The sequence below is a fragment of the Chaetodon auriga genome, chromosome 16, assembly GCF_051107435.1.
Source record: "Chaetodon auriga isolate fChaAug3 chromosome 16, fChaAug3.hap1, whole genome shotgun sequence".
Classification (NCBI taxonomy): domain Eukaryota; kingdom Metazoa; phylum Chordata; class Actinopteri; order Chaetodontiformes; family Chaetodontidae; genus Chaetodon; species Chaetodon auriga.
The window spans coordinates 2,450,903-2,694,695 of record NC_135089.1 but is presented as its reverse complement, the minus strand read 5'-3'; the positions used below and the strand labels follow the sequence as shown (position 1 = coordinate 2,694,695).

The 243,793-nt window shown below is 41.5% G+C and overlaps 9 protein-coding genes across 13 annotated transcripts; 4 read left to right on the top strand and 5 right to left on the bottom strand.

Moving 5' to 3' along the window:
* The first annotated feature begins 2,422 nt into the window (after window positions 1-2,422).
* Window positions 2,423-3,945, top strand: rcvrna (recoverin a). The gene is made up of 3 exons (XM_076751641.1): window positions 2,423-2,932; window positions 3,489-3,600; window positions 3,708-3,945. The coding sequence occupies exons 1-3, from the start codon at window positions 2,552-2,554 to the stop codon at window positions 3,824-3,826; spliced, it is 612 nt and encodes a 203-aa protein (XP_076607756.1). The 5' UTR covers window positions 2,423-2,551; the 3' UTR covers window positions 3,827-3,945.
* A 1,399-nt stretch (window positions 3,946-5,344) lies between these two features.
* On the bottom strand, window positions 5,345-25,171 carry gas7a (growth arrest-specific 7a). 2 transcript variants are annotated; one of them, XM_076751638.1, is made up of 11 exons: window positions 24,933-25,171; window positions 23,714-23,776; window positions 18,968-19,057; window positions 18,024-18,139; window positions 16,207-16,281; window positions 15,037-15,115; window positions 13,350-13,481; window positions 11,598-11,721; window positions 9,638-9,717; window positions 9,136-9,234; window positions 5,345-7,335 (listed from the first exon to the last, which is right to left on the bottom strand). In XM_076751638.1, exons 1-11 carry the CDS (start codon window positions 25,152-25,154, stop codon window positions 7,222-7,224), a joined length of 1,194 nt encoding a protein of 397 aa, XP_076607753.1. In that variant the 5' UTR covers window positions 25,155-25,171; the 3' UTR covers window positions 5,345-7,221. The 2 variants fall into 2 exon arrangements, with proteins under 2 accessions (XP_076607753.1, XP_076607754.1); XM_076751639.1 differs by lacking the exon at window positions 24,933-25,171 and having other exon boundaries at window positions 23,714-24,462.
* A 14,326-nt stretch (window positions 25,172-39,497) lies between these two features.
* On the top strand, window positions 39,498-53,647 carry LOC143333978 (myosin-4-like). The gene is made up of 39 exons (XM_076752416.1): window positions 39,498-40,162; window positions 40,582-40,725; window positions 41,371-41,527; window positions 41,601-41,628; window positions 41,711-41,819; window positions 41,913-42,005; window positions 42,096-42,159; window positions 42,248-42,346; window positions 42,431-42,534; window positions 42,619-42,757; window positions 42,844-42,962; window positions 43,401-43,550; window positions 43,636-43,806; window positions 43,886-44,192; window positions 44,506-44,582; window positions 45,181-45,268; window positions 45,349-45,466; window positions 45,536-45,659; window positions 45,746-45,882; window positions 46,016-46,271; window positions 46,370-46,612; window positions 46,697-46,873; window positions 46,956-47,101; window positions 47,434-47,524; window positions 47,612-48,001; window positions 48,109-48,235; window positions 48,325-48,443; window positions 48,538-48,734; window positions 48,807-48,990; window positions 49,760-49,925; window positions 50,007-50,131; window positions 50,203-50,511; window positions 51,514-51,717; window positions 51,881-52,006; window positions 52,081-52,251; window positions 52,517-52,621; window positions 52,709-52,804; window positions 52,891-53,022; window positions 53,109-53,647. The coding sequence occupies exons 1-39, from the start codon at window positions 39,959-39,961 to the stop codon at window positions 53,127-53,129; spliced, it is 5,817 nt and encodes a 1,938-aa protein (XP_076608531.1). The 5' UTR covers window positions 39,498-39,958; the 3' UTR covers window positions 53,130-53,647.
* A 677-nt stretch (window positions 53,648-54,324) lies between these two features.
* Window positions 54,325-66,613, bottom strand: LOC143333555 (myosin heavy chain, fast skeletal muscle-like). Its single transcript, XM_076751630.1, has 39 exons — window positions 66,413-66,613; window positions 66,020-66,163; window positions 65,787-65,943; window positions 65,263-65,290; window positions 65,042-65,153; window positions 64,875-64,967; window positions 64,717-64,780; window positions 64,535-64,633; window positions 64,351-64,454; window positions 64,135-64,273; window positions 63,939-64,057; window positions 63,223-63,372; window positions 62,966-63,136; window positions 62,585-62,882; window positions 62,352-62,440; window positions 62,075-62,162; window positions 61,835-61,952; window positions 61,607-61,730; window positions 61,334-61,470; window positions 60,995-61,250; window positions 60,660-60,902; window positions 59,938-60,114; window positions 59,711-59,856; window positions 59,532-59,622; window positions 59,053-59,442; window positions 58,849-58,975; window positions 58,649-58,767; window positions 58,373-58,569; window positions 57,678-57,861; window positions 57,430-57,595; window positions 57,234-57,358; window positions 56,834-57,142; window positions 56,233-56,436; window positions 56,029-56,154; window positions 55,771-55,941; window positions 55,096-55,200; window positions 54,909-55,004; window positions 54,690-54,824; window positions 54,325-54,462 (listed from the first exon to the last, which is right to left on the bottom strand). Exons 1-39 carry the CDS (start codon window positions 66,611-66,613, stop codon window positions 54,421-54,423), a joined length of 5,844 nt encoding a protein of 1,947 aa, XP_076607745.1. The 3' UTR covers window positions 54,325-54,420.
* An 889-nt stretch (window positions 66,614-67,502) lies between these two features.
* LOC143333554 (myosin-1B-like) lies at window positions 67,503-83,351 on the bottom strand. 2 transcript variants are annotated; one of them, XM_076751628.1, is made up of 38 exons: window positions 83,151-83,351; window positions 82,922-83,065; window positions 82,672-82,828; window positions 82,157-82,184; window positions 81,935-82,049; window positions 81,752-81,844; window positions 81,392-81,455; window positions 81,189-81,287; window positions 81,002-81,105; window positions 80,714-80,852; window positions 80,481-80,599; window positions 80,240-80,389; window positions 80,001-80,171; window positions 79,617-79,923; window positions 79,443-79,513; window positions 79,192-79,279; window positions 78,774-78,891; window positions 78,545-78,668; window positions 78,035-78,171; window positions 77,649-77,904; window positions 76,946-77,188; window positions 76,675-76,851; window positions 76,432-76,577; window positions 75,794-75,884; window positions 75,323-75,712; window positions 75,115-75,241; window positions 74,912-75,030; window positions 74,318-74,514; window positions 74,061-74,244; window positions 73,796-73,961; window positions 73,592-73,716; window positions 73,205-73,513; window positions 72,923-73,126; window positions 72,141-72,266; window positions 71,857-72,027; window positions 71,673-71,777; window positions 71,466-71,561; window positions 67,503-71,387 (listed from the first exon to the last, which is right to left on the bottom strand). In XM_076751628.1, exons 1-38 carry the CDS (start codon window positions 83,349-83,351, stop codon window positions 71,244-71,246), a joined length of 5,805 nt encoding a protein of 1,934 aa, XP_076607743.1. In that variant the 3' UTR covers window positions 67,503-71,243. The 2 variants fall into 2 exon arrangements, with proteins under 2 accessions (XP_076607743.1, XP_076607744.1); XM_076751629.1 differs by having other exon boundaries at window positions 83,172-83,342.
* Window positions 83,352-88,930: 5,579 nt separating this feature from the next.
* Window positions 88,931-92,726, bottom strand: sco1 (synthesis of cytochrome C oxidase 1). Its single transcript, XM_076751885.1, has 7 exons — window positions 92,436-92,726; window positions 91,848-91,964; window positions 90,692-90,782; window positions 90,387-90,584; window positions 90,202-90,294; window positions 89,460-89,575; window positions 88,931-89,374 (listed from the first exon to the last, which is right to left on the bottom strand). The coding sequence occupies exons 1-7, from the start codon at window positions 92,604-92,606 to the stop codon at window positions 89,225-89,227; spliced, it is 936 nt and encodes a 311-aa protein (XP_076608000.1). The 5' UTR covers window positions 92,607-92,726; the 3' UTR covers window positions 88,931-89,224.
* Window positions 92,727-92,919: 193 nt separating this feature from the next.
* tmem220 (transmembrane protein 220) lies at window positions 92,920-94,636 on the bottom strand. The gene is made up of 6 exons (XM_076751886.1): window positions 94,435-94,636; window positions 94,317-94,346; window positions 94,186-94,246; window positions 93,763-93,886; window positions 93,431-93,490; window positions 92,920-93,324 (listed from the first exon to the last, which is right to left on the bottom strand). The coding sequence occupies exons 1-6, from the start codon at window positions 94,540-94,542 to the stop codon at window positions 93,192-93,194; spliced, it is 516 nt and encodes a 171-aa protein (XP_076608001.1). The 5' UTR covers window positions 94,543-94,636; the 3' UTR covers window positions 92,920-93,191.
* A 1,050-nt stretch (window positions 94,637-95,686) lies between these two features.
* map2k4a (mitogen-activated protein kinase kinase 4a) lies at window positions 95,687-106,046 on the top strand. Of its 3 annotated transcripts, XM_076751882.1 has the most exons (13): window positions 95,702-96,152; window positions 97,013-97,048; window positions 97,990-98,022; window positions 100,369-100,471; window positions 100,559-100,733; window positions 100,812-100,931; window positions 101,023-101,142; window positions 101,233-101,284; window positions 101,370-101,497; window positions 104,598-104,675; window positions 104,766-104,914; window positions 105,092-105,137; window positions 105,276-106,046. In XM_076751882.1, exons 1-13 carry the CDS (start codon window positions 96,002-96,004, stop codon window positions 105,387-105,389), a joined length of 1,305 nt encoding a protein of 434 aa, XP_076607997.1. In that variant the 5' UTR covers window positions 95,702-96,001; the 3' UTR covers window positions 105,390-106,046. The 3 variants fall into 3 exon arrangements, with proteins under 3 accessions (XP_076607998.1, XP_076607997.1, XP_076607999.1); XM_076751883.1 differs by lacking the exon at window positions 97,990-98,022 and having other exon boundaries at window positions 95,687-96,152; window positions 100,381-100,471; XM_076751884.1 differs by lacking the exon at window positions 97,990-98,022 and having other exon boundaries at window positions 95,708-96,152.
* A 1,108-nt stretch (window positions 106,047-107,154) lies between these two features.
* elac2 (elaC ribonuclease Z 2) lies at window positions 107,155-166,000 on the top strand. The gene is made up of 24 exons (XM_076753579.1): window positions 107,155-107,669; window positions 108,047-108,097; window positions 108,192-108,262; window positions 108,414-108,478; window positions 108,566-108,623; window positions 108,705-108,773; window positions 108,855-108,977; window positions 109,510-109,565; window positions 109,662-109,720; window positions 109,913-109,985; window positions 110,064-110,176; window positions 110,264-110,362; window positions 160,549-160,687; window positions 161,219-161,304; window positions 161,592-161,719; window positions 161,835-161,931; window positions 162,470-162,608; window positions 162,686-162,724; window positions 162,816-162,925; window positions 163,242-163,341; window positions 163,426-163,546; window positions 164,014-164,092; window positions 164,398-164,542; window positions 165,586-166,000. Exons 1-24 carry the CDS (start codon window positions 107,344-107,346, stop codon window positions 165,820-165,822), a joined length of 2,583 nt encoding a protein of 860 aa, XP_076609694.1. The 5' UTR covers window positions 107,155-107,343; the 3' UTR covers window positions 165,823-166,000.
* The last annotated feature ends 77,793 nt before the right edge of the window (window positions 166,001-243,793 follow it).

Here is a 243,793-nt window from a genome sequence, read left to right as displayed (position 1 = left end):
GGTGCAAACCCCAACCATGATCCACTATGGTCCGCTATGGTCCATTATGGTCCAAAGAGTTTTTAAATGAAGTTGTACACTTGTACCGACAGTAGCTGTATATAGAATATCATGAATATATGTTTATGTAGTCGATCGAGACAGAAAAAGAAAGTTGTTTTTCTTGACTGTGCATCTTTATGTGTTCAAAACTGATCTCACAAAACTCCCAAAACAGCAGCTGATAAGTAGAAAAGTGTTCACATCCATAAATGTTGATTCATTGTTTAGTAAAAGCATCTTTAAAGCTGACAGCAGGACTTTGAGCCCAGTTACTCCCCTGAATACAAAGAGATTATTCTGAACATTAGCTTCCATGTAATCAAAATGTAAACACAGGACAAATATTACAGTGATGAAGCAGTAAGCCTGTTGTACAGTGAATATTTCCTGGACTCATCCCTTTTTACATAATAAACACCTGCCAGGGGAAACTCATTTTGACAGAGAAGGGCATTGTATTATCAGAGTATACGATCGACAGATGAGGGATTTGAACGTCTGCCTTTTCCCCTGAGAAGGAGAAGCTCCACATTCAGCGTAAAACCTAAATGTTGAGGATGATTATGTAAAAGTGCATGATGGTATTTGAAAGACTAAAGAATGATTTGGGGTTTCCTAATCTGATGTTGCAAAGGTAGAGTTTCAGACAGACTCCCAGATTACGCTCAGTGGCTTTAGAGCAAAATGAAGGCAGAGTATTGGATTGTCATTCTAGTTTTAACATGAGTAAAAATAAAAGAAATATGAATAAATGTGTATGAACTGTCCATTAAGGTCATCACATGTGTTGCACTCCGCTGTTTGCTGCAGGATTATAATGAGCCATGTGTCACTTTGTGTCCAGCAGCGTGTCAGACTTAAGCAGTGGCCTCTTGGTCCCTGAAGCATGAGAAGCACTGATAGATTACAGTAGATTAACGTTGATGCCAGTCACAATATCTGTCTCACACACATCCTGCAGTTCACTGAAAGCTGCCGTCCTCTCACCTTCATCCTAAAGACATTAGTCTGGGTCTGTAGGTCTAATCCATCGGTTTGACCTGATGGTCTGATGTGGGCAGTGATGAATTTAATTTAATTTGAAGATAATTTCATAGTTGAGTGTAACCAACATCTGTCAGTTGATATTACTGTATACTGTATATTTTTGACATTTGTACCATATTAACAACATCCCTGATAAGGATGCATACTTATAAGGTAAATTAGCTGCACTGTACTGTGCTGCTGTTCTGTCACCTTTATGCTGAAAATGGTGAATACTGTGGGTATAGGTCTCACTGAACTGCATCAAACAGCATCCACAGTGGAGTCTGTTTTATAGAGTTTATCTCAGAGCAGCACTAATAGCTGCCACAACACAGCACTCATCCCAGTGCTTTAATTGCCTCCACTTGCTGTGGTTTTGGCACCGCTGCAGCAGATGGTCTTGTAATCTCGCCGGAGACTATAGAGACACAGATAATCTCATCCCATTGCAGAGGAGCAGCCAACCCCATGCAGGGCTTCACAACGCTCCCCAGCGTCTGGTCTGCCTCATCTGAATCCATCACTGACTGTTAGTGCTGGTTCAAGTCCTGTTTTCAACAGACCTTCACTCACTGTCAGTCTGCCAGATGCAGATAAAGACCTATGTTATGTGTCCTTTTACAGATCAGTGAACCCAGAACATAAGCGTGATACAATATAATTTATGTATCAGGTAAACAGAGGAGGACCCAGGATAGGTCCCTGGGGAACTCCGCAGGAATCAGGAGTATTTTACGAATCCATTTCATCCAGTTAATTTATGATGTGGATTGAAAATGTACCCTTAAAGTTATGTAACATTATTCAGCATATTAACAGCTGGATACTGTTAGTTAAAGTATGGTTTGTTCACACAGCAGTTGATGAGGTTATGTGACATTTTGTTAAAATTTAACTGATTGTCTTTAGGTTAAAAACATATTGTATATTATGAATGGCTGTCAGATAATTTTATCAGCTGATGCAGTTTCAACTCTAAATGTCTCACACTAAAGCAATCAACTGCATTTAAACAAACATAAAAAGACATAAAAAGAAGTTCTAAATGCTAAATTAAATGCAAATCTATCTATCAATCTATCTATGCAACTCATCACGATGAGTTATTAATCCCAGGGAGGGCAGATGGGGTTGTAGTTTCAGCAATAATGCTGCAAAAGGCATGAAAGGTCCCCCAGATGTTGACCTTTACAGTGTTAGCCACCTGTTGTGTTTAATCCTCCCGTATTTAACAGTGTCTTCCAAAAGGTGTCATGGTGGTGTGACGTGGTTATCCCCTTAATCTTCAAGACAGCTGTCTGGATTTAGGTAGTGATGACCATAATCCCGTTTGGCACCTTGAAGGGGTTGCCGGGGTGAATACAAGGCAGAGAATCTCCATCGAGTGCTGCAGAGGTTTTAACCCCAAACACAGCAAAGCAAGCGGGCCGCAAGAGAAGAAGAAGAAGGGAGAAATCTCACCTTCACGACAGTTTGCAGGATGGGGAATACTAAGAGCAGCGTTTTGTCAAAGGAGCTCCTGGAAGATCTGAAATCCAACACAAAGTACTCAGAGGCCGAGCTGTGCACCTGGTACCAGTCCTTCCTGAAGGAGTGTCCCAGCGGGAAGATCAGCAAGGAGCAGTTTGAAGGCATCTACGCCAGCTTCTTCCCAAATGCAGACCCCACAGAGTACGCACGGCACGTTTTCAGGAGTTTTGACACCAATGCGGATGGCACTTTGGACTTTAAGGAGTACATAGTTGCCCTGCACCTCACATCAGGGGGAAAGACTCTGCAGAAACTGGAGTGGGCCTTCGCCCTGTACGACGTGGACGGGAATGGAACCATCAGCAATAATGAAATCCTAGAGATTGTCCGGGTACTTAAACCTTCTTCTTTCATCTTGATGGTGCAGAGAACAGTACAGCCAATAGCTGCTCACAACCTGAATTACTTCATAGATTATATACTTATAAAACTTACATACTATACCACGTTAACATGAATAAACATTGACAACAAGATAGTACGCTGTCCCAAAATGTGGTTTAATTTATTTATTTTCTGCTTGGTAGATAAATTATCACTTTATGTGTTGCTATTTATTTCTCTAATGGAAACATGAAATAAGCTTTGTTATGTAGCTGAATGGGATTGTGAGTAAGTAATTAACATGTTCTTATAAGCAGAATAATAACCAGGTTTGAATAATCAATTACTCTGTAAAAGTTATATAAATTGCCATGATCTCATTTAGTCAGACAAACCCCAAAATATTCAGTTTACATTAATACAAAGCAGAAAGTTTGAGCAACTGGAATCAGTAAATGTTGCCCTAACTGAAGCCACTGCAAAGCACATGGATTCTTTATTCTTTAGGATATCTTGTATTGCAAAAGCACTGTAAAACATGTGTAAACATTGCTCTCATGCAGTCAATATTCAACATGATTCCTCCTGAAGACCAGAAGAACCTCCCCGAGGACGAAAACACGCCGGAGAAGAGGGCTGAAAAAATCTGGGAATTCTTTGGGAAGAAGGAGAACGGTAACACGATTCATTACCTCCGTCTGTTTGAAAGCTTTTCTTTACCTTCACAATGACCGACGTGTGCTGATGCTCCTCTGCTTGTGCTGTTTTTCATCCTTTCACAGATAAAATCTCGGAGGGAGAGTTCATTCAGGGCGTGATGGACAACAAGGACATCCTGCGGTTGATACAATACGATGAGCCTCAGAAAATTAAAGACAAGCTGAAAGAGAAGAAGCATTAGTATGAGTTTAAAAAGGGGTGAGAAGCCTCCTTCATGTGGTTTTAAGACTGTTTATTTTTCTGTTTACACTCTAACTTGATCTGGCTGCTTGTCTGCTTCACCCATGTTTCCCTCTTTTTTTATTTCACACATTCATGGACACATTTTTTGCATTTTTGTCTTTGTACCCAGAAAGCAATTAGATAATGGCATCTGACACTAGAAAACAGAAACTGAGAAATTCTGGAAATGACAATTAAAGTTTGAAACTTTGTTTACACAGTTACTCTGTGGGTCTGTATTAAACATGTTGTAATTGTTATACTGCCCGAGAAAAATACAATAACTACATATTTGCTCAAACTTTACATTACAAAGAAATTACAATATTATACTGAACCAGTGAAAGTATATTTTTGGGAAAAGGCCATAAGAACTAACACGGAAATTATAAAAAAGCAAACTGCAGCAGCTGCACTCTAGCTAGTTAAGGCTAGTTAGTATGCTAACTAAGTATTAGCAAAAAAATTAGCCAAAGCTAACTTACCCACTTATATTCAAATTTCTTAGAGATGAAACATCCATTTTATTATATTGTTATCTTAGAAATTGTCACACGACATAAATTAAACCACAGAGGTAAATCTTAAATTCTAATTAAGACAGAAAACACCAGATAACCTGGTCCTGCTAAACGCTAACTAGCCTAGCTAGCAGAGTAGATGTAACTGCCTCTGGAAGTTATATTTAAATCACATGTTTTTGGATTGAATTAAGATTAACGTATAAATGCTCAGATGGAGCTGAAGAAGACACAACGATCCATTTTATTTGTGTGTTTTCTCTATTTTTCCACTTCATTAGCCAGATTTTCATCCAAGTGTAGTGCAATGGAAAGTATTCTGTGTTTTCCTGCGGTCTGGCTCTGTCAGTATGGGTCACTGTATCCTGACTTCACTCTTCATTTTCGTTTCACATCACTTAATCATGACCCCTCCCTCCTGCCATCCCGCGTCTGTTTGCCTTTTCCAGACAGTCAGTTTACTCTCTCGTCATACCAGCACGTTTGTTCACACTTCATTCATTAGGTTGATAGCGAGAAAGTCGGGACGAGAGCTGCTTATGAAGGGAATTAGGCTCAGGTTAACAATCCGCCTGTATCAGCCGATCCTATTATGAGCTGAAGGTCAGTTGAGATAAACAACCTCCTTACTGAAGCGTCTGGTCAGGATGGACTCGGCACAGTGAAGACTGCCTGTCTGTGCTCCTCTGGATAGCTTGTACGCTTCGATTGAGTCCTTCAGTTGCTTTGCTGAACAGGAGGTTGACTTTTTACCATCTTGTCCTGAAGCCTGTTTTGGTTTAATACCTGACCAGAAGACAAACCGAATCAGTGTCCGTCCACCTGCCTCACCTTCCCTCCCAATCTGTGCTGGACTGAATCCGGCAGAGTTTGATGAGCGTGTAAACTGACCTAAAGGTCAAAGGTCTCAGCTGTCTGAACCTCCCAATGCAGTTACATAATAAGAGACCGTGCTGTTTAATTTTCAAAGAGATTTATTTTGGACACTGCATTCCACAGAACACCGTCTGGACAGAGGTCACCTATGATCAAACATTCTCAAAACATGGGGAACATCGGATTGAAAGCACGTTATGAAAATGTTAATCACAGAAGGGCAGTAAACTCAACTGTTACGTCATGAAACCGTCGATTCTCGTCAAGAACATTTAGTTGGAACATAATAACTCGTTACATTTAGTGCACAACATTGACACACACTGATAAAACCTCTACAACAGATATGCTACTTAAACCTGTGCGCAACGCCTTTTGGGTTTAAAGCAAAGTCTGAATGTGCTGAATCCATTCACAATTCAAAGAAAGACGACTTTTCTTCTTTTAATGCAAAAATAATGTCATGTTCTTTACACATTATCACTTTTGGTGATAAGGCAGGAAAGCATCCATGTTTTCTCAGAGCAGTTCTTTTCTTGTGCTTGGCAGCTGGATTAAGATTACATCTGGAATCTTTATTATGTGATCGGCTTCGTGCTTCTGATAGACTGAAAACAAAAACGACCACTTAAAGATAATAACCCAAACAAATCCAGAACATGTAGACCACAACCAAATGTAAAGACAAAGACAGACACTTACGTGTAACACAGACACGAACTGTACATGCAGTCTCTGATAACATGTTTGTTTTTGTGCAACTGGGACGAGTCTGCTGGCTTTAGCGTCACTGGATCGATCAATAACATCCAGGCCAGATCAATTCGTACCTCACACCTGATCCTCTCTGGAATATGTAATCTGTTGAATGTTGCTTTCTGCTGCATGTTGCCCTCTTTTACCAAACACCACCGTGAAGATATTCTCTGTACATTTACCAAAAATAAGACAAACGACATTCTACAGTACAAACACCTCATCAGCCCAAAGATCTGGGACCTGTTAAACATTTGACAGCAAAATACATCTAGCCTGTATGTACAAATGTACACTGATGCAGAGTAGAATATGTCAAGGACATTCCAGGTATATAACCGTTAGGCACTAAAGGGTGTTTCAGTGTAACTTGGACCACCTTTTATCTCCAGACTGATCCAAAATAGACCCTGGCCTAAATCCGATCAACCACGTGTTGGGACTTGTGGCGAGCATAATAAAATTCACATTCCAAAGCACTATGTGTGTGTGTGTGTGTGTGTGTGTGTGTGTGTGTTGAGGTTGAGGTTACTGGATATTAACGCTGTACATGTAAATTCTCATTTTTTTTGGTGAGAAAGCTCCTAAATTGATTCCGTCACTTACAAGATGCCGAATACTCTGTGTAACTACACCAAGAAACAACCATCATGGTTCCACAAACTGTGCAGCTCTCCATATACAGTAAAAGCAAGATATTCAAAACATGCATTTCCACCAAAATGAACCAGCAAAATATGAAAATATATCATATTCATTCTAAGATCTCAATATGCTTCAATATCCGTATCTAAAATAAAGGTAATATCAGTAATCAGATTTTTTTTTGTTTGGTTTACTCAAACTGGAAAAGTGATCCAACTAAACGAGTCAAAATACATGTAATTTTTCTAATAGTGTCAACTTTACAACAGGTAAACAGCAGAATATGTTAAATGGCATTCAATAAGCTAATGTTGATTATGACGGGGTTAAAATTTAGAAGGAACATGCTGGTACTTTGATCCATTACTGTTTCTTGCACTGAGACTGCGTTAAGTATGAACCTTTCCTCCGGACATTCCAGCCAGAGAGAGGATGAGCAGACCTCAGTCGTCTGAACATGCACTGTCCCTGGATCAGTGTTATTACAAGTGTTCTGGGACTCTGTGGATTTGCTATAATACTGACGACAGAATGGCTGATCCCAGGTCAGGATGGTCTATATGTCCATATCCACAGGTCGAACCTCGCTGGTTTTGTTCTCCTTCACCCACAGCTCTCTGTCTTTGGCTGGATCCACGTTCTGCAGCAGCTGGTCGACTGGCTCCACCATCTGCAGACACGTAAACAGCAACATGATCCCATAAGACATCAGCATCTTCACATTTATAGTTATTACTTCAGCAGATCAGTGCACAGAAGGCATGATGAGTGTCTGTGGAACACACTGATCCAAAGCAAGATTTCATAACAACGTCTTGGCATATCTAGTATTCATGGTTTTCAAAGAGTAGTCTGACATTTTGGGAAAAACACTTTTAACAATTAATACCACTCTCATGTCTGTTCATTAAATAAGACAACAGGCAGTGCAAAGACAGGAAACAGCTAGCCTGTCGAATAACACTCTGTAATGTACAACAAATTCCAATTTTTAAACGTTAAACCAGATGCAGTAGATGTTGGTAGGTGGATTTTTTTTTAACTTTGGACAGAGCCAGGCTAGCTGTTTCCCTCTGTCTGTTTGCTCTGAGCTAAGTTTAGCTAGGATGCTAACTAGCTGGCTAGCCACAATAATATGCTAAAATATGCTCATGGTGTCCATTAAATAGAGGCAAGGGCCAGTTAGCTAAGCTAACTGCAAAGACCGGAAACAGGTGAAACAGCTAGACTGGCAGGTAGCACACCATGAAACGTTGAATTATAGTTTTCAAACTTAAATCAAACAAACAGGATGAGAACATGCTAACTCATTACCTTCTGAGGAGCTGGAAGGCGCATTTTGTAACCCAGGCTACCTGTGTCTCTCCTTGCGAAGCCTGCTAGCTAGCTTTAATAAAACATGCTAGTGACAGCTGGCGCAGTCGACCGTTTACGGACATTTTATGTGAGCATATATTTTTTTATGTTTTGGCAAATTAGCGCCATGAAAAGTATGCCGAATCAGCTGTTAGCAGTTCCTGTTTGCAGTGAATTCATGGATAAACAGACAGCCATCACTGGATTACTGTTATCCTGAAGAAAATTTAAAAACATGAAGATTCTCAGGCAAGTTCTGAGCGTCTTTTTTCCCTATGATTTTTAAGCTAATGTATGTTTAAGAAATACAATGTCTGATTTGAAATAAGGTTTTCAAAGACACAGCCAAATGAAAAATAGATTTTGTTACGCTTTGCTTGGGTTCAAAAAATCGTTTTTGAGTATTATAGATCACAATCCATCTATTTATCTACTAACACCTGACGTTTTCACGTCTCACAGTATCTTCACCCGCCTGGACCCCCGGAAACCTCTGTATTAACATTTAAAGATAAATCTAATATTGTTAGTTCCATCATAATATCTCAGGATTTTTATCAGGAGTTTTTCAAATGTGCCAAATATTCCTTAAAGTGAATAAAGGCAAAACTTTTTTTTTTTTTTTTTTTTTTTTTTTTTCCCCATCTTCATCTGTTGGTGAAAACTTTCTTTTATCAAACATGCTGCACATATCTGGGACAAACAAAAGATCCGAGGTCTGGTTTGACAAGTACTATTTTTAACTCAAGGCTAAAACCCTGACTGCTCACGTTTGCTTTGAACTAAACTTTTTTCTTCCTTTTTCTCATGTCTTCCATAATAATGCTTAAAATGACTCTTTATGAAGTTAATATATATCAAACTGTGCCATACTATACATCAAATTTACTGTAATCTCATATAACCTACATCAGTTTTAGTGCTTCGTGGGATATAAAGGCTATTATGAATTTAGTTTATATATACTGTATTTCTGTCAGCCTGAGGAGGAAAGCAGCACATGCAGAGGAAAGGCAGATAAACTGATATAAACTGGGTTTTCACTCCACTGCAGTTCTGCCTCTGAGGAATATTAGAGCAGCAGAAAAACTCAAAGAAAGGAGCACAAACTCACGCTCTGATTGAACATGTCTGTCTCATGCCGCAGAGTCGTGTACTGGCGTAAATGCTGCTGAATCCACTCGATCCGCTCAACCTCCAGTTTCTCCAGTTCCTGAGGACAAAAGTTCATACCACAGAAATACGATCAACCCTGCTGTTTCAGCGACATCGGCTTTACTGACACGTTGTTTGGTAATTACACCAAATAAGGAAATATTTCATGTTTTATGTCACTGTATATGAGATATTCATGAACAAATATACATTTGTATATATATGCTTCTTTTTATGCTAAGAAATACATGTATAGTCAAATAAATGAACAGTATGTAATTCTTAGTAGCATCATTCACAGCTCAGGTCAGGTGAGAGTCCACTGTATTTAACCAGCTGAGGTACAGACACTCATAAAATTAGGAAAATTCATTCAGTATACAGCTGAAGAATCATCGTGAAGTGTCTTTTTAGAGCTGTCAAAGAGGACACCGTGCAGAGCGTGAGGACTGAGGTTTTACCATGCTGGTGGTGACCATTTCTTCAAACCACTTGGACTGAGTCTGGTTGTACAGATCCACGCAGCGCATCAGGTCGTCTCCTGAGCATGAAGCAGAGGTCAAAGGTCAGTCCACAGGGACATTTATAAACTTTAGAGATCATCTTCTTCAGCTCTACATGTCTGTATCGTCCGCATTGCACATGGAGCAGACCCGGTGAGGACCAGCAGAGGGCGCTCAGACATCATCCCTCACCGATTCACTGATGAGTCAGTTTAATGTGAACATTTGTGCCTCTTGTCTTCACTTTATAATATAAATAAAAATAATTTCACATTGAGTTTGTGTTGTTTACAGACTATCCATCATTCTTTTGATGGTTTCATTGTGGTTTTCTATCACAGACTACTTCTCACTCTAATTACTTTGACTGAACGTCGACAAGCACGCTGGTGACATTTATTCCCACCAAAGGCTTTTAAGTTTTATTCAAAGTTAATTAGGTTTCCAGAGCTCCACACAAACCTTTATTAACAAAACATTAATCATGATCCACCGCCCTGATTGGCTGTCAGCGTCAGTGATCCAAACTCTGCCTCCACATGTCGAATAAGAAAGAATTTAAATTTAGATTAGGATGATGAGATAACGACATAATCATTGTTCATTTGAGGATGACATGAACAGTGAACAGTGGTGGAGAGCAACTACATACATTTACTCGAGCACTGGACTTAAATACAATTTTGAGTCAGTCAGTCACACAAGGATGTTTTACTGCAGAATGAGTACTTTTACTTCAGGAAACTGTTTTTGACTATTGGTCAAACACTCCGCTCTCCTGATGCTGAAACATAAATAAGTATCTGTAAAACAGGAGCATCACTGGAGCTCATCAGAATTCATTCAGTGAAGGTAAAAACATCCCCGTCTTTGGCAGCGATCCGGAACGACATTTGGCCCGACCTCAAGGTAGCAGAGTGGATCACCAACACAAGGCCGACATCATTTAAATGTGCCTTATGAGGACTCTTGATTAGTGCTGTGGACTGTGACTAATGTACTGAGTGAAGAGACAGAACGAGATCCTGCGGAGCTTCCTCTCTGCTGAAGCCTCTGCACAACATCTCATTGTGAACACAGTGAATCTCTGGTAGGATCCCTGTCTTCTGCTGTGCTTGTACTTCTGCCGTTTACACTAATTAAACAATACAAAACCAAATTACCATCACATTTTGATAAGCATGAATCAGCAGAGTGTGCAGGATATTTAATTAGAAATTGAAGTTTTGCACCACATGCAAGAAAAGAGCAGTAAAATGTGATTTCTGCTCTTTGGACTGCCAGTAACGTAAATCAATTTACAGTTTAAACAGAACATCCGCTTGATGATTCTAATTATAAAAGGTACAAATACACATTTTGACTTCACTGTATTTTTGCATGTTCCTCAGTGCAGAAGCAATCTAATCTAACTGCCAGCATCAGCATCAGCTAACATGCTTAAAATGACAAAGCTGATGTCAAGGAGGGGTAATATTTCTTAGTTTGTGAGTCTGCTAACATTTGCTTATTAGCACTAAATGCAAAGCACAGCTGAAGCTGATGAGATTATCATTAGTTTTGCAGGAATTTGGTCATAAACCAAATGAAAATTTAGCTCTGCTGGTGGTGCTAAATGAAAAGTTAAAGGATGAAAGGAAGTTACTGCAATTCATCCTGTGGGGACCATGAATGTCTGCACCAAATGCCATAGCAGTCCTTTCAATAGCTGTCAAGACATTTCTCTACAGGAGAATTTATTTCAGTCTGGACCAAAGTGGTGGACCGACCGACACGTCTGCACGAAGTCACAGTTATTTCGTGACATCCCAACAATCACACTGGGCAAAGCAGATGTTGCTGAGGGTTCAAAGAAACTGCCTGAAACACAAGCTGTGACTGGCTCTTATCTGAGCTCTGACACTCTGTGACTTCTGACCTGCTTGTGTGGATTTCCGCCGGGCCTTCTTTATGTCCTCCTCTGTCTTGTTGCTGAGTTTGATCTCCAGCTGCTGGGTCTTCACCTCCAGATCCTTCTGTCGGTCTGCCAGGGCTTTACGGGCCTGCGTCGCAAACACACACACACACACAGACACACACACACACACACACACACACACACACACACACACACACACACACATCGAGCAGGATGTGTGAACGTAGAAACAATGAGTCATTGAGCATAATCCTCAGATTTACTGTACCTACATCTACTACAAGAGTCATTACAGCCTTTTCATGTCGGCTTCTGACATCTGCGCTCTGATCCTGTTCTCATCCTTTAATCTTTTCTTAATCCATACAGAGTTTTTCCATTTATTCTTATGAGGCACCTTTCCAAGGTCATGGTGTAATAGTACTTAAAAAGGTAAACACAGTAAAAGTAATACATAAGCCAAGAAAATCTCTTTTTTAAGAGACACCAACAAAAGGGAAACATGTGGGATGGACTCGTACTCAACCCACTGATCAGGTCACAGGAGCAACAATGGAGCCAAAAGTTTGTTTTTGGCTGGAAATCATTTAGATAGCTGGCAAACTTCAGTGTTTCATGAAAACGGTGAATGAAAAATAGGTCAGACTTCTTTGCATTTGTAGGTAATGGACTGAAAGACCAAGCAAACCACACGAAACATATAAAACAATTTAAGCAGGTCTGGAATACACAACCACATTTATGTTGAGATTGATGAGAGGACGGCAACAAGCGCTCAATCACAGGCACCATCAACATGCAACACAACTGACCATTAGCTAAACCTAGCTAACCAAGCTAGTAGCAACACTCAGTATCAAGAGTTTCAGGGGTGGTGTCTTTCTTAGCCTTTCTAAAACACAAAAACAACAGCATCAGGAATGTATAAGACAGTATGTTTTTTTTACTTTAATGTTAGCTGTAATTGTTAGCATGTCTGACTAACTAGCATACTTGCAACAGTAGCAACCAAATGTGAGTTCGCAGAATAGAAATCACTTTCATAGCTGGGATTTTTTTAGTGATAGACAGTAAACAGTGAATGAAAAGTGTGTCAAACTTTGTTGTATTAAATAAAAACTGAGATTGATATCAGGCAGAAAAAAGGTAGACACATTTCGGGTAATAAATTTAGCCTAGTCTCAAATATACAATTATACTCAGTTTATAAAAGTTGAGATTTTAAGAAAAGCACTAATGAAGGGAATACAGGAAGGGTTACAACAACAATAGACACACAGCAGAAAGTCAAGCCATTGACAACAATTTAAACCAACTCACAGAGCTAACCCTAGCTTAACCAGCTAGCTAGCTACAGCTGCTAATTTCTACCAGCATCAGCTGTCATTCCAGCCGACAAAATTTAGGGTCTTTGGCTAGAAATGAGAAGCTTGTTTGCATCTAGCTGAAATTAAGGACCCACGGTTTCAAAAATAATTTTTAATTTCAACGGTAGATGTGCCTGATTTATCAGTGTAAACTGTAGGTATCCACAGTAACTCCACAATAAGTCTCTATTTTTTATGCATACCTTAAATATGTGCAAAAGAAAACTTAAGTGGAATGTGTGTGTGTGTGTGTGTGTGTGTGTGTACAGAAGAAACAAATCCACTCATGAAGTGACTGAAGCAGATGGGAAGCAGTAAGGATTGATTGATAATGTATGGTTCGCTGTATCTGGCATTTAATGATCTATAAGCCCAGACTCAGTACCTTCTCCACACCTGCGTAGCGACTCGCCAGCTGCTTCCTGAGGTCGGCGATGTGATGGTCGTACTTTTTCAGGTCCTTCTTGAAGTTGTCGCCCCTGAACGTCAGCAAGGGTTTTTCCACCTCAGTGTGGAGCTGTGGAAACAAGTCACTCCACTGTTCATTCATTTTCATCTTGTGGAAGAAATAAGGACTACAAAATAAGTCCTGCCTGGTGGTGGTAAACATAAACTCAATCACTGTCCTTTCTACTGCATGCACTGTATACTGTTTTGTTTTGTAGTGTTTCTCTTGTGATATGACTATATGATACTGTAGGTTATGAATCCCTTGTACACCAAATGGAAAATAAAACCTACAGAACATTCATTTTTCATCAGCCTGTTAACATAAAATCCCTCCTCAAACTCCTGCCGCTACTGCACAGTCACTTATAGTAAATGGTGGTTAGAAAATACATTGTTTAGTTTTTATACAACAAAGATTTATAGTTGTTTTTGTCACATGTGCTTCAGTCTTTCTCTGAGATCAATACATTGCTTAATAAAGTCTGTTTCCTGTCCCACAGACTCACATCCATCACCATAAAGGGAGACAATAACACTTTTAGTCTGTTTCTATTCCTCCCACCAAACATTTGGCCAATGATAAGAAAAAGATTGTTTTTTTTACGACACTTCAATAAAGTTCTTGTCAGAAATGCTGACTCTGCGTACAGAATGTTAATCTAGTGCAAATGTCAAAGCTGGAAGATATAGATGAAATGTGGCTTATTAGAAACTCAGAGAGGAGAAATGAGCCTCTGCGGCCTCGATAAGACGTCTCATTCCCCGCCTGTCCACACATTACCCTCCTCACCCGCCTCATGATGAAGCACAGAGCACGGGTGGAGCAGGGTAGAGCCTGCATGGCCCTGGGTGGGGGCTCGTCAGAACACGTAGCTAATTAATTAGACAACACAGGGCTATGAAAAGCTCCGAGGCAGCTTCTGCGTTATTTAAGGCTGCATCTGGGGCCCGTGTGCGGTTTCTGCATCGCCGCTCATCAGATCGTGGACGGGTCATTCTCTTCGGTCAGCGCTGACAAGGTTGAGGTAAATAAGCCCCGTCACCTCAGGATGTGGTCAGATCAAGTATCCATTACTTCAGCTGATTGAAGACATAAAACACTTGACCTGAAGGTGCAGGAGGTGCTAACCAAAGACATCCACACAGGGATGAAACCATAGAAAACTTCAGTCATTTTTTCACATTAAAATCTATGAATCATGTCATTGCATCAGCTAGAAAATGTCAAAAATTGTGGAAAAAGGAAATTTCAATTCAACAAATTCAAATTCAACATTAGCTATTGTTTTAAATTTATGGTGATGGATTTAAAACAATAGCAACACGACAAACACTTTCACATAAGACAGCAGAGTGTCAATAACCTATCCTGTCTTGTTTCGCGACAATCGATGTCTTTAGTGGCGTTTCTCCAGACCTTTGGAAGTGGTTAACCTAACAAACAGCTGTAACGTAAAACGCCTGTTGCTAGGTTAATCAGTCACGGTACTGCTCCATCTCGTCCATTGCAGTTTTCTCTTCCTGCCCTCCGTCTGAATTTAATGTCACGTGACTGCAAACAGCCTAATAATCCAATAACGACTGATGTTCAGCTCTGTGAGATTCTACAACAGCTGTGCTACCTTGTTGGAGAACTTCAGGTGAACTTCAGCCTCATCATGAAGACTCTTCTTCAGCTGAGTCCAGGCTTCTCCAAGAGTCCTGAAAAAAGGCTGATGTCAGACAAACTGAACCCTAAAGCAGCTTTATTGTCATCACTGAATATTCTTCAACACGTTTACACCCAGAGACATCCTCACTATCATTTAAATTCAACCAAAAAAGTGGACTAACATGCTAAGTCTACCTTCTGATACGCTAACACTTAGCCTTGAAGGTAACGCTCACTTACTACCATAGCTAGTAAGCTAGTTAGCCAGTAATGCTAATGATTACATTTTAAGCATAAATAACCCCAGCCAATGTTTTTGTATGGGTTATAATCATTAGTGAAAATTTACTAATTAATTAAGTACATTTACTCAAGCACTGCACCTCAGATTTCATTAAAAAGTAATCCAATTACATTAATGAAAAATGACTCTGAATGGTGCCATTTTGCATATTGAGTATTGTTACTCTTATACCAAGAAACCTGGTGAGTTCTTGAACATTCCTCAGGGGTCAGACAATCAGGCGTGTTGTAAACAAGCCGACAGTTTTATCAGATTAGAGTCATTTTACTATCAAAAGGACATAAAGGCTGTAAACTGCGACGTGTTTATGAACCGTTTCGGTTTGAATTTACTGTTTGCCTTCATGTTCTCTGATAAATAAACTGGATTAAGCTGTTGGCTTGTTTACAACCTTCCTGACTGTCTTTTGTGTCAATGTCATCGAGAATAATAAAAATAACGTTTAAAACCAAAGTTGTAATAAACCTGTTTTCCTTTGAGGTGAACTTTAAGGAACATGATGTTGGACGGGTGTTAACTCTTTATGCTTTTAGACTTTAAAACACTGTGTTACTGGTGCTGGATGAAATTAACCCAGTATATTGTTGGTCCTGTATTGACCTCACACACAAAACTGTTAAAGTGAGGAACCTTGACCCGGCCAAGCCTCATTTCTGCTGTCTACTCACTTTGAGATTTGTTTTCTGCTGACATGAAAAACACTTTGATGAGAGTAAGAGTTTGATAGGTGCAACAAACACAAACAGCTGTGTGGGAATCAGTCTGTTTTAAATGCTCAGTTCTTTTAATCACTAAATGCAGTGTTTTGCAGAGGGAGCTTCTGTTTACTGCACTCACCCTTCCTCCTGTAATGCCAGGGGGCTCAGAGACAGCTTGGAGAGGTTCTTGGCATATTCTTCTTCAATCTTTATCCTGAAACACAAAGAACCAAGACGTGAAACCCTGAGCTGCCTGGCTCAAGGGAGGAGAGAAACCACTTCAGTGAAGTGGAAAAAATGCTTAAATGCAGATCATTTCACTGCAGCAGAACCACACAGGCTTCCACTGTAACGCTGCAAAGGCTGAAAACGGCCTAATGGCTGTTACCCCTCTTCATCAATAATCCCATTGTACCGAAAGACAGTTTTTACAGAACAGAATATTTTCACAGCCGCTGCTCTCATTTCCATCTCTATTTGAGAGATGGAAATCAGATGCGCTCATGTTTGCTCCGAGGGCCGATCAACCAAGGAAGCCACGTTCGTGCCCTTTGTGACATTCACGTCCTCCACCGGCCTCACATTCAACATCCACACCTGAGTAAATCTGCCACCTGAAGAAGGTCACAAGATCCATTCTTTGCCTTAATGTTCAGTGATACTTGCAGCACCGAGCAACCCAGCGAAACAGCACTGAAAGGTCAGCGGTGAATAGAAATGCTCATGAAGGACGGTGAGTATATTCAGACAAGGATCCTCATTAACGTCCCACGGCTCGGACCGGGATGTGAATGGAGCTTTTGTAGAATTAGGTGGAGCTAATTATATAGAGAGGCGTGAGGTCGGATGTAAAAGTTGAACTGAGCTCCTCATTATTCATGTTGTTATTTGACATCCTGTGTCAGAGTCAGCAGGAGCTCAGTGATCTGTGGTTTCCTGTATCCTCAGTAGCTTCACTGAGATCTAAAGGAGCCTTAATTACTGGATGCAAGCATAGACTTTAGCCCTCTGTGTGAGACAAAGCCTTCACCCTACAGATCCTTTTATAGACTGAGCTTTCTCTGGAGAGACCTTGTTTTGGGCCTGTTTATGATCATCTCATGTTTGTGGAGCACAATAAAAACCTTCTCCAGTTTCCCACCTTTGAAAGATTTCATGCACAGCACATCCTCAAAGAGTCCTTCATCCGTGGAAAACTGATTATAATGCTGACGGTTTGACATGAGTCTGGATTTTATGGTTCTTCAAAACTGGAAATGTTGTCATAGCAACAAGTCCTTAATCCCAAACCTGCAAAGGTGCATCTCATTGACAGTTTGCTGCATTTTCGGGCGAACCCCCACAGATGAACACATTTCAATTACAAATGGCTTCCGAGGTTTCTAAAGAGCGCTGATACCATTATGATTTCAGAAGAGAACGTGCAGGTTATTGTGAAATCACAGTTGGTGTAATTATCACCGTTAAACTGTCGTAATGAAGACTTACGAACACATGAATATTGAAGGATGAAAAGATCCAAACCAACTGTGTGTTTAAACTGTTTCTCAGCACTTTAAAACCGCTCTGCGCCGTCTGTGATTCTACAGAAGACAAACATCTTTAAAAAAGGCTAAAAATAAATCTACTTTCATTATAAAAAAAGGTTCAGTAACTTCTAAAATCAGCTGGACGCTGCGGTTTTTAACAGTCGTTACTACAAAAGGAGGAAAGGGCATTTTTTGGGGACTATCTTCAGCAGCGGATGAATCCACATTTGGCGCTCTGGTGAGTATTTGTGTCAACATTTTTATTTTACAGGAGCGTGTTTCATGAAACCAGCTTCTGGCTTCTCCAGTGGGAATATTTCTGCCTTCAGATCGACTCTGTGTCTGACACTCCTGTTAATTAATTCATTAAAACTGTCAGCAAACTGCCGTCTCTGTTTTGTTGTTGTAACAGGAACAAAACTGTTACCTCTCGTGGATGAACTCGGCCATCTCTTTCTGCATCTGTTTGCCCTTCAGCTGCTTCTGCAGAAGAACCTCGAAGCCCGCCACCGACGTGGTCCCCTGGGGGTCTTTCTTGTCGGCCTGCGGAGGAGGAGAACATCATTCAGAAACAGCAGAGCGTCCGGTAACACCTCTTTGTTGTTTAGCTGGGAGAGCGTGTAGGGGTTTGTGGGAACGAGCTCTGAATGTGTGACTCACACTTGCATGTCAAGCAGGACATGCGTTGGTGTGTGTGCGTCAATCACCGGATGGGCGGATGTGTGTTATGTGTGTGTTTCTGAGCAGGATCCGGGCGTGTGCGGCACTGATGTGCGTCTCCAGAGGTGCCAGACTTATTTCACACAGCAGGTCTGAGCAGCAGGTCAGAGGACAAACAAAACATCACAAGCAGGACGCGACAGGCTGCAAACAAGGAGCCAAACAGCCATAAAGGGGAGGAAGCGGGCATCAGATTGCAGTCACTTAGGCAGGCTGAAGGGTTTTTCAATACGAATCTAATTTAGGATGGAAATGTATGGAAACTGAAAATTACAGGAGCCACTGGGGAGATATCTAAAGCAGGACGAGCATCGTGTTTGCAGATAATATGTCCACCTGTGATCCACCTACTGAAAGACAATTGGATCTTTTGTTAAACGAGAAGGAGAGCGGATCCATTTGCAAACAGCAAAACGCAGGGGAGGGGAAACATCTGCACGCCAATCCATCCCCAAAGTGATGGACTGACCGACGTGATGCCAGCACGGCTACAGAGAATTGTATTTTTCAAAACGTGGATGACAAAGCCGGTCATGAAAGGATAACCATATAGATCTACATGGTTTCAGACGTCACACACAGTGTACTGCTCTTGTCTATCAGGTCTCATCTGTACTCGTACTGTAGTTCCCGTGTTTCAGCAGTACTCACCCAGAAGTAATCGCAGTAGCTCCATTCGTCAGGCTTCAGGAGCTGCTGCTCCGGTCCTTCTCCAGGCAGAGGGAAAGTCACACAGTTGATCTGAAGCAACGGGAGAAGAAGTTTAGAGACGAGACACAATGACATATCTGAGAAATGAAAACAGTCAAAGTGATGAAGAGGAAACGGGCCTGGGTTTCATGGCATGCAGATGAGAGGATAAAGGTCAGGCATGAGTAAACACACAAATGTGGTGATGTTGACCATCCAGAAGGTGACCCATGGGCCTTCAGGGAGGAGAGAGAGAGACATAGAGACAAACAGAGAGAGAGACAGCCATGTCCACTCCAAAGCAAAGACCAACCTCTCATACTTCAGTGCATCCCTCAAACTGAACAAAGGGACTTTATGCACTTGAGAATATGTGGTGTTGCAGATAAACACCCAGCGCTCAGCCTGAATACAGACTCCATGGTCCACAGCGTCTTCAATTACTCCTGGGGCTGCAATTATGTAATGTTCACCATCTGTGAGCCCTCCCTCCTGGCACTGCAAGATAGCCTGTGTGCCATGTCCACCGCCGCTGCACACTCCACGGGCATCCAGGCAGGATGCTTCATCCACAAACATACAAAAACACACTGAGTCACAGTGTGTGCTGCATGAGCTCAGCGCCGCTCTGCTGTCACACGGAGCGTTCACCAGCTGGCTCCACCGAACTGCTTCGCTCTGTTCACCTTCACATTTCACACAAAGCCGGGACAGAAATCATTCGAATCGCGTGAATGACGTGATGTCAGTTCAGTGCACGCGGGGCGTTCATGTTCACCAGCTCGGGTCATGGAGGTTTGCTGTAGTGGTCACGCTCGAAACTGCAGGTCATGTGACACATTTTGGCCATCACATTACATTACAAAAGAAAAACAGACACCTCGGTTTTACTCCCTGAAACGTCGGGATTTGAGCCACATGGTACAATACGAGGATGCACATCAGTATGTGAGTGAAAGCCTGAGGGGTCTTGCACATGAGCCAGGTTTCACCGGAATGAATGGGGGACCGTGGAGAACCGCAGTTCTCTTAATACGACCACAGGTCTCACCCTGTGCTCTTCATGAGGGCAGAACATCAAACACTGACATACACAGCTGAAGCAGTTAGTCCATTGATCAGTTACTGGATTGCCAAAAAAAATAATGATATATAATTATTATAGAAAACTCTGGTTTCTGTGATTTTTCCTGTAGAAACATTTGATGTTTGATCTTCTCACATGTTTGATTTGCTGCTTTTCCTCTCAATGATCTCAATGATTTAAATGTATTTGTAATAAAGTGGAGTTTTGTTGGCGACGCCTTCACAAACATGGTGAAGCCGTCACTTTGGGCTCAGTGTGACCACATTTCTCACTATTTTCACAATGTTTCCAAACCAAATGATCAGTCGATCGATCCAACAGTAAAATGCTGCTTTGACATGAATGCAGGAGACACAATAATCTAATGAGACCAGAGACAAGAGGACAACAGTCACAGGGGACACTTCAGTACAGATCTGAATGCTTCCTCCACCACTGCTGACCAATCAAATATCTGATATTTACTCTTTTAATAGTCACTCACTTTGTTGTTTGCAGTGTTGTGCTCATTGCACATGTTGTGGTTTGGTGAAAGTGGCTCAGCTCAATCTGTCTGTGTGTATCCGAAGAACAGAAAGCTGAGACAAAACACTGTGCAGAGCTGCAGTACACACACACACACACACACACACACACACACACACACACACACACACACACCTGATTCATTTTTAGAAATATCACTTTAATGTGAAACGTCTGCGCTGCAGCCTCACCGTGTGATTCATGATGGGAGGTGTGTAGCTTTGCATAAAACTCTTTCCTTGCGTTGAACGCTCCACGCTGACCTCCTCATTCTCTGCGCTGCCACCGCAGCACTTGATCCGAACGGCCTCCAATAAACAACTTCAAAAGCAGATGAGTAACACTGCTTCTCTGTTATATAACCACAGAAATCCAGAGGAAATGCTAATGTGGCTTCTTGCCAAACGGGCACACCGATAGGACGGACAGCGAGCTGAAAAGACGAGAATAAATAAACAAGACGCACATTAAGTGACAGTAAGGCTTTTTTAATGTAAAGGAACGGCGGTTTGATTTGTGCCGACCAGTCACCGTGTTCATTTTCTGCCTCAGAGATCATGCTGATTGTCATGGGCACCAGATTTTCCATTAGACTGGCTCCACATCTATCATGACTGTTGTTTATCTGCCTCTCACATCCAGCAGAAAATGAGAACATTTATCTAAAGGAAAGCTGTCTGGATGACTTACTCTCCTCTGTGGCTGCTTAGTGAGGGACTCCGGGTCAGGAGTTAAATATTAATACACATTACTTTTGTGACACAGTGTGTAATAAATCCTTCTGGACAGAGGACGTCTGACGTCCAGCTGTTGGACTTGAGGTGCTGCAGCACACTGAGCTGCCTTCAATGCTTCAGCTCAGCACAAAACAAAGCTGCAAGCAACATACAACGGCACCGATTTGTCGGGTGAATTGGGACATTTTGTCCTCACTCAGCGTTCATAAACATTCAGTCTCGTGAGAGTTGTGTATCCAGGCTGCAGGCAGCGGTTCTTTCATTACACATTGTAATGTTTTTTACTCATTTATTTATTTATTTTGCTTTGCTGAATACGGGGAAAAGAAAAAGAAATCATGACACAGCCGAAGAAGAAATGGCCCACAGGAGACGTAAAAATAACGGTCTGGCAGTGGAACAAACCGCTGAAACGCAGGCACTTCCTCCCTCTCCTCACGTCCATTTCTGAGCAGAAAATTTCAGCCAATGAGACTGTGGGATGCTCTGCTGCTGTTGCTAAGCGACAAATTACTTTTGCTGTAAAAGACCCCCCACCACACACACACACACACACCTTCCCATAACAAAACAACCTCAGACTTCTCTCTTCCCACTCTTTATTGCCTTTTCTTCCCTCCGTTCCTTTCTTCTCTTCCTCAGCAACCAATCAGAACGCCCCAGCCGAGTCCCGCCAACGAGGCCAGGTGAGACTCTCAACGAGCCGCTGAGCGCAGGCGGCGTAGCAACAAGTCAGACCGCACCTGAAAGGATGCGTAATAACCCGACAGACGCAGGGCTGAAACAAACGGCTGAAGGTGAGAACAAGGTTACGCTGCTGCTTCTCCTGTCTGATGTCTGAAGCCTCACCATCCTGCGAGCCGCCATTACGCCAGCAGCCATGGATGCATGCGTCTCCATGACAACTGTAGAGGGTTGTGTAACATGAGGTGCACCACGGCGAACAAAAAGGCACCTTTGTGGACTGACGTCACCCGGCCGCTGCTACAGCTCGATTACACACCTGTGTGTGTTCACTCCTGAGCCTCCGCTGATGCTGGTTTTCCAGAAATCAACACTCCTCTGTGATCCTGTTTCTGGGGAACTAATTAAGACATAAAACTGTGCTGGAATACCAAAATGAAGCTGCTCTCATGCCTCAGCTCTTCATGAGAATTCACTCGTGAAGCCAAATCACAGTGTGTGACGGCACATCCATGAGCGCTGACAGCCTTTGAACAGACCTGCAAAGAGGGACGAGGAACAAAATAACCTTTTTTTCCTCCACAGTTTGCCCTCAGTGAACATCTGAATGGCTTCCCCCTCCTCCTCCTGTACCAGTGTTTTCCATCTGAACACCCATTAATCAGTGCTATTGCTTTTGTCACCATGGAAACTGGACCTGCTGCATCTCTCGCAGGTCTGGGGGGGTTTTTCACAATGGGCGGACTGACGGCTCCCGTGGCTGCAGCAGGTCAGCGAGCCCACCGAGCGCAAAATCAGCCCCCGAGAGGCACAAAACCACCTCTGTCTGTCTGTCTTCTCCTCACCATCAACACCACACGTTTGCCCTCATCGCCAGCCCCCCCCCCCAGTCATCATCGTGAGTGAGGTTATATAACCGCAGCTACAGTCTGGGCATCTCAAGACAAAGATACTTTACACAATATCTCACATTAATTCCTCCTCTGTGTCCTGTAACGTGCCTCATCGCAGGCTGATGCAGACTTGGAGCTCTACTATGAGCAAAGGGGGAGTCCCTCGCAGTCTGGCACACAAAGTGTTCACTTCCAAAATGCTGCTGGATGACAAACCACGACCTGCAATGCCCCGCAGATTAGACGTGGAGCCCTTTGAGGTAGAAAAGCCGGGGTAGGGAATCACGCCGAGCAGCAACCCGGTGACAAAAACACTCAGAGATCAAGATCCTTATCTGTCAGACTGAAGACGGCACGGTCCTAAAAATACCAGCCGCGGTCTGCAGGCTACCGGATCAGCTCTGTACTTTTCACTCACTTCAATAACATTTCGGCGTGGTGACAACTGCAATGTGAAGAGCCACGTTTTGGCACCTGGAGAGCATTAATTTATCACTGACAGGCAGTGGATCAATAGTATGGATCATCAGTCAGCGAGATGGAAATGAGCACAAGTCTCCTGGATGGCTCCTTCATTCAGACTAATGTGGTTTCCAGTATGCAGGGAAGCCCGTGCTGCTCCACCAACAACCCACAATGCATTATGGTTTGAGCAGCGGGCTTGAAGACGATGTCAACAGATGATAAAGAAAAGAAACGTGAACTTATTTTCTGCCACAGACACTCAGAGGATGGAGAGGAGAGGATGAGGAGGGTTAAGTTGGAACTCGTGGGTACTCACAGTGATCTTGGTCTCCTTGACCTCCTTGATCTGCCTCTTGGCCGGCGACACCGAGCCGGGGGGCTGCGGGGCGAGACAGGAGGGATCGTCAAAACTCTCCTCAGTGTCAAAGCTGGCTTCCATCATCATCCCTCTCACCTCCTCCTGCTTCTCTATTCTGGGAAAGCCTCACTCTCTCCTCTCTCTCTGCCTTTCCCTCCACGCGCCGAGGCTGCCTTCAGTCTCACAAGCTACGGAGCGAGTGGAGAGGAGTCGCGCTGCACGGGGGGAGGGAGTGGGGGGGTGGCGGGGAGGTATAGCGTTAGGGGTGAGGAGGGGGAGGAGTGGGGTTGCAGGGGAGTCAGTGGCGGCTGTGGGAGCGTGACGAAGTCTAGCCTCCGGTTAAGCTGCTGTCACACGAGTTTTAAGGTTGAAGCTGCGAGGAGATGGATGCTGCCCTCAAGGGGCTCCGAGTCCCCCCACCCTGCACCTCACCTCCACCCCCCACCCAACGATGTCCATGCAGAGAGAGAGAGAGAGAAAGAGGGAGAGCACTCAGGGATGGAGATGCTGAAAAGGAGAGAATGTGAAAGAAAAGGAGAAAGAAATGGACAGAGAGGGTTAAGCGAGAAAGAGAAGGGTGAGGAGCAGGAGGGGGATTTATTTACATGATCCCTGCCACACCCCCCTCCCCAGAGAGGCAGATAGTGAGGGGGGAGGGAGCAGCAGTGGTGGAGGTGGTGGTGAAGGGGGTTGGTCAGATGGAAATGGCTGAATGATGATCGTTAAAAGACTAATTACCATTGGGAGGGAAACTGAAGGAGAGGGGAGGAGAGAGAGAGCGGGAGGGAAAACAGGCAGCCAATCAGATGCAGCCTCTCTGATCGTGTGCTGGAAGAAATGTGTGTGTGTATGTTTAATATAACATGTTTACAAAGGTGTGTTGAGGAGGGACTGTGCGTCAAAACGCTGCTCTGAAATATTTGTGTGTGCGCTCAAAGCGTCGCTCACGTTTACAGTGAGCATGTGTGAGCAGGGCGGCGGCAGCTACATCGTTATAATCTTCCTCATGTGACAGCCCTTCACCCGCGGCGTCAAACACAAGCTGTGCGCGGAGCGGAGCGCCTACGACGCCCCACTGATCGCCATAGCCCTCACACCTTCTCACAACATCCACCTGGTCCAACACCACCACAGCCAGAACAAACCCCACGAAGGAGCACGACGACCACGTTCTCACCTTCGCTGCACAGAACATGGCGGCGGGCAACTCCGGCCAACGCAGTCCCCGTCCGGGTTTTGAGATCCGTGGCCCCCGGCGCTTCCAGTGCTCCCAGCGTGAGCTTTGACCGTCTTGGCTGGCCTCCTTTCCAAAGCTGACAAACTCTGACAAATGGGGTCCAGATCTCAGCCGCCCATATGGCCCAAATGTCTGTCCATCTACACTCTCCTGTGTGATCATGACACCGTATGCCCTCATCTGACTCGTAATTAGTCACGTGGGCTGGCATGGAAAGGAAGTTGGCCCAGGTTCATCAGATCTGCGGGAGCAGGCCTGCCTTCACTGGACAGAGCGGCAGATTCACATCACGGAAATACTGAAACGCTCTGAGCTGAAGAGGAGGAAGCACCGAGCGAGGCCACTCAGGACAAGATGTGACGGCGGAGGGCCGAAATCTGCCAATTATTCTGTCAAACTCCTGTTTATTGAATATTATGAAAACTTACTTTCAGCGCTTTAGATTGTTAGTTTGGTCTGACAACATTTCAGAGAAGGTGAAAATCAGGAACGTTCCATATTTTCTTGATATACGATTTAAATGATTAGTAGATAATCAGAGATGTTGATGATTAATTTCATCAGCATGAGGCCCCATCGTCCAACAACACAAATACGGGACAATAAATACGACAGCGTCACTTGTTTCAGCAAATCCCAACATGTTTACGTTCGAGCGACAGCGCCCTCTAGCGGCCGTGGGAATTATGAGCAGAAGAGGAAGTGGCCTGACGTCAGAAGGAGGTCCGAGGAGGACGGATGGCTCAACAAAACATCTGGAGAACGATGTTCAATTCCTGTTACGCACCTGAACCAGGTGGCTGTTGCTGTAACCGTGATGACAAAGCTTAATGAAGCACTTATTTCATCCTGTCTTTCTCTTTTTGTGCCCAAACCTCAAAGCACCATCACGTATGTTCGTACGACAGTCTGAAGCTCTCCGAGGGACATTTCGTCCTGCTAATCAGCCTCTTTGGGTACCTGTTTGTTGGCGGGTGTCCTCAGAGCAACATCAGGCCTCGGGGTCTCTGCGGGCTGGCCGGTCTTTGTACTGCTGCGGCATCCGTTAGCTGAAGACAAACAGATTATAAACAGCACATTATTGTGACAGCTGGAGTCTCGTGTTTGAACAAGAACTTGAGAAAAACGAGCAGGCGGGATCGGCAGCTTGAGAGGCGACTCAATTACGGTGAAAAGGTCACTTTTACTTCAATGTGTGACATTTTAATATCGGTGTGTCCAAGCTGACTACACACTGATTTGTTCTCCTTGACACCAAAACAACAATTAATGACAATTTGCAGGCAGTTTGAGGCCAAGATTAGTACTGTTGACTCGTCTTGTCAGTGAATTATTCTTCAGATTTATAGAGCATCCATAAAACACATATTGAAGGAACATCACTAACGAGCTTGGCCCGGGGGTTCACAGCTCTGCAGTAACGTCCCTGGTTTCATCCCATCAGCCCTTAATGGTTCCTCATCGCCTGTGATTCATGAGCTGTCTGCTCGTCGCATGTCAAATGGTCTCATCTCCAGCTGAAGGTAAACACGTGAGAGTGCGACCCGAGGCCACGCATCACAGCGTGGACGCCGGTCGGACCAGGACCGGGGCCTCGCCTGCAGGCAAGCCAGGCGACTCCAAAAATAGCAGTGACGCTCGCTTTGCTTGAAGGGGCGTTAAGAAATCCTCGGCCTTCGCTGACCTCTGCAGGAGACCAGTGAAATTCATCATCGTCAGGTCGCAGACACACGAGCTGTAACCGACGTGACTGACGGTCAGTCACTGAGCAGCGATCCATCAGAAACTGAAGTCAGATTTGAACTACGAGGACTTTATAATATTAACTGTGTCCTGTCATTTGCTTTCTGATGAAAATGGTGTTCAGCCGTCAGAGAAACGTCTGACTTGTGGCCCAATCCTTAACAATTAAAGATACTTCAACATTGATGGAAATATGCTAATTATGTTCTTTCTGAGAGTTTGATTGATGACACTCTCGTGTCTGTTGAAGCTGGTTTAACCACATGGGTGAGATGAGAGAGACCTTGTTGCAGAAAGTAGAAGAAAAAAATAATGGAGGTATTTAATATATAAAAGAAGCTTTACAAGAACATTTGAAGACAAAATTATAGGCAAAGTGTCAGTGATGGGACTGACAGCAGCACAGTCAAATTTAGAGGTCAAATTTAACAGCAAACACCAAAATAATATACGATATGATGAAGTAACGGAGTCTAGTTTTTGTCTGTATTACTATAAGGATGCAGTGGAAGCATAATATAGAATATAAAAAATGTTAATATAACATAAAGATATAACTGTCTGTCTGCCTTTCTGACAGACAGCTTTGAAAGTTTTGTATTTTAAAGGTTGAAGAATTCAGGAATGAATTCTGGCTGGTTTAATCTACAGCAATGCATCATTTTCTGTGAGACCATCACATGTTTGCAGCGTGGCCGTCCTGTGAGAACCACATATCTCTGCAAAGTTTCATGAGCTCTGGAAAACAGCCTATTTTCAGCCTTGTGATGCATTTTCCAGCTGATCCAAGAGGCTTTTTAAAGAGATTATTCAGCTGGAGAAAGAGGAGAATTCTCTCAACACATAAATTTATCAGAAAAGTTGTGATTCAGAATCACCAAATCTGGAGATACAAGGTTTTCACAGGACAGGAAGGGGATGGAAAGTAACTCGTAACTGAAGCCATGAGACAAATGTAATGGAGTGAAAGTATGATATTCAGTAGTGGAGTAGAAGTATGAAGCTGCACAAACTGGAAACACTCCAGTACAAGTACCTTGAATTTGTACTTGAGTGCAGTTCTGGGCTGCTCAGATGTGAAGCTGGCCTTCACTCAACGTCTTCCTCTCTGAGGAGGATCACACTCGTCTGCCTGAATGCTGACAAACCCCCCTGCAGCTGAAAGCCTCCCCGCTCCTTTTCCTCCTCTAAGTGTGTTCAGGCCACACGCCAGCAGAAGGAAGAAAACCATCTGCTACGTGCTAAGACATCGTCAGCGAGGACGCTGGCAGCCATGAAGCACAACAAGCCAGTCATTAAGGAAACCCAGGATTTCCTCCAGTCGCGCTAAGTGAGGTTCATGATGATGATGATGGAGGACGCAGCAGAGAAATGTATTACAAGGGATTTGTCAAAGGTTTTTTAAAACCTTTTGGGAAAATGTGACTAAGTCTCTTGGAAGTATACTGCGATTGCTTATTGTGTCAGTTAAACTCCTCAGCTGAAGGAATCTGCTCTTGGGATAATAAGCAGATTACTACTGCTGATGAGTGATCGCCAAAAGGCTTCATCTGTCTGACAGGATGAATGTTGAAAAATTAAATCATGACCTGCAGCTCCGAACGGAAACAATCTTCACGGAAAGAGCAATTTACCCCATGAATACAGAGAGTTACTATCAGCTCTCCGTCTTTGTCGTCCGTAAACCTTCAGCTCTGCTTTCACTGCTCTCCTTCTGTATTCTACATGTTTAGACATGGATGGCCGGGAAGACTCGGTTTTACCATATGGCGATGAGCTGTGTCGTGCCAGCGGTCTCTGTGGGGCCTCAGCTGATGAGGAGGGACGTCGCCATGTTGTTTCTGGAACATGCAACGACAGGAAGGAAGAGGCAGGAGAAGAAAACGTGGCGTGATTTCACAGAACATCAACTCCTTCACAGCAAAATCTGCATATTCATGTTTCTCTGCATGAACCTCATCCACACTTTTGATAATTAATGTCATTTGCACACCAGAACTGTCAACTTTGGCATGTTAACACTAGAAGGTGCAGCTCTCACACTGTTAAAGTACATTCTGTACTACATATGAACTGACACGAGTGAGGGTTCACCTTCTTCTACTGTGCAAAACGTTGGATTTATTATCCACATTTGATCATGTACAATTCAGTTTTTATTAGGCAATTGTATGTTTCTCATGTGCATAAACCAAAAACCAGAAGAGCTTACAGTATATGTTCAGTAGTGAGTGTGTTAGCCAGTTAAAATGAAGCAGGAGGAGAGTTTTCTGTAGTTTATTTGTGATGTTATATTTCTGATTATGCAGATTTAACCTTGATGTGTCAGAACTTCAGGTGAGGGCAACGTAAACTTTATTTCCTGAGAAGTAAAACAGGAAGATTTTCATCTATCTCTGATTTTTTTTTTTGGATAATTTCCAACTCCCATCCTGTATTTTAGCCGTCCATCACTAGTAATCGTAAATCATTCCACTTAGCAGAGCAGGAAGCCCTTTACGCTGTGACGGCTGGGGCCGAATTGTTTTCCTCTATGACGAGCCGCCTCGTCAAATATGGGAACGTTCATTTTGGCAGTGCTCAAAGCAATGATCTCAAAGCAAAAATACCCACGTGTGTGCGCATGGAAAGCTGAAAATGAAGAAATATACATGATTCAAATCTCGCTTTCACTTCCTGGATTTTTGCTGCATCTTAAATATACCTCTTCACACTAATGCCGAGTTTTATGGACATAAGTCTGTCTCTGAATGGATGATTGATGGATGGACAGACACAGCATTGCAGTATTCAACCGTCCTGAGGATGAAAGTGTGGACGAGTTTTTCTAATTCTCTGTTTTTGTGTTACATCCAATCATTGATTTCTGAATGCACCTACTCAGTGCTTGTATGGGACCACTGTCATCCAGCAAACATGGTTATATAAATCTGTGTGACGTCTGCATAACTATGGTAAGGCATTTTATTTGTTATTATAATCTGTGGGAGCATGCAGAGGTTGAACAGAAGAGGCCCGAGAATAGAGCCCTGAGGAACTCCACTGCATTTAAGGTCAAATTAAACACACGACGACAGGCTTACTTCTGCGTCACAGGGACACATTACATTAGCTGTGATCGATTCTGTGGCTCGAGGAACTTATAAGTTATTGCACATTGATTTTCAAACTGCACTGGAATGAATGGATGTTTGGAATCTAGGAAAAGCACAGCCAGTTTTTAGCCTTGACCTAAGAACTACTTGTTCTGAGAGGCAAACAGGTAATCAATGCAGGGATGCTAAGATTGGACTCCTACACATTTTGGACCAGTTCAAGCTTGGAAAAGCTGTATTGACTCATGCTGGAATATAGTGAGCAGCAGTAATAAAAGCATGCTTTACAGTTTGTAGTCGCTCTGTAAAAACTTCACCTGTTTCCTCTTTGTCATTTTAAAGTAAACATATTTTGGGGGTGTTGTCGGGGCACTTTTTGGAGCTGCTGTTCCTCAGAAAACCCTTTGTACAGTCGGCAGATTGGTTTGTAAAGCTCACTCCTGCTTCTTCTGTCTATCATATTAACTTCTACTTATTGCTGCCAAACTATAAAACATCATCATACACAATCACATCCTTTGAGCCTCGGTTCCTCCTTGTAAATCTCTCTCATCGCTCCAAATCCCACTGTCATATTTGCAACTCCAGAGGGATTAAGTGGAAGGATTTCAGCTGATCCTCGTTTGTGCACCTCCTCCATTAAGTGACACAGACTAAAAACAACAAGCAGCTTTCTAATAAACACTGTAATTCACACTGGCATCTCTCTGAGCTTTTTTTTGAAGCTCCTCACTCAAACAACAGCACACGGAAACAAAATAAAAAGTGACGGCTGCACCATATGGCTGCTGAATGTAAAAATAGCTTTTGGGTGTGTGTGCTGCCACAGTGAAATCAGTGCCAGAGTTGTTGTTGATGCCGCCTCGGTCTGTCCCGTGGGAGCCTGTCCCTGGACTCCTTCACAAACGAGGTGTAAAACGCACACACCAAAGCAGATGTTTGTGAAAGGTCACCTGCCTCCCGGCCTCTGTGTTAATATAACTCATCAGTGTCTGGTTAGGAAGCAGAAGACAAATAGCCCAGATATCCTTCCTCCTCCTCTGGATCCACTGATCTCACTGGCTGAGATACTTTGCGCTCACGTTTAAGATAATCAGATTAAAGTGGATCGAATCTGCAGGCCTGTGTTCACATGAATGGACCGCTGAGGCGCGATGATGGGGAGGAATGATAATGAGGCCTCATGGTTCACAGTGTTAATGCAGCGAGGAGGCGATGCTCAGCTCAGTTCACGCCATCGACAGCTTGGAGTTTTCATCCCACAAACGTGTCTCAGAGCAGCGGCAGAGCAGGCAGACGTGGCATGTTTGGTTGAACCAAGGTTCAGCTTTGGATCAGAACTCCCTCATAGCAAACAAGCGAGGTCAGCTCATTTCCCACTGCAGGATCTAACATCATCTACATTTAACTGAGACAGCACCATAAACAGTGATGCCCCGGGGAGTTTGAAGCTGTTGGCTGAAGCTCCTGCAGGTCGGTTTTCATTTGCATTAAGCTAAAACTTTCATGAGAGACCATTTTTTTAACACAAGACGATGAGCTCTGTGTTATCATGTGCTCATGAAACAATGCTAACATGCTAATGCTTAGCAGGTGTAATGTTTACCATCTGTGCCGTCTGTGTTAGCATGCTAACATTTCCTAATTAGCAGTAAACACAAAGAGCAGCTGAGCATGACGGGAACATCGTTAGTTCTGCAGGATCAGTGTCCTCAGCAGGAAACAAAGTATTTTGGATGCTTGTGGAGGCGACATTTGCACCAATATACAAATATTTCTCAATGAAATTTGCTAAAAATAACAAATACATGTATGTCTGACAGGCTTTTTTACAGATTATACAGAAGAATACTTCAGTCTGGGTCTGACAGGACAACACAGTGTCCATGCTTCATGTTTTCAGGTGTGGCTCTCACCTTTACTGCAGCTGTTGACGTAGTACCTCAGTCCCTCGGGTGAGGTGTAGCTCCTCCATCCTGGGGGAAGAGGTCGGCTGTCAGTCTCCTCCCCGGGTGCAGCAGAGCTCACGGCCGCTGGCTTCTGTCATAAACAAACAATCACCTCATCATTGATGTAAATCAAGCACGTTTCCTTCTGTTAAACGTTCTCAGAAATGATCTAATGAGCTCAGATATAAACAGTCACAGAGCTTCAGAGATTATTACGTGCATACTTTTACTTCACTAACATTTTCACTGCAGGATTTCACTTGTAACAGAGTGTTTTTACACTGCGGTATTAGTACTTTCAGTGAAGGATCTGAATATTTAACATGCAGCTGCGTCCATAAATGAAGAAGTAAGTCCTGTATTCTGGTATAATGTAGGCAATAACTGGAGGATCCTGAGAGCTGTGAAAATGGATCGTTTAATTCATCCTCACTGAGGCAGCAATGAATAAAAAAGTCGCTAATGTGATGCTGCTGCTTCATTAAAGTTTAGGTAGAATAACAGCTTGCCTCCATTTTGCACATACAGTGAATGTGAATGTAGGCGCCTCCAACAAGTGATGTTATTATCATCAAATTCCCATTTTGCTTTTCAGCAGCTCTCAGCTGCTAAATAATGGTGGTTTTCATATGGTGAAATATGATGCGCTAAATGGATAAATAATGATAAATGCTCACTCCACCTTATCAGCAGTCCCCAGGAGCCTCCACACAGACCATTATATACCGCCTGCACTCTGTATACGGGGCCAGAAATGACTGCTGTGTGCTTTATAAGGGAAAAAAGTCGTTTTTTAATCTGCAGGGATCGCTGGCTGTTCATTTTCAGACGCAGCGGTGCATGGCCGCTCAGAACTGTCTGCTGAATCTGACAGAAGGCCGGCTGAACTTCAGGACGGTGCGCTGCAATCAGACATCTGAGGCGAGGTGGGCGAACGCCATCAGACAGATATATAAATGGGGAGATTATTAGCGGAATGATAAAGGAGTCATATCATGTTCTTTTTGCTCGCACGGGCAGCAGGGCAGAGTGGGTGGATGAGGCCGACTGATGTGTAACATTAAAGGGACTCATCGGATCTCTCCTATCTCTGCCGCTGATTTCAGTTTTCTGTGAGAGCAGCAGATAGCTTCGGCCGCGTTCTGCTGCAGTATTTTAGCTGCTGTATTCACACTGAGGAGATGTTTGCTGCACAGAAAAGATAAGTGACATCCTCTGCTGACAGTTACCAGTGACCCATTTACCGTCAGGTCAGCCCATCGTTCTCAATGCTCCACATAATACCTGGAAACAAATGTGCAAACTGGACAAAGAATTAACCTTCATTCAGCAGCTAAAACACTCTTCAGGGCCCTTCGAAAGGCATTTCACACTGCACTTTAACTCCTGCCTGTATCAGTCGAATGCCCTGGACATAAACTGAAGCAGAGGAGTCTCACGTTAATGTCATCTGAAGGAGACGGGGTGAAATCTGAAAACTCTAAAATTCATCCATAAAGACTCCCTGCACTGTTACTGAATGATCATAAGCTTTAAACACAAACTTTTATCAGCATTTCACACATTCGCTGGTGTGCAAAGAGAAGAGCGGCCGACTGCTGTCCGAGCTTTTATGTGAAAACACAGATCTGTAAGATATCCCTGCCAAATCCCACAATCCTCTGGGGTTCTGCTCTCGGTGTAACCCTAAAAGCAGGATCTCCACTCCACTCATGTTAGCTCAGCCCTCTCTGAGCAGGAGGAAACTAAGCAGACAGGCTGTGTCAGCCTCCTGCAGAAGGGAGGATGCCTCTCGCTGCTTCACGGAGCTTCTTCATGAGGGCTGACAGGGAAAGAATGAAAGCGTTGAGATCCTTTTCCACCTGGAAAATGAGATTAATGAACTTCAGCCTTCTTATGGTGCTGCAGGAGAAGAGCTGGTGTTTACATTTTTGTGCTTTTTCCACCATTTCTGCACCTTATTCACAGCGTTACACCATTTCTAACGGTTCTCTGGGGTCGATTTTACACATGAAGAAGAAAAAGGTAGTTTTTTACTGTAGAGAAGCGATGACAAGGGAAACATGAGCTAAAAAATAGGACATCTCATCGCAGTTTTTCATTATCATAAATCTATTTTGGAATCTGGCTGCTCTGTACAACCAATCTTAAATGATCAAAAAGGAAAAGCTTCTGTATGTGTCACTTTAGACGCCGACAGCAAAAGTGGTTTGTTTTTGTTCCCAGAGGCGGCTGCTCTGCGTTTCAAACAACAGCAATTATTACAAAAACACAAGCCGGAGCCTTATAGAGGGACGTACAGCCATAGAAGACGCAGATAAAAATAATAAAGTCGAGGTCACGAAGGAAGCAATGAGGCCTTTATTCGCTCTGAGGCCAAATAAGCATCTACAGCAGCGCATTACTCAGCCTGCTGCCAGGTCGGCTTTTGTTCCTCCGAGGGAGGCAGAGCTTCGGTGAGGATGTAAATGAGGAGAGACTGTACTGACAACAGAGACGCATCTTAAAAATAAATGTTTGGAAGACTTCGACGAGCTCAGAGTTTGAGAGAAGATGCAATGTTTCAGGGAAAAGGGGGAAACGAAAAAGTCAATCCAGTGGAAACTTAATTAGAGAAGGAGGCTACAGCCATGCTAGCAGCTCTGTGAGGCTGCACATAGGCTAACGCTGCTAAGCTAGAATGCTAACAATGACAATGCTAACATGCTGATGTTTAGCAGGTATAATATTTAGCATGTTAACCGAGTTTAGCGTGTTAGCATAATTGATCGTCTGTGCAGCTGAGGCTGACGGGAATGTCGTTAAGTATTGAACAGAGTGAAATTATGACATGATGGCGGCCAGATGACACTTTAATGGATCACCAGAGTTATGACAGCTCATCCTGAGAGGAGCATGAATATCAGCTGGACCCTCCAGCCAATAGCTGAGACACTTTACTCCAATCACACGTTAGCCTCATGGTGGCACTTGAAGAAAAGTCACCAAAGTCATCAGGATTCATCCTCTGGGGATGATGAACGTCTGCTGAAAATTTCCAGTCAGGCTGCAAGTACAACTAAAACTTAAAAAATAATCAAAAAACAACACTTCCTCCCAGATCTCAGCAGTCTAAATGTGTATTTACTGCAGCACAAACCCCCATTTCAGAGATCCATATCTCACCACACACCAGAGTTCATTTCTGCCTCAGATAAGAGACTTTTTCATGGAGCGAATGACAGATTTAACATGCACACATCACAAACTTAAATAACTTTTCAAAAGCTCTCTACAGTAAACAAGTCACTACGACACTCGTTTCAGTAACACGTAAGGCAATTAAACGACGCTCTCACCATGCTGCTGCGCTGCAGAGCTGCAGATGTGTCAGTCAACCAGCCACTGGAGTCTGAACGAAGAGACAGAAGAGATTATTGGGTCTCATTACTGTCCAGAATGATCCAAAGCCTGCAGGGCCACAGCTCAGGACTCAGAGGAAATGGAGACACTGAATATCTTTCAAGCTAAGAGCCATTTTTTTTTTTCCCCATTTGTTAAAAAATAAAAGAGCTGGCAGAGAGACATGCTTTGGTTTTGATCAGCGCAGGACATTTTCTATGAGTCTTTGTTGAGCATAAATGTCCAGTGGTTCTCACTCTGTGTCAGAAACACAAAAGAGGACACTGTCAGACAGAGCTGCGATGGACGGGGACACAACAAGGACGTTTCTGTCTCGCCGGCTTGTTCTTCTTACGTTAAAATGGAATTGACTCTGCACACAGTGAGTGTCAGTCTGCTCGCAGTCACTTCAAACAGATGAGCTCTGTCTCTCTCTGGAGAATGAGGCCACTTGTGAATACGCTGCAGAGCCGAGCCGAGCCGGGCCGGGCCAGGCCAGGCCCCGGGCCCTCTGGGACCAGGAGCAAGATCTGAGAGGTCCAGGTCACTTTGCAGTGTGTAGACGTGCAGTCAGTGACAGTTTATGGCAATTAAAGTCAGTCAAAGATGAAAAAATGAGCTAATAAACAAAGAAGATTCTGATGGAAAGAGCAAAAATTAAATTGGAGCTCGTTTGTTCTGTGTAGTTTATTTTTTTAAGTTTTCTCTTCATCTGTACTTATTTTTGTCCTCGTGCTGCTGCTGTAGATCCTGAATTTCCCCTCAATAAAGGATTATCTTATCTTATGAAAACATGTTATTAAAGCTTTGAGAGCCCCCAAATTCTCCAAATTCATCATTTACAATTTAATGAAAAGGCCCCAAATTTATCCAAATTTTAATATGGCACCTCAAAAATTTATTTTTTAGGATTGCAAAATGTCTCACTAGTACAATTTATGGGAATTAAATCACTTGGAAATGAAAAGATTTGGTTGAAAAAACCTGGTCAGTCCAGTTGGACGATCAATCTGAAAACATACTTTTTATAAATGACAGTTTTTTGGTATAAAGCCCAAGTGCCTTATTCTGATATAGCATCTCAGTTAAAATTCCTAATAAGTCTTACATTTGTTGGTGCATCTATCATTTTAATATGGCCGCATGCCAAATTTATTGATATTTATCCCCCAAATCTCAAAATTTGGTATCATAAGACACAAACTGGAGTTTGCCAAATGTATTTGTTGTTATTCGACCATTAAATCCTAAATTTTCATTAGTACAACCTTAGCACGGTGGTGACGGCGATCACAGTAACACTGATAGGAGCTATTTTTAGCGTCGCTGCTTCTTCTTCTTTTGTTTTGTGGCACAGCTCAGACCTCCAGCTGTCACTGCTCAAAGCTCCATCAACACTCAGATACATGAAGACACATAACCCAGTTTTTCATGCCAATACTAATAATTCATACTTTGATTATTTATTATAGTGCATTTGTTTTTGTGTTTATTTCATTATTTAGTATTTGTGTTTTTTCTGGGGCCTCCAAAGCGACTGAGTTCACTCAGGCTGTGCTTCGGACAGACAGTCGTCCTTTCATTTACTTGTTAATGTCCCAGCAGGAAAAGCTGAACCAGACGTCCAAACACGAACGCAGTATTTCTACTGTTTACCTCACGACCGCTAACTGTCCAGAGAAGCAAAATCCCGTCCCATCACAAACTGTCGAGCCATCTGAGAAGCCTTTAATTGCATTAATCTGTTACTCAAGCTGGACTTCCTGGATCTTATTTCATCGTCTCACCTTAAACAAACTTTTGGTCTCAGGCCGACTGAGCTGGACTGGAAGGCAGCTGCCGAGACGAAGATCCAAGGAGACAAAGTGTTTTTAGATTTCTTCTAATTCGTTTTCATTTGTCTACAAACCAAGAACAGGATCTCAAGCAACAATTAACCCTGTTTACGTGCATCATCTGTCTTATCTGTGAGAGACAGTCGGTCACAGCAGAAGGTGGAGGCTGACAGGACGGGAGGAGCTCCTTGTTTATCACTCACTCTGTTTCTGCTTGTCTTTTGCATTACTTTCACACACAGAATCAGGATCAATAATTGAATCAAAAACATCGTCTGTATGTTTCTCCCCCTCATTCTGTCAGCGCCGTACAAAGTGCTTTGTTAAAAATAAAAGAGAAAAAAAGGAAGAACTAGGTTATTTTTGTCACGCTGCCCGTGCTGTTCAGTTTGGATCAAAAGCAGCTGGATGTCTCAGTGGAAGCCAAAATCCTGGAAAAGATCTAAAATTAATGACTTCTACATCTTGAAGACACAGACGAGCTGTCTGCAGACGAGACGAGGGACAACAAGCACATACAAGAGTTCATGACTTCATCTCATGCTGACAAACAGTGTGCCTTCAACACGGCTGCCAGGATTTGGATGTTTCAGTTCTACCTGCTCCACTTCCCATTGACGCCCCCTGGGGGTGTCAGAACAGCAGCACGGCAGCGACCATGATTAGTAGATATGTCACCCTCGAGCATCTTTGAGACTCTCTGTGCACATTCAATAGGTGAACGTGCAGCACTTGCAGTGATTGATGAGGGTCAAAGGTCACTTCCTCTCTGGTGTATAAAGAAAATGTGCAAACACAACACTTCATGTAGATGCTGACACTGAAAAGCAGTGTAGAACAATTCAGAGTTTAGGTCTTTGTGTTGCAGTTAATTATCTGCCCAGCAACAATAGTCAAGGCTCAATAATAATAACTTTGCTGTGCTGCATATTCACACTTAAAGGTCCAGTGTGCACGATTTAGTGCCACCTAGAGGTGAGGTCGTACACCCGTTGCTTCGCCCTTCGTGCATGTCCTGCTAGTGGCACCATGAGGTTGACCTTTGTTGTTTAGAGCCAAATGTCTCAGCAGCTATTGGATGGTCATCAAACTCGGTACATTCATGTTTCTCTCAGAATTAATCACAATAATTTTAGTGATTTTTCATCAACAAAAGTAATGATGCTCCCATCAGGCTCAGAAATACTCTGTGTTTAGTGCTAATTAGCAAATGTTAGCATGCTAACACAGTAAGCTAAGCATCAGCATGCTAGCAGTGTCACTGTGAGCATGTTAGCATGATGTTGTAGCATCATATGCTTAAATACAGCCTCACAGAGCCGTTAGCATCTTGACTTTAACATTAAGTGTTTTTGTTAAACAACGTCTGAAAAATGACTCCGCACCTCAATCCTTTCCTGTAACCTTTGAACTTTCCCCTGAATAAAAGTCCTCGTTGTGGCGTCGACACCTGATCGAGTTTTACGTGGTGTTGGAGAAACGGTTTGAAAGGTTTTGTTGTTCTGGGCGTCTTGTGATTTTGGAAGCGTTTTGGAAGGAAAGTCGAGGTGATAGAGCCGAGTTCAAAGCGGCGCTCTGATGGAAGAAATGTTTACGGTCCAGCTGATATCAACTGTGAAACCTAAACCTGCTAGCAAAGCCACTCAGAGGCTAATGCTCAAATCCTCTCCCTTACCTCACCTTGCTGTGACATTACAGCCACACGACTCGATAACCTCCAACACGAGCCGCACTTGAAACGACGGCCAGAAACAACTGACTGAAGCATTCGCTGTCGCCGAAGATCAGGGACGACCTCGCACATGAATAACAAAGCACCTCTCACACTGGACTGTTTGCTTTGGACCGCTGCCACAGTCTCATTGTTAAAACACTGTATCCCACTCAGGCTTTGACGGCCTTTATTTCCGCACCAGCTGCCCGCAATAATCCTCTAAAAGGAATATAATCAATCCTCTTCAAATCCACTTTTAAAGGTTGTCTGCCCGTTCGCGTCCGGGCACTAATCACCTCAGCCTGCAGCCGTAAGACCCTCAAAACATGTTGGTTAATCAAAGGGAATATTCAGTCTGAACGTGGACGAGATCTTACAGATAATATAAATAACCTGTAGCTTCGTGTCAGCTCTGTTAACAGGCATGCTGATCTTTTTTAATTTGTGGGATTTGGGTTGGAAATTAGAGCAGAGGTTGGTTTGCAAAGTAAAGCTGCAATACAAGAAATCAGGACCAAAACAGAGAGTAAAATGTGATTTACTCTAAGGAATATATGAAAGTATGGATGTTTTTGCAAAATACTAACATGTCATGTAGTTAATTCCTGTACATGTTATAAAATTTTGGCTAATTTCTTCACTTTACAGATTCCTTTGTGTCATTTTTGTGTATGTATCTTGTGTGTTTTTTCTTTCCTGATAAAGCACCTTATAGGGCTTTGGTACCACTAGTGCTGTATTATTTTTCTTATTCAGACATTTTCCTTATTCTGAATTTTACACGTGGATTCACTCAGTATTCCTCAAATGTGACACTCTGTGGTGTCTCTGTACTCTATATATAACCTCACTGCATCTTGTGCTTAATCCATGATCCATCCTCATCCACGACGAGCAACAGGTTTGTGTAACTCTACCACCGCATGTCCATGTAAAGGACGGAGGCTTCACACCAAGGACAACGGTGAGGTATAAAAAGGGACAGTGCCTGGACAATGTCTGTTATCGCGGTGTAATCGAGAGTGTTAAGTCCACAGTCCTTTGGTGTCTAACGGCAGGATTTTTCTCAGCATCTTTGTAAAAACTTTCAAACTTTAGTTCACTTAAATTCCTGAACTTCCTGGTAAACATACCGGTGCAGTAAGAGGGTGAGTATAATTGGCTCTGGATTCAATTTCAAGCATTATCCGCTGCATAAAATAATTTAAAATATGCTGATGGTGGGTGTTTTTTTGTCTTTGAGGAGAAAATGAGCACAGATGGGGAAATGGCAATCTTCGGGCCGGCTGCCCAGTTCCTCCGCAAGTCTGAGAGGGAGAGGACGGAGGCTCAGTCCCGCCCGTTTGACGGCAAAACGGCGTGCTTCGTCAGCGATGATAAAGAGCTGTACGCCAAGGCTGAAATCCAGGACAAGGCGGACGGCAAAGTCACCGTCAAGACCGTGGATGAGCGGGTGGGTGGACTGCAGGGTTGCAGGCCCGGGGACGACCTGACCTTTCATGGCTGAACACAGTGCATGTGGCCTTTCGGTTATACGAGGCGTCTGAGCAGCACTTTACATTCCAGGCTGATGTGGAAGGATTTCACAGAGCTTCAGGGCGTCTGTCTGCAAAACCTGAAATAAAGAATCTGCAGAATTTTATGAGTCTGGCTCTCAACAGAGACATTTAGTCTCCCCTGAAGCTGCGATGCTGCCTCACTTTCCACCAGAGTCATATTTTATTCACATTGTGTTTTTAAAGGTCATTAAGACTGTGAATGTGCAGGTTTTGGAAATCCACTTTAGTAAAACCTGCTCTCATTACTTTAAACTTCGAGCATCATAATGTGTTTCGTGTTTGAACTGCAGAGATTTATGCTCCTGTTTTGCAGACTTTAACCGTCAGGGAGGACCAGGTGTTTCCCATGAACCCACCGAAGTTCGATAAGATCGAGGACATGGTGATGATGACGCACCTTCACGAGCCTGCGGTGCTGTTCAACCTGAAGGAACGATACGCAGCGTGGATGATCTACGTGAGTCTTTGAGCAGATATGACGCCAATCAGACAGAAGAGGCCTGAAGCCTGAACTTCATCAAAATAAAATCTTAAAAAAGGAAATGATTTAAATTCATCTGAGCAACATTTTAAGGAATCCTGTCTGCTGAATTTGACATTTTTACAGGTTAAAAATCTGAATACACTCCCGATACTGGACTTAAAACTATGCTTACTTATGCTTTTGACTGTTTAAACCCACTCAAGTGCACAAAAGTTACATTGAGTTCATAATTTGGCTTTGACACTTAAAATTTGAAGATGTAAATCTCTGACAAACAAAATTAAAGATTAAAATCTTTGTAATGTGCATGAAAACACTGTTTGTACTGAGTACTATTTTTAACCTGCTGCTGAAAAGGAGATGTTTTGTTCCCTGAGGAGTCGCTGTCAACACTGATGAATGATTTATTTGATTATTATCGTTATTTGATTTATTGTCTACTTTATTTTGACACTGGCTGAACATTTATAAAAGTCGTGAATTGTAAATGCAGTTAACTGGATTTATCAGTTCAGGACTATCTGGAAGCTCAGAAAAGACAACAAAAATCTATATTTCTAATGTTCAGTCTGGATTTCAGTGTGTAGACCAGGTGCAAACTGGTTTCTTTTCCTGCAGACCTACTCTGGGCTGTTCTGTGTCACTGTGAATCCCTACAAATGGCTGCCGGTCTACAACCCAGAGGTGGTCCGGGCCTACAGAGGGAAGAAGAGGATGGAGGTTCCTCCTCACATCTTCGCCCTGTCTGATAACGCCTACCAGTTCATGCTCACTGGTACGTCAGAAAATCAATGCAGCTGCATCGTTCAGTTTCTTCTGTTCATGTGTGTCTTCTTTTATGTCCTCAGATCGGGAAAACCAGTCAATTCTCATCACGTAAGTTTATCTGAGAGTTTGCTGTTTGGTTACTGACAGATGAAACAGTCAAAAAGTTCAATATGTCTGTTTTTTATTGAAGTGGAGAATCCGGTGCAGGAAAGACTGTCAACACGAAACGTGTCATTCAGTATTTCGCGACAATCGCGGTGCCGGCAGACAAGAAGAAGGAGACAAATAGTAAAATGAAGGTGAGCTGGGGACGACTTCTGATTGGCAGTGCAGCTGGTGGACTGACTTCCTGTTCTGGATGTCAGATTTTTTCATGTTTGTTTTTCCAACAGGGGACTCTGGAGGATCAAATCATCCAGGCCAACCCTCTGCTGGAAGCTTTCGGGAACGCCAAGACTATGAGGAATGACAACTCCTCTCGCTTCGTGAGTCAACCTGAGGGACTTTATTCGGATTTCACTTACAAAGAATTTGTCAAACACAGGCGCTTTAATGTTATTTGCTTTGTTCAATAGGGAAAATTCATTCGAATACACTTTGGTACGTCTGGTAAACTGGCATCTGCAGACATTGAAACTTGTAAGTTTACACAAATTTTATACAGAATGCTGTCAGAGAAATGAAGCTTCTGTCGAATAAAGTTAAATCTGCCGTTTCCTCCTCAAAGATCTGCTGGAGAAATCAAGAGTGACCTTTCAGCTGTCGGCTGAGAGGAGTTATCATATTTTTTATCAGCTTACTTGCAACAAGAAGCCTGAGCTGATTGGTAATGTGTTTAATTAATCTTTTTCTCACTTTTACTCTGAAACAGACATTCAAAGAACTTTTTGCTTGATTTCTTTCCTTTCAGATCTGCTTCTCATCACCACCAACCCCTATGACTTTGCCTTCATCAGTCAAGGGGAAATCAGCGTCAAAAGCATAAATGACGCCGACGAGTTGATGGCCACAGATGTGAGTCGACTCGATTAAAGCACACAAAGCTCGTTCTGTCTTCTCAGTCGCTCCAGATCTGACTTTGTCCATTTTATGACACAGGAAGCCTTCGATATTCTGGGTTTCACTGCTGAAGAGAAAGCGTCCACCTACAAGATGACTGGCGCCGTGATGCATTATGGGAACATGAAGTTCAAGCAGAAGCAGCGGGAGGAGCAGGCGGAGCCCGACGGCACCGAGGGTGAGGATCATCCATCCAAATCAATACGCATCACGCAAGCAAAGGAAGAAGACACACGTCATGTTTTGTTTGTTGTGGTTTTGCAGAAGCTGATAAAGCAGCATATCTGATGGGCCTGAACTCTGCGGATCTGCTGAAGAGCCTCTGCTATCCCAGAGTAAAGGTTGGAAATGAGTATGTGACCAAAGGACAGAACGTGCAGCAGGTAAAACTAAATTTTCTACCCGACTGAAACCGACTTTTTATAGCCTCCCCTTAAATATTTTGTTCAGATGTGACTGAATGATCACAGAAATATTACGGGAATACTACAGGCACAGTGTGCCTCTGTGATCCTTTCGCTCTTCTAGAGTATTTAGACTTCAATATAGTGCAGAATTGAGCATTTATAGTATCTAGTTTAGAGATTATTGTAGATCTAAGATGAAACTGACAGAAATGTGTATCTTAAAGAAAAAGACGCCATTACAATCTGCAACATATTCAACTAATTCACCCCTCTGCCCCTGCACTCACTCTGCTACTAGGGGATGCAATGGGAGGATGGCATCCTCCCTCATCCCCCCTCAAATCATCTATTTATCTTGCACGAAGATATTCACTGTACGAAGAGGAAACTGTCTCTAACTTTCCCTTTTTCCAGGTGTACAACTCTATCGGTGCCCTCGCTAAATCCGTCTATGAGAAGATGTTTCTTTGGATGGTCGTACGAATCAACCAGCAGCTGGATACGAAACAATCCAGGCAACATTTCATTGGTGTTCTCGACATCGCCGGCTTTGAAATCTTTGATGTGGGTGTTCGATTGCATTTTCTGCCCCGTGGTTTATTGGCTGATGCAGGTTTATTCAAATATTATCTTTGCGATTTGTCTTTAGTACAACAGCATGGAGCAACTCTGCATTAATTTCACAAACGAGAAGCTGCAACAGTTTTTCAACCATCACATGTTTGTGCTGGAGCAAGAGGAATACAAGAAGGAAGGGATTGAGTGGGAGTTCATTGACTTTGGAATGGACTTAGCAGCTTGCATTGAGCTCATTGAAAAGGTACTTTTTTAATTTAAGATATTAGCCTGCATGTAAGTAAGTGCCGTAATGCTATTAACAAGGAGCGTTTATTTCCCAGCCAATGGGGATCTTCTCCATCCTTGAAGAAGAGTGCATGTTCCCAAAGTCATCAGACACTTCTTTCAAGAACAAACTGTACGACCAACATCTGGGAAAGAACAACTGCTTCTTAAAGCCAAAAACAGTCAAAGGCAAACCTGAGGCTCACTTCACTCTGATGCACTACGCCGGCACGGTGGACTACAACATCAGCGGCTGGCTGGAGAAGAACAAAGACCCTCTGAACGAGTCTGTGGTGCAGCTTTACCAGAAGTCCTCAGTCAAAATACTGGCCATGTTGTATGCAAGCTTCTCTGGATCCGAAGGCAAGTTCTGGTTTTTTAGCATTGTGGGGTTTCCTGAATATTGCTACCTTTGCTTTTGGATGATTCTTCATCAAACCCATATTAGTTAGATCATTTTAAATTGCTTAGCCTGAGTTCAGGTACAGCCATCTTCATTTCATTCAATCTGTAGGTATCTCTATGAATTTGTTCTGCCTGATTATGGAAATGCAGAAAAATAAATATATGGACATGGTCGTTTGCAGAAGGATAGCAAGTCGAGTGATGAGTGAAAATGATCAAAGTGAGATATTACTGTTACTGTATGTTGTTTTTAAACATGTCATTAATGCAGAGGCAGCTGCAGGAGGTGCCAAAAAAGGATCTAAGAAGAAGGGAGCGTCTTTCCAAACTGTGTCAGCGCTGTTCAGGGTCAGATGCTAACTGAAGCTGCTCAAGACTTTTTTGATATAATTTATTATACACTGACATCAGAACCTTTCTGAAACCATGAAATTTAAAACACTTTAAGAAAAAAAAAAAAAACATGACTAAAAGTCTACAGCCATGCTGACAGCTCAGTAAGGCTGTACTTAAGCTAAATGCTAGCAACCTCATGCTAACATGATGATGTTTAGCAGGTATAATGTTTATCATATTCACCATCTTAGTTTGGTGTGTTAGTATCCCATGCAAGCATTGGACACATTGAAAATTTGACCTGATGATGGCGTTCAATGAAAAGTTACCATCCAATGGTTGTTGAGATATTTCCATAAAAACCAAAAATGTCAACTTTTTGCTGAGGGAAAAGTCATGAAATCACCAGTCAGCAGGCTTCACCCAGTGACAGCACAACGATTCATGGCTATATAAACGGTAAAATGAATGGAGAAAGGTCCAATGTGAGAGATGACTCAGAAAGTTTCATATATGCATGTTCGAAATGTTGGATATTTTGCCCTGTCTGAAGTTTAGAAATGGGAGAAAAAAAAAAAAAAACTATTTTCACATGTAAATGTTCTTCCAGGAGAATCTTGGGAAGCTCATGACCAACCTGAGAACCACTCATCCCCACTTTGTGCGGTGCTTGATACCAAATGAGACCAAAACACCAGGTACTTCTGATGACTCTCTTATTATGACATATAATCTTTAAAAAAAACATGCATAAAGCTAATATTTACCTTTATCACAGGTGTTATGGAAAACCAGCTGGTTATCCACCAACTACGCTGCAACGGCGTGCTGGAGGGCATCCGGATCTGCAGGAAAGGATTTCCAAGCAGAATTCTGTACGGGGACTTCAAGCAGAGGTAAATGAAGTTTTAGATTTAAATATTCAGTGTTTGCTCCCATCCTCAGACCTGTTATTCCTCCTACAGATACAGGATTCTGAATCCCAGTGCTGTTCCAGAGGGACAGTTTATGGATAACAAAAAAGCTGCAGAGAAGCTGCTGGGCTCAATCGACGTGGATCACACTCAGTACAAGTTTGGACACACTAAGGTTTTCATTTGTGACGGCACTTAATGGTAGAGATACTAAGAGCAAATGAGCTGCACAGATAAATAATGACCTTTGATTCATTTCAGGTGTTTTTTAAAGCTGGTCTGCTGGGAGCTTTGGAGGAAATGAGGGATGAGCGGTTAGCTCAGGTTGTGACGTCGACTCAGGCTCTGTGTCGAGCTTACCTCGTCCGGCTGGAGTACCAGAAGATGATGGCCAGAAAGTAATCGCATGTTGCCTGGTTCATAATTTCTTTATAGAATACATTCATTCATTTCAATTTAAATTGTTTCATTTTTTCTGAAAGCAGAGGCAGAAACTTGCAGAGTAAATTTACCCAAGTTTTCCTTTGACAGGGAGGCAATCTACACCATCCAGTATAACTTCCGCTCCTTCATGAACGTGAAACACTGGCCATGGATGAAGCTGTATTTTAAGCTGAAACCTCTTCTGAAGAGCGCTGAAGCCGAGAAGGAAATGGCCCAAATGAAGGTGGATTTCACAAAACTCAAAGACGATCTGGCCAAATCAGAAAACCGGCGGCGGGAACTTGAAGAGAAAATGGTTTCCATTGTGCAAGAGAAGAATGATCTCCTCCTCCAAGTGCAGACAGTAAGTTCAACCACAGAGTTTGTAGATGGTCACGCAGTCAGTTTGTTATGATTATTGAAGTCTGAAGCTCTAATATTGGTGCGCAAACTTGATATCAGGAGGCAGACAACCTCCTGGATGCAGAGGAGAGATGTGAAGGCCTCATCAAAAGCAAGATCCAGCTGGAAGCCAAGCTGAAGGAGGTGACAGAGAGACTGGAAGACGAGGAGGAGGTGAACGCTGAGCTGACCGCCAAGAAGAGAAAGCTTGAGGATGAGTGCTCTGAACTGAAGAGGGACATCGACGACTTGGAGCTCACCCTGGCCAAAGTGGAGAAGGAGAAACATGCTGTCGAAAACAAGGTAGCATCCTGCACATTGTTCTGCTTGCTAGAGCTGTATCACCATTTTTAAGGAAGAATTATCAGTTCTTCATACTGACTTTAGGTGAAAAACCTGACCGAAGAACTCATGAGCCAGGATGAAAATATCACCAAACTGTCGAAGGAGAAGAAAGCCCTGCAGGAGGCTCATCAGCAAACGCTGGACGACCTGCAGTCAGAGGAGGACAAAATAAACTCTTTGACCAAAGCCAAAACCAAACTGGAACAGCAGGTGGACGAGGTGAGCGTAACCACAGCAGAGGCTGAACACGATGCCGTGTGTTGCTGATGAGAAGATGTAATTACAGTGTGTGTGAATTTAGCTGGAAGGTTCATTGGAACAAGAGAAGAAGGTCCGTATGGATCTGGAGAGAGCCAGGAGGAAGCTGGAGGGTGACCTGAAACTGGCTCAGGAGTCCATAATGGATCTGGAGAATGAGAAGCAGCAGCTGGACGAAAAGCTGAAGAAGTAAGTCGTCTCTGAAAAGATGCTACCCTCAAAAATCCATCAGCTGCTGGCGTTCACTGCTCAGTGAAATCCAACATTCTTCAACTGCATCACGATTGAGCCTTTATGAGAGTTTTACATTTTATAACTGAGTTCAGGAAATTCTGCTGTCAGTATGTTGGTCTATCAGGTCTGTCTTGTCCTGTTTGACAATGGCAATAAAGTTCAATCAAAAACAGGGCCAGCACACCGGAAGCAAAAGATTTCACAGCAGGTCTGAATGCTTCAGAATGAAAAGTAGTTGTGCATCACTAGTTTGTGATGGATTTAAAAGAAACAGCTTCACTTTACAGGAAAGACTTTGAGTTGTCACAGCTGCAGACGAAGATGGAAGATGAACAAGCTGTTGGTGCTCAGCTACAGAAGAAAATTAAAGAGCTGCAGGTGAAGAACTCAACGACTGGCTTGAGTTTGAGGTGATATCATGAACCATAATTCAGTGGATGCACTTACATCATCTCTTATCTGCAGGCCCGAATCGAGGAGCTGGAGGAGGAAATCGAGGCTGAGCGCTCGGCTCGAGCCAAAGTGGAGAAGCAGAGGTCCGATCTGTCCAGGGAGCTGGAGGAGATCACAGAGAGGCTGGAGGAGGCCGGAGGAGCCACCGCTGCTCAGGCCGAGATGAACAAGAAGCGGGAAGCGGAGTTCCTGAAACTCCGCAGGGAGCTGGAGGAGTGTTCGCTGCAGCACGAGGCCACGTCCGCTGCTCTCCGCAAGAAACATGCAGACAGTGTGGCTGAACTGGGAGAGCAGCTGGACAACATCCAGAGGGTCAGGCAGAAACTGGAGAAGGAGAAGAGCGAGCTCAGGCTGGAGGTGGACGACCTAGCAAGCAATATGGAAACCGTGGCCAAAGCAAAGGTTGGTTATCAAATTCATGAGTCTTATATTTTATCAAATTCACGATTCTTATATTGAGTACCATGTAAAGACATAACAAGTGCATCTTTCGCCTTTCAAATTTCAAGATTAATTTAGAGAAAATGTGCCGTTCACTCGAAGATCAACTGAATGAGGTGAAAACCAAAGAGGAGGAGAATCAGAGACTCATAAATGACCTCTCGAGTCAGAAAGCTCGTCTGCAAACTGAAAATGGTGAGAAAGATTTGATCATATCCGAACAACCAGCAGTCACATCCACTCACAGACGAGGCAGCTCTAATTTATTTACACTTATCGTGCAGCTGAAATGTCTCGCCGGCTTGAAGAGAAAGAATCCTTAATGTCACAGCTGACTCGAGGAAAACAAGCCTTCATTCAGCAGATTGAGGAGCTGAAAAGGCTTCACGAGGAGGAAGTTAAGGTAAAGTCTGAACAAAAGAGACGAGCACAGTGAATGTTTTAAAGTCTCAGGATGCAGATTGAGTGTTTATGCTGGCACTGTCATTTCTTTACAGGCAAAAAATGCCCTGGCTCATGGTTTGCAATCAGCTCGACACGACTGCGAGCTGCTCAGAGAGCAGTACGAGGAGGAGCAGGAGGCCAAAGCTGAGCTGCACCGCTGCCTCTCCAAGGCCAACAGCGAGGTGGCTCAGTGGAGAACCAAATACGAGACCGATGCCATCCAACGCACCGAAGAGCTCGAGGAGGCAAAGTAAGAGAAATCCCCACAAAACTTCAAAGCAGGATAATCTCCCAAGACCTCACAGCGTCTGTTCTCCTGCAGGAAGAAGCTGGCTCTGCGTCTGCAGGATGCAGAAGAAGCTGTGGAGGCCGTTAACTCCAAGTGTTCCTCCCTTGAGAAGACGAAGCAGCGGCTGCAAGGAGAGGTGGAAGACTTAATGATGGACGTTGAAAGGTCAAATGCTGCTGCTGCTGCTTTGGACAAGAAGCAGAGAAATTTTGATAAGGTTTGGATCCTGAGACTTCTTAAAATATCATGTAAATGAAGGTGAAAATGACTGATAAATTAAGTGTTTGGAGGAATGGAGTATTTATAGTGAAGGGCAGCTGGCGACTTCATGGATCATAACTCGATTTTTCCCCAAAATGAAATGGTATTAAATATACCATTTCATTTTGGTAAAATAGCCTCATTTAACCTCAGTTGGGAGCAAATGCTTCCCACTGTGTGCTGCACTTTGGCAGAGATGGAAAAGATTAGCAGGCATGTATTCATCAAACCAACCAGGTAGTTTTCATCCTTGATGTCTCCTGTAAAACTCTGCAGCGGTGCAAGATGAACATTTTAGAGCAAATGAAATATGCAGTACCATAAAGTCTGAGCCAAATCCATTTTACTGTAACTGCAACCTGTTTCTTAGAAGGGATATGAAGCTTCACTGCTGCTCCTGCCCAAAAATCTCCAGCAAAAGTTTGATAGAACAGAAAAAATATGTTTCCGTGGCTTTTTACATGCAGTTTACAAGCATTTTATTGTCTCCGTTTTAGCCTTATTTGACAATTAGTATCTTTTTTTAAACATTTTTTTCATCCATTACCTGATTTTGTATTGTTTTGTCTGTTTTGCAACCTAAATGTGGTTGAATAAAGGTTTGAAAATGAACACAGAGGAGCATTGATTTCACCTCTGTTGATGAAATTGGTCTCTTCTGTTGGGACACTAAATAAAACAGAATGAGTTTAACCAAATAATTATTCTGATATCGGTCCCTGTAGGTTTTGGCCGAGTGGAAGCAGAAACACGAGGAAAGTCAGGCAGAGGTGGAGTCAGCCATAAAAGAGGTGCGCTGTTTGGGCACTGAGAACTTCAAGATGAAGAACGCCTTCGAAGAATGCCTGGAACAGCTGGAGACGCTGAAACGGGAAAATAAAAACCTGCAACGTATGCTCGCGCCCTCCTTTGCCTCTAATGCACAGCCAGTGTTTTGAATGTAAAGCGATGATGACACGTTTCCTTTCCCAGAGGAAATAATGGATCTGACCGAGCAGCTGGGAGAGACGGGAAAAACCATCCATGAGCTGGAGAAGTCAAAGAAACAGACTGAGCAGGAGAAGCTGGAGGCGCAGACTGCTCTGGAGGAGGCAGAGGTGAGAAGAACACACATCATTTCTATTTAACATCTTTGGTCAGCATGGCTTCATCTCACACCTGTACTCAGGCCTCCCTGGAGCACGGCGAATCCAAGATCCTGCGAGTCCAGCTGGAGCTGAATCAGGTGAAGTCTGAGGTGGACAAGAAGATCGCCGAGAAGGACGAAGAGATCGAGCAGCTGAAGAAAAACAGCCAGCGAATCGTCGACACCATGCAGAGTAATTTAGATGCTGAAGTCCGGAGCAGGAACGACGCCCTGAGGGTGAAGAAAAAGATGGAGGGGGACCTCAACGAGATGGAGATCCAGCTGAGCCACGCCAACAGGCAGGCGGCCGAGTCCCAGAAACAGCTGAGGAACATTCAGGTCCAGCTGAAGGTGAGGAAGAGGGGCATGTGAGGCCGGGTGTTAGCTTAGCCCTACCGCTCCAACGGCCCGCCTGTGGGTTAATGTTTTTTACTGACACATACACTATGTTTACAGTTATACTCATATTATCCACCGTTAGACAGCTACGATCATCGTGAAGATACAAACCTTTTCAAGATACAATCACGTCAAACGCCAACAACGGACAAAAAAACATTTTTGAAGTTGAGATAACTCACTGCTGACGTCTCTCTGTGAGCAACAGATCAATAAAACTCTGATGAAAATGGTTTGGTAGCATCCACAAAGGTCCAGACGACCCACTGCAGTACAAATATGTAGTCCAAAACATGATAATAATACACAGAAAGAAGTTTTCTTCAGGCAATGTGCTCGTCTTCTCTGTGTTTTCCCTGTTACACCTTCCGGAAACATACACAGACGGTCACTGGACTCCACTTCCTCTGTGGAGTCTCAGGTTGACCAATTGACCAATCACGAGCTGCCATATGAAGCCTAGCAACCAGAGAGGCCAATAACAGCCTTAGTTGAACATAAGGACCTCCTTCTCTTCTTCTGTGTGAAGACCAAGCCAACCACAACCGGTTTTGAACATGACTGATGCTTTGAATAGCCAATGAAAATCTGAACACGCCGACATGACAAATCAGTGAATTATTTGCAGCTCTGATCACCTCATATCAAGGATTTCAGCGCTATTAGGGATATTACACACAATTTGAAGTTATAAATATAGTAAATGAGCTCAATATAAAGAAATACAGCCAAAATATAATGAGGCACCTTAGATATGAATACAGATGGACAAAATTTAGATTTCCTGAATATCAATGTGCTTCACGCTTCTATTACTCAGTGTTAGCAGCACTTACAGTGATTCTGACCATTGGTGAGTTCAGTGTCACCTTTCAAAAGAGACCAAAACCATGCTTGTACTCCAAATGGTTTTTGTACTGGAATGGTATGGGGTATTTTCATTCCACCGAGCAGGAAGTTCAGATTCACCTGGATGACGCTCTGAGAAACAACGAGGACATGAAGGAGCAGGTTGCCGTGACTGAGCGCAGAAGCAACCTCATGCAGGCTGAAATGGAGGAGATCAGAGCGGCTCTGGAGCAAACCGAGAGGAGCCGCAAGCTAGCAGAGCAGGAGCTGCTGGACGCCAGCGAGAGAGTGCAGCTGCTCCACTCACAGGTGCAAATCTACCTGCATTTCATGCATCATCACTATTGTTATAAGACAGGACTTCCTCTGTATTTGTGACTTAAAATTACATTCACATTTATGTTTTCATTGGTGTATAATCACCTGAAAAGTTTTTTAGCGTAGTGTCGTCTTATACTAACTTTTCCTCCAGAATACCAGCCTGCTCAACAGTCGGAAGAAGCTGGAGGCAGATCTGTCTCACATTCAGGGCGAGATGGACGACAGCGTTCAAGCAGCCAGGAACGCTGAGGAGAAAGCCAAGAAGGCCATCACTGATGTAAGCGTCTGGATTTTGTTAAATTCTCAGCTTCATAAACAGCCGTCTAGTCAATACTTAACCACAACTTCCAGGCCGCCATGATGGCTGAGGAGCTGAAGAAAGAGCAGGACACCAGCGCTCACCTGGAGAGGATGAAGAAGAACCTGGAGGTGACGGTGAAAGACCTGCAGCAGCGTCTGGACGAGGCCGAGAACCTGGCCATGAAGGGCGGAAAGAAGCAGCTCCAAAAACTGGAAGCAAGGGTAAAGTTCTGCCTCCAATAAATCCTGCTGGACTCATTAATCTGTTTTTGTGCGTCTGTAAAACTGCTGCTTTATTGAACCATTTATTTCAGGACAAAGACCACTTGAAAGAGTTTAATCATGTACAAATTTGCTAACACTGCTCTAAAACTGCATGCAGGCCATTAATCTCACACAGGAGAGGCTGACCAGATTTATTTATTCAGTCCATTAAAGAGCATTTGTGAGCTCTGTCTCTTTGAAGAATACAACTGCTCCTCTGCAGGTGCGAGAGCTGGAGAATGAGCTGGAGGCCGAACAAAGACACGGCTCAGACTCTGTCAAAGGCGTTCGCAAACTTGAGCGCAGGATTAAAGAGCTCACCTATCAGGTAAACTGCCTCCTTTTCATGTTTCAGGCCTGTGAATGAAGTATGCTGCTGGTGTTGTAACGTGTTTGCCTTGTTATTGATCGTCAGTCTGAGGAGGACAAGAAAAACATGATGAGGCTGCAGGAGCTGGCGGATAAATTCCAGCTGAAGGTCAAAGTGTACAAGAGGCAGGCCGAAGAAGCCGTGAGTGACTCCCTCCGCCCCGAGCGAAACGTCGTTTAACTTTACATCTGCAGGTTTTTACCGATCGGTTCTTCTGTGCCCGACAGGAGGAGCAGGCCAACACCCACCTGATGAAGCTGAGGAAGGTGCAGCACGAGCTGGAGGAGGCCGAAGAGCGAGCCGACATCGCGGAGTCGCAGGTCAATAAGATGAAGGTCAAGAGTCGCGACATGGGGAAGGTGAGTCAGTCGGCTTCTTCCGACACGCTGCGTCTCATTAATACTGATGACGACCATTAAAGTCTTCCTCGTTTTCTCTTCACCAGGCCAAAGACAGCGGAGAGTAGACTGAGGCTGCAGAGGAGACGATCAAATCTGCTGAGTAGATGAGTGTTCAACATCCTCTTAACTGGAAATGTGTTTATTTCTTTGTTTAAAGCCATTAAGTGTCTGTAGACAAATAAAACTCCCCCACAGAAAGCAGGTGGAGGCTCTGCCAAAGATTTCACTAAATTTACAGAAGATTAATTTGTGTATCTAAACACTGCTGTGAGGTGAATAATAGGAGTTGTTGCGTTGAGATGAACCCAATTCTCTGCAGAAGAAGAAATCCAGTCAAAACTGAAATGATGGAAAACTTGATGGAAACGTGGCGTTTCTGTCTGAAGTCGTCTCTTCATTGGACGTTTCAGTCACGTGATCGTTGTCGTTAAGCCTCTTTCACTTTTTGTTTCGACTGATTCACCAACTTCACCACAAGCTGAGCATCTTTTTAAAAACCTCAGATGACAAACTGAGCTGATGATGATGATTAGCAGCATGAATTGTATTGTGGTAGTGGATGTATGTTGCTTTAATTTCAATAAAATCTCCAAAAAAAACTGACTCCTTGATTTATTGTGTTAAACTAGAGAGAGGTATATTATTCTTATTATTTTATTGCTGAATGTAGAAGAAGCACTGATTTTTTTTACCTGTTCAGTGAGTGAAATGCGACGAAGCAAAAACAGGACAAATTAATTTTACAAACTTTTATTATTGTTCTAAAACTAACAGCAAAGACAAAATGATCGAATGAAGATGAAAATGTACTGAAGGCTCTTGTGGTCACATGGCTGTCGAATATTGATTTTATTTATTAATTGAGTGCAGAAGAAGCTGAATTAAAGAAGGTTTTAAAGCGAACAGCTTACAGCCAAACAAAGTTCCTGTTAATCAGTTTAAAGAACAAACGGTGATCAGTGAACCTGGTTCTTCTGTGGCCCCTGAGGCTCTCGGGCCCTCAGGCAGCTGCAGGTTTTATAAACCAGCCATCCTAAAACATAATTAATGTACTACACTTGTGTGGAGAATAGTTTTTTGAAATCAGTATTATTGAACCATTTATCTTATTTATTATTTGGAGGCATAAATATTGTAGCTACAGTTCACCTGTTACACACTTCATGCTTCTCAAAAACGCAGATTTATCACGTTATTCAATATGTATGAATGACTGTTATCTCATTTGATGGCTGATTGCTTAATTTATCTTATTTACTGCTACGAGTCAACATGCTGTGATGTTAATATGATTTGATTAAACTATTCGTCAAACATGTCTGTCACGCACGTTTGAGTCCACTGGTGTTCAGAGACTTAAAGTCCAACATTCAGCGACTCGCTCTGTCCTTCCTGTGCCTGCAAAACAAACACATCGATGCAAAAACAGCGCGTGTGCATACAGAATTAACAAAAAGGCCTCAAACATATAGAAGATAAAAATATTATAATCATTAGCTGAAAAACCAACTTTGCATATTTTTGCACTAAGAACCCTGATTATTGACTGGTTGATGATTAGTTTTTAACTTGTGAAGGTAACATTTAGCATCTATTGTCCACATAAAGTAAAAGCCACTCGGTACCTTCGTCCCTATTTCGCGGCTCTTGGCTCTCATCTTGTTGGCCAGAGATTCGGCCACGTCGGCCCTCTCCTCCGCCTCCTCCAGCTCATGTTGAGCCTTCCTGAATCGGGCCATGTGCATGTTCGATTGCTCCTCCTGGAAATCAACCAGAAAACTTATCTGTGATCTGAACCGTCACTGGATCTCTGCACAGGTTTCTGCTGGCTGTGATTCACTCACGGCTTCTTCAGCGTGACGCTTGTAGGCCTTCATCTTGTTCTGGAGCTTGTCCACCAAATCCTGCAGCCGGACGTTGTTTTTCTTGTCTTCCTCAGACTGAAAGAAGTAGAAACTGTCAGTCGAGTAAACTGATGGATTCTTGGATGATTCAGTTATTTACGGCCAAAAACAGCTGCTGTTGCTCGACCTGATAGCTGAGCTCTTTGACTTTCCTCTCGTATTTACGGACTCCTTTGATGGCCTCTGTGGATCGTTTCTGCTCAGCTTCCAGCTCGTTTTCCAGTTCACGGACCTGCACACAAAAGCATAGCTCCCTTTTCACCTTCCATAGACGGACATGTGGCACTACTGCAGTCAGTACGTCCTGTTTGTTATTAGCTACTTGTTAAATTCAATGGTATTCTGATCCAACCAGCTGCTTCCAGCATGTGGCTCACAACTGCTGATGAGAAATTGACTGATTTTTCTTTGTTGTACAATGTTTTTAACAGTTTTTTTTTCACCATCTCTTCGAAACATTTCCGCCAGCTGTCACAATGTTGGTGCCAACACATGGATAAATGTGCTACTCATTTGTTTTTGTATTTATATGCGGTGCAACTAAATCGAAATTATGTCCACATATCAGCTCTGAGCCAGAAAAAATATAGCATTTAGATAAATAAATAAATGTATTTGAATGAGATTAATTTACATAACTTGGGAATAATAAGTCATGAATTGATTGAGCTCCTCTCCATCAACATAACTGTCGAACATCATGTCTATTTTAGTGCAAACTGCAAATTTAAAAACATTTTCCATCACTATCTTCAGTATATTCTGATGGTTGATGTGGGTATCTGTAGTGAGGCAGACACACTCTAGACTCCAGTTTCTGAAGTTGTTTCTTTCCGCCCTTCATGGCCAAGTTTTCGGCCTCGTCCAAGCGGTGCTGCAGGTCTTTCACTGTGACCTCCAGGTTCTTCTTCATCCTCTCCAGGTGAGCACTGGTGTCCTGCTCCTTCCTCAGTTCTTCAGCCATCATGGCAGCCTAGAGGTACCACAACAGGAGTATTGATCTTTTAAGGTCCATCAACTGTGGGTTAACCAAAATAAGAGCCCTGTAGGAGCAGCTTACATCAGTAATGGCTTTCTTGGCCTTTTCCTCTGCATTCCTGGCCTCTTGGACGGCATCCTCTATCTCACCGTGAAGCTGAGTTACGTCCGCCTCAAGCTTCTTTTTAGTGTTTAGAAGACTGGTGTTCTGCCAAAGACAAAAAGAGCATGACTCCTGCAAATCAAGCGGGTTTGTTCAATCCATTGATTCTGGCAAGCAACCTACCTGAGAGTGCAGAAGACCTGCACGCTCACTGGCATCAACCAGCTCCTGCTCGGCCATTTTGCGGCTCCGCTCCGTCTGCTCCACCACTGCTCGAAGCTCCTCAACCTCAGCCTGCATCAGGGCTGTTCTGCGCTCCATCATGGCTACCTGTTCCTTCATATCGTCCTGCCCTCTCGTCGAGTCATCCAGGTGAATTTGGGCATCCTAAAAATGTATTGAGAGTTTTTAAAGCCAAAACACAAAATGCTTGCTACACTGTGAGGACTCGACAGGCAGATGTAATGCTTCATTAAGCTAGTTTTCAGTTGCCATGCTAGCTCGTCTCCTGAAAACTGAAAATTTCTTAAAACACAGTAAAGCTGTCAATCAACCTGATCGTTTCTATAGTAGGTGATATCTTCAGATTTTCTAATCCTAAAACATAGAGTAACAGCAGCACATGTAGAAAGGAGGTGTAAAGTCAGTAATTTTTCAAACATTAGCTAAAATTAGCCACCATAAGCTACTGGTCACTAACCAAGTAAGGCTGCAGCAGCTAATTTTGAGTTGAGAAATGCTATTTCTTCTTTCAATGACTGACTTGAACACTGCATTGCTGTACCTTGAGTTGCCCCTGTATGTTCCTCAGCTGTTTCTGGGACTCGGCCGCCTGCCTGTTGGCGTGGCTCAGCTGGATCTCCATCTCGTTGAGGTCCCCCTCCATCTTTTTCTTCACCCTCAGGGCGTCGTTCCTGCTCCGGACCTCAGCATCCAGGGTGGCCTGCATTGACTCCATCACTCTCTGGTGGTTCCTCTTCAGCTGGTCGATCTCCTCGTCTTTCTCTGCAACTTTTCTGTCGACTTCAGCCTTAATCTGGTTGAGCTCCATCTGAGCACGAAGGATCTTAGACTCCTCTTGTTCCAGGGAGGCCTAAAAAGCAGTTTTGGTTACTTACACCAACGCTGCATGCTGTGTTTTTACTGAAGACATATTTGTCGGCTGTATTTGTTACTGGTTGTACCTCAGCTTCCTCCAGTGATGTCTGCATGTCATATTTGTCTGCCTCCGTCTGCTTCTTCATTTTCTCCAGTTCATGAATCGTCTTCCCGCTCTCCCCAAGTTGTTCCGTCACATCTGAGATCTCCTCTGGAACGACAGACACGTCATGAAATAACTGATCTGTAATCTGTAGCTTCTCTCAGTAAGATTTCACTTACGTTGCAGGTTTTTATTTTCCCTTTTCATGGTCTCCAGGTGATCCAGGGCTTCTTCGTAGGAGTTCTTCAGTTTGAAAAGCTCCGTGCTCAGAGATCGAGACTCTTTCTGAGCACTTTCGAGCTCTGCCTGAGACTCCTCGTACTTCTGCTTCCACTCAGCTAGAATCTGAATTCATCAAAACATTCACTACTAATAACTCATGATGTAATGTAAAGAAATTGATGTGGTATTAAGGTTAAGAAGCTACCTTGTCAAAGTTTCTCTGCTTCTTGTCAAGGGTGGCGGCTAAGCTGTTGGACCGTTCCACATCAACCATGAGATCCTCCATCTCGTTTTGAAGTCGCTGTTTAGTTTTCTCCAGCGAGGCACACTTTGAATTCACGGCTTCGATTTGTTCTTCAGCCTCTTGGAGACGTTGGGCGAGCTTTTTCCTGTCAGAAGGGAATTATTAAGAAAAGGTATTAAAAATCTAGCAGCTATCAACGTTTCTGGAAGGCAATACTTTGTAATTTCCTAATAATTATTACATGTAAATAATATTACTGTTCCCTCAGTTAAGAGTTTAAGTAGTTGTGTGGAATTTAAAAGCAATTGTTGAATTACAGAAAACTCAAATATTCAGTCATTATTATATTATTATTTTCCTGATCATTACTGAGACTTTATAACTTCCTCAGACATTATTCAAATTGATCCAAATATGATGACGAAATTATGGACCCATAATATCTGATGTGGCATTGAAATTAATATGAAAAAGCAGAGGAGAAAAAAGCTCTTAAAGCTCTGATAATTAATATTTATTCAATCTAATGTTAATCAAAAATAAATTAATAAATAAAATGGACTCTTGTTTACTCTCCATTATCTTAGCAACTGTCGACATGACTGTTTGATGTCGTTTGTGCCTGATCTATGGATCTAATCTCAGCGTATAATTACTTTGCCTCCTCGAGCTCCTCTGTACGTTGGATGGCATCAGTCTCATATTTGTTCCTCCACAAAGCCACTTCAGTGTTTGCTTTTGACAAACAGCGCTGCAGCTCAGCTTTGGCCTCCTGCTCCTCCTCAAACTGCTCACGAATGAGATCACAGTCGTGACGGGCTGATTGTAAACTGTGAGCCAAGGCATTCTTCGCCTGTTGAGGAGGACAAGATAAGGAGCTTTGTGAGATAAAAGTAAATGAAAAAAGTGAGTGTTTGCAAGCCTTTGATTACCTTCGTTTCCTCCTCGATCAGCCTTTTTAACTCGTCAACTTGTGTTGTGAATCCTTGTTTTCCTCTTGTCAGCTGGGTAATGAGACTTTCTCTCTCTTCCATTTGTCGGGAAAATTCAGCTACCAAGAGCCGAAGATAAAACTAAATTTAAAATAAAACTGTGACTTTAAGGATTTCAGGGAAAGGAGGAAAATAATTACCATTCTCAGTCTGAAAACGGGCCCTCTGATTGGTGAGATCAGTAATTTGCCGCATGTTTTCATCATTCTTGGTCTTTAGCTCCATCAGCTGATCCTCAAGTGAGCGACAGGTCTTCTCCAGGTTGACCTATAAGTATGAATGAGGTAACACAAATTCAAGCACTCCCTTCTGCTAATATAATACTCCAGATTTAAAAATCTCACCTTGGTTTTTGCAACCGTTTCCATATTAATGGCCAAATCATCGACCTCCATCTTCAGCTCGCTCTTTTCCTTTTCCAGCTTCTGCTTGATTCTCTGGAGGTTGTCGATCTGCTCTCCCAGCTCGGCCATGCTGTCCGCCTGCTTCTTGCGCAGTGCGGCGGTCGTGGCCTCGTGGTGCAGTGTGGACTCCTCCAGGTCTCGCCGCAGTTTGAGGAACTCAGCTTCGCGCTTCTTGTTGATCTCGATCTGGGCGCCGGTGGCTCCCCCGGCCTCCTCCAGCCTCTCGCTGATCTCCTCGATCTCCCTGGAGAGGTCGGACCGCTGCTTCTCGATCTTTGCCCGGACGGCTCGTTCGGCCTCGACTTCTTCCTCTAGTTCTTCGATACGAGCCTTAAAACAAACAGCGTAGACACCATCATGAGGGCATGATCAGTTTTTATAGGCTGATTAATATATAACTTTAATCTGGGGTTTATTACTTGGAGCTCCTTCATCTTCTTTTGAAGCTGGTTGTTAATCGTTTGCTCATCGGCTATTTTGCTGAGGAGCTGGTTGTTTTCAAATTCTTTTCTGCAAGGACAAGAAGAAACATGATGACAGCTTAAAGACAGATTTATCTTCCTCACACATGATTTACATGATCAGAGCAGGAGCTTACTTCTTAATCTTCTCCTCAGACTGCTGTTTGTCATTTTCTAGGTCCATCAGGGACTCTTGGGTAAGTTTCAGATCCCCCTCGAGCTTCCTCTTGGCTCTTTCCAGGTCCATGCGGATCTTCTTTTCTTGCTCCAGTGAACCCTCAAGCTTGACAGCAAATTACACAAAGTTAATTGAGATGTCAATTAATGTCAGTGTTTCAGTGGATTATTGCCGACAGCAACTCACATCATCCACTTGCTGCTCAAGCTTCGACTTGGCTTTGGTCAGAGAGTTGACTTTGTCTTCCTCAGCCTGAAGATCATCCAGTGCCTGTTGATGAGCCTCTTGAAGGGCTCTCTTCTCCTTGGTCAGTTTGCCAATGTTTTCATCCTGACCTGACAGCTCCTCCATTAGGTTTTTAACCTGCGACAGGTGGTACACATACACACCAATATGATCTAACTGCAGAAAATGTCATGCTGCTTGATCAGGAAGAATATGGAACACGATAGGCTTTTGACCTCTAAATCATGGACATGCAAAATAATGATGGCCCTGGCTTGGACGTATAAGTACATGTGTCATCTAAATGTGGTCGCAAGTGTGCAATACAAGTAAAAAATAGGGCAATTTATGTAAAACATGGCAATCTGACAACCAATTATTGGAAAAAGAAAGCAGTATTTTCTTCAGGATCGTCCAAACATGGTACACACCAAAGTAAATAAGGATTGGATGAGAAGTGCAGGAGGAGGAGAAAAGTGCCCAAAGCCAAAATTAGGAAGAGGTCTGCCCAAAAGGGGGCGTGGTTTAGGGGTTTTGAGCAAAAATGTTTGCATAATAAAAGCATGTTAAGCTGTTTTTGCGATACTCTGCTAACAAACAGACAAGCAAACATAAGGCACCAAAAACACTCAGCAGGAGATGAGTGGAGGTACCAGCCGAACAGTCCAGGAGGAATCACAAACCTTGTTTTCTGTGGCGTGTTTCTCCTTCTCCACTTTAGCCAGGGTTATCTCCAGGTCATCGATGTCTTTTTTAAGCTCAGAACATTCGTCTTCGAGCTTCCGCTTCTTGGCGGTCAACTCGGCGGTCACTTCCTCCTCATCCTCCAGCCTCTCAGTCACCTCTTTGAGTTTGGCCTCCAGCTGGATTTTGCTCTTGATCAAGCCTTCACATCTCTCCTCTGCATCGCAAAGGTTTTCTGAGTCCTGAGAAAACCACAGAGGGAACAACACTAATGTATGATCGCTTGCACAATGACTGGACTGAGATCAGTGGCCTTCGTTGGTGTGATACTCACAGCTTGTACTTGCAGGAGGAGGTTATTTTTCTCCTGCAAAAGAGAAACCATTTTCTCTTCGACCTCCTTTCTCTTGGCCTCTGACTTTGCCAGATCCTCCTTACATTTGACGAAGTCTTCTTTCATTGTCGCCATCTCCTTTTCGGTCTCTGCGCTCTTCAGAAGTGGCTTTATTTTAAAGAACAACTTCATCCACGGCCAGTGTTTCACATTCATGAATGAGCGCAAGTTATATTGCAGAATCCAGACACAGTCCCTGGAATAAATACAGCAACAGTTTTTAGTATGTCTGGTACTGGTTTATCATTGTAGAGCAGCATTTTTGGGTGCTGATCTTACTTTTGTGCAATTAATTTGGAGAATTCCTTTCTCATGAGATACCCACGACACAGCGCCTGAGTCTGGGTCACGAGAGAAGCTAGTTTTTCATCTCGCAGCTCCTCCAGAGTGCCAAGTAAGCCAGCTTTGAAGAAGACCTGCAATAATATAGTGGTACAGTGGTAATGCGGCATCCAGTTCATTCAAATGAATCAATCCATTGCTTGTAAAGTCTGAAGTCTACACCAAAAAAAGCTTGGGGAACTTCACCCTGTCAGGCAGTTGGACACGTACCTTTGTAGAGCCGAATCTGTATTGTGTGTGGTCAATGTCAATCGAACCAAGAAGCTTCTCAGAAGCTTTCTTTCCATCAATAAACTGTCCCTCAGGGATGGCGCTGGCATTTAGGATTCTGTATCTGTCCACATTAGGATAAAAACAGATTATTACAAACTGGAATAGTTTGGATGAAAGGACGAGTATAAGTTTTCTTGTATCGTTCTTTGAGGTAGGAATGCTGACCTCTGCTTGAAGTCAGCATAAAGAATCCTGCTGGGGAATCCCTTCCTACAGATCCTGATACCCTCCAGCACACCGTTACAGCGCAGCTGGTGAATGACCAGGTGATTGTCCATGATACCTACAGTGAAGTAAACAAGAATTGACTGGCAACAAACACTAAGAGCGTGTTTCAACATCATGTGCACCAATGACAGCCTTTGTATTTGGAGATATCCAGTTCTTTTTTCCTTAAATTTGTACCTGGTGTTTTAATCTCATTTGGAATCAGGCAACGCACAAAGTGAGGATGGGTGCTCCTCAAGTTGGTCATTAGTTTTCCAAGATTTTCCTGCAGGAGATCAACCATTCGGAGTGTGAAACACAAATCCTGCCTCCTTTAAATCCAGTTAACTGTTACTACATGATTGATGGAGCTTATTGGAAGCAAAGCTGAACTGAACATGTGGAGGCACCATCTTTGAGGGATTAATGCAGGGCAAGAAGGTCATATCTAAATAAACTATTATCACTTCTGTACCCTGAAAACCGCAGACACCGTCTGAAACGAGCCACCCTTCTTCTTTGCTCCTTTCTTTCCACCTTTACCACCTCCATCACCACTTGATTCTACAAAGCAGAAACAGAAGTAGTATTCAACATTTTTCAAGGTATGAAGTTCTGTAGATGTTGGGGGTCTTTTGATCAATCATTCTGTCATCTGTTTGACGTCATTTGTTCCAAAGCTTTGTAATGTTTTACCTGCTTCAGCACCAGAAAACGAAGCATACAAGAATGCCAGCAACTTCATCGCTGACTTCTGGTATAGCTGCACCACAGACTCGTTCAGAGGGTCTTTGTTCTTCTCCAGCCAGCCGGAGATGTTGTAGTCCACAGTGCCGGCGTAGTGCACCAGAGTGAAGTGAGCCTCAGGTTTGCCTTTGACAACCTTTGGCTTTTGGAAAGCATTATTTTTTCCAAGATGCTGGTCGTAGAGTTTGTTCTTAAAAGAAGTGTCTGAGGCCTTGGGGAACATACACTCCTCTTCAAGGATGGAGAAGATGCCCATTGGCTGTTGAATGTATCACAGACATGCATCATATGTGGTGCCTAAATTGAGGTGAAATACATGCTGATTGAGTAGATTAATCCCACCTTTTCAATGAGCTCAATGCAGGCGGCCAAATCCATGCCAAAGTCAATGAACTCCCAGTCAATTCCCTCTTTCTTGTATTCTTCTTGCTCCAGTACAAACATGTGATGGTTGAAAAACTGCTGCAGCTTCTCGTTGGTGAAGTTAATACAGAGTTGCTCCATGCTGTTGAACTGTGACAAGGATTAACCACTAACTTATAACACATCAAGCATGACTGCAGGAAATCATCACCATTGACTGAAGAGTCCAAACTCACATCAAATATTTCAAACCCAGCGATGTCCAACACTCCAATGAAGAACTGCCGTGGCTGCTTTGTGTCCAGCATCTCATTGATTCTGATGACCATCCACAAGAACATCTTCTCATACACAGACTTGGCCAGTGCACTGACTGCATTGGTGACCTGATCAGGAGATTTTGAAGATCACCAACAGAAAAGACAGATTTTTATATGAAACAGTGCTATTAAACGTTATAATGTGGCTGACAGATGTCCCAGCTGGATGTGGTTTGGAGTGGGTACTTTTTTCATCTGCCCACTAAGGTTACCGCTACATTACCCTCTGTTGTCGTTAAGTTTCACCACTAGATGTCACTGTTGTTATTTTGCACTTGCTGTAGATTAAGGTTGTATAGTTACAACTAAACAGAATACTTTGTGCCAGTTTACATACCTTTTTGTTGTTGTTCGGTGAATAACGTTAGCTATTTTTAGCCGTTAGTCTGCTCGCTATTACGAAGCAAAGTGTTCAAAGATGATTGGGCATGAGAGACATAGCATGGTAATAAACACTCCATTAAGAATGGAGCTTTCCACTGATCGGGCACAGGAAGCTACAGGAAACTAACGAGTTGGCAGCCTAACTTCAGAGAGAACCTTTGTAAAGCCGGTGCAACAGACCACTCTGCCTCACTTTGCTTCACCTCGTGCATTATGTTCTTATCGTGCGTCACTGTTTGTCACAGTACCTGAGGGACTGTCTGGCCCTTGGTGACGTACTCATTGCCCACTTTCACTCTGGGGTAGCAAAGGCCTTTCAACAAATCGGCGGAGTTCAGACCCATGAGGAAAGCGACTTTGTCCGCCACTGTGAGATAAACATGAAATAGGTGTTAACAACATCGACACGCTGGCATTGATAAAGACTCGAGTGAGAAGTCTCACCTTCGGTGCCGTCGGGCTCCGCCTGCTCCTCCCGCTGCTTCTGCTTGAACTTCATGTTCCCATAATGCATCACAGCTCCAGTCAGCTTGTAGATGGAGACTTTTTCTTCATTGGTGAAGCCCAAGACGTCAGTGGCAGTCTGTTACATTAAATTCAGTGTTAGCAGAAGCCAATAAAATGCATGTGCATGCCTGGAAGTGACTAGAGATCACTCACATCTGTGGCCAACAGCTCTTCCTTGTCGTCGATGCTGGCCACAGAGATCTGCCCCTGACTTATCATGGGGAAGTCATATGGGTTTGTCGAAATGAGAAGCATTTCTGAAAAGAGGAACATAAAGAATCACTTATTTTCTGAATTTATTCTTCAAAATCTGCAAGGTGTAATGTCCTCACTGTACCTATAAGCTCTGGTTTGTGGCCAGTCATTATCTGATAGAAGATGTGGTAGCTCCTCTCTTCAGACAGCTGGAACGTCACTCTCGACTTCTCCAGCAAATCTGCGTTGAATTATGTCCCAAATAACGATTTGTCAATTCTAAGTACACATATCATGATCATTAATATTGAAAAGCAAACTTACAGGTTTCAATATCAGCAGAAGCCAGTTTTCCTGTGGTTCCAAAGTGAATCCTGATGAATTTACCCTATGGAACAGAAAATCCTCTGTGAAGATCATTTTGTGGGCTATAAAATAAGCAACACTTGTTCAAAGATCTCATTTTGAGAGCTCATACTTACAAATCTTGAGGAGTTATCATTCCTCACAGTCTTAGCGTTCCCAAAAGCCTCCAGCAAAGGGTTCGCTGAGATGATTTGATCTTCCAGAGTCCCCTGGAAAACAGAGCCGGCTTCAGACTGTTTCTGTGGGGGCTTTTTTAAAGGCTCATATCTTGTTGAGGGATTACCTGCATTTTGCCAGACGTGTGCTCTTTCTTGTCGCCACCAGCCACCGCGATTGTCGCAAAATACTGGATGACACGCTTGGTGTTGACAGTCTTCCCTGCACCAGATTCTCCGCTGTGAACACAGAAAAAAGAGACCTGAAGAAAACCAAAAGAGCCACACTGTCTGCTTGTTATTGACTGAATTATAAGACTTATGTTTACTGATATGCAACATGACTCACGTAATCAGGACAGACTGGTTCTCACGATCTGTCGGTGACAAAAATATGAATAAGCTTCAGCACCACAGGATCCTTCATGAACATCACATTTTCTACCAAAGTTACGGCAGGTTTGGTTATTTCACCTCAGAGGTTTGAACCACTTTCATGCCAAAATATTTGCATCTAATTGCAAATATATAAATATTTGCATCTCCAACAGTAAAATCCTGCTTTGACATGAACGCAGCAGTCACAATAATCTAATGAGATTAGACAGAAGAGCACAACAGTCACAGTCTTTACTACACTGCATACTTTTACTTTCAAAACCTAAGTAACATCTGCAGGACTTCTACTTGCAACTGTGCATTTTTATAGTGTAGTATAAATACTTTTACTTAAGTAAAGGATTGGAATACTTCCTCCACTGCTGTATCTGGCCAATATATCATATTGAGGGCAACATCTTGTTCAAAGAAATGCATCAGTTCAAGGTTCTACAATCTTGCGAGATGCTGAAATATCTCCATGCTCTTTCATACCTGTAAGCATATTTTGATATGCATTATCAGAGACAGAGAAAATATGTGGGGGGGCCTCCATTCGCTTTTTCCCTCTGTAGGCCACCACGACCTGGGGGTCGTACACCGGCAGCCACTTGTAGGGGTTCACAGTGACACAGAAGAGTCCAGAGTAGGTCTGCAGATGAGAACATAAAGCATGTGAGAATCACTCAGACAAGCAGAGAGATGAACACGTCGCTCTCGTTACTTACATAAATCATCCAGGCTGCATAACGATCTTTGAGGTTAAACAGCACAGAGGGCTCATTGAGGTGGGTCATCATGGCCATGTCCTCAATCTTGTCGTACTTCGGGGGATTCATGGGATGGCAATCTTCATCTTTGACTGTTACAGTCTGGAGAATAAAGTGAGAAGAGAAGATGAAAATATATTGATGGCAGAAAGTAGAGCATTACTGCTGCAGAACAAACAGGACTGAGCAACAAGAAACGGAGAATGTCTCTGAAGGGCAGGTAGAATACAAAACATAAAGTTAAAAGTTGATAAAATGTTGGGTTTCTTTAAACAAATAAAGGACCAAACCAGCTGAGGTTTAAAGTTTTTGCATGTTGTCATTCAGGATGCTGCAAACAGAAACATTTACCTCATCAGCTGCCGTCTTCACCGTGACTCGGCCACCTTCTCTGTTCTGGATGACACCTTTGATGTACAGCTCCTTGGCATCAGGAACAAAGCAGGCGGTCCTGGCATCAAACGGTCGGTTCTGAGCCTCCACTCTCTCCTTCTCCGGCTTGCGGAGAAAGATGGCCGCCGGCCCATACTGGGCCATCTCGGCATCACTCATGTTTATATCTGAGGATAACAGCAAGAAAGCGAGGCACAATTACATGCAATTTATCAAAAACTTAAAAAAATATGTATGATATATTCAATGTTACTCACCAGGTTTACACACCCTCGAAGAACTGAATCACAGGTTCTGCAGGTCAAACACACAAACACATGAGAAGACAACCAGCGAGAGCCACCAATGCTGATAGATGCCAGAAGGGAAAATGATGGATCTTACCAATGCTGAGCCAATGACACGTCTCTAAGTGGACACCAGCAGGAGGTTGAGGCTCCTTTTATCAAGATGAATGTGTTGCTGAAGCAAACCGGAAGCTCCAAAGTTGGTAATGTCACAATCAAGTCACATTATCGATCTCTGCCCAACGCTTAAATATGGGGAAGGATCTTGTAGTGGTAATAGGAACATGTCAGCAGCAACAGGTGATGATCCTCAAGCACTATTTTTACATGCCTCCCATACTGTCAAGAACTGTCATTAGCTACTTAGCGTTTATGTTGCGTTTGCTGTTCAGAGAGTCTATAGCTCATCTCTCAGGTAGTGAATTAATCACTGTATTTATTGTGATAATGTTTATTTAGTGACAGAATCTCTCATTGTGTGTATTTATGGGTAGAAACTATACGTAACTCAGTGTCTCCATGATGCATCGTGACCTTCATGTTCATCCTGGATTCAGGGACCACCTGCTCATTCACCTCCAAGGCACCTTGCTGGGCTTAACTGGATTAAACTCGACACAGATGTCAGTACAATGTTGACATTATGTTTTTGGAGTGTGTCATGAGAAAATGAAATACTGTCTTTTTTTTTGTCAATGTACAGATAAGAAAGTCACCTGAAATTGTCTTTAAGTTTTTCCTTTAATTCTTACATTCCCAGCCTTAAGTACAATTCATGCATGTGAACCATGACTTTAAAGTGGGCTATTTACTGAAGTAAAACACAGCTACATGTATGACCACGTGTAATAAACTACAGGGGGGACCCCGCTTACTTGTGGTTTTATGCTATTCTATATTCTCTAAATCAACAGTATCCAACAAAAACACATTTTACTGATTTAAAAAGTATCACAAGATAAAAAGAAACTCAAACAAGTTCTGCAGCTTAATCCGCATTCATGCATTGTTTTATTGCATCAACAATAATCGCTCCTAGCTTCAAAGAGTCATCAGAAAAATGGCAGTGCGTCACCAGCATAATGGATGCCTCATAAAAACATTAACAATTAGTTGGAACTTGTGCACAAAGAATTCAAATGGGCCAAGAATGGCGCCCTGTGGCACACCACCAATTAAAGAGGCTGACGAAGAAACAATCATGTACAGAGACACTGAACTTGATACTACAGAGAGAAGATTGGAATATTTTTGGGCAAAGACTAAATCTTGGTTGCATTTATATTAACCTTGTTTTAAGCAGCAACGTATTTAACGTCCTGTTTCTCAGGGTATTCTATGCTGAGGTTAGTGATAGCCACCAGTCACCTTGAGAGAAGTTGTCCACTTTGTCTGCTTTGTTTGTGAGTTAACACACTATCTGCTGTGTGCTATACTTAAGGCCGTGTGAACATCACAAGCGGGTAGCAACACATGATGACCGCTTTGTACCAGATTTAGAATAAGCATGGGAGAGTGTTTGAAACCTGAGCTCTCATCATATTAGTGTGTGGAAGCAAGTGTGAAAAGCAGCTTGTCATCTAGGAAATACATCACATCATCTGCTAATATCGAGCAGTAACGCAGTGTAACAAGGAGAAATCAAAGCTTAAAATCTTATTTATATGAGAGTAGATTAGTTCAAATGTACTTATTATGCCTCTTTGAGTAAATGCTGTTTCTCCATTGACTTAAGCAGATGTCTGATTATTGTCGCTGTCCTGTGAAAGAACGTGTATCTCCAAAACGTAAACTTTCAATGATAAAAAAACACCACCTCCACATGGTTCTAACAATGGGGGAAAATCCAGAATACTCTAGAAATGGTGACATGAATATACTTAAATATAAAGACGGTGAACAACGTAAAAAAGAAAAGTGTGAAAAACGTGATGTTGCTGATTTTGTTTCATCTCCACACGATGCTAATGTTTAGATTTCATGTTGGGGAGGACGATTCTGTCCATGTCAGCAGGAAACTACAGTCTGCAGCACTGCTACCCTGCTAGCTTGGCTTAGCTTTTAGCAGGAGTATTTATTATTTCTTTTATCTGTTATGATCATATCCAATTAAAACAAATCTCCATCTCCATTACCTCCATCAGTATCAGAGTAATTTTTTTCAACAGGAGGAAACAGAAAAAGTGGATGAATTAGCTTTGACTTATGCTCTCTCACCGGCTAGCCCGGGAGAGTAGTCCCTGCAGTTTGTTTATTCCAGTTTGAGCAAATTTTGGAAAGAAGCTACACATTTCTATTGCGAATGAACGTTTCTATAGACAGATCCTGGTCTTAACTCAGTTTGTCCAAATATGCAGTTCCTGCGTTTTGACAGTTTTTCTGGACTCCTCCTTTCGAGTATCCTGGATTTGTTTACTGCATATGCTCTCTGTGTAAATCTGTTTACTTCAGTGTTCTGAGAATAAATAAGTGATGCTCTCATAGGAATATTTTTGCTATGAAAACAAGCCTAAGTCTTCACTGTGAGTGAATGTCTCTCAAAGCCTGGCTGGAAATGTTTGTCCCAGCGGATCCACTTAGTGTCCTGTCTCAGTGCAAACAACAACCTGTCAGCTCCTCAAGTGCCGCCCGTCCTCCTCTTTGTACTTTCTCCTCACTTGGAGGTTACCTTCAGCGTTTGTGCGTAACCCTCCTCTGCTGAAAGTCACTCAGTAACTCGAACCCTGCTTCACAAGGATTTCGACAAATGTCATGAACATACCAGCTGCTGCTGATTACTGCCCCGCTGACAGGAGTGAAAAACCTGGATTTTGATGTGGTCTGTTTGAACTCTCAGGCTCCTCTACGATGGCCAAATGTCAGGCTTGTTATTCGGCTTTTCCTCTGATCTCTGGTTTTTCAGCTGAGCCGATGCTAATGTGATTTTTACAGTTGACTTGGTGAGTGACTGCAGTGTTGATGGGCAGATTTTCATTATCAGCTGCGTGCTTCAGTTTTTAGTTATATAACAGTGTGATAGCAGCATGTCATGTTGTGTTTTCTGGCCTTTATTTGTCTTTATTAGACAGTGACAGCCGGAGAGAGACAGCAGAAGCTGACATGGAGCACAGGGCTGGTCAAACCCAGGCCCCTGAGATCAGGACTCAGCCTCAGTATGTGGTACCTGCCCTCCAGGTGAGCTACTGGGACGCCCACAACCAGGTCATTTTAATGCGTTAACTTTTCCTCATGTATGCAACTAGATATTTTATTATCAATCACATCAAATTTCTCTGTCAAATCTCTGCTTCACCTTTCTGCTACTTGACAGATTCAGGATGCAAATAATAACAGCTTCTCGAGGGAGGACAGCATCAGATTTTATGGTCTTTATTTGTTCGAGAGACTGAACAATGCTTAAGGAATAATGTTGAACAGGGACAGAGTGTCTCCATGTTTTGGTGATCAAGAGTTACTAATTCCAAATTAGAAATACTGTGTTTTTTTAAGAATGTCGCTGTCTGTGCGCTTTTGTTTCTTTTATTATTATTTATTAAATAATGAACATCTTTTACTAAATAGATCTGACTGAAATCCAGACGCTGGTTAATATCCTTCTGAATATGTGATGATACTCGGCCTGCAGGGAGATTACAGTCAGATTTATTAATATTATTAATTTCCCATGAAGTTCAGACACATTTCAGTGCTTGACGGCACAAAGCCTTTCACAAAAGCATTTTTCTGTGTCTCAGTGAGAATGAGGTTTTAGTTCAGGTCAGTGCATAAATATCTGCCGCGTCGACACTATTCCTGGAACATGTCGAGCTGTCACTGTTTACTTTGCTGGGTGTCGACTGATCCCGGGCTTAGCAACACAGAACGGTGAGCAGATGCTGTTTGTATGCGAGAAACTTGCTTTTGAACAGTTTTAAAACTGTCTAACTCGTCAGTCTGTCCTTACACAGACATCGACGGTGACAAAGGTGAATTCAAATGACTTGATCGAGCGCCACCAGCAGGTCAAAGAGTTCATTTGTTTAACGCTTTGGTTTATGACTAAATACTTTAAAGACTAGTGACATTTGCGTTAGCCTCAGCTGTACTTTGTGTTTAGCACTACTTAGCAAATGCTAGCATGCTAACAGGCTAAAATAATATTGTGAGCATGATAAAGCAGCTTAGCATCAGCGTGTGCATTGTCACTGTGAGCATGCTGATGTTAGCATTTAGCTCAAAGCACCACTGTGCCTACATTTTCACAGAGCTGCTAGCATGACTGTGGAAGTTTGGTTTATGTTAGTATCTTTATGTTATCTGTTCATATTTAATTTTCAAATAATGTTGAAAATTTGTCCAAAACACAGCTACTGTCCACACCACAAATCTCAAAGTTTCAATTTTCAGGTGTTTGTTTTTAGCGCAGGTTGTGAAAACCAGCTCGTCACACAAGGAGAAAAGCAATGTTTTGGAGATACATGGTTTTCACAGCGCCGGTCGGCCTCTTGTGCCAGCGCAGATCTCTATTCTGCTTTCCCGACAACATCACGGCTCTTCGCTCGTAATTTATTCAGCTGGGATTCTGCGATATCGGCTCGTTCCTCCGCCTCCTCCAGTTCATGTTGCACCTTCCGAAATTTAGCCAAATGCACGCTGGTTTGTTCCTCCTGCACGTCACAGAAAAGGAGTTTTTTAGGTTCACGTCAAGGTAACATTTCACACAGTTTTCATGTATTTTTACTCACCGCCTCCTCACACTGCCGCTTATATGCTTTGACTTTCAGCTGCAGTTTGTTGACCAAATCCTGGAGTCTCGCCACATTCTTCTTCTCCTCCTCACCCTAAAACGTTTCAGGGATTCCTCTCACATCTCATTTCTGCACATTTCCTCTTCAGATTCCAGCAGTTCAATCTCACAATGACACAGTTATATAACAGGATGTAGCCTTTACCTGATAAGTGAGCTCTTTAATTTTCCTCTCATATTTCCGCACTCCTTTCATCGCCTCGCCGCTGCGTTTCTGTTCTGCCTCCAATTCATTTTCCAGATCGCGAACCTTAAAAGTACAGCGAGTTTTAGTCAGTTGTCGCTCTATTTTTCTCCACGGAATGATTTCGTCCTTGTTTGATTCGTACCCTGGTTTCCAGTTTCTGAAGCTCTTTCTTCCCTCCTTTCAGGGCCATCTGCTCGGCCTCGTCCAGGCGCTGCTGCAGGTCTTTGACCGTCACCTCCAGGTTCTTCTTCATCCTCTCCAGGTGAGCGCTGGTGTCCTGCTCTTTCTTCAGCTCCTCAGCCATCATGGCGGCCTGTATGCAAATGGGAACTCACTGTGAAATTTAATCTGCACGACCAAAAAGTCCATCTGTTGCTCATTGAAATGGCTCTCTGCAGTAAACTGGATGAAAGCGGGAAGACTCACATCCATGATGGCTTTTTTGGCCTTCTCATCTGCATTCCTCGCCTCCTGGACAGTGTCCTCCATCTCTGACTGCAGCTGAGTTAAATCTGCCTCCGTCTTCTTTTTAGTGTTTATGAGGCTGGTGTTCTGATCATTTGACGACATTTAAATGGGACACATTCAGTACAACAGTGAGCAAATATGGAGATTTTGAGAATGAAATGTTCAATGTGCAATGTTCCATTTACACTCGGTACTAAAATCGGATCAGTGTTCAGTAAATGATCTCATCTTGTCTTTGTGTTTATCTGGTATTTTTAGAGAGTTTTGACTTTGTCCTCCAGAGAAAAACCTGCAGCAAATCAGCACCAGCCTCCCTTAAAAAAACAGAGAATTTGTGAGTTGTTGAGTTTGGGGACACTTTACAAACTTTGTGAAACACTTTCTATGAAAAGGTATTTATCCCCTCATGTAAATTCAGCAAGTGTGATTCATGAAATGATGCCTTGTGCATTCCTCATACAGCATGTATTTACACTTTGCATCAACATGCGTTTTTCCTTATCTGGATAACATGTCCAGACACAGGTCACATTTTAATACCAGCTGTAAATGAGATCTGAGTCGCAAAATAAATGACAATTAACAGTTTTGCTATAAATAATCTGTATCGCTGTAAATAAATCTGACTTTTTGAGTGGAAAAAAGTGTAAATTAGCCATTGTGTTGAGCCTCGTCCTGCCGTGTCCTGCTCGTTCTCTGCAGTCCTGGTCAGTGTCCTGTCCTGCATGTCGTCTCCTCACCTGGGAGTGCAGTAGCTGAATCCTCTCGCTGACGTCGATCAGCTCCTGCTCGGCCAGCTTGCGACTCCTCTCAGATTGCTCGAGCGCCGCCATCATCTCCTCGTTCTCGGCCATCATCAGGTTGTTGCGGCGCTCCGTGATGGCCAGCTGTTCCTTTAAGTCGTCTTGACTGTGGAGAGCTTCATCCAGATGGACCTGGGTGTCCTGGGACAGAAGGCTTGGAGCTTAAAACCCAATATTTCAGTCTAACACTAACGCTCTATGAGCAGCACATCAACAAACCTTCAGCTGGGTCTGCAGGTTCCTCAGCTGTTTGGTGGCCTCGGCCGCCTGCCGGTTGGCGTGACCCAGCTGGATCTCCATCTCGTTCAGATCTCCCTCCATCTTCTTCTTCGTCCGGATAGCGTCGTTTCTGCTGCGTGTCTCGGCGTCCAGCGTGTTCTGCAGAGTGTCCACGGTTCTCTGGTGATTCCTCTTGAGCTGGTCGATCTCTTCATCTTTCTCCGCCACCTTTCTGTCCACTTCTGACTTGATCTGGTTCAGCTCCAGTTGAAGGTGCAGGATTTTGGCCTCCTCGTGTTCCAGGGAAGACTACGGAGAGAATAACAAACACTTGAGTTTGTGGTTCCTTTAGCGAGAACTGCAGTGTGATGGAATTCAAGCACAAACCTCTACTTCCTCCAGAGCTGCCTGGGTGTCTCTCCTCTCCTGCTCAGCTTGCTTTGCAGCTTTCTCCAGCTCGTGAATAATTTTGGCAGATTGTCCAACTTGCTCGGTGATATCTGAGATCTCCTCTGAAAAATATAAAGCAAGATCAAAAAAAAAACTACAGCTCTGAACCACCAAATTGCTGATTTCCAGCAGAATTCTTACGTTGAAGGTTTTTATTCTCCCTTTTCATGGTCTCCAGATGATCCAGAGCCTCTTCGTATGAATTCTTCAGCTTGAACAGTTCTGTACTGAGACCTCTAGTCTCTCTCTGGGACACTTCCAGGTCTGATTGACTCTCCTCATATTTCTGTTTCCACTCAGCCAGAATCTAATAGAGGAGACAGCAGGTAGAATCAATGCGGCCTCAAGAAGATTCAAATGAGAAGCTGCTTGTGAAGAGAAAGAAACTGAAAAAAGACGACGACACCTTGTCGAAGTTCCTCTGCTTCTTGTCCAAGGCGGCGCTGGCTGCATTTGATCTTTCCAGCTCCACCATGAGATCCTCGACCTCAGCCTGCAGCCGCTGCTTGGTTTTCTCCAGAGATGCACATTTCACATTGGCCGCCTCTGTCATCTCCTCCGACTCCTGCAGCCGCTGGGCCAACTTCTTCCTTTCAACCAAAGACAAACGGTGTGAGAGTGTAAGAAACCCATCAGCACTGCAACACGCGACGCAGTTCTTACTTTGCCTCCTCGAGCTCTTCAGTTCGCTGGATGGCGTCCGTCTCGTATTTGGTTCTCCACTGAGCCACGTCGCTGTTGGCCTTGGACAGGCAGCGCTGGAGCTCAGCTTTGGCCTCCTGCTCCTCCTCGTACTGCTCTCTGAGCAGCTCGCAGTCGTGTCGAGCTGACTGCAGACTGTGAGCCAAGGCGTTCTTGGCCTGAAAAACCAGAAGCATGAACAACGACAGTTTATTGGCCATATGTGTGACCATTCTCTGAGAGTGTGTGAGTTAAAATTTTACATGGTCACATTAGTGGTCCAATCTGGTAGAAACATCATCCTGTTCTGGAAGCAGCATCAGATCCACTGTTTTAGATACATGAGTGCACCAATCACCAAACTACATCCACCAAACTGAGCGCATCTACTCATCGATGACAGGCTCGTGCTCGCAGGATGCAAACAGTAATGCTGTCCTCCTGAGCTGAGCTGTAACGTTAGCTAGTAGTATCAGTTAGCTATAAGCTAATCTCCTGGGTAATAACTATTGTGGATTAAAAAACAGTAGCAGGACTGTGACAGACTATATCAGACTTTAATTGCGTCTTTCAGACCTTTATTTCTTCATCCAAAAGTCTCTTCAGCTCTTCGATTTGATGGCTCCCAGCAGATTTGGCTCTGCTCAGCTGGGACAGACTGATCTCCTTCTCGTCCAGCAGACGTGTAAATTCTCCTTTTAGGATAAAGACACAAACAAACTGTCCACCTCGATCGTTCCCTTGCATCTTTTTAAATAATTACACGTTTAGAAACGAACCGTTTTCTGTTTGCAGACGAGCACTCAGTGTCGTATAATCACTCAGAGACCTCTGGGCTTCGTCTGCTTTGGTCTTGTATTCATTCATTTGGTCTTCGAGGCTCCTGCAGAGCTTCTCCAGATTAGCCTGAAATATTAAGCATCGGTTACAAAGAGCAAAATTAAAAAGAAGAAGAATAAAGACAGAAAGCATGAACGCTTCCTTCACCTTGCTTTTCAGAACACTCTCCATGTTGCTTGCCATGTCGTCGATTTCCATCTTCAGCTCACTTTTCTCTTTCTCCAGTTTCTGCTTGACTCTCTGAATGTTGTCTATCTGATCGCTGAGTTCGGCCACACCGTCGGCCTGTTTCTTGCGTAGGCTCGCGGCGATGGATTCGTGCTGCAGGGTGGACTCTTCCAGGTCGCGGCGCAGCCTCTGAAACTCGGCGTCGCGCTTCTTGTTCAGCTCGGCCTGAGCAGCGGTGGCTCCTCCGGCCTCCTCCAGCCTCTCGCTGATCTCCTCCAGCTCTCTGGACAGATCGGACCTCTGCTTCTCCACTTTGGCTCGAGCCGAGCGCTCAGCCTCCATCTCCTCCTCCAGCTCCTCAATGCGAGCCTGCAGGCAAATTGTTCTAACTTGTGTAGTATATTAAAAGAATGTATTTAATAAGTATTTAACTATTGTTATAAATCATACCTGAAGCTCTTTTATCCTCTTTTGTAGTTGAGTGCCGAGGGCTTGCTCGTCCTCCATTTTGCTCTGCAGGTGGCTGATTTCAAAGTCCTTCCTGAAAAGAGCTCATTTTCTTCTTATCAGCACATAAAACATTTACTCTTTGAAGTTATGTTTCATTGCAAAGGGCACAGTTTTTACAATTCAATTGTGGATGGATGGATGGATGGATGGATGGCCTGTCTGTTCAATATGCAGCTGGAATCAGCAGCTGTTAGCTTAGCTTAGCACAAAGACTAGAAGCAGTGGGTAACAGCTAGCGTTCTAAAGCTCACTGATTAACATGTTATATCCTGTGTGTTTAATCCTTTTAAAGCTAAGAAACACTAGTTTACCATCACAACATATCATTTTACACATTGAATTAACCTTAAACTAGCGAGCTAAGGTAACGTTTGCTAAACAACAGCTGTTGCAGTTACAATTAGGCCTTAATGGTGAATGGTACAACACTGGATAACAGAGAAGAGGGTGAACTCTTACACTGTGATATCTATCTGACATGACATGATAGTGTTCAGTGTCAGCACTAATTCTTAAATCTAAGTATTAAACCTCTTTGTGTTTCAGGATATACTCCTTTGAATAATCAAACAACTTACTTTTTCAGTCTTTCTTCCATTTGCTGTCTCTCATTCTCCAGGTCCATGATGGTTTCCTGGGACAGCTTCAGATCTCCCTCCAGTTTTCTTCTGGATCTTTCCAAGTCTGCACGCACCTTCTTCTCCTGCTCCAGGGAGCCCTCCAGCTGCAACACATCAACCAATGAAACCAGACCGGGGAGGTGATGCAAACGGTGTTGCTGATCCAGTTCAAAGAGAACGATGCTGTTGTTCCTCACTTACGTCGTCAACCTGTTGCTCCAGCTTGATTTTCGTCTTCATTAAACAGTTCACTTTATCCTCCTCAGCCTGGAGGTCATCTAACGTCTGCTGGTGCACCTCCTGCAGAGCTTTGATCTCCTTTGAAGACTTCATCAGATTCTCCTCCAGAGTTGTAAGCTCCTCCACCAAATTCTTCACCTAAACAGAGGAGCATTTTTAAAGTTAGAGTATTAGTATACTTAAACCAAACGCAGTCTGAAAGGTGTGATGTGATGAGAGTCTTCAGAGGCACCTTGTTTTCTGTGGCGTATTTCTCCTTCTCCACTTTGGCGATGGTGAGTTCCAGGTCGTCGATGTCTCTTTTCAGCTCCGAACATTCGTCCTCCAGCTTCCTCTTCTTGGCGGTGATTTCGGCGTTGATCTCCTCCTCTTCCTCCATCCTCTCGGAGAACTCTTTCACTTTGGCCTCCAGGTGGATCTTGCTCTTTATCAAACCTTCGCACCTCTCCTCAGCATCGCACAGGTTCTCCCTCTCCTTTAGAGCAGGGGCACGACGGTACAGTATCATTGTTAGTTACTTAATCAATTCATATAATAAGTTCCATGCAGTTATTTTTTCTATTCTATTCTACTTTTTTTATATCTATTTTATTTTTTGACTGCAAAACAAATAACATTCCCATCCTCCTTAGCTCTACTTGTGTTCAGTGCCAAAGCTAATGTTCTAGTGTTATCATTGGATTAACAGCTGATTCCACAGCTCCTTCCTGCTCTATATTCAGTTTTCACTTTGTTGAATTTCAGTCCTGCTGTGTCCAGTTTCCCTGCAGGGATCAATAACACTTCCTCTTATCTTACATTAGAATTGATTATGCAGTTGCTGAATTTCAAAAAAAAAAAAAGAGGAAAAAAAGACTTTTCTTTCCTAATCTCTTTATCCGACACAGTGAAATCAATACAAACAGACCACTTTGTTCTTATGGGTGTTTACATACTGCTTGGATTTGAAGGTAAAGGTCATTTTTCTCCTGGACGAGCATGACCATTTTCTCCTCCAGCTCCTTCCTCCTGGCCTCCGACTTTGCAAACTCCTCTTTGAGTCGAGAGAACTCCTCTTTCATGGTCTGCATCTCCTTCTCGGCCTCCGCACTTCGTAACAGAGGCTTTATCTTGAAGTAGAGTCTCATCCAAGGCCAGTTCTTCACGTTCATGAATGAACGGATGTTGTACTGGATGATGAAAATGGACTCTCTACGGAGAGAAACAGCAAAGCAACAGAGAATATTTAACAACCTATGAAAAGTGACCATTTCAAGGCCTACCATTACTAAATTAAAACATTTTTGTGGACTATGACACATAAATGTCAAAAAATAAAGACCTTTTCTTCGACATCTCCTTGAACCTCAGCCGGGTGACGTAACCTCTGGCCACAGCCTGGATGCGAGTCATCAGCACAGCCAGCCGTTCGTCCCTCATCTCCTCCAGGAGACCCAGGAGGCCGGCTTTGAAAAACACCTGCGAGAAGATAAAACGTGAGAGGAAACTAATTTACTGTCATTTAGGTTAAGCCAGAGCGAATACTATTTCCTGATTATTTCACAAAGAAATGGATAACGTGGTCTTAATGAAAAGTCTATAATGAGAATTTAAAACAGTCCAGATGGAATCATTTAAGGTGGTTTAGCAGCTAATATATAGAGTCTCTTGAGTCCATTAGGCCTTTAAATGAATGAATTAATCGAATTCATTTACTTGTCATATTATGGAACGATCCAATTTGTAATATCACGGTGTATGGTTTTACTGTTTTACTGTAAGTAGCTGGACTCTGTCTGATATTTGAGAAACTGTAGCCACAATAAGTCCACAAACAGAAGCAAACAAATACCTTTGTGTACCCAAATCTGTACTGGGCGTGGTCCACATCGATGGAGGACAGCAGCTTCTCTGAAGCTTTCTTGCTGTCAATAAACTGGCCCTCAGGGATGGCGCTGGCGTTCAGAATCCTGTATCTGTCTCAGAGGTGGTTGAGGTTCAGACATGGGTGACTTTCAGTAAGTGTGTGTGTGTGTGTGTGTGTGTGTGTGTGTGTGTGTGTGTGTGTGTGTGGTGTATACCTCTGCCTGAAGTCTCCATAGAGGATCCTGCTGGGGAATCCCTTTCTGCAGATCCTGATGCCCTCCAGCACGCCGTTACAGCGCAGCTGGTGAAGGACCAGATGGTGGTCCATGGACCCTATGTGGACGAGGCATCATGTTTACAAGGCAACATAGACTGCAACTACTCTCATGTCTGTACGGTGAACATATAGCATATGAGGCAGCAGCTTGTTAGCTTAGTTTAGCTTAGCTTCACGTAAAGACAGGAAATGGGCTTGCCTGCCTCCACATAAAAGGTAACAAAATTCACCTTCCTGCACCTCTACAGTTCACTAATTAACATGTTCTGTCTCCTTTGTTTGATCGGAACTCACTCGATCTTCTCATCTTCCCTCATTAACTTTATAAAGCTCCGCTCTCCCCGTCGTCTTCTTACCTGGCATCTTGGTTTCATTGGGGATGATGCATCTTACAAAGTGTGGATGTGTGGACCTGAGGTTGGCCATCAGTTTATTCAGGTTTTCCTGCAGGAGATTCACAGATTATAGTCTATTAACATGAAATGAGTCTGCATCTTAACTGAAACTGCTTAGTCTGTGCATCAATACTAGTACTACTGAGGACCAACATAACCACACTGACACCAAAGAAATCCATCAATGTAAATCGCTTATTATTGGTTATTACCCTGAAAAGAGCTGAAACTGTCTGGAAAGATGAGCCCTTTTTCTTGGAACTTTTCTTACTTCCATCAGCAGCTGTTGCAGAAACAAAAGAGAATACAATAAGTAGTAAATTACATGTTTTTGCTGTACAGTTAATGTAATCTCACTGTTGTGTGTCTGCGGTCAGTGAACTCACCGTCAGCAGATGCATACGTGGCAAAGAGCTGAGAGAGCAGCTTCAGAGAAGCTTTTTGGTAAAGCTGCACCACAGTGTCATTCAGCGGGTCTTTGTTTTTTTCCAGCCAGCCGCTGATGTTGTAGTCCACCGTGCCGGCGTAATGCATGAGGGAGAAGTGGGCTTCTGCCTTCCCTTTGCTGGGTTTGGGCTTCTGGAAGATGCTGTTCTTCCCCAGGTGTTGGTCGTACAGCTTGTTCTTGAAGGAGCCGTCAGTCGCCTTTGGAAACATGCACTCCTCTTCCAGAATGGAAAAAATGCCCATCGGCTGCAGGAAAGAAAGCTGATTAGTGTTCAAATGTGAGCATTTACTGCTGCTGTGAGCGTTTGTTTGTTTCTATGAACCTTTTCAATGAGCTCGATGCAGGCCGCCAGGTCCATGCCGAAGTCAATGAACTCCCACGCTATTCCCTCCTTCTTGTATTCCTCTTGCTCCAGCACAAACATGTGGTGGTTGAAAAACTGCTGCAGCTTCTCGTTGGTGAAGTTGATGCACAGCTGCTCCAAACTGTTCATCTGGAAACAACACAGCGTCAATAAATACAGACTTTGAGTTTGGTGGATTTCATGCAGGCGTGATTTACCTCAAAGATCTCAAACCCTGCGATGTCCAGCACGCCGATGAAATGCTGTCTTGGTAGTTTGGTGTCAAGCTGCTGGTTGATCCTCGTGACCATCCACAGGAACAGCTTCTCGTACACGGCCTTCGACAGGGCCCCCATGGCGTTGTTCACCTGCAATCGAACACAGTCTTTTAATTCAGCTTTCAATCAGACTGAAGGTGGTGAACAGACGCTTTCAGATGCACAAACATGTGAACTGTACCTGCTGTGGAGTCTGACCTTTGGTCACATACTCATTCCCAACCTTCACTCGGGGGTAACACAGAGCTTTGAGCAGATCAGCGGAGTTCAGACCCATCAGATAGGCGACTTTGTCTGCCACTGAGGGACAGAATCACACACGGAGACGTAAAGCAAACAGCAAGCTGTCCCGGATGAAAGATATGAGGTTAAGAGTTCTGGTTTCCAGATGCAGGGACGGCTCAGATGGCTCACCCTCGGTGCCGTCGGGCTCCGCCTGCTCCTCCCGCTGCTTCTGCTTGAACTTCATGTTCCCGTAATGCATCACAGCTCCGGTCAGCTTGTAGATGCCCACCTTCTCCTCCGTGTTAAACCCCAGGATGTCGATGGCGCTCTGAGAAGCAGGATGGTATTTTTACTTTAGCTCTTCTTCAATACAGTCATTCAGAAACTTTAGTTTTATTACTGGAACTGCAATTTCAGTATCATGAAATATTAGTTGTGTGATGTCTGTATATATTCAGTAAATATATCTGCACTCACATCCGTGGCCATGAGCTCCTCAGTGTCATTGATGCTGAGCACAGTGATTTCTCCCTGGCTGATGAAAGGGTAGTCGTATGGATTGGTGGTGATCAGCAGCATCTCTGAAATGAATGTTATTGATTTGTCTTCGCAGCAGCAGCATTAGTTTAGGAATCAGAGCAGATTCAAACTGAAGGATATTTACCGATAAGCTCGGGCTTCTTGTTTGACATGATCTGATAGAAGATGTGGTAGCTCCGCTCTGCCGGCAGCTGAAACGTCACTCTGGATTTTTCCAAAAGGTCTGATCACAAATATAAACACAAACAGAGATAAAATACTTAATCTCATCAACACTCAGAGCAGCAGTGGAATGAATGTAAATGACACTGATTTAAGAAAACGTACACGTTTCAATATCAGCTGACGCCAACTTCCCCTTTGTTCCAAAGTGGATGCGGATGAATTTTCCCTGGAAACGTGATTCAGTTATTATTCAAGTCTGACAAAAGAGCCACAAAATATTACAAATGAAAAGACTCAACGGGCTTATCTTATCTTATCTTATCTTATCTTATCTTATCTTATATTTGCAAACTGACTGAACACATTCTAATTTTTCATTTTTCATCTTGTTCCATCAATGTAACAAAGTTGTTTTCTTGTGTTCAGAGATTGATTTCCTCATTATCAACAGAAAACAGGATTGAAACATTAATCATAATTATCAATAATAATGGCCACCCTCAGCTTCCGTACTGAACTCACAAATCGAGAGGAGTTGTCGTTCCTCACGGTCTTGGCATTCCCAAAAGCTTCCAGCAGAGGGTTGGCCTGGATGATTTGATCCTCCAGGTTCCCCTGCAGCACATTAACACATGTGTTAAGTTGCATCACAATGTTTCATATGTAATCGATAGATCGATTGATTGTTTGATGAGCAGACTGAACCTGTATTCTGCCGGCCGGCTGCTCTTTCTTGCTCGAGTCTCCAAATGATGCAATTGTTGCAAAATACTGGATGACTCGCTTTGTGTTGACCGTCTTCCCGGCACCAGATTCTCCGCTGATAAAAAGTCCGACGTCACATGAGTGAATGGAAACAATCTGAGCATCTTTAATCTGTAATCTGTAATCTGTAATCTGTAAACAGCACGCTGAAGTCACACTTACGTGATCAGGATGGACTGGTTCTCTCGATCTGTTCAATAAAAGAAATCATATCAACTAAGTACATTTATTCAAGTACTCTACATCAGTACGCTGTTGAGGTACTTGAATTTTTCCATTTTATGCTATTTAATACTTCTACTTCACCACATTTTAGAGCCAAACGTTTTCCTTTTAACTCCACTATATTTATCTTCTTAAGTTACTTAAGATTCAGATGAATAAAAAATATGATCAACAAATAAAACATTGATTAAGATAAAAGAACAGAAAGTTTGGGGACAATTTCCAAGCTAGCAGTGTGTAGTGGTCAAAATTAGCTTCACATTTAGCAGCTGCAAAATTATAGTGATGAACATATTAATACATCAGTAATACTCCAATAATACATATTACTCTGCTATAGGCCATAATGAATACTTTTACTGCTGGTACTTTGAGTGTAATCTGATACAGATACTTCTGTATTTTTACTGAAGTAAAACATCTGAGTACTGAGTTTTGTGATGGGACCAGACCTGTGAGCATGAACTGGTAGGCGTTGTCTGAGATGGAGAAGATGTGGGGGGGCGCCTCCTGACGCTTCTTTCCACGGTACCCGGCCACCACCTCCGGGTTGTAGACCGGAAGCCACTTGTAAGGGTTCACAGTCACACAGAAGAGTCCAGAGTAGGTCTGTGGACACACGATGAAGACATTATGAATCAGGACCTAATGAAGTGAAACTTCAGAAGGCTGATTGATTGAGTGTTGATTATTCGTGGTCACATAGATCATCCAGGCGGCGTAGCGCTCTTTGAGGTTGAACAGCACGGCCGGTTCGTGGAGGTGCGTCAGCAGGGCCATGTCCTCGATCTTGTCAAACTTGGGGGGGTTCATGGGTCGAATGTCATCCAGGTGCACGGTGACAACCTGGAGAGTGAATTCAAAAGGCGCAGTGAAAAGAATGGCAGATGAAAGATGGCAGATGGTTTGATTCTCTCTAAAATTCACCCACCTTTCCATCCTCAGCCTCCACGGTGACTTTGGAGCCATCCTGGATTTTGATTTTCCCCTTCACATACTCCTGCTTGGGGTCGGGCACAAAGATGGCCGTCTTGGCATCAAACACGGTGTTCTGCGCTGCGATTCTCTCCCGCTCTGACTTGCGGAGGTACGGGGCAGCCACCCCAAATATTTCCATCTCGGCGTCACTCATCTTACTGCAGGACAAACAGGATCGACTCAGGAAGGATAAACAGATGCTGGTCAGGTAAAACTGGCTGCAGCTACTTACCAGAGAGCTGCAGGCCAAACAAACGATCAAATGTTTGAGAGTCTCGTCTCAGAAGAACGTCACAGTCCTCTAACGAGACTTTAACAGCTTTTATAAGCGACGCTCGGGCCCGTTTCATGGCGGCTTCCTCTCCTATATTTGGACATCTGGCTTGTACGCCACTTTGGAAAAGTCAAGTATGCCCATTTTGTATTTCGAACTGTCTATGTATAGCTGTATTGTGTCACTTTTAAACGGTTTCAGCTGTAATCCTTCAGACTGTCCATTAAAAAGCAATGAACGCTAAGGACCACAGCTTAGAGGGCTTACGGTCCCGACACGGCGGGCCTCATTTTCTGGGATCAGGGAAGATTAGGTCTGTTAGGGTGTCGCTGAAATTCTGGCATTGGCTGTCTGGAGAGCAGAGCTGACCACACACGACTGTTTGGGTTTGTGTTGGGAGGGTTGACGGGCAACATTTAGCACATTCCAGACAGAGGCCTGTCGCCATTAACCCACATTTATTAAAGATGTTTCTTATGGTATTTCTCATTAAATATGTTTTTAATGCAGAGTTATCTTTATATTATACAGTGTTGGCAAAGTCATCATTGATGCATCATATGTCCTCGTTCTGTTTTGTGTTCTGAGCCTTTTTTGTGCAGTTTTTTGATGTGCTGTTGTAACACGCACTTCAATGTGTAATATTTTTTTAGATGTCATGTCTGATTGTGCCTTTCTGCGTCCCTGTTTAAAGTAAAGTAAGTACAGCCAATCACCTGAAGGCCAGAGACATGCTAACTGAGTTACACACTTAAGCTGTAACGAGTCTTTGGTATATGACCAGTGGGGGGCGGTGGTGAGGACATTTGAACCCATGTTAGCTGATCTGTCGGTCTACCTCTTTGGTCTGGACTGAAATATCTCGCCTACTTTTTGATGGATTAAATTTTGTAGACAATAAGGCTGCGAAATGATTAAATGAATCACAGTTAGCAGAGAACGACTCCTTCGATGTGTCCTCTAGCGCCACCTTGAGGTTTGTCGTTTTGAGTGAAATGTCTCAACAACTATTTGACTGTTTGCAATGAAATTTGGTTCAGACACTCGTCAAAGGTTTAATCTGTCCAGTTCTCTTAATGAGCAGAAAACTGCAAAACTACTGACACCTCAGCTGTACTTTGTTTAGTGCTAATTAGCAAATAGTCCTCAGCATGTTAACACATTAGCATTAAACAGCACTCTGCTCACAGAGCTGTTCGCACAGCTGATGACTTAACTCCACATCATAACTCCATCAGTTAGGGTTCATTGACCCTAAATAAGTAATCAAGTATCTGGTCAATCAGCAAATTTCTGACACACTGATGCAAACTGAATTATACTTGTTAAATGATGATGTTTTTAACCACTGATGTCTGAGCTGGGTGCTTGTAGAGCTGGCTTTTGATTTGTCCCGTCACAGACTCCTGCTTCAGGTCAAGCATAAAAACGGCCGTTTTGGCATCAGACAGCATGTTTTGTGGCTTCTCTCCTGATCTGGTTTGCAGAGGTATGCGGCAGCGGCCACATTCACATAGTTCAAAATCCCTCTTGAGTTCCAAAGCCGCATCCCAACTAACAAGGTTAACAACAAATCCACCATGACTCCACGGATCCATTCAGAATCCTCTGAGTGGGTTTCCATTAATGTGCCTCAATCACCAAAGTCAACACAGCACAAACATGTGCTTTTAAGCTCTCTGCATGTTTACTGGATGCTTTGCTTATTGTGTTTCATCTTCTCCCACATCAGACTGAGCGAGCAGTGATTTTCTCTTGGGGTTGACATTAAGAAGTAATTCAAGCTTGAACTCTCAGATGCACTTTAATGTTTCTGCTGTTAAAAGCTGCTTTAACTGCAGCGGAGAAGTCATGAACCAAATACTGACGATATCCTCTCAAACTGGAGTCCATGCAGAGGTTAAACTTAAAACGAGACTAGTTTAATATTTTACACAAATCGACAACAGAGTGAAGAAACCACGAACACGTAAACTTGTCAGAAGTTGCTTCTTCAGAGATGCTTGTACGACCCTTGAATAGCTTCGGGAAACCGTGTCTGACCGTCTCTGTAACCTTTTGACCATCGTGTTGCATTATGGGCTAAAAACAAGGATATCTCAGCTTCTGCTGCTTTTAATGATCTCTTGCAAGTCCTTAAACTTTGTTTGTACAATTCTGAAGGACACCTTGAAGAAAGTTGGTCCGACCTGACATTGATTATTATTTCCTTCTATCTTCTCCTATCTTATTGCGATGCTTTATTCTCAAGCCTCCATCAAACCACATCTTCTTCATCCCTCCAGCACTGAAGTCTCTGCAGCTGTAAACTCAAACTGATTTTCACCCTTTGCACCTTCTTTGTGATGTGTCATTTATTGATGTGTACTTCTACTCACTGCTGCTTGCTGTATGCTACATTAAAACATCAAGCATTAATCTGCTTTTGCACGCAGAAAATTACCTTGTCTTCCTTTTTCAAGTTAGCACAGACATTTTAGTCTGCTCGACTGAGAATCAACGAATTTCTCAACCCCGAGCAGGGGAAGCGATGTGGTATTCTGGAGGGAAGACATGTATGATATGGGCATTCTGTCTGGCAGGGCATGGTGCTGATTTAATAGCCTCTTAATGTCACTTGAAGGTCTGGCAACAGCTGCGATTATAATTGGCTCTGGGTAGACAAGCAGAGGCCGGGCGGGCGGACCAGCGCGGGGACTTACAGTACGCCGACCCCTCCGTCACGCCTCAACACGGCAGCAAACATGTGAGTGTGTGGAAGTTTGAGTATGAGGAGGCCGCGAGACTTGAATTCAAGGGTCACAGGACAAGAAAGAAGAAGCAAGGAGAAAATCCCCCTCAGCTGGTTGTGCAGGAGAGAGGCCGAGGCCTCATCCCGGGGGAAAATAGATCTGACGACGGGTGCATCTGCACCAGATTAGAGGGTCAACGGGAGAGACGAGGACCGGCCCAGGAGTAAAGCTACTGCCAACCACACACAGGATAAATGTCTCAGCCAAAAGATGGCAAACAACAAATCATCTCAGGTTTCTCTGAGTCATGAAGCACAATAGGACTGTTGTCACTCAAAGGCCACTTTCCCCGACAGATTAAATCCATCACTCCATCTGTGAACCTGAACTACAACGACCACGAGAGCAAGAACTGAAATACTTCTGGACTGACAGCGTGATTGATCGGCCCACGAGCCGGCTGACTGTGGGAGGCATCGGTGGAGCCTGAAGGCCTCGCAGATCAATCGTGCTGTCAGTCCAAATGCAGCTCAGTTCTTTCAGTTTATGCTTAAAGTAAAAATTTATCAGTGCAGAAGATGCGACTGAAACTTCTTTTATATGAGAAGTAAAATTTATATTATTGACGATAAATTCCTGGATACACTGTTCATGCGGGGGATTTTCTGCTCCCCATAGGAAGTGAATGGGATCTTGCAGTGATGTGTTTCAGGCAGGAAATTATACATTTCATCTGGGGCAATATTTTAGTTGTATATTTTTTCTCAACTGTGCAATAAAACTATTTATTATCCATATTGGCAACAGTATTTTTATAAACTGTACATGTTGTGCATAAAACATAGATTCAATTTCCTTTCTCTTCAACAATATCTCAAGGATGTAACGACCCCGGTTGGGATCAGTAAAGTCTTATTTTATCTTATCTTAAATGTGTTTAAGATATTTAAGACGGTAAATGGGTTTAAGATAACTAAGGCAATAAATGCAAATGAAAATAATAGATGTAAGGGTTGGCTGTTCACTTCAAGGTTTTCAGTACTGTGTTGTGTCGTTTTGTTGTGTTTCCATCATTTTGTCTGTTTTAACTTGACTGATTTCGCCACATTATGAGCTGTGCCTCAATTCTACAGTACAAACTTATAGTATTCAGTGTGTAGGCTTGCTTCTGTGTATTACCATTACTCTTTTGCAGTTATTTTGTACCAACAGCAGCACTGATGATAAACTTTACAGTAAACTTTACAAAGAAAAAGCTAAATGTTTCTCCCAAGATGAACTGAAGACTTGAAAAATGAATAAATTCCTTGATTCAAAGGACAAGTTGAACCTGCTCAAAGGTTTTGTTGCTACAGCCTTTGGTCTGGTGTGACCATTAGTTTATGGAGGCTAACGTTCGCTAAAGTTAGCAACTTCAGCGGATATTACAGGTTCATTCAGATCAGCAGCTTGTCTCTACTTATGCTACAGCTACCCAGTGTTTTAGCATTTAACATTATCCCATAATTGTAGCTACGACAGCTGCTGTTTAGCAAATGCTACGTTAGCTTGCTAGCTTAAGGTTAACCTGACATGTTAAAAAAAACGTTGCTGTGGTGAGCTAATGTTTCTTAACCTTAATTCTTGTTGTTTAACACTTTGGTGTTTGTAAGGATTGAAAAAACATGTGAATTAATGAGCTTTAGAGGTGTGGTGGATGAGAGCGTTACCTTTGGTCAGAGCTAACGCTAGCTGCTTCCCCGTTTCCAGTCATTCCACTAAGCTAAGCTAAGATGAGCTAAGGAGCTGCTGGCTGTAGCTTCATATTTACAGTAAAAATATGAAATTGGTATCAATCTTCTCATTTAATTCTTGGCAAAAAAGTGAATTCACATGTTTTTCCTTGTTTTTGTCATTTTTTACGGTCCTAAACTTGTGATCTCCTTAGAATTACAGCAGTTTGTGTAGAACTCAGTAACAGCTAACGGCTAGAGAGAGCCAAATTTAGGTTCTTACACTTGGTTTAATGCCTCCGCCTTGTCTAAAACTTTGAAGTTTAGTTAAAAGAAACCATGAAAGCAAAGGCCTCTGAGCTGTTTCGAGTGACATGCAAAGGAAACGAACAGACCAAAGGCTCAGGAGGTTTTTTTTTTTTTTTAAATAACTTATCAATCCAGAAATCAACCTGTTCCATTTTGAGAGCTCCATGTGACGGCGGGCAGAGCTGAAAGGAATGAGCGAGCTGTCTGGCCGAGGAGAGCCGAACAACTGCTGTGTTTGCTTTTCTAATCCGATCTCTAAAGGAGGAACACGACAGGTGTGCACGCAGAGATATTAATAAATCGATACCGGCTGGAGGCAAGGCCAGGTTGGAATAAATGTTCTTATATACATCATCGTTCCCATGTGGTCTGCTGAGGATGGAGCACATATGACATTCAGACAGTGACAAACTGAATTAAATGTGATTTTTTTCACTCTTCAGACAAATATTATATATCAAAATGTGCCCAGCATCCTCTGTTGTCTCAGATGTGGAAAAACCAAAACGCAAGAGTTCATATTTTGGGGATTTGACAGGAAATGACTCGTAAACTCTTAAATAGAGACACTGAAGGCAGTTTCAGTGGCAACACAAGAGGCTTAGTTAGAAGTTAAAGCAACATACTGCTGGCTAAATGCAATGATAAAATTTCTATATTTCAAGAAATCACTGCCCATTAAGCACAAAAAACACCCAACATGTCGCTGTGTTTTGGATTTTATCAGAAATCAAAATGTTCACTTCAGTTTCAACATTTGTCTTCAGGTATTTCCTCAATCTTTGCACCAGAAATCAGAGATATGGAGCTCACTGGAGCTGATGTGTGCAATTATTTCAAGCAGGAAGCAGCCTGATTCTGAAACGGATTCTGGGTAATAATGGAGACTGGCATCAGGCCCTTTTTCTTCTGCACAGCACTCACTGAAAGGAAAGTTACTGCAGACACGTTGGAAATAAATACACCAAGAGGACAGAATCCGTCTGTCCACGGTGGACTTTTAACGGCCTTCTGCTTTTGTTGCCTTCTTGTACTTTCTCATGTGTGCTGCTATCGAGTTGGTGATCTCCACACTTTTTTTGTTCTGTCCAAAATAATCCATAAATTCTCCGTCAGGTCCCACGAGGTACATGATGATGGTGTGATCGACCTGAGGACGAGAGGTGGAGTTCAGACAGAGATATTTCCCCTTTTAACTTTGTGTCGTTATGACGTGTTTTTCAGTCAGAACTCACAATGTAGTCGTTGTCTTCATCCTTTGGTCCCTGGCTGTAATAAACTCTGTAGGATCTGGACACCTGCTCAACCTGAGCGGTCGTTCCTGTCAGGCCAATCAGCTTCGGTGAAAACTCTGAAAAACAGACTGTGTGTTAGACTTAAAGCAGTAAAAAGCAAGTTAACTGTGATAGACTTCAGTTTATGGATAAATAAAGCTGTTTGATCTCATCAAATCTTTTAAACATCTCATTCCTGAGAATATATCAGTCATTTACAGCAAATCTGGGATCTTTCACCACACTTTTAACATAGAAATGTGTATAATTCATTAAAAAATGGGATTTTTTCTGCTTTTCTGTTGTTATTCTTTCAAATAGATGAGATTGTGTGCAATATTTTTAGTGGGACAAGAATCCCTCTGGAAAGTGCTCCATCTTGGAGGTGTGAAATACAAAGCCACACTTTCACACATCGACCTGCAAAGACGCACTGATTTCAGGATGCTGGTTTGTTTTGTTTTGTTGTCTGGAGATAAGCTGCCATTTCTGTGTGACAAATAACTGCAATAAATCGGCTGCACCTGAAAAGTCAGACTTGATTTTGCTATTAGAGTCACATAATCGTGCTAATGTTTGGATTTTTCTCTGGAGAAAAAAGATTTTGGCTGAAATTCTCAGAAAATGTCATCCTACTGAAGAACCACAGTCAGTACATGTGAAACTGAAGGGGCAGACACAGACGGCTCATGAGGTTTCTTACCTTTCACATATGCAGCCATGGCCTCTGCTGTGTCCCTCTCAGGGTCGATGGTGATGAGGATCGGCGTCAGGTTTGGAAGAGACTTTATTTTGTCTGTGGAAAACAGAAAAGCGAGAGCAGGATGTTTGAGAAATGGAGGACACGGGACATTAACTTTCTCTCGTGTGTCGTGAAGCTCTTCTTACCGATTTCATCCACCACTTCAATCATCTTCTCTAACTCGTCGGGGCAGATGTCCGGGCAGTGAGTGAACCCAAAATAGATGAGGACCCACTGGCCCAGGAAGTCCTCGCTCTTGGTGGGTTTGTTGTTGTGATCGATGAGCGAGAACGGACCCCCCAGCGCTGGTCTGCCGATGGATTTGGTCCGCTCTCTTTCTATCACTGCAAAGTTCAACAGTTAACAATGAAAGGTTTATTGATTAGCATCTTTATGGTTCATTTACATATTAACTGCATGCACTCTGTGTATCGAGTGGTGAAATACTCACTTTCTTCCTTTTCTTTCTTGAAATATTTCATCAGTCCGAGCAGAGAGCCTCCGATAGCAAACGTTATCGCTAAGGATTTCCATGTCACAGGCTTCAGAGAAGACATGAGGAAACACAATAACAGAGGAATCTTTACATGCAAAGACTGCTGAGTTTATTTATGCTGAAGCCTTTTAATCAATCTGTGAGCTTCATCCCGCAGTGTCTGAAGCACTTCAGCTGATGAAGAGTTAAGAGATTCTCCTCTCTAACAAACTCTGATGAGTTTAAAGGAGAGATCATACTGAGCTGATTCAATTAGAGGCCTGATCCATTCCTTCATTAACATGCTGCACGCCTCGCTGTGTGGAGGAGACTGGGATCAGTCTGATACGTGTTAGGAAACATCAGGCTTAGATGCTGCTTTTCTAACTTTGGAAAACAAAATGTCACAAATAAACACACAGATCTTAATTTGCTGAATTGTTATTTATTATTAATTTAATCATAAATTAAAGATCCAGTATGAAACAATACAAAAGCATCAAATGAGAGCAAAATGTGAGCAAGGCCTCATCTGACCACTGAGGGGCGCTGGAGGCTTGTGAGGAGACAGTGGGACACGCAGATGCTGTCAACATCTCCAGGACAGGTGCACATACCTTGTGTTGCATTATTAGCAACATCCATCTTTTCCCATCATGCTTTGTGCTGGAAGGAGCAGTTTGAGTTTTCAGGTCTGGCAGGTCTGAGTTAACAGGTATTCATATACTTTCACTGCTTGAACAAAACTTACATCACTGTCTGAGATGAATCATTATCTCATAAGAAAAATGATTGTGTGGGTCCCACGAGTGAAATTATTTCACAACATTTGAGTTTAAGTGGTCATTTGACAATCTGATTGTATTTAAATGTTGTTTTAAAGACCTTAATCCTTATAAACGGGTTCCTGCATCTGTGGGCAAGGGACCTGAGGAGTGGTCTGGTTTCTGTTTGTAGTCCCTTTATAGTTCATGTAGTATGAACCAAAAACCACAACATCTCAAAACTAAAGGTGAGCGAATTATTCAGGTCAGAGCCGTCTGCTATGGAACTTCCTGCCTGAGGATCTGAGGCTGGCAGACATCTTTGAAATCTCTTCTCAAACTCAGCTTTCCACATTAACTTTACTTACCCCAGACTTCTTGGTCTTATCTCCTGATGTGGGCGGTGGAGGTATTGAGGAAAATGTTCTGGAGTGTTGACGCAGCCAGTGAGTTGTTCTGCAGGTGTGTCTCTGACTCACATTCACCTGTTAACCAGTTCATGCAAGAAAAAGAAGGTGGTTTGAGTTCAAGCCTTACATCACAATACACAGCCTTTGGTGGCTGTCAACATATAGGAATCACACCAAACTCCATTCAAACTTTTGACAATTTAAGGTGTTCTATTATGGATGGACAGGTGGCGTAATTGGAGATGTTTTCTAAATTATTGAGTGTTTTCTTGAATACAGTTACTGCAGCTAGTTTTCAATACGTTGTTGGCGGTAAGAGAAGCTTCTTCTAATATTTCGACAATGTTCTGACATAAAAATAAACTGATGCACGATAGAAAAATGTTTCCAGAATAGGTTTAACTAAAATTATGATGGTGATTATGAAAGTTGCGTTGTTAGCTAAAAAACGTGGCTTTGTGTCGCCATAAGTGCGAACGCTAAATTGCTAATATTCTGAATGGAGTTTGGTGTTACGCATGATAGCGACACTTCGCTTTGACCTACCGGGCAGCAGTGAACTCTCAGCGGTGACAGTGTGTGTTTCAGCCCAGCTTCTCTCCATAAAACAGTGTGTGCCAGTCTGACAGCTTCGGTCTGGGTACATTTCTGTAAGACTTTAACGTTACTGTAAAACAACCGACAGGCCTGTCGGTGATATAAAGCACTCAGGGCCATGTTTGGTCCTTGACAGAACCGCTGCAGAAACCAGGAAGCGTTCACAGGTTTAGAAAACGTGAAAACTAAATGGAAATAACGCCATACAAACAGCTGGTCTAGAGTCAGTTCTATAATTTCGTGTAGGCTTTAACAGGACTATTCTTAACTGGAATGGCTGCACTCAGATCTGTAGCCATTAAGCTGTTACTAAACACAGGAAATGACGTATTATTCATCTTCTTCTCTTATACTTTAAGTCGCTGTGCTCTCTGCTGCCCTCTGGAGGGCTGAAAAATACTCGAAGAAAAGAAAAAATAAACGTGGGACTTTTATGATTAACTTTGTTTTTTATATTTCATACAATTTTATTATTTACACATTGTACTCAAAAAATATCGTAGCTGTAATAGTTTGATTAAATAAGAAATAATACTAGTACAAAATTACACATTAAACTGACAGCCTTTAAATGCACTTTAGCTGTCATAATCTGTATTTAATGATACTACAAATGGTTCACTTAAGCAGCAATCTTGGTCTTGGATTTTCAGTCAGAGAACAAAAGGAATATTTAATTAACCAAAAAGAGGAAGAAACTGATGTCTAAATAGCAGTTTTACAATGCGAAGGCCAGTTCGTTCTCAGCTCCTTATTGATATAGTAGTAAAGCCAGGCCACAAAGGGGAAGACCGTGATGGCAGCAGCTGTTGAGACTCTGAGCATCCCAACTGGAGCCCTAACAGACAAGAGTGAATAAAGTTTAGGAAAAAAACTAAACCTTTTTATAGTTGCACATTAGACCAGCTTTATTTGAAATACATCTGCTTGTGTCTTAATTTTACCTTCCAGAGTGGCGACACAGGAGAAGCCAAGCAAGCGTCAACATGAGACCAGAAAATTCTCTGAAGGGGGAAAATCCATTAAATGTACAACTTTCTTATTTTTATTTGAATCACTTGTGGTCACAATTTCATTTTTTAAGCTTTATTATCAGTAATAAAATTCATTAATAATGACTTCTGAGTCTGTAACCCCCAAATTCATCACGTTTTAACTGTTGTGTTACAGTGAGAAGTCTAACACTGAAATATTTCGAGGTGTACAAAAGCAAGACAGCTGCGGCAGCCTCCACACCTACTTTAAAGAGTCCAACAGTAAGACAGTAAGAGTGTACCTGCCCTCCTCCTGGTGGAAGATCTCTGTGATTCGCTCTTTATCAAGGCTCCATCCCAACATGGCAACAACAGCACTGGAAACCATCACATGGAGATCAGCCACGCGTCTCCAGGGCAAAGTCTCTGCAAAGGAGGAAAACATGCAAAAAGGTCAAATGCACAAATCAGCTCTGCAGTGCGGAAGGCTGAGCTTCACCGAGCTGTGCGGTCATGATGAAACCACTTGATGGCGCTATCAGCACTGGAAAAAATGGAGTTCAACAGACTAAAGTGAGGAAAACAGGAAAATCAGTCACACGACAGGAAAATCTCAGAGAGCAGCACGTCTGCGTTCATTGTCATTTTAATGACGTTTGTGGTTTTAATATAAGATTCATGGAGAAAAGTGGCTCTAAACAAACTCACTGCAGGTACAAACTTACCTGTCACACGAGGGTTCAAGCCAATGAAAGCACACAGGAGTGCAGGAACTCCATAACCCACCTGTAACGGACAGGTGGCGTGAATAACGAACATCTGACAGCAAAGAAACGAATCCGCGAAATGACCTTACCATCCACAGCCCTGCGTCTGGATCATTGACCTGAAATCAACACACAACAATGATCTTTGGTGAATGATCAGGATTTAAGAGGATACAGGAAAACCTTTTGAACAAATCAAACGCTCACCTGAACATATGTTGCCAGAGCGAAGAATAAAGACATAAACACGTTGCAGACTCGCCAAATCAGAGAAAGCCATGACTTCGTGTGCTTCTCTTTACAAACTTCTCCCATCGTTGTCCCTAACCTTTGACTGCCCCGCCCGGGCCTGCGGGACGTACAGAGTTCGAAAGCGGGCGTCCGTGTAGTTTGATAAAACGGTGAGGGGTTTTTTTATATATATATTTATTTATACCGACTTCTGCATTTTTCACAGGTTTACAGAAAATCTCAGTTGACAAATTATTTAATGCCACACGGTCCTTTTTTGACTTGCTTTAAGCTAACAGGTCGGCATTACGAGCGAATGTTCTCTTACATTTTTAATTTTGGTTTGTGTAACCGTCAGTACTACATAGGGGGACACAGCCCTGTAGCTCAAATAGCATTTTTTAATATGTCTTATAAAAAATCTTCCTAAAAACCCCACACACGTCTCTTTCCCTTCACTACACTGCATTAAATCTTAGAGGTTTCATGTTCTGGCTGCTTCGTACAACAAAACGAGCGCACACCCTCCACGACCGCAGTGACGTCAAGGTAGCCATAAGACAGTGTTATGACTTCCGATAACTTTACAAAATAAAGTCATTACTGGCTGTAAAGTTTTAAAAGTTTTAATTTGTAATAAGAATTTTTATTCTTTATTATTACACAAGGTCAGAAGGACACACACACACACACACGATATAGAGGGACATGATATCACTGAAAAACGCTGGAAACAACAACGAAATGCCCATAATTTGTTGGAATGCTAAATAAATCTAAAAATAAAAGGTTAAATAATAACAATAAGAATTATCTGTATTGTCCCACAAAGGTAGGAAATGATCAACGCACCAGCTATCAAGTCATTTACATCACAACAATATATGAATTGCAGTTCATGCAACTCAAATGACATAATAATAAGTCCCAGTGTGGAGATACTAAAGAACTGTTTAGATTAAAGGTGCATTGTATCAAGGATGAAAACTGAGTATTTGTGGAACTCCAGCTACAGTATTACCAAACGTAACACTACAGTGAGACCCCGCAATTTTGACGGTAATAATTGATATTTTTGGTGATGTCTCAGTTTCAGAAAGTCGTGTATCAAATTTGATACAAGTGGCGTCCATTGATTTTAAGATAGGTTTTAATGTTTTATTTTGAAATGAACAGCACATAACATCCGTTCTCCCCTTGGCTAATGTGGCTAGTTTCCGGACGCGGTGGGTGTTGACATGTCAGTGTCAGTTGGTCAGCTGATTGCAGGTCGTAAAGCTTCTTGGCTAGCACTGCTAGCCAGCTTAGTTAGCTTAGCCTAGCTGGATGTTTGTTTTTGTTAACGTTACTACACAGGTAGCTTTTAACGTAGCCCGAAACATTTAAAAAATCTCAACATTTTAACGTATTTTAAACTACTCAACAGCCGCTACCCGCTTGATTTGCGGCCTCAAGTTGCCGTAAGTGAGGCACTAATTATTGTGACTGGGAGGGAAGGGTGAAGTTGCTCTCCGTGTATCTGCATTGCAGCCCGGTGCTGCTGATGGAATTCAAACACACAACAATGGCGACTCCCAGTCCTAACAACTCAACAACACCTAGCAGCCACAACAGCAGCAATAACGCCGGATCCGCAGCTAACCACCACCACCAGTCTCAGTCTCAGCACATTACGACAATGAGCAGCATGCAGGGTAAGTGCGGCTGATGTGAAAATATGTGCTGGTAGCTGGGAGCTCACAGTCTGCTGCAGTGAAGGTTAATGTTAGCAGGGCTAGCCGTGGGAGGCTCTGGCTACTCCCAGGACTGAAAAAATACTCCCAAGGGAGCGGACCAGTGTCTTTCCCGAGAGGAACGTCTTGGTTGGTAATTGCCCGAGTTCATCAATTGGAAATGAATTATTTTCTTACATCTTAAAAAACGTTTTTAATGTCCTTGTTACCATTTTGACATTTTGTAGCCCCGTTACATTCTGTTCACTGTCGCCTGGGGTAAATCTCGCCAAATTCCGTTAAAAAAACGGGCAATTCTAAGTTGCCCAACTATTTCTACATATGTAATAGAAGCCAATCAAGAAATCTTTCCTTTTAAGTGTTGAAACCCGCAAAGATACACAGTTCCGCATAGATTAAATCGGTATGTCACCGTGTATTGGAATTACAGCCCTCTTGACATTCATGACGTCCGTTCTTCTTAAATTACATTTAATACAGCTGATTGCACTTCTTTGGAGTGAGAGCTATGCTCATGTCAAATATGCCGAATTTATAAAGAGTCCTTAACAATGAAGAAATGATGTGAAGACATCCTATATTGGGTGTGTGTGGTTGGCAAGATGAAAAGCCAAACTGAATTGATCGTAAAGCTTAATGGGGTTCCGTTCATTCTTTGTTACGTATATGGCGTGAGCTCCATGAAACCTGAAGCTGCTCTGTCCTTTTCAGGCCTTATCAGAAACATCTAAACCAGTTTCTTCATCACCAGCACAGCTAAACCAAATGTTCATTTTAATGCTGTACTTTCTGTACAAACACTGTCTCATTTTAACTTTCAGAGTCCAACACCTGCTGGAGATGTCAGAGTGAAACAGGTAGCTACACATTTCTTTCATTAAGTACAATAAGCAATTAATCAGAAATCCAGTTAATTAAATGACAAGTTGTGGGAAGCAGAATCACCAGAGTTAATATAACTACAGATTAAATGAATGTCTCATCAGACTTCTACTACTGGTAGATTTAAAGTTGTGAATGATGATGTCAAATATGTTAAATTTGGTTTAGTTGATTTTTCACATTCATGTGATGGTTTAATTAATCAGTAAATTTGGGGTTTTAACTGAGATGCATGTTAAGTGTAAATCCCTGTTTATAAAAAAAGAGATGCAACTGTATTTAATCCTAACAGTGATAATGATGATAGAGGCTTTAGATCTTTGTATTTATCGGATTTAATAACTTCTCAGGTATCTGACGTTTAGCCCTGTTTTGTAATCTGTGCTTTCATTCGCTGACCATATTTCACCTTTTACCTTAATGCTGCTAACTAATGAATCCTAACTCCTGACATGATGCTGACTGATGGTGAGCTGTCCCGACAAACTGTTAATTAAGCTGTAACATGTTTTCCTTTCAAACCACGTCATGATGGTAGCACTCACCTGTAGACCCTTTTTTGTTTTACCTGCAGGTCATTTTACCTCCCTCATTTGTTACACTGACTGACACATACTTCACCGTACTCAGTGCTTGTCTCATAAATGCGTGTGCATGCTCATGCATTACCCCCCAGATGATGCATTTAACCCGTGATAGAATGCCTCAGTATGTTTGACATGTTAGCAAAGCAAGGCCAATTTCTGTGATTATTAGCCAGCCGTAACCCTGCAGGATTAGTCCTGGTTTTGAGGGTGAAGTGACCCCCTTTGATAACAGGAAGTGGAGGTAACATTGAGTCTCACTAACAAAGCTTAACAAGCTGGCAAACTGAAGGAGAATATGAAGAAAATAAAAGCTGTCTTCTCACCTCTAGGGTTTCAGATAAACCTGTCTGGAGCTCCCCCAAGTAAGCCAAACCTCTTTTGCTTCAGCACCCACAGTTCTCATCCCTTTGTTTCCGCCTGACAGTCTGGTATGGGGGAGTCTGTCCTGCTGCTCTCAACTAATCCAAGTCAAGACCTCTGACGGGTTCACGTAGGCTTGTGCCGGTAGCTAACAGTCCACTGTGTGATGTGACTTGCTCAGGTAGCAGGAAATGCAGCAGACTTATACAGAGGTTTGATAAATCAAGACCAGCTAGCTACTCCAGAACACCTGCGCTGCCCTCAAAGTGCAGATTATTGTCCGTCCAATTAAGCAGCAGCTTGTGAGAAACAGGTACAGGTAAAGGTGTGTATGTTCTCATCGGCACAAGCCTAAAATTCAGAGCTTCCATTTACATTTAAAGCACAGGAAGTGATCTTTAGAAGAACTCTCACAGCTAAAGAAATAGTGTTTTTATTTATTATGTCGTTATTATTTAGTTATTTATTAATGAACTCCCAATTAATGGAAGCTCTACCTCACTGGTGTTCAGTGTGTGACTAACAAGCCAAAGTAGTGCCTGTCGTGTTGTCACATGACCTGTTTTTTTTTTTGTTTGTCTTTGTTTTTTTTGGCATGGGTGCACTTCAGCATAGCGCTTGCTTGTTGAGACAAGGTACACACACTCAGAGGTTGTCATTTCAAGCGCTGTTTTCCATTCGGGCCTATTGGAACCCTCGCGCACACATTCTTGTGGTGTTTCGGGTGGAGCGAGCGTGGAGCACTTTCCAGCGATTGAGGGTGAAATCAAAGCAGTTGGCCTTGAGAAGCATGTCATGTATGAGTGTTCTCTTTCCCCTTATCTCACGTCTGCGTGTGGGTCGGTGTGTCTGCGCTCTCAATGTAGGTGTTTGGGGTTTTAGCGGCATGCTGCGTCTCTGCCTCTGCATCAGATGTAGGATTCAGGTGAAATGTGGCTGTGAGCTCACTGATGGCTGCTGCTGAACAGGTGACGCCATGTGATGATGTTCACTCTGAGAGAAGGCTGATCAATAAACCCGATTTCATTTTCAATTATGACTTTGGCTTCCAGTCATTCTGGAAACAACATAATCGAGATAAAATACGATTATTTTGCTGCCACACTGCAGCGTGTTCACGTCAGATCACTGCGGTCAAGCCGCCGCCTCGTGGATTTTGATGCACATCTACTCGTGCTGTTACGGTACCGAAGCTCGGAGCGGCCAAAAAGGAGCGTTTCAGAAATCCTCTCTCACATTTATTGTCTACAAATAATAATATTATAATAGACTTCACATATTAAATAAGTCTTTCTATGTATTATACACGTATAGTATTCGTTTTCTTTGATGTTTCCAAAGTCAGAGAATAATCATGTTAATAATAACGATCTCAAGATTGACGAAGATGATTCTGATTCAGATTTTTGCCAGAATTGAGCAGCTTTACTCTGAGTGTCACATCATCGGAGTGCAGATGAACAGTCGAGATATTCCAGCTCTGCAAATGCAAAACGTACTTTAAGAATATGTAAATGTATTGTTACAGAGGTATAAGGACAATCCTTAAATCGTAAGTTTGGTAATTAGTCATAATGTGAACAGATGAAATCGACCTAAATGACTGTAAATAAAGCTTGTTTTGAACAGGAGGATTAACGTAAAGCGTAAGAACCATAAATGTTAAAGGTCTCAGTCCAAATGTTTGTGTTTGTTAAGAAATCCCACGAAAAGACCAAAACTCAACAAACACCTCAGATAAATCGCACTCATCTCCTGAAACAGCTGACTGCTGAAGTTCTTATCACACATGACTCAAACGGGAGGAAACAGAGCATTAGTGTGGGACTATTTTCAGCCGCGGATGAATCCACATTTGGTGCTTTTTGGAGCATTTATGGCAACAACAGTGTGACTCAAGGATTTTTAATAGTTTGTGGACAACAACAATGAAGCTCTATGGCCCAGAGGAATCAGGCTGTGACACACACACACACGCACACACATGCACGTACACACGCGCACAGCAGCATCGTTTTTGGTCTTTTCGTGGGACTTGTTAGCGGACGGCTCATAGGTGAGTATATTTTTGGAAACATGGCAGCGTCTTTAGCCAAACGCCCTTATATGGTGATGCAGACGTTGCCACCTCTCATCCTTTTGTTCTATGGAGAGCATGACATCCATGGATTTGAGTAAATCTGGATGAATTTACTCGCCGCCTCGCCCCCTCTGTGGTCTTGTTTTGTGGTTTGTTTTGGTTTCACTCACTCGTCATTCTGACCTTTTCACCTTTGCTGTTGCTCAGTCGTCTGCATGTGTTTCTTGGTGGAAGATCTGATCACAGTGCCGTTTCTTTTCCCGCTCAGGTAAACGCAAAGCCCTGAAGCTCAACTTTGCCAACCCTCCCATCAAACCCGCGACTAGATTCACACTGAACACGGCGGGGCCGCCCTTTCAGAACCCGCACATGTGAGGGAACCTGCATCCAGCGTCACTACATTTGGACATGCGGCTCGTTTCTGTGGCTCTTACGACTCGCTTGTGTTTTTCTGGCAGAGAGAGGCTGAGGACGCACAGCATCGAGTCGTCAGGGAAGTTGAAGATCTCCCCGGAGCAGCACTGGGACTTCACGGCCGAGGACCTCAAAGATTTGGGCGAGATCGGTCGCGGGGCTTACGGCTCCGTCAACAAGATGGTGCACAAGCCGAGCAACCAGATCATGGCGGTGAAGGTGACTTCCCCGTGCTCGTTCAGGCTTCAGGCCAGCTGCCTGTCTTTGATCTTAACGCACGTTTTGTTTCCTCCGCAGAGAATTCGGTCGACGGTTGACGAGAAGGAGCAGAAGCAGCTGCTGATGGACTTGGACGTGGTCATGCGGAGCAGTGACTGTCCCTACATCGTGCAGTTTTATGGCGCTCTGTTCAGAGAGGTGAAGCCCTCCACCCTTCAGCCTCGGGCTCACGCACCGTGTTTGACTTCGGCCTGCCTCATTTCTCACGTGTGAACCTCTTGTCTTTCAGGGCGACTGTTGGATTTGTATGGAACTTATGGCTACCTCGTTAGACAAATTTTACAAATTTGTATATTGCTCATTAGACGACGTGATTCCAGAAGAAATATTAGGGAAAATAACATTAGCTGTAAGTTTCTGAGACAATCCTGTCCCACTTTTTAGACACTAAGAGGCTGGTTGTCCATTCCTGCTGCTAAACCCTCTCCTTCTTTTGCAGACTGTGAAGGCACTTAACCACTTAAAAGAAAACTTGAAAATAATACACAGAGGTAAGAAACCCGGAGCTGCTTTGCTGATCTTATTGTCTGCTCTCAGGCGTCTTTTCACCGCCCGATTCTCTTTGCTCCCCCTCAGACATTAAGCCGTCAAACATCCTCCTGGACAGGAACGGCAACATAAAGCTGTGTGACTTTGGCATCAGCGGTCAGCTGGTGGACTCCATCGCCAAAACCAGGGACGCGGGCTGCAGACCGTACATGGCGGTAAGTCACATCTAATGTGTCGCTGAGATGAGTGAAGAAGAGCCTGTGGTGCTTAAAGGTGGACCGTGGTCCATGTTCAGGGCCTCCTGAACCTGACTGGAGGGGTTCCACCTTTTGTGTCCCATATTTGGGTAAATGATGAGATATGAGGGCAGGTGTCTGACTCAGTTGTGTTATGGTGTGTGTGTGTGTGTGTGTGTGTGTATGATTCCAGATGAATCACTGTAAATGCTTTAAGTGGAGCTGACGAACAGCGCTGGATGATTTGGCCTTGACTCAGACCTGAAGTGACAGAGTTTGGCCTTAAAAGGTGCAGCAGATGGTTGTAATGCACCGATAGGAGCTGCACTTTTTCCATTTGCATTTTGGGGTTTTTTAGTCCTGACAGTTTGGTATTTTTAAACCTGGACCCGGTTTCCTTCTGTTTTTGTGTCCTTGACTCATTGGGACAGTCATTTTTGAATTTGGTCCAGCGTCGGTGGCTCCATGAGTCACTTGGACACAAAAATGTGGGGAAATTGGGTCCAGGTTGACAAATACCAACGTTAGCCTTTGAAACATCTTCTGAGGTCAGTCACTGAAATGCCGGCAGCAGTGAGTGTTTGAGTCGGAGCCAGAAAGCGGGTTTTAAAATTGGTGGTGTGGTGGATCGTAGGGGTCTGGACGGACCCCCTCACAGTTCAGCATGTATGTGATCTGCAGATTAATTCCAACATTTAACCATCAGAGTGTGACATACAGCTTCTCTGCTGCTCGGATGTTTGCTGAGTGTTGATGATGTTTGAGTTCCTCCTACATTTCCCATAATGCAACTCGACGGAGGCTGTCTGGCAAATGTCCATATCTCTGATGACCTCACTCTGACATCATCAGGTTATCAAAGCTCCTCCAGAGCCTGCTTTTAAAATGATGAAAAGCACAAATCCTCGCTGATCGATCGTGACGTAATGAAAGGGTCGATTGATCGTCACGCTCTGCAGCTGGTGAAGGAGCAGCTGCTGTGTTCGTGTGTCTGAGGAGCAGCAGATCTCTGGCAGCTGAAGCAGGTGATCTCACCATGTCGTCATCACTCCAGGTTATTTTCTGTTGTGGGGTTACATCAGCTGGGGGCACCTCCCCCGTCCTCCCCTCAGCCCTCCCGGTCTCTCTGCAGCAGTTTCCATTCTAAATTTGGTGAAGCGCTGTCGTGCACCGCTCGCGCTCCGGCCTCGGAAAGGCCGAGGCAGGCGGCTTCATTCATGACGGGCTTTGGGCGAAGTCGCCCAGGAGCTTCCCACGGCGGTGAGCTCACACTGCAGGAATCTCAGCTCCAGTTTCTGGTTTCCAGCTGGCTGACGCTCCAGGTGTTTGATCACTGCGCTGCTGGTTGCTGCAGGCTCAATGACGTAGGAAAACTGACCTCAGTGCAGCTGGGGAGCCTGACTTATTGTTTGGAAATGTGGCTGCGATACACTGCAGACAACACGGCTCAGCGTGTGACAGAAGCAGGAGCTCTTTGTGATGAAGCTCTTAAAGATGGTTGTTAACACCTGCAGCAGCTGTTTTCACGCTTCTCTTTACTAATGGGCACAAACAAAATGCACAGACGCCTGAAGCTGAACAACAGGCATCGCTGCTGTCTGTGGCGGAGCTCTGACTGCTCTCAGTTCTTTACAGGAAACAGAGCGACGCCTCTTTACGGCCTGCATGGCCTCATCTGTGTGAAAACAAAGCAAATGTGCATATTCGCTGCACTTGTGCTGCATATAGAAAAGCTCCACATGCAGATAAACAGCAGTTCTAGTCTCCTCATCCACTTCTCACCTTCTGTCCTCGTGTCTTCGCTTGCCTCCTTTCCTCACCTGCCACAGATCTTTCACAGAGCTGATCCAGGATCAGTGTCGTTGCTCAGTGAAACATGTTGCCTCAGATTGTAAAGACTGATGATTTGAATGAAACGATGATTCATTCAGTGTTTAAACTGTCAGGAAATGAGCCCATCAGAGGTTTCCTGAGGCCAAAGCGTCGCCTTCTGGTTGCTTATTTTGTCCCATTCAGTTTATGGAGATAAGAGATAGAAAAGATGCAAACCCTCACGTTTGAGAAGCTGGAAGTCAAAGATGTTTGACGTTTTTATTCGACTGATTCTTTAAAACAGTTGAGGGTTTATTTGCTGCGACTGTGGAGACTAAACACTCGCGGTCTTGGCAGATGTGAGGGCTCGATGCAGCAGTCAGCTGCTGTTCCATGAATCCCCCCAGCGCTGCAGCACAGACTGTCCCACTCTGCCGGCTGACATCAGCTTCTAAATCAGGCCTGTAAATGGGCCAGCGAGGTGCTTCCTCCTCTCTGCGGCGTCGGACGCACCTCGTCGTCTTGTAAGGCGTGCGGGCGGGGGCGGGGGGCGGCCACGCTGCAGTCCTGACAGGCAGGAATGAGGGAAACGTGTGGCTGTGCAGGTGAAAACATGCCCGGAGGTGATGAGCTGCTGTGGTATTCTCTGGAGCTGAGGGCTCGAGCCTGAACACCTGCTTCTTTCTGATCATTAAAAACATGAATATTAAACACAAACAGTTAAAGTCTCGCTCCTGATAAGAACCTCTGTATCTTGAGTTTTCCATGGATGTGCCAAGTGGAGCTTTGGGGTTTGAAGTTCAGCACAGTGACATCTAGTGGCTCAGAAAGCTTACAGCAGCCCTTTAAGAAACAGTTTTTTCATCTCATACATGTGCAATAAAAGTCTAAAAAAGCTTTTTTAGAAGTGCTGCAGTGAAATAAGTAGTAAATAATGTGTGGAGATTGATATTGATTTATCTGAATTTTTATTACCTTAAATGTTCCCACACCTGTTTATTTCTTTCTGTTTCGCCATATTTTTCAACTATTCTGAATGGTTTTCATAGTAGTGGAAGCCAAAGTATGAGCTTGCACAGGGAATGTTTTTAACCAGTTTTGCGTTAAAGTGCATCATCTCGAGCCAAAACTTGTCTATTTAAAGTGTTGCTGCTCTTATTTCCTGAAAGGTCTCAGCACACAGTTTTCAGGGGATCTGAAACACTCAAAGCAGCTGTTCATGGTTGCTTCTTCTGCCAAATTTTAATGTTTCCTGCTTCATTTTCAGCCCGAGCGAATAGACCCCAGCGCGTCCAGGCAAGGCTACGACGTCCGCTCCGACGTTTGGAGTTTGGGGATCACGCTGGTGAGTCTTCACTTGACGCTGACGCTTTAAGAACAGACAGAAATCTTTGCACTTTGCCCTCATCCTGCTCTGTGTGTGCGTGTTCTTCAGTACGAGCTGGCCACAGGACGGTTTCCCTACCCGAAGTGGAACAGTGTGTTTGACCAGTTGACCCAGGTGGTGAGGGGGGACCCGCCACAGCTCAGCAACTCGGAGGAGAGGCGCTTCTCCCCCAAATTCATCTCCTTTGTCAACGTGTGGTAAGAAAACGCCACATGTTGTTAACATGGAGAAAGATGTGTTTTTTAATTTGGATGATGTTCTAATGTTTGGAAATGAAGGCGACTGTAATAGAGGTTTTCTGTCCCCCTGGTGGACAAACAGCTGAACTGCATCCTTCTCCTTTTTAAAACTGTATTTCTTCATCTTTTCTCAAGCCTTACAAAGGACGAGTCGAAAAGGCCAAAGTACAAAGAGCTACTGGTGAGTTCACTCTGAATCTGTGTGTGCACTCATAAAACACCGAGTGAAGCCTTTACATGACTCAAATCCAGTGATTAGAGGCGTTCTTTGCATCCTGTGACAGTCTGTGCTGACGTGTACATTTCCTCTCCACTCCAGAAAGATCCGTTCATCCAGATGTACGAGGAGCGCTCGGTCGATGTAGCTGGTTACGTCTGCAGGCTCCTGGATCAGATGCCGGCGTCTCCCAGCTCACCCATGTACATGGACTGATAGCTGCACAAGTGATGCATCAATAAATATACACCAGTCTGCAACAATAAAGACATTAAAAAAAAAGATGACAAAAGTAAACAAAACACATCCTCTTGTAAATTTGCTTGGTCCCCTTATTGCAGTGTTAAAAGATAACTGTAAAGCCTAAAAAAACACCATTTGCAATAGAAGTGGTGTTCATTTCATGTCTGTATAATATATCAACGTTAAACACTTCTGTTTCTCTCTCGTGCACAAACACAGACGCACAGTCATGTAAGTATAATAGCAGCTGAATCCGTCAATCGTGGTCTCGACTCATCCCGATGAGGACACATCTCAGTGGTTAGTTCAGTGATTTAAGGAAAAAAAAAAAAAGAAATAACCTGGAGCTTGTATTTATAGAACCCAAACGTGGAGTATTTGATTTGGAGATTCTTCTTCAGCATACTGGAATCATGCTCTTTGTGAATTGTCCCACCTCTTCCATGTACGTAAATGAAAGCATTGTGTTTCGTATCTTAATGGAACTTTGCTTCTCTGGGTATAAAAGCAGTTTAAAAAGTGTTGGTGGTCAGAATCATGTTCGACCTGCAGTCCGTCGGTGCGGAGAGGCCGCCGTCCTCGCCGTGCGCCGGATATGTGCTGATATATGAATAAAGACAGAGAAAGAGACGTGTGTGTTGTGGCTCTTTTCTGGGTTGAACGTGAGCGTGTCCGGTGTGTTTCTGTGCTAGTTTCTCGTCATTCCATCAGGAAGCAGGTGACCTGTGACAAGTCAGTTAAAGGAAAACCTTTTGTATGAATGACTAAGATACTATGAGTGATGAGATGTTCAAGACAAACCTGTATATGATGACATTTCTGTGGAAAAGAGGCACAGCTGGCTCATATGGGGGGTATGGGGGTATACTCGGCCAAATATATGTGGACGCTCCGACATGATGATGTGAAAACATCTCAATGCAGAAGCCTGAACTGGAAGGTTTTCCATCAGATGTTATTGAACATCAATTCAAAATACAGATTGTAAGGAAAGTTTCTGTCATCTATGTAATACCTATCTAAGATCATTTGTTCATGTGCAACTGACTCCGCTCCAGCTTATGTTGTCATCTCAGTTATTTACAGTTTTTGGCATCATTTTCATGGACGCCAATTCAAAGGTCCAGCTCTTCTCTCTAAATCTGTCATGAATTTGTGGTTATGACTGTTAGAAAAGAGGCAGATTTACCTTTAATTAACTGATGACATAATAAAGGCACATTAATTGTCTGAAAATAGAGCATAGATTATGCAGGAAGTCATGAAAGTCTATTTTTGTAAATTTACAGTGGATTTATATTCATATTTTTACTGCACAGTTGAAGAATGTACATTAAATGTCCTGCATAGGTTACTGCCCATTTAGGTGTGTTTTTATCTACACATAAGCACAATGAATTGGCACTTTAATCTGTAGAAAAATAGATTTGCGTACATAATTTCTAGACTTCTTTTTATTTCAGATTTTTGTGTTTATACTTTGGCATTATTTATACAGCCTCCTCATTTATATTAAGAGTCATTTTTAGGGTTATTTGATTGTTAAGATACTGTAAGAGCTGAATATGAGCAGTATTATTTTATACGTTTTATTTTTTACGAGTTTGTTTTCGTCCAGCCCCTCTTCAAGCAGTAGCTCTATCCCCGCCTCTGTCTCTCAAGAAGACGCTATGATTGGTCCACAGACCTAGCAAGTAGTACAACGCACCAATGAGTGATACGAGCCCGGAACGTCATCATTAGATGCCGGAAAAAGGTTCACATGTGTTGACCAACCTTTAAAATCCTGCTGAATGTGCACCCAGTGAGTGTTCGGTAATTAACTGTTTATAAACGCGAGTGGAAATGTATGAACAAGTATGAACTGAGTGTTTTAGATTAAATTAAGCGGCGCTGGTTATTTTAAATATTGGGTGACGTATTTATTATGAATACAGTCAATCTGCGGCTCTGGTCCTTCTTCGTTAAAGGCAGAGCTCTCTCTGCCGCTCCTGTCGCACGCTGTGATTTTCGCTTCCACTCGAACGTTTTCCAGTTTTTTAGAACAATGGCTGCCAATAACGACCCGGAGACGAGGCAGCCGCCGGGCCTGAGGAAGGCCAAGCAGAAGGAGCCGCTGCGGCGGGTGAAGACCAAAGAGAACCGGAGCAGGCGGGAGGACGTGCGCGGACCATCCACGGTGTACCTGCAGGTGGTCGGCGCTGGGAGCAGAGATACCCCTGCGTCACTGTACGTCTTCTCCGAGTACAACAGGTAAATGAAAGCAGGCACTCACCTGGTGGTTTCTTGCACTACGTTTACACGTAGCCGGCTATTTTCATAAACGGACATTTGACCTTCTCCGTTTTCAAAAATAACAGCGTGCACACGAGTCCGTTTTCAGAAAACGTATTTTTATATTATATTTGAACAGCTGACTCTGTTTCGTCACTGCTGAACTTTACTACCATTTACTTAACTTACTGTTAAGATGTGCTTTTATTCCTGCAAGGCCAAATGACCGAAATAATTCCAGTAACTATACCTGAAGATCTCAGGGTCCATGAAGGCCCCAGGAAACATTTGGAGCAGTAATAAGTCAGTCAGGAAGGTCTCACAGCTGTCTTCACAAACTTCCTCCTCTGCTGCAGGTATCTGTTCAACTGTGGCGAAGGGACACAGAGACTCATGCAGGAGCACAAGTAAGACGTTTGTCCCTCAGACGTTACAAACGTGAGATACAGCGAGACGGTCAAAGACAATCATGATCAATATTCTCCCGTTTTCCGCCGACAGGCTGAAAGCTGCTCAGCTGGACAACATCTTCCTGACCAGGCTGAGCTGGGAGAACGTGGGAGGATTGTCAGGTGAGTCACGCCTGCGGACGGATCGAAGTTCACGGTGTGGACACGTGATTGGATAAATGGGCTCAGCTCGTTTTCATTCGTTGTTGGAGATTCCATCGGGCTGTGTTTGTACTGACTGATGGTTGTGTTTGACGTCTCGTTTACTGTGCAGGGATGATATTAACCCTGAAGGACTCTGGTGTTCGAGAGTGCGTCCTCTCTGGACCTCCACAGCTGGTGAGACACTCATTGTTTAGCCTGAACATCTCTCTGCTGCAGGTTTTAACCAAGCCAATAACACGTGCTGTGTGTTTTCCATCATAGGTGAACTACCTGAATGCCATCAAGACATTTTCTGGACCACTGGAGGACATCAAGCTGTGTATGTTGAACTTTCTGAACTCTGTTCATTGAACTCTGGTGTTTGTCTTGTGTGACGTTGGCTGTTATTGTTCACTTCCAGCGGTGCGACCGTACACTGAGGAGGCGTATACGGACGACACAATGACAGTTAACCAAGTGCCAATCTTTGGTGAGTTCATGTATTTACGCTAATTTTTTCCATCTTTCCTGCTTTTGTTGTTTGCTGACTCTTTTCCGTCGTCTCTTGCAGCCCAGATGAAGGGCGATGGAGGCAAACTGTCCCCCAAGTCTGGCAGGAGCAGTCCCTCTCGAAGTCCTCCCTCTCCGGACGACCTCCACACGAACAGCCGCGGAGGCAGTCCTGGTAGTCCAGGTGAGTCTGGTCCAGACTGCTCCGGAAGCCATAATTCCACCGGGGGGTTTGCAGCCACATTGACGACAGAACAAAAACATGTTGCATACATGACGTCACAGATTCAGTGGAAAACTGGTGTGAGCGCCACCAGAGGACATTTGCCTTGTGAAAACGATCTGCAAGACAGAGTTTGCAGCCATCCTCACTGCTCTGTGAGGCTGAGCTAAATGCTAACGTCGCTATTCTAACATGCCGCCGTTTACAGTGATCAGCATCAGAGTTCAGCAGTCGCGGTTATTAGCTAGAACAACAGCTGAGGACTCAAAAATAGTCTAATAGTTGGCATATTGTTGAGAAATTCAACTATGAATAAGCATTCAGTCTAAAATCAGTTCATTTTTGAGTTTGGTTTTGATGGACTCTGTTGTCCCACAATGCATTGCACAGTGGAAGTGAAGGAGCTACACACAGCTGGAAATCAGTGAAAAAATGAATGGAGTTTGGTGCGTTTTGAACAAAACAAACAGCGTTCGCTTCTTTTGTCTTGCAGGTGAAAGACAAAAACTAACCAGAGACACGTCTCTGGCGGTCGCCTTCATATGTAAGGTAGGAAACTGAAAGGACGTGTCCATCCTGAATGTGACGCACTCATGAAGGGACTTCAAGTCTCACTTTCTTCTTCTCCACGTTTCACTTTCACAGATTCACCCCAAGAAAGGAAATTTCTTAGTTCCTCAAGCGAAGGAACTCGGTTTGCCAGTGTGAGTGTGTCTTTAAGACAAATCGAACCAAATGTGCTGTTTTTGGTCTTTTAATGAGAATGAGATGCATCTGATGAATACAACGTTAAGCATATGTGATGGAAAAGGTCAAATTTAAAGATGCTGTCATCATTATTGTTTTTAGCATTATAACTTTCCATGTTGTACATTTAAAACGTGTTTTCTCCACAGAGGCACAGCAGCGATCGGCCCCCTCATAGCAGCTTTGAAGAATGGCAGAAGCATCATGTATGAAGGAAAAGAGGTGCCGTGTACAGATGCTGTTCACTGATATGACCTCCGTTATGAGGCTGCAGCTCTGACGCTGTCTGTTGTGTTGTAGATCCGACCTGAGCAGGTTTGTACTCCCCCTTACCCAGGACCGGTCTTTATTGTCATCCAGTGTCCGTCGGAGGAGTTCCTCCAGGCCGTTTGCACCAATCAGCAGCTGAGAAGGTTTGATTGTCTGTGATGTTTCTTTATCTGAGTTAAACTGAATTTATGTGAGGAAATGTGTTTAAACCTAATCTGTCATCCCACCAGATACCAGACAGGAGGGACAGAGGATCCTGCTGCATTGGTGGTCCACATGACCCCAGAGTCTGTTTTGAAAACAGATCAGTACAAACAGTGGATGGAGAGGTTTGCATTCTCTCACTATGAACATTCAGTTTCACACTCTGAAGCCAGACTCCATATAGAATCCTACTAATTTTAAAATTCAGTTTCACACGCTTAAGCCAGAATCCATATAGAATCCTGCTAATTTTAACATTCAGTTTCACACTCTGAAGCCAGACTCCATATAGAAACTTGCTAATTTTAACATTCAGTTTCACACTCTGAAGCCAGACTCCATATAGAAAGCTGCTAATTTTAACATTCAGTTTCACACTCTGAAGCCAGACTCCATATAGAATCCTGCTAATTTTAACATTCAGTTTCACACTCTGAAGCCAGACTCCATATAGAATCCTGCTAATTTTAACATTCAGTTTTACACGCTGAAGCCAGACTCCATATAGAAAGCTGCTAATTTTAACATTCAATTTTACACACTGAAACATATAAAATCCTGCTAATTTTAACATTCAGATTCACACTCTGAAGCCAGACTCCATATAGAAAGCTGCTAATTTTAACATTCAGTTTCACACTCTGAAGCCAGACTCCATATAGAAAGCTGCTAATTTTAACATTCAGTTTCACACTCTGAAGCCAGACTCCATATAGAAACTTGCTAATTTTAACATTCAGTTTTACACGCTGAAACATATAAAATCCTGCTAATTTTAACATTCAGATTCACACTCTGAAGCCAGACTCCATATAGAAACTTGCTAATTTTAACATTCAGTTTCACACTCTGAAGCCAGACTCCATATAGAAAGCTGCTAATTTTGAAATTCAGTTTCACACTCTGAAGCCAGACTCCATATAGAAACTTGCTCATTTTAACATTCAGTTTAACACTCTGAAGCCAGACTCCATATAGAATCCTGCTAATTTTAACATTCAGTTTAAAGTGCTGAAGCCAGACTCCATATATAATCCTGCTAATTTTAACATTCAGTTTTACACACTGAAACATATAAAATCCTGCTAATTTTAACATTCAGATTCACACTCTGAAACCAGACTCCATATAGAAAGCTGCTAATTTTAACATTCAGTTTCACACTCTGAAGCCAGACTCCATATAGAAACTTGCTAATTTTAACATTCAGTTTCACACTCTGAAGCCAGACTCCATATAGAATCCTGCAAATTTTAACATTCAGTTTTACACGCTGAAACATATAAAATCCTGCTAATTTTAACATTCAGTTTCACACTCTGAAGCCAGACTCCATATAGAAACTTGCTAATTTTAACATTCAGTTTCACACTCTGAAGCCAGACTCCATATAGAATCCTGCTAATTTTAACATTCAGTTTAAAGTGCTGAAGCCAGACTCCATATATAATCCTGCTAATTTTAACATTCAGTTTTACACACTGAAACATATAAAATCCTGCTAATTTTAACATTCAGATTCACACTCTGAAGCCAGACTCCATATAGAAACTTGCTAATTTTAACATTCAGTTTCACACTCTGAAGCCAGACTCCATATAGAAACTTGCTAATTTTAACATTCATTTTCACTCTCTGAAGCCAGACCCCATATAGAAAATTGCTAATTTTAACATTCAGTTTCACACTCTGAAACCAGACTCCATATAGAAAGCTGCTAATTTTAACATTCAGTTTCACACTCTGAAACCAGACTCCATATAGAAAGCTGCTAATTTTAACATTCAGTTTCAAACTCTGAAGCCAGACTCCATATAGAAACTTGCTAATTTTAACATTCAGTTTCACACTCTGAAGCCAGACTCCATATAGAATCCTGCAAATTTTAACATTCAGTTTTACACGCTGAAACATATAAAATCCTGCTAATTTTAACATTCAGATTCACACTCTGAAGCCAGACTCCATATGGAAAGCTGCTAATTTTAACATTCAGTTTCACACTCTGAAGCCAGACTCCATATAGAAAGCTGCTAATTTTAACATTCAGTTTCACACTCTGAAGCCAGACTCCATATAGAAACTTGCTAATTTTAACATTCAGTTTTACACGCTGAAACATATAAAATCCTGCTAATTTTAACATTCAGATTCACACTCTGAAGCCAGACTCCATATAGAAACTTGCTCATTTTAACATTCAGTTTCACACTCTGAAGCCAGACTCCATATAGAAATCTGCTAATTTTAACATTCAGTTTCACACTCTGAAGCCAGACTCCATATAGAAAGCTGCTAATTTTAACATTAAATTTTACACACTGAAACATATAAAATCCTGCTAATTTTAACATTCAGATTCACACTCTGAAGCGAGACTCCATATAGAAACTTGCTAATTTGAACATTCAGTTTCACACTCTGAAGCCAGACTCCATATAGAAAGCTGCTAATTTTAACATTCAGTTTAAAGTGCTGAAGCCAGACTCCATATATAATCCTGCTAATTTTAACATTCAGATTCACACACTGAAACATATTGAATCCTGCTAATTTTAACATTCAGTTTCACACTCTGAAGCCAGACTCCATATAGAAAGCTGCTAATTTTAACATTCAATTTTACACACTGAAACATATAAAATCCTGCTAATTTTAACATTCAGATTCACACTCTGAAGCCAGACTCCATATAGAATCCTGCTAATTTTAACATTCAGTTTCACACTCTGAAGCCAGACTCCATATAGAAACTTGCTAATTTTAACATTCAGTTTCACACTCTGAAGCCAGACTCCATATATAATCCTGCTAATTTTAACATTCAATTTTACACACTGAAACATATAAAATCCTGCTAATTTTAACATTCAGTTTCACACTCTGAAGCCAGACTCCATATAGAAAGCTGCTAATTTTAACATTCAATTTTACACACTGAAACATATAAAATCCTGCTAATTTTAACATTCAGATTCACACTCTGAAGCCAGACTCCATATAGAAAGCTGCTAATTTTAACATTCAGTTTAAAGTGCTGAAGCCAGACTCCATATATAATCCTACTAATTTTAACATTCAGATTCACACACTGAAACATATTGAATCCTGCTAATTTTAACATTCAGTTTCACACTCTGAAGCCAGACTCCATATAGAAAGCTGCTAATTTGAACATTCAGTTTCACACTCTGAAGCCAGACTCCATATAGAAACTTGCTAATTTTAACATTCATTTTCACTCTCTGAAGCCAGACTCCATATAGAAACTTGCTAATTTTAACATTCAGTTTCACCCTCTGAAACCAGACTCCATATAGAAAGCTGCTAATTTTAACATTCAGTTTCACACTCTGAAACCAGACTCCATATAGAAAGCTGCTAATTTTAACATTCAGTTTCACACTCTGAAGCCAGACTCCATATAGAAACTTGCTAATTTTAACATTCAGTTTCACACTCTGAAGCCAGACTCCATATAGAATCCTGCAAATTTTAACATTCAGTTTTACACGCTGAAACATATAAAATCCTGCTAATTTTAACATTCAGATTCACACTCTGAAGCCAGACTCCATATAGAAACTTGCTAATTTTAACATTCAGTTTCACACTCTGAAGCCAGACTCCATATAAAATCCTGCTAATTTTAACATTCAGATTCACACACTGAAACATATTGAATCCTGCTAATTTTAACATTCAGTTTCACACTCTGAAGCCAGACTCCATATAGAAAGCTGCTAATTTTAACATTAAATTTTACACACTGAAACATATAAAATCCTGCTAATTTTAACATTCAGATTCACACTCTGAAGCCAGACTCCATATAGAAACTTGCTAATTTGAACATTCAGATTCACACTCTGAAGCCAGACTCCTTATAGAAAGCTGCTAATTTTAACATTCAGTTTCACACTCTGAAGCCAGACTCCATATAGAATCCTGCTAAGTTTAACATTCAGTTTAAAGTGCTGAAGCCAGACTCCATATATAATCCTGCTAATTTTAACATTCAGTTTTACACACTGAAACATATAAAATCCTGCTAATTTTAACATTCAGATTCACACTCTGAAGCCAGACTCCATATAGAAAGCTGCTAATTTTAACATTCAGTTTCACACTCTGAAGCCAGACTCCATATAGAATCCTACTAATTTTAAAATTCAGTTTCACACGCTTAAGCCAGAATCCATATAGAATCCTGCTAATTTTAACATTCAGTTTCACACTCTGAAGCCAGACTCCATATAGAAACTTGCTAATTTTAACATTCAGTTTCACACTCTGAAGCCAGACTCCATATAGAAAGCTGCTAATTTTAACATTCAGTTTCACACTCTGAAGCCAGACTCCATATAGAATCCTGCTAATTTTAACATTCAGTTTCACACTCTGAAGCCAGACTCCATATAGAATCCTGCAAATTTTAACATTCAGTTTTACACGCTGAAACATATAAAATCCTGCTAATTTTAACATTCAGATTCACACTCTGAAGCCAGACTCCATATGGAAAGCTGCTAATTTTAACATTCAGTTTCACACTCTGAAGCCAGACTCCATATAGAAAGCTGCTAATTTTAACATTCAGTTTCACACTCTGAAGCCAGACTCCATATAGAAACTTGCTAATTTTAACATTCAGTTTTACACGCTGAAACATATAAAATCCTGCTAATTTTAACATTCAGATTCACACTCTGAAGCCAGACTCCATATAGAAACTTGCTCATTTTAACATTCAGTTTCACACTCTGAAGCCAGACTCCATATAGAATCCTGCTAATTTTAACATTCAGTTTCACACTCTGAAGCCAGACTCCATATAGAAACTTGCTAATTTTAACATTCAGTTTCACACTCTGAAGCCAGACTCCATATAGAAAGCTGCTAATTTTAACATTCAGTTTCACACTCTGAAGCCAGACTCCATATAGAATCCTGCTAATTTTAACATTCAGTTTCACACTCTGAAGCCAGACTCCATATAGAATCCTGCTAATTTTAACATTCAGTTTTACACGCTGAAGCCAGACTCCATATAGAAAGCTGCTAATTTTAACATTCAATTTTACACACTGAAACATATAAAATCCTGCTAATTTTAACATTCAGATTCACACTCTGAAGCCAGACTCCATATAGAAAGCTGCTAATTTTAACATTCAGTTTCACACTCTGAAGCCAGACTCCATATAGAAAGCTGCTAATTTTAACATTCAGTTTCACACTCTGAAGCCAGACTCCATATAGAAACTTGCTAATTTTAACATTCAGTTTTACACGCTGAAACATATAAAATCCTGCTAATTTTAACATTCAGATTCACACTCTGAAGCCAGACTCCATATAGAAACTTGCTAATTTTAACATTCAGTTTCACACTCTGAAGCCAGACTCCATATAGAAAGCTGCTAATTTTGAAATTCAGTTTCACACTCTGAAGCCAGACTCCATATAGAAACTTGCTCATTTTAACATTCAGTTTAACACTCTGAAGCCAGACTCCATATAGAATCCTGCTAATTTTAACATTCAGTTTAAAGTGCTGAAGCCAGACTCCATATATAATCCTGCTAATTTTAACATTCAGTTTTACACACTGAAACATATAAAATCCTGCTAATTTTAACATTCAGATTCACACTCTGAAACCAGACTCCATATAGAAAGCTGCTAATTTTAACATTCAGTTTCACACTCTGAAGCCAGACTCCATATAGAAACTTGCTAATTTTAACATTCAGTTTCACACTCTGAAGCCAGACTCCATATAGAATCCTGCAAATTTTAACATTCAGTTTTACACGCTGAAACATATAAAATCCTGCTAATTTTAACATTCAGTTTCACACTCTGAAGCCAGACTCCATATAGAAACTTGCTAATTTTAACATTCAGTTTCACACTCTGAAGCCAGACTCCATATAGAATCCTGCTAATTTTAACATTCAGTTTAAAGTGCTGAAGCCAGACTCCATATATAATTCTGCTAATTTTAACATTCAGTTTTACACACTGAAACATATAAAATCCTGCTAATTTTAACATTCAGATTCACACTCTGAAGCCAGACTCCATATAGAAACTTGCTAATTTTAACATTCAGTTTCACACTCTGAAGCCAGACTCCATATAGAAACTTGCTAATTTTAACATTCATTTTCACTCTCTGAAGCCAGACCCCATATAGAAAATTGCTAATTTTAACATTCAGTTTCACACTCTGAAACCAGACTCCATATAGAAAGCTGCTAATTTTAACATTCAGTTTCACACTCTGAAACCAGACTCCATATAGAAAGCTGCTAATTTTAACATTCAGTTTCACACTCTGAAGCCAGACTCCATATAGAAACTTGCTAATTTTAACATTCAGTTTCACACTCTGAAGCCAGACTCCATATAGAATCCTGCAAATTTTAACATTCAGTTTTACACGCTGAAACATATAAAATCCTGCTAATTTTAACATTCAGATTCACACTCTGAAGCCAGACTCCATATGGAAAGCTGCTAATTTTAACATTCAGTTTCACACTCTGAAGCCAGAGTCCATATAGAAAGCTGCTAATTTTAACATTCAGTTTCACACTCTGAAGCCAGACTCCATATAGAAACTTGCTAATTTTAACATTCAGTTTTACACGCTGAAACATATAAAATCCTGCTAATTTTAACATTCAGATTCACACTCTGAAGCCAGACTCCATATAGAAACTTGCTCATTTTAACATTCAGTTTCACACTCTGAAGCCAGACTCCATATAGAAAGCTGCTAATTTTAACATTCAGTTTCACACTCTGAAGCCAGACTCCATATAGAAAGCTGCTAATTTTAACATTAAATTTTACACACTGAAACATATAAAATCCTGCTAATTTTAACATTCAGATTCACACTCTGAAGCGAGACTCCATATAGAAACTTGCTAATTTGAACATTCAGTTTCACACTCTGAAGCCAGACTCCATATAGAAAGCTGCTAATTTTAACATTCAGTTTAAAGTGCTGAAGCCAGACTCCATATATAATCCTGCTAATTTTAACATTCAGATTCACACACTGAAACATATTGAATCCTGCTAATTTTAACATTCAGTTTCACACTCTGAAGCCAGACTCCATATAGAAAGCTGCTAATTTTAACATTCAATTTTACACACTGAAACATATAAAATCCTGCTAATTTTAACATTCAGATTCACACTCTGAAGCCAGACTCCATATAGAATCCTGCTAATTTTAACATTCAGTTTCACACTCTGAAGCCAGACTCCATATAGAAACTTGCTAATTTTAACATTCAGTTTCACACTCTGAAGCCAGACTCCATATATAATCCTGCTAATTTTAACATTCAATTTTACACACTGAAACATATAAAATCCTGCTAATTTTAACATTCAGTTTCACACTCTGAAGCCAGACTCCATATAGAAAGCTGCTAATTTTAACATTCAATTTTACACACTGAAACATATAAAATCCTGCTAATTTTAACATTCAGATTCACACTCTGAAGCCAGACTCCATATAGAAAGCTGCTAATTTTAACATTCAGTTTAAAGTGCTGAAGCCAGACTCCATATATAATCCTGCTAATTTTAACATTCAGATTCACACACTGAAACATATTGAATCCTGCTAATTTTAATATTCAGTTTCACACTCTGAAGCCAGACTCCATATAGAAAGCTGCTAATTTTAACATTCAGTTTCACACTCTGAAGCCAGACTCCATATAGAAAGCTGCTAATTTTAACATTAAATTTTACACACTGAAACATATAAAATCCTGCTAATTTTAACATTCAGATTCACACTCTGAAGCGAGACTCCATATAGAAACTTGCTAATTTGAACATTCAGTTTCACACTCTGAAGCCAGACTCCATATAGAAAGCTGCTAATTTTAACATTCAGTTTAAAGTGCTGAAGCCAGACTCCATATATAATCCTGCTAATTTTAACATTCAGATTCACACACTGAAACATATTGAATCCTGCTAATTTTAACATTCAGTTTCACACTCTGAAGCCAGACTCCATATAGAAAGCTGCTAATTTTAACATTCAATTTTACACACTGAAACATATAAAATCCTGCTAATTTTAACATTCAGATTCACACTCTGAAGCCAGACTCCATATAGAATCCTGCTAATTTTAACATTCAGTTTCACACTCTGAAGCCAGACTCCATATAGAAACTTGCTAATTTTAACATTCAGTTTCACACTCTGAAGCCAGACTCCATATATAATCCTGCTAATTTTAACATTCAATTTTACACACTGAAACATATAAAATCCTGCTAATTTTAACATTCAGATTCACACTCTGAAGCCAGACTCCATATGGAAACTTGCTAATTTTAACATTCAGTTTCACACTCTGAAGCCAGACTCCATATAGAAAGCTGCTAATTTTAACATTCAGTTTAAAGTGCTGAAGCCAGACTCCATATGTAATCCTGCTAATTTTAACATTCAGATTCACACACTTAAACATATTGAATCCTGCTAATTTTAATATTCAGTTTCACACTCTGAAGCCAGACTCCATATAGAAAGCTGCTAATTTTAACATTCAGTTTAAAGTGCTGAAGCCAGACTCCATATATAATCCTACTAATTTTAACATTCAGATTCACACACTGAAACATATTGAATCCTGCTAATTTTAACATTCAGTTTCACACTCTGAAGCCAGACTCCATATAGAAAGCTGCTAATTTTAACATTCAATTTTACACACTGAAACATATAAAATCCTGCTAATTTTAACATTCAGATTCACACTCTGAAGCCAGACTCCATATAGAAAGCTGCTAATTTTTACATTCAGTTTAAAGTGCTGAAGCCAGACTCCATATATAATCCTGCTAATTTTAACATTCAGATTCACACACTGAAACATATTGAATCCTGCTAATTTTAATATTCAGTTTCACACTCTGAAGCCAGACTCCATATAGAAAGCTGCTAATTTTAACATTCAGTTTAAAGTGCTGAAGCCAGACTCCATATATAATCCTGCTAATTTTAACATTCAGATTCACACACTGAAACATATTGAATCCTGCTAATTTTAACATTCAGTTTCACACTCTGAAGCCAGACTCCATATAGAAAGCTGCTAATTTGAACATTCAGTTTCACACTCTGAAGCCAGACTCCATATAGAAACTTGCTAATTTTAACATTCATTTTCACTCTCTGAAGCCAGACTCCATATAGAAACTTGCTAATTTTAACATTCAGTTTCACCCTCTGAAACCAGACTCCATATAGAAAGCTGCTAATTTTAACATTCAGTTTCACACTCTGAAACCAGACTCCATATAGAAAGCTGCTAATTTTAACATTCAGTTTCACACTCTGAAGCCAGACTCCATATAGAAACTTGCTAATTTTAACATTCAGTTTCACACTCTGAAGCCAGACTCCATATAGAATCCTGCAAATTTTAACATTCAGTTTTACACGCTGAAACATATAAAATCCTGCTAATTTTAACATTCAGATTCACACTCTGAAGCCAGACTCCATATAGAAACTTGCTAATTTTAACATTCAGTTTCACACTCTGAAGCCAGACTCCATATAAAATCCTGCTAATTTTAACATTCAGATTCACACACTGAAACATATTGAATCCTGCTAATTTTAACATTCAGTTTCACACTCTGAAGCCAGACTCCATATAGAAAGCTGCTAATTTTAACATTAAATTTTACACACTGAAACATATAAAATCCTGCTAATTTTAACATTCAGATTCACACTCTGAAGCCAGACTCCATATAGAAACTTGCTAATTTGAACATTCAGATTCACACTCTGAAGCCAGACTCCTTATAGAAAGCTGCTAATTTTAACATTCAGTTTCACACTCTGAAGCCAGACTCCATATAGAATCCTGCTAAGTTTAACATTCAGTTTAAAGTGCTGAAGCCAGACTCCATATATAATCCTGCTAATTTTAACATTCAGTTTTACACACTGAAACATATAAAATCCTGCTAATTTTAACATTCAGATTCACACTCTGAAGCCAGACTCCATATAGAAAGCTGCTAATTTTAACATTCAGTTTCACACTCTGAAGCCAGACTCCATATAGAAAGCTGCTAATTTTAACATTCAGTTTCACACTCTGAAGCCAGACTCCATATCGAAACTTGCTAATTTTAACATTCAGTTTTACACGCTGAAACATATAAAATCCTGCTAATTTTAACATTCAGATTCACACTCTGAAGCCAGACTCCATATAGAAACTTGCTAATTTTAACATTCAGTTTCACACTCTGAAGCCAGACTCCATATAGAAAGCTGCTAATTTTAACATTCAGTTTCACACTCTGAAGCCAGACTCCATATAGAAAGCTGCTAATTTTAACATTCAGTTTCACACTCTGAAGCCAGACTCCATATAGAATCCTGCTAATTTTAACATTCAGTTTTACACACTGAAACATATAAAATCCTGCTAATTTTAACATTCAGATTCACACTCTGAAGCCAGACTCCATATAGAAACTTGCTAATTTGAACATTCAGTTTCACACTCTGAAGCCAGACTCCATATAGAAACTTGCTAATTTTAACATTCATTTTCACTCTCTGAAGCCAGACCCCATATAGAAAATTGCTAATTTTAACATTCAGTTTCACACTCTGAAACCAGACTCCATATAGAAAGCTGCTAATTTTAACATTCAGTTTCACACTCTGAAACCAGACTCCATATAGAAAGCTGCTAATTTTAACATTCAGTTTCACACTCTGAAGCCAGACTCCATATCGAAACTTGCTAATTTTAACATTCAGTTTTACACGCTGAAACATATAAAATCCTGCTAATTTTAACATTCAGATTCACACTCTGAAGCCAGACTCCATATAGAAAGCTGCTAATTTTAACATTCAGTTTCACACTCTGAAGCCAGACTCCATATAGAAAGCTGCTAATTTTAACATTCAGATTCACACACTGAAACATATTGAATCCTTCTAATTTTAACATTCAGTTTCACACTCTGAAGCCAGACTCCATATAGAAAGCTGCTAATTTTAACATTAAATTTTACACACTGAAACATATAAAATCCTGCTAATTTTAACATTCAGATTCACACTCTGAAGCCAGACTCCATATAGAAACTTGCTAATTTGAACATTCAGATTCACACTCTGAAGCCAGACTCCTTATAGAAAGCTGCTAATTTTAACATTCAGATTCACACTCTGAAGCCAGACTCCATATGGAAAGCTGCTAATTTTAACATTCAGTTTCACACTCTGAAGCCAGACTCCATATAGAAAGCTGCTAATTTTAACATTCAGTTTCACACTCTGAAGCCAGACTCCATATAGAAACTTGCTAATTTTAACATTCAGTTTTACACGCTGAAACATATAAAATCCTGCTAATTTTAACATTCAGATTCACACTCTGAAGCCAGACTCCATATAGAAACTTGCTCATTTTAACATTCAGTTTCACACTCTGAAGCCAGACTCCATATAGAATCCTGCTAATTTTAACATTCAGTTTCACACTCTGAAGCCAGACTCCATATAGAAACTTGCTAATTTTAACATTCAGTTTCACACTCTGAAGCCAGACTCCATATAGAAAGCTGCTAATTTTAACATTCAGTTTCACACTCTGAAGCCAGACTCCATATAGAATCCTGCTAATTTTAACATTCAGTTTCACACTCTGAAGCCAGACTCCATATAGAATCCTGCTAATTTTAACATTCAGTTTTACACGCTGAAGCCAGACTCCATATAGAAAGCTGCTAATTTTAACATTCAATTTTACACACTGAAACATATAAAATCCTGCTAATTTTAACATTCAGATTCACACTCTGAAGCCAGACTCCATATAGAAAGCTGCTAATTTTAACATTCAGTTTCACACTCTGAAGCCAGACTCCATATAGAAAGCTGCTAATTTTAACATTCAGTTTCACACTCTGAAGCCAGACTCCATATAGAAACTTGCTAATTTTAACATTCAGTTTTACACGCTGAAACATATAAAATCCTGCTAATTTTAACATTCAGATTCACACTCTGAAGCCAGACTCCATATAGAAACTTGCTAATTTTAACATTCAGTTTCACACTCTGAAGCCAGACTCCATATAGAAAGCTGCTAATTTTGAAATTCAGTTTCACACTCTGAAGCCAGACTCCATATAGAAACTTGCTCATTTTAACATTCAGTTTAACACTCTGAAGCCAGACTCCATATAGAATCCTGCTAATTTTAACATTCAGTTTAAAGTGCTGAAGCCAGACTCCATATATAATCCTGCTAATTTTAACATTCAGTTTTACACACTGAAACATATAAAATCCTGCTAATTTTAACATTCAGATTCACACTCTGAAACCAGACTCCATATAGAAAGCTGCTAATTTTAACATTCAGTTTCACACTCTGAAGCCAGACTCCATATAGAAACTTGCTAATTTTAACATTCAGTTTCACACTCTGAAGCCAGACTCCATATAGAATCCTGCAAATTTTAACATTCAGTTTTACACGCTGAAACATATAAAATCCTGCTAATTTTAACATTCAGTTTCACACTCTGAAGCCAGACTCCATATAGAAACTTGCTAATTTTAACATTCAGTTTCACACTCTGAAGCCAGACTCCATATAGAATCCTGCTAATTTTAACATTCAGTTTAAAGTGCTGAAGCCAGACTCCATATATAATTCTGCTAATTTTAACATTCAGTTTTACACACTGAAACATATAAAATCCTGCTAATTTTAACATTCAGATTCACACTCTGAAGCCAGACTCCATATAGAAACTTGCTAATTTTAACATTCAGTTTCACACTCTGAAGCCAGACTCCATATAGAAACTTGCTAATTTTAACATTCATTTTCACTCTCTGAAGCCAGACCCCATATAGAAAATTGCTAATTTTAACATTCAGTTTCACACTCTGAAACCAGACTCCATATAGAAAGCTGCTAATTTTAACATTCAGTTTCACACTCTGAAACCAGACTCCATATAGAAAGCTGCTAATTTTAACATTCAGTTTCACACTCTGAAGCCAGACTCCATATAGAAACTTGCTAATTTTAACATTCAGTTTCACACTCTGAAGCCAGACTCCATATAGAATCCTGCAAATTTTAACATTCAGTTTTACACGCTGAAACATATAAAATCCTGCTAATTTTAACATTCAGATTCACACTCTGAAGCCAGACTCCATATGGAAAGCTGCTAATTTTAACATTCAGTTTCACACTCTGAAGCCAGAGTCCATATAGAAAGCTGCTAATTTTAACATTCAGTTTCACACTCTGAAGCCAGACTCCATATAGAAACTTGCTAATTTTAACATTCAGTTTTACACGCTGAAACATATAAAATCCTGCTAATTTTAACATTCAGATTCACACTCTGAAGCCAGACTCCATATAGAAACTTGCTCATTTTAACATTCAGTTTCACACTCTGAAGCCAGACTCCATATAGAAAGCTGCTAATTTTAACATTCAGTTTCACACTCTGAAGCCAGACTCCATATAGAAAGCTGCTAATTTTAACATTAAATTTTACACACTGAAACATATAAAATCCTGCTAATTTTAACATTCAGATTCACACTCTGAAGCGAGACTCCATATAGAAACTTGCTAATTTGAACATTCAGTTTCACACTCTGAAGCCAGACTCCATATAGAAAGCTGCTAATTTTAACATTCAGTTTAAAGTGCTGAAGCCAGACTCCATATATAATCCTGCTAATTTTAACATTCAGATTCACACACTGAAACATATTGAATCCTGCTAATTTTAACATTCAGTTTCACACTCTGAAGCCAGACTCCATATAGAAAGCTGCTAATTTTAACATTCAATTTTACACACTGAAACATATAAAATCCTGCTAATTTTAACATTCAGATTCACACTCTGAAGCCAGACTCCATATAGAATCCTGCTAATTTTAACATTCAGTTTCACACTCTGAAGCCAGACTCCATATAGAAACTTGCTAATTTTAACATTCAGTTTCACACTCTGAAGCCAGACTCCATATATAATCCTGCTAATTTTAACATTCAATTTTACACACTGAAACATATAAAATCCTGCTAATTTTAACATTCAGTTTCACACTCTGAAGCCAGACTCCATATAGAAAGCTGCTAATTTTAACATTCAATTTTACACACTGAAACATATAAAATCCTGCTAATTTTAACATTCAGATTCACACTCTGAAGCCAGACTCCATATAGAAAGCTGCTAATTTTAACATTCAGTTTAAAGTGCTGAAGCCAGACTCCATATATAATCCTGCTAATTTTAACATTCAGATTCACACACTGAAACATATTGAATCCTGCTAATTTTAATATTCAGTTTCACACTCTGAAGCCAGACTCCATATAGAAAGCTGCTAATTTTAACATTCAGTTTCACACTCTGAAGCCAGACTCCATATAGAAAGCTGCTAATTTTAACATTAAATTTTACACACTGAAACATATAAAATCCTGCTAATTTTAACATTCAGATTCACACTCTGAAGCGAGACTCCATATAGAAACTTGCTAATTTGAACATTCAGTTTCACACTCTGAAGCCAGACTCCATATAGAAAGCTGCTAATTTTAACATTCAGTTTAAAGTGCTGAAGCCAGACTCCATATATAATCCTGCTAATTTTAACATTCAGATTCACACACTGAAACATATTGAATCCTGCTAATTTTAACATTCAGTTTCACACTCTGAAGCCAGACTCCATATAGAAAGCTGCTAATTTTAACATTCAATTTTACACACTGAAACATATAAAATCCTGCTAATTTTAACATTCAGATTCACACTCTGAAGCCAGACTCCATATAGAATCCTGCTAATTTTAACATTCAGTTTCACACTCTGAAGCCAGACTCCATATAGAAACTTGCTAATTTTAACATTCAGTTTCACACTCTGAAGCCAGACTCCATATATAATCCTGCTAATTTTAACATTCAATTTTACACACTGAAACATATAAAATCCTGCTAATTTTAACATTCAGATTCACACTCTGAAGCCAGACTCCATATGGAAACTTGCTAATTTTAACATTCAGTTTCACACTCTGAAGCCAGACTCCATATAGAAAGCTGCTAATTTTAACATTCAGTTTAAAGTGCTGAAGCCAGACTCCATATGTAATCCTGCTAATTTTAACATTCAGATTCACACACTTAAACATATTGAATCCTGCTAATTTTAATATTCAGTTTCACACTCTGAAGCCAGACTCCATATAGAAAGCTGCTAATTTTAACATTCAGTTTAAAGTGCTGAAGCCAGACTCCATATATAATCCTACTAATTTTAACATTCAGATTCACACACTGAAACATATTGAATCCTGCTAATTTTAACATTCAGTTTCACACTCTGAAGCCAGACTCCATATAGAAAGCTGCTAATTTTAACATTCAATTTTACACACTGAAACATATAAAATCCTGCTAATTTTAACATTCAGATTCACACTCTGAAGCCAGACTCCATATAGAAAGCTGCTAATTTTTACATTCAGTTTAAAGTGCTGAAGCCAGACTCCATATATAATCCTGCTAATTTTAACATTCAGATTCACACACTGAAACATATTGAATCCTGCTAATTTTAATATTCAGTTTCACACTCTGAAGCCAGACTCCATATAGAAAGCTGCTAATTTTAACATTCAGTTTAAAGTGCTGAAGCCAGACTCCATATATAATCCTGCTAATTTTAACATTCAGATTCACACACTGAAACATATTGAATCCTGCTAATTTTAACATTCAGTTTCACACTCTGAAGCCAGACTCCATATAGAAAGCTGCTAATTTGAACATTCAGTTTCACACTCTGAAGCCAGACTCCATATAGAAACTTGCTAATTTTAACATTCATTTTCACTCTCTGAAGCCAGACTCCATATAGAAACTTGCTAATTTTAACATTCAGTTTCACCCTCTGAAACCAGACTCCATATAGAAAGCTGCTAATTTTAACATTCAGTTTCACACTCTGAAACCAGACTCCATATAGAAAGCTGCTAATTTTAACATTCAGTTTCACACTCTGAAGCCAGACTCCATATAGAAACTTGCTAATTTTAACATTCAGTTTCACACTCTGAAGCCAGACTCCATATAGAATCCTGCAAATTTTAACATTCAGTTTTACACGCTGAAACATATAAAATCCTGCTAATTTTAACATTCAGATTCACACTCTGAAGCCAGACTCCATATAGAAACTTGCTAATTTTAACATTCAGTTTCACACTCTGAAGCCAGACTCCATATAAAATCCTGCTAATTTTAACATTCAGATTCACACACTGAAACATATTGAATCCTGCTAATTTTAACATTCAGTTTCACACTCTGAAGCCAGACTCCATATAGAAAGCTGCTAATTTTAACATTAAATTTTACACACTGAAACATATAAAATCCTGCTAATTTTAACATTCAGATTCACACTCTGAAGCCAGACTCCATATAGAAACTTGCTAATTTGAACATTCAGATTCACACTCTGAAGCCAGACTCCTTATAGAAAGCTGCTAATTTTAACATTCAGTTTCACACTCTGAAGCCAGACTCCATATAGAATCCTGCTAAGTTTAACATTCAGTTTAAAGTGCTGAAGCCAGACTCCATATATAATCCTGCTAATTTTAACATTCAGTTTTACACACTGAAACATATAAAATCCTGCTAATTTTAACATTCAGATTCACACTCTGAAGCCAGACTCCATATAGAAAGCTGCTAATTTTAACATTCAGTTTCACACTCTGAAGCCAGACTCCATATAGAAAGCTGCTAATTTTAACATTCAGTTTCACACTCTGAAGCCAGACTCCATATCGAAACTTGCTAATTTTAACATTCAGTTTTACACGCTGAAACATATAAAATCCTGCTAATTTTAACATTCAGATTCACACTCTGAAGCCAGACTCCATATAGAAACTTGCTAATTTTAACATTCAGTTTCACACTCTGAAGCCAGACTCCATATAGAAAGCTGCTAATTTTAACATTCAGTTTCACACTCTGAAGCCAGACTCCATATAGAAAGCTGCTAATTTTAACATTCAGTTTCACACTCTGAAGCCAGACTCCATATAGAATCCTGCTAATTTTAACATTCAGTTTTACACACTGAAACATATAAAATCCTGCTAATTTTAACATTCAGATTCACACTCTGAAGCCAGACTCCATATAGAAACTTGCTAATTTGAACATTCAGTTTCACACTCTGAAGCCAGACTCCATATAGAAACTTGCTAATTTTAACATTCATTTTCACTCTCTGAAGCCAGACCCCATATAGAAAATTGCTAATTTTAACATTCAGTTTCACACTCTGAAACCAGACTCCATATAGAAAGCTGCTAATTTTAACATTCAGTTTCACACTCTGAAACCAGACTCCATATAGAAAGCTGCTAATTTTAACATTCAGTTTCACACTCTGAAGCCAGACTCCATATCGAAACTTGCTAATTTTAACATTCAGTTTTACACGCTGAAACATATAAAATCCTGCTAATTTTAACATTCAGATTCACACTCTGAAGCCAGACTCCATATAGAAAGCTGCTAATTTTAACATTCAGTTTCACACTCTGAAGCCAGACTCCATATAGAAAGCTGCTAATTTTAACATTCAGATTCACACACTGAAACATATTGAATCCTTCTAATTTTAACATTCAGTTTCACACTCTGAAGCCAGACTCCATATAGAAAGCTGCTAATTTTAACATTAAATTTTACACACTGAAACATATAAAATCCTGCTAATTTTAACATTCAGATTCACACTCTGAAGCCAGACTCCATATAGAAACTTGCTAATTTGAACATTCAGATTCACACTCTGAAGCCAGACTCCTTATAGAAAGCTGCTAATTTTAACATTCAGTTTCACACTCTGAAGCCAGACTCCATATAGAATCCTGCTAAGTTTAACATTCAGTTTAAAGTGCTGAAGCCAGACTCCATATATAATCCTGCTAATTTTAACATTCAGTTTTACACACTGAAACATATAAAATCCTGCTAATTTTAACATTCAGATTCACACTCTGAAGCCAGACTCCATATAGAAAGCTGCTAATTTTAACATTCAGTTTCACACTCTGAAGCCAGACTCCATATAGAAAGCTGCTAATTTTAACATTCAGTTTCACACTCTGAAGCCAGACTCCATATCGAAATTTGCTAATTTTAACATTCAGTTTTACACGCTGAAACATATAAAATCCTGCTAATTTTAACATTCAGATTCACACTCTGAAGCCAGACTCCATATAGAAACTTGCTAATTTTAACATTCAGTTTCACACTCTGAAGCCAGACTCCATATAGAAAGCTGCTAATTTTAACATTCAGTTTCACACTCTGAAGCCAGACTCCATATAGAAAGCTGCTAATTTTAACATTCAGTTTCACACTCTGAAGCCAGACTCCATATAGAATCCTGCTAATTTTAACATTCAGTTTTACACACTGAAACATATAAAATCCTGCTAATTTTAACATTCAGATTCACACTCTGAAGCCAGACTCCATATAGAAACTTGCTAATTTGAACATTCAGTTTCACACTCTGAAGCCAGACTCCATATAGAAACTTGCTAATTTTAACATTCATTTTCACTCTCTGAAGCCAGACCCCATATAGAAAATTGCTAATTTTAACATTCAGTTTCACACTCTGAAACCAGACTCCATATAGAAAGCTGCTAATTTTAACATTCAGTTTCACACTCTGAAACCAGACTCCATATAGAAAGCTGCTAATTTTAACATTCAGTTTCACACTCTGAAGCCAGACTCCATATCGAAACTTGCTAATTTTAACATTCAGTTTTACACGCTGAAACATATAAAATCCTGCTAATTTTAACATTCAGATTCACACACTGAAACATATTGAATCCTGCTAATTTTAACATTCAGTTTCACACTCTGAAGCCAGACTCCATATAGAAAGCTGCTAATTTGAACATTCAGTTTCACACTCTGAAGCCAGACTCCATATAGAAACTTGCTAATTTTAACATTCATTTTCACTCTCTGAAGCCAGACTCCATATAGAAACTTGCTAATTTTAACATTCAGTTTCACCCTCTGAAACCAGACTCCATATAGAAAGCTGCTAATTTTAACATTCAGTTTCACACTCTGAAACCAGACTCCATATAGAAAGCTGCTAATTTTAACATTCAGTTTCACACTCTGAAGCCAGACTCCATATAGAAACTTGCTAATTTTAACATTCAGTTTCACACTCTGAAGCCAGACTCCATATAGAAACTTGCTAATTTTAACATTCATTTTCACTCTCTGAAGCCAGACCCCATATAGAAAATTGCTAATTTTAACATTCAGTTTCACACTCTGAAACCAGACTCCATATAGAAAGCTGCTAATTTTAACATTCAGTTTCACACTCTGAAACCAGACTCCATATAGAAAGCTGCTAATTTTAACATTCAGTTTCACACTCTGAAGCCAGACTCCATATAGAAACTTGCTAATTTTAACATTCAGTTTCACACTCTGAAGCCAGACTCCATATAGAATCCTGCAAATTTTAACATTCAGTTTTACACGCTGAAACATATAAAATCCTGCTAATTTTAACATTCAGATTCACACTCTGAAGCCAGACTCCATATGGAAAGCTGCTAATTTTAACATTCAGTTTCACACTCTGAAGCCAGAGTCCATATAGAAAGCTGCTAATTTTAACATTCAGTTTCACACTCTGAAGCCAGACTCCATATAGAAACTTGCTAATTTTAACATTCAGTTTTACACGCTGAAACATATAAAATCCTGCTAATTTTAACATTCAGATTCACACTCTGAAGCCAGACTCCATATAGAAACTTGCTCATTTTAACATTCAGTTTCACACTCTGAAGCCAGACTCCATATAGAAAGCTGCTAATTTTAACATTCAGTTTCACACTCTGAAGCCAGACTCCATATAGAAAGCTGCTAATTTTAACATTAAATTTTACACACTGAAACATATAAAATCCTGCTAATTTTAACATTCAGATTCACACTCTGAAGCGAGACTCCATATAGAAACTTGCTAATTTGAACATTCAGTTTCACACTCTGAAGCCAGACTCCATATAGAAAGCTGCTAATTTTAACATTCAGTTTAAAGTGCTGAAGCCAGACTCCATATATAATCCTGCTAATTTTAACATTCAGATTCACACACTGAAACATATTGAATCCTGCTAATTTTAACATTCAGTTTCACACTCTGAAGCCAGACTCCATATAGAAAGCTGCTAATTTTAACATTCAATTTTACACACTGAAACATATAAAATCCTGCTAATTTTAACATTCAGATTCACACTCTGAAGCCAGACTCCATATAGAATCCTGCTAATTTTAACATTCAGTTTCACACTCTGAAGCCAGACTCCATATAGAAACTTGCTAATTTTAACATTCAGTTTCACACTCTGAAGCCAGACTCCATATATAATCCTGCTAATTTTAACATTCAATTTTACACACTGAAACATATAAAATCCTGCTAATTTTAACATTCAGTTTCACACTCTGAAGCCAGACTCCATATAGAAAGCTGCTAATTTTAACATTCAATTTTACACACTGAAACATATAAAATCCTGCTAATTTTAACATTCAGATTCACACTCTGAAGCCAGACTCCATATAGAAAGCTGCTAATTTTAACATTCAGTTTAAAGTGCTGAAGCCAGACTCCATATATAATCCTGCTAATTTTAACATTCAGATTCACACACTGAAACATATTGAATCCTGCTAATTTTAATATTCAGTTTCACACTCTGAAGCCAGACTCCATATAGAAAGCTGCTAATTTTAACATTCAGTTTCACACTCTGAAGCCAGACTCCATATAGAAAGCTGCTAATTTTAACATTAAATTTTACACACTGAAACATATAAAATCCTGCTAATTTTAACATTCAGATTCACACTCTGAAGCGAGACTCCATATAGAAACTTGCTAATTTGAACATTCAGTTTCACACTCTGAAGCCAGACTCCATATAGAAAGCTGCTAATTTTAACATTCAGTTTAAAGTGCTGAAGCCAGACTCCATATATAATCCTGCTAATTTTAACATTCAGATTCACACACTGAAACATATTGAATCCTGCTAATTTTAACATTCAGTTTCACACTCTGAAGCCAGACTCCATATAGAAAGCTGCTAATTTTAACATTCAATTTTACACACTGAAACATATAAAATCCTGCTAATTTTAACATTCAGATTCACACTCTGAAGCCAGACTCCATATAGAATCCTGCTAATTTTAACATTCAGTTTCACACTCTGAAGCCAGACTCCATATAGAAACTTGCTAATTTTAACATTCAGTTTCACACTCTGAAGCCAGACTCCATATATAATCCTGCTAATTTTAACATTCAATTTTACACACTGAAACATATAAAATCCTGCTAATTTTAACATTCAGATTCACACTCTGAAGCCAGACTCCATATGGAAACTTGCTAATTTTAACATTCAGTTTCACACTCTGAAGCCAGACTCCATATAGAAAGCTGCTAATTTTAACATTCAGTTTAAAGTGCTGAAGCCAGACTCCATATGTAATCCTGCTAATTTTAACATTCAGATTCACACACTTAAACATATTGAATCCTGCTAATTTTAATATTCAGTTTCACACTCTGAAGCCAGACTCCATATAGAAAGCTGCTAATTTTAACATTCAGTTTAAAGTGCTGAAGCCAGACTCCATATATAATCCTACTAATTTTAACATTCAGATTCACACACTGAAACATATTGAATCCTGCTAATTTTAACATTCAGTTTCACACTCTGAAGCCAGACTCCATATAGAAAGCTGCTAATTTTAACATTCAATTTTACACACTGAAACATATAAAATCCTGCTAATTTTAACATTCAGATTCACACTCTGAAGCCAGACTCCATATAGAAAGCTGCTAATTTTTACATTCAGTTTAAAGTGCTGAAGCCAGACTCCATATATAATCCTGCTAATTTTAACATTCAGATTCACACACTGAAACATATTGAATCCTGCTAATTTTAATATTCAGTTTCACACTCTGAAGCCAGACTCCATATAGAAAGCTGCTAATTTTAACATTCAGTTTAAAGTGCTGAAGCCAGACTCCATATATAATCCTGCTAATTTTAACATTCAGATTCACACACTGAAACATATTGAATCCTGCTAATTTTAACATTCAGTTTCACACTCTGAAGCCAGACTCCATATAGAAAGCTGCTAATTTGAACATTCAGTTTCACACTCTGAAGCCAGACTCCATATAGAAACTTGCTAATTTTAACATTCATTTTCACTCTCTGAAGCCAGACTCCATATAGAAACTTGCTAATTTTAACATTCAGTTTCACCCTCTGAAACCAGACTCCATATAGAAAGCTGCTAATTTTAACATTCAGTTTCACACTCTGAAACCAGACTCCATATAGAAAGCTGCTAATTTTAACATTCAGTTTCACACTCTGAAGCCAGACTCCATATAGAAACTTGCTAATTTTAACATTCAGTTTCACACTCTGAAGCCAGACTCCATATAGAATCCTGCAAATTTTAACATTCAGTTTTACACGCTGAAACATATAAAATCCTGCTAATTTTAACATTCAGATTCACACTCTGAAGCCAGACTCCATATAGAAACTTGCTAATTTTAACATTCAGTTTCACACTCTGAAGCCAGACTCCATATAAAATCCTGCTAATTTTAACATTCAGATTCACACACTGAAACATATTGAATCCTGCTAATTTTAACATTCAGTTTCACACTCTGAAGCCAGACTCCATATAGAAAGCTGCTAATTTTAACATTAAATTTTACACACTGAAACATATAAAATCCTGCTAATTTTAACATTCAGATTCACACTCTGAAGCCAGACTCCATATAGAAACTTGCTAATTTGAACATTCAGATTCACACTCTGAAGCCAGACTCCTTATAGAAAGCTGCTAATTTTAACATTCAGTTTAAAGTGCTGAAGCCAGACTCCATATATAATCCTGCTAATTTTAACATTCAGATTCACACACTGAAACATATTGAATCCTGCTAATTTTAACATTCAGTTTCACACTCTGAAGCCAGACTCCATATAGAAAGCTGCTAATTTTAACATTCAATTTTACACACTGAAACATATAAAATCCTGCTAATTTTAACATTCAGATTCACACTCTGAAGCCAGACTCCATATAGAATCCTGCTAATTTTAACATTCAGTTTCACACTCTGAAGCCAGACTCCATATAGAAACTTGCTAATTTTAACATTCAGTTTCACACTCTGAAGCCAGACTCCATATATAATCCTGCTAATTTTAACATTCAATTTTACACACTGAAACATATAAAATCCTGCTAATTTTAACATTCAGATTCACACTCTGAAGCCAGACTCCATATGGAAACTTGCTAATTTTAACATTCAGTTTCACACTCTGAAGCCAGACTCCATATAGAAAGCTGCTAATTTTAACATTCAGTTTAAAGTGCTGAAGCCAGACTCCATATGTAATCCTGCTAATTTTAACATTCAGATTCACACACTTAAACATATTGAATCCTGCTAATTTTAATATTCAGTTTCACACTCTGAAGCCAGACTCCATATAGAAAGCTGCTAATTTTAACATTCAGTTTAAAGTGCTGAAGCCAGACTCCATATATAATCCTACTAATTTTAACATTCAGATTCACACACTGAAACATATTGAATCCTGCTAATTTTAACATTCAGTTTCACACTCTGAAGCCAGACTCCATATAGAAAGCTGCTAATTTTAACATTCAATTTTACACACTGAAACATATAAAATCCTGCTAATTTTAACATTCAGATTCACACTCTGAAGCCAGACTCCATATAGAAAGCTGCTAATTTTTACATTCAGTTTAAAGTGCTGAAGCCAGACTCCATATATAATCCTGCTAATTTTAACATTCAGATTCACACACTGAAACATATTGAATCCTGCTAATTTTAATATTCAGTTTCACACTCTGAAGCCAGACTCCATATAGAAAGCTGCTAATTTTAACATTCAGTTTAAAGTGCTGAAGCCAGACTCCATATATAATCCTGCTAATTTTAACATTCAGATTCACACACTGAAACATATTGAATCCTGCTAATTTTAACATTCAGTTTCACACTCTGAAGCCAGACTCCATATAGAAAGCTGCTAATTTGAACATTCAGTTTCACACTCTGAAGCCAGACTCCATATAGAAACTTGCTAATTTTAACATTCATTTTCACTCTCTGAAGCCAGACTCCATATAGAAACTTGCTAATTTTAACATTCAGTTTCACCCTCTGAAACCAGACTCCATATAGAAAGCTGCTAATTTTAACATTCAGTTTCACACTCTGAAACCAGACTCCATATAGAAAGCTGCTAATTTTAACATTCAGTTTCACACTCTGAAGCCAGACTCCATATAGAAACTTGCTAATTTTAACATTCAGTTTCACACTCTGAAGCCAGACTCCATATAGAATCCTGCAAATTTTAACATTCAGTTTTACACGCTGAAACATATAAAATCCTGCTAATTTTAACATTCAGATTCACACTCTGAAGCCAGACTCCATATAGAAACTTGCTAATTTTAACATTCAGTTTCACACTCTGAAGCCAGACTCCATATAAAATCCTGCTAATTTTAACATTCAGATTCACACACTGAAACATATTGAATCCTGCTAATTTTAACATTCAGTTTCACACTCTGAAGCCAGACTCCATATAGAAAGCTGCTAATTTTAACATTAAATTTTACACACTGAAACATATAAAATCCTGCTAATTTTAACATTCAGATTCACACTCTGAAGCCAGACTCCATATAGAAACTTGCTAATTTGAACATTCAGATTCACACTCTGAAGCCAGACTCCTTATAGAAAGCTGCTAATTTTAACATTCAGTTTCACACTCTGAAGCCAGACTCCATATAGAATCCTGCTAAGTTTAACATTCAGTTTAAAGTGCTGAAGCCAGACTCCATATATAATCCTGCTAATTTTAACATTCAGTTTTACACACTGAAACATATAAAATCCTGCTAATTTTAACATTCAGATTCACACTCTGAAGCCAGACTCCATATAGAAAGCTGCTAATTTTAACATTCAGTTTCACACTCTGAAGCCAGACTCCATATAGAAAGCTGCTAATTTTAACATTCAGTTTCACACTCTGAAGCCAGACTCCATATCGAAACTTGCTAATTTTAACATTCAGTTTTACACGCTGAAACATATAAAATCCTGCTAATTTTAACATTCAGATTCACACTCTGAAGCCAGACTCCATATAGAAACTTGCTAATTTTAACATTCAGTTTCACACTCTGAAGCCAGACTCCATATAGAAAGCTGCTAATTTTAACATTCAGTTTCACACTCTGAAGCCAGACTCCATATAGAAAGCTGCTAATTTTAACATTCAGTTTCACACTCTGAAGCCAGACTCCATATAGAATCCTGCTAATTTTAACATTCAGTTTTACACACTGAAACATATAAAATCCTGCTAATTTTAACATTCAGATTCACACTCTGAAGCCAGACTCCATATAGAAACTTGCTAATTTGAACATTCAGTTTCACACTCTGAAGCCAGACTCCATATAGAAACTTGCTAATTTTAACATTCATTTTCACTCTCTGAAGCCAGACCCCATATAGAAAATTGCTAATTTTAACATTCAGTTTCACACTCTGAAACCAGACTCCATATAGAAAGCTGCTAATTTTAACATTCAGTTTCACACTCTGAAACCAGACTCCATATAGAAAGCTGCTAATTTTAACATTCAGTTTCACACTCTGAAGCCAGACTCCATATCGAAACTTGCTAATTTTAACATTCAGTTTTACACGCTGAAACATATAAAATCCTGCTAATTTTAACATTCAGATTCACACTCTGAAGCCAGACTCCATATAGAAAGCTGCTAATTTTAACATTCAGTTTCACACTCTGAAGCCAGACTCCATATAGAAAGCTGCTAATTTTAACATTCAGATTCACACACTGAAACATATTGAATCCTGCTAATTTTAACATTCAGTTTCACACTCTGAAGCCAGACTCCATATAGAAAGCTGCTAATTTTAACATTAAATTTTACACACTGAAACATATAAAATCCTGCTAATTTTAACATTCAGATTCACACTCTGAAGCCAGACTCCATATAGAAACTTGCTAATTTGAACATTCAGATTCACACTCTGAAGCCAGACTCCTTATAGAAAGCTGCTAATTTTAACATTCAGTTTCACACTCTGAAGCCAGACTCCATATAGAATCCTGCTAAGTTTAACATTCAGTTTAAAGTGCTGAAGCCAGACTCCATATATAATCCTGCTAATTTTAACATTCAGTTTTACACACTGAAACATATAAAATCCTGCTAATTTTAACATTCAGATTCACACTCTGAAGCCAGACTCCATATAGAAAGCTGCTAATTTTAACATTCAGTTTCACACTCTGAAGCCAGACTCCATATAGAAAGCTGCTAATTTTAACATTCAGTTTCACACTCTGAAGCCAGACTCCATATCGAAACTTGCTAATTTTAACATTCAGTTTTACACGCTGAAACATATAAAATCCTGCTAATTTTAACATTCAGATTCACACTCTGAAGCCAGACTCCATATAGAAACTTGCTAATTTTAACATTCAGTTTCACACTCTGAAGCCAGACTCCATATAGAAAGCTGCTAATTTTAACATTCAGTTTCACACTCTGAAGCCAGACTCCATATAGAAAGCTGCTAATTTTAACATTCAGTTTCACACTCTGAAGCCAGACTCCATATAGAATCCTGCTAATTTTAACATTCAGTTTTACACACTGAAACATATAAAATCCTGCTAATTTTAACATTCAGATTCACACTCTGAAGCCAGACTCCATATAGAAAGCTGCTAATTTTAACATTCAGTTTCACACTCTGAAGCCAGACTCCATATAGAAAGCTGCTAATTTTAACATTCAGTTTCACACTCTGAAGCCAGACTCCATATCGAAACTTGCTAATTTTAACATTCAGTTTTACACGCTGAAACATATAAAATCCTGCTAATTTTAACATTCAGATTCACACTCTGAAGCCAGACTCCATATAGAAACTTGCTAATTTTAACATTCAGTTTCACACTCTGAAGCCAGACTCCATATAGAAAGCTGCTAATTTTAACATTCAGTTTCACACTCTGAAGCCAGACTCCATATAGAAAGCTGCTAATTTTAACATTCAGTTTCACACTCTGAAGCCAGACTCCATATAGAATCCTGCTAATTTTAACATTCAGTTTTACACACTGAAACATATAAAATCCTGCTAATTTTAACATTCAGATTCACACTCTGAAGCCAGACTCCATATAGAAACTTGCTAATTTGAACATTCAGTTTCACACTCTGAAGCCAGACTCCATATAGAAACTTGCTAATTTTAACATTCATTTTCACTCTCTGAAGCCAGACCCCATATAGAAAATTGCTAATTTTAACATTCAGTTTCACACTCTGAAACCAGACTCCATATAGAAAGCTGCTAATTTTAACATTCAGTTTCACACTCTGAAACCAGACTCCATATAGAAAGCTGCTAATTTTAACATTCAGTTTCACACTCTGAAGCCAGACTCCATATCGAAACTTGCTAATTTTAACATTCAGTTTTACACGCTGAAACATATAAAATCCTGCTAATTTTAACATTCAGATTCACACTCTGAAGCCAGACTCCAAATAGAAACTTGCTAATTTTAACATTCAGTTTCACACTCTGAAGCCAGACTCCATATAGAAAGCTGCTAATTTTAACATTCAGTTTCACACTCTGAAGCCAGACTCCATATAGAATCCTGCTAAGTTTAACATTCAGTTTAAAGTGCTGAAGCCAGACTCCATATATAATCCTGCTAATTTTAACATTCAGTTTTACACACTGAAACATATAAAATCCTGCTAATTTTAACATTCAGATTCACACTCTGAAGCCAGACTCCATATAGAAAGCTGCTAATTTTAACATTCAGTTTCACACTCTGAAGCCAGACTCCATATAGAAAGCTGCTAATTTTAACATTCAGTTTCACACTCTGAAGCCAGACTCCATATAGAATCCTGCTAATTTTAACATTCAGTTTAAAGTGCTGAAGCCAGACTCCATATATAATCCTGCTAATTTTAACATTCAGTTTTACACACTGAAACATATAAAATCCTGCTAATTTTAACATTCAGATTCACACTCTGAAGCCAGACTCCATATAGAAACTTGCTAATTTGAACATTCAGTTTCACACTCTGAAGCCAGACTCCATATCGAAACTTGCTAATTTTAACATTCATTTTCACTCTCTGAAGCCAGACTCCATATAGAAAATTGCTAATTTTAACATTCAGTTTCACCCTCTGAAACCAGACTCCATATAGAAAGCTGCTAATTTTAACATTCAGTTTCACACTCTGAAACCAGACTCCATATAGAAAGCTGCTAATTTTAACATTCAGTTTCACACTCTGAAGCCAGACTCCATATAGAAACTTGCTAATTTTAACATTCAGTTTCACACTCTGAAGCCAGACTCCATATAGAATCCTGCAAATTTTAACATTCAGTTTTACACGCTGAAACATATAAAATCCTGCTAATTTTAACATTCAGATTCACACTCTGAAGCCAGACTCCATATAGAAACTTGCTAATTTTAACATTCAGTTTCACACTCTGAAGCCAGACTCCATATAGAAAGTTGCTAATTTTAACATTCAGTTTAAAGTGCTGAAGCCAGACTCCATGTATAATCCTGCTAATTTTAACATTCAGATTCACACACTGAAACATATTGAATCCTGCTAATTTTAACATTCAGTTTCACACTCTGAAGCCAGACTCCATATAGAAAGCTGCTAATTTTAACATTAAATTTTACACACTGAAACATATAAAATCCTGCTAATTTTAACATTCAGATTCACACTCTGAAGCCAGACTCCATATGGAAACTTGCTAATTTTAACATTCAGTTTCACACTCTGAAGCCAGACTCCATATAGAAAGCTGCTAATTTTAACATTCAGTTTAAAGTGCTGAAGCCAGACTCCATATGTAATCCTGCTAATTTTAACATTCAGATTCACACACTTAAACATATTGAATCCTGCTAATTTTAATATTCAGTTTCACACTCTGAAGCCAGACTCCATATAGAAAGCTGCTAATTTTAACATTCAGTTTAAAGTGCTGAAGCCAGACTCCATATATAATCCTACTAATTTTAACATTCAGATTCACACACTGAAACATATTGAATCCTGCTAATTTTAACATTCAGTTTCACACTCTGAAGCCAGACTCCATATAGAAAGCTGCTAATTTTAACATTCAATTTTACACACTGAAACATATAAAATCCTGCTAATTTTAACATTCAGATTTACACTCTGAAGCCAGACTCCATATAGAAAGCTGCTAATTTTAACATTCAGTTTAAAGTGCTGAAGCCAGACTCCATATATAATCCTGCTAATTTTAACATTCAGATTCACACACTGAAACATATTGAATCCTGCTAATTTTAATATTCAGTTTCACACTCTGAAGCCAGACTCCATATAGAAAGCTGCTAATTTTAACATTCAGTTTAAAGTGCTGAAGCCAGACTCCATATATAATCCTGCTAATTTTAACATTCAGATTCACACACTGAAACATATTGAATCCTGCTAATTTTAACATTCAGTTTCACACTCTGAAGCCAGACTCCATATAGAAAGCTGCTAATTTTAACATTCAGTTTCACACTCTGAAGCCAGACTCCATATAGAATCCAGCTAATTTTAACATTCAGTTTAAAGTGCTGAAGCCAGACTCCATATATAATCCTGCTAATTTTAACATTCAGTTTTACACACTGAAACATATAAAATCCTGCTAATTTTAACATTCAGATTCACACTCTGAAGCCAGACTCCATATAGAAACTTGCTAATTTGAACATTCAGTTTCACACTCTGAAGCCAGACTCCATATAGAAACTTGCTAATTTTAACATTCATTTTCACTCTCTGAAGCCAGACTCCATATAGAAACTTGCTAATTTTAACATTCAGTTTCACCCTCTGAAACCAGACTCCATATAGAAAGCTGCTAATTTTAACATTCAGTTTCACACTCTGAAACCAGACTCCATATAGAAAGCTGCTAATTTTAACATTCAGTTTCACACTCTGAAGCCAGACTCCATATAGAAACTTGCTAATTTTAACATTCAGTTTCACACTCTGAAGCCAGACTCCATATAGAATCCTGCAAATTTTAACATTCAGTTTTACACGCTGAAACATATAAAATCCTGCTAATTTTAACATTCAGATTCACACTCTGAAGCCAGACTCCATATAGAAACTTGCTAATTTTAACATTCAGTTTCACACTCTGAAGCCAGACTCCATATAGAAAGTTGCTAATTTTAACATTCAGTTTAAAGTGCTGAAGCCAGACTCCATATAAAATCCTGCTAATTTTAACATTCAGATTCACACACTGAAACATATTGAATCCTGCTAATTTTAACATTCAGTTTCACACTCTGAAGCCAGACTCCATATAGAAAGCTGCTAATTTTAACATTAAATTTTACACACTGAAACATATAAAATCCTGCTAATTTTAACATTCAGATTCACACTCTGAAGCCAGACTCCATATAGAAAGCTGCTAATTTTAACATTCAGTTTCACACTCTGAAGCCAGACTCCATATCGAAACTTGCTAATTTGAACATTCAGTTTCACACTCTGAAGCCAGACTCCATATAGAAACTTGCTAATTTTAACATTCATTTTCACTCTCTGAAGCCAGACCCCATATAGAAAATTGCTAATTTTAACATTCAGTTTCACACTCTGAAACCAGACTCCATATAGAAAGCTGCTAATTTTAACATTCAGTTTCACACTCTGAAACCAGACTCCATATAGAAAGCTGCTAATTTTAACATTCAGTTTCACACTCTGAAGCCAGACTCCATATCGAAACTTGCTAATTTTAACATTCAGTTTTACACGCTGAAACATATAAAATCCTGCTAATTTTAACATTCAGATTCACACTCTGAAGCCAGACTCCATATAGAAAGCTGCTAATTTTAACATTCAGTTTCACACTCTGAAGCCAGACTCCATATAGAAAGCTGCTAATTTTAACATTCAGATTCACACACTGAAACATATTGAATCCTGCTAATTTTAACATTCAGTTTCACACTCTGAAGCCAGACTCCATATAGAAAGCTGCTAATTTTAACATTAAATTTTACACACTGAAACATATAAAATCCTGCTAATTTTAACATTCAGATTCACACTCTGAAGCCAGACTCCATATAGAAACTTGCTAATTTGAACATTCAGATTCACACTCTGAAGCCAGACTCCTTATAGAAAGCTGCTAATTTTAACATTCAGTTTCACACTCTGAAGCCAGACTCCATATAGAATCCTGCTAAGTTTAACATTCAGTTTAAAGTGCTGAAGCCAGACTCCATATATAATCCTGCTAATTTTAACATTCAGTTTTACACACTGAAACATATAAAATCCTGCTAATTTTAACATTCAGATTCACACTCTGAAGCCAGACTCCATATAGAAAGCTGCTAATTTTAACATTCAGTTTCACACTCTGAAGCCAGACTCCATATAGAAAGCTGCTAATTTTAACATTCAGTTTCACACTCTGAAGCCAGACTCCATATCGAAACTTGCTAATTTTAACATTCAGTTTTACACGCTGAAACATATAAAATCCTGCTAATTTTAACATTCAGATTCACACTCTGAAGCCAGACTCCATATAGAAACTTGCTAATTTTAACATTCAGTTTCACACTCTGAAGCCAGACTCCATATAGAAAGCTGCTAATTTTAACATTCAGTTTCACACTCTGAAGCCAGACTCCATATAGAAAGCTGCTAATTTTAACATTCAGTTTCACACTCTGAAGCCAGACTCCATATAGAATCCTGCTAATTTTAACATTCAGTTTTACACACTGAAACATATAAAATCCTGCTAATTTTAACATTCAGATTCACACTCTGAAGCCAGACTCCATATAGAAAGCTGCTAATTTTAACATTCAGTTTCACACTCTGAAGCCAGACTCCATATAGAAAGCTGCTAATTTTAACATTCAGTTTCACACTCTGAAGCCAGACTCCATATCGAAACTTGCTAATTTTAACATTCAGTTTTACACGCTGAAACATATAAAATCCTGCTAATTTTAACATTCAGATTCACACTCTGAAGCCAGACTCCATATAGAAACTTGCTAATTTTAACATTCAGTTTCACACTCTGAAGCCAGACTCCATATAGAAAGCTGCTAATTTTAACATTCAGTTTCACACTCTGAAGCCAGACTCCATATAGAAAGCTGCTAATTTTAACATTCAGTTTCACACTCTGAAGCCAGACTCCATATAGAATCCTGCTAATTTTAACATTCAGTTTTACACACTGAAACATATAAAATCCTGCTAATTTTAACATTCAGATTCACACTCTGAAGCCAGACTCCATATAGAAACTTGCTAATTTGAACATTCAGTTTCACACTCTGAAGCCAGACTCCATATAGAAACTTGCTAATTTTAACATTCATTTTCACTCTCTGAAGCCAGACCCCATATAGAAAATTGCTAATTTTAACATTCAGTTTCACACTCTGAAACCAGACTCCATATAGAAAGCTGCTAATTTTAACATTCAGTTTCACACTCTGAAACCAGACTCCATATAGAAAGCTGCTAATTTTAACATTCAGTTTCACACTCTGAAGCCAGACTCCATATCGAAACTTGCTAATTTTAACATTCAGTTTTACACGCTGAAACATATAAAATCCTGCTAATTTTAACATTCAGATTCACACTCTGAAGCCAGACTCCAAATAGAAACTTGCTAATTTTAACATTCAGTTTCACACTCTGAAGCCAGACTCCATATAGAAAGCTGCTAATTTTAACATTCAGTTTCACACTCTGAAGCCAGACTCCATATAGAATCCTGCTAAGTTTAACATTCAGTTTAAAGTGCTGAAGCCAGACTCCATATATAATCCTGCTAATTTTAACATTCAGTTTTACACACTGAAACATATAAAATCCTGCTAATTTTAACATTCAGATTCACACTCTGAAGCCAGACTCCATATAGAAAGCTGCTAATTTTAACATTCAGTTTCACACTCTGAAGCCAGACTCCATATAGAAAGCTGCTAATTTTAACATTCAGTTTCACACTCTGAAGCCAGACTCCATATAGAATCCTGCTAATTTTAACATTCAGTTTAAAGTGCTGAAGCCAGACTCCATATATAATCCTGCTAATTTTAACATTCAGTTTTACACACTGAAACATATAAAATCCTGCTAATTTTAACATTCAGATTCACACTCTGAAGCCAGACTCCATATAGAAACTTGCTAATTTGAACATTCAGTTTCACACTCTGAAGCCAGACTCCATATCGAAACTTGCTAATTTTAACATTCATTTTCACTCTCTGAAGCCAGACTCCATATAGAAAATTGCTAATTTTAACATTCAGTTTCACCCTCTGAAACCAGACTCCATATAGAAAGCTGCTAATTTTAACATTCAGTTTCACACTCTGAAACCAGACTCCATATAGAAAGCTGCTAATTTTAACATTCAGTTTCACACTCTGAAGCCAGACTCCATATAGAAACTTGCTAATTTTAACATTCAGTTTCACACTCTGAAGCCAGACTCCATATAGAATCCTGCAAATTTTAACATTCAGTTTTACACGCTGAAACATATAAAATCCTGCTAATTTTAACATTCAGATTCACACTCTGAAGCCAGACTCCATATAGAAACTTGCTAATTTTAACATTCAGTTTCACACTCTGAAGCCAGACTCCATATAGAAAGTTGCTAATTTTAACATTCAGTTTAAAGTGCTGAAGCCAGACTCCATGTATAATCCTGCTAATTTTAACATTCAGATTCACACACTGAAACATATTGAATCCTGCTAATTTTAACATTCAGTTTCACACTCTGAAGCCAGACTCCATATAGAAAGCTGCTAATTTTAACATTAAATTTTACACACTGAAACATATAAAATCCTGCTAATTTTAACATTCAGATTCACACTCTGAAGCCAGACTCCATATGGAAACTTGCTAATTTTAACATTCAGTTTCACACTCTGAAGCCAGACTCCATATAGAAAGCTGCTAATTTTAACATTCAGTTTAAAGTGCTGAAGCCAGACTCCATATGTAATCCTGCTAATTTTAACATTCAGATTCACACACTTAAACATATTGAATCCTGCTAATTTTAATATTCAGTTTCACACTCTGAAGCCAGACTCCATATAGAAAGCTGCTAATTTTAACATTCAGTTTAAAGTGCTGAAGCCAGACTCCATATATAATCCTACTAATTTTAACATTCAGATTCACACACTGAAACATATTGAATCCTGCTAATTTTAACATTCAGTTTCACACTCTGAAGCCAGACTCCATATAGAAAGCTGCTAATTTTAACATTCAATTTTACACACTGAAACATATAAAATCCTGCTAATTTTAACATTCAGATTTACACTCTGAAGCCAGACTCCATATAGAAAGCTGCTAATTTTAACATTCAGTTTAAAGTGCTGAAGCCAGACTCCATATATAATCCTGCTAATTTTAACATTCAGATTCACACACTGAAACATATTGAATCCTGCTAATTTTAATATTCAGTTTCACACTCTGAAGCCAGACTCCATATAGAAAGCTGCTAATTTTAACATTCAGTTTAAAGTGCTGAAGCCAGACTCCATATATAATCCTGCTAATTTTAACATTCAGATTCACACACTGAAACATATTGAATCCTGCTAATTTTAACATTCAGTTTCACACTCTGAAGCCAGACTCCATATAGAAAGCTGCTAATTTTAACATTCAGTTTCACACTCTGAAGCCAGACTCCATATAGAATCCAGCTAATTTTAACATTCAGTTTAAAGTGCTGAAGCCAGACTCCATATATAATCCTGCTAATTTTAACATTCAGTTTTACACACTGAAACATATAAAATCCTGCTAATTTTAACATTCAGATTCACACTCTGAAGCCAGACTCCATATAGAAACTTGCTAATTTGAACATTCAGTTTCACACTCTGAAGCCAGACTCCATATAGAAACTTGCTAATTTTAACATTCATTTTCACTCTCTGAAGCCAGACCCCATATAGAAAATTGCTAATTTTAACATTCAGTTTCACACTCTGAAACCAGACTCCATATAGAAAGCTGCTAATTTTAACATTCAGTTTCACACTCTGAAACCAGACTCCATATAGAAAGCTGCTAATTTTAACATTCAGTTTCACACTCTGAAGCCAGACTCCATATCGAAACTTGCTAATTTTAACATTCAGTTTTACACGCTGAAACATATAAAATCCTGCTAATTTTAACATTCAGATTCACACTCTGAAGCCAGACTCCAAATAGAAACTTGCTAATTTTAACATTCAGTTTCACACTCTGAAGCCAGACTCCATATAGAAAGCTGCTAATTTTAACATTCAGTTTCACACTCTGAAGCCAGACTCCATATAGAATCCTGCTAAGTTTAACATTCAGTTTAAAGTGCTGAAGCCAGACTCCATATATAATCCTGCTAATTTTAACATTCAGTTTTACACACTGAAACATATAAAATCCTGCTAATTTTAACATTCAGATTCACACTCTGAAGCCAGACTCCATATAGAAAGCTGCTAATTTTAACATTCAGTTTCACACTCTGAAGCCAGACTCCATATAGAAAGCTGCTAATTTTAACATTCAGTTTCACACTCTGAAGCCAGACTCCATATAGAATCCTGCTAATTTTAACATTCAGTTTAAAGTGCTGAAGCCAGACTCCATATATAATCCTGCTAATTTTAACATTCAGTTTTACACACTGAAACATATAAAATCCTGCTAATTTTAACATTCAGATTCACACTCTGAAGCCAGACTCCATATAGAAACTTGCTAATTTGAACATTCAGTTTCACACTCTGAAGCCAGACTCCATATCGAAACTTGCTAATTTTAACATTCATTTTCACTCTCTGAAGCCAGACTCCATATAGAAAATTGCTAATTTTAACATTCAGTTTCACCCTCTGAAACCAGACTCCATATAGAAAGCTGCTAATTTTAACATTCAGTTTCACACTCTGAAACCAGACTCCATATAGAAAGCTGCTAATTTTAACATTCAGTTTCACACTCTGAAGCCAGACTCCATATAGAAACTTGCTAATTTTAACATTCAGTTTCACACTCTGAAGCCAGACTCCATATAGAATCCTGCAAATTTTAACATTCAGTTTTACACGCTGAAACATATAAAATCCTGCTAATTTTAACATTCAGATTCACACTCTGAAGCCAGACTCCATATAGAAACTTGCTAATTTTAACATTCAGTTTCACACTCTGAAGCCAGACTCCATATAGAAAGTTGCTAATTTTAACATTCAGTTTAAAGTGCTGAAGCCAGACTCCATGTATAATCCTGCTAATTTTAACATTCAGATTCACACACTGAAACATATTGAATCCTGCTAATTTTAACATTCAGTTTCACACTCTGAAGCCAGACTCCATATAGAAAGCTGCTAATTTTAACATTAAATTTTACACACTGAAACATATAAAATCCTGCTAATTTTAACATTCAGATTCACACTCTGAAGCCAGACTCCATATGGAAACTTGCTAATTTTAACATTCAGTTTCACACTCTGAAGCCAGACTCCATATAGAAAGCTGCTAATTTTAACATTCAGTTTAAAGTGCTGAAGCCAGACTCCATATGTAATCCTGCTAATTTTAACATTCAGATTCACACACTTAAACATATTGAATCCTGCTAATTTTAATATTCAGTTTCACACTCTGAAGCCAGACTCCATATAGAAAGCTGCTAATTTTAACATTCAGTTTAAAGTGCTGAAGCCAGACTCCATATATAATCCTACTAATTTTAACATTCAGATTCACACACTGAAACATATTGAATCCTGCTAATTTTAACATTCAGTTTCACACTCTGAAGCCAGACTCCATATAGAAAGCTGCTAATTTTAACATTCAATTTTACACACTGAAACATATAAAATCCTGCTAATTTTAACATTCAGATTTACACTCTGAAGCCAGACTCCATATAGAAAGCTGCTAATTTTAACATTCAGTTTAAAGTGCTGAAGCCAGACTCCATATATAATCCTGCTAATTTTAACATTCAGATTCACACACTGAAACATATTGAATCCTGCTAATTTTAATATTCAGTTTCACACTCTGAAGCCAGACTCCATATAGAAAGCTGCTAATTTTAACATTCAGTTTAAAGTGCTGAAGCCAGACTCCATATATAATCCTGCTAATTTTAACATTCAGATTCACACACTGAAACATATTGAATCCTGCTAATTTTAACATTCAGTTTCACACTCTGAAGCCAGACTCCATATAGAAAGCTGCTAATTTTAACATTCAGTTTCACACTCTGAAGCCAGACTCCATATAGAATCCAGCTAATTTTAACATTCAGTTTAAAGTGCTGAAGCCAGACTCCATATATAATCCTGCTAATTTTAACATTCAGTTTTACACACTGAAACATATAAAATCCTGCTAATTTTAACATTCAGATTCACACTCTGAAGCCAGACTCCATATAGAAACTTGCTAATTTGAACATTCAGTTTCACACTCTGAAGCCAGACTCCATATAGAAACTTGCTAATTTTAACATTCATTTTCACTCTCTGAAGCCAGACTCCATATAGAAACTTGCTAATTTTAACATTCAGTTTCACCCTCTGAAACCAGACTCCATATAGAAAGCTGCTAATTTTAACATTCAGTTTCACACTCTGAAACCAGACTCCATATAGAAAGCTGCTAATTTTAACATTCAGTTTCACACTCTGAAGCCAGACTCCATATAGAAACTTGCTAATTTTAACATTCAGTTTCACACTCTGAAGCCAGACTCCATATAGAATCCTGCAAATTTTAACATTCAGTTTTACACGCTGAAACATATAAAATCCTGCTAATTTTAACATTCAGATTCACACTCTGAAGCCAGACTCCATATAGAAACTTGCTAATTTTAACATTCAGTTTCACACTCTGAAGCCAGACTCCATATAGAAAGTTGCTAATTTTAACATTCAGTTTAAAGTGCTGAAGCCAGACTCCATATAAAATCCTGCTAATTTTAACATTCAGATTCACACACTGAAACATATTGAATCCTGCTAATTTTAACATTCAGTTTCACACTCTGAAGCCAGACTCCATATAGAAAGCTGCTAATTTTAACATTAAATTTTACACACTGAAACATATAAAATCCTGCTAATTTTAACATTCAGATTCACACTCTGAAGCCAGACTCCATATAGAAAGCTGCTAATTTTAACATTCAGTTTCACACTCTGAAGCCAGACTCCATATAGAAAGCTGCTAATTTTAACATTCAGTTTCACACTCTGAAGCCAGACTCCATATCGAAACTTGCTAATTTTAACATTCAGTTTTACACGCTGAAACATATAAAATCCTGCTAATTTTAACATTCAGATTCACACTCTGAAGCCAGACTCCATATAGAAACTTGCTAATTTTAACATTCAGTTTCACACTCTGAAGCCAGACTCCATATAGAAAGCTGCTAATTTTAACATTCAGTTTCACACTCTGAAGCCAGACTCCATATAGAAAGCTGCTAATTTTAACATTCAGTTTCACACTCTGAAGCCAGACTCCATATAGAATCCTGCTAATTTTAACATTCAGTTTTACACACTGAAACATATAAAATCCTGCTAATTTTAACATTCAGATTCACACTCTGAAGCCAGACTCCATATAGAAACTTGCTAATTTGAACATTCAGTTTCACACTCTGAAGCCAGACTCCATATAGAAACTTGCTAATTTTAACATTCATTTTCACTCTCTGAAGCCAGACCCCATATAGAAAATTGCTAATTTTAACATTCAGTTTCACACTCTGAAACCAGACTCCATATAGAAAGCTGCTAATTTTAACATTCAGTTTCACACTCTGAAACCAGACTCCATATAGAAAGCTGCTAATTTTAACATTCAGTTTCACACTCTGAAGCCAGACTCCATATCGAAACTTGCTAATTTTAACATTCAGTTTTACACGCTGAAACATATAAAATCCTGCTAATTTTAACATTCAGATTCACACTCTGAAGCCAGACTCCATATAGAAAGCTGCTAATTTTAACATTCAGTTTCACACTCTGAAGCCAGACTCCATATAGAAAGCTGCTAATTTTAACATTCAGTTTCACACTCTGAAGCCAGACTCCATATAGAATCCTGCTAATTTTAACATTCAGTTTAAAGTGCTGAAGCCAGACTCCATATATAATCCTGCTAATTTTAACATTCAGTTTTACACACTGAAACATATAAAATCCTGCTAATTTTAACATTCAGATTCACACTCTGAAGCCAGACTCCATATAGAAACTTGCTAATTTGAACATTCAGTTTCACACTCTGAAGCCAGACTCCATATCGAAACTTGCTAATTTTAACATTCATTTTCACTCTCTGAAGCCAGACTCCATATAGAAAATTGCTAATTTTAACATTCAGTTTCACCCTCTGAAACCAGACTCCATATAGAAAGCTGCTAATTTTAACATTCAGTTTCACACTCTGAAACCAGACTCCATATAGAAAGCTGCTAATTTTAACATTCAGTTTCACACTCTGAAGCCAGACTCCATATAGAAACTTGCTAATTTTAACATTCAGTTTCACACTCTGAAGCCAGACTCCATATAGAATCCTGCAAATTTTAACATTCAGTTTTACACGCTGAAACATATAAAATCCTGCTAATTTTAACATTCAGATTCACACTCTGAAGCCAGACTCCATATAGAAACTTGCTAATTTTAACATTCAGTTTCACACTCTGAAGCCAGACTCCATATAGAAAGTTGCTAATTTTAACATTCAGTTTAAAGTGCTGAAGCCAGACTCCATGTATAATCCTGCTAATTTTAACATTCAGATTCACACACTGAAACATATTGAATCCTGCTAATTTTAACATTCAGTTTCACACTCTGAAGCCAGACTCCATATAGAAAGCTGCTAATTTTAACATTAAATTTTACACACTGAAACATATAAAATCCTGCTAATTTTAACATTCAGATTCACACTCTGAAGCCAGACTCCATATGGAAACTTGCTAATTTTAACATTCAGTTTCACACTCTGAAGCCAGACTCCATATAGAAAGCTGCTAATTTTAACATTCAGTTTAAAGTGCTGAAGCCAGACTCCATATGTAATCCTGCTAATTTTAACATTCAGATTCACACACTTAAACATATTGAATCCTGCTAATTTTAATATTCAGTTTCACACTCTGAAGCCAGACTCCATATAGAAAGCTGCTAATTTTAACATTCAGTTTAAAGTGCTGAAGCCAGACTCCATATATAATCCTACTAATTTTAACATTCAGATTCACACACTGAAACATATTGAATCCTGCTAATTTTAACATTCAGTTTCACACTCTGAAGCCAGACTCCATATAGAAAGCTGCTAATTTTAACATTCAATTTTACACACTGAAACATATAAAATCCTGCTAATTTTAACATTCAGATTTACACTCTGAAGCCAGACTCCATATAGAAAGCTGCTAATTTTAACATTCAGTTTAAAGTGCTGAAGCCAGACTCCATATATAATCCTGCTAATTTTAACATTCAGATTCACACACTGAAACATATTGAATCCTGCTAATTTTAATATTCAGTTTCACACTCTGAAGCCAGACTCCATATAGAAACTTGCTAATTTTAACATTCAGTTTCACACTCTGAAGCCAGACTCCATATAGAATCCTGCAAATTTTAACATTCAGTTTTACACGCTGAAACATATAAAATCCTGCTAATTTTAACATTCAGATTCACACTCTGAAGCCAGACTCCATATAGAAACTTGCTAATTTTAACATTCAGTTTCACACTCTGAAGCCAGACTCCATATAGAAAGTTGCTAATTTTAACATTCAGTTTAAAGTGCTGAAGCCAGACTCCATGTATAATCCTGCTAATTTTAACATTCAGATTCACACACTGAAACATATTGAATCCTGCTAATTTTAACATTCAGTTTCACACTCTGAAGCCAGACTCCATATAGAAAGCTGCTAATTTTAACATTAAATTTTACACACTGAAACATATAAAATCCTGCTAATTTTAACATTCAGATTCACACTCTGAAGCCAGACTCCATATGGAAACTTGCTAATTTTAACATTCAGTTTCACACTCTGAAGCCAGACTCCATATAGAAAGCTGCTAATTTTAACATTCAGTTTAAAGTGCTGAAGCCAGACTCCATATGTAATCCTGCTAATTTTAACATTCAGATTCACACACTTAAACATATTGAATCCTGCTAATTTTAATATTCAGTTTCACACTCTGAAGCCAGACTCCATATAGAAAGCTGCTAATTTTAACATTCAGTTTAAAGTGCTGAAGCCAGACTCCATATATAATCCTACTAATTTTAACATTCAGATTCACACACTGAAACATATTGAATCCTGCTAATTTTAACATTCAGTTTCACACTCTGAAGCCAGACTCCATATAGAAAGCTGCTAATTTTAACATTCAATTTTACACACTGAAACATATAAAATCCTGCTAATTTTAACATTCAGATTTACACTCTGAAGCCAGACTCCATATAGAAAGCTGCTAATTTTAACATTCAGTTTAAAGTGCTGAAGCCAGACTCCATATATAATCCTGCTAATTTTAACATTCAGATTCACACACTGAAACATATTGAATCCTGCTAATTTTAATATTCAGTTTCACACTCTGAAGCCAGACTCCATATAGAAAGCTGCTAATTTTAACATTCAGTTTAAAGTGCTGAAGCCAGACTCCATATATAATCCTGCTAATTTTAACATTCAGATTCACACACTGAAACATATTGAATCCTGCTAATTTTAACATTCAGTTTCACACTCTGAAGCCAGACTCCATATAGAAAGCTGCTAATTTTAACATTCAGTTTCACACTCTGAAGCCAGACTCCATATAGAATCCAGCTAATTTTAACATTCAGTTTAAAGTGCTGAAGCCAGACTCCATATATAATCCTGCTAATTTTAACATTCAGTTTTACACACTGAAACATATAAAATCCTGCTAATTTTAACATTCAGATTCACACTCTGAAGCCAGACTCCATATAGAAACTTGCTAATTTGAACATTCAGTTTCACACTCTGAAGCCAGACTCCATATAGAAACTTGCTAATTTTAACATTCATTTTCACTCTCTGAAGCCAGACTCCATATAGAAACTTGCTAATTTTAACATTCAGTTTCACCCTCTGAAACCAGACTCCATATAGAAAGCTGCTAATTTTAACATTCAGTTTCACACTCTGAAACCAGACTCCATATAGAAAGCTGCTAATTTTAACATTCAGTTTCACACTCTGAAGCCAGACTCCATATAGAAACTTGCTAATTTTAACATTCAGTTTCACACTCTGAAGCCAGACTCCATATAGAATCCTGCAAATTTTAACATTCAGTTTTACACGCTGAAACATATAAAATCCTGCTAATTTTAACATTCAGATTCACACTCTGAAGCCAGACTCCATATAGAAACTTGCTAATTTTAACATTCAGTTTCACACTCTGAAGCCAGACTCCATATAGAAAGTTGCTAATTTTAACATTCAGTTTAAAGTGCTGAAGCCAGACTCCATATAAAATCCTGCTAATTTTAACATTCAGATTCACACACTGAAACATATTGAATCCTGCTAATTTTAACATTCAGTTTCACACTCTGAAGCCAGACTCCATATAGAAAGCTGCTAATTTTAACATTAAATTTTACACACTGAAACATATAAAATCCTGCTAATTTTAACATTCAGATTCACACTCTGAAGCCAGACTCCATATAGAAAGCTGCTAATTTTAACATTCAGTTTCACACTCTGAAGCCAGACTCCATATAGAAAGCTGCTAATTTTAACATTCAGTTTCACACTCTGAAGCCAGACTCCATATCGAAACTTGCTAATTTTAACATTCAGTTTTACACGCTGAAACATATAAAATCCTGCTAATTTTAACATTCAGATTCACACTCTGAAGCCAGACTCCATATAGAAACTTGCTAATTTTAACATTCAGTTTCACACTCTGAAGCCAGACTCCATATAGAAAGCTGCTAATTTTAACATTCAGTTTCACACTCTGAAGCCAGACTCCATATAGAAAGCTGCTAATTTTAACATTCAGTTTCACACTCTGAAGCCAGACTCCATATAGAATCCTGCTAATTTTAACATTCAGTTTTACACACTGAAACATATAAAATCCTGCTAATTTTAACATTCAGATTCACACTCTGAAGCCAGACTCCATATAGAAACTTGCTAATTTGAACATTCAGTTTCACACTCTGAAGCCAGACTCCATATAGAAACTTGCTAATTTTAACATTCATTTTCACTCTCTGAAGCCAGACCCCATATAGAAAATTGCTAATTTTAACATTCAGTTTCACACTCTGAAACCAGACTCCATATAGAAAGCTGCTAATTTTAACATTCAGTTTCACACTCTGAAACCAGACTCCATATAGAAAGCTGCTAATTTTAACATTCAGTTTCACACTCTGAAGCCAGACTCCATATCGAAACTTGCTAATTTTAACATTCAGTTTTACACGCTGAAACATATAAAATCCTGCTAATTTTAACATTCAGATTCACACTCTGAAGCCAGACTCCAAATAGAAACTTGCTAATTTTAACATTCAGTTTCACACTCTGAAGCCAGACTCCATATAGAAAGCTGCTAATTTTAACATTCAGTTTCACACTCTGAAGCCAGACTCCATATAGAATCCTGCTAAGTTTAACATTCAGTTTAAAGTGCTGAAGCCAGACTCCATATATAATCCTGCTAATTTTAACATTCAGTTTTACACACTGAAACATATAAAATCCTGCTAATTTTAACATTCAGATTCACACTCTGAAGCCAGACTCCATATAGAAAGCTGCTAATTTTAACATTCAGTTTCACACTCTGAAGCCAGACTCCATATAGAAAGCTGCTAATTTTAACATTCAGTTTCACTCTCTGAAGCCAGACTCCATATAGAAAATTGCTAATTTTAACATTCAGTTTCACCCTCTGAAACCAGACTCCATATAGAAAGCTGCTAATTTTAACATTCAGTTTCACACTCTGAAACCAGACTCCATATAGAAAGCTGCTAATTTTAACATTCAGTTTCACACTCTGAAGCCAGACTCCATATAGAAACTTGCTAATTTTAACATTCAGTTTCACACTCTGAAGCCAGACTCCATATAGAATCCTGCAAATTTTAACATTCAGTTTTACACGCTGAAACATATAAAATCCTGCTAATTTTAACATTCAGATTCACACTCTGAAGCCAGACTCCATATAGAAACTTGCTAATTTTAACATTCAGTTTCACACTCTGAAGCCAGACTCCATATAGAAAGTTGCTAATTTTAACATTCAGTTTAAAGTGCTGAAGCCAGACTCCATGTATAATCCTGCTAATTTTAACATTCAGATTCACACACTGAAACATATTGAATCCTGCTAATTTTAACATTCAGTTTCACACTCTGAAGCCAGACTCCATATAGAAAGCTGCTAATTTTAACATTAAATTTTACACACTGAAACATATAAAATCCTGCTAATTTTAACATTCAGATTCACACTCTGAAGCCAGACTCCATATAGAAACTTGCTAATTTGAACATTCAGTTTCACACTCTGAAGCCAGACTTCTTATAGAAAGCTGCTAATTTTAACATTCAGTTTCACACTCTGAAGCCAGACTCCATATAGAATCCTGCTAAGTTTAACATTCAGTTTAAAGTGCTGAAGCCAGACTCCATATATAATCCTGCTAATTTTAACATTCAGTTTTACACACTGAAACATATAAAATCCTGCTAATTTTAACATTCAGATTCACACTCTGAAGCCAGACTCCATATAGAAAGCTGCTAATTTTAACATTCAGTTTCACACTCTGAAGCCAGACTCCATATAGAAAGCTGCTAATTTTAACATTCAGTTTCACACTCTGAAGCCAGACTCCATATCGAAACTTGCTAATTTTAACATTCAGTTTTACACGCTGAAACATATAAAATCCTGCTAATTTTAACATTCAGATTCACACTCTGAAGCCAGACTCCATATAGAAACTTGCTAATTTTAACATTCAGTTTCACACTCTGAAGCCAGACTCCATATAGAAAGCTGCTAATTTTAACATTCAGTTTCACACTCTGAAGCCAGACTCCATATAGAATCCTGCTAAGTTTAACATTCAGTTTAAAGTGCTGAAGCCAGACTCCATATATAATCCTGCTAATTTTAACATTCAGTTTTACACACTGAAACATATAAAATCCTGCTAATTTTAACATTCAGATTCACACTCTGAAGCCAGACTCCATATAGAAAGCTGCTAATTTTAACATTCAGTTTCACACTCTGAAGCCAGACTCCATATAGAAAGCTGCTAATTTTAACATTCAGTTTCACTCTCTGAAGCCAGACTCCATATAGAAAATTGCTAATTTTAACATTCAGTTTCACCCTCTGAAACCAGACTCCATATAGAAAGCTGCTAATTTTAACATTCAGTTTCACACTCTGAAACCAGACTCCATATAGAAAGCTGCTAATTTTAACATTCAGTTTCACACTCTGAAGCCAGACTCCATATAGAAACTTGCTAATTTTAACATTCAGTTTCACACTCTGAAGCCAGACTCCATATAGAATCCTGCAAATTTTAACATTCAGTTTTACACGCTGAAACATATAAAATCCTGCTAATTTTAACATTCAGATTCACACTCTGAAGCCAGACTCCATATAGAAACTTGCTAATTTTAACATTCAGTTTCACACTCTGAAGCCAGACTCCATATAGAAAGTTGCTAATTTTAACATTCAGTTTAAAGTGCTGAAGCCAGACTCCATGTATAATCCTGCTAATTTTAACATTCAGATTCACACACTGAAACATATTGAATCCTGCTAATTTTAACATTCAGTTTCACACTCTGAAGCCAGACTCCATATAGAAAGCTGCTAATTTTAACATTCAATTTTACACACTGAAACATATAAAATCCTGCTAATTTTAACATTCAGATTCACACTCTGAAGCCAGACTCCATATAGAAACTTGCTAATTTGAACATTCAGTTTCACACTCTGAAGCCAGACTTCTTATAGAAAGCTGCTAATTTTAACATTCAGTTTCACACTCTGAAGCCAGACTCCATATAGAATCCTGCTAAGTTTAACATTCAGTTTAAAGTGCTGAAGCCAGACTCCATATATAATCCTGCTAATTTTAACATTCAGTTTTACACACTGAAACATATAAAATCCTGCTAATTTTAACATTCAGATTCACACTCTGAAGCCAGACTCCATATAGAAAGCTGCTAATTTTAACATTCAGTTTCACACTCTGAAGCCAGACTCCATATAGAAAGCTGCTAATTTTAACATTCAGTTTCACACTCTGAAGCCAGACTCCATATCGAAACTTGCTAATTTTAACATTCAGTTTTACACGCTGAAACATATAAAATCCTGCTAATTTTAACATTCAGATTCACACTCTGAAGCCAGACTCCATATAGAAACTTGCTAATTTTAACATTCAGTTTCACACTCTGAAGCCAGACTCCATATAGAAAGCTGCTAATTTTAACATTCAGTTTCACACTCTGAAGCCAGACTCCATATAGAATCCTGCTAAGTTTAACATTCAGTTTAAAGTGCTGAAGCCAGACTCCATATATAATCCTGCTAATTTTAACATTCAGTTTTACACACTGAAACATATAAAATCCTGCTAATTTTAACATTCAGATTCACACTCTGAAGCCAGACTCCATATAGAAACTTGCTAATTTTAACATTCAGTTTCACACTCTGAAGCCAGACTCCATATAGAAACTTGCTAATTTTAACATTCATTTTCACTCTCTGAAGCCAGACTCCATATAGAAAATTGCTAATTTTAACATTCAGTTTCACCCTCTGAAACCAGACTCCATATAGAAAGCTGCTAATTTTAACATTCAGTTTCACACTCTGAAACCAGACTCCATATAGAAAGCTGCTAATTTTAACATTCAGTTTCACACTCTGAAGCCAGACTCCACATAGAATCCTGCAAATTTTAACATTCAGTTTTACACGCTGAAACATATAAAATCCTGCTAATTTTAACATTCAGATTCACACTCTGAAGCCAGACTCCATATAGAAAGTTGCTAATTTTAACATTCAGTTTAAAGTGCTGAAGCCAGACTCCATGTATAATCCTGCTAATTTTAACATTCAGATTCACACACTGAAACATATTGAATCCTGCTAATTTTAACATTCAGTTTCACACTCTGAAGCCAGACTCCATATAGAAAGCTGCTAATTTTAACATTAAATTTTACACACTGAAACATATAAAATCCTGCTAATTTTAACATTCAGATTCACACTCTGAAGCCAGACTCCATATAGAAACTTGCTAATTTGAACATTCAGTTTCACACTCTGAAGCCAGACTCCATATAGAAACTTGCTAATTTTAATGTTCTGTTTCACACTCTGAAGCCAGACTCCATATAGAAACTTGCTAATTTTAACATTCAGTTTAAAGTGCTGAAGCCAGACTCCATATATAATCCTGCTAATTTTAACATTCAGTTTTACACGCTGAAACATATAAAATCCTGCTAATTTTAACATTCGGATTCACACTCTGAAGCCAGACTCCATATAGAAACTTGCTAATTTTAACATTCAGTTTCACACTCTGAAGCCAGACTCCATATAGAATCCTGCTAATTTTAACATTCAGTTTTATACGCTGAAGCCAGACTCCATATAGAAAGCTGCTAATTTTAACATTCAATTTTACACACTGAAACATATAAAATCCTGCTAATTTTAACATTCAGATTCACACTCTGAAGCCAGACTCCATATAGAAACTTGCTAATTTTAACATTCAGTTTCACACTCTGAAGCCAGACTCCATATAGAAACTTGCTAATTTTAACATTCATTTTCACTCTCTGAAGCCAGACTCCATATAGAAAATTGCTAATTTTAACATTCAGTTTCACCCTCTGAAACCAGACTCCATATAGAAAGCTGCTAATTTTAACATTCAGTTTCACACTCTGAAACCAGACTCCATATAGAAAGCTGCTAATTTTAACATTCAGTTTCACACTCTGAAGCCAGACTCCACATAGAATCCTGCAAATTTTAACATTCAGTTTTACACGCTGAAACATATAAAATCCTGCTAATTTTAACATTCAGATTCACACTCTGAAGCCAGACTCCATATAGAAAGTTGCTAATTTTAACATTCAGTTTAAAGTGCTGAAGCCAGACTCCATGTATAATCCTGCTAATTTTAACATTCAGATTCACACACTGAAACATATTGAATCCTGCTAATTTTAACATTCAGTTTCACACTCTGAAGCCAGACTCCATATAGAAAGCTGCTAATTTTAACATTAAATTTTACACACTGAAACATATAAAATCCTGCTAATTTTAATATTCAGATTCACACTCTGAAGCCAGACTCCATATAGAAACTTGCTAATTTGAACATTCAGTTTCACACTCTGAAGCCAGACTCCATATAGAAACTTGCTAATTTTAATGTTCTGTTTCACACTCTGAAGCCAGACTCCATATAGAAACTTGCTAATTTTAACATTCAGTTTAAAGTGCTGAAGCCAGACTCCATATATAATCCTGCTAATTTTAACATTCAGTTTTACACGCTGAAACATATAAAATCCTGCTAATTTTAACATTCGGATTCACACTCTGAAGCCAGACTCCATATAGAAACTTGCTAATTTTAACATTCAGTTTCACACTCTGAAGCCAGACTCCATATAGAATCCTGCTAATTTTAACATTCAGTTTTATACGCTGAAGCCAGACTCCATATAGAAAGCTGCTAATTTTAACATTAAATTTTACACACTGAAACATATAAAATCCTGCTAATTTTAACATTCAGATTCACACTCTGAAGCCAGACTCCATATAGAATCCTGCTAATTTTAACATTCAGTTTCACACTCTGAAGCCAGACTCCATATAGAAAGCTGCTAATTTTAACATTCAGTTTCACACTCTGAAGACAGACTCCATATAGAAACTTGCTAATTTTAACATTCATTTTCACTCTCTGAAGCCAGACTCCATATAGAAAATTGCTAATTTTAACATTCAGTTTCACACTCTGAAGCCAGACTCCATATAGAAAGCTGCTAATTTTAACATTCAGTTTCACACTCTGAAGCCAGACTCCATATAGAAACTTGCTAATTTTAACATTCAGTTTCACACTCTGAAGCCAGACTCCATATAGAATCCTGCAAATTTTTAACATTCAGTTTTACACGCTGAAACATATAAAATCCTGCTAATTTTAACATTCTGATTCACACTCTGAAGCCAGACTCCATATAGAAACTTGCTAATTTTAACATTCAGTTTCACACTCTGAAGCCAGACTCCATATAGAAAGCTGCTAATTTTAACATTCAGTTTAAAGTGCTGAAGCCAGACTCCATATATAATCCTGCTAATTTTAACATTCATTTTCACTCTCTGAAGCCAGACTCCATATAGAATCCTGCTAATTTTAACATTCAGTTTCACACGCTTAAGCCAGACTCCATATAGAATCCTGCTAATTTACCATTCAATTTCACATGCTGAAGCCAACAATTTTCCTTTGTTTCTGTAGGTTTTCGTCCTCTACAGAACACCTGATCCTCAACGAGTACGCCTGTACAGTCCACAACATTAGAAGTTACAAGATCCAAGCCCAGCTGAACATGATTCACCCCGAGATCTTTCCAGAACTGAGGTCTTACAAACGCAAGGTAAGCCTGATGCAATGTTTCCACTGAGCGATGACGGGAGCTGCAGCTATTAACATACTGACTGACACACACGCTTTACATTGTATTTCTGTATTTGTATTTACTTGATTTATTGACACAAAATAATAATTATAATAATTTTTTGATCGCATTAATCACTGGCTCCTGCTTCTGTCGTAATTAACTGTTTTTCTCTGTTTCATATCATTGTAAACTAAAAATGTTTGAGTTTTGGAGTTCTGGTGGGACAAATTAAGATATTTCTACTCATCAGCATGGCTGTGATAAGGTTAAACTTGTGTCTCATTGATCATTTCTGTCATATTTGCGGTGTTTTCTCTGCTGTCTGCTGTATAACACCTTCCCTCTGTAACATGATGGAGGTTTTTGCTTTCAAGTCACTCTCGGCAGGTATATTTCTACTTCTCCTCAGAAGCAGAGTTCATGAAGTGATAAATCAAGTGTGCTTCATGAAGAGTCGTTATAAGAAAACATCAAAAACTTTCTTTTTTCCCGTGTGTTGTTTCCCAGGAGCCTCAGGCTGCCCTGCACGTCCCGAACGTCAGAGCCGAGTGTCTCCTCAAGTTCCAGTTCAGACCCGTAATGGAGTGGCAAAGGTTAGTTTGTCCTTCAATCCCCCCAATTTAGCCGACATTACTCTGCAGCTCCGAGCGCCGCCTTGTCACAGAAAACAATCTGGAATGGACCATTGCACTCAGCCGCTTTCTTCCTCTTTCTTCGTTTTCACCCTCGTCTTACAAGTGTCAGTGTTTTTTCCTCACCCTTTCTGTCAAGTCCCGCAGAGGCGCGTCGAGGTCAGATGATGAAAGAATCGCTGTTTTCCCCGCCAGCGTTTCTGCGGGCAGTGGTGTGTGTCTTCTTGACTCTGTGTTTGATTCGTTAGAGATGCCATCCCCTCCTGCAACATCGAGGAGTTTGTGAAAGAGGCGTCTGAGGTCCCGAACTTTCTGGAAGAAGTGGACGAGTGCAGGAGGATCTGCTCCGCCGCCGCAGACCCTGCAGAGCCGCGTGGTGAGTTAAACCCCAGAAACCACAACAACAAATCCTTCCTATGCTCCTTCACTGCTGTTTGATTGTCTGTTTTTGATATATTTATATTTAGTGGTATAAATGTTTTCTCCTGCAGGACAAGGAGACAAATACCCAGAGGTGGTTTTCTTGGGAACAGGATCAGCGCTTCCCATGAAGATCAGAAACGTCAGCGGCACGCTGGTTAACATCAGGTATGAATGTCCACACAGACTCACAGCAGCATGCTGCTCCTGTGTTTTCCTAAACTCCTGTTTTCGCTCTTTATGCATGTTTTATTTCTTTAGGCTAAATGTATTTTCTGCTAAATCACTAAACATTCTGACGTGATTTCCATTAAAATACAGTTAAATACAAATACTGATGCAGCGTTCCATCACATGGACGACGTTTTTAGTTTGCACTTTGATATAAATGGCATGGACAAAATAATAGAAACACCTGCCAAGCTGCAGCCCATATAATGATCATAAGCTTGAATCATCTCCTCTCTGCAGACAGGACAGCCTTCATGGAGGGTATATTGCAGGACTGTTGGTGCTCGCTTTCACTCAGAGGATTTTCAATGTCTTCTGCACCATGTTTGTTTTATTTGAAGCTTTGGGAGCTTCACTGGAATTACAACAGGAGCTTGTTAAGATGGACTCCAAAACTGTAGTTTTCTGTCCAAATGTGGCTAAAGCAGGAAGAAGAGTCCCGTCAGACACTCAGCGTTTTCCTCTCTGTCTGCAGCTCCAGTCAGTCGGTGCTGCTGGACTGTGGAGAGGGGACCTTCGGGCAGCTCTGCAGACACTATGGTGACGGTGTGGATGACACTTTGTCCAAGATCTCCACCATCTTCATCTCGCACTTACACGCCGACCACCACACGGTAAGCGGCAGCGATGTGACGCCGCGCTGTGCTTCTGTATGTGAAAGCAGCTCGTAACCTTCATGTGTTTGCTGCAGGGGCTGCTCAAGCTGCTGTATCAGAGGGCGAGAGCGCTGGTATGTAAAAGAAAAGGTTACATGAAGCCAAACGCGTTTTCTCCTCAAATGAATGAATAACTATTCATGAAATAATGATCGTGTCTCTCAGGCGGCGTTGGGAAAGGCGTTCAGCCCCGTCTACCTGGTGGCTCCGGCCCAGATCATGACGTGGCTCAGCATGTATCACAACTACTGCGAGGAGATCCTCGACCACATCAAGTAAACACGACGACGCCTCAGACTGTGTGTGTGTGTGTGTGTGTGCTCAGCTTGAAAATGAAGTGCAGTTGCTGTTTAAAATAGTTTGATGTTCTGAAAGTGTTTTATCTTCAGCAAAAAAAATACAGATTGAAACACGTTGATCAAAGTTTGTATCTTTCTCTCATGATTTCATCTAAACCAGCCCAGTAAGAACTTTCCTCCACTTCCTGCCCTCCATCTGAGTTTAATGTCACGTGACTGCAGCCTCTTCCTGTAAGCTAACCAGCCTCTCAAAGCAAAGTTTGTGCTTGACGTCTTCTGTTCCGTGTTTCAGCTTCATCCCTAACAGATCCCTGCAGGATGGTGCCGAGGCGCCGCAGCAGAGGACCAAGATGCTGATCCGAGCGCTGCTGAAGAAGAACGACCTGGAGCAGGTCTGCGGCCGCTTTAATGCCGTTCGGTATTGAAAACCTCACAGTTTTTGGAGTCGCTCATGGTTTTGTGTGTGCGTGTGTCAGTTCCAGACGTGTGCAGTGCGTCACTGTAAGAACGCCTTCGCCTGCAGCTTCACTCATCACTCGGGCTGGAAACTGGCCTTTTCCGGGGACACCATGCCCTGCGACGCCTTCGTGCACATCGGTTCGTACCACTCACAATGATTAAAGTCCACATTTCACTCAAGTGCGTCTGGACACACACTGTAGGTAATAGCAAATTGAGCGTGCGCTTTCAATATTACCGAGATTCATACGAGGTGGTCTAAGTGTAGCTTGACTGCACGAGCCGCTCTGAATAATTTATCCGATATTTCTTAATGCTTTCGATCACTCTCGTAGCTGGCAGGCTCTTCTAATGGTTCCTGCGGGATCCCACTTCATTGACTCTTCTTAAATTGCTTGACTGGATTCTGTCCAAGCAAAGCCTCCCAGAGACAGCGAGTGTATCCCATGACTGTTCATTATAGATGGCTCAGCTCAGCAGACAAACAGGGCATGCCGATTCCTGATCACGCTGACTACCTGATTGATTTCCTGTGGGACAGGAAGAGGCTGTAAGTGCTCGTCTGTGATTCAGGCCTCTGATTCGCCTTTTTTTTTTAACTCCAGGAAAGAACGCAACTTTCCTAATCCACGAGGCCACGCTGGAGGACGAGCTGGAGGAGGAAGCCTTGGAGAAAAGGCACAGGTGAGTAAGAACGAGCTTTAATGAACAAAATGGATGAAAAAAGGAAAAAGTGCAGCAGTTAAAAGTTCAATCAGCCCACAAAACACACGCACTTGATTGGCTGCTTCAGGTTGCAGTTATTTCTGAGTGCATTGTTAAGTTTCTTTACCCTCCACGGATATTGACATCGATTTTTGTAGCTTTTTACGGCGTCTCTCTTCACAAAAGCATCTTTTATGTCTGCAGAAAACGGCGTTCCTGTTGAAAGTTTCCCTCTGAGAGCTGAGTAACATAAATCTGACTTTATGCTTCGTGTACTCTGACAGCACGACCTCCCAGGCCATCGGCATCGGCATGAGGATGAACGCCGACTTCATCATGCTCAACCACTTCAGCCAGCGCTACGCCAAGATCCCGCTGTTCAGCGAGGACTTCACGGACAGAGTCGGGATATCGTTCGACCACATGAGGGTGAGTGTGACTGTGGAAAACACAAGTTAAGATAAGATAAGACTTTATTGGTCCCACACCGGGGAAATGAAGTCGTTACAGCCAGCAAGTATTACAGAAAAATATACATCATAAAAATTCACGTCTTCTCTGAATCACTGCAGATTGGATACATTGTTGTTTTAGACAGTTTTGTCTGGTCTGTACGATTGCACCTGAATGCATCGTTTGGGCTCAGTTTCAGTAGTTGCAGGTATATGCACTTCACACATGCTGGCAGAGTTTATTCTCTCTCTGTTGTGACTGGAACGTTTTCTCCTCATCACTAAAGTTTCCAGGCTCGTCTCGCTGCTGTTTGGCGTATTACAAGCAGGTTTCTTTGTGGCGTCTCGGCCGTGCAGCACATTGTTGTTCCAGTCTGAAACAGCCACTTCTCTGCATTTAAGTTTCAGCTGAAGTTTCTTGGCAGTCGTGGCTGAAATCTTTGCTGCTCTGCCCGACCGTCCAGCAGAGTCAGTGCAGCCCCAGACACTAAATGCAAGTCAAATCAAAGTGTGGAAACTTACCCTGAATGGCCATTTAAACCTGCACGTGTCAGCTTATGTGTGCCTTATCAGGCCAAACATTCAAGGGCATATAAACGTTTGATCAGGCTCATGTGATGAATAATGGCTTCATCTGAACGCTCTGCCTCCCTATTCTTGTTTTATGTTACCTTTCATCATATCATTCTGGATTTAAACAAGGAAACAAGCTAATTTTTAGATGATAATTTAAATATCCAGACACAAGTTCTTGGGTTTTAATTCCTCTGACCACCATATTGAAAAAAGCACACATATCCATGTCGGTTTGTGTTATATATATATGAGGCCTGGAAGTGGAGCCTCCTCTTCCTCAACTTAATTTATAAAGATTCCTCCCTTTTTAATGCAAAGCTAAAAAGAAGTCTGATGTAAAATGAGACTTCTCCCGCATTATTTATGATCCTCGCTCCTTCAGGAGGCATAATTCAGGCCGGGTACGATCACTTTGACCATTTTCTCCATTTCCTCTTTGCTCAGATTCGCTTTGGGGACTTCAAAATCCTCCCCAGACTCATTCCCGCACTTAAAGCCCTTTTCGCCGAGGAGATCGGCGAGATGGAGGAGAGAAGAGACAGGAGGGAGCTGAGATGTCTGAGAGGAAGCAGCTCTGAGGTGAACCAGAAGACGGCCGACGTGAGCCGAGCTGCCAAAAGAGAGCAGGAGGAGGCGGCGGCGGTGGACGGCGTTGAGATGAAGAGGCTGAAAACCAGCTGAAGCCTGAGAGAAGATGAGCTCCGAGAGGAAGATTTTTATTTAAATGAATTATGAGAGTTTTATTTGACTTGTGTGATGTGATTGAAGAAAGCGCATGTATATTTCCGAGGCTGTAATCTAGTTTTTGTTTTTCATTAGACACAATAAAGTCGTACCACACAAGAGGTGATTCAATCAACACCTGCTTTTGTCTGAGTGTATTTCAAAATAATTTTTATTTAACGCTATAAAAAGTGCATCTTGTCACTGTACATATATTTGAAGACATGCTAATCATTTCTTAGCCATGCTAGCAGCACAGCTGTATGAATATCTGGACGCTTGAGTTTTTAAGCATCGCTCAGCAGTGAACTTGATCATCCACTAAAAACATGGAGGCATTGTGCTTGGTTAGCGATTGGAGACTAATGAAGCCTGGACTAGCTGGAAAAGTTCTCCTGCAGGACACCCATGTGAGACCAGGACTCAGAGACTGTCAGCAGTTAGCTTCACCGGCTCATTGCTCGTTCCTCTGCTGTTCAGAGGATTCAATGATTCTTGTCGTTAAACCAGAAGCTTGCTTGCCTCTCCCATCTTTTAGTAGCAGTTCCCATATAATGACTGGAGCTATCTATAAACTGCAGCTCTGAGGTTAGCATTGCAGGTTAGCTTCCACCGCTTTGCCCCGAACTGAACTATCTGTGCTATTTAATGGACTTCCGTGAGACTTGGCTCAGCCTTGCCCAACTGTCATAACTTGGGGTAAAGGATTCCCCTTTAGGACCAAGCAGTGTAGACAAACACCATTAAATAAGGAAGAGCATGCTACAGATGCTACTGGCTAATTAGCTGCAGTTAAAAAAGCTAAACAAATAACTACAAAAAGAGATTCTGGATGAAAACAGTAGTTTAACATTCCCACTAGCATCTGTTGTTCTTCGTGCTAATTACCTAATGTTAGTATGTTTATAGGTTAACAGAGACAATTGATTATGCCTGGTAAACAATTAAAATTGTAGCATTTAGCTCAATAATGCACAGATGCTACAGGCTAATTAGCTGCAGGTAAAATAGCTAAACATGATTCTGGATGAAAATAATACTTTAACATTCTCATTAGCATCTATTGTACTTTGTGCTAATTTGCAAATGTTAGTATGCAGGTTAACAAGACATTATGCCTGCTAAACAATTAGCATGGTAGCATTTAGCTCAATAAACGCTAAGTTGTAGCCTCACAGGGTCACCAGCATGGCTGTTTCAGTGGGTTTTTATCAGTTCTGCACTTTTCAGCTTACTTTAAAAAGCTATTCTGACTTTTTAGTTATCTTGCTAGCTAGTTTTCATACTGTCACATCAGGGTGAGTTCAGGTGTTAGCACAGGCTCAGGTGTGTCCGGCCTGTCATGGCAAATAAATTATTGGTGATTATGACAACAAATATATTAAAGATCAGCCTCAAACCAATTTGTAGTCCTATTCATGTGTTTATGCTTGTAAAGATAACATTTTTTTGAGATTATCTTAAATGCTCCACCTGATAATTGCTGCAGCTCATCACATCAAAATGTCCATTAATGTTAAACCTTTATGTCTGAGCTATGGCAGAGGCCAAAGACAGGAAGCGTCACCACTGATGATGAACATTTCCTCTTCAGGCCACATGGGGGCTTCAGTGAGCCATGAGAGCTTCCATCAACCAGTCCCTGCATGGACCCTGGAGGAGAAGAAACAAGTCAACATGGTAATAATGCTCATGAAGAGTGACTTATTATCTTTTGGCACTTGAGGGAGCGTTGGCTGCAGGAACCTCCTGCTTTCACACTGAGGATTTCTGCCATTCCGGCAGGGTCAGGTGGACAGTATGTCATTGTTAAAACCGTCAGAATACACTGAAGCTCAGTGGCTCTGTCAGGGGATTATTAGAGCACCTTAAATGTGGTTTAGCTCGTTAATGCAGCCTGTTGATTCAACATAAGGCACATATGCCATCCACATGCTGCACAGTGTCTGCAGGCGTGAATGAACTTTGATTTTTGCGGCTGACCTTTCAATTATAGAGAACTCGCCCTCAGAGAAATCATTTACCACTGCCTTGTTTTCCACCACATGCCTTGCATTTTAACTCCCTGTTTACGTTAAAATGGTCAAATTTACAATGAGCTCTTGTCTACTCTGAGCTAAATCTACATTGAGAGGATCCCCCTCTGCCTTCAGATAAGACGGACGGCAGACCTCTGAAGTAAATGTGAGTTTTTTAGAGATTAGTGGGTTGAGCGGTGGGCCGGCGATTAGCCTATTTTCTGGAGTGTGAAGCAGGGAGATGAAGATGCATTGCTCCTGAGCCTGGAGTCCATTTAAGGGCCTTTGCTGCCACCGAGGCTGTGTCTGCCAGGGGAGGCATGAATGATAAGCAGGAAGGGGGCAGAAATAGGTTTTGACACATGCACTGCAGAGTCAAAATGACAGACTGATAGACCTAATCATCACTTAAGCAGCAGCAGACCGCTGCAAATGACGACCGAGGGCACAATTCAAATGCATTTATCGTGCTATGTTTAAGATAACCACCTGAGGCTTCTCTGTCTGATTTACCTGAGGAATTCACGCTGAAGACTGTTTGGGACCAAGGATGCTCAGACTTAAAGGACAATGCTGGTTTCTTATGTTTGTAGTCTTGGCCAGTATTTCTATTGGTTATGCTAGTATTCTACTGGGAATATGGCATTACTACCAGTTATTTTTTCCTTCAACTTAAGTCCAGCAAACCTTTATTTAAATCCTGTCTGATCGTCTTCTGTTTTCTAACTACGTCACTGTGCTCAGTAATGAACTCTGTAATTGTTGTTCATCCACTGAGAACCATGAAGACCTCAATCATCACGGCATTTTGCTCAGTAAGTGATGGGTTTAAAGGTGACTAACGAGGCCCACGTTGGCTTGAAAAGTTTTCCCGCTGTGACATCCAGGAGAGACTCAAAGACCGTCAGCAGCTCCAGATTTGCTGCTGTTTAAGACTCTTCATCATGTTGCTAAATCAGAAGGTCACTTAAACAACAGTCACAGGGGACATTTTACTGCACTCACTACACAGTTCAGTATTTGTACACTGTGCTGTATGTTAGTACTTTTCCGGAAAGGATCTGAATACTTATTCCACTACTGCTCTGTATCACAGCTGATCAGACAAAGACAGTTTCTGCAGTGAGTTGAGCTTCACTGCTAAAAGCTTCCGATCCAACGATGAGCCAGTCTGTTCTGCAACCAGAGTCAATCATTTCCAAGTGTTCCTGAGTCCATGTATTAAACTCCTTCATCCAGTCATGTGTTCACAAAGTGGTGAACCTCGCTCGCTCCATCCTCGCTGTGAACTGAGCCTTTCCAGGATGCCCCTTTCATACCCACTCACGATCCTCTCACCTGTGACCAATGAGCCTGTTTACCTGTGGATGTTCCAAACAGGTGTTTTTGGAGTGTTCCACAACTCTTCCAGTCTTTGAAACGTGTAGCTGCATCAGATTCACAATAAACAGATATTTACAAAAATCAATGAAGCTGAGGAGGAAAAACATGAAATATGTTGTGTTTGAGCTGCTTTCAGTTGAGTTTATGTCAGAAAGCATCAGCAGGTTTTCACATTTGTTTTTATTTCTGTTTTAGACAGCATCCCAGCTGTTTTGGGATCAGTTTGTACATGCAACCATTTGAACTCATCTACAGCAGTGAGCAGACAGGCTGGATTGTTTGTGGGATGAGATGCTGCAGTTGATGCTGTTTTCCCACAAATTAAATTCCACTGTATTGCTTTGAGGCAGATATCTTAAATCCTGGACAGGAGGTGCATGAGAAAACAGGACCTTTTGTTGAATGGGTGCATGAACCCTTTGGTGTCAGCAGGCTGCCAAAAACAAGATTTACATAAATCTGAATGGTGCATTGTTTCTCATGTTGCAGATCTTTGTGATTATGGGTTAAAATCAAGGTTAATAAATGTAAAAAGGAAGAAACCTCGCTGCCATCTCTGGATTCGCCTTCTAGTCCTGAGACTGACAGGCAGAAATAACTGTGGATGAGAGAGGAAGCCATTAAAATATAACATCATCAAACTAACTGGCACCTGCGTTATTCATGTTTGTCATTGTTTATCCGGTGTGGAATGAAGGTAGACAGATCTGAACAGAGCGGGACGCCACCAATCAGATACACCTCCCACCTGAATCCTCTGCTTCAATCCAAAGTCAATTATGCAGCCTGCTCGCCTCCCTTCACATTTTCTGCCTGGCTGCTGATTCAGAGAGCGGCCTCGTTCTGCTCGGGCAGGAATCAAAGTGTGAGGTAATCTGAGGGGACTTGTGTGGAAAAGAAGGAGGCGCCAGGGCCTCTCAGATTGGAGGTCACAGTCCTGGCCGGCGCAGCACCGTCACACGGGCAGGTCGGTAATTGTGGGCACACGATCTCTCCGAGCTGGACTCCCGCATTACTGTCCGTCAGCTGTCACCTCACATCTTCATCGAGGTGGCTCGGACACCTTTACCCGTCTGCTGTAAAGACAAAAAGACAACAAAATTGAGATCAAAGATCCAAGACAGACCTGTGATGACTTTTAGAAAACTGTGAAAATGGCTTTTTTCTTTGAACGTGGTGGAGCAGCTTTTGTGCAGGAAAGCAGAGGAGGTGAGACGCTGTGCATTAATGTTTCAGGTAGCTCTGCCTGGGTTAGCCTCTCTCCCGCCAGCATGGCTGCCTCTGCATTCACAGACTGTCTCAGACCTCACAAAGCACCGACACTCACCTGGCCCTGCATGAGAATAAAGATTCTGCCTCACCTGAGAAAACAATCAGCTGTTCTGATATTCACCAGCGGTTGCAGCACAAATCACACCTGCGTGCTGCAGACAGGAAGACGAGAGGCGGCAGCGCTGAATGTCTGCGTTTCTCCACGGCGAGCTGGATAAACCAACATTGATTTTCCCTGTTTCTTGTTTGTTTGTTATTTTGACGTTCACATAAAGACTCACTGAGGATTAAGGAGCCCTTAGAGAAACAGTAAAAGATGCCTGATGTGCATTATTCTTAACTTCTGAAATAAGGTTCCTCTGAGAGTTTGATCGGGGAAATTCTCCTCAAAATATCACTCCAATTTGAGGATTACAAAGCAGCTTTTTTGGGTCAAACTTCTCATTATTTGAAGCTTTGTTCATGGAGGAAAACATTGTGGCTGCTGCTCCAGAATCAGCCAGTTTGGTGTCTGAGGTGTGGTGACTGACACAGATTTGGTTTGTGGTTTATTCTGCAGGGAACACTGATGAACTTCAGTGATTATTAGACTCAAAGAACACGTAGTCCTGGGGAAAACGACAAAGAACGAGACGTCTTCGCAGAGGTAAGAGGAAGCTGAGCTGCTGCTTTAAGTGTCAGGAGATAAACAACGTGAACTTTTCATTTGAAAGATGTCCTTTAACTCCTTTAACACAACTGTGAAACTATCAGCGAGCTCTTCGTCCCTGCAGACGGAGCAGAAGAGGCCTCTCCTGTCAGGACAGGTATATAATACAGGATATAAGTGATCATTACTGGCATTGAGCTCCTGAAGCACAGTTTTCAACACACTTTACATCCCTCATTAAGCCAGACTTTTACTTTAGTGGTTCCTGTTGTCATCCATAGCCTGCTGGCCTTCCTGCAGTTACACTATCATGTCTACATAAAGTGAATCACAACACATTCGTATATGCATCTATTGTCTTTATTGAGCCATTGGTACAATAACGAGCATTGTTTAAGCCAGTCAGTCAGAATCCAGTCATGCATAAATTAATAAAAAGTGTTGTAAAATGTCTTTTAAATCTAAATCAGGCCACAGTGACTCAACATGTCTCTGTTGTTGCAGGAAACCATCAACCACTTTCAACAGCTTCTGTATCTGTTAATAAAAATCTACAATGGCCCCCATAATGCCTCATAAAAATCATTTTTAATCCGACTGAATAAACTTCTCGCTTGTTATATTTGTCACTTAAAGTGCACCTGCTGCCCAGTTCAACAACAATAATGTAGCCCCCGTTTGTTTGCAGCATTACAAGTCCAAACGTCTTTGTGAACAACAATGTCCTGACTTATTATGTATTTATGTATCAGGCATTTTTGAATAAACTGGACAAGAATAGTCTGGACGTCCTGGCACCTTAGTGGAAAACACATGCTAACCGCTCTGCAACACAGCAGTGCTTTGAGCTTAAAATTGCCGTCATTGTGTTTAGCAGGTGTTCACCACCTTTGTTTAGTGCGCTAGCATGCTAACATTTGCTAATCAGCACTAAAGACAAAGTACAGGTTAGGCTGACCAGACTGTTTCGCAGGTATTTAGCCACAAACAAAAAAACTGAACTCATGAATTCAAGTTTTGGACTGATGGTGGCGCTAGATCGCCACAGTCAGTGGGATCCATCGTCTGTGGATGATGAGCGTCTGCACAAAATTTCATAACAATCCATCCAATAGTTGTTGAGGTATTTCAGTCTGACTGAAAATGGTCGATTGAGCGACCGACGGCTAAAAACTCCACCTTGGTGACGTCATCTGTCATGGACTACGGTGGCCTGTAGTGGCAAATAATGAGTATCTTTAACGGGTATTTTAGCCCTAATTTCAGTCTGCGGGCAAGGACATAATACTTTTAGATAAGTGTTGGTATGTATTTCTGTGTATTTGTACCTTTCTTTCTATGGTTTAATATAAGCTTCAGTCGTATGCCCCCTCCAATTCTACCAGCCACCTGCACCAAACCTCCAGATGTTCATTAAAACATGAAGCATTACACATGCAGTTGTTCATATATACAATAACATGCTGTGCAAACATGTAATACAACATTTAAATGTTACACTCTGATCCCGAGAATCAACACACACTGCTCAACACGTGCAGTAACAGGGGAACATTGTCAGGCTGCAAAAGAAAGAAGAGCTGACAAGAAATGTGCATCAGAGAATCAGCGAGGAGTCGGATGTGTGAAGGTCGTAGCATCATGTGTGACGACTTCTTCACACTCGCTGGCTCAGAGATGAACTGAAAACAGGAGCTGACCACTGTGGTGGAAGAACACAACGTTCAGGGGGGAAGATTCCATGAAATGAGCTCACAGCCCAGAGAAACAACAGGTGAGCATAATACAGCGTACAGACAAAGCTTCCTCTGCTTCCAGAAAAGTGGGCTTTGAAAACCTGGACGAAGACTCTGCTGCACGCCGCTGCCAGCACCCGGCCGCCGACCGGCCTGGAGCTTTAACGGGAGCATTGTGGACACATCTGTGAACTGCAATCAGAGACAAGTGGAACAAGAGCAAACTGCACATCAAAATGCTCCATCCATCTGCACTCGATCCAGGCGTCGTGAACAGAGACGACGCCGGTCGGTCGGTCCGTCCTGAGGGGATGAAGACAAAACACACATCTGCAGAACAAAAACACATTCTGTGAGAAGGGGCCTTTTATTTCAGCAGACGTTTTGACTGGTCACAGCAGGAAAAGCACAGGTGTAATCAACTGCAATCATGGCTGCATTCCATTCAGATGTAACCAGTTAAAAAGGTCCTGCTTTTGTGCATGCTGGCGCTCTGGGACAACTTCCTGGCGCATCTAAATGGAACAGCCGTTGGTGTTTAGCTACACCTGTGCTCTGTGAAGAAGAACAAAGGGCTTTAATCGTGAGACTGAAAGGCTTCTTTAAAGAGATGTGGTAGTTCGTACTTTTTGACTTGTCTACGCTCAGCCTGAAGCTCGTTGGTGTCTTCTTTCAGTCTGGTTCTGATGAGGCCTCATAAACCACTTTAACCAGCTTTTGACTTTTTGGGAACTGAGACAATGTTCATTATAATGGGTGACGCTGCATTTCTGACATTATTGAAAGGTGTTGAGAGGCTTTATTGAGTCTTTTAAAATGTTGCTTCAGTCCAGGGACAACTGTTTCTGTATATTTATAGTAAATACATTTATTATTTATCATATTGATCGGTTTTTGTCTTTAAGTGAGGAGCCCCGTGTTGCCATCACCATCCTTCCTTCAGCACATCGTTAAGTACTTCCAATTACTCCGAGTTTTCCAACACTTCAGGTCTCTCCGTGTCACATGTCAGCGTTTTGAGCCTTCAGCGTCGTCCACCTCTGCAGCCTTGATTTCCCTGCAGGCCGACGCGCCGTCCTGCTGCGTTCGTGCTTCAGAAACAGGCTTCCCTCTCTTCCTGATGTCGCCTCGCACCTGTGAAGAGGAGGAGGAGGACCTAGGCTTCATCAGCCGTGTCCTTGTTGTTAAGTTAGTAGAACATTCCCTCCTTTCTGATGTGCGAGGCTGTGATCTTCAGCTGGGATGAATCAAGATGAAAGACTGTCCTTCAGTAATAAGCTCTCCAGAAGGAGCAACGTGAACATTTCTCCTTCCTTTCACAAATGCTAATCAGCAGCGAAGTGAGCAGCTCGGATTGTGACGCCGGAGAAAGAGAGCAACAACATTTCTTTACCGCTGAGCAGAAAGGAAACGGATAATCACGCTCTGCAGTGGCTTCGGTGTGGAGATGCAGTGAGGAGATAAACACAGGCCCCTCGGGGAGACAAAGACGGATTTGTCTTATCTTCTCCAACAGCGACATGCGCGAGAGGTTGATTTAAGAAGTCCTGAGATAATTAAGACCTCAGCCTGATGTCAACACCTTTCCAACACCAGGACACAGAAGAGCAGAATCCTAAAGTCCTGAATGTTCAGAGGCAGAGCGTTTTGCCTGTGATGTTGACTTGCTCAGATTTTGCTGATTTGGTCATTTTTCATGATATTTGTGCTTCTGTCATGGGTAAGAAGGCTTCGTAGGTAAATGGTATTTTATTTTGAAAATTCCCCGGACTCTCTGCTCTGTTCCTGTGTCTGACTTCCTGTCTGGCTTGATCAGCTCTGTGGAGATTGACACGTCGTCCGTCAAAACCAGACTTGACAGAGAAAACGCCTCTCACATTGTCCAGAACGACAACAATCATCTCTGCTGGACGTATTGTGGACGAAACGTTCCGCATCTGATAGAGTTTAGGAGTTATTTCCAAGCGAATTTGAAGCAAATGTCGCAAAAAGAAAAGAAAATGTGAATCAGCTGCGTTTCCTTTGAAATGAATAAACCAGGTGAGGTATCTCCAGAAGTTGGCAGCATAAGCTAAGTCACATCACGTGGCTGTAATAAACAGAGTAGAAGAAGTAAAAGTCATGAACAGGAAACAAAACCTGTTGTCTGCTAACCACAAATAAGATGAAGAAGAAGAAACAGAATGCGAGAGAGAAATGGAGAGGTCTGCGGGAGAAACAGCTTCTTCTTCTTCTTCTTCTTCTCTTGGAGCAGAAACAGCTGATCAGTCATGTTAACACGTTAAATGTTCGCTACATCAGAACGTCTTCGGAAGAGAAGCGCATTTACTGGCAAAAACCACCTCAAGTGGTCGACCTTTCCTGATACGATACTTCAAAATGAGCATACAAAGACTGATAGAATCGTGGCGATTGTGGGGAGCACGTCTGTATTCAGCTGTTATAATGTGTGTTTGCAAATCTGAGCTGACACACCGTTTCAGAATAAAGACTCTGATTCTGTGCCGTTGTCAGACAAAAGAGATTACCACAGGGATTTAGTGTGCCAGTGTTTTCAGATGACAAGTGTGAAACCAGAAGGGGGGGGGGGGGGGGTTAAAACAGCGCTAACACGCTCCCTCTGTGACGAGCTAAAACCAAAGAGCGTAATGATGATTGCTGCTATTTCACAGCAAAGAAAAAAAAAATGAAGTCTCTGAAGCTTATCGAGTGAAAAGTGGATCTTTTCTTCTAACTGGCTCAGGATTCACTTGTGATGCATCTAAATTCACTTTGCAGCAACCTTACGTCACAAAGTTACCGAAGGTACAAATCAGACTCTGAGACAGGAACCGGGCTTGGTGTCGGGGTGGAGGGAGTGAAAGAAAACACCAGGAGGAAGAGTGCCAGTTCATTTATCCATTTGTTCTATAATGGAGACATGAAAGCAGATAGAAACGCTGCCAGCTGGACTGGATCAGCCTTCGTGTTCCTGGCTGATGAGGCCTTTATTCTACAGACATTACAACATTTACTTCATAATGATGCGTTCAAGGTCCAGTCTGCAGGATTCAGGTGGATGTTTTCATTAGCGGAGAATCACCTGGAAATAAGAATCCTTGTGTTTTTGTTACCTTAGAATGAACTTTTTGCATCTACAGACAGAGCAGCTCCTCTTCCACGGAGGCCGCCGTGTCTGTGTGTCAAGTAAGTGTAAATAAACTAAATCTAAAAACCTGCAAACCTGCATCCTGATCCAAATGTGACAGGAGTCTGAATTTGATGCGGGTCATGTGAACAGCATATTCCAGTTGAATATTCCGAATTCGGCCTTATTCTGAATGGAGCATCTTGCCATTGTTAATCAGGTTTTAGGAGCCTTCTTTGGACGTGTTTACAGCCTGTTCAGATCACATGTCGGGTTTTCACTGCAGTTAAAGAGCCTGTTTACGAGTCGAGGAGGATGCACGAGAAGGCGGTTTGAACAATGAAAGAGAGGAGCTGTGCTCGTAAATGCACGGCTGCATGTAAACAGGAATATTAGCAGAATATTCATTTCATTACGTAAACAGCTCAGTAGGATTATTGTCTTTTTTGGAATAAAAAACCTGAGTATGTTGTGCGTGTGAACGCGGTCGCTGTCTCTTCTGGTGTGTGTTTGCACTCTTCTATTAATTTCCTCCTTCCTCGCTCATCTGACGCTCTCACACTTCACACTGTGTTTGTTCGTCTCCTGTTTTGTCGAATAAACATTCAGTTAACGTGTCTCCTTTTTGTCCTTCTGCCGAGCAGTGATGTGACAACACATTATCTCGTCTGAGTATTGTTCTGCAAGAAAATGCTCAGTCATTGGAAAATTGAGAGTTGGTGATTTTCTAAAGTCCATCGTTCAGCCTACACCTTTCGCTGTGTGTGTGTGTGTGTGTGTGTGTGTGTGTGTGTGAACAGAACATGCTGAGCTGTGTGCTATTAACACCAAACTCAATATAAACAGAAGACAAATCCCTGATAGCAGCATTCAGATCACATTTTTTAGGCGAACACAAACGGCGCTCTTTGTGTCTGCTGAATGAGAAACGTCAGCTTCCAGTACAAATGAATGAACCCAGTCAAATGTTGCTGAAAAGACACACAAATCCACTGAGAAGCCGACTGTTTCTGAGCCGGGGAAGTTTTCATTTATCATGGGGAGGAATCAGAAAAGGAAAAAAAAAAAAGAGAGAAAAGGATGTGAGACTGTTTCTATTGAGGAGAAATGAATGGAGACTTTAGCTGAGGTAAGGGTTCTACGGTGGTGATGAATTGGTGGAGGCTTATTATCATCGTACAGTGCTGTGATATAATCTCAGCCTTTCCATAAATCCCTGCCCGTGTCCTTGGTTTAAATTTACTATATGCTACAAAAACTTTCACTGCTGCAGAGCGACGCAGGCTGGATTTTACTCAGAGGGGATTCTGCACGTACGAGTGAAGTGCAGCAACATTTAGCCTACAAATGTACGGCGGTATACACATTCATGAGACCCTCTGAGCTGTTTAATTATGAATATGGTGATTTGACTCTAATCTGCCCAACAGAGACTCCGGGGCTTTCTGCTCCCCAGCACTGACTGGCAGGTGTATTTGAGCTGTGGGCTTGTACCTGGAGGGTGGTGGGTGATGACACCTGCAGTATCCAAGATCTCTGAAGTGCCCTTGAGCAAAATGATGAACTCTAAAACTGCTCCCTGTGCTCCCTTGAAGAAGTCCATATGTATGAAAGTGCATTTATGTATAACAGGTAAAACATTTTAGTGCCTCGTGCAGGTCCATGCTAACATTAATGAATCAAATCTTGGCCACAATAATCATATTAAGACATCACTGGTGACTTCTGATGGGAGTGTTTCATTACCTTTGTAGAAAAATGTATTAATTTAAGATGAATACATGGAAAAGAGTCTCCACATGTATCACATAACGCTGCTGTTAGCCATGCCAGCTCCCACACGCTATTTCCTGTTCCACCTGCTGTTTGACACAACGCAGCCAAATCTTAACTCACAGACATGAATCACATTGACATCATTCAGTACGACCTACACTTCCAGAGGTTATCATCACCTCTGACGAGCGCTGTGAATAAACGTCCATAAATCTGCTCAGAAATCACTGACAAACGACTCTCAGTATGAAAGCAGCGCAGTGGTAGTTGTCTGTATGTCCATGAGTCCACAAAGGAGCAAAGAGAAAAGCAGGAAGACAATCAGTAAACTCCCACACAGCCCTGAAAAGAGGTCCAAGAGGTCCAAAATAAGTGAAAAATACCAGCGTGGGTGAACCACAAGCCTGTCGAGACTCCATTGATCTGATGTTAGAGACAAAAATTCCCTTTTAAAAGGTGAGATCAGCAGAAATAACTCTGCTCTCACAAGATACATAATGAAAGGGGCTGTTAGCATCAACAGGCTGCTGTTAAAGTACTGATTCAGGAGACCTTGATTTACTATAAATTGGTCATAGATGAATGAAGATGTTGAAAGTCAAAGAATATACCTTTGAAAAAAGTTTTATTTATGAAGTTTTTTGATATCTTGATTGGTAAGAGCGTTATTTCCACCATTATGTCCTCAGGTTCTTATTGGAGGTTCATTCTGCCACGATCGGTTTGTGTGTGACGACACCTGCCAGGTGAGCGACTGACGTTGTACCTGCAGTTAAAATGCAGCACAAGAGCTACCAGATTATGTAGAGCTCGGAAATTGTGGTTGTGAGCGACTCAGAGCTTTAAAGGATTTAGACAAGTGGAAACCACTGAAATACTCTGAAAACTGACAGCGGAGTGCATTTAATCTCACTCACACTGTCAAAGTATATTTGCTGAAACAGCAGTTAGATCATTCAGGATCTTAGTACAACTTCTCTCCTTAAAATACATTCAGGAGTATAAATACTGGATCAGATCGAGGAGGAGGAGGAGGAGGAGGAAGGTTGCTGCTTGTGCTGTTTTTTTCTATGTGTAAAACTCCATGAAAGTCTTTGACCTGGTTGTTTAAGAAGGAGATCACGGATGTTAAACTACTTCCTGTTGCTTGGACTGGAAAATGGCAGCACGATGGAACAAGACCACCAACAATATCACCAAACCAGAGACGTCAACTCAGACTGGAGTATGTCCCACTAGAGATACTCCAAGAAAAGTGTCTCTTTATGTTTTGCATTATTTCCCAAGAGAATTCCTGCTCGTCCGAACACCTACAGATGTTTCTGCCCGGCGACATCGACCATTGGACGGCGTTTTACCTGCATATCAGTGCTTTGGTCGTCCAACCAGACAGATCGGCCCTTCTTCTGGTCCGTGGAACCATTGACCACCACTCGGTTGTGGCTGCTGCTGCTGCACACTAACCAGTAACTCAAAGACAGAAGCTTGTTATTAAAAAGATTCAGGTCAGAGAGCAACACCGAGGCCCGTAGAGGCTGTTTTGAATGAACTCGATGGGAGATTTCTGTAGCTCGTTAGTAATAGAGTGAAGTCCGGTGTGAAACAGTGAGTTCACTTCGTGTACGCACTCTGAAATGTACTTCCATCTTTGTGGTGTTGGATATTGTTGTCCATCTTTGGCCCTTAATCCTCCAGTTTGTCAGCTCTGGTATTTTTAGATTGTTTCTGGATTTCTTTCGGAGTAAATGAACTGTGAATTGCCCCTTGAGGAATGAATTGAATTGAAAATACTTCACATCAGCTCATGTCTTCTCCCTGACGAAGAGCAAACAGTCAAATAAAAACCACGAAGGGGAAGTTTCCCACTTCCATCAACTTTCCTTCATCTCGAAGGAATAAACCCATTAAAGGCAGATAAAAATAAAAGGTTCCTTTTATGTTGGAGTGCAGAACATTTGTTTTCCTGACATGAAAGCCTGATTGAATTTTGAAGTTGGACATTGTGAAGTGTCAGTTTGATTGGCTCGAGGTTGTTTTCGTACTCAGTATTTACTGATACAGAGTTGACTGTCAGTCATCTCAGATTGTGAAGGGAGTGCTTACATCTCAGGATGCACAGGTCTGGGATCAGATCTCATTACTCAGATACAGATTGCAGACTAACGCCAGGAGGAAATGGGATCTTAAACTTACCCCAATCCCTAAAATAACCCATCGATCAACACCTGAAACCAAAATCACCAAGAACCCGATGATGTATCTCAGATATTGAGCTTATCTTTGGATCTGGCGGACAGCTTCATTCAGTGTGCAGCGAGGTTTGTTCTTCTTCACATATCTCTAAATCTTCCACTGGAAAAGAAATCTTCTGCTACTGAGACTGAATTTCAGTATTTTATCTTTTTCATGGAAGGAGATCGGTGGTCAAAACAATGAGACGTGCAAATAAAAGTAAAATATTCAGTTCATGCTTTTTGTTTTATGTCTGGAAGGAGCGGTTTGATGCTGAATGCAGAGTATTGAAATTCCTGTAAGTTGGTTGTTTTTTCAGCTCTCTTAATATCTGTTCGTCACTGACCAGAGGCTACAAAAACGGTTTCATTGCATTTGATTAAAATCCTCCGTTTCCTTCCTGCACGGCCCACCGGGTAAATATGATCGTTCTGCCTCATTGCCTCATGTGCCTCACAATCCAAATCAATGCTGCTGTCCCTGAAGGGATGTATCACACATTCACCAAACAGCAGAAACAAACAACAAAGGGAGATAACATGGACGCTGGATGGAAAAGAGAGAGAAATGATCCCGTTTATGTTAACGGGGCCTTAAAGAGGCGACATACCAAGGAAACCATGTGACGGGAGAATGTACGTGAACTGATGACGCAGATGTTGAGGTGGTGAAAAGGTTATTTGCACGTGATGTCACGTCACTCTTTTGTTGTGCAGATGGAGGGCAGGAAGTGATTTTCTGCATAGGAGGCACGATAACACACTCAACTACGAAAAACCACGAAGAGCTTTCATTGAATACCAAAAGTTTCTGTTCATAAGGGTTCATGACGTAAGGTCACATCGGACATACCTTCTGATTTTCTGTGTCTCTCTAAACTTGCACAGTCAAAACTTTCCTCCATCTCGCCCGTTGTGGTTTTCATTCCTGCCCTCCATCTGAGTTTAAAGTCACATAACTGCAAACGACCTATTGAAGCCAGATTGAATATATTAATTTCACTTAACGCCAAAGATTAGTTATTGATCTACGTTATCATAGACATTCAAACCAGCAGTGTTGTGATTTGAAAGGCCAAATCTTAAATTCTCAACCCACGAGCCCTAAATTGTGACACAGGCGTGTGATAAAAGATAAAGTTGTGCTTTGCCGGTTGGTCTGTGGTCTCAGCCATGTTTCCCTCCTTCTCCGACACGATGCCACACACACACACTTGCTTCCTCCAGTACTGAGGCTATTTGAGCTTCCAGCGCTGTGAGCTCAGGTGTGTCCTCACCTCCGCCGGCAGCAGACACGCTCTGATGGTGTGATGCAGCTCTTATTTTGCCTTCACCTTCAGATCTGATGCTTTTTTTTACATTTTAACCGCAGCAACGTGTTTTCACTCGCTGCATTTCCAGTTGTTTGTCGCCCGATGTCCTCTCTGACCTCCACCTCAGAAATCCCTTCTCTTGGTCGTTGCCATAATTCACCTTAGCGTCGCTCATTCATTGTGGTGCTTCGCGTTGACCATTTCGTGCTGAATGTGGACGTGTGGAGGGCGGGATATGAAGCACATTTCCGGGTTTGGAAAGGGGGCACTGCCTGCAGGTGTGCATACGCGTGCACGCCATTTTCTTTAGTATGGATCCTACGCACTGTTTTAGCCATGAGACTCCTGGGCAGTCAGCTGTTCATCTCTCTGCTGCCTGACATCTTTAAGTAACTTGTTTGAAGCTGCTGGCAGCAAAATCCGGCTCCTGCTGTTAAATCTGAGTAAAAACAACAGTAGGGAGACATTCACCTGAGTAATCCGCCGAGACACAGTAGGTCATCCTGCTTCTTCCTCTAATCTCTGAGTGTGAAATCCCAACAACTGTACATCTCTTATAGTTTCTTTTATTATGAATTATTTCCAGTCTTTTCCACCGTGGAGGGAGACCCGGGGGACCGGAGCTCGTCCGAGCAGAGACATTAATTTCCCTCCAGTAGGCCGACAAAGCTTGCAGTTGTTCTATTATAACAACCTGTGTGTGTAACCCTGGATTAGATCTTTAAATCTGGCTGATAGAGGTTGTCTAACTCTTCCACCACTACAGAATACTGTCAGTATGCAGATATATTGTGAGATGACAGAGTGGAGACACTGTGGTTTCGTGCTGAGTCGCTCAGAGTCTGAAGCATTAGCGTCCTGGGATCTGAACTCCTTTTTTCTCGTTAGCTCGTCCGCTGCCCTGCTTAGATTTGATAAAGACTTAAAATGAGCTGAAACAGACTCGTAACGCTCGAGCCTCTCGCACGCAGGCTGAACACAGACGAGGTGTTTCATTTCCACCGTCCTCACCTCCTGAATGAGTTTTAACTGTCTGAAAAACACAAGCCGTTCCTCATTGATTCTGACACTGTGTCACAACAAGTTTGCATGAAATTACAACCACGTCTGGGACTGTTTTTAGCCAAACTAGGAGCATCGCTCCAATGTCTTGATGTTTTTTATTGATCAGTCAGTTAAGTACTGAAGAAGCTCAACACAAATTCCCCAAACCAAGCGTGACATTTTCAGATTTCTTGTTTTGCTCGAGCCCAAAACCCAAATGTATTCAATTTACTGCGATATGAAACAGAGAGAGGCAACAAATCAGAAGTATTTTTGCTTGTTAATTGACCAGAAGTGAAGCACAGATTAAGGTCTTAACCACATGTATATGGATATTTTCCTCTGTGTTTGGGTCTCTTGTTCACATGCAAACAGAGCTTTAGGCCACTAAACAGATTTTTTAAAACTCCCTCGAACGTGCAGACCTTCAAAACTTTTACATGTTCACACTTAAAAAGTTTGGTGCTAATTTGTTCATATTATTTTAATTAAGATTTTTGTTCATGTATGTTAAAGGGGATTCACTATCCCTGCAGAGTCTTTGTCAGATTTGTCCAAAAAGAGCAAGAAGTGACCAGTTCCCATCAGCCTTAGAAGCATGCTAACATTATGGTCTGCTGAGCCTCAGGTCAGGCTGACTGCAACAGCAAAAGACAAGCTGGAAGCCAAAAGCTCAATTCACAGACAGGCAGGTGAGAGAGAGGGTCACTTTGTTCAAAACCAGGTAGACACTTCAAATCACATCAAGCAGACTGATCCAATAAGGAGCAGCAAGTCATCAAAACATGGGTCAGACAAGAGCAGCCCAACGCCTGTAGATATACCTCCAGACTAATCAGCTGAATGGGGATCAGGTGAGTGGGAGGAGATGGTCAGGTGATGGGAATTGCAGGAGAGGGGTGACTGCAGGGCAAGAGGGAGTGGCTGTAATGACAGAGAGACTGAGGCTCCATCCACATTTCTCTTTTAAAGTGCTGACATTTCCACTTATTGTCCACATTATCATGGCTTTGTAGAACCTCTAAAACTGTTTCATAAGGACTTTGGTGATCCTCAGACTTTCCTCTAGTGGCTCATGAGTCCAACATTTGTGGCTTTGAGCTTTTCACCAAATTCACCAAAAACTAATAACATCCCCATCAGCCTCAGCTGTACTTTGTATTTAGTGCTAATTAGCAAATGCTAGCATGCTAAGACACTAATGAAGATGGTAAACCTGCTAAACATTAGCACGTTAAAATTGATTGTTAGCATGCTGATGTTAGCATTTAACTTTAAGCACCACCGAGCTGTTAGCATGGCTGTGCCTCCTATGTTGTAAACGTCTCTGTAACAGCACGTTAGCAGTTTTTAAATGTGATCTATGAGTACATGTACTTGATGTAACTTTTCCTCAGGGCTCAGCTTTACTTATTTTGTCACGCTGGTGTTAAAGAACAACAAACTTTTCTCCATTTTTCCATCATTTTCCAGGTATGTAAGCAGCATTACATCTTCACATACTTGTAAGTCCTCAGCTGAAGGTGTAATGACTGTGTGTATATGATATAATGCCATGAGTTTTCCCGTATGGGGCCCTCGATTAAAAGCACTGATTGGGCTCCTGCAGAGCGAGCAGATCGGGATGAGCGAGTGAAAGAACAACTTCCAGAGAAATCCGCAGAGACAGACAAGTGAAGTAAATCACCTCTGCTACAAATCTCTTCTTCTCGCCTCTCACAATCAACAGCTCGGCACGAGCAGAGTATTGCCTGTCCAGTGTAATCACAGAGCTGTCTCAAAGCACAGGAAGCCTGGCTGTGCACTGGAGGCCGAATATGACAGACACATTGCAGATAAATTGCAGCTGAGTTCAAACAGAAGAGGAAGACGAGGAAAACATTCAGCGTCGAGCACCCCCATGCAGTTAGCTGTGTGGCTCTGGGAGATAAGTGAAGTGAGGATACGTGTTGAAGGATATTTAAAGTCAACACGCCACGCAGGACCGTGCCATCAAACATTTTAGATGTGCATCATTTTATGCATGTTTCTCCAAAATTTGGAAACTCTGGGATGTTCATGAGAATTTTACATAAAGGTCTGTGGGTTTGAACAAAGTTTGGCTGCACAGCGCGAGTTTGTACCGACTGACAGGGAGACGCGTTTAAGGGGTTTCAGAATCCTCAGTGCTTTGCTCAGCGTGTTTTATTTTGCATTAATCAAATGCATTACTCAGGATTAAAAGGATAGATGTAGTGACAGGAAGCATAAAGTGCTGCCTCATATACACTGAGTCACTTCATGCATCATGGGTGCATCCAGTCCCAAAAAAAAAGCTCCATCACAGCTGGTTTCAGATCACATCGGAGTATTTTTGTATCCTCCTGATCCACAGGAGCAGTCAGTGTGTTGGTCCAGTGCAGTGATAATAAACTGTCAGTTTAAAGGAATGCTCTGCAGGTACAACAGAAGGAGAGGTGGTGTGACACTTTGCAGCTGCTCGGCCCGCCTGTGCTGGTTCTGGATCTGGTTAATGCTCAGACTACAGCTGCAGCTGTTGTCCAGTCTCTGATGCTATGGACGTGTCTACAGTAGCTGCACTGTAACTACTGCTCTTATTAACATCAGCAGAGGAAGCATCATTAAGCCACGGGGGATTTGGACCTACAGTGCTTCTAACAGATGAGCTACCGGCAACACCGCAGGAGTTCAGCAGCTTCAACACAACGCTCAGCTGGTGTCGACTCACTGCACACACACAACGCTGCATGCTGTTGCTGCTACGCCCATTATAAACCACAGCACAGCCGCGGCTGCAGCCACAATCACAGCTGCAGTCTGGGAGAGGTTAACCAGCTCTGCTAGTTATCCCTGTAGCTGCACTGATACAGACTCAGCCGAGGGAGCGCTGACTTGTGCTGTGGTCACAACAGGGTTTGCTACATAATACTATATCACAATACAGCCCAGCGTGACCCTGCAGGGACCCCGTAGATCCCGACTAGTTTGAGGAGGCAGCGTGATTGAGAGCCCGTGAAGACAGTGAAGACATTTAAGGTTTGACAGTTAAAACTCATAATTTAGATGTGCTCCTCCGTTCATTTCCTCTGTTGCCTTTATGTGCAGGAGGCCTAACAAGGCAGAGCACTGCTGCATAATTTGCTTGTGTTAGCGTTCTCTCAGATCGGAGCCGGCTCTGTGCTTCAGTCCCTTTTGGCCAGCCTCGACCGAAGAATCACTCACTCCACATTATGGAGCAAGAAGCCAAGAAGAGCGGATGCACCATGTTGTAAAAGTCTATTTGAAAGCTATTACTGACACTGCATCCTGCTCAGGAATATCATTTCCCAACCTCAATACCACCCTGTTTCTCTGGTGTCCTAATTTGTGGTGTGGGGATATTGCTTGTTTTCTCAGTGTAATAGGCCGTGCAGAGGAGTAATGGCCACGCTGCTGTGTGGTTGCATTCTTTCTCTTCTCATCCTTCACTCATTATTCCTCCTGTGGTACGTGCAGCCGGGTCTGCTGGTCAAATGGCTGCTCTCTCTCCTTCCCTCCGTCTCTTTCTCATCGTGGGAGTCGGGGATGGAGGGCGAATCTCCCGGGGAAACAGAATCTAGACCGAAGCCTTCCTGTGCGCCGGCCTCATAATTAAATTGGCAGATTAAATTCTCTCTTATTGTGGAGGATTTAATGAATATTCACCAGGCTTTGGATCGTCAGGGTGATGTGAGCTTTGCTTTAGTTATCACATTGACCCCATCAGACTCCAGCCTTCCCTCTGCTCATCAGCTCAGCACACACCGAAGACCTTTTGACTTAATTGATCTGCACTGTAGTGACACTTTGGTTTCAGCTGATGGGTGTTTGAAGACCAGCATCCGGTAACTTTGGCTTGAAGGTGTCAATGGTTGATATTTTAAAACCGCTGCATGAAATGAAAACATCTCTGTTCTTTCTATGCAGCAAAGGACAGAAGTTGTGTGATGTTACATGACTGAAAACATCTCTGCTCTCTTTTAACCATGATGGTCACATTTCCTGAAACAAGCTCTAATAAAACTTAACCTTAAAGGTGCTTCAACCTTCAGATATAAGGGAAGCAGCTCGCTGAATATTTTCCAAAGAAAGCTAAAAACTTCTTCTCACTTCAGCCTTTAACGAGCTGTGACTTCCTGATAGAGGCCTGAAACTTTAGTGCTTTGAATTCTTCTAAAATGTTGCATTTTACCTTATTTTTACCTATATTTTTTATTTCATTCTGCGGTTTTATGCCTCTTCTTTTTTGTTATTTTTTTTTTCTTTTTATCATGTGGGTGGGTTTTATTCTCCATCTTATTTTACGTTCAGGACTCACTTGGTGCTTGTGATTTCTTTCTTGTAAAGCACTTTGCTGCTATTCCTGTATGAAAGGTGCTATACAAATAAAGTTTATTATCATTATTATTATCTTTGAGGCCTGTAGAGGAGGTCACAATCCTCAGAAACAGTGTTTTCACATTGCTCTGCTCATGCTTATATTCTAATTTATGTCTCTGTGGGCACTGACTACACTTTACCTCCCGTCATTTAGCATTCATAAGCAGGATATAAAGGATGATAATACAGTGATAATGTAGCTGTGAGCAGATTTAAGTTTGAGTTAATGTATTTATGAACTATAACTCTGATGATAATGAACTATAAGAGAAGTTATAATTGCTGACAAATGCTGTACATCAATGAACACTTATGTCTGCTCACAGCTACATTGTTTGTTTTCAACCATCTGAGATGTTTATGTCGTGTTAACGCATCGTGTTTAAACTGGCAAACAGCTGCAGTTTAATGAGGAGGCAGGACTGCAGCAGCAGGGTGAGATCTATGGTGTCAGCAGCAGTCCTTACATACAAGCAGCTTACAGAGGAGCACTGTGATAGCAGCTCTAACGGTTTGTACTGACGGAGACGACGATGCACAGACGAGCATCAGCAAACCCTGAAACGATTCTGCCAATTAAACCTCACAAAATGTGACACTTTCTGTTTTCTGAGAAGGTGGGTGAAGGTAACGCTCATCTGAACCAAATTTTAAGAAAATCACAGTCGGTATGGAAACCCGCCTTCAGTTCATACCATCCACTCTTTAGCTCCCCCATTTCCATTGTGCACACAATGAGAACGTGTCTTTAGGCTGTGAATGGACTACATGCTACCCTGCTATAACGAAATGGACACTTCACACTGGATAAAAACTATGCAAACGGTAAAAACTGCAGGATTGAGCATCATATCAGAGGAGGCCTTTGCAGCAGCCCTGCAGCGACGGCTCTGGGTGACAGTGTGACCGATGATTGAACTACCTGCCGCCCAGAGGAGCGAGAGGAGGACGGGTTGAGGAGAACTGCAGATCCTGCCATTATTACTGTCATTTTGATGGTTAGGCATTCATTAGGCTTGTCCAGCCGCTGCCCTGAACCCTTCCACAGTGGCAGTTAATATGTAATGTGATTTCCACTGTGTGAATATGATTACGCTGTGTGACAGACAACGGAGGGCAGGATGCAAGGGCAGGTGCAGACAAACAGGGAGGAGGTCATGCATAATGAGGAGAAGGACTGGCCTCTCGTCCCGCCCAGGAGAACATCAATGCTGACAGGGGCGAGATTTGAGCAGTTCAGGCAAAACACACACACACGCACACACACACAAAAGAAAACTGTCATGAGGAGCTGGCGACTGCGTCAGATGTGAACGTGTGAACCGGTGGCAGGAAGACGATCCTACAGCAGGACGTGTGGTGGAGAGCATGTCTCTGCAGCCTGACTGATCGACTCATTTGCACAAAGTGGGTGAATGAAAAAGGTTTTGCTCGACTACACATGTCACTACGGCCATGATGAAAATTCTGCTCACAAACTGGTGCTGAAATACGTCTCATTGCAGACTTAAAACAACGAGCCACGCTGGCTGACTCCACTGAATTTAACACAGACTCTTTTTCACTCCTCACACAACAGCCTCCGTCACTTTTCATGCGTCTGCAGCACCATCGGTGCATCCTGTACCGTACGTGTTTGGGGGGATCGATGAGTTCTCCAACACAATCCTTGTCGTTTCTTGGAGTCTTTGAGAGCTCCGTCGAAGAACTTCTGCCAAGCATTTGAAATAAACGGCTGACGCGTCGATCAAAGTGTCTGACTGCAGTATTGAGTTTGCACAAATGATTCTTCCTGACGGAAACTCTTTGGGCTCTTTCAGCACATCTCGTCTATGAGTCCATCCTTGTGAGCATTAACAGCATGCTAACACCTCAAAACAAATGCACTCTCTCTCTCTCTTTTAGGGTTTAGCTGAGGTTGCTTGGGGATAAAAACTCTACAGGGGAAGCAAAATACAATGCGTTGTTGATAGATTAGTGGCGATCACGTCACCACACTGTTCTGCCATTTTCTAAATTACACTAATCATCCCCAGTGAGGCACCTCGTTCCTCCTCGCTTGTTCATTTGTTGATTTGTCATAACAACGTAGCCCACTCCGCTGATCCAATTTTGCAGAAATGTCGTGAAATGATGCATCTCTCCATGGCAACCTGATACCTAAATAATCACGCTGATTGTCCTGAGGGATGCAGCGCAGTTCCATCTGAAATCAAGGTGCAGCGCTCGTCAGGCCGGCCCAGAGGAGCGCTGCATTATTCATGAGGAACGAGGCGTTCACTGTCGCCTTGTTTTGTGCTGCTGAAAGTCGTGGATTTATATTGTCCCATCCACTGCGGTCCAAGCCGCAGAGCATTAAAGAAAGCCCAAAGTTAGAGAATTGAATGCTCCCACATAAATCATAGAGTGTTATGAGTGGAAACAGCTTGGGCAAAGTTGAGCAACTGTGGTGAACACTGAGGAAAATAAATCATTTATCACCTCTAACTGCACCACTGAAGCATACAGCGGTGAAATAGAGGAGGTGGGCCTGGGAGTGCTTTGTCACCGAGCACAAAAACAACTCCAGTCTACCCGCGCCGGGCTGATACTTCGAGGCGCCGGGCTACGAATCGTGCCGTGAGTTGCAGTTCAGATGGAGGCTGGGGGTCAGGATGAAGGGTGTGGGTGAGGCGGATGAGCCGTCACTGTGAGCTGATCACCCTGCTAAAAGCAAACATTTCCAGTTTTGGTCTAATATTTTACTTGGACTTGTCTGGTAGGGGAAAATAATCCCGGTTAACACCTTGGTACCATTGTCAGTGCTCCTAAGTGGAACCAATTTGCTGTAGTGAGCAGCCTCACTGTGGAATTGGTTTCAATTAAGGCTGCTGAAGGTGTTAAAAGGCATTTCCTGGAGGTCATCGGTATGGAAACGTAATCCCCTCTGCGGCTGATGCTATAAAATGAGCTTCTTTTGTAATCTGTTCATTTTAGAACATAATCAGCAGCCTCAGGTGGCTGCGGCACACTGAAAAATCTCAGCTTTCACATGATTTTCGACATGTATTTCCTGTTCTCTCTAACCTCTACTCACTCTCTCCTGAAAAAGAAAAAAAAAAAAAAACTGTGACAACTCAGCAGCTTCCTCGCCGTGCTCATTTCCCTCGAATATATCTCGGAGATCAGAAGGTGCTGCAGATTTATGGCTCCCGAGACTTGCGGTGACCAATCTGATTCAGCAGATAATTGCTGAGTATGAGCTGTTATCAAGTGGACAACCAAGGTGTCTTGATTTATTACCCAGATTCTCGGGTTAACTTCATCAGGCGAGCTGTCAGAGCGAGAGGGAACAAGAGCAGGAGAACAAGGGGCTGCAGTCGACTCCTGCTATAACTGTGCAGGAGCGTCGAGGTAGCGGCTGCCAGGGGAGGCTGTTCAGCTCTCAGCGGATGTAAAGTCATTAATTATATGGATGCATGCCAGACTGGAAAAGACGGGTGAAGCTGTGACGGCATAACAATAAATAAAAGTCTCGTCTTGGTGGAATCTAAAGGAAATAAGTAAATAAACATCAAAGCGAGCCAGTCAGCCAACATGGCAGCCGCATTACACGGTCTGATTAGTGAAAGGAACTTATGAATCAATCAAACCTTATTTGTGCAGCACCTTTCAGACAGTTTAGTGCCGCTGTGATGATAAGACAGAACAGGGGAAAGAAAAGCCAGATAAAATCATTAAAAAAGACAAAGCAGAAAAATGATGACACTTCATCCCTCATCCCTTCATCCCCTCATCCCTTCATCCCCTCATACCTCGACCTTCATCCTAACGTATTATCATTCATCAGCTCTGCTCTCCTCCATCCATAATAAACCATTTTAAATCTGTATCTGTGAAAACTGTGACTTCAGGATGATACTCCACGATACTGCATCTCTATACTGCATCACTGCCATCGACACTGCATGCCTGCATGTGTTTCGTCATTCATGCAGCCACAAACATGAAGATCCACCTGAACTACTTCTCAGAGCTCCTTTGCCCGACGTCCCATTCAGGTTTCTTCTGTTTTAACCTTTACAGTCCAATTAAGTCTCTGTTTTGAAACGGCTCCATTTTTCACGTCTCATGTTGCCTTTCACACACTGACCCGCTGCATTGTTCGTGCTTGTTGATCTCTCTTTTCTTTTATGCCTGAAATTTCTTTAAGGTTCATGGATTTCTTTTCCTATTTTATGACTCTTGCCCTATACAGAGTCTACAGAGAGCCCTGGCTGCACACTGTACTCTGTACAATTATGCATGTGATGAATAAATCTTTATATTCCATCTAGAAAGCAGCGCGAGCTCAGACTTCTGCCAAAGCTGCAAAATCTGTGAATTTATTATTTTGATTATAGAAACATTTGCATCTTAAATACACAGTATTTCCACGTTGCTGTCGTAGCCTTTGAACACAAAATACCATCAAATGCTGCAGAATGAACACTGATTTTGATTGAGGAGTCGTTTAAATTTGGTTGCGTTTGCACAATGTGTTTCCACTTGTTTATATCGAATAAGCTTCACCTGCAAGTTTGCAACCAGCTGTTGGACAAAAGGATGGAATATTGAAATATGCATCAGCTTTATTAAAGATTTAAAATGTTGTTCATCTCCATTAAAGAGTCATCAGTTCTTCTGAGGCCTTTAAAGCCCAACTTTCACCAAATCTCATTGAAAAATTAGTGTTTTTCTTGAGAAATTTGAGGGACTGACAACATAACCAAACTCCCTGGTGTGAATTCTCTTAATTCATACTATTTATCTGCTGCTTTGTGAAGGTGATGAGCACAGAAAGCTCGATAACGGCATGTATTTTTACACTTTTCTCTCGGTGTGCATGTGACTGCTGCTGCTGTTTCCACAGGAAGAAAAGAGGCAAGAAAGGCAAAAGGTAACGGATGTTTGTGTGGGCAGAAGATGACATCGAGGGTCTTTTCAAGGACATCCCAAGGTAACCAGGGAGCGTCTGTACATCACTGCTCCATTTGCCACAGGCCACGACGGAGTGCTCTCCCACCATTATCCCTCTCCTTCCACTGTGACGACAGCTCTTTAAAATGCCACCCACAAGGGCCAAAAGACGGTTGCTGCATTGCGATTGGCTCTGCCGGGCTGCCTGGTTGCTATGCAGCGGCGAGGAGGCTTTCAAAAAGCTGATTTTCATACGTCTCGAGAGGATGTAGTGACGCCTATATGGCAAGGCTGGTAGGTGATTTGTCATATGTCTTAAATTAGAGGCAGATCAGATGAAAGTTTAATGAATTTTAATGATCGCTGTGAGGAAAAATGGGTCACTTCAGCCGCAATAGTCATAAGATACAGCAAAGAAAAAAAGGATATTAATAGGCAGAGCTTACGTACGTTCAGTTAGCTAACAGTGTTATTCTAGATTCCATGGAGAGATGACAAAAATGATGAAACATTATGAAGCAGGTTTGAATGCCTTTTAAACAGTTCACACTGCAAATGGATGAAAACAAATAAGCAAAGAATCACATCCTTTATGCTGTTTATGCAGAGTTTTGGTACAAGCTCTTTAAATTCAAGTGAAGAGGACGCAGCCTGTGCATTTTACGAGACACAAATAATAGTTTATCTTTTGCAGTTTGGCTGATTTTTATAATTTACATATACGCCGCATGAGTGATTTCAGTCTTTGAAACTTTACATAGCTTTCTGAATAAACACAAAAAACACACCCACACACAGAAAAACGCCACAAAAACAAGGAAAGCGTCTTCCACAGTGGACAGTAATGACTAACTCGACTGCCCACAGACATTAAGCTGCTAAAGAAAGTCGCTCTCATAAACAAGCTGCAGACTCGACAAAGTTGGAAAAACAAGAACACAAAGATTATTTACTTCATTCGTATAAATCTATATGATCAGAATCAGAACTGGCTTCATGAACACATACTAAAAATTTGTTTCACTGCTCTCAATGTACAAACAATTAGACATTTTGACAAAAACAAGCTCGGTCTTCTTCTGCGCTATCTTTGATGATCGCTTCCAGCGTCCTTTTGGGAGAAAATCTGTAAATTAAAAAAGCTAATTTTTTCGTGCCGGCAGTCGTCCTCCACCAAGATGCTCATCCAGCTTCTGCTAAATAATCTTTTCTAACTTGTTTCCACTCAGTGTACACACCGTGTGTATCCTTGAACCCTAACAAATGTGGTGAATTTGTATGCAGAAGTATTTCCCAGCATGCATTGCCTTCCATCATTTTTGTTCCTGCAGCTTTTGTGGAGCCTTTTTTAAAAGCACTGATGATGTGAATAAGCCCAGAACTGTTGTCAGTCATCACAGTGCATAATGTTTTTATCCACTTTCTCTTTCTTGTGTATTTACACTCACCCTCTTGAATTAAATGAAAGATGTTTAAGGATGCACCCCCCACCCCCACCACCACCACCATCATCCTCTACCCGGTGAATCTGCTGCCTCTTCAATAACTCCAGTTGAGATAAATTCCAGTAAAAGTATTACTTCATGTATTGTAGTAAGTGTGAGAACGTGCTGGTCCAGGTCCATTATTTGTGCTTGCTGTGCAACATATGAAGAGAATCAGATCGTGTTGGTGGGAACTGTCAATGGGCAGACTGATTGATTAAGTTGAAGGTTTTCAGATACATGGGGGTCCTGGCTATCCTTCATTTATGGAAATAAGATTCTTATTGATGCCGTTTCATTCTATATGAAGAATTAATTTACACAAATCATTTTTAAATCCAATTTTAAAAGAACTGAAGGGACAGCTGCACGTCCAAAGCAGTAAAAAAAAGTCAAGACAAGTTAGCTTTGTTGGTGTAGCTCAGTGTCACAAACAATAAACAGCAGTAGTTTGAGCTAAATGCTAACATCAGCATGCTAACACACTCACAATGACAGTGTTAAGCAGGTAATGTTCAACATCTTATCTTAGCATATTAGCATGCTAATGTTTGTAGTGGGTAATGTTCAACATCTTAACTTAGCATATTAGCATGCTAATGTTTGTAGTAGGTAATGTTCAACATCTTAACCTAGCATATTAGCATGCTAATGTTTGTAGCAGGTAATGTTCAATATCTTAACTTATCCTGTTAGCATGCTAATGTTTGTAGCAAATAATGTTCAACATCTTAACTTGGCATGTTAGCATACTAACATTTGTAGCAAATAAAATTCAATATATTAAGTTAGCATATTAGCATGCTAACGTTTTTAGCAGGTGATGTTCAACATCTTAACCTAGCATGTTAGCATGCTAATGTTTGTAGAAGGTTATGTTCTATGCTAACACATAGCGCGAAGTCCAGCTGAGGCTGATGGGGATGTGATTAGTTTGCAGTGACTAGAATTCATCCTGAGGGGACATGAACATGTGTGCCAGTCCATCAAATCTGAGGGTTTCACTTAAAATCGCAAACGTTGACTTCATGGTGGCTCTTGAGGAAAAGTCAGAGGATCACCAACGTCAGCGGGATTCATCCTCTGCATTCATCTGTTTTTACCATAACATTACTGCACGACTGTAGCTTCCTGCAGACAGTGACAGAAAATAGGCAGCCTTTTGTAAAAACCGTCCAGTGCTGACGTTCTTGTCCTCAATGGGTGGTGAGTTCAGGGTTTAGTGTTCCAGTAAAACAGACTGCTGACGTCCGTAGAGGACGTTCCTTTCAGAACAAAAACAGCTCTGAAAGGAAAATGTGCCGCTGAACTGCTGTGCCTCCAGTCCAGGCAGCATTTGGACGCCGCACACACCATTTTACTGTGGAGGGTAGAAACAGAGTCGTTCAGGCATGTTAACACTGAATTTGACCTTGTTACCAACACGGTAAACACTGTCATAAAGTAGAACTGTGTCGCATCAAAAGTAGCTTCACCACCTGGAAACAATTTCTCTTGAGAAACTAAACTCCGGCCGCCGCTGCGCTGCACTCCTCCACCTTGTAAAATCCATTATACTTGTTGATTATCCTCTAATTAGAGAGTAAATGTTGCCTCAGACGCTGAGGCAGTAAATATGGACAGTGGTGCCATGCATGTGGAATTGATTTGCTGCTCTCAGTGTCCAAAGGATAACAGTGTCGATGAATTATTCACAAAGTCCACACCTCTCAATGGATGACTGACCTTTAAGAGGGACTTTAGTTGCGCTTGTTAGCACCTGACTGATAAACTCGGAGCTTTCAGGGCTCCGAAAATCACAGGATGAAATGTGAAATATGGGAGATCACCCCTGAAGCTCCCTGCCCGTCCTCGCCTTCGCACATTCGCTTTGACAGGTTGCGGAAAACTCAATTTGCAGTGAGAATCCGCATCACCGCGGCAGACATATCACATTAGATCCGACTGATTGTAAACTCATTACTTAGATGCAAATTGAGGCAAACGAAACAAGTTTATCATTTTGGTTACGCCTCCAGATTCAGAGCGGCAGAATATTTCCACAAATGAAGCCGTCGTTTGCGTTTAGGCCTTTGAACATTGATCCAGTTGCAGAAACTCGTCTATACGTGAGGAGATGTTCCCATAAATTACAGACTCTGTCTATGAAAACAAACGCAGCACTTCAGCTGGACTCATTTGTGCGCTCGCACATTGAAGAGGCTTCTTATTTCATCCCATAAAATCCCCGGCCATGTCGGTATGGATTTTATTGTTCAACAGCTCCTCCGTTAATGCTCCTTCTAACACTTTCCTACAAAACTCAGCTCTTTAAAACAAGAAAAAAGCAGTAAAACTGGGGAAACATCGTCTGCGAACAGAACAGGAAACTTTCACTGGCCAAAATTTTTAACACAAGCAAAAACATCTCATCTCAAAGAGGCCGGAGTTACCTTGAGAGCATCGCCGCCAGGCTAAAGACAGAAATTCTGACTTTGACAAAGCAGATTTCTGCTCATCAAGTTCTAGTTTCAAACATTAAGTTACTCAGCAAGAAGTCATAAAGACAATTAAGGAAAAAAAAGCTTGAAACAAGTGAAACGCTCAGACAAACAACAAGCTTCTATTGGCTTGATTGAAGACATTTCATCTTAATTAGATTTCACTTGGTGTGTCTCTGCAGATCAATATTCCAACCATCCGTCTGAAAGAGAACAAAACGTTCGCCCTCGACACGCGCTTCCCTTTCCGAGGACAATTCCCAGAAAAGAAATTTCCTCCTCTCATGCATCTCTGAGAGGCCAAAGACTGTTTGTTTTTCTCAGAGTTGATTCTCTGATTTTTCTCTCTTTCGCTTTGAATTGATAAACCATCTGCTCCCGTGACACTTCGGAGCGGAGTGTCATCGACGGCGGCGCTCGGATTCTCACAGATGCTGCTGTCAGAACGCCAGCCGGAGATCCAGACGCATGTCCTCCTGCAGAGAGTGTGTGTGTGTGTGTGTGTGTGTGTGTGTGTGTGTGTGTGTGTGTGTGTGTGTGTCTTATGAGTGCATGCAAAACCCAAACAAACACACTTCCTGAAGCAGGTTTTAACTTCCTAAAAGGTAATTTTGTTTCCTGACTTTGTGTGTAAATCTGCTCATACCAAACCAAAAGTGCTGAGTTCGTATCAAACACTCACTAAAGCACCAAATGTGGATTCATCCGCCGCTGAAAATAGTCCCCAGCTAATGCTCCATTTGCTCCTGTTTGTTTGATTAAAGGAAAGAAATTGTGTGATATGTTCACGTCTTCACTGGGAACAAGAGTCGTGTTTGTGTTGACAAACATAAACGATTTTTAATGAGACGTTGTGACATTTTCCAGTCAGGTTTGTAGCAAATAAACAAACGATTTTTAATGAGATGTCAGGAAATTTTCCAGCCGTGTTTGTGTTTGCTAAACCGGGTATTTTTAATGAGACTGTGGGTATTTTCCAGACGTGTTTGTGGTGACAAAACTGGGTATTTTAAGCCTTTTCTAACCCTCACCAAATGGTTTGGTGCCTAAAACAAACCAGACATTAACCACGATGCTGTAGCAACATAAAATTGAAAAATGAAACATAAAGTTTGAATGTAAAGAAACAGAAATTTTCAACAGAAACAAAATGTTAAGTTTGAACATATCATAGCGATTTCCCACATTGTCGTATTATTTTTCATTTAAAGTGACTAAAAAACATCTGAAATTGTTACCAAAGATGCATTTTGAAATGAATATTCTATGTTTGATTCTACGTTTCTGCACTCACTGCTGCAGTGCTTTGCAGCTGTTCCTGAATGTATATTTTTCATTAAAGAAACTGTTCTGTTGGCAGGTCGGTGTTTATTAATTCCATCGGGAAGTGGCAGCGTAACAGCAATCACATCACACATGAGTCACAAAACACACAGCGTAAGAACACACAAGAGGAAAGTAAGAAAATCCAATAATAAAAACATGAATAACTGAAATCTTAACTGGAAACTGAACTCAAACACAATATTCTGCAGCTGGTCAGTGAGAGTCTAATACATGCTCTATATTAGCTTTTATTGGTCCTCATAGGAATTGCATAGTACAGTGTATTAGTACACAGTTACATACAGGTACTGTTTGTAAAATAAAGGAAAGTGTGTACATGCACGCAATTAACAGAATGTGTGTATTTTACAGCTTCAGATTATATTAATGAAGATAATTTATAAACTCGAAAAGCTGCAACGTGAAAGAAGCAGAAACTCGGACGTTATCATCATAACTGACACACAGTTTGTTGTAGCTGCTGAAATAACACTCATGTTTTAATGAAGCTCTTTTGTGTTTTGTTGCATTACTGACAGAATCTAATGTGAAAAAGTCATCTTTTAACGTATTGGGGGTCTAATCGAGGCTGTCAGGTTTGTCCGTTGCCAGTTTTGATGTTAATTTAATTTGACTGAAGTCAGAGTCTCCACGCTGTCACTTTATTACACCTCCTGACATGGAGGGAAGATTTCCAGTAGAATGGAAGCTCATTTTAATACTTCATGCAGCGCTCCGTGGTTTGGTAATTTCACAGCCTCTTGTGCACACTGCACTCGGTACCTTTTAACATGTTCTGTAAAGAGCTGTCGACGTTCTGGGTGTCACATTTCCTCAGTTGTGGAAGAAAAAGAGGAAAACCTGCAGCCCTCAGCGTTCCCTCTTGTAGTGTAAATGATTTTCTGAAGTGCTGTTGAGCTGCAGCATGTTTGTTTGAATTGACAAACGCCTGTTTGGATGTGGGCGAGATGGAGCTGCATGTTGCAGCACGCTGCGAGCTACGCGGCGTCGGAGTGGAGGCGGCTGCTGCACTCTGGGTTAACTCTGCAGAGCACAATGACTGCACGGGGAAATCTGGCTTTTCTTCTATTATTCAGCCGCAGTCCTTTGAAATTTGGCTTATGTATGATTGAACAGGGCTTAATTTTAGATTGGATTTTCTGACAAGAGCACTTGCTATTTTAAGTCCCAGCTTGTGTCAGACTGGAGGGACGTCTGACATGGGGACGGCAGGTGAATGACATGGTTAATATGCACTCTGCACGGTCACCTTAAGAGGAGCTGCCGGTGACTAATGCTGAGGGAACGACGACTAAGCTGCAGGAAAAAGGATCGATCAAACCTTCAGCATGTGTAAATATTCATGTCAACATGGCTGAAATACACTGACGCAGAAGACTGTAAGACCGACTGTAGCAGGCTGGAAGCGTTTGACGTCACACGAGTATTGATTGAAGCCAGAAGGCTGAACATGAGGTAATGAAAGCAGACGTCCATTTATGTCTTCATCATTACATTTAAAAACCAGCTTCATGCACAAGTACAAGTTACAGTTTTAGACACCTTAAAGTTTTTACCCAATCACTTTGATCTTTATGTCAATTCTACAACTGACGATTGATTGATGATTCTCTTCACTGCAGCTCCAGTCCTGGCCTTCACTGGGTTCAATTTCTATTGCTTTGCCTTGCAGACACGCTGAGCGAACTTTGTCAACTCCTGCCTTTAAAAATGTTTTAACTTCATAACATTTAGGAAAAATAAAGCTCAGTTCATCCTCCTACGGTGAGCACAGTCACAGGAGGTTAACAGTGAGGATCGTTCGCGGTGATTTGCATATAGATGATATAGATGTATGAACAATATTAAATCTGAAGAGCAGCTAAGTGTATATGGTTAATTCCAAACGTTCACTATTATCTCCATGATGCTTCACATTAAGTCTTATTATGTCCCTTATGTCAGAGGGCTGTAATGATTGTAATCCAGAGAGAAGGAGAGATACAAATACATCTAAATAGAATGTAAAGTGGAAAAAGGGAATTTAAATCTGAACGTAAGATCAAAGCCCAGGAAGCTCAAATCACCCTCGATGGAAAAAAACTCTAAAAGTGTTCCAGAGAAGTGGCCATCAGCATCCACAGGAAACCATCAAACAATCACACTCATAGCATATGAGAAGAATTTCAACACACAGCGAGCCTTCACGTTCGGTTCGACGCTGCGCTCCAGCAGGACGAGGACGAGGAGTGAAGGTTCAGGATGACGAAGGTGTTTCTTTTAAAGCCCCACGCTTCAAACAGATGAGGCTGGAGATCTTTGTCTCTCAGGGACAGAATAAAAATGTGCCGACAGGCTTTTTTCTCATGAATATTTTATATTCTGATGTCGACGTAGAAATATCAGATTTAAAACATTGTGTGCTGCTGCAATATAAAAGCACCTTAAAGCAGTTTAAATCATTTCCTTTTGGCCACAGTAAGATGTAAACAAAACAGTAAAACAGGATTACAGCCTCATGACGTTAATCTGGCTAACATGTTAGCAGGCATTTGCTTATTAGCACATCCAGCTGACACAGGTAAACAGGTCGATTGATAACAGGTGAGAGTATCATGGTTGGGTATGAAAGGAGCGAGGTTCATCACTTCATGAACACATGATTGGATGAATGATTACTGCATGGGCTCAGGAACACTTGAGAAAACTCAGTGAACACAGTTTGTTTGGAAGAAGCTCCACCTGTCTGTAGATCACAACATGATGATGATGATGATGATGATGATGATGGATGAAGTTCTTGCAGTGCCTCCAGAAAAATCCTGAGAGCTCTGCTTTTAGAAACTCCTCGTCCAACCTCCACAAGCAGTGTAGGTGAAAATGTAGTTAGCTAGCTAACATTAGCTGTAATGCCAATCTTCCATGTTATGGTAATGGAATTAGCTTATCTTCAGCTTGTTGTCTGTTGTGCTTTTGAATTGCTTTAGAAAGCAGTTACCTCGACACAACGTCAACTTCAGTGTTAACGTCGCTTTCATAAGTTTGTCGTCTCATTAAAATCTTAGAACAGAATTTAACTTGAGCTTAAAGTCATCCAGGTATTTTCTCAAACTGTAATTTTCACTTTCACTCACTCGTGTGCAGCTTTAAATATTCATATTAAACACCTTTGGAAGCTGAAACATGTCGTATATCCACTTCTCATGCAGTGTTGCAGCAGCAGAAATCATTTGGTTTTTGAGTAAATTCAGGCAGGTTTTCAGAGCTGCTGGAAAACTTTCATCATCATCATGATTGATTCAATGTCAAACTGTTTCCTACGTGTAAGAAAATGAAAACGAGAGGGATGAGGAAAAGTGAAGCAATCGCCAACTTTATCTGTGTAAACAAGGAAACGTTGAGGTCAAGTATTCATTAATTATAACTGAGATCTTTTATTCCGACCAGATTCTTCCACACATCATCTACCTCCTTCATAAATTGGCCTCTTACTGAGACAAACATGACGGGATGAACGGCCGTCACAAACCTCAGTGAGAAGCGTCTGTGGTTTCAGAACATTCACACACTTCTTCCTCTGGTTTCCTCTGCGTGTCACAAACTTGACTAATTTATGATCTCTTTGCTGAGGAGAGAAAAGGAAAATGAGAACCTGCTGTTGGATCCCCGAAGCTTAGATTTGCTCAGAGTTCAGCTCACCTGTCTGCAGACGGCCTGCAGAGACCACGTCTTCCTCTGCAGACTTTTCATGTTTAGCTCTATATTTCCAATCATCTCAGCCTGTTCTGACCGGAAGAACAGCCCTAAAGGTCGTTATCGCGATCCAGATTTACCTTTATTGTGATGCAGCGACCTCTAGTGGACGTAGCTGTTATGTGGAGAGCAAAGGAGGAAGTGACGTCATATAAAGAGCAAAAAAGGTTCGTATACGGAGGAAGGTGGATGGACGGAGGAGGCTGTTATATAACATATGTAGTGATGATTTTAAACCAAATCGCAAACTTTTCCTGAAGTAGTTTCACTGCCTAAACCCAGACAGACTGCGTCCTCTTCAGAACTTTAACCATGTGATGACGAAGGTCCGATACAACTACTCCTCAAAAATCATATACGTCGTTTTGGGAGTCATTAACATTATTCAGAAATGAGTTAACCCTAACCCCGTTTAATTATCGTTGCCTACTGTTTGTCATTTTTTTGATCGTCCCCTTATCCCTCCGTCAATGTGCTGCAGCAACACAATAGTGAAGTTTGTATAAATATGAAGCCACAGCACATTAATCCTGAGGATTATTGGCCACCGGCAAATGAAAGGAGGCAATGGAGGGATTAGAGTAAAGACACACCTGTAGGGTCAAACTGATGCTTTCTCTTCATTGTGGCTGCTGATGTGATTCAGCTTCATACGCTGATCAGAGGCTCGGTGGTGTCAGTGGGAAGCTGTTAACCAGAGCTGCTTTTAATGAGCTATTTTCATCAGAGCTGCAGAAAACACTCACCACATTTCTTGTTTGACAGCGAGCCAATAAAAAAAGTTTTGCCTGAAAAAGATTTAATTGCTGGATACTAAAACATATCAAATATCCCAAATGAGAAATTTAGTCTGGAATGTGTGTGCGAGCTCCTCCCGATCAGCAGTTTTAATTCACCCACAGGATTTTATAAACACAGTAAATTTGATGGAAGTCATATTTGGCAAAATGTTCCCGTGCAGCTCCGGTAACGGTTTCCTACAGTTTGTCCCTGGAGCAGAAATTTCAGAGGCTGATTTCAGCAGAATTAACCAGATTAGATCCAGAAGAACATCGCACAGCTTTCACCTGCCGGCTAGAATAAGAAAATAACTGAAACATTTAAGTAAGAAATGCAGAGCAGAGTCTTTCAATTACAATCGAATCATCATCACCTTCATTACAAACAACACTGAGTCTGCTTGTATTGTATTTCCAATATGCTGAGTTTGTGGGATTATGTGTTTCGCTGAGGGCTCTGAGGTGAAAAGCAGAGGATTAAAAGCTTCTGTTGCAGGCGTCGCCCACCTGAGGAGGAAGAGCTGGCAAGAAGGTCTGAGGTGATGCTTTCAGGAAACATCTCTGTCATGACTTTATGATTTTAAAACCCCAATAATATTGTGTCTGAAACTGAAATTCTGTCCTCTGAGTATCAAACACTCAGGAGCAGTCTTGAAATGTCGCTCTGATATGTTTATGACGTCCTGCTTTGTGGAGGAGCTGCAGTCGTCTTTCCACAGCAAAAATCCATAAACTGTATAAAGCACGGACGCGGTCTCCATGACCCACTTGCAGGTTTCTGAAGAGCCATCGTGATGCTCGGTGACAGTGACTCTATCCAGAACAGGGCAAAGAGGTGGAGCGTGGGTGCAGCTGAGGCGGCTGAATGAAGTCTGGTCGATGAAACCTTGCAGCTAGCTGTCACTCAAACTGCTTTTAATTCTGCAAAACTTTAAGCTTTAATATCATTTAAACTAGTGAGTTCTCTAAAAATTCACTGTTTTTGTTTGTTCCAGGTTGTAAACATGTTTATTTCTGCTGTAAAGTTGTTTTCTTTAATATGGAGGTCTATGGGAACTGACGCCTCAAGTGGCCATTTGAGGAAGTGCATTTTCTGGCACTTCATTTTGGCTTCAGGTTGCTGCTTGTCAAACATGTCAAATTCTTCCTCTCTCACTTCTCTGGTGTTGATCTGGAGGTTTAGCAGATTTTTGATATGAGTGTCCTCACAGCTAAAGGTCCTGGGTTTGAATCCCAGCTGGCTCGGGGACTTTCCCATGTTTGTGTGGGTTTCCTCCAGGTGCCCCGGTTTCGCCCACACATGTGTGTTGGTTTAACTCCCCCGTCAGTGCTCTTGAGCAAAGCGCTGGCTCAGAGCTGGAGTTATCCCCCAGGCGCTGCACAGCGGCTGCCCACTGCCTCGAACGCTTGGACTGGGTTTAATGTAGAGACTGAATTTCAGGGATCAATAGAGGATAAAAACTCAACAGCTTGCACAGACAGTGTGTATTTAGCTATTTTGTGGAGAAACACTGAAACTCAGTTTGTGCCGTGACCTTGCTGGTGGCATGTTTAGAGGTCCCAAACGTTCAGTATTATCACACTGATAAGAACATATTGTTCCTGTTGATTTAAACCAAGCAGCGACGTGAGGACATCACAACACAATGAGTTAATCGCTGTGGGTAAACACACAATCTGTATCTTTAATCCAACCTGGCAAATCACCAAAAGAGGGAAACACAGCAGGAAGCGTTTTCATCCCAGATAGTCATCTTCTCTCTGTTTGAGGAGACCAAAGATTGTCACCTTCATTCTGCAGCCGTCACCTGTCAGACACCTCCTCCACGCCCTCCCCCGCTGCGAGGAGAGATGGGTGACGGTGCTGGCTGCTGCTGGTGGTGGTGGTGGTGTGTGTGTGTGTGTGTGTGTGTGTGTGTGTGTGTGTGTGTGTGTGGGGGGGGGGGTTACACGTGTGAGCTTTCAAGAGCACGACACTTTCTGTCTGGGAGTTATTGTGTGTTTGTGTATTTCTTTTTTTTTTTTTTCTATTTTATTTTGAAGGAGTTTGTTGAGCGTCCCCGTCACATTCTGTCCCCCTGGAGGACGCTCGGGTGCTGGCATGTTGACAAGAGCAGCTGCCTCAGTCAACCCTGCGCACTGATAAGAAGCAGCACATCTAAAGACTGAATAATGGCCTGCTGTCCTCACGCCTGCAGATCACTCCCGTGCTGCAGGACAGCGGGGGACAGGCAATCAGCGCTCAATCTCCGGGTATCGGGAACGGGGGAAGAAAGCAGTTCATGCAGTCAGCAGGAGACAGCAGGATGATGTGTTTACAATGACAACTGGGATACAGACACCAGTCTATATGTGGCTGCGGTGCTTCTGGATTCTGAGAGACCGTAGTTGTCTTAAGCACTGATGAGTTGTCACACATGGACAGCGAATGTGTAATTCTCAGGAGACGCCATAAAACCTGAATCGCTTCAACTTCTAAATCCACCTGTATCCAAGCACACTTTTTCTTCTTTTGGCAAGAAAGAGTAAACCCCTTATCTCTGTCCTTCAAACGTCTTGCAAACAGGATTTGATGGACTAAAGCTCTCTGGTCCGGGAAGCAGAAGTGTTGCGAGCACTGATGAGCATCGTTCCTCCTGCCCGGCTGAAGAACTCCTCTCTGAAACTCACTCTCTGCACCAGCACACTCACCTACTGTCTGCCTGCAAATTATCAGCGGGTGACAGTTTTATAATTCTGCAGGGATGATGAGATTATGCCTCACAATCTAAGTTAAAGCTTGTGTGAGTATTGCCTTCCAATATGTTTGTATCAAAAGTGTCACATTGAGTTGTGGTTATTTCCTGCTGGAGTGCAAAGATTTTAGGTTCATTTACTCTGAGGAGGTAAATTGTGGAGGATATAAAGTCTGGATTGGAACCATATCTGACATGATGAGGAGTTACAGTGAAAGAAGACAGCAGCTTTTGTAGTTTCATACATCCAGTTTTAAACTGAATCTTCCTCCCAAACACAAATCAAGTTCGCTGCTTTCTTGTCACTATTGTCCTTCCATTGTCCTCCACTGTGGGCTGAGATAAACTGGCAAAATGTCAAAACATTTGTCTCTTATAAGATGTACTTTTGGTCACCGCCGAGCTGTAAAACCCCCATTAAAGAGCTCCGATGCACCAGCGTGACACGATGCCTTTTGTTTTTCACTCTGACTGGAAAACATCAGATTCGTGCTGAAGGTCATAAAAGCTGTTATTTTTGAATTTCATTCATTTATCTTTTGTGGTCAGCGAGGAACAAAAACTATCGTCAAATCCACATTAGAGCTGTTTCCTCAGCATCACTTGAAAGCAAACATTTGGGGGACGCTGAGAGAGGAATGCATAATAATATATAATTATTCTGGGAGTTGCTACGAGAAAACAGAACATCAGAAGTCAAATGTGTGCAGCCTTGCTACTGGTCCTGTGAGGCTGTGATGCTCATTAAACAGCCAAAAGACGAAAGTGTTGGATGCATGAAGAATGCGGCACGGAGGGGAAGGAAAGGTCATGTGACCGGTTACAGCAAAGGGTTCATCCTCTGGAGCGCATTTATGTGTTTTTAGAGATCATTTCAGCCTTTTTTCTTGTTTTGAGGAAACGACTGAAATACTCAGTTTCATGGTAATCTGCTCATTCTATTGTGAACATCGTTTAGAGAAAAGCGGTGCCACCAAAATCAAAATGGTTCATCTTTTGGGAGCATGATTTAATATCATGAGAATCCGTCTTCCACGCTAACTGGACCTGATGCTTCGTCTCATATCAGCGACTATTCAAATGCATCGGTTCTCAATCAGTTTCTATTTAAATGCATTGATTCTCGTATCAGTTTCTATTTAAATGCATCGATTCTCTAAACTCAAAGAAGTCATTATTATTCAGCAGTCCCATTTATCTCGTGTTATCGTTTGGTAGATGTGGGTCGTGCAGAGGTCAGAGAAACAGCTGCTACAGTAAACCAATGTTTTATTTAAAGCCCCGTTAGTTCGAGCTGTGAAGGTCCTTTTGCTTCCCCGTACAGAACATAGATAAAACCAAAAGCTAAGAACAATGAGAACGACTTCTCTCAGTTTGAGCCTCGGCACATTCGGAAATGGATTTCCCGGTCTTTAACCCAGCCACTGTAACTGGTGCCTCACCGACTATTTTATGTGCCTTTTTGTGTGCAAGAAAATGTAATTAACTGAGCTGTGAAAGGCCCAGATAGTTTAGAGCAGCTGGGTGAACCTTTATTGGACTGACAGAAACAAGTGTATTGTTTGATGAACTCCTTCCTTGTAATTCTGGTTTGATACAAGTGAGACTGTTTCTGAATATCAATTGCAGGTATTGCATTACTACTTGGCAGCATTGTTATTCATGAACATGAGATATTAAAAACCTCCTGAACCATGTTTTAGCCAAGTTCACCTTTTTTTTTTTTTTTTTGTTCCACTAGCTGCAGGGCTGGTGGGTGGAAATAATGTCTGACAATCCAGCACTTTGGTCCAAAGAGAAATATCTCAACAACTGCTGCTAGAAAACCTTAAAATTCACCCTGATTATTCAGAGTCGGCAGATGATGATTTTTAATGATTGTGGTCACATGTTGGGTTCTTGTGGCTAATGCCTGCATATGAATGAAAAGTGCTGAGGACGGTCTGCCAGACGATGAGCCATTTATGCTTTCTCTCAGGCCAGATTTTCCAGTGTTCATCAGAAATATCAACATCAAAAATTGGATGCTTGGAATGCTGTGAAATGTACTGAGCACAGTCATTCTGCAGAGAGGACGGACCCCGCCTCGCATTTTAGACTCCCTGTTAACCACAACACCAACGATGTTCTCACAATATGTCAGAAAGGGAACTTGCAGGATATTCACTGAGTATATTCACATTAGCTGGAAGAGCAGCCCTGTCGATTTTCTATCACTGAGTGTCTTTCCATCTGGCACCACCCTCCAGGACAAACATTACAATTTAGCCTCAAACCAGCGCTGCCAGCTTTCGTCAAGCCGCTGAGTGAGATTCAGAGCTCAATTTTATTTGTCCATTTGCCTTAATTACCTTAAAAGTTGCACTTTGATTGACAATTCAGCCTCAGATGCCAAATTGCAGAACAAAATGAAAAGGTTAATCTCAATGTGCATGAAATCTCGATATTGGATGGATCTGTTTGTATGCGCTTCTGCCAAATAAAGCCGAGGCTTTTTGTGCTTCAGCGCTGGACGCTGAAATGTGGAGATAAGCCTATATAACCTACGGAGCTATAAGATAAGATAAGATAATCCTTTATTAATCCCGCAGCAGAGAAATGCACAGAGTCACAGCAGCAAAGGGGATAGTTCAATAGTAAGAGGTGAAAAAGCAACATTTGACGAGGAAGTAAACAACAGTTCACATTATTGCACATCGTTAATACTGATACTGCAACATTGCAGCGTTGGTTGTAAAGTGTGACCGCAGCAGAAAAGAAGGAGCTGCAGCGTCTCTCCTTCACACACTGTGGGTGAAGCAGCCTGTCAGTGAAGGAGCTGCCCAGTGTTGCTGGAGAGTCCTGCATGAGGTGGGACTCCACCAGCTCAGTGTCCGTTTCCTGGATGTTTACTGCTGTAGGAGGAGCGTTTGCACCTGCAGCAGTCTCTTTGGTTTCCCCTGCGTTGACCTGAAGGCAGTTCTCTGACAGCCTTCCTCCGTGTACTCCCTGTATTTCAGATGAGTGGTGCTGAGGTTTCCTCTTACTTGTGAGATTTGTTTGAGATTCTGAAAGCAGGTGTCTCACACAAGGTAGTAAGACTTCATTTTCAGCGTGTTGTTCTTTCCTTTCAACACATTTGTATTGTAGAGGTGTAATAAACTGTGCAGACCCTCGAAGCTTGCGAGGCTTTAGACCTCAATCCCCCGCTCAGCAGAAAACTGTGTTTCCATTCGCTTTTGGAATCAAAATGACACAATGTGCTGGTCTCCAGTGGTCGTCACTCCCTGGTTTCAGCTCACAAATCAACGGCATCCTGTCACACCTCCAGTGTTTGTGTCTGTTGGACCAGGTGGTTAATGACATGACAAAAAGAAATATCAATCTCAGCTGATCTTTGAGAAAACTGTTGACAAAATGTTTGCTCATTACAGGAAGACGTTGACGGTCGGACACAAGGCAAACATTCCCACCTTCCCACTTCCCTGCGATGCCTCTCCAATGCAGCGTTATCGATGAACTGTCACTAAGTATCAGTCCGGTGCAGAAGACACGATCAAACACTCGCCACCAAATGACTCGGCCTCTGTGATGATGTATAGCCAGCTGCCACAGTGGCTGTTTATTCCTTATGCATAATTCATTTGAAATGTATGACCCATAATGCATTCTCTAACCATTAATGAGACAATGCTCATTATTTTCCCTCTGCTTATCACGCAGCCTCACAACAAAACAAAATCAATCTGCGTCACCGGCTCCTGTTTAGGTCAGGAAAAAAGGGGCAAATATTGCTGAGCTCCGTGTCTTCGCTCGGTGTTTAAAAATCAGACGCTGCCTTCTGTTCGGAGCAGAAAAAGAAACCAAGCGATCAATCTGATTTTCAAACAAAGCCGCCTGTTTGGTAAGTATATGGGGACACCGATCTTCTCTAAAGGCTGGAATGGGGATTTAGATCAATAACAGATACTAAGAGGCTGCTGCAGCCAAGACAAATGTTGTTTCTTCTGGACGAGTCTCATGCACCATTAAATACTGGAGCACAAATAGCGGGACTTGTGTTTCATCTTCTGAAAGCTGAAAACGGAGAATGTTGTTTTGAAATCACGGCCCAGCCATCACATCGAAGTCCCGCTGACACCGGAGAGAAAGTTGCATCTGTATTTGGAGGCAAACACAGCTCGTTACATGAGAGCGAGGGACAGACGAGACCTTTTTATTGGGCAACACAAGATTTTCCAAGGGATTTTATTTGGCTTTAGTGTGACTGAGACCCACGCCAAATATGAAATGCTCGCAATTGTGTTTACTGCATGTAACCGCATGCTGCTGGCTGGTCCTATTGCACACTCTGCCCCTGGCGATGCTAAATCTGCTCACAGCAGAACATACAGAATCAATAGACAATCAGGTTATCCAGTTGTTTTCCCTCAGTTTGGTAATTACTACCTTTAATGCCTTCCAAGGCTCTGACAAAGGAGTTTTTATAACCCTCTATGTGTCTCAGAGCCTAGAAACAAAGCATTAAGACACAGTGATGTTAGTTTTTCCAGCTTCATATCTGCATGGACCCCCCCCCCCCCCCCCCCCCCCCCCGTGTCTTTGCTAGATAACTTTTCCAGGTGGGGATGATGACATTTGCAAGACACAGCGGCACATTTAGTAAAAGTGTCCCCAAATTCAAACAGTGATGTGTTTTAAGACATTAATGGTGAACTGGGAGGAAATCTGGGGATTTGTGTGGACCATTAGGTGCTATAACAAAACCAGGGACTGTGTCTTTGACAATCTGTGTGTAATGAAAACTTCAGAAGCTCGGACGGTTTGTTAATTTTAATGACAGTTTGGAAAGAACATCAGCAAATTCAGTAAATTCACATTTCCCTCTTGAGGATTAATAAGTAATTCTTCTTCTTCTAAATCAGCCATCAATGACGGAGCGACGTGTCTGTCCAGAGCTGAATATCTCGTCATCTACAGCGACCATTAACATGAAATCTAGTTCACGTTAATTCATGATCCCCAGAGGATGACTCCTAATGATCTGGATTCTCTGACTGCTGTTAAGAAGCTGCCATTAAAACTGCAAGCAAAGAAGAAGCGAAAGCCAGTTTGTACACTGCATACCTTCATCAGGTGCACACAGGCAGCTGGCCAATGAGAACAGACCACCTTTCAGGAGAGGAGCGACAGCAGCCTGATGAGGGCCTGCAGGCAGAGCCCCGGAATGAAAACATGTTCCTGGATATGTGCATAATGTATCTGCTTTAAGTCTGATGGGCCCCAAATAATGAACCCTAACCTATTTCTGTCAGGCAGGAGAGTGAGGCTGCAGGAGAAGGCAGGTCGTTGAGGCAGATTGGGTCATTTCAGTGATTTAATGAGCAGTTGAAGATGCTAATAAGCTCACAGGTTAGGTTGACAGGTGCAGGTCGAGGTGGCTCAAAAGCAAATAAACATGACAACAAAGAAAGCACAACGATCTGAGAAGTGACTGCAGAAAAGGGCCTGGAGTACGTCCACCTTAAGAAGTCAGTTTGCATCTAATCTAATTTGACCAAAACTTATGGAGAAAATGTTGTTTTTCATTATTTTGATAACCTCATGGCCACGAGCCACATTTTGAGAGCAGCTGTCGGCTTTGGAGCGTTTATGAGAATTTGGAGCTGAAAACATCAGTCAGTTAATCGTTTGAGGATGTAAAGAAAGAAAATTAAAGGAAAGGAAATTAATCAGCAGATATTTTGATGGTTTGATTAATCATTTTGTTTTTCCAGCAAATATTCCAAACATCCTCTGCTTCCAGTTTCCCTCCGCAGAGAAAATAACTGAATGAATGCAAACCTAAAGGAACTGGATGTTTTCATTTATTGGGCAGAAACTACACACATTTGGTTTGCTGAGGCTAAATCAAAGCTACCTCATGAGGATGTTAGTGACACTCGAGTCGTGCCGGACACACTGACCCCACACTGAAACTCAAACTGTCTGGTGGAATCTCGGAGCGCACTTCCAGCCACATATGTGCCCCCGTTCCCAGAATTCTAACCCCGCCTGAACCCTCTCTCTGCGGGCTGTGACATCTGCCGTGCCCCGGGCTGCTCGGGGAGGGGGCTGTTTTTGGACTGATGGCTGATACGGTAGGTTGATCATTTCCCCAACAGGATGTCCTCCACAAAGTCAAGTCACACTTCAGTTTCCAATTTCCTTCCTCGTAAACAAGCGTATGCGCGAGGCGGGCTGCGGCGAGGTGAGCACCGTGATGCAAATGCGGAGTGATGGCGAGGGCACGAGGATGTTAATTGAAAGTCAGACTGTGTTTCCAGGCTCTGATTTCAGACTGGAAGGAACCGTCTTATTTCTACTTAACCCTCCCGCCGTAGCTCAGTCTTTATCGGGTACTCTTTCAGGTGACCGTCAGGTGGAAAAACAACTTCCCTCTGCTGCCTCTCCAAAGCTGCAGGGACACTCTAACAGCTTTATCAGCACTATTAGACCTCACAGGTGACGGTAAAGAACACAGCTTGTGTTGGAGCGGCTGCAATGGACAGACAGGACGCAGGCTCTCATAGATATTGATGTCAAAAACCAAATCTTGTCTTGATTTCCAGGTGAGATATTCAAAATGTGGATTGTTTTCAGCGACCGTCTGCAGTTTCCCAACTGCATCCTGCTTTTGGTTTTCATGCATTTCTGCTGAATAATGTCACACATCTCATCAAACAGATGAAAGCAGCTACAAATTTCACGTTTACCCTCGTTGTTTTGATGCACGCAGAGCAGGAACTGGTTAAATAAGCCGGTCGATGAGAGTCAAACACGTCAGCACTGAGACTTTAATCTCAGGCTCCCTGTTTGTGTGACTCCTCCTGGGTTGAAATGCTCTCAGTGTTCTGGAAGGGTTTCCCTTCAGAAACAAGGGTCAAGACAGACATTATGATAATATGGAAAAATGCAGATCTACCATCCATCCAGAAATCATCCATCATGGCCGTGTGCCAGCGTCCCCTCCTCCTGCAGCCTCAGCGGGGCCGGACCGTTCCCTCCTCTGGGGGCATTTCGTGGATCCGGCATCTGATAGGCTGCGGGCTGTAATGGCTGTCCCCAGGTGTTTCATGTAGATCTGACTCGTATAACTCTCCTCTGACGGCGCATGTCGTGCATGCAGCTCTTTGATTGAGGCCCGAAATGCTGCCGAGGATGATTACGTCGGAGGCAGGAAGGGACAGCTGCCAACCGACGGAGCTTTCAGCCATAGAGGGAGCAAATGTGGAAAATAACGATAAAGCTGCTCTCTGTTCGACGTGGAGGTGCTTCAGCTCATATGCCAGACCTGCCCGAGCATCCTGTAACAGATAACTGCTCTCACAGGTGACAGAAAGGCCTTATCATCCACGGGAAGAGTTATGCTTTCACCTCGTTTGATAGAATCATCATATCAATGTGGAGCTGATTAGCGGAGTTGATTAGCGCCAGTGATTCTCACCAGGATACTGAAATTTCTGGCTTTAAAAAAGTGCTTTTCAACAGTGCGAGAAGGAGAACAAATATCCTCTGAAAGCCTCAAGATGGACAAGAAAAAAGAGATAAGGAAACAGCTCAGGGGACAAAACAACCAGAAAAACTCCAGCGGTTTCAGTCTGCGGTTCACCGTCACCCTGTCAGAGTGTTCATGATAAATGACGCCTTACTATCTCCACCGTCAAACAATGTTGGCTTCAGATTTCTATTAAAAGTATTAAAAGGACCTGCTGCCTCTGTAGATACAAAGAGCTGATTCTAAGATAATGAAAACACAACAATCCTTATTTTAAGGTGATTATACGCTAATGGAAACATACTAATGGGTACTATATTCCATTTCTGCCAACAGAGCGCCCTGAATCCTCCACACTGGACCTTTAAAACCTTTATTTACTTAAACCAGCCAACGGTATATAAAGCAGTTTAAATGAGCTCAGCCTTAAACATCTACAGCAGCAAAATGCAACAAACACGTGAATGCAGCAGGAATATTAATCCACAAACAGCAGATCGAATAGAAAAACATTCTGAGTACTTTTACTGTCCATACATTCTGATAACACACTTTCACTAAAGTAAGGTTTGTGCACACTGTGTCGGTGAACCCATCCTGTAAAATCCTCCGCAGACGCCCCGTCAGTAGGAATCTGCAGCAACATCTGACATCAAGCCTGGATTTCTTTTTCATTATTCCTCTAATATGTCCTCCATAACGGGAAACCTCCTGAAAACTACAGCGCACACACTTTCCCTCCAACACCAGGATGTGTGTGCGCAACAGGTTAAATCACCTGAGCCTCAGTGGCGCTGAGAAATTAGGTGAAGGACAAACTGTGAATTGTGATTCATTGCTTGCCCTCACTTCATCCCTGCTTTGAGCCGGCTGAAGAAGTTAAATAAAAAAAGCTCCACCAGCTTTCAGGAGCTTGTTCTTACAGCCCTGGTGTCCTACTTAGAATTGGCTGTCAGTACCCGGCGCCGGGCCTCCGTGTGCAGTCAGCTGCTGCCGATCCGGCACGTCAAACACACACTGTGCTAGTCATTAGTGGAACAACGGCTGAGCCTGATGATTAAGCCAAGTTAAGATTTTCAAAGAAATTTCTACAACCAAGAGAGCAGAGAAGCAGTTTCTTGGCTTCATGATTAGAAAAGGAGCGGCTCTGTTTGAGTCTGTAGGCTTCCAAAAAGGTAATTAAAGCGCTTCACTGATTAATGTCAAACACAGGCGAGGTGATTTGTGACTGTGATGTGTTTTTTTAAATGCCACAAACTTATTTGTCTCTGACAAGCTGTGATGAGGGAAACACACACCGAGAACGAGGTGAAGGCAGGTTAAACTGAGGACTCATCCCGCATCCTGTCGGCACTCTGGTCTGAGACTGAAGGAGGTTCAGTCTGGGATGACGTTGATTGAGTCGCTCCTCTACAGATAATAATAAGATAAAACACCGCATTGTCGGTAAAACTATGATTTTGAGATTCTGCTCTTTAGCTTAATTTTGATCTGTTTGTCCAACTTGTTACGGTTTTTATGTGTAAACCTGTTTTGAATGTGTGTCCATTTGCGACAAAGAACAGAAGAAGAAGAGTCGGATTGTGAATTTGAGTAATCTGTACTTCAGACGATGCATTAAATGGATCTTTTAGATGTATTACTACGTTTCAGTATATCTGAAGTTAATTAAACAAAGCAGATGAACAGAGAGGAGTCAATGTCCACCTGAAGACCTGCGTCCTCACCTAAACTCCTCAGGACTTGTCGGACATCTCCATCATAATAATAACACGACATTTCCCTCGGAGCTCCTCCACCGCCACGAGTAACGCCAAACACTGACTCCCATAATTAATGACGGTCAGCGACGGTCCGGTGAAGGGAGTGACTTTTAAGGCTGACTGTCGGTGCCACGCTGTGCCGTGGACTCCTCACATTCTCAGACCTTTCTGTTACAGAAGCCCCTTCACAAAGTGTCAGAAGATTTTCCAGCCGCGGCACATTAAAACGAACAAAGTGCTCACCCGCTCCCATTAGCTGAAGAATTTCTCTGAGTCCGTGACCCTCTGGGAGGCCTGTCTGAGGAAGAAATAGCTCTCCTAATTAAGTGAAGGGATGGTACGGCGAGTCAAGAGTAGTGAAGCGAGTGGACATAAACTTTGACTAAAAAATAAAAGATTTTGCTGTGGAAGCACTTCTTTTATGGAACCCGGGGGTGAAGCGGAGCAGGAGAGTCGTGTAACGTCTTATTGTCCGCCGGCTCGAGCGTTGGTTTGACAGCCGCGCGGAGGACCGCGGGGGGATGCTGAGGCGGCCACTGCAGCGCCTGCAGCTGATTAACTCCAATTGAGGCCTCATTAACATTCCTGCCGGATCATCACATGCACAGTTGTTGATGAAAATCAGTACTGACAAGTCTATAATTATGGGACACTTCTGGATGGGTCTGGATGACCGACTCCTTTCAGGACGAGGGCACGTAGAGAAAACCACCAGCTCTGAGAGACGAGGACAAAATGACATCTGCAGGCTTGGGCCAGTTCCCGCTGATTGCTTTGTCAACATGTAATCTCAGTGTGGTGTCGCAAGGGGAAGGTCGACCAAGTGGGACGGCCCAGGGGAGAGCGTGAATAATGCAGATAATGTAAGTGAAACGTAATAACGGCGGCGGCGGCGGAGGAAGGAGGGCGGCGGGGCTTCTTCGCCCCTCTCCTCCCTCGTCGTGGTCCTGCTCCACTGCCCTTGTCGTCGTCTCTTTTCCCTCTGTGCTCCGGCATGTCCCACTTTCACAATGGGCAAGATTTACCACTCTGCAGACGAGGAGAGCACACTTCACCGAGATGAAGGCTATTTATTTTCCCCTTCAGCGCGTGGCAGATTGAGAGCTTGATATACAGGTTATCACTGGTGTATCTAGGTTTCCTCCGCTGAGGATGGCACTCGCAGCCACATACTGTACTCTAGCCCAGTTCTATCTGGGGGTTACACTGGTGCCTACATTCTGGTGATCACTTGTGTGTGTGTTCGGCTGCAGATGTGCAGCTCGAGAGGAGAAGCGTGGCAGATAATAAAGTATTCAGCCACAGCGATTAGAGGCAGCGACAGGAGCGTTTTGAAGGCTTGCCATTCGTGTTAAGCGGGCAGGAGATATTGTTCATTTGGAGCTCCGTGATGAACAGATGTCCACGCGCAGCTTCCCTGGCAGGAGCCGCTGGAGTCGACAGATGCCCTGGACCTCGTTCCACCTTGGACATCGTGATCAACACCACCTGTGTGAATCTCGCTGCTAATTGAACATCTACAGCCCACTAATGGCCTCCGCTGCTGCTGTTAACCACCTCCTCATGTCTCCTGATGTGGAGCAGGCACGGGCTGGTGCAGCTGTGCGGCACCTCTGGGAGAAGACTCCTGTTTTAGAAATCGGATGGCAGAACTGCCTGATGCAGTGTGCAGAGGGAGGCGAACTACCGTTAGCTATGTACTTTAGAGCGGGGGTTCCCTTCCTGGGGTTTGGCCCATGGACGGCTCAGCCATAAAGGGTCACAAGCCACAAAATTCCCTGTAAATTTAATCTCTTTTGTACAATTAGCTGCTTCATTCTCTTCCAGCATCTCTTTATCTAAATGCAGGATTTCCCTAAAAACAATGCACACATCCAAGAGGAAGCATGGAAAATGGCCGACACGGCGCTGAAAAACACGAATGCAGCGAAGCTCGTTCCTGAACGAGAGCGAGTCTGACGAGCAGTGACGGAGAGGATGGGGATGAGGAGCGATGTGGAGTTAGCCTGTTAGCTTAGTTAGCTTCCAGGTTCTAACAATATGAACCAGAAGTTGCTGCCTCATTGTTTGCTCACGCCTTATTTATTTTGTAATTTTCCACACATTTATTCTATTCTGTCTGTCCTGGAAGAGACGTTTCTCCCCTTTGATTTTCTTATTAAACATCTTTTATTGGGGAGTTTTTTCTTCCCTGATTCACGGGTCAGGAGACTAACAGCATCATCTGCTGTACAGATTGTAAAACTCACCTGCGAGTCCTCATCCAAACCCCCCGTCACATCTGCACCTTCTCCTCAGGACATGTCGTACATCTCGTCTAATAATCACATGACATTTACAGCCGAGCTTCCTTCACCGGCATGAACACACACACACGCACACACACGCACACACATCATAAATTACAGTAACATACTGCCCAGCAGACAGGAGTGTCTTTTCAGGTTGTCTGCTGAAGTGCTGAAGCTGAATCTGATCTGCCGGGTCCTGGTCCTGCTCCCTGCCTGATCATTACCATGTGGAAACCTGATGTTTTTTGCAGTTTAAAATGCTGAAGACTGTCGACAGAACACCTGCACCACCAACACAAAGCAGCTCAGACGCTCACATGCCATTCGATTTGTTCATGTTAGTGCATTCAGTGTGCAGAGGTTCTGCATTTCTTACTCACTTCAGAAAGAAGGTGCTGCTTGTTATTTCGGCTCTGTAACAACACTTGATAAGCAGCAGATTGTTTGACATCCTGCACAAGGAGTGATTGTTATGTAAGAGCTCATCCGCCTTATTAAAAAATGCGGTGAATTTCAAACATGTCCTCCTGCCGTCCGGACCTGCTCACGCATGGCATTTTGGACACGTGAGGCTCCCCACGGCGACCCATTGTCATCATCTGTTTGACGAACCAGAGAAGTTACCATTTAATTGGTGACTTTCAATCCCAGTTAGTGAGAAATATGGCAAGAGCCCAGGAGTCGATGTGATTTATGGTGTTCCAGTAGATGATTTGGTGGTGGTGAGCACAGCTTTTATGGAGGATCCAGCCTGGTTTGACAGAAGTGGTACCTTGGGGTGATCTTGTACTTCTGGCAGATCGGCTCAGAGGTGGCAGGGCAGAAATATGAATGTCGTCGTCGGTGGTTGTGCAGCATATCACATTAATAAACCACCTCAATGCATCATTCTCCGGCCCCCTGGCCTGGACCGCTGCCCAGAACAAAGAGATTGAAAGTCATTTGAATCAGCGGTGCAGAGCAGAACTTACATGAAATGAAAGCTACCGACTGCACCGCCGGTGAATACCAATCAGGCAGAGAAGGCCGTCAGAGCGATTGGTTAAGAGAGATGGGAGATACTGAGGCAACTTGTTCAGGTGGAGGAGAAAACGACACATGCAAAATTCATCCTGCAGGTTCTTCACTTTCTGTCATGGCACAGAGTTAGTTTACCCTGGATTTTTGGAAGGCGTGACCCTTTAATACTCATATTTCCTCAGGGAACCTTTAAGTCCTTAATTTCATTTGCTTTTATTTTTCTCGCTGCAGGTTCTCGTTTCATCATGACTTTTGTGCTTTTAGACGCTTTAAATGAGCCCAAATGGTGTTCTGTCAAGTCTTTTTGGAATATGCCACACTCTCAAAGCGTATTTTGGTCCATAAAGAGGAGGAGCGCTCCTCCTCTTAATGGACCAAACAGGGTTTCACCCATATCCACCGTTACTCAGTCTCCTCGCTTCTCTACCAGTTTAAGAACATGATCGACACTCTGCCGGCGTTATTATGTGTGTGTGTACTGAACTGGTTGTACTTTACATTAACTTTTACACGTGTTTTTCTGTCATGATGACCCTATTTTAAATACTCTTTGTAATGTGGGCCACGAGCCAAAACGTACTGATCTCACCGTGAAAATATTCTTTATTATTGTCTCTGTTTCTTGAGAGTCTTGACCTCTTCACAGAGCTATTTCTCATCATTAGAGAGTAAACCATGTTTAAATATGTAGTTTTTTAAAGTCTTACATTATATTCGGAAAGCGACTAACACTTTAATCATCCCTGTATGTAACTCAGGAGCAGTTACTTAAACGTATCCAATCAAACGTGATGGCGTGACTAGCTAACGTCGACCATCACATAAAACCATACTTGACCAACATGGTTTCCACTGGAACTCAGCCCGCGAAGCCTTCATGAGCGTCATTTAATCTAAACTGGAGCAGAAAAACGATAGACAAGGACCGGATATCGTTGTTATGAATGTTGTGAAACAGCACTTTGCTTACGTTTAGGCACCAAGTTCGTGGTTTTTCACAGTTTAATGTGAAATGTGATAAATATGAATGTCACGTGATCATTTTAAAGTTTTAGCATGTCGTCACACATGTTCATGTTTGTGCTTCTCGGCTTAAATTGGGCCTTTTCTCACTCTTTATCCAGCAGGGCCGGATATTTAATACAACAGCTGCTGGAGCGCAGACACTTATGGTTCAACTGTGCTGCAGCGTCAAATAAAAACATTATTCTTGTCTCCATAAAGTTCGTTAAGTGCACTCCTCGTGCTGTTTTTTATCTTATCTATCTCGTCAAGGACTTCCGCAACAACAGCAGAGAAGATGAAGTGCACTGATTCTGTGTTTTTACTCCACAAGTACACTGAAGAGGAAGTAAGTAAATTCTGAGGAGCTAATTGCTCCACGAGGTCCAAGAAATAATGACTGCTCGAGCACAGCCTGCCTCAGCAGCTGTAATAGGCCCTTTTGATATACTTTAGAAACAAACACTAAGTACGTACAGTAGATCTGCTGCATGTATGAGGTGATGAATGTGTATATTTTTTATTTAACAAATTATTTTCCCTGTGATTTATTCATTACGTGTTTTCGCCGCTTCAGTCCTCGTCACCGTTTTTGCTTTTCTTCAGCGTCATATTTAATTCAGCAGAAAGCTCAAAGGGGCCGTTTAGAGGGAAGACAAAGGTGTTTGTTTACAAATGCTGAGACCGAAACGGCGTTTTATTGAGTAAAGTCAGGAAACACTGATGACCTCGTTCAAATGAGGACGAGGCAAACGAAGCTAATGTGATTTCGATGGCTGAGCAGCTCCAGGTTTAGTTGCCTTTTAGATAAATTCACAACCCTGCTGAAATAACATGAACCCCATTTACTAAACTCCAATAATCAAACTAAACGAGCTTCTTGGAGTCGCCATTCATCACAGACTTAATTAGCAAACGGTACATCCACTTTCAGTGTGCGCGGAGCAGTTGGTGAACTATTCATTATCAAATGATTCAATCCAGTGAAATTAAACGGGCTCAAAAAGGAGCTCAGAATTTTTATCATTCTTCCAACTTTTCTGTGTTTTAACATTTTCCGTCCTGGGCTCTGGTGCATGATTCATGTCTCCAAACGGAGCCTCAAAAGCATCTTTCAGTGCAGCCAAAATGCTCCGTTGGCGTCAGAGATGTTCGGGTTTCGCCGCCCTTCAGCTGATTGCTTCTCTGCTTTTTGGTTTCGCAACATGCTCCTGTTCTGATGTCTCTCAGGCCGCCAGCTGTGCATCCTGCCATGATTTGCTATCTCGCTGAGAGAGGATCCCAAAATTACAAAAGCTTTTATTTATTTATCTATCTACCCGGCCCTTCTTCCATACTGTTGCTTTGTTTTCCAAACTGACAAACATATTAGAGCTAATTGAATATGACCCGCTGACAGTTCTCTGAAATAATGAAGCCTCTTTCCCTCTCATTTTCTCCCCCAGGATGGCCTCCCTCTCCTGCACTTCGGTCCACATCAAAGTGCCTTATCAGTGTGGAATCTGGGGCTGAAGGAATTATTGATCACACTGAGAGCCCGGGCCTCCATATTTACTGCTTCTGCAGGGAGAGACGGTATTATGGAGCCAAAAGCCAGGCTTTCAGAGTGAGGAGACAATGATTGGACAATACATGGGGAGGTTTTTGGTTTGCTTTTTTTTTTTTTTCTCATTTTAGATAATTTCATCTAAAATCAGGGTGCATGAAAGGGACTTCGTAAATCTGTGAATGGTAATGGAATCTATGTTTGATCATTTGGCTCTAAAATAGCCCAAACTGAGCTAATAATTAGCTTCCACCTGCAGCTTGCACATGAGATGAAAGTGAGCCAGAGTGTCTGATTTGACTTTTAATTCGAGGCTGAGGAATCACACACAGCAAATAGCAAAACTAGCCTGGACTTTAAGCACCAGGAGGGACTTTTCAAGGACTAAAAGGTTCCTTCAGCCTGTTGCTGTCTGTGTTTCCAGCACGGTCTAACAAAGACGAGGCAAATTAGTCTCCACTGAGGAGCAGTAGACAACATTAGCATGACGGTGCTAGCATAGCATGAGCAGCTGTGGTTGACGAACACTTTGTGTGATCTCGATGATGTTTTCAGTGGCTCTTCATGGTCCCCAGAGGATGATTCGTTATCTTTTTGCTGACCTTCTCTCTGAGGCCACCATCTCTAACAAACGTCTACTTGTACGCTAAAAACATCAAAATGAAATGGGCAAATTGGAATTTGCCGAGCTTCCCGGAGGATGAAGCCTTTCCGCTGTGTGATTCCTCGTCTTCGCCACCTTCGCTGTAACCCAGAGTAATGAATCTCTGTCTGCATGAGTGGCTCTTTAACACACGGTGACCCCCCCCCCCTCAACGGCAGGAATACTCTCAGAATTAACTGCTACCTTTAACAGTGGATTTAATTTGGAAAATGTATAAAAGGAAAACTCAATTACTGTAATAGATGAAGCAGTATTTTATGGCAGTTTGTGGTCTGGGAGACATCTATATCATGAACGCTCTTCATGCCCCAGACTTAAAGACATGCTATTGGTTATTCATCGGACTAAAACATCTGTCTGCGCTTCAGCAGCGTATTTATAATGATGCTGACTGATGCGTCCGTGTGTGCTGGATTAACGTTGCCCAGTGTCATTTGTTTGTAAGTGGAGTTTGGCAGAAGAGGCCCTTGACACCTTAGATGGGAACAAAAATGTAAATCTGCCGATGATCAGCTGTACCGCTGTCTGGCGAGGTATTATAATGGCCGTCAGATCGTAATGAGGTTATGTTAATAGACTGCGGTGATATACCTGTCTCTTGCTTTATGATCCCATTGATTTCAGGCACTTCCTGCAGATATAAATAGTTTTACATTTGAATATTTCATTTCTTGAACAATCCGGCATCACAAACAGGATCCCAACATGACAAGTGACGTCAAAGGACTTGACCAGTGACGACGGGCGATGGGAAACCATGTGGATCAGAACTTCAGAATAACCACATGAAACCATGAGGAAACAAAGGTTGTAAAATACATCACAGAGAGTTGTGAGTGGCAGCAGTGGCTGTATCCTGATATTTCAGGATCTGCTTCCTGTAATATGCTGAATACCATGAAGAAACAGGCTGACACCAAATCAGCCAAAAGCATCACCTGACAGCCAATACTTGTACAGTTTTTGATTGTTCACCGATACAAGGTCTAATCTGAAAACTCAAAAGTATAATTATCATGCAGCGGCACGAACCACGGACCAGCGGGAGGAAGAGCAGACTCAGGAGGACTGTGCAGAAAACTCAGTGTAATGAATCTGCAGAGAAACAAGCTTTTTTAATGATTCAGCTGATGTTCTTATCTGAACTCTGTGGATGCTGTGGCGGAGCTGATGCAGCTCAGGATCCCCTGATATGTCGGCTGGTTAAGAAGCAGGACTGGGAACAGAGAGGGTTGTGGGTAAAATGCTGTCTGCATCTGTAAACTCTCTCCTCTGCAAAAAGCCATTTTTCTGCATTAGAGTCCAACCAAAGAACAGGAAGCTGTCGCGTCCTTAAATACTTTAAATACTAGCATTCATTTATTCATGTAGTAATTTTTGGTTTCAGCATTTCATTATACAGATATTTGATTAAGAAAGTAAAAGTCTTCTCATAAATGTCACATTTTTACATTTTCGTCCATGTTAAGAATTGCATGTCTTCTATTTTCATACCATTTTTTGGTATTCAGGTTTAATATAAGCACAGAATACAGAGCTCAAGGCCTCCACACTCACCTTCCAGCTCGCTGTTTCAGTGCTGAACTACTACCTGTGCTCGCTGTGCTTTCTCTCACTTTCTGTGGACAGAACATGTATTTGCATTTTAAGATGTGCTTATGCCATAAAAAATTCATGAGTCCAGACTGGCTATTCACACAGAATCCAGGAGGACTTTGGCTCAGACCAGCACTCACGGCGTTACGGTCCCAGACACTTTGTCCACAGACCACATCTTTTAATAAGGGACGAGACCCAAATTGGAAGCGGTGGACTCAGAGTTGGGAGCGTCGTATCAGGGTGAAGAGAGAGCGACTTCAGGATGATACAGGAAATGTCTCGCACCAGCTTGCTCTTTTTTTCCTCTGTTGCGTAGAAGTGTATTATTTGTGGATACTCGGGGCAAGAGAGAGGAAATACAACCCATTCATTATCTGTAAAACTTGAGAAATGTCTCGGCCACACAGCAGAAAAACTTAGAAGACAGTCTCAGAATGAGAAGCAGACTTTCTCTCACTTTTCCAAAGCTCTGTGTCTTGTTTTATTGATTTACAATAAGGCGGATCAATAGTCAATCAGCCTGACTTCCGGCCGCCATCGCGGCTCGTGCACTCAGGAGGACAAACCTCTCATCAGTCCAGACGCCCGTCAGAAAACGTCCTCATGTCCTCACTGTAGCTCACTTTGCTTTTGATGGAGATTATTTCAGCTGTTTTTGTTTCAATGGGCGGGAAGGCAGAGAGGCATGAGCGCTGTCTGAAGCACATGTCTGCAAACATGGCAATGAACTTTAAAAGTCATTTATTCAGCAGACAGGAGCTGCGAAAGATTGATGTTCATATTTCATCCATCAATGGTTTTCATAATTCACCAGCCTGGTGGACGGGTGCTAGTCAGAGCTTGTCAAGCAAGCGATGGCAAGTACGCTCTCAATTCAGCTGCCTTATTGATAATCAAATCCTGCCAGTGAGCATGTCTCGGGTTCATTATGATCAGAGCGCACGTTTGTGTCTGGGGACAGCTGAGGGGAAAAAGGCGGCGATGCCAACAAGCACTCGGTGACTCTTCCACAGCCTGAGCGCCGCCACGACATCACGTCCGTGCGATGGATGTCACCGATGATCAGTCAGAGGTGCGACTGAATGCGTCAATAAATAACACAGAAATAATTCAAAATGACTTTAGAAATGTGCATTTAAGTTCCAACGTTTCCATTTTTGCTGTTGCTTAGATGGTTCTGAGAGGTTTCCTGATGGGAGTCGCTCTTCGGTACTGATTAATACTTGGTTGTATCTTCATTAATGGGCTGAATCCTTCAAAGGATTCTGGACCTGCTGGTCAATCAGTCGTGAAAGTTCACAGAGCAGCTCAAAGTTCAGTTCGCTTGGATTATTCATTTCCTCTGTGCTGTTTTTAATGAGCTGAAAAGGCTTTAGATCTCCTGCAATGCAGTCTAAGACAAATACTCAAAAACAACAACAAAAGAACAATGTTAAATAATAATCGTTCATATTATCAATTGTTAGAAAACTGGAAAATCTTATGTGGAAATAGAGATAAAAAAAGAAAATTTACTAATTTTACTGTCCACATTAATGATTGATTCCATTCTTATTACTTGTTTACTTATTTATGTATTCAATTATACGTTTGACTAATCAGATTGCCAATCAGAGTCACCTCTAGGCCTCCGTACGACCTGCAGTGCCTCACCGCTCCAGGTTAAAGCTTAATTCTGGCCCAGGTATCTCCAAGAAATCACTAATTTCAGGTCAATTATGAAGCAATTGGTTATTTTCCTGCTTTTTAATTTGCATCACTTGAAATTCTCTTATTGACATTCTGCAGACAGTCTTAACCTGTCTGCCATAAATAATTATATATATATATATATTAAAAAAAACAATAATCAAAATGCAAGGAAGCTCAGGCCTGTCAGTTAATATTTAATGAGCAATATGCAGTTTGCGAAGAGGAAAATGGAATTACTGATGGAATTGTTCCCCCCCCCCCCCCCTCACTTAATTTCATAAAGGGCAAAGAAAGCGGCGAGGAGACGACGCTCTCCTCGGCTAAACCCGGATGTTGTAAAAATGAGAAAACTTTGCAGGGAAAGTTGTACTTGTTCACTGGGAGGTCAAACTCCAGCTGTCGCCGAACAGTCTGGGTTTGAGCTTCATACCAACAGCAGCAGCCTGTTCGTAACGAGCAGCGGGTTTCCAGCTACCTGGGGATCCTCACACATGAAGCTCTCCCTGACGTCACATGACTAATTGCTTCCCAAATGTTCGGCCCGGACGCCTGTTTCGATTTGTAACGGGGCAGATAAATTCCCTCTCTCTGGTCGGCTCAGACGGTGCACCACCTCGCCATGACCACGGCTGACAGCTTATCATGGCCCACGAGTTTTGTTTTCCTCATTCTTCACCGTTTTGACAGGGATGGATGTCTCAGTAAGGCATGGAAGACAAATGATGACAAATCCAGACCATCGAATATCCTGGAAACCTAACTGCCAAGTACTCTTTGGATTTCCTGCTGACGGCTTTTATTTACTGGCTGCAGACTGCATCAATATATTCTCACTTTACTGTTAAAAAATGGCGGCTTTTGATAATAGATGTTGAACAACGGTGGAACAAGCGTTCACATCCTTTACTTAATTTAAAGTATGAGTTCAAAGATGTAAAAAATACTGCATTACAAGTACAAATACCAAAGTACTGGTTGATGGTTGGTTGCTGTTATATTGATAGTTTTGAAGCATTTTATTATAGTAGCTGCTCAACTAGCAAAGTACTTTCACTGCAGTATTTACTGCAGTCAATGCAGTTTAGTCCAGGGGTTCCCAACCTCGGACTCGGGCCCCTCCAACAGGTCAGATGATGAATCTGAGGGGTCTTGAGATGATTAATGGGAGAAGAAAGAACAAAAAACAAACAACATTGTGCTTCACAGATTAGGATTTGTTTATTGTAAATTGATGTAATCTTTGCTTCTTTAATGAAGCTTTTAACACCTCAGATGTCTGAAATGAGACAAAAAGCTCAAACTGGACATGTGTTTTTTAATGTAAAACCAATGAATCATCATTAACTGGCATCTCTGCTACTGAAAGCTCCTGTCTGCTGTCATGGTAAGGTCAAGTCAAAGAAAGGACTCTTTGGTTCTTTCAAAGTAAAACAGTAAAAAGTTCCTCATGCATTTAAGGTTTTCAGAAGGCGACGTTATCAAAATGTCCAGATGTTGAACACCGGGAGCGTTACACGTCTAAGTTTGTTTACTAAAGTGAAAGAAGGCTTTTATTTTGACACAGCCTTAATCTTCCACCGGCTGGCTGTGATAACAAAGCAGTTTAGGCTGAAGGCATGATGGGCTCCAGCTGCACTGCGATTGTGCTCCTTATGGACAGAGAGCCTCAGTTACAATGCACTCGAGACCATTCTGCATCAGACCTGTGAAAGAGGCCTACAGCAACTTCTCAAAGCTTAATTTGCATATTAATTCTTGCTGACAAGCGTAGAGATATCCGGCATGAAATGACTCAGAAAATTAACCCGGTGAATTTCTTAATAGGCTGCTAGCATGTGAAAATATTACAAGTTAATGGAATTAACCTTAAGTCCCTTTCAGGCATCCCAAACACTTCAGAGCAAATATTAGGACACAGATTATGGCTGTTCAGGATTTTGGTGATTTACTGTGAGGACAAAGAGGGAAATGAGCTCTGGTGTTTGTGTCATACTGGACTTTCATTTAAGTTTGTTAGATTTCCTGTCTCTAAGCTTCTTACTGACTTTAGTTGCCAGATTTGATCACTCTATCATCAACAAAGACTGGATGGTTTAGCTTACAAGCTAAGAACGTACAGGCTGAGATGTTGGGAGTTCTTGGAAAGATGACTGTCCTCAGCAGGAAATAAGAACAGAAAAAACAGTAGTAGTCATTGTTCAAGCACTCCAGAAAACCTGAATTATGTTTTCTTGTAAACTACTAGGGTTAGCGGTTGTGCTAATGATTGGAACTGAGCAGTAAATGCTAATGGACAAAGTGTTGTGCTGTTATAGTGCTGCCAAAGGTAATCTGGATGGATGGGTGGATGGACAAAGGGTCTCACAACGATCACCATGTTTTCAGACACACACACACACCTCGGTGGCTGTCGTTGCCTGCTAGCTTATGGCTAATTTACAGTTATTCTGGCTGTTTGGGGTGAAAAGACACAAATCCTCCAGCGGTCAAGCTAGTGCGAGTAACACCAGGTGAAAATTTGATTTTCTGATTCTGGTTAAGTCTAAAGCTGTTGAAGCAGGACGGGCCGACAGTTTGTCACATGCACAGACAACAAACAACGAAGCTCAGATTACAACACATTTAAAGGGAGGTGGCTTCATTCTCCGCTCGGGACGCCATTATGGCAAGATATCTTTACTCAGCAAATAGTTGTTTGCAGCTATATTAACGTTCACAGTCTCATCTATTGAACTTGTAAACCTAAATTTCACTTACGGCGTTTGGTGAGATGGAAATTTGCTGAACTCCAAACCCTCCGTGGATCCAGTTGCTTGTCCTTTTGAACCAGATCCCACGACTGTTTTCACAGCTGAAAACAATGAAAGACCAACCTGTGACCTGCAGCAATTTAATGGAATTACTGCTTCATAATTAAAGCGTAATGTGGTGTGTTTTGCCCTTTTCTCTTTAAACTGGCACTAATTTATACACTGTGGCAGATATTGTGCAAAGAGCCATTGTATTAGCCGTGCTTATTACGCCCACACATAGCTCATTCATAATTAAGCTGCATATCTTAATAGCTCCAGCTGAATTGTCTCACTTTACTGTGTGGATTTTTTATGGGAGGGAAGTGGAGGTTAAGTGGGTCTTACTTTGTGTTTCATCCACATTTGTGCGTGTTTGATGACTTAGTAGCTTGAATGTGGGTGAACAATCTGTTAACAAGAGTTGTCATAAAATCATGAAAGCTGCATTTGGTTGAATGTAGCCGGCTGTTGAATAAATCAAGGTGTTTTCTTGGTGCTCCGGGTGGTGCGGCACTTCAACACAAAACCTCCATTGTAAATATGAGATGTTGTACCCAAGCATTACCCAATGCTTGTTTGTGCATCCTGCAAAGTCACATTAAAGAGGCTCTCCATCAGCTCGAGATGCATCAGCAGAGCAGAGGCCCTGCACATGAATACGATGAATGAATGAAGTAGGGGAACAGCCTCTGGGCCTCGTCCCAGCATTCATCTCTCTGCTATCACTCGGGGAAAGTTGCCCTTCAGATCGCTCAGAGGGTGAAGCTGAGAAGACATGCCGATGGATAAAGCCGGCGGCTCTATTGCGCCTGTCATCCAGCGCCCATCACCGCATGCTTCCTGGAGCAGCGATAAAGATGGATGAGGTTGCCTCGCAAGATTCCAGCCAGCCAAATCACAAGTCAGAGTGACGCTGATGGAGAGCTCGTTGAAGAAGATAGGAGTGCTGTCTGTCTTATACAGGTGTGTTTACTCCTCCTGTTCTCCATATGGACCCTTTACCAGCCTGACACCAGTACTTAATCTGCAGCTGCTCTGTCATGCAAAGGGTCTGAATGTTGCATCTGCTGCTAAAACTGCACTTTTACCACAGTGGGGACCAGTAATATGATGTAATTTAGTCTCTTTTTAAAGATTTCAAGGCACCAAAAGGCTGATCTGCGCAATGTGAATCTGCACGATGCCAGAAATGAGTCATACCTCTCTGTTGCAGCTCCAATTTGGGTGAAATTTCACATAAACGTCTTGACAATTATGTCCGTAAATGACCACATTGTTGTCCTGTTCGTAACGCAGGTGGTTTTACTTTCAAGTGCTTTTTTGTCTCTTCAGCCAGCCATTGGCTTCCTTTCCTTTTGCTATATTTGACTACAGCTAACTAAAGTCATCCATCAGTACTGAGCATCATGTCCATTAACAATGCTGTTTGATTTAGTTGTGTTTGGATGGGCTGAAATGATAATTAAACCTGCAATAACTGATTTATTTGGCACAACACTGACACATCAACACCTTTAATATACTTGTTAGCAGACAGTTGCTATTTGCACATCCAGCTGTTCCAGAGGAACAATATTGCTCATTTGGTGTCATGTTTGTGTCACCTGATGAATTTAAGTCCAATACTTTGTTTTTGGTCTCCACCAACTCCTGAGGGAAATATCTGGCTCTTTGGCTGCTAATTGCTCACAAGCTTGTCGCTAACCTTGTTTGTCTGCTGTTTGCAGGTAGTGCACAGTGGATCATAGAACTCCCTGCTGCACCTGAACTGAACTGAAACAGCAAAGTTGTAGTTGGAAAACTGAACACTGAACTGAAAGTCACAGCAAAGCTCCATAAAGCCGACAGGAGCTGCAGATTCTGCTGATAACTCTCTGTAATGTTATGTATAATGTTCATGCCACAGAATTCACTGAGGAAGACCACGAAATGCAGCTGAAACACAGGAAAAAGCTAATGAGTAGACTGAAGCTTTAGATATCTGGTTTTGGTCAAACCATGGCAGCTGGTTCAAGTGTATGACAGGTTGATGATTGTTAGTCAGTGGGCTGATTCATGCTGGCAGTAATTCAACATTTAATCATCTGAACTCATGAAAAATGCCACTTTACTTTCCTTTTCTTCTTCTTAATAAAAATAGCATGAGGCTAAATTACACAACAAACTAGTTTTCACCCAAAGCACCAGCTGGGTCCAGAAGAACTGTAAGTGGCCACTGAGGGAGCTGAAATTTGTATCTGACAGAGACCATTAAAACAACAATTTTAGAACATGTTTTTTATGGCTTCTCAACTTTTATGGGGAAGAAAAACGGGAGAGAGCAACGAGAAGCAGGATCGGTCATAAAACCTACCTTTAATTAACGAGCACAGAACTCTTTGCATAACATGTTGACACGCACGCTGCTCTACTGGAGTTAATGCAATGTTCATTCGTTTGCTTCATACATGAATTCCATAAAAGTGTATTTATACAACTGCTTTTATGTATTTATGTTGACCGGTTTCATTTAAAAGAATGGCTTCATATTTGTGTGAAGGTCTTTCAGAGAGGCTGAGCAGATTCGTGCGTCTGAAATGAAGTTTTAATGTTACTGAAATCCAGCTAATTTTGTAAACAACCACGAGTGCATGAGTTAAGCGTTAAGTATCTGATTTGTACTCTTATTAGAAAGTGTTACCAATTATTCCTCCCGCTTCGTTATTACAAAAGCAATCATGGACGCTGACCGAGCAGCTGCTTTATCTGGAACGAGGAGTGGTTTGCTAATTGGATTTAGACCATTTATCAAAGCTGTTTTTGTAAATATTGTACGAACGGTTGAGATGATTGTTTTGTGTGAAGTACAAACTGATCAACAGTACTTTAATAAAGCGCTGGCTTGCTTTGTGTGTGAGTGTATCTGTGTGTATACAACACATTGCTGCCTGATAATGAGAATACAACACTATTGATAAGCTGCTTTCTGTCCACACAACATCTGGCCTGACCTCGTACCGCAGAGCCGACTAAATAAGACTGAATGATAATGATGTTTTTACTGGCCCCGGTGCCCACATTAATCTCTATGAGCAGGTGCTCACACAGGCTGGCCTGTGTTTACCTTTGCTTTGTTAGCATTGTGCTCGTCATCTAACTGCTGTCTTCAGGGAGCGTTGTTTATTCTCCTCACATAATGCACTGTGTGCTGCGCGGTGCCACTCCGGAGCAGCATTACAGACCAGTAGCTGAGACGGATCAGAAAAGGTAACGGTCACATGAGGCGTGCGTATTGTTGTACAAGTACAAATGGTACAAAAGAGAAATGACTGTCTTTTGTTTTATGTACTGAGGTTTGTAAAAACCTGTCAAGATAATAAAATGAATGTCATTATTTGATCTTAAACACAGGTGGCTGAAGAGGTTCACGCAGGGTTTTACTCCATCAGTGTCTGGATGAATGGCTTTTTGGTCAGAAATGACTGATACCAAAGAGACTTAATCTTTTGAGTTAATGAGTCCTTCACAGCACACCTGAGGTGGCTGCACCTTCAAACAGTGATGTGTTTACTGTGTTTACAGGAGTGAAACCTGCAGCGGTTGTAAAACAAATGGAGGCATTTCAGTTTCCAGTTTTTTCGACTAGTTAACACACTCGAATGGTAACAAGGTTAGCGCTTTGACACGGTAAAAAAATCTTTTTGTACTTCAAGGAGGAAAATAAGTTTAGCAAGGACACATTTATCAGATATGCAGCATCCAAATATGCTTTGATGTATTAATGGATACATTAACCAACGACCTTTGTTACTAAAGGTCTATCTTAAAAAGACGAGCTGTCTGGTTGTTCTGAGCTCTCACACAGAGAGTGTGGAGTCCAGAAAGTCTGCTGGATCCGATTTAACAATGAAGCCGCTCCTCCATCTGGTCCTGTGGCTTTTTCGGCAGCACAGAAAGTTTAGTGGTCAAGTCTGTCGCTTCTGGAGTCCACAGAGAAGAAGAAAGCAGGCTTTAAAACACAGAAATGCTTTTTCTTTACATCTAATTTAAAACCTTTGAGTGAACTTCTCGTACTGGCGTAACATAAATCTAATAAGGAAGAATATTTGCTGTGAATATAATAAAGGATGCAGACTCAAACAACCTTTCTGTTATTAAACCTGTTGCTTGAGCTGAGTTATCGGCTCTCACACAGAAGATCATTTTACATGGAGTTCATTTGGGAACATCCATATCAAACCTTCTTCTTCTGCTTCTTAACCGGCTGAAGTATCGGAGCTATCGGAGCTCTGACGCTGAAATAATTAACCCAGTTCAGATAAGAGCATCAGCTGCGTCTGGATGCTCTGCGTTAAGTCTGCAAAGCTCTCAGACTTTCAGCTCCTCCTGCTCCTTCTCTGACCGATCATTTAGTGTTCCTCTGCAGCCCGTCACCATCCAGATGTTATCATTCACAGTTCTGCTTGTGTTGTCATGTGACCGCAGAACCATAAACCTCCAGCTGCCGGAGGAGGCGGGGGGGCAGGGTGGAACTCTGTGCCTGTCCTGGTTCTGCCAGCTCACAGTGACAAGGAGCCACATTAATCAACCCCCGTCCAAGTGGACGAGGGGAGAGTCCAAAATTAACATGTCCCCAAATTTAGCTCGCTTCCCCCTCGGCAGGAATACCCTGTCCCAAATATCGCTCTCTGCAAAGAAGTGAAGAAACCAAAGTCGAAGGTTTAGCTAATAATAATTTGACTCTGGCACAAGAATTGTTTGGGTTACACATAAAATATAATTGCTGAGCATGTACTAATTTGGGAAGGTCATATTAATTTATGATGAAAAGCTAATTAAACAGGCATTAATCTATTACAGCTCCTAGTTTGACTGGCTGATTGCTGCAGGCAGATAAGGTCCAGACACCTCCGCAGGAAGCAGCCTCTGTTCATACAGGGACACGGTGGAACTCACTATATTGATTTGGTATTGCTTCAAGACTCGGAAAGATCTCCGCCCTTAGCTTCGTGCTTTCTTTTGAGGGGAGAGCACTGCAGCAAATCAGATAACATTGTTAGAGGGTGAGACGGAAGGATTACCCAGTGAGGATGCAGCAGGGAGGGATTTTGCACTGGCGATGCTGCGATTTGGCTCTCATCTGCAGGCCCCTGCTCTCATCCCACCGCCCGATACGAGATGTAATTTTGTCACACCAGATTGAGCACCTCTCTGTCGACCCTATGGGCGGCCGGCACTCTGTTAGTTATGGTGACAGAGAGTGCTGCCATTTATCAGCCCAGGCGATTTCTTAAATGAGGACATATTGGCAGGTGCCCAAGCAGCATGAGACGGGATGAGGGCTTCACGTCGCCCGCAGCCAAGAGTGCTGAGGTGACGGCGGACATCGTCTGTGGTTTTAATGGGGGAAAGAGATCCAGAATGAGTAAATGTATGTTTGCAGAAATTTGCATTCACTGCATTGTCACAACACTCCACGCTGAATGCATTTTAATTAGATTCAAGACCGAGGCCCTGAAAAACAGACACTGTAGAAATACAAATGATAAACAAGGACTGTCATGCAGAAATATTTCATAGCCTGTCTGCTCAAATATGATAACAAGACGTTTTTTCTGTATAAATCAATAAGGTTGAGCCTGTTATCAATTATGATTCTCTTTGCTAAGGGTGCAGTAGAGCTGCAGTCAAACAGCATCACCCCGGCCACATAATGAGAGATGGGACAAGCTCGCTGATTAATTTATAACAAAAGAGTCAACAAAGGAAAGAGCACTGTATATCACCTGGTGCAGACAAGATAAGTATGGGGTCTAAATTATATTTGTTGAGATACAAACATAGATGGATTACCTCTGTTCCCAAACAGTAAATTAAAATGCGGCACATTCACCTCAGCAGGTGCCTCCTCCTGCTGCAAAAACTTTTTCTTCTTTTAATTTATTTGCTTGTTTATTTATTTATTATTTCATTTAAGCAGGCAGCAGGATGGAATAATAAATCGTCCTCTTTGGTGGTTGGTTAAGACTCATTAAAAATCTCTATAAAGCATTGGAGCCAACTGAGACTGTGTACCATGCGAATAGCCTGCAAAATAAATATTGTGCCTCAGCCATATTTTCTTTCAGGGATTTACATTAATAAGATAGTGGGTGTGCAGTAATCAGCTAATGGCAAGCCTGGCCAAGGAGGGCTAATAGCAGCGAGGTTGTGTTACAATTAGCTGGTGATTGCAGGCAACAGCTGAGACACTGGGCTTCATCGGAGGAGGAGGAGGATTGAGACTTCTGCTTTATGAGAACCCATTAAAGATTCTTCTGTTTAAAATGTAATGCCTCCCCCAATTTGTTAGCGAAATGAGGCACAAGAAAGAGTTTGCAAATTGTACATCTGTGATCTCTGACGTCCGGATTTCTCAGCAGCAACAACGCTGTAATGGCCGGAAGCAGCGGTGAACAAACAGCCAGCAAAGATTGAACAATAAGTGCACAATGATCTCATGTTGGTGCAGTTTTCTGTGTACTGCAGTGAAGACGTGGCTGTTTATTTCCAGACCTGTCACATAATTCTAGTCCATGCAGCCCTTTTAATACAGCAGTTAAACAAAGAACCTGTGAGCAGAGGACCTGACCTCCATTCAAAAGGACATGTAAGCCCTTGCAATAGAACAGCGTGTAAAAATAGCAGCCTCCTGGTTTAGGAGGTTTTCTTAAAGTCCTCATCCCACATTGCTGCCTTTCTCCAACACTTCTGCACACAGTTGATGAGGGATGGAGAAGAAGAAGAAGAATGCGAAACTGATCTTTGCATGTTAGCAGGTCACATGCTGTTCTGTAATAGTAGTGAAGCCAATGATAAACTATTGGATGGATTACCATGAAAGGCAATCCATATTTAGGCCGCCTATATTCATGTATTGTGCATCTATACTTATATTTAGGCTGGCCATTTACTCTATTTACCATGTCAAACCCTGTGTACTATCCCTGTTTGCGCTGAATTCCTTGGTTTGGTTGTAAATTACCCACTGAAGCAGCATATCCTCGTTTTCAGAATTTCATTGGCTGTGGACGTGACATGGACGATCCTAACTGGTCAAGTGAGGTGTCGGTCGAAAGGTCCGTGAGCAGCGGCCAACACATCACCCACCAGTTCCTGCTCACTGGGGTCATACTGGAGAAACTGAGGAGGATCAGCTCATCTGCAGGCTAATTTCAAATGAAGCAACAGGTGTTCATGGCTGTTGCCGTTGCTTGTTCCTGCTGTTGAGACTAAACGTAGCCTCAGTGTCAGCAGACAGGTGGAGTATTGAAGAGGTACCACATTTCTCCTTCACACCGCTAACATTCCCTCCTGCTGATGGAGGAACTGATGGACCTTATGTTTTCTTGCGCCCTCAGGCCTCTTGGCTCATGTGAGATTGTGCGCGTTTGCTTATTTGTTCATGAAGAACGCCGGTGGTTACTCGGCTTGTAATACTTACACTTCCTGGCATCCACGCAAACATAAAATACATGAATAAAATCAGGGTCTGTGGAAGAATAACTGAGGGAAAGGACAGAGAGGAGAGGAGATATGAGCAGGGAAAGAAATGAGAGCATGTTTTTCAGTGATTTTCCTCCTTTTTGGAAATGAAAGCTGGAGGGCAGAAGGGTGTTTCTGCTGCTTCCTGTCAGCAGGGAGCCAAACCGATTCCCTTCTCAGACCTTCAGCTTGGCTTTAAAGACCTTTTGGACCTGACCTCCTTAGACCCCCACATTAATGCTGATCATGAGGATTGCTCAAAAAACCTTTGTGGTCACGCTTTCAATTTAGCCATTAACACAATGAGTGCATGAGAGTGTGTCTTAATGACAATCTGGGCCAACAGAGCTATAGATTATACAAATTTATAACCTGGGCATCTGCGTCACTTTGGCTCTGATTGGTTGATCTTTATTCTCCACAGTAATTGAGGGCAGGACAAAGTCATTTGATGTCAGACCTCCAACTCACCAGAGTCGAGGCTGGAATAGAATTAAATCTATTATCTTTGCATATATTAATTATTAAATGGTTAAGTTAACTTTGTAATGTTTTATTTTGCTTTATGTATTTTTATGTTGTTCTCCTTTTTCAGCGAGTTGAGTCGCAGGAGAAGCTTTGACTCCTTGACTGCTGCTTCCAGTGATGAATGAGGAGGCAAAGCAGGGTTCAGACCCACAAACGCCCAGCTGAGTTTCGCCTTTGCCCTCTCCAGGAGAGCAGGCGAGGATGTTTCAAAGACTCCTTTTGTTTTGTTGTTATTCCTCATCTCGAGACTGTTTTCTCCTCAGTTTCTCTATCTCCAGAGGGCCATACCAGAGGTGGAAGAGGTACGCGCTGCGGTGCCATACACCCGCCTCACATTAAAGGACAGCGAGACGTTGAATTCCACCCGTAGCCCCTTTATGGTGGATTAATGATTTATTGCTCTGACTTCTCGCTCTTCTCATCTTACTTGGAGGGGGCCAGTTTAACAAGCTCGCTCTTTTTCTCCCCCGGCCTTCAGATAGTCCTCTCTCACAGAGAAATGTGCCATGGTGCCACTGTGTGCAGCACAGCTGTGACCCAGTTCAGAGACTTTTTCACCAGAACGGCCTCAGCGGGGAGCAGCGAAATCCAGCAAGGAAAGCAGACCCGACGGGCGCCGCTCGCACTGCGCGGCGCTCCAGAACCCCAGCCCTGCTCCTCTCCACGCTGCTCTGCCACGTCCACCAAGGACCGGCATGGCGATACTCATACGGGGTGGACAAAATAATGTAAACACAAAAAGGGGTCACTTAAGGTTTTATGGCAATTACTCCATATGTTACTCTGTGGTTTGGAGACATAATATTTCCTGCACACTTCAGGGGAAAAATCAATGATTTTCTCAGCTGTTGTCCAGCAGCAGGGAGCAACTTCAAAAGACCTTCCACATCCCACCGATGTATGTCTGCCCAGAATGCTAAAATGTTTGCTCGGGGCAAAAACCAACATTAAAATCCATTTATTCCACATATTGTGGGATTCAGTGACACAGGAAGCCACAAGCGAGACCAGCGCAGACAAACACGTCCAACAAAGAAGAAGAGAAGAGCGGGGAGGTGGACGTTTGTCGACCTCGCCAACGGGGACTTTCTTTGGCTTCATCTTGTGACCACTGCACCTGTTGGCCTGTTTTTGTCAAATCTGGATGAAATGATTTTCCAGACTTTGCCTTTTGCCATTTTCAACACTGTTACTGCTTCTGTTGCTCACACATCAGTCAGTTTCCAGATCTTAAAAATGACAAATGCTACTGATTGGCATCCAACCTGATTTAACACACCTTTGTACCAGAGTTATGATAATAACTAATATTTAGTAGCCCACACTTCTGGGCCAGTTAAATTGACAGTGTTCCTCCACCTCAACTGATTTCTCTTTTAGCTTTTATAGTCCCGACTCTCGATGAGACCATCGTGGTTTCCTCCATCTTTGGCTTCGTTTGTCTGCAAGTTTGTCGAATATCTGAAAGTTATTGAGGGTCGTTTAGGAAGGAAGCACCGTTTTCTTTCTAACTTCTTTTCTTTGTGAGCCTTATTTCTGATTTCATACAATCTTTTACATGTAGACTTTTTGTCCTCCATCATCATATCTCCTACATAATGTATTTCAATGACTCAAAAAACTTTTTAAAAAGACCATTTTTTTATGCAAATGTATCTGCACATATTCAAAAGTTCTACGTATTTATTATTAAAGCAACACATTGAGAGGACTGTGCGACCTTTGGGATGTGCTTCCTCTCTCTCTCATTTCTAGCTCACCTATATATTTATATGCCATTTACTTTTCACTTTATTTTTTATTTTTACGACTTGAGGAGAGAACTTTTCAGAGTGCGCAGCGACTTTTGCAGCCATTGTATTAAAGCTGCAATAACCTTCAGGATGTTTCTCGGTGATTATGGGTGCTTTGGTGCTGCACCAGCATCATAGCCATAATCCCAGGGAAGAACATCCTCCTGGGTATTTTTGCTAACGGCAATAACAAACTCATAATCAATACAGTTTGAGTTTACACCACTTATTTAGCTGTCTGAGGCTAATAGAGGGAAAAAGTGTTTGCATCTGCTTCTAGATATGGCGAATTTATGCCTCTGTCTCGCCTCTGCTGCCGAATGTGCCATATTTATGCTTCGATATAATCTGTGTACAGCGCCATTGCTTTTGCTTGCATTTGTATCCCCTCTCATCACACTGTAACTTGAGTTGCATGTAATTTTATTGGACAGGCAGCAATCACCTGCAGAGCGACAGACGACAGTATTTGTATAAAACAATATTTCTTTCTTTTTTCTTGGTTATCACTTTGGGCTTTTCTTACGCTCGTGTACAAAAGAAAGGAAATTCTGCTCTTCCAAACCTTATTCTACCCATTTATAGCTTCACCAAACATTTAAAAGGTGGATTTTATGACAGAAGCTGATAGCCATCTTAATCTTTTACTATCACAAGATCTAAATCAATTAGTTCTAAACGAACCGCCTTCTCTTCCTTTCCAAAGCAGTCAGTCGTTTTAATCTCTTGGATATTTCTCTCTCTCTCGCTTTCTCTGCTCTCTTTATGCATACAGATGGTTTTTTCTTCACTAATTTATGTTCTGCAGTATTAGAGTGTCTGAAATAGCTGTGAAATGGCTTTTTATTAACTCATTTTATTCACAGCTCGATCTGTTCAACCTGCACAATAACCTTCAGTCTCTGCTGAGTGTAGCCACCAAAGATCCAAGACGCAACAAAAGCTGTTTTCCTGTATCAGAGTCTCAGCTTTGAGCGTACGGTGGGTTTTCGTGGCCGGTGACCCCGTCATCACAGGCTGAATACGAGTTTTGAGCAGCTGAACTGAAGAGATTTTCTCCTCTAAACCTCTCGGATTGTTTCATGTTTTCATTGGTAGCTGCTGGAGGTGTGAAGAGGTTCATCCTCACTCTTCTTTTACAAGATTAAAAAGCAAAGATTTGTGAAGAGCCAGAAAACAAACTAAATCTGAAGAGCTCTTTTGTGAGTTTCTCCTCTTTCACATTAATTATCTTGTGACCTCTCGTGTTGTTTGGACAGTGCAGTTGGGTTCAGTTGGTCCAGATCACGGATCACTTTTGAAGGAGGAACTGCTAAAAACACACCTCCGTTTTGATCAAAACAATCCCTGTTATACAGATCGCTCATTAGATCCTCGACAGTTCGTCACATCACATATGTCACATAATCACACATGTACTATCATGAATACTGTGGTTGGTCCGTTTGCTTTCAGGCCACTGTTGAACCACACCGGAGTCACCTGGCAGCGTGTCATTTTTCCGACCTCCTTCAGGTGAAACCACACCTGTATGACAAAAGCCTTGACGGCTACGTTAGCATGTAAACCTCATGCTTGGAAAGTAGTCACATGTGACTCTCAATCTGATGAATTTACTGTCCATCTGCCCACAAATGAGACAAGAATTAGCTGGTGCAATTTCTAATTTGTTGTATATTTTGTTTATTTTTCATATTGGCAGCAGTATTTTTTTCTAAAGTGTACTTATGGTACATATACATAGATGATTTTTTATTCTATATCCTGTATACTTTTCATCTTGACTCTTCTCTTCTCTTCTCTTCTCTTCTCTTCTCTTCTCTTCTCTTCTCCTTTCTTATCTTATCTTGCCTGTGTGCTATTTCCTAACTGTAAGCTCAGTAGGTGGCAGGTGTTGAGTAATCTGTTGAGAAACATTAATTCTGAAGGTTAACACTTGAGTCAAGCATAGACGACGTATTATGTGCAGCTTGGAAAATGTGGTGGACTGAATTTGATGAATTTATCGTTAATCAAACGGGACTTGACAGGAACGCAGGCGTTTCGTCACACAGAAATGGAAAATGGACCGGTGGTTGAGTCCACAGCAGAGGATGATTGACATCTTTGATCACTAATCTAAACCCCTCCTCTGAGGGGTGAAAACCAGGGTAACTTTGTCATAAAGCTGATGACTGATATGAAGACCAGATCAGAGTCAATGAGCAGACCCACAGTGTTGTCAGCTCCCGGTTTCCATTTAATAAAGCAGCACCATGTTTTTGCCAAAACTGTCTGGGGTTGTTTTTGGCCAGGTGATATTCCACCAGGGCTGTTAGCTCAGCTGAAACAAGCTGGTCAAACACAGAAAAAAAGACCCTCCCCATGCTGATAGATCTGTTTATGCGACTGTCACACGTAGCCGGCCCACCTGGGAGCGATGCCATCAGTGTGGGATGTCCTGGTTAGGATTCTTGTTCAATCACCGCTCTTGGCTGCCGGTCGTGTTGCCTGTGGCATTTTGATTGAATGTTTTCTATTCACACACAGAACTCCCCTTAATGGCCCCTTTCATGTGACAGTGATCTATATGCAGGTAATTACAATTGGCTATGATGGATAGTGCTGTCTGATTTACCATGATTATCCTGAGATTAAACATGTTTCAGAAATCCCAAATGTCAAAAACTATTACAAGGTCACAGGAGGAGTTGGTTCTCCTCTTCGTCACATTATAATTGGTCTGAAATGATACGACCGCAGCGCTAAATATGAGTGCGTGAATTTCCATTTGCATTTAAAAGGCAAAGCTCCACCTGCCATGGAACCATGTGTGTTTATGATGATTACATCTCTCATCATGGCTGCCACACTGCCACGAGTGTGAGAATACACTTATTTGATGTTTAGTCAGACAGGTTTCACAGGCTTATCTGACTGACTGAAGTCTGCCAGAACTGTGACGAATGCTTTTGAGACACGATGACAAAGCGAGTGATGTGGAGTCATCCGTCAGTGTCTGCAAAGGGAAGAAAATGGAGAAAAGTATTGCAGAATGCAGCTGTTTGACTGCCTCGCCGGCGTATACCTGTACCTGCGCTGTGTGTCGCCTCCTCTGTTTTAACCCCCGGAGGCATTTATCTCGACTGTCATCGTGAGTAACAATTTGTTCTTAATTGACCTCCATTGTTAAATAAGGATGATGTAGGATATAAAAGTAAAAAAAAAAAGCTCAAGGTTGTTCTCTGAAAGCTTGGCTGGGCTTCTGCCAGCCAGGCAGGAGGAAGCCAAAGAGTTTCCTGAACTAAGAGGACATCCGCCAGGAAGACAAGGCCTTAAAGTCTAATTGGTCTGATTAGAGGGACTACTAAGCCAGCACTTCTGATTAAGTGGAGTGATGGAGGTGATAAAGGCCGGCTGGCAGGTGGCGCTGGACCATTAAGTGGGCAAAATGAAGCAAAGTTCACTCCTGGCTGGATGGGGATCCCGTCTTATATTTTGTCCTCTGCGAGCAGTGAAATGTGACCGTATCAGTCATCATCTCGTGCCAGCGCCGGCGCCATGCATCTTCCTGCTGCAGCCATTCACAGAATGACACATGCTGGAAGTGTGAACACAAGCAAGGGCAGAGGCAGGAACATTTCTGCTCCAAGAGTTTCGCATTTTCCTCCTCAGCCGACGTTTAATCGTCTCATTCTTTTTCATTCTTTTGTGTTCACGCTGCTGGATTTTCCCTGCACCTCCTGCAATATGCACAATCCAATATCTGCACTTACAGTGTGTGTGTATATATAATAAGCTGATTAGATTTCATTTTCCTTTGGAGACACACCAACAAGTTAAAATTCGGTTTAAAAACAATAACTGGGGAAAGGAGGAAGCAAAGACAGCCGTGTAGCTCTGCAGGGCGTGTGCTGTAACTGAGTTTGCAAAGCGCAGAAAAAAAGCAGCTCTTTTCTTCCACTTCTGGCGACGTTTGGCCGCTCTGTGTTCGTCAGCTTTGACGGATGTGTTCAAAGTTCGGTCTGGCGTCTTTAAAGAGCACAGCCTCTCTGCAGAGTTCATGCTCAGATATGCACAAGGCTTAACATGAAGAATAAAAGCTGACATCGTTAAACACAATGGGCATATTTTTGCGAGAGGCTCCTGCCTGTGCATTGTCAGCCTTGCGGTGTAATTTTGGGACGCGGGTCTTGATAAGGAATTAGGTCGTTTGCACTGGGTGAAGAATTGTATGCCTGGAAAAGAGAATATTACAACCGCAGAGGAAACTTAATGCTAATCCTCCCTCCTCATAAAACCGGATTTATCAGTACGGACATGTGGAAATGCTTCAGTAGCGATTCAACATCGTGTAAAATCATAAAGAGCGACGGTGTGATCCCATCGACCCGGGACTGCGTTTCCAACCACTTCTGATGAGATGCTGCACCTCGATGAGCAGTAGGTGGCGCTATTGCTCCGACCAGGCGCCATTATAACACAGCAGAAGAAGAGGATGCAACGAGATGACGCTGTTAATGACGCTGAATCTGTTTCCACTGCACTTTGTCGGATTTGCTGCCTTTTTAACCTAATCAAAGCGTAAAAACATTTGAGATATTTCTGCTTCATTTCAGATCTTTTGGCGTTTCCACTCAGGTTATTTATTAAAAATAAAACCGTCCTGTAATTCTTTGACAAAGCTGCCCTGAACTGACATCCTGTTAAACAGCAGTGTTGCAGGAAAGTCTCCAATCAGAGCTTAAGTGTACTTGCAAAGGGTCTGCAACCATCAGGCACACGTCTGCATCTGCACTCACATTATGGTGAGACAATATCACAAAAAACAAGTTGCACAGCTCTGGATTTTAATCTCTGAGCGACGTCAAAGCAGTGACTCCACTCCTGTTTCTCTTCTTCTCTTTTCAACAAACGCTGTCCGCCAACCACGTGAGGAGGAAGAGTGCTGAGGAGACTCCTCTCCTCATAATACACGTCAAGTCCTTGTTGCCTCTAGGTTATTAAAAGTAAATGTTATATTGACATTTCAATCACTCCGTCTTATTGCTTTCTGCGAGGCGGCAGCGGTGACCGCTTGTATCTGAGGAAATTTTCTTTGGACTTGTGTTTTGGTTACATGCAAAGCTTCTGTTTCCAGAGCAAAGGTCATCTATAGTGTCTCTGGTTGTTTTGTAGCTTGTGTAATCAGGTTTTTGTGACTTATAGAACTCACACTTTAGAGTCTCCAGGGAGATCAGGGCAGCCTGCTATGAAACCTTACTGCACACACAGTGTTTAAGGCAACAATGTGGGCAATTTTCCATTTCCTATTTTCTGCCTCTGCACCACATATGAAAGTAAAAGATGATAGTTTAATTGGAAATGTGTCACATTTTTTTTTTTTTTACCAGCAAGAAAGGACGTGTTTATGAAACCCTCAGCATCTATTCCATCCTTAATAAACCGCCGCTTCCTCTCAGTCTCTGCCCAGTGACAGTTTCCAAAGCTGTGACATTTATATCCAAATGGTAATTGATTCAGAGGAAGCTGTTAGTATGCAGCTACAATTTAACAACGCTCCTCTTGGGGGAGGAGGAGGGATCAAGCCCTGGGAAGGAGAGACAAGGTTTTTTTTTTCTTGCTGTTGTTGTTGTTTGCAGTGTTTTAGGCAGCCCTGCCCCCCACGAGGTGGGAGACCAGATTGGAAAAAGAGAGGCGGCTTGTTTTCCACGTTTTGCTTCCCGACACACACACACAGCTCGTGCAGTGGGACGCCGCCGAGGCTGTTATTGATTGGATGCCACTGACAGAATGGACTCTGTCGCAGGCAGGACTCTCCTCTCAGGCTGCAGGCTGTGTTTACTGGTGCGTCTTACCTGCGAAGTCGAGGCACTGACACCACCGAGGACAACAACAACAACAACATGAGGGACCAGGAGCTGCAGTAATCCTCCCCAGATACTGTCAGGCCTGCTGAACAGAAATAATGGCATCACATCCAGCCTGCCGACTGCATGCAGGCCTCGAAAAATTGCCAGGGTTGTCACTCATGATTAGTGCTGGCGAGCGCCGGACCCGGACCGTTACAATTACGACACACTTAAGGAGAACAAATGAAGCGATGATTGGCCGTATAATGTGACCTCTAGCAACTGCCGGTTGAGTGTGTGCCCTTAATGTGTGTTTTCTTTCAACAGCTGCTAACACGGATGGAGGTAATCACTTATCATGAAAGGCGTTATTAACTAAACACACCACAACAACAACAAAAAAAAGCAGCAGAAGAAGAAGAGCAGCGGCTGCGCCCAAAGGCTCCTCCGTTCATTACAGCAATCCAGAGCAAACAAACAAAAGCCGGGCTGGAGCAGAGGTGAAATGAGGTTAGCTCCACAATGGTAGCTAAACAAGACAAATGCACTGTGTTCTGCAGTTTACACCCTCTCATCTCGTCTGCCCCCGCCGCCATTAGTGTAGCACAAGTGATGAAAAGGAGGAAATCATGGGCTCTCTCAGCGAGGCCTCTGTTTCCTCTGGCATCTTTCATTACACTCCACTTTCTCCAAGAAAGCAGCACCATCACGGCAGCTCTAACAACACGCTTCTCCTTTATTGCAATCATAACCTCTTTTTTATTATATTTTGATTTTATACGTAGAGCAGGAATATATGAGTGTGTTCACTCTTAAAGCTGCACTTTATTTTCCCACCAGCTCTGACGGCCAGATGTCTTCTCATAAATACGTGTTTGTTCGTCACGAAACACCTGCGATGGTGCCATGCACTCACTCTCTCACTCACACACACACACACACACACACACACACACACACACACACACACACAGTCTGCTCCTTTCTGTTTTGATATTTACTTTGCAATCTGATCTCCTCTGAGAAAATCTCTGCAGCTTTTCACTCCTTCCCTCCTGCACTGTGGGTCTGTGCCTTCAGTTCACACCCGGCTTGAATGCAACATCTCAGAAACACATATTTAAGCAAACAAAGAGGCTAAAAGTTTTAATTTCCCCCGACCCTTCTTTGCATTCTTTAGGAATCCATTAAGGTGCAACTCATCGACTCACTTAGGTCCAAATTAGAAGTGTAAATGTAGCTTATAAACCTCTTCTAAGCATCAAAGAGCAGTGAGGTGTGTCAAACAGAAACAAATTACAGGAGCGAACACCAGCAGGTCTCTCTCTGATGAAGGCAGAGAGGAGCTTCTGAGACTTTTCCTGATCCACCGTCACTCTCAACAGCTTTGAGAAGTTTATTCAAACATGGAGCTTCTGTTCCTTTAATTCACAGTGTAGCAGAGACATTCAACCCACAGGACTGCTGTTACAACAGCAACACTGAGGAAATGAACAAGTACTGAATAGACTTGTCATTTTGGTCATTTTTAAGACCAAAATCCACTTATGAGCTAACTAAAGCCTTAAAATATGGTGTTTCCATATCTTCAGAGCAATCTGGTGTTTACTTTAATTTATTCCACGCAAAAAGAAGGATGGGAGTAAAAACTTGCTGTAGTTTGATTGAGGTTCGAATTGGAACAATCAGCTTATTGTGAATTCGAAGGCATTTCTGTTGACTTTAAATTAATAACTGAGGACCCAAAAGTAGAACTCAGACTGAGGGTAAAAGTTCAAACAAAGGCAGTTCATTATAAAGTTTGTTAGCGGTGGAAATCTGGAGCGATGGAGCGGGCTGGATTGTGAATAGTTGATCAGAGGCAGACAGCAGAGCAGGAAGTGGCTGCAGTCTTCAGGAAGAATGCTGGAGACAGGAGACAATGCACCTGAAGCACAGGTAAAACCA

Excerpts from the sequence above, each read along its gene's own strand:
- elac2 (XM_076753579.1), top strand. The coding sequence starts at position 107,344 with ATGAATACAGTCAATCTGCGGCTCTGGTCCTTCTTCGTTAAAGGCAGA. Across the intron at positions 107,670-108,046 it reads GTCTTCTCCGAGTACAACAG|GTATCTGTTCAACTGTGGCG; the intron begins GTAAATGAAAGC and ends CCTCTGCTGCAG. Across the intron at positions 108,479-108,565 it reads TCTCTGGACCTCCACAGCTG|GTGAACTACCTGAATGCCAT; the intron begins GTGAGACACTCA and ends TTTCCATCATAG.
- rcvrna (XM_076751641.1), top strand. The coding sequence starts at position 2,552 with ATGGGGAATACTAAGAGCAGCGTTTTGTCAAAGGAGCTCCTGGAAGAT. Across the intron at positions 2,933-3,488 it reads AAATCCTAGAGATTGTCCGG|TCAATATTCAACATGATTCC; the intron begins GTACTTAAACCT and ends GCTCTCATGCAG. Across the intron at positions 3,601-3,707 it reads CTTTGGGAAGAAGGAGAACG|ATAAAATCTCGGAGGGAGAG; the intron begins GTAACACGATTC and ends ATCCTTTCACAG.
- tmem220 (XM_076751886.1), bottom strand. The coding sequence starts at position 94,542 with ATGGGAGAAGTTTGTAAAGAGAAGCACACGAAGTCATGGCTTTCTCTG. Across the intron at positions 93,887-94,185 it reads CTTGAACCCTCGTGTGACAG|AGACTTTGCCCTGGAGACGC; the intron begins GTAAGTTTGTAC and ends CCTCCTTTGCAG. Across the intron at positions 93,491-93,762 it reads TTCCACCAGGAGGAGGGCAG|AGAATTTTCTGGTCTCATGT; the intron begins GTACACTCTTAC and ends TTCCCCCTTCAG.
- map2k4a (XM_076751882.1), top strand. The coding sequence starts at position 96,002 with ATGGAATTCAAACACACAACAATGGCGACTCCCAGTCCTAACAACTCA. Across the intron at positions 97,049-97,989 it reads GAGATGTCAGAGTGAAACAG|GGTTTCAGATAAACCTGTCT; the intron begins GTAGCTACACAT and ends TCTCACCTCTAG. Across the intron at positions 101,498-104,597 it reads GCTGCAGACCGTACATGGCG|CCCGAGCGAATAGACCCCAG; the intron begins GTAAGTCACATC and ends CTTCATTTTCAG.
- gas7a (XM_076751638.1), bottom strand. The coding sequence starts at position 25,154 with ATGATCACACAGGAGAGTGTAGATGGACAGACATTTGGGCCATATGGG. Across the intron at positions 16,282-18,023 it reads GCCGAGTTCATCCACGAGAG|GATAAAGATTGAAGAAGAAT; the intron begins GTAACAGTTTTG and ends TTTGTGTTTCAG. Across the intron at positions 7,336-9,135 it reads CAGACATGTTCAATCAGAGC|ATGGTGGAGCCAGTCGACCA; the intron begins GTGAGTTTGTGC and ends ACGTGTCTGCAG.
- sco1 (XM_076751885.1), bottom strand. The coding sequence starts at position 92,606 with ATGGCCCTGAGTGCTTTATATCACCGACAGGCCTGTCGGTTGTTTTAC. Across the intron at positions 90,783-91,847 it reads ATAAGACCAAGAAGTCTGGG|CCTGTGACATGGAAATCCTT; the intron begins GTAAGTAAAGTT and ends TCTTCTCTGAAG. Across the intron at positions 89,375-89,459 it reads ATGAAGACAACGACTACATT|GTCGATCACACCATCATCAT; the intron begins GTGAGTTCTGAC and ends TCTCGTCCTCAG.
- LOC143333554 (XM_076751628.1), bottom strand. The coding sequence starts at position 83,351 with ATGAGTGACGCCGAGATGGAAATATTTGGGGTGGCTGCCCCGTACCTC. Across the intron at positions 83,066-83,150 it reads TGGAGGCTGAGGATGGAAAG|GTTGTCACCGTGCACCTGGA; the intron begins GTGGGTGAATTT and ends TTCACTCTCCAG. Across the intron at positions 71,778-71,856 it reads TTCAGAAACTGGAAACCAGG|GTTCGCGATCTGGAAAATGA; the intron begins GTACGAATCAAA and ends TGTACTTTTAAG.
- LOC143333555 (XM_076751630.1), bottom strand. The coding sequence starts at position 66,613 with ATGAGTGATGCCGAGATGGCCCAGTATGGGCCGGCGGCCATCTTTCTC. Across the intron at positions 63,137-63,222 it reads CTGGGTTTGAAATATTTGAT|TTCAACAGCATGGAGCAACT; the intron begins GTGAGTTTGGAC and ends TCCTTGTCACAG. Across the intron at positions 60,903-60,994 it reads TCCTCCTGCAAGTACAAGCT|GACTCAGAAAACCTTTGCGA; the intron begins GTGAGTATCACA and ends TGGTTTTCTCAG.
- LOC143333978 (XM_076752416.1), top strand. The coding sequence starts at position 39,959 with ATGAGCACAGATGGGGAAATGGCAATCTTCGGGCCGGCTGCCCAGTTC. Across the intron at positions 42,006-42,095 it reads ATGACAACTCCTCTCGCTTC|GGAAAATTCATTCGAATACA; the intron begins GTGAGTCAACCT and ends TTTGTTCAATAG. Across the intron at positions 52,252-52,516 it reads TCCAAAAACTGGAAGCAAGG|GTGCGAGAGCTGGAGAATGA; the intron begins GTAAAGTTCTGC and ends GCTCCTCTGCAG.